This window comes from Vidua chalybeata, chromosome 8, assembly GCF_026979565.1.
Source record: "Vidua chalybeata isolate OUT-0048 chromosome 8, bVidCha1 merged haplotype, whole genome shotgun sequence".
NCBI classification, from domain to species: Eukaryota; Metazoa; Chordata; class Aves; order Passeriformes; family Viduidae; genus Vidua; species Vidua chalybeata.
The window spans coordinates 3,546,488-3,830,284 of NC_071537.1; the positions used below are offsets into that span (position 1 = coordinate 3,546,488).

Below are 283,797 nucleotides of genomic sequence, written 5' to 3' on the forward strand. Positions count from 1 at the left end.
AAGCTGCTCCCTGTGGCCTTCTGACAGATCTCAACCCACCATTGTTGTTTTTAACAGGACTGTCATGAAAACTGCAAAGTCTAAGCAGGTGTATTTTTGCCAGAATATTACCTACATTAAAAAAAAAAAAAAAAAAAGCCACACCCTTTGTTCTTATGAGTCAGCAGTTCTGGTGAATGAAAATACCTGCAGGTAGGCACTGGCTGGAGGGCACGATGACACACCATGGAAAACTAAGCAGAACTTTTCACATTTTTTGTTAAATAACCCCAGAATTCAAGGATCTTGTATAAACGTGTGTCAGGCATGGAATGGTCCCTCTGCCACATCCCCTCAGTCCCCCAAGCAGACCAGCCTGAACAAACCACTTCAGCGAGCTCCTCCACCAACGTGGCACCTGACAAGCATTAAAATCTATGGTCGGATTAAATAAGATTTTATTGTCACATTTAACTGCTTTCTCAGAGATGTACATTTTGCAGGTTTCTGTGCAGAATAAAAATGAAGAGGGTGGCTGCCAACCTGTCAGTTCTGATTCCAGCATCGACACGTCCACACCCGAGCCACAGGTGCTCACAGGTGGTGACTCCACAGCAAGGACTCTGTTCCAGGGATTGCAACACTCCAAGACAAAAATCCATCCAGTTAAGGCTAATGAGAACAATGTCAAATAGTTAAAACCAGAGCACTTGATGTTTTAAAGATGGAACAACTCAGTAGAAGAGTGGCAATTTTAACATCTCATTTTTTTTCCCCAAGTTATTTTGCTTAATTTAGTACAGGTAAGGAGAGGGTAATGAACAGACTTTTGCCTAAGGATATGATCCAGAAGACTAAAATTTCAGTGGGTAAATTTGAGATATTTAAAATTTTTAAGCAACTGCTTTGCTGTTCTGGGTACAAATCAAAGAAGTGGCTAATGATACCTGAAAGTGATAAATCCTGCAGATAACCTCATCTTAAAATGTGTATTTTCTCATTTACACATCAGGGATAAAGTCCAAGAATACAAACTTCTTAGTGGCACAATTTCACATATTTTGGGCAACGTTAGCATACAAGCAGTACTTAAATAAAAGTAAGTGCATCCAAACATGAAATTCTCTAAATATACCACACTTCATTTATCCCAAACGGCAGTTTTCTGACAAGAGCTGCAATTCAAATTAAAATAATCATTTACATGTTTCACCCAGAGGAAAAGAGGTAATAAACCCAGGGGACTCTCCAAACAATCTTCTCCTACCCTATCCCCTATTTATCACATAAAATAACTCATCTAGAAGCGTAAATCCAATACTCAGATGCAAATAAAATGCAAGTAGCAGTCTCTGATGTTTGCAATTTGCAGACTCCAAAGTCCAATCATGATGGAATTTACTACTTCTGTCGGTCATTTACTCCTGTATGTGCACTTCATATTTATGCTAAAAGAACGCATGAGACAATAAATGAGGCTAGTGTGGCGTAAAGTCATTGTAAACCCAGTGAAACCAGAATAATTCTATTTATGACATTCATCTGGATGATTTACCAGGCATCCCACCCCCCCTAACATCCTTTACAGAAAAAAAGGCAACCATCAGTTGAAGTGAGACACATTCTGTTTGTAAAAAAAGGTCAAACCAAACCCCTCCTCTGATGAGGGCATGCCCACAGAAGGAGGCTGACCACATCTTTTCCAATCAGGCTTCTCAGAATTATCAAAATTTCTTTGCTTGCAAAGGCCAATTTGGCTTACCATAGAAAGCTATTCGGAAGGCGGCTGATATATTTATTATTCCCTTTCAAAAATTAAAATTCAAGGCATGATAGTGCAAGAGGTAAGTTTTGATTTGAGAACATTATCTGTAGACTAACTGTGCTTAGTTACTACATCCCAATTTATTGTCTTAAAGAAAATATGGCAACAAAAGCTACAAGATCTCTATAAATTTCATTTTGCCTAAATTTACCAGTACATCCATGAACCTCATCAGTATTAGTACAACTTGATTATCCTAATGATTCCATTATAAAACTTGCAAAATGTATCACAAGGTGAATAAACCATCTAGTGCAAGTCTTCTACATTTCGTGTGCACAGTAATCCTGTGTAGTTCATTTCCTCCGGGTTAAATCCCCAAAGTCTCTCGGTAACAATTATGAAAAAAACAGTGTCACGTGGATTTTTTCTGTTTTTGCCCCCTATCAAATCTGAGAAGTTTGAGTGTTCCTGGAATCACCGTCAGGGTGTGCAGAAGGTCGTGACTCCCTTGTCTGTGAGTATTCACTGTCAGAGGACTCTGTGGGTTCAAGCAAATTCTCATAATCACTGTCTTCTGATTCGTCAACATTGTCAGCGAGCGCTCTTTGGGAAGATGGCATGGATGCTCCATTGCCAGAATATTTCAATCCTGCAGTTGTGGAAACATAACTGGAAGAACCAACAGCCTGAGGCCGAGGCATGAAGATGCTGCTGCTCTCCAGGAGCCCGGGGCTGCCAGAACTGTCTTGAGTGCTTGTGTTGAAATCCGAGTACGGCGGCGGAGGATCGGAGACGTCGGAATCTTCAAGTGTGCAGCCTTCCACAGCAAACCCAGTGTAGGACATTCGGGGAACAAACATGGGCTCCACGTTATCTGTTGGCATTTGCCTATTTAGAATTGCCTGCTGCATTCCTACAAAGCAAAGAACAGGAGGTACTTAATGCTTTCTTGGCAACGTGCTCCACATACCTGAGCTGCGACCACCTCGCCTGCCCTTCTTTCTTTCTGCTTGTTATCAAATGCTCATCCCTGGCTCTGCTTTCCAACTCCAGCACTGGATCCTGTCCTCTCAGTCTGCTCTACTCACCTTCCATACCTCTGATTTTAGGTCAATACACTACCCCTGACCATCACATCAAATCTTAACACTGCATCCTACTCTTTGAGCACAACAAACTCCCCTAAATTTAGCAGTGCAGCCTGAACCTCATCAGGATCAGCACAGCTCAATTATCCCAGTGATCCCATTTCAAACCCAAAATGAGTCAGAAAGCAAATAAACTGTCCAAGTGCAAACATGCTACACTTTCATGTGCACAGTCATCCTGTACAGATCATTTCCTCCAGTTTAAGCTCCCAAAAAACACAGCTACAGGATGTTTCCACAGCCTGTTGCTGTTTCCCTCTCATCTTTTCTCTGTATTTTTCAGCTCCTTCTCACATCAAAAAGAACCTGTGTTAGGGCTCAACCTGCCTGTTCCTCTCTATCCGTGTCTTATTCAGTAAAACTCAACTTGCTACTCATCCATAATTGATATTGGAAATTGTATCTTAAAAGTATCACTTTGTACTTTCTCTTTCAATGCCCCCTGTGCTAGGGGACAATCTCATAACACCTGCAAAGAAATCACCCTGTCTTCTTCCCTCAAATTATTATTTTAATAACTGCACTCACATTAAACATTTAAATGATGGAATTACAGCTGGGAGTGTAGCAGGGTATCAGAACAGGAATGTGAAAATCATCTTAAATGAGCTGATTTGGAAAATAATTTGAGGAAGATGTGCACAGGAATAATGAACTGCAAAAGCTGCAAAATGAGGAACACTTGCATCCTTCTGCAGAAAAGAAACTTGATTTATGTAAACTATAAATCAATATGCATGAGGTGTGCTCAGCTGTGGAGATACAGGTATGTATCATTTCATTGTAGTTGTTAACAATACAACCAGAACGTATGTAACTATGAACACCACAGTTTAAAAAATAGGGAAAACTGGAGAAACCCTACAAAACACAAGGACTCGTCAGAGATCTAATAATCATGATCTAAGAGGAAAGGCTGGAATAACTGGGATTAGGAGGGAAGACTGAAGAAAGCATTTTATTCTTAAATGTGTCTAAGAGGCTGCTGCAGAAAGGTAAATTTGAGTATTGTACAGTAGACACAAGGAAAGACTTCCTGGCAGGAAGTTCTGTTAAGCACTGGGAGACACTGAAGTTTCTGACTGGTTCCTAAGGGGTTATTAACCAACAAACCTGCCAGAATTGACACTGGAATGTGTAAGGTGAGGGACGCAATGGGAGAAACCCCACATGGAGTGTGAGAGTTCCTTTAACCAAGCCACTGAGATGTCTCTTGGGAATAAAAGGAGCACATTCCCTCAAGTGGCTACATAACAGCTCTCCATGTCTGAGCCACAAGAGGAGAACTGCAGTGGGAGATCTCCTGGCATCTGGGAAGTGCACAGCACTCACCAAAGCCTGGAACATCCTGCTACTTGTACAGAACTATTTCAGTGATCTGGCAACTGCAGTCTCAACTGCCTTTCATAATGGAGTGTTTAAGTCATAACCTGTTAACCCAAGGTTTGTAGGAACACCAAGCTCTCACACAACACTCCCACAAGAATTGGAATCAAACTCTCCCTTTTCCTCACTAAAACCAAGGAAATTCTCCCAGCATTGAGCAAGTGAGGGAACAGAAGGCCAGAATCAGTAATTAACTACTCACATCTAAAAATACTGCAGAGCTCCAAGCTGCATGTTTTCGTGTTTCAGCCCTCTCACATGATTCTCTGCTCTGGCATCAATTCTCAGTCCAGCATTTGCATCTCCCTGGTAGTACCCAGAGCTGAGCACTGACTGCTCTTCCTCCTCCTCCCCCAGCTTTTCCCATCTGTGCTGGGATCAGCTCCAGTCACACTAAATACCCACCTCTGCTTCCCCATAGTAGCAGCTCCCTGCCTACTTCATCTACAGCCAAGCAGGAAACAGCAGTGACTCATTTACTTCCACCTTTCAAATGGTCCTGGGCTAATCCTGGCTCTGTCACCTTTTTGAGGTTCAGAGAAAGAAGAACTTGTGCTGACAGATCAAACTGTGCACCAAAATGCTCATGTGATAACACTACCTTGCTGCCTGGAGAAAATTAAAATACCAGTCACAGCAGCAGCAGGCCCATAGCAGAGTTTAGGGTGTTCACCCACCTAAACCATCTTTTTGTCACACACTGCTTTAGGTAACAGGACACAGAAATAATAAAAAACACCTCGTAGCTAAAATGACAAAATTTCATTATTTGCTTATCTTTTCAAAACATGGCTAAAAAGAGGCAGTGTTTGCTGAAATGTGTAATTTGCTTATGAATTATTTAGGTTTTCATCTTGCTTCCCATTTGCCTATTCTCTGCCCTACTCTCTACCTTCAGTCTTCCCCTGCACTCACAAATTCAATTAGATCAGCAACGCCTCTTTGGAAGGAGCCAAGTGCTTCACAAAACTTATCTGCTGCTAACCAAAGTCTCCTGAGGCCACACTCAGTTTTTAGGAAGGAGGGTCAGTGTGGCAATCAGCCAAATGTGCTCACACAGCCGTGCTCACTGACTCAGGAAATTATGGAGCAACACAATAAGATGAACAACACCTACAAAGATTTACTTCAACACTGAGAAGTGGTATTTCAGTGCTGAACATCTTTACCACTAAGTCAGCAAATGGGAGTGGGAATAAGGACTTTATAAAATCATGGATAGTTCCTGGCCTGTGGGCACAGAACCTTGTTTCTTTACTTCAAAAAGAATCTCTCCAGTATTTAGCTTTTTTTTCCCCCCAATTTTCTTTTCCTACAACTGATCTTTTCCTGTGTTATTTCCAGAACTGACTTGCTCATTCTTTCTGTACAGTGTTGTCTCTCCTATATTTTAAGCTTGCTAACACTGGATGATTCCAGCAGAAATACTTGCAACACACACTTTCACAGCTCAGGTGTCATTCAACACAAAACCATCATGTTACCCTTCCCACTGGGATGTTTTTTCCCCATGAGTAAACAATTACTTTAATTCCACAAAACATTTTCTCCTCACAGCATCTGCTTCTGAACAAAAAAAAAAAAGGTAAATAAAGGGCAACTTACTTATTTCTTGTTCTTTTTCATTCTTCTTTTGTGCGATTTGCCTTTTTAACTTGTTTACATCAGCTTGAAAAGATTCAACAACACGTTCACTTTTTTCTACATCTATACATACTGCCTGGGAGAAAAATGTAAGGCATGCTAAGATTGGGCAAAAATATAGGAAATAGTTTCAGGACAACATTAATAAAGCTACTACCAGACAAGAAGCCATTGAAGCACAAAACTAAAAGCAGATTTAACTGCAGCAGAAATACTCTGCCTCAAGATTGTTTTCTTTACTGGCTGTTGCTGCATTATAGGAAAATAATTTCCAAATAATGCATCGTGACAGAAGATCTGTAGTAAGATCCAAAGTTGGTTAGTGTCCCATCCCTGGAAATGTTCAGGATGGATGAGGCTTGGAGCAGCCTGGGACTGTGGAAGGTGTCCCTGCCATGGCAGGAGGTGGAATGAGATGAGCTTTAAGGTCCCCTCCCACCCAAAGCATTCTGTGATTCTATGAAATTAAATATTGGTCATGATCACTCCCAGGGATGCTGATTCCACCACTGTCCTGAACAGCCTGTTCCAATGCCTGACAGACCTCTCAGGGAAAAAATTGTTCCTAATCTCCAACCTAAACCTCCCCTGCTGCAACTTGAGGTAGTTTCTTCTCCTCCTGTCACTTGGAGAAGAGAGCAACAACGTCTCCCCTCAGCCTCCTTTTCTCCAGGCTAAAGAAGCCCATTTCCATTTTTCCAGACAGCAATTGAAACAACAGCAGGAGCACAGAGGACAGTCGTGCTCCTGGCAAGAACAGCATTACAGAACAATGCCATTAGCTAATGGATACAGCTCTGTAGAGAAATGTTCCTATTCCCTGAAGCTGCCTGGAAGTGTCTGCCTTACCCACTGTCCAAAGGAGGTTGGAAGGTACAACTTGCCAGTGAGAAAGAGCAGCTGCCCCTGTGCAGGCAGGTGCAGGGGATGGTTGGAGGGATTTCTCCTCGTTCCCTGCTCAGGAGCCAAGCAGCAGAGCTGAGCTGGAGCAGAGACACGAATCCCCCCAGGGCAGATGTAAAGGGAAAGCCTGGGAACAAGCTGTGACTCCAGCACAATTAGCAGCTGTGAGAGCTCCCCGGGCAGCACAGCTCCACTGCTCTTCACACAGGACAAGCTGTGAACTGACAAGCTCACAATGAGCAGAGCTGACACTCCAGGCTTTTTCAGATGCTTTGGCACATTTGGAGCAGGATTCACTCATGCTCCACACAAAATGTTCACAAGTTTTAACTAACAGATGGTGCTCTGCTCATGCTCCATACCCAGAGCCAGGAGTCATTTTTAAACCTCTGCAAATCCCTACAGCCTTCAGCGGGGCTTCTCTTCACTGTAAACCCTTAAAAATGACTAACACCTCCCATAAATCACTAAGTATTAAATCATTTACTTGCAAAAGAGAAAAAAAAAATTGGTGCTATTTGTACCAACCACTTTCACAGAAGCCACTGCAAATGCTCACATTAAATAAAAACTGAAACATTTAATTTTCAAGTCTTATTTTCCTACAGTTCATGATAATTGCCTATGAGCTTTAAAAATCTCCATCTCCTCCACTGCAGCTTTAACCAAAGGATGAATAAAAGATGCCACATATATACAGACCAATATGGAGTAAAGGATGTTACCTGTACTTTTTCCTGAAGTGCATTATAAACCTGATAGATAGCCCTGATGTCCTTCATCACTCCATCTTTGTCAAAAAAATCAGTACTAAAAATGAAAACAAAGCAGAAATCATTAGAGAGAAAAGACAATACAGGTTTCTAGCTCATGCTGTCTTTGAATTCCTGTTAAGCAGTCTATCACTGCATTTTTAAAATGTATCTTATTGTTAAATATGCTATTTTAGCAATAGTATCTTGCTAAAAATGTACCATACTGTCATAAACAAAAATTTGGACAGCAGCATATTCAATACCAAAATTCCTTCTGGAACAATAAAGTCTCATTTGAATGAGATTAAACTTCTGCCAAAATCTTTCAGCTTGTATAATTTCATTGTTAACAGCCAGAAAAGCTACTTGGAATTTATGGCATTTAATTGAAAATACTTAAGAAAAACATCAAGAATTCAATGCTTCTCAGGCAGAGTTCAAGTGCACACAGAATTCCTTGGGGAGGTAGGTGGTGGGTGGAAATCAAGTCAGAAGCTTCCAGCCAGAAGGATCCCAGCATGGACTGGCCACACCAACTCTGCTTTTCTGAAAAGTGCACCAAGTTCCCTTGGTTCTTCTAAAAGATCCAATTCTAACCAGGAAAAAAAGCACACTGGGAACTGACCACTCTCATCCAGAACTGGTTTTCTGCTGCTCAACATGCACATTTGTGGTATTCTCTGTGAGGTACAGGGAGTAGAGCTTCATGACTACTTCATTTAAAAAGGGAAAGTCCTTACCCGTGTTCCTTAATAACTTTGGCATAATTCTGAGAAGTATTTGGCACTGAAGAAACTTTGTATTCCTGCTGGCTAGTGTTGCCTAGGTTAGGAATAGTAAGTGACACCCTTTGATTATACCTGCAGAGAAAGTTCAGAAAGATTTTTTAATTCATTTGAAGAAGATTCTTTACAAAAGCTTTGATAATATCCCATCCCTCTGATGATCAGAACTCATCTAATTTTAAAGCTTCTGCATGAGGTTTGTTATAAAAGTAGCTGAATATTGCAAGTTGTGTTCAAAAAAAAATGCAGGATCAAAACCCCTTAATATAGAGCTACCTCTACACCTCCAAGAACCTTTATAATGTGCAAACTACCAGAGATATATTCAGATCCACTAGAAGAAACATGGTAGTGACATCTGATGTCTCTTAAAATAAAAAAAAATAAGGTGTTTTTTTTTGTCTGATGATTTAGAGATTGAAAAGTTTTTTTTGTTCACCCTTATTTTAATTTATAAGTTATTTGCACAAAAAAAACCCAAAATAAAACCAAACCCGTCATCATTAATAAGCACTCCAAGACACTGGAGAAACAAAAAGCTTTCTTTAAGTGCAATTGTACAAAGTCCTAAATATTTTAAGGAATAGCAGTAAAAAGCAGAACAAAGAATGAGGACTGGTTCATTGACAGAGTTTGCTTACCTTCTGTTTGGTCTAAAAAGCACATATTCTAAAGCATGTGTTGAGTTATTTGCAGTGGAAATGAAGCTGAAGAGAAGGAAGACGAGGTCAGGCACTCCAAGGATGTGTGTCAGCTGTTTATGAATGATGTGCTCTCTGTATGACATCTGCTGCTGAGTGTTTCTCCTAAATCTGTACCATCCAATAACGTTCTGTAATCAAAGTACATCAGGAAAAACCCACAGTGTTACCTGAGAGACACAGATTTACCTTCTGAGAATAAAGGGGCTGATATTGTGGTATCACCATTACCCAAAAGCTTTAGAACAACAAAAGAAACTGAATTCCTCAAGATCTGAGTTTGAGATGGTCAATAGAGCCCTACACTTTTGGAGAGCTACACTTAAATCCTTTGCATTTCTTCAGGGAAATTAGACACTGATCCCAGTTTAATCTAAGCACCACAAATCCAACAACTTCTGTACAGGATAAGCTCTGGATCAAAACAAACCATCAGATTTGTGAAGGAAAGTATTTATTCTAGTTAACTACCTTTTTTTTTTCTATTTGTTTTCCAAACCCACTCCTTCTAATGCCTACAACAGCAGGAAAAGATAGAAAACTTACTTTTCTTCTGTCTTTGAGAATCCTGTCCAAACTCTCCTCATTAACTTTGCCTGCATAGTCATAAAAGCTTGAACAAAAAGGAAGAGAGAAAGGTAAGTAGACAGTTTATACACACATATTATACATAAAGTAAATAATTTATACTTTGAGTGTTCTACAAGCAGATGGCATTCTCGACAATACAAAGCAATTCCAGAGCCTTACTTTTACCAACAGAAATGCACTGTGCAATTTTATTTTGACCAGCATTCTGTAAAACCCTGCTTTGATAATCAGAAGCCTACCACAGCAGAAGAAATGAAAGCAGGGCCATTTTAAATGCAACTCCAAATCAATTTCTTGAGCTCCAATCCTATCACTGCACTCACATGGCTGGATCCTTGAAGCCAAAAGAGTCAGAAATAATTCAAAGTATCATGGTCTTTTTCAATTGGTTCTGTTCCCACAGCTGAACCCAAACCCTGACACGTTATTTTGTGGACATGACGGATTTAGGAATTTATAAATCTACCTGTGTAGATAGGTTTAGGTATTCAGGTAGATCAGAGTGCATGATACAAGGAAAAACATTTGAAAATAGATTCCTCCTTGGTGTCTTTCAAGAGCTAACACTAACACCTAAAGCAGTGCAGCAAAACACTCTAGTTTAGAGGTCTGTGACTTCAACTTTTTGGGGGTGGGGTAGAAAAACACCAAATCCTGAGCTTGGTGCTTGGTTGGTAAATAAGGGTGGAAATACCATTTGCTTCAAGGTGTAAGTTGTTGGGAAGACTCAGACTATGACTAATGACAAATTTGAGACACTATGTTATATATGCACAAATTTTTCAATTCATGTTTGCAATATTTATTTATAATCCTGGTGGATATCCAACTCTTTCTCTGTCTGTGCTTTATCTCCATGTGTGGAGTCTGCAGCATTTAAATCCCTGAGTTAAGAGTACCCTCTTTGTAATTACCAGCCAGCAAGTGACTGACTGCAGCTTTTCTCTTTAATGCAACCAATGTCAATCATAATGTCTAAGCTACTGTGTCTTCTTAATTGCCTGGAAATCTCTCAAGATGAGAGGAGATTAATTGGGAATTCCTTCTCAAAAGGAATTCTAGACAGCACTTTAGAAGCCAACACTGTGTAACAAGCGAAGACTATAGAGAAAATTTACATGTACATAGATAGAAGCTGTTAAATAGAATATATTAGCCCCATATTTAATTTAAATTCTGGAGTTCGGAAGATCAGAAGGCAAAAATAACTAGAAAGCTGAAAATTTTACAATAATCAGTTGGTGCATGTTGGTACCACTAAGCACAAACCAACTTGTAAACCCAGCAGGTTACCAGGGCTGGGGCACACAGGGGATGCTGTGACCCACCAGGCCCAGGCAGAGCCAGCCTAGACTACAACAATTTAAACTGAGTTTGACATTCATCCTCATCATCAGAGTGATATGAGCTCACCTGAATGCTGCCCTACCTCCAGCAGCTACACCAGATGGAAATGCAAAGAGATTGAAAATAAACCTCTTCCAAGCTACACTACAACTGTAAACTCCTACTTTGTCATGGTTGGTGCAGTGTGTTTCTGTAAAACCAACACTGGTAGGACATTTGAAATGCTAATATATTGTAGCGAGCTCCCTATTTTCATATTCTGCAGCCACCACAGCAAGACAACAAAAGAAGCTTACCTAAAGAGTTTTGAACAAGGCTCATGGTTATGGATTTCTGCAACAACAAACAAACAAAAAAAAGTGACACATGTCCAACTGCTCCAGGCAAAGAGAAATTACAGTGGCATATCTTGCATGAACTTTCCACATCAGAGCTACTGAGCAAGAAACATCCGTGTCAGACCACACACTGCCCTTACTGCCTCAACACTTGATGACACAGCACCATACACAGAAAACTGCCTTCACTTCATAATTTGACCTTTTACATAGAAAAGTATTTCAATAAGCAAGGCATACACTTGCTCAGATGCACAGAGATTTATCTGAGCCTCAAAAACACACTTTTGATACTATTTGATAGTTACAAACTCCTCACAAAGGCATTTCTGATTGCTGTTTTCTTTTTTCCACACCTTTCCACAACAGCTTACTTGCATCCATATGCATTGTTTATTACAGCAGCAAGGAATAAAAAGGGATGGGGAAGGGAATCACTGAAATATTATACATTGTAGTGTTTAAAGAGGCAAGGCAAACAGAATCTCTAATGAGCAAAGAGGCTAAAACAAATTTCAAAACATTTAGCTGCACTTTATAATTCTGTTATATGAAATATTAAAAATCAGGGCAATGTTTTTTCATTGAAAAGGTTGTGATACATGCTAAGATGCTTATTTAATCAGCAAAGGTTGTAACATGTCAGCATGTTACAGGAGAGTGAGAAAAGAGTAAAAATCCAGTTTTACATTGTCTTTCCAACACCAAGCATGACTTATTTTTTAGGGGCTTGGAGCAACCTGCTCTAGTGGAAGGTGTCCCTGCCCATGGCAGGAGGTAGAACAAGATGGGGTTTAAGGTCCCTTCCAACCCAAACCACTCTGGGATTCTGTGACCACACAGCACAAATATTTCCAGCTCCAGCAGCAGAGCCCCACTGGAGTTCAGCAGGAACTTTGTTCAGGCTCTGCCTCCCTGCAGTGATTCCCCACCTGCTGCTCGGGGCTGCCATCCCAGCAGAGGCACCAGGATGGATCACACTCCCAAGAACAGGAGCCAGCAACATCCACATCTCAGCACATTTGGTGTCTATCAAAACAAGGCCCTGAGCACCCATTCCAGGCATGCTGCCTGACAAACTGCACATTCTCACTGGCAAGATCTCCTCAGGAGCTGCTGTGAAAATTACTGACTCCTGTATTTGATATAAAATTGTATCAACTCTAATATTTTCACACCATCATGCAGGCATCTGTGGAAACAATCTGCTAACAAAGCCTGTAAGTACAATTATTGCAGCTTAGACCAATTCCTTCCAGCAAATACATTGACTGCAACTATGTTCTTGGTTCTTGGGTGATGATGTTGCTACACAGACCTTGTGTTTTGAAACAGGAAGCAAGAATCCTCCTGCTCAGACCCCTGAAGCAGCCAACATTTTAAATTTAAGGTTTACACATTGACTTATTTTTATACATATATATGTATCTAGTACACACACTATGTACACACACACATATTTAAACACCACCACTAAGGAGACACAAAAGAAAGTGAAAAGTCATCTGTGACAGCAGTGCCACAAAACTGTCAAACTTGTGAGCTGAACTGGCAGTCCAAGAGTTAACTTTGATGAATAAATATAGAAGTAAAAATGGCAAATAAAAAAAAATATCCAGCAGGTCTTCAGGAGTGGGTGATTTCCATTCTCACAAAGTCACTGTAACCAATAATGTAACAAAAGGCTGATTTAAAAAAAGCAATTTTTAACACCACAAACACTTGGTTTAGGAAACCAGGCCAAGGCTGCAGGTGGTGACATCACTGCCAACAATAACCAAGATCAGTGACCACTGAAGAGCAAGGTCTAATTTAAAAACCTGAAAATGACTGGCTCTGTCAGTTTTGTCTGAACACACAGAGCCATCAGCAACACTCTGATAGATGCAAACACAAAAAATGCTACGCCTTTATCTTCTGTAATTTGGCTCATAACTGACACTTCCCAGTCAATTTACCACCCATGTTCTCTTAGGAATAAGCAGGACAGGAAACTACTGAACCTTCTGGAGCCCAGAGCACAAAACCATCACCACTGCAAGGTGGGAAATCTCTTGGGATGTGGCATGGTACCACTGCACATGTTCAATCCAGAGCTGTGTGTGTTTTCACTGAGCTTTATGTATGCCCTGCTTTGCTATCTGGGATCACAGCCACAAAGCCAGGTATTTAAGGAGGTTTAAATCTATTTTAACAGCTGGTTATGTATCCAGAAACGAAAAGGCAGTTTCTTTCAGGGCTTTCCTATTTTCTATAAACCAAACATGCAACAGCTTCTCACTCATGTCTAAAAAATCTCCTTCAACCAACACTTAACAGCAAGATCTTTGATCTTTGCTCAGTTTACACAACACAGCTGTACAGAACTTGTGCTTATCAACAAATTGTCTGATAAATATTCCTTGTCCAGTCCTGCTGTGACAATTTATGATGTCACCAACTCCCAGTCATCCACCCAAACCTGCTACTGAAAATCTGCCCCTTTCAGTACCAGTAAATCAAGCAATGAATTAATTTCATTTTGAACACATGCTGTATTTAGGCAACTGTATCAAGCAGGAAATTCCCCACAGACAAATATATTCAAGAAATAATCTTTCCTCCATAAAAGGAGGTGCATGAAACCTCTGTAACTTGCAAAGATTTGTTTCTTTTCTTCACATCTTGACCACAAACACACCAAAACTGTGGTAAACATGATCCTGGAAGTCTGACACACTCTGTGATGCTCTCACAAGAGAAGCAATTCTCCTTGAAACCTCCTGAAAACATGAAACCTGAGCAGTGCCTGTTTCAGAACAACTCAAAGTCATATCACTTACCTATCACTTGTAGAAATTCAGTGTTGCTGATCTGTGAATCACTAATGCTGAAAGTCTCTTCTTGTCTCACCTCCCCCAGCAGAAATCCTTCCTGCAATTTTAAAACAAAAGGATTAAAAATAGAAAAAAAAAAAATCCACTATATGCAGTTGTTTACTGTAACTTTCTTAGCTTCAAACTGAATCAAAGATGAAGTTTGAAAGACACATCTGAGCTGCAGTGGGTAGAAACTGCCCTGAGGTTTTACCAAAGCTGGTTTTCTGCTTTGCCAGCATCCTTTCACAACACTACAGGGATGGGCTGTCCAGAATGAACACTCTACACAAAACCCACACAAGGCAAACACATCACAAAAGGGAGGGCCCAGCCCCAAATACAAGGGGAAAAGAAGGAGGCCTGAGCACCATGCTGCTCTGCTCCAGCAAAGCCAAGGGAAGAGGAGCTCAAACCTGCAGGCACTTAGCCAAATTTCTGGGCTGGACCCTGACCAACACCAGGGACTGCAAAACCCAGAAGGCAATTTAAGAGTAAGGCAATTTTAAGGTGTATTAATTTTATTCTCCATCCCTACCCAAAATGAAGAAGGAGATTGAGCTGGAATCGGGAGGTTTTGGCACAAGGTGCAGAGGAAAAGAGCAAGCTCAGGCTAAAAACGAGCCAACAAAACCGAGCGATTCGGGAACACCCCGGCTCTGCACTGCGCCCGCGGCCGGTCGCAGCTGCTGGAAAAGCGCTCCTGGAGCTTTAGCAGGAGCGTTTTCCTCCCACAGCCGCGTCCTGCGGGAGCCCCACCCCGCGGGGAGCACCCCGGGCACCCCACAGCCCGCCCAGGCACCCCACATCCCGGGAACAGCCCGGACATCCCAAGGGAAACACCCCTGGTACCCCACATCCCGGGAACAGCCCGGACATCCCAAGGGGAGCACCCCTGGTACCCCACAGCCCGGGAACAGCCCGGACATCCCAAGGGAAGCACCCCGGGCACCCCACAGCCCGGGAACAGCCCGGACATCCCAAGGGGAGCATCCCGGGAACAGCCCGGATATCCCAAGGGGAGCACCCCTGGTACCCCACATCCCGGGGGCAGCATCCCGCGGACCCCACATCCCGCTCCGACACCCCACACCCCACCCAGACGCCCCACATCCCGGGAGCAGCATCCTGGAGTTCCCACACTGCGGGAGAAGCACGCCGGGCACCCCACATCCCAGGGAGCAGCCGGGACACCCCACATCCTACCCGGGGAGGAGCAGACCGGGCAGCTCATATCCCGGGTACCCCGCGGAGCATCCGGGGCACCCCACACGCCGGACATCCCACATCCCGCGGAGAGCCGCCCGGACGCCCCGCATCCCGCCCAGACACCCCACATCCCGCCCCGCTGTGTCCGTCTGGGGCCGCCCCCGCCCGCTGTGACCCGCGGCCGGGCCCCACCGGCGGCGGCGCGGCCTGGAAGCTCCGCAGCGCAGCCGCCGGCCGGTGTGCAGCGTGAGGGAGCCCCGCGAGGCCGAGGCGGCGGCGGGGGACACGTACGTGGTCGGCGCTGCTGTTGGCGCTGCAGTAGCACACGGAGCTGAAGGTGTAGCCGGAGATGGACGCCGCCATGACGGACACACCGCCGCCGACGCCGCCACGGCGCACGCGCGCCGGACGCACGCCCGCTTCCGGCGGCGCCGCGGGGCGTCATGGGGAGTGTAGTCCCGGAGGGGGGGGCAGTGGGGTACCCGCATGGGAAGGGGGGAAACTGTGGGAGCAGTTGGACCACTGAGTTTGGAACAGACCCCCGAGCCCATCGAGCCCAACCTGTGACCGATCACCAGCTGGTCACCCAGCCCAGAGCACTGAGTGACACGTCCAGGGGTTCCTTGGACACCTCCAGGGGTGGAGACTCCTCGCCCTTTCCCAGCCTTTAACAATCTCTTCCACAAAGACATTCCTGCTGGTGTCCACCCTGAGCTGCCCTGGCCCAGCCTGAGGCCGTTCCCTCTCCTCCTGTCCCTGTTCCCTGGAGCAGAGCCCGACCCCCCCGGCTGTCCCCTCCTGTCAGGAGCTGTGCAGAGCCACAAGGTCCCCCCTGATCCCCCTTTTCTCCAGGCTGAGCCCCTTCCCAGCTCCCTCAGCCCCTCCTGGGGCTCCAGCCCCTTCCCCAGCTCCAGCCCCTCCATGTCTGTCTCGTTGTGAGGAACACTGATGTGCTGGAGCTTGTCCTGAGGAGGCCACAAAGGCGATGAGGCAGATGGAGCCCCTCTGCTCTGGGACAGCCTGGAGAGCTTGGGAGAGGAGAAGCTCCAGGGAGAGCTCAGAGCCCTGCCAGGGCCTGAAGGGGCTCCAGGAGAGCTGGAGAGGGACTGGGGACAAGGGATGGAGGGACAGGACACAGGGAACGGCTCCCACTGCCAGAGGGCAGGGATGGATATTGGGAAGAAATGCCGCGGTCCACACACACGGAGCTGTACAGTGCAGCAGTGCTGTTTATCACTCTCATTTTCTTATTAAAACACCTTGCAATAAACCTTCTGAGAGCAACAATGTCTGTGACATTTGCAACAAATAAATATCGAAAAGAATAAACAGTTCTTTTTAAATATTGCGCTGATTTTCATGGAATCACGGTGCGGTTTGAATTGGAAGGGGCCATTTAATTCCAAGCCCTGCCACGGGCAGTGGGACCTTGCACAGACCCGGCGGCTCCACGCCCCATCCAAGCTGGCCTTGGACACTGCCAGGATGGGATTTTAGGTGACCGCAGGGATTAGGAAATGTGAAAAAATGCGTATTTTATGATTGGCTCTTCGCAAATATTAAATTGAATACTATATGTATTATGGGGGGTTATTTTGTAATACTGTATTAATCTTTTTTAACTAGTGTGTTAAATATAGTTTTAGGTTATAACATAATGTTGAAATAGAAACCCTGCGATGTAAGATATTTTTTTACTAGTTCAAGAAAAGGGATGAGATAATCAAGAAACTCTTCGCACAGAGATAACAGCGACGAAACCTGAAGAGTTACAGCCTCCTTATTGGAAAAGACGAACATCCTTCCACCTTCTCTCCGTCTTTATGGATCCACCAGGATTAAGGGGAAGAAGTTGACACAAACCAGAAAAATTCTTAATTTGCAAGGAATTTATGCATCATGTAAGAGATATATGAACATGCAACAGGCTGTTGCTTTTAAGGGTTATTCCTTTGTTCGCAAGGCATGGTTTTGGCAGCTCGGTGCCCAAAAACATCCGGACGTCCGTAATTCTTTGCTTTTCGTTGTCTCGTAGTGCCCTAATCCTCACTGTCCAAATTTTTATCGCTCTAATTTTATTACTGGTTTTTTAATAGCTATTTTACTACTAATAAACTTTAAAAAAAAACAAAACGAGAAGCGATCGGTGTTTTTCACAGGAAACGCTAGGAACCGCGGCAGGTTTCGGAGCGGGCCGCGCTCCCCTCACGGCCGGATCAGCGAGCCCGGGCTCCTCCCGCTCCGCCCGCAGCGCTCGCTGGTTCCGGGGCGTGCCGGGCATGGCGCTGGCCGGGGACGAGCCCTTCAGCCCCTCGGTGCTGGGCACCAGGGAGCAGTGAGTGCCGGGGGGGCACGGGGCAGTGCCAGGGAGCAGTGAGAGCCGGGGCACGGGGCGGGTGCACCGCGGGTGCGGCGGCGGGCGCGGGCGGGACGGGAAGGTGGCCCTGCCCACGGCGCGGGGAGTGGAAATGAAAGGTCTTTAAGGTCCCCCCCCCCCTCTCAACGCGAAGCGGTCTCTGGTTTATGTGTTATTTATTTGCTTAGAGGATCTGTGATTCTCTAGGGTGGCGGTGCTGCACAGAGGACAGAGCGTTCTCAGCCTTTCATAGAATCATGGAATGGTTTGTGGTGGAAGGGACCTTAAATCCCATCCAGTGCCAACCCCTGCCATGGGCAGGGACACCTCCCACTGTCCCAGGCTGCTCCAAGCCCTGTCCAACCTGGCCTTGGGCACTGCCAGGGATCCAGGGGCAGCCACAGCTGCTCTGGGCACCCTGTGCCAGCGCCTGCCCACCCTCCCAGGGAACAATTCCTTCCCAATATCCCATCTAAATCTACCCACTTTCAGCTTAAAGCCATTCCCTGTGTCCTGTCCCTCCATCCCTTGTCCCAAGTCCCTCTCCAGCTCTCCTGGAGACCCTTTAGGTCCTGGAAGGGGCTCTGAGGTCTCCCCGGAGCCTTTTCTCCAGGTGAATCCACCCACCGCTCTCCCAGCCTGGCTTCAGCCTTTGGAGCATCTCCAGGCATTCCCTGGACTCTCTTCCACATGTTCTTCTTATGTTAAGGACCAGTGCCTCACCACCCTCACAGTCAATTTCTTCCAAATACCTAGCTTAAATCTATCTTTCAATTTTTCTTCCCATCCCTTTTTAATCTAAATGTTTCCCAGTGTTAATCATGATATCCTCTCCTTTCTTCTCCCCCCATCTCCAGCTGGGATGCTGCGTACGAAAGAGAACTGCAAACTTTTCAAGACATTGGAGATACCGGGGAAATCTGGTAAACAAAATAACTTCTGCAGAGTGTTTCTGTAATTTCTTTACCATAAAAGACATTGCAAAACCACAGCCGGCAATTCAACGAGTTGCTGACAAAATGATGGGGAGTTTTACCATTGAAATCAGCAGTTCCTCTCTGGCCCAATTTCACAGTGAAGATTGCTCAGCTGCACTTGGACAAGTGTCATTACACAGAAATTGAGCTGGTAATTGAGCTGTATGTTACTGGCAAATGTGCTTTTTATCCCTGAGCTCAGGTTTAACTACACAAGTCGCCCTTGCTGCTTCCTTTTTTAATATATGGGTGCTTTCACCTGCCAGAGTTGGTGTTTCAGTGAATTTTAAGGCTGCAGGATTAATTTTCATCTGAACAAAGCAAACATGAAATATGAGCTATGGCAGCTTTTACTTTAGCAACAGTAAAAAGGGCTTTGCAAAAGCTGGAGAGAGTGAGTGATGAAATAACTTTGCTGTACCTTTTGTACATCTTTTTTCTGGTTTAGTTACCTGAGCCCTTGTGTTTTCCAGGTTTGGAGAAGAAAGCATGGTGCGCATAATCAGGTGGTTGGAAAAGCACAAGGTCCCCCTTGACAGCTCTGTGCTTGACATTGGGACTGGGAATGGTGTTTTACTGGTTGAATTGGTTGGTATTTTGCAAAATTTGTGTATTTTTTTATACAGAATCAGAGCAGTTCTCACAAGAGGCAGTGGTAGTCATGGAGAGCTGTAACCTGTGTGAAACACCAAAAGTGTCAGTACTTCAGGCTTCAAAATTTGAAATATTTCTCTAAATCAATCAACCTGAGCATCCCTTGTTTTAACTTTACCTTCCTGTTTCCCCACATTTAAAACTGCATTTCTTCCCACTGTTGTTTAAGCTCCCCCAGATAAGGATATTAAGTTGATTCATTCACAAAGTGCTCTCATGTACAAAACCAGACTCTTTCTCTGCACTCAGTTCTGATAATAGCACTCATTGTTGATATAAAAAAGTAGGTAAACCCAAGGGCCTCTATGTAAATAACTTAAAAAGTTGTTAACACCTCTTTTAAAGAAGTGTCCATTTGTGTCAGGGTGGGAAATCTGATCAGGTGTGTTCTGAAGTGTTCTGATGTTTTTGCTGTGCACAAGATGTTCAGGAGTTCCAGTATTTTTTTTTCCTGTTTTTGATTGGTTTTTTTTTTTGGTAATACTGCAGGGGAGTTGGTAAGAAAGGGGCTGTCAAATTGTCACAGCTTCTGTTGTTTTGCCTTCCCCTTTGGCTCCATTAGTTCCTGTAGGAATTGGAAGGACTGAAAGCCAAAGTCTGGTTTGAAGTGGATTTTTTTTAATGTGGACTTTGATTTTAGAAGACTTTAAAGCTTTTATGGAGACTGGCTGCTACACCACAGCACAGGAGAATTTATGTCACCAAAAGCAGAAATTGCTCATCTCACTAAGAGAAATTAGCCTGATAATGGTGATTGTTGAGAGCAATGATAGCTCTATCATGGTTGAAGTACCCAGTAGAAAAATCTTATTTGTAAGACTTCCATTTTATACTGACTCCAGTTGCAAATGGGAACTGATTTTTCATACTATAATGGGAAAATGACAGCCTGATAGCTTTTAAAAACTATTAACTCCTGTGAGAGCACCCTCCTCCCTTACATTAAGCACCTCACAGTATTGTGGTTTCTTTCATAGGAAATTGTCAGTCCAGTTCCCTCTTGAAAAGTGGCTTCAAAAATTACCGTGTTTATTTTTGCTGAATAATTCAGGATCTCACTTGCTTAGTTGATGTAAAAGGAATTTTTTGTGTGTTAGCTGCAAGGCTTGGAAATCAAGTTGGAATTCTTTTAGCAGCTACCATAGGACTGTTCTGCCACTGGAGTTGAACTCCATCATGGGATAGAAATGGCAATACTGGAAAAAACTCAGTCATAGAGGACATTAGTAGCAGCTCTCTGCAAGGGAGCTACTTGAGAGTACATAAATATCACATATGTGGCACCCCTTCCTTTTTTTTAATGTTTAGTAGGCTGTGGTCCTACCCCTGTGAACTTCAGGGATCTGGAAGCTTGGATTTGTGACATAATTCTTTTGCCTTCCAAAAATTCCAGCTCTTCTGAGGAAACCTTGCTGCCACAGAAAGCTCTGGCCTTCCTCTTATTTTTATAAGTGATGTGGGAGCCACCAATATTGAAGGTTGAATAATCTCTGAAGTGGAGAGTGATCACCAAGTGGGGGTGTCAGCCCTAAACCCGGGGCAGAGCTGATAATGTTCCAAACTCCTCCTGCTCTTCAGTCTGCTGCTTCGAGCAGCAGCAGCAGAGTGCTGTAAAACCACCTCCAGGGCAGCAGGCCAGCTGCAGGGTGCAGCATGGTCACGTTTGGCACAAGTGAAGGATCCCTTCCTGTCACAGTCAGGCCCTACAGGTTCTGCAGCATTTAATGTTGTTTATCTCCAAACCTTCCTTCTCTGCCCCCGAGACTAGAGGAGTGAATGGGAACTCCCTGAAGTGACTCAAGCCTTTCCTTTGCAAACAGAGGAGCTGTTGTGGGAACTACTCCTCCACCCCCAAACCTTCAGCACAGGCATCTGAGGAAGCCTGCTTTGCTCCGGGGAGGAACGTGGGCAGGAGCCTGAGCAATAAATGTTCTCCATCCCATGCAAACAACGGTGTCTTTGTGTTCAGCTGCAGTTAGCCCTCAGTTCAGAACAGCTGGTTAGCACCGAGCTCAGGCCTGAGGGGCTGCTGCAAGGAGGAAGGACAGTTGTGGAAACTCCTCATCGTTTTCCTGGCAGTTGGGGTGTCAGCCTCTGGAGCAAGCAGACAGGCAGCTGGTTGCTTAACAGCACTCCACGTGTTTTTCCAAACCCCAGCCTCCTCCCTGTCTCTGCTGTGACAGCCTGCAGCTGGCCAGAGCATCAGAGCTCTTCCATCAGGCTTGGATCTTGCCAGACACATGGGATAACCTGAGCTTATACCTTCTATCACAAGCTGGTCCCTTCAGCCTCTACCTCAGAGCAAGGACGTGTGTCCCTGCTCCCCTCCCACGTGCCCAGCTCCAGCTGATGCCAGGAGCCCACCTGCTTTGCCAAAGGGCTGCTGGGATCTCACTGAGTTCCCTAAACTGAGCTATCCTTATCTCCAACAAACTTAGATTAACAAACTCTCTGTGTGCTATTATATGTGGTGCATAACCTGCCTGAAAATTGCTGATACAGACACCTGGCAGCATGCAAATAGTTGTATTCAAATAGACATTAGCATGAATAATTAGAAAAATGTATGATTTTGGAGTGGATTTCTGTCCTAGTGCCATGTATTACATCTTTTGGCTCTTAAACTTTGGGTTATAAACTAAATGATTGCTAAATCTCTAATGGTACATGTCAAAGAGGTTTTTTTTTCCCTTATTTTGAAGCATCTGTCACATGTCATCACTGAAAATTCCTGGTTTCTAAGTTACTTTTGGTGCAGATAAGAGAGCCTGTTCCCCTCCAGGGTGTTAGTTTTCCCAGTTGTGCTCAGTTTTCCACCTGACATAAACCAGCTTTCAGTCACCAGTCATGTTGGTGAGGTTTTTTGGGCTGAATAGAGTTATTTCAGCTCATCCAGCTATTGAGCTCTTGTAATGGTAACAGGTATAAAAATGAGTAAAAGGTGAGTTATGTTTTTTTTCCTGTTATTAAGAGGAGAGATGAGATGGATTATAGGTAGGGAATGTACTGGCTGGATAAAAACAATTGCTAGCACACTGATTAAGATTCTCTGCTTCTGTCTAGGCAAAGTCTGGCTACGTGAATCTCACAGGGATTGATTATTCACCTTCTGCAATACAGCTTTCAGAAAAAGTAAGAGAGAAAGAAGGGATGTCTAACATTAAATTAAAGGTAAGACTTGAGAGAAAGGTAATTGAGGAAATAGAAAGCAATTGAGCCCAAGATTAAACGAGCTAATTGATATGCAGATGTACTCAGTGTACTAAATGAATGGTGTCTTTTGAGATTCATTTGTGAGAGAGCTCTACTCTCAATAAATAAATCTGTTTATGGGAAGATTTTTGGTCTTTATTTGGTTTGTAACAGTCATTAAGGCTAACAAGAATTTCCCTGCTTGGAACAGGGTAGTGGTTTGCCAAGTGGCAAGTTCTGTATTTTAGCTGCTACATTCTAAATTTCAGACTTGAGGCAGAGGAAGAAATCCTTAAGGGATAGAATGCCTACCATTAGCTGAACAGCAGGAAGGTTGAGAGGCCTTGTTGGAGCAGGGGTAGGAGCAGATGACCTCCAAAGGCCCCTTCCAGCCTCAGCCACACTGGGATTCTGTGGCTGCCTGTCCTTCTGAGCTCTCTGCTGTGCTGTTCTACCCTCCTGTGTGATGTCTCTGCTGCTGTGTGTCAGCTGTAAAGTCTCTTTGTGGCAGGCTCTGTCTGTTCTCCTGCATTTGTGCAGTGCTTGGCACATGGCAGGGATCAAAGTACAAATAATGTTTTAAAGAATGAGCTTCAAGTGTGTTAGTTTGAGCTTTAGATTACAGCAAATAGATCATCACACAATGTGTAGAGAAGAAAGAAGCTGCCATGGCACTGTGAGTTACCCCTCCCTGAGCATACCCATTGTCAGGATTGAAGCTTTGTATCCTAAAGTCTTGCTTTGCATTAAAGATTCAGGAGCAGAAGATTGTTCTCACAGCTGCAGACTTCTGGTTTAGGTAGAAGACTTCCTGGCACCCTCAGCTGAGCTGTCAGGCTTTGACATTTGCATTGACAAGGGGACTTTTGATGCCATAAGCCTTGACCCCAGTGATGCAGCAGGGAAGCGGAAGCTGTACGTGGGATCCCTGGGCAGGGTGCTGAAACCAGAGGGCTTCTTCCTCATCACCTCTTGCAACTGGACCAAGGAGGAGCTGCTGAACGAGTTCAGAGAAGGTAGGCAGCTGAACAGAGCCCTCTGCCAATGTGGGGTTGCTGAAGGAAGGGATGAGGGAATTTTAATGTGTGTGTTAGCATATTGACTTTCCCAGATCAGGATTAGAGGAGGTGAAGCGATTAGGAAATGCTCCAGCCTGTCTTCCCTCTGTTTTCCTGGGGAATTACTACTCCTGTGTTTGCCAGTGCCAAGGGAGGACGGGTTTCCTGACACCTTGGAGGTTGGGAATTTCAATCTAATTACCCTGGGAAAGTGTGTGTGGCTGGCTGCTACTTTTTGGGTCCTTGATTACTAGACCCAGTTCACCCTTTGATTGCTCCGATTTTGGGGTAACATTGTTACCCATGTTTAGGGGAACTGGCAAGTCTGTGATCTTTTCTGTCACTTTTGATCCATCTAGGAGGTTTTTTTACATGCCAGTCAGCTCCTGAATCTCATCCCTGACGCTTGAAACTCAGTGTCGATCTGAAACAACCATCCCTTCTGGGGAACCAAAATTACTGGCAAGTTCTCATCTTTTCTGCCATTAATTTGTGCAAGTCAGCCAGCTAGGATTTTTATTATCCATGGAAGAGTTTCAGCTGTACAAAGCAGTGGTGCAGTGTAACAATACAGTCCTATAAACTCACAGATTAACTGACTTGCATGTTTTCCAGATGAATAAAGAATGGTTTGCAAAGGGTTATCCAAGAGGCGAATAAAACAACTTCCTTGTAATAAAAGCATTTCAATTTCTGTCTGGCAGGATTTGAAATTCTGGAGGAGCTGCCAACACCCAAGTTTTGCTTTGGAGGAAGAATTGGAAACAGTGTAACAGCATTGGTTTTCCAAAGGAAAAAAGGGAGGCCATCCATCTTGGACAAATTAGATTAGATGAGAAAAGTCTGAACTTTAAACCTGACAGAAAACCTCAGACACGTGTGTAAATAAATGCTTTTTGAGTGCACAGTCAAATACTATGTATGGAGCTCTAAGGGACTATAAAACATTGCCTTAGAAACATTTCAGCTTTGCATAATTTGCCCATAAATTGTGTCCTTGCTACAACCTCACTTGTTTCAGGGAAGCTGCAAGTTTGTAAGAGAGAGGAAAATCAGATGTGCTAAATACAGAGACCAATATAACTGAATGGTATTTGTGTTTGAAATATAAAGATTATCTGATATTTAATTTCTGTGCTGGTAAGCAGTGACCTATAGAAGTAAAGGGATCCTACAAAGCAAAAGTCTCATTTCTCTGTTCTGCAGTGGAATAGGGAACAGGCTTTTGCAGTGTAAGTGCTGGATCTTTAATGAACACGAGGGTAGCTGTTAGGGAGGGAAATGAATACAAAATCCACAGCACTTTCAAAAAAGGACCAGTTGCAGATTTTCCAAGGTTCTCAGACTTAGCATAATTGTGTCTCTGAAGTAGCTCAGCTCTTTTCCCACAGAGGGAGTGTTTTTAAGTCTCCCTTTCCTGAGTGTGTTCATGCCTGGTCAGTTCCTTTCCCTGATCTCATGAATACATAAAGGTGTGATGTTGCAGCCTCTGGTGTGTGACATATGCCTCCTTCATTATTAACCTGCTATATGGGAATGTCTTTAGAGCCACAATGACAAGAAGTTTTCCAGTGAATTTCTCAGGATGGATTTTAATTGCATAAGTCCAAAAGAATTCAAAGCATAACTATCCATTCCTTGCTCCTTTTTTTTTTTTCATATGTATTTTTTAAACTTCTGTGTGCATTCCTTTTGCTCAATTTCATTGCCTTCATTTCTTCTGTTTTGTAATCTCAGAATATTGCTGTTGCCTGAAAGGCAGGAAAATGAGGTTTCTTCATGCCTCGACAAACACATTTGCAGGTGACAATAAACTTGTTCTTTCAAACATCAGGGAGGCCCTCTTAGGCAATCAGGTTTTGTTTCACAGGCAAGGTCATGTTTGCTTATCAGGGAATCGCTTCTCCTACTTTCCATGCTTCTCCTCGTTCCCAGGGCTCAGGAGATCTTTAAGGGTCAATAAATACTTCCAGTCCTTTCCCAGGATAGGAATCAAGGCATTACTTTGCACAGTGGTGAGTCCTCCCTCTGTGATCCATCTGTTGATGTTTCCAAGGTAGGAATCTTACTGCTGCACTTTTTTGCAGAATGAAATATATTCAATTGGGAGAATGATTTATCAGCAGTGCTGAAAAAATTCAGTCCCACAATGATTCTTTGCATATTTGGTCAGGCTTGGGTTCTAACCTGAGTGCCAAAACCAAGGGCTTGTTACCATTTGGGTAACTGTTGTACTCCTGTGCTCTGCCCCTGCCCAGCAGCCAGCTGGAATGCTAGGAAATATAACTGGGAATCCAAACAGAGGATTTTTTTTAGCATAGTAGTACAAAGGATTCAAAGTACACTACTGATAACAGCCTCAGTAAAAAGCCTGTGACATTTTTGGCATCAGGTAGAGTTACTACAAGGAAATTTTAATTTTCAAGGACTCTGGCAGGATGTGTTTTGGGCATCTGTTTTATTCCCATCTGTAATTTTTGCTAATGAAGGCATGATGTGTATTTAATCATGGGATGAAAATAAAATCAGGACTGTCATGGATTTTCTTTTAATCAATTAGTTGGAATTTAACCATAGATTCCCACTCCACAAGATATGGAAGGGTCAGGGCAAGGATTGTTTTCTCCTCTTCACAGAATTCATTATTATTAGTTTTTGTTCTCTGGGTAGTATTTTTATATAAGTTGCAAAGCTAAAAAATAAGCTTCTTAAAATTGCCTGAAAATAAGGCTTTCTGCATCTGATCTGTAGTTTGCATATTCCTTCAGTCCCAAGCACTTCCAGGTGTCACTGGAGAGCAGAAAAATGCTTGTAAAACATGTTTTAGGAGCTTTATTTTAATGCAACAGTAACCAAAGGCTTACTATTTAAAATCTGCTCTGTTGGAAACCTGGCATTTTCTGGATAATGGAGTCTAGGAAGCTGCTCAAATACTGACTTAGGCAGTGGGGTATTTTTGGCTATGAGGATTTGGAAATGACTTGTCCAAGGCTATCCTTGATTTAGGGCAGTTCATGTTGGTATGATCTCTAAATGTTGATTCATTTCAATGAAAAAAACTTAGAAAAATAGGCAGAGGAATAAGCAGTGATTTAGGAGGAGCAAGTCCTTGCTGGAAGTTTGGGGATTGCTCCATGATGGTTCCTGAAGGCTGGAATCTTCATGACTATCCACTTGTGTGACTCTTGGTTCCAGCTGCAACCCCAGACTAAATGCAGGAGAATAAATGCAGCACTTGAAACACGTTTCACTCCTATTGTTTTGCTATCTGAAAACTCTGTCTGTGATTTCACTGTCAAATATGAGGTTTGTGGGTAGTAAAATGAGCATCTTCCATGGATCCCAGAGGTGGTTGAGCCCACAGGCTGTTCCTGCAGGACTGAATTTGGGCTGGATGATGCTGCAGAGCTGGCAAACCTTCCTGGAATGGTTTTGTATAGAACGTGGGCAGAACAGAAAGGGTTTGTGTTCCCTGGTTCATTGACAGCGTGCTGAAGGATGAAATTCTCTCAGGACTGACCTTTTATTCCTGCAAGATTGAGGATGGGTTTTAGTGCCTGAGCCCAAACAAAGCACCTCCACCAACATCTGTGCTTGGTACAGCTCAAACCTGGCTTCTGATGCCTCCTGTTGCCAAGAAAACTGTGTTTAGGGATTCTCTTTTGAGACATCTACTGGGAGAGGCCATTGAATTCATTGCAGGGTTTGTGCTACTGAAAGAGCTTGGAGCATTTTACACGGGAATTTTATAGGGCTTATCACAGAACTGAACTGTCAGGATGAAATATCTGAGAGAGGTGAACTAGCAGCATTAATGAAATAATTATTGATTTGAGATGTCTGTTCTAGGAGAGTTTCTACACATGGGACTCTGCTAGAGTGTGAGGTAAATGGGTTCTCAAGACAGAGAGCCTTTGCCCTTTCATCATCACAATACTTTCTTGAAATAAGTACTCCTATAATCATTTTTATAGAGATTAAAAAGTGAGAAATACCAGACATGAAAATCATGGCACAACTGAATGGACACAGAAAATTCAGAGGGAAGGATAATGTTTCCTCACTTCTTGACTTCCCTTTTGGTGACCAGCTTGTTATCTGCAAGAGAGGCATGTTCATTTGATGGCCCTTAAGGAGCAGGAATAGTTAAAGAATCCCAGAATGATTTGGGTTAGAATGGACTTTAAAAACCATCTCATTCCAATCCCCTACCATGGGCAGGGACACCTTCCACTAAACCAAGTTACTCCAAACCCTAGCCTGGCCTGCAGTGCTGTGCATAGGCTGTTTTTCTAAAGGTAGATTTTTTTTTTTTTTTTTTTTTTTTTTTTTTTTTTTGAAGACTTAGGAGATACGAAATGAATATTCTGTTCTTGAAACTCAGTATCAGTATAATTTTGTGATGTAACATGAAGAATTTCTGGGAGCTACAACTGTTTTTTAAGAGCTGTTGGGTTACATCAGAAACACCAACAGAATTATGGCAGCTGCTTTTCCAGACAGGGCCAGCAGTGATGCAGCATGTGATTACAGGCTCTCTGTATCATCAGGAGAATATTCCTGCAAATCATTATTGAGAGCATCACTGCAAAGCATTACTGAGGCTGAAATAGCTGTTTGCATTATGGGCTCACCTTCTTGAGTTCAAACCCACTGTTGCAACACCATTTCTGAAATCTGGGAAGAGCCAGCTGCCTTGATTGTATCATAGGATTTGAGGTGTTTAACACCTATAACAAAGGAGATTCAGGGTCGTGGGGTTTTGTTTGTTTGTTTGTTTGTTTGTTTACTTTGTACTTTTCCAACCAATGTTAAAAAGGAGGTTTTAGATATTTGGGTTTTTAAACCTGCAGTTGCTGTTTACAGCAGAGCTCATTTTACCCTGGGTGAGGAAGTGCATGTCCCACCACACAGATCTCAGGTGTAATTCTCTGGAGAGCAAACAATGTTCTCTCATACAATTTGTATCAGAATTATTTCAGTTCTGCGCTGGCTGTGAAATCTGTGAGCCCAAAGAGTCAAATGAATGGGTAAATGAGGGGATGAACTGAAATCCCTCACTTAGAACTACTGGGTGTGCAGGGTGAGGCCAGGTGTGCAGGACACAGCAAACAGACACCTGCAAGGCTACACAGCTGAGCTGACACAGCCTCTTTGGAGTTATCTTTATGTAAGGATGAGTTCTTGAATAGCTTTTCTGGTGCATTAGGCACAGCATGCTTCTCTTCATCGCTGACAGTGGTTTCCATGTATTTCTACATTCCAGGAATGCACTGGCAGCACTGTAGCCATTGTGAGGAAAATCTGCCTGTGCATATACTGTGCTGTGCCTGTTCTTCTGTGAGCCAGGGTGCTTGGTATAAGACTGCCAAATTGTGTGTTATTTCATACCAGACCAAATCTTTAAGCGTGGTATTTAGCAACATACAGCAAAATTTTCAGTGTTTTGGCACTAGGATTGCTTCTTAGCATGCCGAGAGGTGGAGAACATGGCTTGCTGCAACAATAACTGCTTTATTTTATAGGCCCTCCAAGCATTTTAACGTATGGAATCATCTCCTGTAAAATATGTCGAGAGCACAAAGGAAATAATTGGGCCAGGGCTTTCCAAAGCCGTATGGAGATCTGCCTTTGAATTCCTGTTGCTTGCTGCCTTTTCTGGGACGAGAGGAGGGGGAGGCTGCCCTGCACAGCGTTACCTGCTCGGGCTGAGTGGGTGATGCAAGGCTCTATCCCATGCTTTGGCTGCAAGTAGGTTGAGCATGACCTAACCCTTGTGGCAGCAGCTAAATTGAGGAGCAATTAATGGCTACCAAGGGCTTTCAGTGAAAGGGGATGAGGTGTTATAGCCTCCAGACAAAGGAGGAAAAGGAACACTGGAGTGTTTTGTTTAACACAAATAAGGGAAAAGCCAACCTGTGGCTTAATTTCCATTTGTTAGGTAACAGTATAGCTTGAAATGAGCCCATTTCTGTGTTACTGGAAATTAAGCTGAGTGCTGTCAGGCAAACCAGCTGCTGCCAGGTAACACATAAATTCTGGGTAATCACAAGTGCGTGAGCCCGTGCTGGAGAACCAGAGCTAATAGAGCCCAGTGAGGGAACAGACACAAACCTCAGCACAGTCACTGCAGCAGCCAGGAATGCATGGACAGTGTTATGTGTCAAGCAGAGGTGAGGAGAGCGTGCTTATATCAAGAAATTTTAGCTGTTGATATGGCTGAGAACTGAAATTCAAGCAGAAGGATCTTTCACCCCAGTTTTCAGTAGTAATTAGCCTTGCTGGCTCCTGCCCTACCCCAGGGCTCCTCAACTCCATGGGTGCTGCACTGCTGCTTATCCAAGGTAGGGTGATGCTTAGTGGCATGTCTGCAGCTGCCTCGGGCTTTGTGGATGATGGACAAATAACTCTGGTCTTATCTTAAACCAATTCAGACCCAAATGTGGCTGAAAAAGTGATGAGCACGTTCAGGCTCCCATATGTATTTCATGGTCTATTTATTTTATCCATCAGTGTTTCCATTGCTCCCAGTCTGGGGCACCCAGATCAGGTGTCACACCCTCTGCCAAGGCAGGGAGGGAGGCAGCAAACACAAAGCTGCTACATGTGTGCAGCAAATGGCCTGTGACATAAAACAGGGATTTTAAAGTTTGGTGGAAATCCCATTGTATGCCAAATGTAGTCAGAACTACACTCCTCATCTCAGCCCTCTGCACAGCAATTCTTCACCTGTTTAGGGCATCTGTGATTCAGGTACAGGATTTCTGACACAGAGCACATTGATCATATTACAGAGATATGCTCGTTCCCTGGGTGTGAAATATTTCTTAAAAATACTTCTGCTTGCTCTTATAAGGATTTTGTGAATTTGAGGATTTCCCCTGAAACTGGAGGGTGGCTCTGAAGCTGGTCTCCATTTTGTGTTCCTGGAGACCTTTGGTGCAGCCAACATGTCCCTGTAAGTACGTGGTACCCAGCGCAGCTGGGTGATTGGGACATCATCCTGTGCCTGGGGCACTGACTCTGGCCCTGGACAAGCCCCTTACCTGTGTTCCTTGCCTGGCAGGAGAAGCAGAAGGATAGACCAATAAATAAGTGGGGTGGCTCAGGTGCTTGGAAGGACAGCACAGAGTCCTTGTGAAAGGGACAAACTTCTGAAGTTATTGGTAACCTTGGTGCATGTGACATGAATAACAACAAACTGGAGCAGGCAGCGAAGTCTTGGAAAGGCTACATGGAAAGAAGGCTGTAACTGCAGCCAGATCCTGTGTACTGGAAGTGAAGGAAATGCTGTCTATCCACAGGGCTTAGCACTGCTACACTGACATGTCTTAATGGCTCGGACCCCAGAATCGCTTCAGAAGGACTGTGGGGATCATTAGATTTTTTCCTATCCATGGTTTCCATCCCCATCAGGAAGGCTCCCAGTCAGTGGGTAGCAAAGGCACTGACATCTGAGACAAAACCACAAATTAAATCAGCTCACAAATGAACTGAATTAATTTTCTGTCCATGAAGACTAAACTCTCTTGGCCAGTTCTTTGAAGTTTGAAAGTTATTTCTTTTCTTTTTTCCCCCTTCTGACAAAGGGAAAAAGCACTGTCCAGAACAAGGGCCTATGGGCAGCCAGTTACTTGAACAACATTACTGAAAATACTGTCTGAGGAAAACAGGTTTGTGCTTCAGCAACAGGCTTTCACACGTGCTGGGAATTCTCCACAGCCAGCTCATCTGTTGGGAAGCACAGAGGATGAGAGGCAGAAAATGCTGGGTTTGGAGCGAGATGCAGAAGCAGACAGAAAACAACTTTCTGCTTGAGTCTTGGAGCCCAAGGCTGCCACGGGAATGGATTCAATTACGCTCTGAGCTTTATTGCTGAAATATTCCACTGGGAAACCATAAAAAAACATTTTCAGACATGATTCCCGAAGTTCTGGAAAAGGAGTTAGCAAGTGTTTTATTGCTACCAGTCTCAACACGTGATAAGAAAAGCAAATACTGAGTCAGATGGAAGAACATGATGCAAAAGCCCCTTCACATCATCAAACCCTTCTGCCTGTTCATCACCCACTCAGACTGGCCACTCCTGCTTAATTTTATGTGTATTGAGCACTGAGCCACTTTTGTTGAGTTCAGCCCTCACTGTATTGGTGGGAGCTGCTCCCTTGTTAAGTATCTGCCCACTATTTCTGCTTGCTTCCCTCTTCTTCACTGCATTAAATACTTACTGACAAGTCTTCCTCGACAGTGCTTTGTTGTCCTGGGCAGTGCAGCAGCAGGGCAGGACACCCGGGGCACTGCTGAGTTCACAGCTACAGCTTCTCTTGCCATTCATGCCCTTACTTGTCCCTTACTTGTCCCTACATGCCATCCCCAGCACCGTGCCCGGCCATCCAGCCGGGTGGATGAAATTCAGCCCCAGATTCATTCCTGATGGCATCTGTGTTGTCTGCTCGCATATGTTTAAGATTAATGTTTGGGCTCTGTTTTGCAATGAGTCCTAAATCTTCCTTTTAGCTGTCATGTAGTTTCCTTGTTCGCTCGTTACGCTCGCTCTCGGAAGGAGCCTGCATGCTGTGCGTGGCCCAGCCTGGGTGGATGGAAAATGTCACTGAGAGCTCAGTGCTGCTAAAGGCCACGTGAAGCCAAGCAGATGTACCTCTCACTACTGCAGAGGACTCACGGCTCCTTCCTAAACAGGCTTCAAGGGACCTGAAGAGGCACTTGGGACAAAGGGCTGGACTGACAGGACAAGGGGGGACAGCTTCAAACTGACAGAAAGCAGGGCTGGATGGGATATTGGGAAAGAATTGTTCCCTGTCAGGGTGGGGAGAGCCTGGCACAGGGTGCTCAGAGAAGCTGTGGCTGCCCCTGGATCTCTCAAAGTGTCCAAGGCCAGGTTGGATGGGGCTTGGAGCAGCCTGGGACAGTGGAAGGTGTCCCTGCCCATGGCAGTGACGTGGAACTACATGACCTTTAAAGGTCCTTTCCAACCCCAGCCAGTCAATAATTCCATGAAAAACTGAGAAAAATTAAGGAGCAGGATTTTTATTCACTGGTGGGTGCAGGGGCGCATGGTGTCCATCTGTGATGTGCCAAAACTTCAGCGCTACTTCTTGCGGGGACCCTTCAATGAGCTGCTGGTCCAGTTCTCCTGCTCCTCCCCGGGCCGGCCGTGCCACCAGGAGTCACTCTCGGCCTCCGAACGGGCGGCGGAGCCCCACGCGAGCCGCACCCGCAGCATCCCGGGCTGCGGGGCCGTGTGCGGGCGCTGATGCCGCGGCAGCGCTGCCAGCTCCAGCCCGCTGCTCCCCGTCGGGCAGCGCCTCACCGCTGCCCGAATCCCCCTTTTTTATTATTTTTGGACTTTTCCCCCCTCGCACACGCTCTTTCTGGCCATGTTTAACCCCGGGGATGCCCGTTCGGGGCGGCAGCCGAGGGTCTCCCCCGCCTCCCCTCGCAGCGAGCGCTCCGGTGCGCGGGTCCCCGGGGCGGGCGCTCCGCAGGTGCGGGCCGGGCTCTGCCGGCGCTGGCTCCGCTCAGGAAGTGACAAGCACATTTCCTCCTCCTCCTCCTCCTCCTTCTCCTCCTCCTCCTCCTCCTCCTCCTCGCTCCCTCCCTCCGCCCGCCCCGCCCGCAGCACGGCGGCGGCGGCGGCAGCGGAGCGCGGTCGGAGCGGCGCCCACAGCCGGCCCGGCCGGGCCGCTCCGCCGCCACCGCGCGAAGCGCTCGGTAAGCGATGCTCGGAGCGCAGCGGGGCCGTGCAGCCCCGGGGGGTGCCGGTGGGGGGGGGGGGGGAGCGGACAAAGGGCGGCGGTGCGCCCTGCCCGGGGACGGGGCGGCTCGGAAGGGATGGGGTAGGAGGGTGGTACCCCCCGCCGCCACCGCATCCCCGCGGAGCGGGCTGGGCATGTCCGCCTTTGTGCCGTTGGGTCTCACCCCGCCCCGGGGTTAACCGGGGGCACCGCGGAGGAGCCGCCCGGGCGGCCGGAGGGAGCGTGGAGCGGTGGGATGCGTGTCCGGAGCGGAGGGGGGGTGCGGGATGCTGAGCCCGACGTGCGGGGATGGGCGGCTCTCCGGAGTTTGGCGAGCGGGCAGCGAGCGGTCCTCACCCGCTCCGAGTCCTCTGCCTTTGCCACTGGAATTATTTCCTGCGAAAGGATCAACACGTGCTTTCCTTTCTCCGGGCCGAGCGTGCAGCTCCAGGGGGCTGAAACTCGGGTGCCGCCGGGCTCGGTGCAGCCTTCCCCGGGTTCGGGGTCTCACGGGGGCTGCAGCCCAGGGGAACCGTGGCTGAGCATCCCCGCAGAGATGCTCACCCAGGGCCAGCGCACACTTCCCACCGTGTCGTGCCTCGGATTTCACTCCTGGCACGTGTGAGGTAGCTCAGGGCAGCAGGACAGGGGGACAGGCCGGTCCCCGGGGGGGGGCTCCAGCCCCCGACGCTGCTGCGATGGAACACGGCAGCGCCTTGCAGTGTGAAGTGCCCTGGCAGGGGGGTTGTCCTAGAAAGCCTGTAAGTCTCGTTTCTCCATTCGGTGACGTCAGGTTGATCAGGTTCTAAGGTACGTGAAGGTTTCACGTTCAGCTGTACGCAGAGATTTCACGGGTAAGGGGCTTTTCCTCAATAATTTTAATTTGCCTGACACAGAGGGAGTTTGCTACAGCGCGGTGCCTGTCACTGAGTTGTGCCGCTGCCTCTCGGTGCCGTGCGGTCTCCACAGACGCTGGTGTACCTTGGCAGCTCATCCCCTCCTTAGGAAATCCTCTGGAGTGAAAAGTGAGCGTAATTTGTTATGAAATAGGCTGATAGACAAAACTTCAGTTGGCGATTGAAACCAGATGTGCATATTTTCCTTTTGAATCCTCAAGCAATACTAAAAGTCTGTTTTGACAGATTAAAAACTACTTGCAAATTGCAGAGGTAGCAGTGTTTTGCGATAATCCAGTAAAAACACGGAGGGCTGCGAGCATCTCTGCCCGGTGTTGGGTATTTCCAAGCACAGGAGATACTGCTGCCATCACAAAGCACAGATTCCCTTGGCCTGCCCCTGTCGTGGGCAGAAATATTTACCAGGGCTTGGCTGAGGGCTGGAAAAAGAAATAAAGAAACCCCAAAACAGTGTAGATAATGTTTCTAGAGAAAATATTTGGGGTGGGTCATGAAACAGATTAATTAGAGCGATAGGAAAAAACCTGAATTTCAGAGCGGTTTGCTCTGTCTGTAACTCTCTCGTGGCTCGGTGCAGGTTTGAAGTGAGCTTCTGATTTATTTCTTCATTTTTGAGAGTCCTGTGGAACCTGAAGGATGCTTGTGGCAGTGGGTGTGTCACATCCAGCTCCGGCACAGCCCTGCTCAGGGGGGCAGGATTAGGGCTGGAGGCACTTTACTGGGAGAAGCACTCAGCCTCCTTGCTTCCAAAAGAGGAGGAAAAAGCCCAGCCAAAACAACCTGCCGTGGAATTGCTTCCTTCTCTCCACTTCAGAGGAGGGAAGGACACCCTGCCAAGCACAGCCACGTGGAGCATGGCCACGCGTGCTGCGTTTGCTGCGGAATCCCTGGCTCCAGACTTTCTCACTTTCAGCTTCAACCCAGAGGAGGGAGGGAAACTTCTGCGACTTCCAGCTCTGCACAGGGCCGAGGTGTCCAGGAACCACAGTGGTTATAGAAAGCAGATGGCCTTTTGCTGTAAATGCAAAAGTTTGCATAGAAAATCTGTGCAAATCAGTTCAGTGGATAATTGATTTGTGCGAGTGGGATCCAGTTTTTTGTATATGGAGATCAAGCAGACTGTGGGACAGAGCCAGCACCAATGTAGGTTAATTTTCAGCTATGGATACCTGCATAAATAAATACATGTGAATAAATATGTACACATGCAAATAGGCAAACATATACCAATAAAAATCCCCAAATCTGCATTGGTTAATTATATGCAATATTTTTTTTTTTCTAGTAGTAGCAAAGGCTTGCTTCACTTTCAGCAAAAGTGTAGGCAGAACAAGATACACAACTTTTTGCCAAAACACCTGTATTTGTGTGCAGAACTGACACCATGGGCTGTGTCCCTGATGGGTGGGGAAGCGAATGAGTTTTATCCCACCTGTCTATTTATTACTGCTGGTTGATTTCTGATTTCTCAAATGGCAGCTGTGTGGTTTGAGACTCTTCTTCCTTTTTTCTTTCTTTCTTATAATGTTGCACAGAATTTTTCTTTTATTTGTCAGGATGGAGGTGGTTTGCACTTGCCTTGTAAAATCTCAGATGGAAAAGAGGACACCCCAAGCTGAAAGGGTGATTTTGGTTTTGTTCCCTTCCCCCTCCCATGTTACGTGGCTTGTCAAATGATGTTGATGGGAAATAGTCCTAATGAACATTAATCTGTGGCAGGGCAGACTTTGGACCAATGAGCTGGGACAGGGCGAGGTGCCAGAGATGCTCGTAGCTGTTTGGAGAGCTGGGTCAAGTCTCCTTCCCACATCCCAGGGGAGGCACAGGGCAGGCAGAGCCTTTGTGCCAGATCTGCACTCACCAAAACTCTCTCCTAGAGGGAAAATACCTTCAGAAAGACAATTTTATTCCCGTGGCCATGGGGGACCAGGGCGGCAGAGGATCTGGGATGCTGCTCCTCTGCAGCTCCTCATGCAAACTCTCTTCTTGGCTGAGGTTTTTCTGCTCCTTTCTCTCCCAAAACGGGAGGAGGAGGAAGAGGAAGCAAGCCTGCTGACTCGGGGAAACAGAACTAAAAAAAAAAAAAGCAGGTCCACCAAGCAGCAGAGGGCTGTGACTGCCGTGGGTCTCACGTGCGGTGGGAGCCACAGCTCCCATTGCAGGGGTCCCTGTGGGGCTGGGCAAAAATATCACCAAAACAACAGTCTGCTCCTCAGAGAGCTAAATATAAACTCATGGGGTGAAGAGGAGGGAATTTTCCACCGTGCTACTCCTCTGTGCCTGCCAGCCTGTGGGCTGCTCCCCCCGGGGAAGCTCCTGTCCCTGGTCCCCAGCATGTCATGGGATGAGTACCACCACTTTCTGTAGGGATGAGACTTCTGTAAATTCCTTGGAAGTGGTCAGGACACAGGCAGACCCGAGCGCTGGAGCTCTGGTTCTGCCCACGAGTCTCCCCACGAGCAGTGGCCGTGTTGTAGTTGTGAAAAAGGACTTCTCCAAGGTCACGCTCCACGCCCGCAGTTGCAGCCTGGCTGCCCATGACCCAGCTATTTCTGTAGAGCAGCAATGCAGAACGTGGCTCTCTGCTACAGGGAGCTGGAGGGAGCAGATCCATGGGCTGGTTTGTTTTTCCAAACTTTTCTGAGTTGGCTGCCTTTAGGGAGAGAAAAATTCCCAAGCAAGAGCCTGTTTCTGAAGCCTTGCTGAGATGGTGCATCTCAGTACAGGCTCTGGATTTGTGGGTCTTTAGGCATCAACAGGTGAGGTGGGGATTGAAAATTAAATGTGGTGGTGCAGTTAATTTCCAGCCAGAATTTCTCCTGGCTTCAGGTGGTTTATCCATGAGTTTTGTAGCCTGTGGCTTTGGGTATGTGTGATACTGCATCTTATGGCTCTGACATATGCTGTGTAAGATAAATAAGGTTTGGTGTATTAGAAGTTTCTTTGAAATGCAGGGAGGAGTAAACTACACTAGACTGACCTGCAGGAGCAGCACCAGACCCTGTGTGAAGTGTGCCTGCTCCCAACACTGCTTGCTGTGGGTCCCTGCATGGATGGGTGGGAAGTACCAGGCCAGTTTGGCTCAGTAATCACTTCATTTGAGTAATATTTTAAGAACTGGTTGAGTGAGTGCAAAAAATCTGTTCTGGTGCATTGAGTTTCTGTACCTCCCCCCTAAAAGTGTACCCAAGGGAGACTTGGTCATGGTTTTTGCTTTTAGAGGATTAAATATAGCAGCATCATTGGTGTCACTCCTCTGTAGTCCATTTGAAGCATCCCTTGGGCTACATCATTCCCTGTGTTTGTGGCTCCTGGCCATAGCTTTTGCTTTCAGCAGCCAGGGCTCGGGGCTGGCTGTGCGGTAGGTATGGGACCGTGGTGAAAGAGGAGTTTGACTTCACGGCCGTTTTGTGCTGACAAAGCCTTACATCTCCTAGGGTTTGTAAAAAATGGGATCTGGCAAGCTCTGATCCAGCAGCTGGAAAACCTGCTCTCCCTCTCTCTGCTCAAAACCAGCCCTTGAAAGGAAGGACCAGGAGTCCTTTGGGTGGCTGAGGAGAAGCAGGGTCTGGGGAGGTGGTGGTGCAGAAGGATGTGGCTGCCCAGGTGCATCAGTGACTGGCTTTGGTCTCAGCGACCGGTCTGGACCAGGGGGTCAAGAGACTCACCCCTCAGCCTGCTCCTAAAGCCAAGGGGATGAGTTAAAGTGTGTTACTTATTTGCCTTTAAGATTTTTTTTTTTTTGTCTTTTACCCTGTGATGACTCTTGCAGTGACCCCAGACAAGCCTTCGTGCTTGTCTGCCCCAGTTGTGCAAATGCCACCATCACTGTTCTGCACCAATGGGAAATGTTAATTATAAGGAAAAGGAATTAATGCAGACAACTGGTCTTCTCTGGTTAGGACAGCCTGGCAGCACAGTTAGGCCAGGTGGAGCTGGCCATTTCTCGTTTCAAGTGATGTGGGAAAGTCACAATAGCTGTGATTTTTGTGTTTCTGTGACTGCCTTAACCTTACTGAGAACAGCCTTCTGGTGTGCTGGGCAATACTTGTCAATGCTATGAAATTACTTCAAGTGTATATATTACTATCCCAGTTACCAAGTGCTTTGGGGTTTTTTTTGTTCCAGCTGGTACAAATGAATATTGTATAATATTTTCGAAAGGACAAGTTTTAATATTATGAACTGGGTGCCAAAAGCTACAATTGTGTGCCAAAGCTGAAGAGCCTTTATAATTATAAAGATACAGAAAGCATTAGAAATATCCATTTTTGGGTTTGTAGACTCTCTGTTAATTCAGAAAAACAGTAAAGCCTAGAAAAGTTGTGGCTGCCCCTGGATCTCTGGAAGTGTCCAAGGCCAGGTTTGGACAGGGCTTGGAGCACCCTGTTATGGTGGAATTTGTCCCTGGCTTTGGCAGGGGGTTAGAATGAGATGCTCTTTAAGGTCCCTTCCAGTCCAGGCCATTCTGTGATTATTGGACTGTCAGTTGTGCTATAAATGAAATGTAGTGCAATGGATGGTACTTCTCAGAGTGAAAGCATCGTTCATGAAGATGTACACTGCCAAAATGTAAATGTTTCATTTAGAAAATCTCACCCACATTTTCGGTTGTGCATGGTTTGTGTTGTTGGTAGAAATTACTTTTCCCATGGAGGTTTCAGATGTACGTATTCGAAAATTTAAAGAAAAAGTTCCAGCTCTGCAGTGTGAAGGGTTGTGCTGTCCGTGCCCTCCCTGTGCTTGTCTTGTGACCCCCATGATACACCAGAAAGGTGGCAGCTTCAAGAGGAGCTGGACAAGAGCCAGGCCAGCCTGTGGAGGAGCTGCTCTGTCAGCCCACCCTCCTGACCCCTGCACGTCCCAGCCTGGGACACGGGGGCTGCTGGGCACGGGGTGCAGCAGCTCACTTGGGGTGTAGGGCAGGAGAGCCCTGCTCCTGGGACTGCTCTGTGGATCACCATTTTTAGCAATTTTCTGAGTTAATTCTTGCTAGAGCATGGACTCAGTGATCTTAAAGGTCTTTTCCAGCTTAATGATTCTATGGTTCGGTGTCTTTTAGAAGGGCCCCCTGTGCAGACATAAAGCTGTAGCAGTGGCTGAGAGCCCCGTGCAGTCATTTGTGATGCTGTAGTTAATTGCAATGATTATGGTCTGTGCTGTTCAGGAAAAAATTGCCCTTTGCCCTTGCTCTGGATCTGCACAGCTCCATCTTCCTGCAGTGCTGGGAGGTGTCCCACTGCTGGTCTGCTCCCTCCGAGGGACCTGCCCAGCTTCTCCTGCCCTCTCTGAGGCAGCCAGGTCATCCTCAGCAGTTACCCCTCCGTGTTCTCCTTGTCTTGTACTGTACCTGTGTCTTGAAGCCCCCCAGTTACTCCTGGAGTCCCCTCCAGACCTTGGTTGGAGGTGGGGAGAGGCTCCAGGTGCCCGCAGATGATGTGGAGTGCAGAGCACAGAGGCTGTACCATCCCTTCTCCTCCTGGAGACCCCAGATTTATCCAGCCTGTGGACATATCCCTGCATGCCTGGGTAATCTACTGCACCATGCAGGAGCCTGGGCTCGTGCCCCTGCCTTTGAGGTGAGTGGCTTTCAAGCAATTTAGTTTTTTAGGGTGTATCTTAACATCTCTGTAACCAGCTGTGCTGGTTGCTTCTCTCCGTTCCGTGTCACCGCGCTGTTCTCTGTATTTAGCACTTTGCTGGTCTCGAGTCACTTACAGAGCACTGGTTTTCCTGTTTCCTTCCCAATTACTGCCAGGAATACTGCATGGCATAGGGTGGCAGTGTAGTTTCTGCTGCAGCCAGTGTCACCAGTTACCTGCAGGTCTGTTTGAGATGTGCCAGTAAAGGGTTATCAGGAGCTGTCATCCACTTCTGTGCACTTTAATGAGGTGTTTTATACCAGTGCTCCTTTTCACCTGCACAAAGGCGTCAGGTGAGGGGAGAGCTCTTTCCTTGGTGTTGTAATTGTGATTCCTGACTCCCTGACCTTGCACTGAAACCAGAGCCTTGCTGGGCTCGAGGTCTCACCCCCAACATTTACCAGGCTTGTGCCTGTCCTCAGGGACCCTCTGTGGTGATGGCTCAGAAGATTTTTTGGCATGATCTCATAAAATTGAAGGCGTAAATTTATTTGAAGCTGTTGTTTAAGAAGAATCTATATTTAGTGCCTGATGTTTAATATCATCCCAGGTTACTCCTGACAAATGTGATTGTGTCATTTTCTTTTCTGCTCAGGACAGTAATGTTTATATTGTCTATTTCTTCCTTTTCTGCATCCTGACTAACAATTCCACCATTCTTTCTGTTGTCAGTATGACTTCTTATTGTCCTTAATATCTATAAAATCCCCTGTATCTTGTTTTCTAACAGAACCTGCTGTTTAACTAGCAGTCTCATTCATTTAAGGTGCTGGCCTTATTTAAGGGACTTCACAATGGTTTACAAATTCCAGGATTCATTAATTCCTTCGCTCATTAGGGTTGCAAGTTGATACATGTTTTTTCCATGTGATGAAGGTGGACGTTTTTGCTGCCCTATTTGTCCTGGGCAATCATTCATGTTTGTGCACTGACAAAATACCTGGCGTGGTTCCCTTCCTGGCAGCTTTGGAGCGGGGATGGGATGCAGCATTTAGGTCAGTTCTCCTCGGGATGCTGGTTCAGGAGTGGGCTTTGTGGTTCACACCACGCTGGTGCTGGGGCAAACCCATCTGTCCTTTGGGCTTCCCCTTTCTGTGGCAAAAAGGAATCTGTTTCTCTCCTGATTTTCACCCTTGGCATGAGAGAAAGAGGGGTATAGGGAGGCTATCCAGAGATGGAGACCTATAGGGTGGAAAATGCAGATTTTTAATTTCTTTTTCCCCTTTATTACTGCCTATTCACGCTGTCATAAATGAGCTCGAGGAGTGAAGGACAGAACTGTGTTCCTGCCAGCCCAAATAAAACCACGGGCTGTTTGCATTTCCACTTACTTTTTTTTTTTTAATTTTCCTCACCTCTGAAATGAGCTGCAAAATATGGGCTTTTATGGCTGCTAAGCTACAGTGGAGCTCATCCTGCCCTACTCCATGGGAATCAGGGGCATCTCCGGGGAAAAAGCATCCCAATTCTGGGAAAGTTCTCCTCTGTGGGCATTACTGCTCCGGCTGGGCAATCCCCTGGTGGGTACCTTGCTTTGGGGCAGTGGCACCTCGGGCTTGCTGGAGCTGTTCCCCATGGGAAGCATCTCACTGCTGGCCCTCAGGGACCCCTGATGGAGCCAAACCTGCAGAAGGTTTGGGCTCTACGTGCTGCTGACACCTCGCAGGAGCCCAGAGCGTGTTACAGCAACAGATTCCGTATTGTTCCAGCCTCGCAAGTGTCTCCCTGCGATATTAAAAACACCAGCTAAAAGCCAAGTCCAAACTCTCCATGAATGACTCTGTGGAAATGCTGTCGGGCACGTTTCAGTGCTGCTTTGGCTTTGATTTAGGCGGGTAAACACCGTGAGTGGGTGTTTGCTTTGACTTTTCCCTCGTAGCGAAAGACTTCCTTTGAGGGAAGGCGAAGCCTCCAGTGCTGCTCCCCATCACAGCATCAGCCCAGTCTGCCTGTGGCTGGGTGTTGGCAGTGCCTTCACTGCATGCCTGGGCCTCGTGCTGCCCAGCAGCAGTGGGAACCCCCAGTTTCCTCAGGATCAGGGATGCCCCCTGCCCAGGGCTCTGCTCACGGGTGTGAATAACCCTGGCAGAGCCTGGTTTCTCTGTCTGGATGAGGCACAGGTGGGATGATGCTGCAGGATGACATCCTTGGCTGGCATCTCCTCCTGCTTGTCCCACACTCTGCTCTGTTCCCCCTTGAAGCTTCCCAAAATCACCTCTAGGATGGCTCTGACATCAGAGATAACCTTTGCCACGTGGTGGGAGGTCGCTGGGGGAGGCAGGGTGGGTGCAGGCATCTTCTCCTTGCCCTGCTGCACCAAGAAGAGCCCCCCTGTGCTCGTCACACATTTCCCCATCTCCACCAGAGCCATCAAACCCGGCTCCTTGGCAGCTCCTGCACGTAGGAACCGTCTTCTGGTAACAGATTGTTGTGTATTTAATGAACCCGAGGAAAACAAGGAACGCCAAGGCTGCGGGGCGAGGCGAGTTTGCTCTTCAGTCTGCCAAATTCACTCTCCTACAGACAACTCACAGATGTTTGGCTGCTCGTGCCTTAAAGAGATTCATGGAAGATGCAGGGCTCGGAAATTTATGGGGACACGGAAGTGGCAGTGTGGGCAAAGGTTTCCTGGCCTTGGAGGGCTCCTTCCCTCCTTCCCTCCCTCCACTGTGCCTTCCCCTGCTGGTGTTGGTGGCAACGGGTGGACAAACAGCAGGGAAAAGTGCCTTTCGGTCGCTAGGAGGATTAATAAAGGCTCCAGGTTCGTCTTTCAGGAGCCCAGGAGCTCTTTGAAAGCCATTTCTCAGCTGAGGAATGAACCCCCAGAGCCTGCCCAAGAGCCAAAGTACTTTGGTCTAATGCAAACAGTGTGGAGTGTGCAGGTGACAGCAGGCACGTGTGTCACCCAGTGTGGGCACAGACACCGTCCACTGAAAGCATCTGAAATTCTTTTAATACTGCCTGCTGAGTTCAGGGAGATAATTTCAATTTTTGGAAGGTTCTAAGGGATCATTTTGCTGGGCTTCACGTGAGGGTTCTGCAGTCTTAAAGTATTTATCCATGAAGAGGAAGTGGTAGAAGATAACGTGGAGTCTGGCAGTTGATCCATACATCCAGGATTTTCCTGCTTTAAATCCAGGCGTGTCCATAAGGGCTGCCAGCCTCTATCTGTTTGCCATCTCTGCCTTGCAGAAGGGACAAATCTGACTTACAAGCAGCATCCAAATTGGCTCTGACAGCGATGATGGTGTTGTGGGTCTTGGCAAGTGTTCCCCAATTACTGAGTGAGATGTCCCAGATCCTGCTTCTGCTTCATCTGGGTGGGTTTTTAGTGGTCACTGATGAGCAGCAGTGTTACAGTCGGTGCTGCAGCGCTGAACTCGCTTTGCATCTCCAGGATTTGCTTCTCACAGGGACCCTGAGAGCTCTGGAGCCAGCAAGGAAGCCTGGGCTGGCTGAGAATTCCCCTAACTGAAGGTGGGGAGGCCCTGGCACAGGCTGACCACAGAAGCTGTGGCTGCCCCATCCCTGGAAATGTCCAAGGCCAGTTTGGACAGGGCTTGGAGCAACCTGGACACATGGATGGTGTCCCTGCCCATGGCAGGGCTTTGGAAAGAGATGAGATTTGAGGTCCCTTCCAAGCCAAACCACTCAGTGATCCTAACCCTGAGAGCATTATTATGTGTCTGTAAGCAGTTGGAGGTTGTTTCATAGAGACAGGTACTCCGAGGGGTTCATGTGCTGTTTGAAGTTGTTTATGCTGGGAAGTGAGTCAGTAAAAGCAGTGTGGTGGGGCTGTCTTCAGCTCAGACATCTCAGGCTGTACATGGGAAAAGAATATAAGGAAGGAGCAAGAACTATTTTTTTTGTGTCTGTTTACTAGAGCAGCATGCTCTGAGCAGTAATTAAAAGTAAACCCAGACCGTGCTGCCTTGTTCAGCATCCCTAGTTTTTGAGATTAAGCAGCCAAAGCAATTCTCAATTCAGCAATTCCTCAGCTTTTGGGAGTGTGGCCAACACTCACAGTGTCTCACAGACCACTGCAAATTCTTGTAATAAATCTCACAACTGGGGCAGCAGGGGAAACCCACAGAAAGGTGAGATGGTTTGTTGGACCAGCAGGCTGGACTGCTGCTGCTGCTGCTGCTTCAGCTGTTCTTCTCCAGGGACAACCCTTCCAGGGACAATACTTCCATGGAAATACTACTCAAAGGTAGAAGCACTCCCCTAATGAGTGGAATTGGCAATAATTACAAGTTTGCTCAAAGAAAATGTGTAATTTCTGTGGTCGTTGGGACTGGGATCATGCTGTAGGCTCTGTCTGCATGGCCCACACTTCCAGGGATGGGGCAGCCACAACTTCTCTGGGTAACCTGTGCTGGAGCCTCACCACCCTCACAGGGAAGAATTTTTTCCTAATATCTAATCCAAACCTACTCTCTTTCAGTTTGAAGCCATTCCCCCCTGTCCTGCCCTTCCCACGGCTCCTCGCTCGCACCTCCCTCTTGCTGGTCGCTGTTTTGCGATGACTAATTTTGCTTTCTTCTTTTCCTTTTCAGTTGCCAGGGGAGGAAAAGGCAAAGTCACTGCCAGCACCATTTCCTTCGAGCTAAAGATGTTGAGACAAAGCACCTCTGCCCCTGCCCTGTCCTTTCAGTCCTTCCGCTGCTGGTGTGTACAGGACTCATTCCCCTGCCACTCCTATTCCCTAAGAGCACGGGGGCAATAAACCTTTTACCCAAGTAGATGGTGTGTAATTTTCCTTAATTCCTTATTCCTTTTTTTGTCAGAGCTTGCCTGCAGTTGAGGCTCAACCCAAGCATGTAGATCTGGGCATGAGCTTGGACTTCAGGCTCTCCCTAGAGGTTTGAGGGTGTTTGGATGTGTGGTTTGGGGCTTGGAGTGCAGGGGACCCTCTGCCTTGTGTGACTTTGGTGTCAGGCTGAGGCACTGCCCAGGCACGTGGAGCAGGGGATGGGATTGAAATAATAGAGTTTTATTTGCTTGGTAATTCACTTATGGCTGTGGGCAGGAGCCTGGTGTGGCTGTGGTTCCTGGTAGTGAGGGTTATCTCAGGCTCCACGAGCCAGCTTGCACGTGGCCGTCCTCGGTGGCTGCACGTGGCATTTTTGGTTCCTAACGTGGCCCCACGGGATGGGTGCTGTCATGGGAAACCTCGAGCTCCTTCTGCCTATGGATTTACTGGCTGTAGATGTTGGCTCCATCCAGGCTGTCCTGCACTGGCAGGGCAGGTGAGTTCTGGGCTGTGCTGGTGACAGCCTGTGTTCCTGTGTGAAGCTGTTGCTCACAGGCACTGAGGTGATTGTGGCTCCTGAAGCTGTGCAGACCTATGGAGCCATGCTCACCTCACACACTGCTCCCCCCTTTGCTGTGTTACACGAAGGCAAGTCCTTTACTTGCTAATTAGTGCTGAAAGGGTGTCCTTGTCTTGTTAGCCCTGGAGAAGTCTAGTCTGGATGCAAGCAGGAGGCAGAGGAAGACATTTCCTTGTTCCTTTTCTTTGGCTGGTAGTCTCTGAGTACCCAGAGCACAAGGTTTTGCCAGGCAGGAGTGGAACACTGTGTGAGAGCCATGGTGTCCTGGATGGTGTTTGTCCTTCCAGCAGCTGGGGAAGACCCTGTGGAGCAGGAGGAACTGGCTGCAGGCTCAGGGTGACTTGGGCAGGGCTGCAGCCTTTCTCCTCCCAAGGCTGGGCATCCTGGGGCAGCTCTTTGCTCCTGACAGAGTCCCAGGGGACAATCCTGAAGCAGCTGCCTCGGTGGAAATTTTGTCCTTTGGAAGTCACGTGTGCTGACTCATGATCTTGTTTGCTCAGGACTAGTCCATGGGGCATTTCCAGAGTGTAAAGATTTCTTCTCGGGCCCTGGATGGCATCTTTCACATTTATTGGAGGTTTTTACCCCATAAATAAACTCAATATTCTCTAATGACATAGACTCAAGCAAGGGTGACAAACTGCCCAGAGCTGAGCCTACTCAGCCCCGTTGCAGAAGACAAATTATTGTCTGAGTGAGGAAACAAACCCAGACTTAGCTGCATGCAAATGATAGACTTCATGGATTTTTTCCAAATTCATAACACAATAAATCAAGGAATTGAAAATGTACTCCTTGGCATTGTCCAAAGCCCTGAGGGTGAGACAGGCTGTGCCATGAGGAGATTCAGTGTAGCCCCAAATCACTTCCAAGAAGTGGAAGGATTGGGAGAGAGGCGTGATTTTTATTTTGGGTGAATATTGCCATGTTATGCTTGCAGTAGACCTTAAACCCCACAATTTTCAATTAGAGTCGCCAGTTTTGGCTTTTTACCCAAATTCTTTGTAGCCCCTTGTAGGGTTTGGGAGGGGATGGCCAGCTGTGCTGTGCCTGGTCTGACTGCACAGAGAAATCAAGGTGTGCATAATGGAGGGAATTTCTGTTTCACTGGTGACAGTGGGATGGTGGTGAAGCCCTAGAATCATGCTTAGAGTTTGGCCCAGAGGGATTATGTGGGAAATGGATTTGTAGAAAAATTTAAAAAATTGACAGAAGGTTTACATAGTGTATATTTGTATGTAAACTTTGAGATAAGAAATGTTGACTTAGAAATACTATAGAATAGGACAGACATTAAGAGAAAAATTGAACTAAAAACAAGTTTTGAAGGATGGCTTTGTAAATAAGATTAGATACTTTAGAGAAATAGAACTATGAAAATTGTATTGTAGTAGGACTTACTTGTAGTAGGAGTACATTATAGATAACTGTAATTAGAAAATAGCTTCTGATTGTGATGGTGTGAATTACTACATCTGTATTGCCTCACCCTTCTCATGAGACTGAAAATGAAATAAAAGTTTTTAAAACTCCTCTCAGTTGCCCCATCTCTGGGTCAGAAAAGAGTATAATCCGACAGGATTATCTTTGGTTCTTCAGACATGTGGGTCTAACCTGCATTGAATAAACTCCAGAAATTGCAGTGGCTCCTTGCTCAGCCATTTTCTTCAAGCACAGCACAGGGAATGCTGCTGGGGCAGGGGTAGGGAGTGGGGTCCTGCTTGGGTCATGGCTTCTTCACTTTGATCAGCATTAAAAATTCAGCAGGGGCAGGTGATTTATATTCTGAGAGAATTCTCACTGTTCTGCTTGCGAGGTGTATCAGTATGCAAAACACAGCTCCAGCTCCTCGTTCCCTGTGCCCTTTCCACTGTAAATAGGTTTTATGTCAGTGTGTGTGGCTGGAGATGGATTATTGAGCTGGACAGGGGCTGGGTGTTTTCTGTGCAGAGGGGTGGTGATCCCACAGCAAGTGGAAATCTGTGTGATGCTGGTGCTCACTTTTCTTCACGAGGAGTATTTCTGGGGGTCAGACCATGGAATCATGGAGTTGGTAGGGTTGGAAAACACCTCTAAGATTATGGAGTCCCCCAGCACAGGCAAGGCCACCACTAACCCATGTCCCCAAGTGCCACATCCACTTTTAAAGGGCTTTTAAATCCCTCCAAGGATGGGGACTCCAGGCTTGGCAACCCTTTCTGTGAGGAAGTTTTTCATCATTTGCATGGAGATGTGATACTGGTCACTGCTCATGCTCCCTCCAGCCGTGGCAGAGCCTCTGGCAGACAGTTTGGTGAATCTTGAGTTCTTTTCTATGCAAGCCAGTGTAGCAGGTGAGCAGGGCATGGCTTGGAGCCTGCTGTGTTATGTGTTAGACCCCCCCTGCAGGGAAGGGCTGTTTATACCCCCCGAGCAGCTCTAAGGCTGTGCTTGTGCCTCACAAGGAGCATGTTTGTTCCCCAGAGTTTATCTTTCAAGCCTGTGTATGAGAGTTGGATCATTTCACTTAATTTTTTTTCCAAAACAAGCACTCCATAGGTGTGATACTGTCTAGAAAGCAGCTCTGAGAGAAACCTCTTCCCACCTCTGCCACTGCAAGGATCACGTGAGGCTTCTGCTTGGTCTGTGTTTTGAACCATGTAGAAAGCAGGGTTTGCTAAAATTTGGGGATTTCTGTGCACTAGAGTTTCTCAGGGGCTTTTCATAAAGCTCAGGAGATTGTGTCAATCCCAGTGGCCGTGGCTTGAGTCTAAACTTAACCTTGACATCATGATGAAGATAGTTCCTTTATCTGATTGCAAATGAGGAAATACATTTCTTAAAGTAATTAATGGTCCCTGCAGAGTATCTTTTTATTAGCATGTGTGTGTTTGAAAGCATCCAGTCTATAAATACACAGTGGTTTCCTCCTCAGCATCAATAGGGTCTGTCCTGGCCCTGCAGTTTGTGTCCCATGGCACTTGTTTGCATGGAGAGGATGTGACAGGGCAGGACCGTGCGTCAGGAGCCCTGGGAGGCAGGATGGGGAGCCAGAGATCACATTTCACTGGAAAGTTTCCCTTTTTATTGCAGTTTCTCCATGGGGATGGCTCCAAAACCCAACCAAGCAGTGGTTAAAATTGCTGATACCTGCAAGCACGCCTCGGCCCCGACGTTGGGGGGTGGTGGTGGCTGCCAGCTTGGCAGCAGTTTGCTGTGTTGCCTGTCATTAGGGCTGTGTTAATTGCAGGGCTTGCAGAGGAGCAGGGAGGTGTGATGGTGTGTGCTGCATTCTGGCTGGCCAGGGCAGGGAGCCTCTGCCTGTGCTTGCTGCTGCTCCTGCCTGGGTGTGTGCCCAAGTCTGCTGCTGCAGCACTAACCATCACCTCAGGGAAGGGCAATTATTCCTGAAGAAATCATACCTGGTGAATGTGCTTGGTGCTTTCATGCTGCTCTGAGCCCTTGTTTGATCTTTGTGCCAGCGGTGCCCCAGTGTCCTCCCAGCACAGAGTTTGTCACTGCAGCAAGCACTCCTGTCTGCGTCAGGGGCAGGGACAGCTGAGATTGTGATAGACAGAAGTCACAGAATCACAGAATGGTGTGGTTGGGAATGCACCTTAAAGACCATCTCATTCCACCCCTGCCATGGACACCTTCCACTGTCCCAGACTGCTCCAAGCCCTGTCCAGCCTGGCCTTGGGCACTGCCAGGGATCCAGGGGCAGCCACAGCTGCTCTGGGCACCCTGTGCCAGGGCCTGCCCACCCTCACAGCCAAGAATTCCTTCCCAGTATCCCATCTCACCCTGCTCACAAATGATGTGTCATTTTGACACTCTGAAATGTTTACTTTTCTATTTGACAGTTTTCATTTGGTCACTGGGTTGCCCCGAGGTTTATGATGAAGTTACCAGTAAACTGTAAATGATGAATCCACTGATATCCCATAGAAAGCTGGAGACTGGACCTGGCACCCTTGAGAACAGTAAATCTTCGGAAAATGTATTGATTCCCAATCTTGGCTTTGCACTCTGGATGAACTTTGTCCTCATAAAATAATAGAAGGTGATTTTTCTTCACCAGCCAGCTGGCCTTTAAATGAGCTACTCTTAACACCACTGCAAGCTCTAATCCAAGTAAACACGGACAGGATTGATTCAGGAGCTGGGAAGAGCAGCCAGAATATCAGTTCAGAATAAGGGTTAATACTTAGTGGAATATTTTCATGTATTATCTTTAAACCTCACAATTGGCTTTGACTGGATGGTACAAGATCAGTGTTTTGTGCTCTTTGGATTGTGCAAATGGTGAGTTTGGTTGTTTGCATTAACAACCAAAGCAGCAAATAGAGAAACAGGATTAGGGGAGTGATGTGGGGAAAACGCTGATTTCGGTAATCAGATTTCAGTTGCAATCTGTCTGCTTCACGAGGGAATAAGTCTGTTGGGGAGGATGCCAGGAGGTGAGGCAGGGCTCATGCTCAGGGCTGTATGAGCTGGCTTGCATTTTTCATTTCAAGGGCCTCCTTGTTGTCCACCCTTAGCTTTTCTTACCTAAAACTACCTAAGAAATAGGTGAAGATCAAGAGGCATGGTGTGGCCCTTAGGGTTTCCTTCCTTGCAGGCAACTCTTTGCCTTGTGTTTTTCCCTAAAGGGCTCTTCATAGATTGGGGATCATGGAGTGACTGGGGTGGGATAGGAGCATCCAGGGGATTTCACAGCCATAATGATGCTGGAGAGGCTTTTTCTGCTGGACATCTGCTCCCAGCTGCTCTGGGGGCAAAGGGTTTCTGTGAGATCAACCCTGGAGCTTTAATGAGCTCTTCTTTCAGTGCCTTTTCAATATAGGGGATGTGAGTCCCCTCTTCAAATGGAGAATTCAGAGGAAACTTTAATAATTTGACTGAAATACTTGTGTCCCTGTGGATGACCTTGTGTACCTTGTGTGCTTCCAACAGCTCCTGTGAGTGCCCCATCCTGTGCTGATGGGCAGCAGAGGGACACCCACAATGTTTAAGATCCTAAAATAAGCACAGCCCTCAAGCAACCACCATCAGGGTGCTTTTTGGGCAGCTCTTGCCCCTTGCCCAGTGCATCCACCCTCCAGGCAAGTCCCCTAAAGCTGTTCCTCTCTCTCTCTCTTTGTGCAGGGAGTTTTCCAGAGCCCGGGGCTGTCCCTGCACATCCCCCGAGGAGCCGGCAGGGCCCAGCCTCTCCAGGGGGAACATGGACTGAAAGAGGAGCTTTGCCAGCCCCCAGCTGCCAGCACCCTTTGCCTGGACCCTGATGGACTCCGAGGCAGGACTGCATTACCATGGTGATGATCTTAACCAAAACTCGGGAAAACAAAGGTGCTGACTCCGTAACATGCAGGACTGAGCTGGTAAGCTTTGTGAAATCTCTGTTCAAAACTGTTTTACTGCCAAGAGCTTTGCTGTAGCTTTGTTATAAGGGTTTTCTTTCCTGCAGGGGTGGATCTTTAGGTGGTTTGTAGCACTGATTTCTACAAAGCTGCATTCATATCCAAGGAGCAGGTGATTAGTGAGTGATTGGAGTGCTGTGGCTTTTGCATATGTGGATTTCAGTAAGCACCAAATGGGATAAACAGTACAAAATAATCAAATCAATGCTGTGAATAACACAGGTGAGAAGTTGCTTCACTGACAGCGAACAGATGCTCATCATTAATAGGAGGATGAGCAAGTGGGAAGCAGGATGGTGAAGGACAGTGCTGTGGTAGTTAATTTCCTGGAGAAGTGCAAATCCAACACGCTGAATGAGCAGGCAACAACAAAAAAAAACCAAATTAGGGGTGGCAAACAAACTAAAGGATGCTGTGAGAGGTGAGTGTACCTGTGGTAGGGGACACACAGCTGGAGGCAGGGTCAGAGCAAACGAGGAGGAGGTGCAGGGTGATGGAGAGCCATCAGAGCAAGGCTGGCTGTGGCTATTTGCCCCCCTGTTCTGAGCATGGTCTGAGAAGAAACTTGACCAAAGGCTCCGAGAGTCTCAGATAAGGGCGTGCAGGAACACAGCAGGAAGCATCTGGCAGGATGAGCCATAAATGGGCATTCTGAACATAAAAGAAATACAAATGCCTGAGTTTGCTGAGGATGACAGACTTCATCTGTCCAGCTGGGCTTCCCAGGCAGAGAGCACAGTGTGCTGGGGTGAAGGCAAGGCTGCCCTGGCAGTGAAGGGCAGAGGAGAAGGTGAGCAAGCCAGAGGCAGTGGAAAATACTGCCTTAAAAGGGTGAAATTTGGGAAGGGTATTGATACATTAAAAAACACCCTTGCTGTAGTGTTAGCTCCTGCTGGGAAGTCAGCATCTCCCATGGCTGGTGCTCAGGGTGGGAAGGGGGAAGCCTGAACTTTCAGTGCCAGCTGTGCCCTGGGAAGTGTTTGGGGCAGGAGAAGGGGAACTGGCTGCAGAGAGGCAGAGGAGAGTAATTTCTTCTGCTCCTAAGAGAAGGGCTGGGTGCTCGGGGTGTCTGGTGGCGGGTGGTGGAGATGCAGAGCTGTAACACAAAACTTTGCCCTCGCGTGTTTGCTGAGAGCTTCCCACAGCTGTGGGGCTGGGTCAGGAGTGCAGGGACAGTCCTGGGCACACAAGGTGAATTGCTGGGTTGCCTGGATTGTTAAACTGAGGCAGACAGTCACAAGGAGGCTGATCCACTAAAGAAAGCAAGAGTTTTTCTGTTGACTTCATGGGGAAGGCCAAAAAAGCGAAACCCAAAGGAAATAAATGTCTGAGCACTGGGGCAGTATCTCCTGCCAACAGCCAGTGGGCTCCTTTGGTTCAGCTCCCAATTTGGTATGAAGAGAAAATTCTCACAAAATGGTAATTATACTCGATATGGGACATGTGCCAGGCTCCTCTCCCTCCTGCCTTTGCAGACAGTGTCTGGTCTCTGGGGCTGGCACACAGATGTGCACTGGCACGGCCCCTGCCTTCTCTGGGGCTTGTCCCACTTCCATCTTTGCTCCACTTTGGCTGCTCCTTGGAGACAGCTGCCTGTCCTCTCTGCCTCCTGGTTAATTCTGCTGCTGGATCATAGCGTGGGGCTTGACAGATGGAGATATCCTGACTTTGCCTAGAAAAGTGGCACATGCCCCAAAGGTGACTGACCCTTATTTACCTACTCCACATCTACACCCTGTAGTTGTTTTATGCCTCCCTATCCCTCTACACTCAGTATTTCCAGCATTCTGTGTATGAAGTGGGAGCCTTTATTGGATTGCTCAGGTGCCATCATTTGGTACATTATTGTTATTATTATTATTATTATTATTATTATTGTTGTTGTTGTTGTTGCTGTTGCTGTTGTTGTCCTAATGATGCACTGGAGATTCAGGCACAGAGAAGCTGTGGCTGCCCCAGCCCTGGAAATGTCCAAGGCCAGGTTGGATGGGGCTTGGAGCAACCTGGATGCATAGAAAGTGTCCCTTCCCAGGTGGAACTGGATGTCTTTAAGGTCCTTTCCAACCCAAACCATTGTGAGATTCCATGGTTATGTGAGCAGGCAACGTGTAAAACGTGGATCAGGAGGGAAGGTGTGAGTGCAGTGGCCTAATGCCAGACAAAACACAAATATGGCAGGGCAGATGAACGTGGGGGCCGTGCTGGTGCTTCCCTCAGATGGTGTAAAGCCTCAGTCAGATGGGATAGTGCTGCCAGGATAGACACTTCAGAAGCCAGAATATGGATATTTTTAGGGATAATAAAGGAACAATTAGTATGAAAGTGTGTTTTTGCAGGCATAGCTGAAATGGCATGCAGCTGTGGATAACATATTGATTTATTATATGTGAACCCATCCATGCTCATTTTTAGAAGTCTGATGGTGTCTTTTACGCTGTCAAGAGGAAAATTCTTGAGGAAAAAAAAGAGTGTGAACAGCAACCAGGATTATTTTGTACCCATGCAGTGGCATTTCCCCCTATTTTTAGTGCAAATCAGCACAATCTGAGCACAGACTCCCCAGAAGTGCTGAGGTGAGGATGCCTTGCCTTAGAAACCCATTATATGCTTGAAAAAGCTAAATAGCTGCTTTGTACCTAGATGGGGAGGCCTTAATGGGCTTGGATGAGGTTCAAGATACCACTTTTGCTCCTTTCTTGCCCAATCCAGGATTACCACTGAACTGCAGCTCCCATTTTAGTCTCTCCAGAGTTTTGGGACCTCACAGCAGCTCTTCCCCGAGGGAAGGGCTGGCTGCAGGACCCTTGATCTGCGAGCTGAGGCCTGGACAAGGACTCTGCACAGAGTTGAAAGTTGATTTCCTTGAGGGAAGGCGACTGGGTCTGTCCCCAGATGGAACAGGGCTGTGGAAGGCTTTGCCCAGGCTGGAGGCAGGGGCGTGTCTGGTGCCCAGGTCGAGTCTGTGAGAAGTGAATCGTTTTTCTGGTTGTTTGCAGCACACTCCAAAGATGAGTCAAGGACCTACCCTCTTCTCCTGTGGCGTGATGGGTAAGTAACAGAAACTTCTCTCCGTGGTTCCTCCACCTCCCCTCCCATTTCCTCACAGCGATGGGTGGGAAGATGTCCTGACCTTTGGATGTCTCCAAAACCACTCCCCTGCAGCCCACCCCACCACACCTGTGCCACTCTCCTCCCCAGAGATGCTTGTTGTGCCCTGTTGCCATTGCTGACTGAATTGCTCATCTCCTTTCCCCTCCCCTTTGATACATCTGCTTGTTTTTAATTGAGTTGAGTTGATAAAACATTTGGGGGCTGAGGCTGTGTTTGAGAATCCAGCCCAAGACTGTGGTTCTTGACTGTTTTCATGGTGCAAGCAACAAATAACAGCATTATCACTGAGATGTTCTACCACCTGGCACAAAGTGGTTAGACGGGCCTCAAACAATAAGGAAAATGTCTCATTTTTGCCGTTGACAGGAGCCATGATATGATATGTTTGATACCTTTTATGTCAGAGATTGCTATCAGTTTTTATGCTGAACAGCCACCAAAATGGATGGAGGATTGGTGCCTTGGCTGATGATCCTGAAAAGCCGATAGTGCCAGAGGATGTGCTGTTGTGTTGTTCCCTCTGGCGTTCCTAGCAGGGAGCCAATCGCTGGGCGAGGCCTCAAAACCCAATTAAAATTGTAGGTCAAGTTTGAGCCAAGCTCCTTGCTGTGAAAGCCAATCCTCCCCAGACAAAGAGGCTGCCCCTTTTCTTCATGGACACAGCTCTCATTAGCGTTAATGAGAGCCGGGCACATGCACTGACAGGAGATGCCTCCCAAGCTCTCTGATAGCTCCAGCCACTGGCAGTGTGGGGACATGGAGAGCATTTGTGGGTTTTTTTTTTTTTTTCAGATGAAAACCACAAGCTTCAAAGTGAAGAAGGGATAGAGACAGCCCATTCCCTCTCCCCTGCCTTTCAAACATGAGTGAGGAGCAAAGAACCCAAATCAGATGGTTTTGTCTTGCGCTGTGGCACTGGCAGGCTCTTCAGCAGATACGCAGAGTCTCTGCCTAATTGAGGAGCAGCCTGTCTTTAGGAGCTTTTACAGAGCCTTCTGCCAAATTATCCTCCTTCTGAGGGAGCTGAATGTCACCTCCTTGACCTCAGCTTGCCCTGCAGTGGTCTCTGTCACGCCCAGTCAAGAGGAGCCCGTCCTTCCCTCATGTGAGGGCATTGCTTGGCTTGGGTTTCATTCCCTGAGTGTTCTTCTTGATGTCCCCAAATGCAGGCCACAATCACAGACTAATCCAGGATGAAAACTTGCTTTACTTTTTAAATAAGTTACTGTTGAAATGCAAAACTTGGGGAATATTTTGTGTCAAAGGGCCAAGTCCCTGTCAGTGGAAAGCACTGAGATAAATAAACACAATGAAGTTTGGACTGGTAGCACAGACAACATGAGGCAAAGACTCACAGTCCTATCTATGTGGGAGGTTTGGAGGGAAGTTGGCTGATTTGTTTTTTTTTTTTGGGTTTTAGACAAAAGAGAATCTTAGAAGATAATCCTTCTGATACCTTTGGGGCGAGGGCAGCTTTGGGCAGGAAGGCAGTTTATTTCTGCATCCTGTGGCCATGGGGCAGCTGGGGAGAAGGAAGCCCAGCCTCTGCCAGGGAGAGCATCATGCAAACCCTGGAGCTTTTCTTGTAAGCTACTAAACACTGCAAGAATCTGAAAATGGAGTATAGATTGTAACCAAACTCAGTATATTGAGTAAACATCATTAAAGACTTGATATATTGGATGATGCATGGTTAGGTCAGGGTGACCTAAATAATCTTTTGGCTTTTAGATTTGTGAGAAATATTTCTGCCAGTGAAATGATAATATTACTAAAAAAATTGGGTTTTATCTCTGTATAGCCCTTTGCCTGAGGAAGGTTAAAGGTGAAATGCCTAAAACTATAAATTCAACAACTACTGCTTTCTCTTCTCCTTGATTGGCCCTTGAAACACCCGGGAGTGTAAGAGTTGATGGATAGTTTGCTGCTTTTTTTTTTTTTTTTCCTCCTTTTTTTCTCTTTTCCTTCCTCAGCAGTCTCCGTGGCAGGTCCCCAGTGAAAATATCTGTGCTAAAAAAAGATGGCATATTAGAAAATCGTGGTGTTAGGGTGGTGAGGGCCTGGCACAGGCTGCCCAGAGCAGCTGTGGATGCCCTATCCCTGGAAATGTTCAAAATCAGGTTGGATGAGGCTTGGAGCAACCTGGGATAGTTGAAGGTGCCCCTGCCCATGTCTTTTTCTATCCACCCAAAGATAGAAAAATTCCAGTACAGGAAGTCAAAAGTAATAGAATCCCAGAATGGTTTGAATTGGAAGGGACATTAATCTCACTCCACCTCTGGCCGTGGCAGGGACACCTTCCACTGTCCCAGGCTGCTCCAAGCCCTGTCCAACCTGACCTGGTAAGAGAAGCTCAGGAGGCATGTGCTGACAGCCGTGATCTCCTGCTTTCTGCGTAAGCAAGAAATTATCTCTGAGGGAAGCTGCAGGCAGGGTTTTATTGAGGCAGTGACAAGGTGCTTGCACATGCAGGATCCCAGTCCTGGCCCTGATTGTAAAAAGCAGGAGGAGGAGGAGGAGGATGGCTTTGAGCCCACTGGGGACAGATCCTGCACTCATCCTCTGCGAAGTGCTCTTTTCAAAGCAGCCATCGTTTCCATTTTCCCTTGGAGGGCTCTCAGAGTTTGTCCTCCTCGGGTGCTGCAGCAGAGCAGGGTGAGGGATGGGGCACTCAGGTCAGTTTGTGTGTCCTTTGGCACTCTCACGTCACTCCTCCACCACATCTGGCAGCACCATCGCTCCCAGTGTGCCAGGGCAGGGCTGCAGCCTTGGGCTCACTGTTGCACAGCTCGTTCTTGGCAGTGGCTTTTCACCATCCTCGAGTGACAGAGGAAAGCCAAGAAACCAGGAGGAAAGCCACTCATGGAATCATGAGGGTTGGAAAAGACCTCCAAGATCACCAAGTCCAACCTTGAACCCCATCATGGGGTGATGGCCCTTGAATGCATCCTGAAAGCACCCGCCAGGCTTGCATGCCTCCTCTTTCTGAACCACGGCTTTCTGGAATTTTGGTTTTTTTTTTTTTTTTGGAAAGGCCACCGGTGTAGAGCATCTTGGTGCGCATTCAAACACAGTCACCCTGCAGAGAGAAAAAGCTGCTGGGAGAATTGTGGTGAGGTGTGGCTGGAGCAGGCACACCTCTCCAGAGGATCCCGCTGAAGAGCTGGGCACGTTTCACGTCAAGTTTGGGGATTTGCCTCCCCCATGCAGGCTGTTGGCACAAGGAGCCCACAGCCCACAGGTGTGTTTAATCTCCAGAGTAGATTTTGGGGCTGTTGTTTTCATTTCCCATTGAAGCACAGCTCTGCCCATCATATTTTGATCTCATTTCTGCACTAGGAAAGCTCCCTGGCACTGCCATCAGCTAATTACAACATTAAATGTGTTCCACACTTAGAAATTATCTCCTGAACATAAACAGGGGGCAGTGGAAAATGCAGGCTGCCTTTTCCCCTGTGCACAGGGACTGTGAGACCAAAATTCCACTTGAACAACACGGAAAAAAAGGGAATTGGATGTGCACCTGTGTGCAGACAAATGTTTGGGTTAGGTTCCAAACAGAATTTATCTGCCAAAAAGGATAAGAAAAATTGATTGAAACCTCTAATTGCTTTACAAGTTGCCATAATAAATTATGTATTAATGTAAATTATTTCATGGGAAAAGAACATAGAGGAAACTTGAGCAGAAGGATCATGCATTATGTATAAAAAGGAACTGTAAAAATATTATAGCAGCACATTTGTGTCGCTGTAGTTAAAGTTGTGTCAGCGTTTTGGTTTTACACCCTTCTCTGTGGTTATGAGTGGTCATTAAAATTTACTCCGTGTCACCAGAGGAGCACAGCAGTCATTTAAAAAGCCCAGGGCCATCACTGAGCTGCAAAGTGCCTGATGTGTCCGTGGGCTGCTCCTGCAAAACCTGGAGCTCAGCCTTTGGAAACCTGGCTGTGACGCTCTGAGGGTGGATGCTGTTCTCCGTGGGGCAGTGCAAAGCTCTCAAGGATGGGGGACAACGCCCATCTCCCCAGTTCTGGGATGTGACTCCATCTCCCCAGTTCTGGGATGTGACTCCGTCTCCCCAGTTCTGGGATGTGACTCCATCTCCCCAGTTCTGGGATGTGACTCCATCTCCCCAGTTCTGGGATGTGACTCCAGTCCACGAGCACCACGAGGGTTTGTTTGATGCGGCGAAGGTTTTGTGGGAGAACAGCTGGGTTTTGTTAAGGTGTCAGTGTTGATTTTTACAATTTTAAGTCAAAATCCAGAAGTAAGATGCTGTTTCATCCAGGGACACTAACAGCCAGGAAGGACCTGTTTAAGGAGGGCAAGAGCCCCTCAGGCTGCACTTACAGCGTGCTCTGGTTGTCCCTTTGTTCTCCAATAGGCAAAGGAGAGTTTTCCAGCCAGGCAGCTCACTTGCAGACCAAGGGGCTCTAGTGGTGGGTTTTATCCTGGAACAAATTGCTGCCTCAGGGTAAACCAGGCTGAGGTTTGTAGTTTAAGAAAATTAATACATGTTTAACTGCAGCAGAATTAATGGCTCCAGCACAATTATTGTTATCAACGTGCGCAGGATGGGACTCTTAGTCTTTAAAAATTGAGCAGAAAGCCAGCTACTTTTCCTCAATAAGGCTTTCCAAGTTCTTTAATTATACCCTTGGCCTTAGACTACTCCATTTTCAATTTTTTTTTAGGGCAACCTGCTTCCTACTTGCACTGAAAATCCATTTTCTTGGGCTATCTGGTATTTTGGGACTGGTCAATGATGGCTGGGGACTCAGAGGGGCCAGGTTGTGCCAGCTCACATTGTGTGAGGGGAAAAGCAAATAACCCCAAGCTGGGGCTGGGGATAGTGGTGCTTTGACCATTTTCTTTGCCAGGTTTGGAAGATTTATAGCTGTTTGTGCTGAAGCAGGGTTGAAAGAGGAAGGTGTCCCGTATCCTCCTCACCAAGGCCTTTTGTACAGTCTCCGGCCAGAGGATCGTGGCAGCTTGCCATGAAAAATCAGCTTCTATTTCTGTTTCTTTTGTCTGCTGACCTGACCCAAGAAATCTCTCTGCTGGCAGCATAGTACAGAGGAAAAATAATAAAGATCTAAACATAGATGAAGTTGTCTAGAGCAGATTTCTCACTTTTCATTGTGTTTATTAAAATGAGGAGAGCAACAGTTGAAATGCCGTGCGGTTATTGCGGGCAGAGCCAGGCTGTTCGTGGCTGGAGCTGTTATGGCAGCAGCTGGAGAAGGGAGAAATGGGAAAATCGGCCAGGAGTGGTGCAAGGGCCCCCAAATCTGACCTCCTGACTTGAAACCTTAGTCAGAAGTGTTCTGCATCATTGCATCTTCCCTACCAGGCTGGTACCTGCAGCTGCGCGCTGGGCACGGCTTTTAATCCATCCTTCAGTTGCCTGAGTGGAAATACCCCAAAAAAAACCCCAAAATATTGCCTGGTTGAGATACAATCATGTGAAACTTGGCACTGACGGTTCTCCAGCACGGCTGGGCTCTGTTTGCAGCAGCCAACGACAAAAACAGGCACTGGGGAGAGGCTGTTGGCTGATGACTTTTTTCCACTGCAGCAGCTGGCGGGGTTGTCCTGCCATGGTTTTCCTGCTGAGCGTTGAAGGTGTATCTGCAGAGAGCCCCGTCCTTTGCAGGGCAGCCCAGCCCTGAGGGGGCTTTGCTTTCTTCTTTTGCTGTCAGTGGGATGTGTGTGGGAATGAGATCACCCTCCTTAATCCTCTCTTCCACCTTGGCTATCCATGGGAAGCTGGGAAAGGGTCTAGAGCACAAGTCTGATAAAAACAGGTGAGGGAGCTGAGGGGGCTCAGCCTGGAGAAAAAGAGGCTCAGGAGGCACCTTCTCACTCTGCACAACTCCCTGACAGGAGGGTGCAGCCAGGTGGGGATCTCCTTCCAGGTAAAAAAGTAATAAAACAAGAGGAAGCTGCCTGAAGTTGCACCAAGGGAGGTTTAGATTGGATTTTAGGGAAAATTTCTTCATGGAAAGGGCTGTCCAGCCCTGACACAGCTGCCCAGGGCAGTGGTGGAGTCCCCATCCCTGGAGGGATTTAAAAGCCATGTGGACGTGGCCCTTGGGGACAAGGGGCAGTGGTGGCCTTGGCAGTGCTGGGTTAATGGTTGGACTCGATGATCCTAGAGGGCTTTTCCAACCTCAGGGATTCTGTGATTCCATGTTTTTTTTTAAATTCAGCTGTAAATTCAGGCAATTGTCAGTTGTGGAGCCCGGGACAAACCGCACACATCTGAGACATGATTTAGCACAGAGATAACCAATAGCCACAACATTTTACACCGCTGAACTCCCCTTAGCTAGTGCAACCTGGAATATTCAGAGGCATGTTTTTATCTTCTTCTAGCAGTTTTGCTCCTGCTGGGACTGTCACTTTGTCTCTCTCTCTCCATCTACACCACGCAACCCGCTCTGCTGGCAGTTCAGGAAACCATATTCCAAGAGTTAATTAATTTGTACTGGAAAACGTCCCATATGCTACTCTTTTTGTTTATGGACGTGGAAAGCGAGTCGCAGAATTAATTAACGCTAATGCCTGTGCGTGTGTCTTGTTGTTGGTTTTTTTTTTTTTTATTTTTTTTATTTTTTTTTTTCCTCCCCTTTCTTTTCTCCTTTCTGAACCAGAAAATGACAGATGGAGAGATCTCAGCAGGAAATGTCCACTCCAGCTCGAGCAGCCGGGCGCCAGCATCTGGGACTGCCTGTCGGACAAGGGCGAGGAGGGCTCGCGCTGGCCGAGGGACACGGCCGGCACCTGCTCCGTCACCAACCTGATCAAGGACCTGAGCCTCAGCGACCCCCACGGCCACCCCTCCGCCCCTCCCAGCAAGCGCCAGTGCCGCTCGCTGTCCTTCTCGGACGAGATGTCGGGCTGCGGGACCTCGTGGAGACCCCTGGGCTCCAAGGTGTGGACGCCGGTGGAGAAGAGGCGCTGCTACAGCGGCGGCAGCGTGCAGCGCTACTCCAACGGCTTCGCCACCATGCAGAGGAGCTCCAGCTTCAGCCTGCCCGCCCGCTCCAACCCGCTCTGCGGCGGGCAGCCCAGGAAATCGGCTGCTGGAGGGCGCGGGGGGGACAGGGTGGACATTCAGAGGTCCCTGTCCTGCTCGCACGACCGCTTCTCGTGCTCGGAGTACGGCGCGCCCTCGGCCAGCAGCACGCCCGCCTCCACGCCGGAGCTGGGCCGCCGCGCCGCCGGCCTCTCCCGCAGCCGCTCCCAGCCCTGCGTCCTCAACGACAAAAAGGTGGGAATCAAGCGGAGGAGGCCGGAGGAGGTCCAGGAGGAGCGGCCCTCGCTGGACCTCGCCAAGATGACCCAGGTAAGAGGCGGCGGGGCCGTCCCTGCAAGGGGCCCAGGTGTTCTCTGCTTTGCTCAAGAGCCTTCGTTGTCCTCCAGGGTGGGTGTGTGGCATGAAGAGAAATGTGGGTGTTATGGGGAAACACATCCTGCTGTCCAGGCAGAATAACCCCTTCCCTTCTAAATGGATTTCTTTGGCAAATTCACGCGTTTCTCTTCCACGCTGGTCTCTGCACGCCAAGTGCACCGTGTCGTCGTCTCCTCCTGGCATGGGTTTTGAGGAAGAATGTGTTAAACCCCACATTTTGGAATTCAGGGGAGAGGAGCCGTGGGCCTGCCATGGTGAGATGAAGGCAGCACCCCAAGGCCCCCAGCCCTGGCTCTGTCAGGTGCCGAATTCTTACTGCTACAGGCTTTACTTGCTCTTAGGCTCTGTAATTTTCCACTCTAGAGATGTTATCACGTTTCATTTTCAGTTGCAAACACAGAGCACAACCTCCCTCTGCGATCTGCTGCGCAGAGCCAGATAACAGACCTGAAGCACAAATCAGGGAGGATTTTGCCCCTTGGTCCTCTCCCTGCTAGACCAGGTGACTGGACGTTAGCAAGAGACAGAGCAAGAGGCTGCACTGAAGGACAATGTTTCCCCTTCCACACTCATAAGATTTCCTGCTGTTTTATGATTTGACATTTCCCACATCAATAATTTACAGTCACGAAGTCAACGACACCATCAGCTCAGTGTGGAATGGAGATAATGGGGGGTGTAAAGGCCCCAGGGTTCTCACTGTGGGAGCAGGGGCGCCCTGGCCACTTCCCAGGGTGGGCTGTCACCTTCTGCTGGCCTTAAAAATTCCCCCATGGTTTCAGTTCCATGTGATTGCCTGCTGTGCTTCATCCCAGAGTCACCTGTGTTGGCAGTGTTTGCCCTAAAGGTTTTTTGTAGTGCTGGGGCCAGCAAAGCCTGTGTGGTGCAAGGCATCCCCTTGCTGTCTGCAGGGAAACTGCTGGGAGAAATTCACCATATGGGTGAGATCCAACATTGTGTGTGCATTTTCGCCTTACAAGAACATGATATTTTATGGCGTTCTGTGTTTGAAGGAGTGCAGAGGGTGCTTGAAGGAGTGCAGAGGTATTGTTGGAGGAAGAGATCATCTTTTCCTCCTCCAGAGGAGCTTGGAGGATAAAAAGGGTGAAGTAGTCACATATTTTGGTGAGATCAGGCAAAAAACATGAGGATTGCTCTTGTCTTTTCATAAATCACAGCAACAACAGTGATTATTATGCCAAGCTTATTTTATTAGATAATAAGCTGGATGGACAGTGAAAACCACCTACATGTGTTGTTATATTTTACTAGTCACGGGGTGGAATAGCACAGCTGCCCCCTGATTCTCTCTGTACAAGCAGACAAGCATTATTTCACTTCCCTGGAAGTGTTCAAGGCCTCGTTGGATGGAGCCTGGGACAACCCAGCCCAGTGGAAGGCGTTCCTGTCCATGGCAGAGGGTGGAATGAGACGGGCTTTAGGGACCCTTTCAGTCCAGACCACTCTGTGGTTGTCTGGTATGATGGACAAGGAAGAAGGAGACTGTCCAGGCTCTGGCTGGACAGATCTTTGTTGCCCTCTGAGGATGTTCTGAGGTGGCTTCTCCATTGTGTCAGTCTGATGTTTGTTGGCTGGTTTGAAAAAATGGGCTTGGCCTAGGAGATCCTGAGGGTCAGCAGGAGCTTCCCTTTCCCTCCAGTGGATGCTGAGGCCGGGCACGTGTTTATAATTTGGATGGCCATGGCTTTGACATGGGTGGGTGATCCAAGGATGACATTAAATCTAATCACTTGCATGTCAAAAAGCAGCTCAGTCCATGTTCCTGGAAAACCCTCAGCCTGAGGAATAATTGTGTTTTCTCTGGCTGCTGTCCCCCACATCAAAACATCTTCCAAAGTGAGAAAGCAATGCCTGAACGCTCAGCATTGCTCAGTGTTGGGGTGGTTCATCCTCTGGGGGAAGTGATACCACGAGGAAAGGCTCGGAAGCTCCACACTGTGTGGCACAAGCTCTGTGGGAATGGGGAAAGGGTTGCCTGGAGCAGCATCTCTCCTGATGTCAGTGGGCACCCCCTCTCCCAGCCCCTCCTGTGCCTCTGCTCCAGGCTGGGTGGCCGGAGCCGCTGCCGAACGCCCGGCGGTTGCTACAACCAACAACCAACAACAGCATCACTAAGGAACTCCCCGGTGGGATCCAGTCCAAGCAGCTCCCATGGATATTTTCAGTTTCCAGGCAGGAAAGCCAGCCAGGCCCAGGTGCCCGTGGCAGCGGGTGAATCCCCAAGGCGGGGATGTGCTGCTGGGTGTGGGGCGGCAGGGCTGGAGCAGAGTGGGAAGAAAGGGGTTGGACTCGATGATCTTGAAGGTCTCTTCCAACCTTGTGATTCTGTGAAAGCAAAGCCGTGCCAGGGCCAGGGTTTCAGAGCTGAGGGCTTGTGGAGAGCAGCGCTGGCAGGCTGCTCTCGGCGTGGGAGGACTGGCACAGAGGGACGAGCAGGATGAGGCAAGTCACAGGGAGCATTCTTGCCTTTGGTGGGGCACGGTCAGAGCCCTCCCCGGGATGGGAATGCCAGGAAAACCAACTAATTCCTCGTGGGGAATAAATGTGCTTGAGAAAACCCTGCACATTTGGGTATCCCACAGGCTGCTTTTAATGCTTCCAGCCCAGGAGATGCAAAGTTGGGTGATTTCAGAGGAAGAGCTGAAATAATGGCAAATGTCTTTGTGGCTGCATGTGTGCTCAAGTCTGGGTTTATATAGGGGAGAAACACCTCGTGTGCAATGGGCAAAGCAAAGGACAGCCAAAGTGTCCAGACTGGGCTTTCCAGTTATCCACAAAGGATTCACTTTTTAGGTGGGGAAACTGAGGCATGGGGCTTTCCCCGAGTCCCTGGGTGCTGCTGTCAAAGTGGGAACTGAGCTTTGAGGTGCTGGGTACTGGATCAGCATCTGGCTCTGGCAGCAGATTGTTAATTTTTCACTTGTGCTGGTAACCACGTGTATTTGTAGGCCTGAAACCTGGTACCATAATCAAAATAAAAATAATTTGACCTGAAAGAAATGTTTTCTTCATACCGGGAGGGATATTTAGGCCAGGCAGGAGGGGAGGGAGCCACTCCTGGAAGCAATTACATGGCTACATAACTGGGCTAATTAAGAGAGAAATCTAAATGTTGAAGTTAAGCTGGCAGGGAAAATACTTAGGAAAATATTGCCTTTCATTCCTCAAAATCCTGGTTGTGTCTCTTCTGTCTGCAATTCCCATAGCCCAGAGAGGGAAGGTGAGCCCATATCCCTCCCTTATTAATTGCTCATATGGCACCAAACCAGACAGGCTTCAACTTTGGGCAGAAACCAAACCCTGCACATGGTTGTCATTGAAATAGCAACAATTTTAAAAAGCCACAGGCACCACGACAATCCTCCTGCTCCTTTTAAATGCACGTGAACTCTTTGCCTTCAAACTGGGAGTGATCAGGGGGGTCTCAGGTGAGTGGGTGACGATGAGGTGTCATTTCATTATCTCAAGTCTGGAGGCAGGCGTGGTGGGAAGAAGCTGGTTTCTATCTTCACCCCAGTCAAGGAGAGTTTGGGTACCTGGCCTGGCATCTCTGACCTCCTTAACAAGAGGACATGAACCATCCTCTCATTTCAGTGCAGGGTTTGGGCTTGCTTTCCATCCTCAGCTTTTATTCCTTCTTTCCACGTGAAGCACAAGCCCAAGGAGGACACATCCCACCTCCCTGATCCCAGCAGCTGTTCTGACAGAGTGGTGATGAATCTCCTCACTGCTTGCTCTCCTTCCCAGGATCAGTGCTCTTGGCCTCACAGCCCCAGAGACTGTGTCTGTAGGGGCAAGCCAGGATCAGAAATGGTTGGGATCAGATTTTTCCATGAATTGGGAGGTTTTCCAAAGAGCTGGTTTTCCTTTTTCTGATGTGGGTGCATCTAAAATAAATGGGAAATGAGAAGTGTCACAAAGGTAACAGGAGGTTTCTTAGACCCCAGGAGTCCTCCCAGCTGGGCTGATTTTGGCAGGAATGAGTGGTTTTACCCTTTGCAAGCGACTCAGAGAAGCATCTGGGTGAATTAGGTGAGAAGATGGATTTTCTAAAATAAAATCACACTGTGCCAGGGATGCTGTGTGGTGGGGAGACACCCACTGGGTTTTCCTTCCCCATGGAGGAACTTGACACGTCCCACCTCCACATCTGCTGCTTTCTGACATCCTGGTGTGAACATTTCCTGGGATCTCTGGCGTTGTGTGCCGAAACATCTCGTGGCAGCACAAACATTGGGTTTGGTGGCTTGGCTGAGTCACTGACGGGAAGCTGAGCCATAGGCCAGCCCTGATGTTGGTGTGTGCAGATTGCCTTCCTTCACACAGGCTCTGGGCAGCTGCAGGGGACACATGACATGTCCCTCACCAGGGACTGCCACCCTCAGTGGGAATTTGCAATAATCCCCAGCTGTGGCCACGCAAGCCCTCGCTATCTCTTCCCCATTCTGCTTCCTGCCATCTAAAATTTTGGTGTGGTGGTCACTGAGAGATTTCAATTTGTGTTAGGACAGTTCTAAACACAGCTATCCTTGATACAGATGTGTTTTTTAAATGGATAATTTATTTTTATATATGTGTTTTATATATATATATATATATAAAAATATATGTAAATGTTTAAGGGCAGGTTAGATACAGCTTGGAGCAGCCTGGTCTAGTGGAAAGCGTCCCTGCCCAAGTCAGAGTTTGGAACGTGATGGTCTTTGAAGTTCCTTCCAAGTCAAACCATTCTATTTTTCTAATTTTTAATGTATATATGTATTTGTTCAAGCCAGCCATGTTCCCTGCAGCACAAACCCCAGACAGGAGTAGCCCTGGCTGGAAATGGAGGGTGGTGCTGTAACGTTTGAAAATACAACTTTCCATGAAAAGAAAGACACAAATATCTCAGTGGCATGTAAGGCTTTGCACTGCTGACAGGAATTGTCAGATGTGGTGAGATACTGTAGGATCTGTGTATTGGTAGCAAATCAAGGCTTGGAGGTGGCTCTTGTGCCCCATTTCTGATGGCTCTTCAAGGTTTTAGGCCCTTTGTGATCCTTCAGAGAAGCTGCAGTTTGAAGAGCTACATTTCTCCTAACAAATGCTGTACTCCTGGTCTTTTCCTCCTGAGTTTTCTCTAATATCCATTTAATTTTCTACAAAGGTTGTACCCATGAACACTGAGGGTTCCCAGGTAGCTGTCAAAGTATTTCTCCTCTGTGAAGCTCTGTATTACAGAATGTCTTGCAGTTTATGAGACAGAGAGTAGCTGCTCTAGAATAAATAAAGCAATTAAAATACAATACTGCTCTGCATCTCCATGGCTTATGGAGAGCATCCTGTGATTGTGGGTTCATAACTTCTTCCTTGTGAGGGATGGGTGGATGAGAGGGTGCTGGCAGCAGTGGGCACAGCTGAGGAGGTGGTGAGGGTGAAGCCCTGGGTGTGCCTGGTGAGGGTGAGCTACAGAGAGGACTTTGTGCCTGTCGTGGGAAGGGTCTGGCACAAGGGGACCATTGACGTTGTTCCCTGGCTGCCTGCACAGACAGAGCCTTTCACAGGGTGACTTCACTGCCCTACGAGGAGCACGTGCCTTCAGAGGATGGAGTCATCTGCACCAGGGATCACAGGAGCATCCCCCTGAAATGAGGATGTGTGGTTCTTGTGGTTTGCAGAGTTAAAATCAGCTCCAGCCTGGGCTGGAGATCCAGGGGGTCTCCAGACACAGAGCAGTGTGTAATGCTCGTTTTAGTTGGGAGCCTGGCTGGCCCCTCTGCCTTGTTTTCCCTTCCAAACATAGGAATGCTGGCAGTTTCCCTGAGGATCCATGCACAAAGGAGTTTGTACACTCCCAGAGCTGCAGTAAGCAGCCCACCAGTTTGAAATGTTTCAGGCTGGTCTTGACACTGAGCGGGAAGAAGTTTCAAACTGCAGGGTGGGAGAAGGGACCTCTCCTCTCTGAGCACCCAAGTTTTTTTCTTGAGGGGTAAAAAAATCTCAAAATTTCACATAAGAAGATTTTCTGTTTAAATTTTGGCACCTTTCAGGCTTGCTGGAGAGGGCAGGAGAGGTGGCAGTGATCTTGGTTGGCGTCAGCACCCACTTGAGCCGGTGACAAATATTTCCAAATGCAGTGATAGGCAAAAAACTGGAGGTTTTAAATTCCATACGTATCCCAGGAAATAGTTTGCTATTGATGTAACTTCTAAGAGAGAGTCCAGCTTCCAAGCCCCAGTGTTTTTTAAATAAACAGGAATGAGAGTCTGCAAAGGTCAGTTTGTGGTTTGGTGGGAAAAAGCCTTTGGGTGAGGATCAAAAGAAACTGGTTTGAAGGTGGGAGGGACACTTTCCACTATCCCAGGTTGCTCCAAACCCCATCCAACTTGGCCTTGGACACTTCCGGGGATCCAGGGGCAGCCACAGCTGCTCTGGGAACCCTGTGCCAGGACCTGCCCATCCTCTCAGGGAAGGATTCCTTCCCAAAATCCCATCTAACCCTGCCCTAAGGGAATATGAAGGCATTCCCCCTTATCCTGTCACCCCCTTGTCTAAAGTGACTCCAGCTCGAGTGCAGCACCTTCAGGCACAGGAAAAGGCTCTAAGGTGTCTCCCAGCTCCATCCCACTCCATCCCCTGCTCCTGGCTGTACCTCCTGCTCCTGCCTCCATCCTCCATCCCCTGCTCCCAGCTCCATCCCACCACGAGGCCCAGGGATGCAGGGTTGGGAGCCGCACTCACATGGGAGAACAGGGCTGGGAACACAAACAAAGCTGGGCAGTGTCTGTCCCAAACGTGGACAAAATCCAATTGTATCCCGAGGATGCACATCTGATTCACCACGTGCTGGTTAACCCTCCCATCGCCAGGTTTGTGTGCTCTGTGACTCCAAAAACCAGCTTTTAGAAAGCACAGGGATTCGCCCTTGAAGGAGCCAGCATGCTCAAAAGTGGCATTTTGGCTCAAAAAAGCCAAAAGGGATTTTTTCATGATGGTTTACAAAAGAACCCCAGCGCTCTAGGAGCTGCTGGGTTAGATAGGAGCTACTGGGAGTTACTTGGAACCACTTGCCTTGCAAAAATCTCCCAAAGCATTTCAGGAAGGCAAAGCATGCTAAAATAAATAATAAAGTATATAAAATAAATTAATAAAACATATAAATATTAAAATATGAATATAAATATAAAATATTTATATTATATTCTATCATTATATTATATAATATACATTATAATATATTTTATATATTATAGAATATAATATAAATTATATATTATATATTATATATATTATATAGTATTATATAAATAATATATATTATTATATTATACACTATAATATATTAGATTATATTTATATTATTATTTTTTATATTTTAATATTTAAAATATAAAAATAAAATATATAAATATATATATATATAAATAAAAATGCTAAATAAATAAATAAATAAGGGCCCTTCATTTTTGCTTTCCAGAGAAAGATGCTCAGGGTCAGCCCGAGGCTGAGGCTGTGACAGAAAAGTGAGGTGTATTTCAAGTCTGCATTGGATTTACAGGAGGTCTTGGTAGGTGGGGGCAGTGGGTGCAGGTGCCACACACTCTGGAATTTTGGTCATCCACAATGTGATTTTATCCCTTTACTTGCTGCTATTCTCTTTTCACTGCTGCTGAAACTGTGACGTGAAGTTTGGTTTTAATTTTTATAAGGTCTTGCCTTATCATGTAGTCCCTGAAGTGAGACCCACAGTGGCATAACAGAAATGTTACTTCTGTGCTGAAAATTATAAAGCATGGAAATGGAATAGGGCTGAGAAAAAAAAGAATAATTCCATATTAGTGATGTTTCGTCCTAACCTGGGACGAGTCAAACCACTGAATTTCCCCAAAGATGAGCCACTCCAAATCCTGGAGTTTTGGCAGCTCTGGGGACAAGTCAGGTTCAGGTTCACCCTTTTCCACTGAAATCCATGGCATTGCAGAACCAGCAGTGGGAGAGCAGCCCTGCCACTGTCCCCACCGGGCTCCTGGCAGGGCTGGGTGTGTTGGTTTGTGGTTTCTTTTTGATTTTTGTTAAGGTTGGGATTGCAGTGTTAGAGATGGTATTTTGTGTTTAGGTTTAGGTGTTTATTATTTTTTATTTATAAGTTGTGAGTTTTATAGTGTTCTATTAATAAGTTATAAAATGGTTAGCTTTTTTTTTATATAAGGTTTTTTAAGGCTAAATTATTTAATTAATAAATGATACTTAAATTATTTTTATTTTTAATTTAATAATTAATTATTTGAAGTTTGTAATGTGGATTTTTTGTTTAATTATAAAATATTATTTAAACTTAGGAAGAAGAAGGTGAAGAAGGTAAAGAAGAAGGATTAGTTATTGTTTTAAAATTTTTATTTTAGTTTTATATATATTACTATATTTTAAAACTTTAAGTTTTCTACTTAGTGATATTATATACTTCTAATTAAACTATGCACTTGTAATCTTAGTGCTGTTAATTAGTTTTGGAATTTTTCTCTATGGCTTTAGATCAAATGTAGTGTTTTCTTGGGGGTTAGAGTCTGTAAGTACAGAAAGTTTAAAATTCCCAGTATCTAGGACTCTAAGAGGGCTTGCAGTGCCCCAGGGGTCTGGATCCCAAGAGGATGCAGAGGTGAAAGGCTGGGAAAGGCAACCTGTAAATAAATAAATAAATAAATAATTATACAGTGATCACTAATGACCTGTCTGAGCAAATGGATTTTTCCAGCTCATAGCAAAGGGTTCGGTGTCTGTTAGGGAAAATATTTGTTCTTGGCAGGAAATGAGGGTTTCCTCCAGTTATTATGATGACTAGGAATGGGCTGGGAGGCTGTGCTGGGACTGGCTCCCCACGTGTGGGATGCTCTGGGATGCTGAGCTCAGGTGGGACAGCGGAGCCCCAGGGTGGCGTTCACTGCTCTCTGGTTCCCTGCATTGCTGTATTTCCCTGTGATTTCTGGGATTTGCCTCTCCAGCTTCTCCCTGGGGCTCTGTAGCACCAGGGAGATTCCCACTGGTGGGTCACACAACAGCTTTTTCTTTTGCACTTATGGAATCTCCCTGAACATCCTCTCTGTCTCTGAGGCAGCGACATACTCCAAAGAGAGAGCAGAGCTGTGAGTAAACCCAAATTACCTCCACAGGCTCCAAGGGCAGCATCAGTACTAATGACTTAAAGCCTCCTTCTTGCTTTTTTGGTTTTGTTTGTTTAATACTGTGGTCTGAAGTGACTTGGGAGGATAACAGACATTTCTGAGCCTGCTCGTGAAAGCTGGTTTTCACACCAAAACAGAATAAAAGCAAAATTATCTGCTAAAGCTTTGAATGCACCAAATAAGCACTGGTGCCTGTTGCAAAATGAGGACTGGGGCTGAGTAAAGGTTGTTCTTAGTGAATGAGGAGGGAAAAGCTGGGAAGGCAGACCCTGAAAACCAGGGCAGGGATGTGGTACCCACTGGGAGCAGGGCAGGGAGCATCCCTGTTCTGGGATGCTGCTGCAGGCACGTTCTGTAGCACCTTGGTGGGGGCTGTGGGGCTGCCTGTGAACTACTCAATGCCTCCACAGATAACATTTTTAAAGAAAAGAGAGCAGCTGATGAGTTTGAGCTCCCTGACATGGCAGCACTGTGCCTAACCCAGCTCTGCTCTGCACCAGGCACACGGGCTCCTGTTGCTTTTCACACTGCCCATCACTGCCTCCCGTGTTTTCCTTCCTTAGGTATTCCAGCATTTCTTTCCCAACACTTCATCACTCAGAGCTCCTTCAGTGCAAGCCCCCTGACCTTCCCCAGAGGCAGTGTTGATATTGGAAGCCACGTGGGGCAGTGGTCACCAGAGCTCCTTGGGGCAAGGTGGCTGTGTCTCCCTCTTTTTGGGGAGGCCAAACTGCAGCAAGGGAGGTGCTGGTGAGACTGGGGCATCACTGGGAATGTGCTTCTGCCAGGGCCTGGACCTGCTGGCAAAGCTGCTGAGATGCTCCTTTGTTATAAAGAGGACAGTTGGTTATTGGAGCCTCAGGATCAAGCCACGCTTGCTGCAGCTCCCTCCCCGTGTCCCTTCCATCTCCACCCACCAGGAAACCAGCCTGGAGATGGAGTTGGAGAAGACTGTGGGTGCCTCAAAGGCAGCCCAGAGCTTTGAACCTGAGTGATGTGTGTGTGTGTGTGTGTGCACAGCCCAAATCACAGCAGCTGCCATAATGAAGTTCTGCAGAGCTTAAAAACCAACTCAAGCCCATTTTCCAGTCTCATTTTCCAGTCTCAAGCACCTCTCCCTCCTCCTCAGCAGCATGGATGAGCTCTTTCCCTGGCACAAATGCCAGGCAGGATTTACCGTGATGAAACAACCAAAGCATTTCTTTGTAACAATATAAAGATAACAACTCAGGCTGGAGGTGTTTCACAGGAGATGTTTGCCTTGAGAGTGGTTTAAACCTGAGCCAGGCAGAGAATCCCCCAGTGGAGGTGACTTTGCTGGCTCGGGAGGGCTGGCAGAGGCTCATCATTCCCACATGGAGCTCACTGCCCGCTTCCCCCTTCCCTTCTGGCACCGGGTTGTTTTCAGCTTTCTGAAGCAACTGTAGCCCAGTGTGCTAACAGGAGGTGATGACAGCTTGGGAGGTAGGGCCGGTGCTGCTGACAGCTCGTGGCGTTGCACCTTTCCCGGGAAAATTGCGGCAATCACCTGGCAGGGTGAGGGGAAAAACAAAAAAATAAAGGTGTTTGAGCAGAAGCCGTGATGCCCACAGGGATCACGGTCCTGCTGGTGTTTGCTCTGCTAGAGCCACCACGTTTGCAGGGATGTGTTTTGGGGAAGAGCTCACAGCTGGGTGTTTGACCACGGGAGGAGTCAGACAAGGGAATGTCGCTGAGGGATTTCTCCAGCTTGCAGCCCCCATCCCTGATGGGGACACGTGCCTAAGGGGAGGGAAAACCTGAGGAAAAGGATGGATGTGAGGGCTCAGCCCCTTCCTGCAGCCTTCTCTGATTGTAGCCTTGGTCCCTGCACAGCGTGGAGCATCATGAGACCCTGTGGGAAGGAGAAGTAGCCTCAGCTTGGTCACCAGCATGCAAGAAGGGCTTTGATCTGGAGCAACCCTGCGGCTTATTCCAAGTGACCAAGAATTTCTTATTTATGTATTTTTAGATGATTTTTCAAGTACTTCCACTAGCAACGCCTCATTTTCTCTCTGAGGGCTTGCCCAGCGTGCTGGATTAAGGCAGCTTTGGGAAGGGTTGGGGGAAGAAAAAACAGCACCTCAAATGGTCAAAAACGGGTCCTTGTGTCAGTAAATGTGGTTTTGGTGTAAGGTGCGTTACAGGTGCTCGCTGGGTGAAGTCAGCATGGCCAGAAATGTCTCCCAAAATCCATCTGTGTTGGATTCCCACAGTTTCCCTGAGACCAAGAGGATTTGAGGTGCCTGATAACCCCTTTTTGTCTGGCACTGGAGGCCAAGGTTGTGCAGAGGCTCAGAGCAGGGTGACAAGCTCCTCTGTGCCACAAACCTGCTCTGTTCTGACATCAGTAGAGGACTTGACAGCCCGGTTTCTCCAGCTCAGCACCTCAGCACGTGCTAAATTCACACAATAAATAAAACATGAGCAAAGAACTCTGGAAGGGCTGCAGACAGGCACTGCATTGATGGTGGTGCCTGATCCACACTGCTCCATGGAATGCTGGCTTGGTGATCACCATCCTGGGGGGACTCTCCTGACCCCAGCTGCTGGCAAGGTGAGCTGTGGGATTTTGTAGCAGCCATTGCCTGTGAAAACTTGCTTTTAGAGCTGTCAAACCTGCCTCAGAGGGAGCATCTCTGCCCAGCACCCTCTGCACGAGGCCTTGCTCCACCAGCAGCTGCCGCAGCACCGGGACCATCAGAAGGGGTTTTCCATCCTTTTTTCATTCCCTGGAATGACTCAAGGATTGCAGCATATGTGGATTTGAGCAGGGAAAACAAGCCTGTTGGCTTGGTTCTCTTGCCAAAGTCCCATAAGATGCAAAATTTCCCTGAAAGTCAAGCAACTTCATGGGCGTTCTCTGAGATGTGTCCGAGCTTGGAAACACTTTTCTTTTGGATGGGAAGAATGTGCTGTGGACCTGTTGAGTTACTCTCCAGTCTGCATCCTTCATTCACCACCACAGGAATCACTCATCTCCTCTGAAGCACTGGAGAGCATCTCCCATCTTTTCAGGATGTTCTATCCCACCTGTAGCAGCCCAGCATGTCCACACCTGGCTACCAAACCCTGGGAAATGCCTGATCCAGGAGATGAGCTCGATTAAGAAGGAGAAAAATGAACATTCCCAAAAGTGCCAAAGTTTTGTTTGTAGAAGGGATTTGCACTTCTGAGAGGGCTGTTGACTTTCAGGAGACCTAGGTTTTTCAAGTGCCTAAATCACTGTTGGAAATGTGCTTGCAAATTTTGTGAAGTGCTTAGAAAATATTTCTACTATGTCCTCAGGCCTTCTCCAGTGGTAATTATGAGTTGTCCATTAACCACAGTGTGCAGCTTTCTGCTTGAAGCTGTTGCATGCTCAACACCCAGAAGACAGAGGCATGGCTGGGATTAAAAAAGAATATGACCAGGATGATGTGAGGGCTGGGTGCAATTGCATACTTGGAGAACAAATGCCCTTTTTTTTTTTCACAGGGGCTTGGGGCTTGTGGGTTTTTGAAGGTTTCAGAGACTGAAGGCCATGTGAAATGTAGCTTCCCCCAGCTTGGGCAGTGGCCAACTCCTCCTGGGGCAGCAGGAACTTCTCTGTTTAGATAGAGCAGCCTCTGCAATGACTCCTTTTACTGTGTGGATGGGGCAGTGCAGCACCCAAAGCCTCTGAGCAATGGTCCGTGGGTCCAACTCAGCACAAGGCCCTTTGATTTGTTAAGAACCGATTGGGGTGTGATGCAGAGCCCCTGCATCTCCCTTAGGGGCTCTGTAAATGGGTGATCTTCCTTCGTTTACAGCCTGGGCTAAGTTATTTTGGCGGAGTTTCTCCCAGCTCACCTGGATTTGAATGAAAAAACCCTCAAGCCAACGTGCCTAATTCCCTAGGAATGCTGGTGGGGATGTTTTGGAGCAAGGTTGTCAGGCTGTGTGTTCAGTGTGTGTGGTGTCACTCTGTGTCACCAATGCTCTCTTGGGTACTGACGTTCTCCTGGCTCCCTGAGCCGCCCCTGGTGCTCCAGACCCTTCCCTGGCTCCATTCCTTCCTCTGGATGCTCCCCAGCCCCTCTTTCTTGTCATGAGGGACCCAAAAACTGACCAGTAACAGGTGAACATCTCTAGCTAGTGAGGGGGCTGCCTTCCTCCCAGGGATTTATGGAATTCCCATTCAGGCCTATCCCATGGGATGTGTCCAGGCCAAATGTCTGAGAAGTGAACGCTCCATCACACACGCTGGCTTGACGAGAGGCTCCACAAGCTGCTGAGATCCTCCTGGGTCTCCTCCTGCTCAGAGCACACACTCTGCCACTGCCATGGCCTCGTTATTTCCATTGGCACTCAGTAATGAGGGTTTTGTTTGTTCTTTTAAAAACCAGCCGGGGCTAAAGGCATTCCCTGGCAGGTGAGCACGCTCGTGGCCAGGCTGTGTCCCTGAGAGGTTCTGCGTGCTCTGCTCCAGAGGGTTTGGAATGCCTGCATGCTCCTTGTCATTCTCAGAGTTTGAAACTGTTTAGAAGACGTGACAGTACATAAACTAAATCAGGTTTCTGGCCAAGGGACAGACTCAGGGAACAGACAACTGTGCTTGCCTGGTCAAGTGAGGGGAACAGCCATGAGCCATCACAGAGGAGGGTTTAGGAGGGCACAAGATCCAGCTGCTTAAAGAAAGTGCTGAAGTTTCTCTTGGTTAATAAGGGGAGTTGTTGGAAATGTTCATTCATTTTTGATGAGCTCTATTCTGCCTTATATGTGGAACTGGGTGATGCATGGGGTGGAGATGGTGATGGGACCGATCCAGAGCAGGCTGGGGGTAGTTTTGATACCTTTGCCTTTTGCAGGGGCAGCGAGGTCACGGGACCTGCCATGGATGGGGAGGTGGAGGGTTTCAGCATCTGTCCATCTCCTGGGGACCTGCTGAGTGTTCCTGCTGCTCTGCTTGTTTTCTCTTGGGCTGAGGGAGCTCAGGTTTGGGGTTGGGAAGAGTCCCAGCTCATCTGGTGTAACTTCTACCCCAGCTTCAGCATTCCACCTCAGCTGCCTCTCTCCCTTTGCCTCTGCAGAACCGCCAGACTTTCAACAGCCTCACCTGCCTTAGCACCACGGCCGAGGACGGCTCCCAGCGGCCCACGGGCCCCCAGCCATGGACCGCGGCCCCGGAGGTGATGCCGGGCAGGACCCCCGCCTGCACCCCGGTCCCGGAGCCACCACGGGCCAGGCCCGATGACCGCCGGGCCAGCAGGGATGACCTGTCCTGCGAGGAGGAGGAGGAGAGCGCCGGGAAGGAGGAGGACAGGGCAGCCTGGCGGAGCGGCGGGCCGGGCACCGAGAGCCTCTTCCAGCTGGACGGCGAGATAGACATCGAGCAGATAGAAAACAACTGAGGAGGGAGCAGCTCTTCTCACCCTGTGGTCTGGGGGCTGCCAGAAAGAGCCAGGGAGGGCTCCTGGTTGCCAGCGAGTTTGTGGGATCCTGTCATTGCTCCCCTTCTGCCAGCTGGAGGGGACGAAGCAGCTTTGCCAAAATTTCATCAGGTATTTAGAGGAATTCGTGTGCATGCGTGTGTAAATCTTGAAATTCTTTGTAACTACTGTAGCCAGAGATCAGCCAGGCCGAGGAAAGTGCCTGTCCCACAGGGAAACCAGGCACGGGGATCGCCAAAAACTCAGAATCCACGAGTAAACGGCTTTTGCCAGGATAGGGGTGGAGCTGATGGAGCTAGCCATGCTCCCACAGGTCCCACCTGTGCTAGTCCAGAAAGGGGTGCACAAGGAGAAACCACCACCCCTGGGACTGGAGAAAGGGGGGGGAAAAGCAGAATACTGAGATTTGCAAAGGAGCACTGGCTGGTGGCCGCCGGGGTGGCCACGGTTCCTTTTCTCCGGCCGCATCCCCTGCGGCCCCAGCACCCCCCTCGCTCCCCATGTCCCTGGCAGTGCCGTGAGGAGGAAATCACAAGTGAAGTGTTTTGCTTAAATTTAATAATGGCAAGAGCTGGATTTTTACTCCTTTATTTTTAGTTTTCCTTTTCCTGATGAGGAATTAAACAGATCCCTGGCCCATGTGGGGCGGCATCCGCAGTGGCGCTTGCTGGGCGCTGAACGGGGATGCTCAAATGCCTTCCTTCCCTATTTTTTTCCTTCCCAGCCCCCCTCTCTCAACTCTTTTGGGAAAAAAAAAAACCCTACTCAGGCTCTGTGCCACCCTCATTTGGGTTCCCAACACCTGGTTTGAGCAGGGCTGGGCTGTTTACCCATTTGCCAGCAGCTGTGCCCACTTTGCTACCCAGGGCATGGCTGCCACCCTCTTTTTTTGGCTTTACTGTGAAGGGCTGCCTGCCCAAGGCACGTCGTGGAGGGGTTACTTGACAAAGTCAGCTGGCAAAAGGCTGAAAATCCAGGTAGCAGCACTGAAAGCTTTTCCTCTTCCTGTGCCTTTTTAAAGCACAGATAAAGTGGTGACCATTATGTTTGTACCATATGAATCCTCTTTGCTAAAAATAAGCTGTCCACTTGCTAACAGGTTTAGAAGGACACATATTTCTTTTTTCTCCCTCTGTTTTTATTTTTATTATTTGTTTGTTTAAAGCTCTAGGAAAGATGTACAGATGGCTTCCAGCATCTTCTGGATTCCTTCTGCTGGTTCCTTCAAGCTCAGGGGTCACTTCCTGAGCTTTGCAAACCTGAGAAAGGAAAAAAAAAAAAAAAAACATTGATACCAGGAGCAGCTGAAGACAGGACATTTTTAATGGGGTTCAGCAGCCCCACTGGCAATGCCTTGAGGGTCCATAACTGAGAGCTGCTGGTACAGGTTTCATTCATCATTTCTGGTTATGTTAGTGCACTTTTTTCCGCAGTGGTTTGGGATGTGTGTGGCATCTCCCACCACAGTGGAACCCATTGGTTGTTACCCCTGTCCTGGCACTGCTGAGGTTTTGCTGGTGGCTGTGGCCGTGTCCACTCCCTCCAGGCAAGCAGGACGAGCCCAGATATTTGGGGAGGGGATGACAGGGATGTCTTTTCATTTTGGGGAACCCTCCAGCTCTTTCAAAGTGTCACTTTATGCATCACTTAGAAAAAAAAAAAAATATATCCTGGGTTAATTTTTATCCCTCCTGTTGTGGAGGGTCCAGCCACGCCAGTGTTTTCCCAGGCTGCTGCCCCTCTGTCTGTGCCCCTGCAGTGGCACCCTCACAGCAAAGTTCTTGGCTTTGAGTCTTCCTGATGCTCCATCCATCCCTGCCCACCACTGACACGTCCTGGTCTCGGGGCACACAGCTCCTGCTGGCCACAGGCACCTCCTCAGCTGAGCAACAAAGGGCAAATTCACCCAAATCCGCGTCCGGCTCCGGGTGGGCTCTGGCATGGGCATCCCCAGGGCTGGAATTCCTAAGGGCTTCTGTTTTCTTTCCGAGGGCTGCTCCTGGTGCCATGCTAACCCCCCAGAGTGGGAAGGTGGCCAACGGGCCACGGCCCAGCTGTCCTGGACCTGGTGGCCAACGGGCCACGGCCCAGCTGTCCTGGACGTAGCCGTAGCATTCAGTTTACATTCAGCACAACCCGTTTGCCTTACTAAAAATGCTTCTCCAATGAGTCATGGCCTTATACTGGGCACGTTGGCGTAGGCACAGACTACAGTTAGCGACAGTTTTGAGGCCACAGTGGTGTTCTGTTGGGTATTTCTCATTGGGTTTGTATGATTTCATGTACTTATTCTCAGTTTAAGAAAGCCTTACTTTTAAATTTTTTTTCTCTCTCTCTCTCTCTCTCTGTAGAGGTAAAACATTTGTGGATTTATATATATATAAATATATATATAAATAATTAAAAATATTAAATATAATATAGTATGTGCCTCAGATTCAGGGGACATCCTGTTGATTGTAAAGTCAGAAGTGGTGGTGCTCCCCTGGTGTCAGGAGATCTGTCCCCTACGCAGTGGGAGAGCAGGGCATCCCTTGAAGGTCTTGCTCTTGGTTTGTAAAGGACTTCACCTATTACACAGATGCTTTGGGAGCCCCCCAAATCCCCCGGCAAACCCCTGCCAGCTGCCAGAATGTGATACTAAAGTCATATGCAGACAAGGGATGCTATTCCTTGCTAGGTAGCTAAAATAGGTTCATTATTGTGAAGGGACTCAGTGGCTTGTCCAAGGTGTGACCCAGTCTGGGCAGCAGCTGTTTTGGGATGACACCAAAGCTGTGGCAGCAGCAAAAAAGGTTCTTCATCCTGAAAAAAATAGGATTTTAACACAGAAAGTCTTAGCAGGCACACGGGAGTTTGCTGTGTGTTTTGCAGATGTAGCTCTTTGAGCCTGTCCTATGAAAGAATACATTAAAAAAAAAAAGAAACCAATGAAAAGAAGCATTTGTAAAATAGATTGTAATTTTTCCACGTGCTAGCATAGCCTGTTTGGCCAATAAAATTGTGTTTCAAGTGCATTGTTTGAAGCTCCTGGCTGCCCAGGCAAACAGACTGACGTAGGATGTTCTAGGATTGTAGCAGTGCTTTGCGGCGTGTGTGGGTTCGGTGTTCAAGAAGGAAAAAGAAGAGGATGGCCAAATTAAAAAAAAAACAAAACAAAACAAAACAGAAAGATGGGAAGAAGAATAAAAACAAAGCCTTCTGGAGCTATGACCTGTAGTAGCCCAGTCTCGCTGGCAATTGCACAAGCGCCGCGGGCCGTGCGTGTCCCGGGAGGGGCTGCCCCAGGTGTCCCCTCCACGGGCGGGCGAGGAGGCTGCTCCTGCCCCCTCCATGACTTGATTGCACTAGAGCAGCTCAATCTCAGGAAATTGCTTGTTACTTTTACTGTGTAAATAAAGCTTCCTGGTTCAATAACCCGTGTCTCGCCGCTCTGTGCCGTCCCCGCGGCCGGGCGCGGCTCTGGGGTCCGGGTGGGGCATTGGGGACATCGCTGACCCTTGGGGTTGTGGCACTGGTTGGAGTTTGATGGAGACCCCTCCTCTCCTCTCCTGGCTGTACCTCCTTGACATCTCTATAGGTGCTGGGAAGGGATGTCCCAAAAAATGGGTGGGGGTCAGGAGAGCATTCAAGCAGGACCCTCCCTTGGGGTGTCTGTGTAGGCAGGGTGTCCCAGCCATGGGTTGCACAAGAAAATGGACATTTTATAATGTTCACATGCAGACAGACACGCTGCACCCTCCTCATGGAGGGGGGACATGTCCCATGCCTCCCCCCCAGCCTGTCATTCGGCTGTAACACAGCCAAAGATATAAACAACAAAATGCAAATTGAAGTGCCAAGTGTTCTTTGTGTTTAAGGATAAACATAATACCCTGCCTCATAAAATCTAAACTCAGTTCTAAACTCAGAGCCCACAGCAGGCCAAGGGCACATAGGGGTGTTAAATAAGTTCTTGGGGAAACAGGGCAGTATCTCCCTGCAGCCTTTGCAACCCAAAAGGAAAACGGCTGCACTTCCTCCAGCAGGCAGTGTAAAAAGTTTCATGACAGATGGCAGGATGTTTATCTGCCTAAACTTAATCAGATTGAAGTGATAGGCTTAGTATAATAGAACAAAAAAGGGAAGAATTAGGGGTTAAAAAAGAAATTCTCAGTGATCCATCAGAGCCTGAACGTTTGACCAGGGTTTACAGCATCCTTCCATGTGTGTGGATGCTGACAGTATCATACACTTTGGCTGAACCACTACCCAGAGGAGAGAAGATGCAAAAACAGACCCAAAAAATTGCACTAAGGTCATTTTCCCAGATGTAGTTTATTTTATTAGAACTTAATTCCCAGCCCTCTTTCCCCTGCTGTCCCCAAGGGGTGCTATGCAGCTCCAGGGCCAGCTGGTAGCTCTGAAAAACAAGTGTTCCACCACTCCAGAAACAGGGAGCATCATTTTGGTGTCCTTCAGTCAGTGGGGTCGTCTTCAGCTGTTGGGACTGCTGGAAACAGAGCTGGAATTATCCTTTACCTCCTGCTTGCAGATGCAGAGAGCAGTGGCTGAATGTAGTAGCCAGCACATGCTGCCTGAGAGTACGGATATATATTAAATATATGTAACACAAACATAATTACATGATTTCCATGGTCCCCTGGAGATCTAAAGCAGGTTAAAGCCTAAACAGTCTTGCCCAAAGCCCAAGAGGTTACAGAGCTGCTGATACCTTGATTAAAAGGTGACTTTTGCCTCTAAAAGGTGACCCTTGCAAACACTACCACGTGTCAGTGAGGGTGGGCAGAGGACTTGCAGGGACAACCCCTAATCTTTTAATTTTTTGACCCATTTCAAGCCTCTTCCATGCTCTTGCCAGGTGCAGCATGGCCAGGTGTTACCACACCTGCTGCAACAGCTGCACTGCAAAACTGACAGGGGGAGAAACCAAAATCCCCGGGGAAGGGCTGCAATGCCTGGAGGCAGGGAGCAGCTCCTTTCAGAAATCCTTATTCTGATTAGCAAAAAAAAGGCAAATCTCATGCCTGTCCTGGCCCTGGATGTGCTGAGCACTCCTGGCAGCAGGAGGGGGCTCAGCTGGAGCTGAGCTGGTGCAGCAGATTCTCAGCAGGCATGTGGGGCAGGATCAGTCCCAGGGGATGTTCAGTGAGTACAGAATGCTGGAATCCCACAATGGTTTGGGCTGGAAGGGACCTTAAAGCTCATCCTACTCCATCCCTGCCATGTGCAGGGACACCTTCCACTATCCCAGGCTGCTCCCAGCCCCATCCAACCTGGCCTTGGACACTTCCAGGAATGAAGCAGGCACAGCTTCTCTGGGCAAACTGTGCCAGGGTCTCCCCACCTCCACAGGGAGCACTTTCTTCCCAAAATCCAATCTAAACCTGTCCTTTTGAAGCTATTCCCCCTTATTCCATCACTGCATGCCGTTGTGAAAAGTCCATTTTCAGCTGGAGCTGTGTCTGACTCAGCCCCAACAGCCCAGGGACTGCACATCCAGGATTTTAATGAGGAAACCCACCCCCCTCCCACACAGGTTGCTCACAAGACCCCCTCGCAGAGTGAAGGCAAGGACCATCAGTCCCATGGCCTTTTCCAGCTTTTCCTGGTAGGGAAAAGCATTTCAGGTCCTGTAAACACCCCTGCCAGTGCTGATCCAACTGAACACGATGACAAAACAGGCCAGATCCAAAGGACAGGGTTTATTCCAGCCAGGATGGTGCAGTTATTCCCTAATGTGTTACTGATTCCTGTGCCCTCTCCTGGGGCTGCTCCAGATGGGCTGATCCTGGCAGAACCACGGTTCCTACCTTGCCAAGGCATGTGGGGCTGTCCCCCTCCCCAGGGCTCTTGTGGGGCTGTCCCCCTCCCCAGGGCTTTTGTGCCACCCGAGGCACACACAGGAGCTTGGTGGCCTCCATCAGCCCCCAAGGACATGCCCCATCCCACTCAGGCACACCAAAAGGCACAGGACATGGGGGTTAAACAGGTAAATCCATTCATGAGGGGGTGCCTGGCTTCCCTGTTTCCCACCTCCAGGCTGGGTCCCCAGTGTGAGCAAAGATAAAAAGGGGGAACAGCCCCCCAGCATCACCCAGAGGAGGCTGAGGCCCTTCAGGCACCAAGGGCAGGACATTCAAGACTTGCCAGAGGACAGCAGGTTTGGTGCTCCCTTGGATGAGAGGTCAGTAGAACATTTTTGTACCATTATGTGAAATATTTCGGAAGGAGGGTGCCCACCACCCTGCACAAGGCTGGGCTGGGTTCATTCAGGTGAGATGGAGGTAGGAGAGGATGAAGTGGTTCCATGGAGGGACTGCACGTGAGGGCTCATCCCTGCTCCTGCTGGGATTTACAGCTCCTGGAGGATGATGTCCACAGCCTCAGCCAGGTTGTTCACGTAGGCATCAGGCTTCACCTCGGGGTGGTTTTCATCGGACGGCCTGGAAGGAGACAGAGGGACAGAGCTGAGCAAGGGCAGGATCCCAAACAGGCCCCATGTCCCTGGTCATCCTGCTGCTCACAGAGCACAGGCAGTGCCAATGGAGCACCCCTGAGGTTCACAGAATTCACAGATTGACCAGGTTGGAAGAGACCTCCGAGATCACCGAGTCCAACCCAGCCCCAACACCTCAACTCAACCCTGGCACCCAGTGCCACATCCAGTCTGTGTTAAACACACCCAGGGATGGTGACTCCACCACCTCCCCGGGCAGCCATTCCAGAACTTTATCACTCTTTCTGTGAAAAACTTTCTCCTGATATCCAACCTATATTTCCCTTGGTGCAGCTTGAGGCTGTGTGCTCTGGTTCTGTCAGTTCCTGGAGAAAGAGCCCAAGCCCAGCTGAGCACAGCCACCTTTCAGGAGCTGCAGAGAGTGCTGAGGTCAGCCCTGAGTCTCCTTTTCTCCAGGCTGAGCACCCCCAGCTCCCTCAGTGGTTCCTCACAGGGTTTGTGTTCCCAGCCCCTCTCCAGCCTCGCTGCCTCCTCTGGACACGCTCGAGCGTCCCAAAGTCCTTCCCAAAATGAGGGGCCAGAGCTGGGCACAGCACTCGAGGTGTGCCCTCACCAGTGCCCAGGACAGGGGAAGAATGACCTCCCTGCTCCTGCTGGCCACACCATTCCTGACTCACATTCCTTCCTCTTCCCTTGTTTTTCCTCTTTCTTTCTCCACACCCTTTTTGTCTTTCCCACATGCCCAGGTGGATCCTATGTCCTTTGTGCAAAAGAGCTCAGCAAAACTTTGCAAATAATTATTCTCCCACAGTTTTTATCTAGAAATACGTAGAGAAAAGAACAATTCCCTTTCAACCTAGAGACAGAGGAAGTCTTCACACCACTTCAGTGAAGAGCAAGGTTCTGCCAGGGTTTAACTTTGCAGCACCACCATCTCTTGCAAACCCACCAGTGGTGGTTTGAAACACCACCAGAAGAAGGCTCAGTCTCATTCTCCACCAAGTCACCACCCCAAAGCAGAGTGACTTGAAGCCATTTTTTGCCAAGACTTAATTAGCAGCACTGGCCTAACGAGGCCCAGCTGCACAATCCCATTTTGCTGATTTAGCAGCACTGCTGGTGGGGAGGGGGACAGATGTGGGAGGCAGAAATTTCCCAAACCTCATGGTCCTGTTATGGCTCTTGGGCTGAGAAACCCACCAGCTGCTGAAGGGAAAACATATGTATTTTATATGCTTAATGACCTTCCTTTGGGAGAAAGATGGGAGCCCAAATGTCCACCTCCCACCTCTCCTGCTCCCTGGGAAGGGCAAACCTTTGTTTAGCACAACCTCTCCATGGGTAAGATGCATTTCCCACCGGATGCAGGGGAGGCAGAGAGATGATGATGATGATGATTATTATTATTATTATTAATGATGTGCAGGATTTGGTGAGCACTTGTCTGTACAAGCACCAAATCATTTCTTCTGTCCCAGCACTGAAGCTCCCCAGGGCTGTTTCCTTCCTGCTCTTTTCTCAGCCGTGCTCCTCACGTCCAAGCCCATGAGCTCCTCACAAAGGCACGGCCTCTTTTGGAACCCACACTGTGTGCCTGAGGCTCTGCTTGTTGCAAAGTCGTGCTATGAACTAGGAAAAATAAAATATTTGTGTACTTTCAGCTGATTTTCATCTTTCCTTGTGTCACCTGCAAAGCCATGCCCAGCACCAGGCTCCATGAAACAGACTCTGCATCTTATTAAAGGGTGGATGGGTCTTTAAATATCCCAATTCCATCTTGTTACAGGGCTAGGGAGCAATGAGAATAATAATTATGATGTTTTTTAGGTTTTTCTCAATTTAAAAAGAGTTTGCTGATGGAGAAAAACTTTCACACATAAATCAAGTAAAAATCCAGTGTGTATCCATCCCTTCAGTGGTAATTATTGCTCACTCCTGATTGAACCAAGTGGCTTTGATGAACACAAAAATAACTTTGGGCATACAGTAAAATATTAATTTCTTGCCGCTAATCCTTACTTTGAGTGGAGAACTAAATAAAGCAACTAACAAAACTTCTCTTTGCATTTTACACCCTGAAAAGTGTTCATTCCTAGATTACATATTAGAAGAAAATTTTAAGAACTGCTTGAAACGAACACTTCTTCAAGAAATTTTCAATTACACAGCACTCTTTGATCTACTAAAAGCATTTTGTGATTAATATCTGTGCTGATTGCACAGAAATCCATCTGTAACTCAGCTGCTAAATGCCAGTCATCAAGGAAAAGTCCTGTATACACTTAATGTGTCCTGTGAAAAGGGGGGGTGTGTATATGTGTGGATATGTATAGATATACATGAAATAAGGTATTTTTACCCATTTGCCCAAATACCATCACATCACATCACACTCCTGGCTCCACTGAAGTTAATATTAAAACACAATAAATAAAGTTGTCTGAACTCTGCAGGAAAGCAGAGAGCTGGAATAAACACACTTCCCTGCTCTCTTGCCTTCTCCTAGGGCTGTGCGTAGAGCTCTTGTCCCTGTCAGTGCCACCACAATTCCTGTTTCATGTGGCCCCTTCCTTTGTCTCACAGGCATTTTGTGGCTCACAAAAACAGCCAAGGGATGGGTTTGCTCCCCCCTCTGGCTCAGAGCTGCTTTTGAAGCATCTGAAGAAAGGGAACTGCAAGCAATAACCCCTAAACTCTAATGCCAAGAAACAAAGCTCCAAATGCAGCAAAACAACTCAGGAGCCCAAGTCTGGGTGCCAGAAGTGAGGCAAAAGAGAGAGCTGTGCCATAAAACCTCTGGGCAAACCCAAGATGCTGGAGGATGAGCCCTTATTCTGTTTTCTAGAGGGAGCAGAGACCATGGCTCTACACCAGCCTCTTCTCTGGGGAATTTGGGCTTTTTCCTAAGAGAAACACCAGCCACCGGGAATTTTTAGATGCCCTGAGTTGAAGCAGTGCTCTGGAGCTCTGCCCTGATGTCCTGGGCATTGCTTTGATGGGTCAGAGCCTCCTTGGACAAGGTCATTGGGTGCAGGTGGAAGCTTGAGCCAAGAGCAGATCTTGGTCTCATGGGTCCAGCTCAGCTTCTCTCAGTGACAACAACCCCACGGCAACTGCAGGTCACAGAACTGACAGTGAAGGTTATATTTTAATACTTTTTTCTTTCATTTTCCAGAAATAAATAATAATAATAATAGTAATAAATCTAAAAATATCTTTAATTTGCTAGGTCAGTTGAAGAAGTTAGCATTGAGCTAACTTTAGGACAGACTCCTTCCGATTTTTTTCTCATATGAGAGTCTGGTTGCAGAGAAGAGCATAAATCAAAATGACAGAAAATTATATACTGCAGCTGAACACTGAGCTGTCAGCACTCCTGGCCAGTGCACAAACTTGCTTGTGAAAAATCAACTACAGCCTTGGGAAACACAAAGCAGGACTCCTTGGAGTGGCTGAGCACCACGGCCTGGCAGTGCACACCATTTTCCAGCCCAAATTGGCCATGGCACTGTGAAATGTGGCATTTCTACACTGCCTTTGGTGGCCACCTTGCTGGCATACAAAGGGGTCAGGGAAAGGAGTGGCTTAGCACTGGAGCCTCTGAAATCCTGGTCCTTATGGGGACACAGGGTGATGTTAGGGGAATGTGCTCTTCAGAAGAAAAGCCACCCAAAAGGCCCAGTGCATCAGAGCACATGAACAAAATGAACTATTTTTAACATGATGCAGCTCAGACAGTGATCCTGAGACTCCAGTTACTCGTGTCCATCAGATGTTCCTCAGGAGATGCTTGAGCATCCTCCTCTCCCAGGGCCACTTGTCACTGTCAGGGCTGCAGCAGCTCTGTGGCCCCCTGTGCCCTGAGCCAGACCCTCAGCCCACACTGAACTGGTTAGTTCAGATCAATGCTGCACTTGGAGACATCAGGAAGCAGCAGGGTGCTGCAGGGAACTGGCTCTGCAATTTTAACTCTTCACTTGGGAAGAGAAGCTCCAGCTATCAGGGAAACCCCAGTATCAGAATTGCTGCCTGTCAGAAAGTGATGGCTTCCTCCTGGTGAAGCATGAAACCGAATTGTAAGGGGCTGATTTAAAAAAAAATCAGCTTCTGCAAGGGTAAGAAGGTTCACTTACTGTGTGGGTCAGATTTCCACTTGGATAAGTCTGTTCTGACAGGCTGGATTCCCTGCCTAGACTCAACTATCAGGAATGGTCTTGAGTTGCTCCAACTTCTGTGCAATTTTCTGGGGTGGCTCACCCAGATGCAGCTGAGCATCTCTGAGGGATGAAGGGATCCATGCTGGCTTGCCTGGTCCTTTCAGGAACTACTAGGAGTCTTTGAAGCAAATGCAGAGGAAAGATGACACATAGAAAGATGACCCCAAACCCACAGACTTTGAGTTCATTCTTCTGTTTCCCACAGCAGTTGGGATTCCAGGTGTGGTCTGTGGGTTGAAGAGAGGATTGGATGGTGCTGTCAGCCAGTTCCACTGGCACAGGGAATCACTGCTGCAAAGGGAATTGGACCTGCAGAACGTGGAATGTGACTGATTCCCTATGAGCTGGGAGCAAACCAGGAGCTAAAAGGGGATGCCTGAGCTCCAGGCCCTCCCCTCACACACCCTGGAATGGCCTTCTCAGCACCTCACTTGTGCTCTCCTCCAGCAAAACGTGGGGAACAAAAAGGAAACAGCTGCATGGGCAAAATATTTACCAGATGAAAGGCCAAGTGGAGATAGCTGACATTGGACAGCCACGGTCACAGGGATGGAAACAGCGTTGGGATCCAGCTCACTCGCCTTCAGCAATTGGGGCAGGCAGGAAAAACACCAAGCAGGGCCAAAGCAAGGCACCAAAGTGACTTTGAAAAAGACAAATGATCCCATGTTCCAGCACCACAGGGCTGCAGTCATTTGGCAAATCTGATCCCAGCTCTGCAGCACTTCTGCCACACAGCAAACCCCATCCCACAAGTCACCCTCTGTCTGACCAAGGCATCTCTGTGTCACCATTCAGACTTCCCACCAACCCCCCAGATTAAACAGCACCAACTCCTGCTCCATGAAATGAGATTAAAAAGCCTGAGACCATTTCTCCTGACAGCATATTCTTCAGGGGCTCTTACCACGGCTGTAAAATATGCAAGACTGAGTTTAACAAGGTTTCCTTTATGAGGAATGCAAACAGACACTGTAACCTTTGCTGGTTGCTTTGGAAAGATGCAGTAATTTGACTTGGTGCCATGAGTGAAACTCTGGTTTTTTTTTGTTTTTTTTTTTTTTTTTTTTTTTTTTTTTTTTTTTTGTTTTTTGTTTTTTTTTTTTTTTTTTTTTTTTTTTTTTTCTTTTGTGAAATATGCAATTTAATCAGTTTGGCACTGAAAACCCAGATAAATCACAATGACTGACAGGTCCCTGATGGACAGCTGAGGGATGGTTGTAAAGCACATTTCCTGATCATACAATTAGAGAAAAACTTGCACCAAAGTCAGTAACAGCATCCAGGGCTGGAGCAGCTCCCAGAACTCCAGGAAACCCCATACTTGGACCCTCTTGTGTCATGGACAGATCCCTGGGATAGGAAGAGAGGCTTTTGTAGTTAAAAGACTGGATTTTGGAGAGCTCCAAACAAAACAAACCTGTGTCAGAGCAATCCAGCATCCTCCACTGCTCCTCTCTTGCCTCCCAGAACTTCACACACCACTAATTGTGTTTAATTGTGACTCATTTAAATTCAAGCATCCACAAAGGGGTGGAAATTACAGCCAAATTGTTTGCTAACACCTGAAGGAAATCTGTGGGCTTGCGACTTAATTGTTCCCATTTATGTTAAACTGCTGCAGTTTTAACTGAGCAGAATAAACCAGATTAAGTCCAACACTTCTCCAGGTAATATATCTCAACACGTGGACAATACTAAGACTGAGGGCATAGGGAGTTATCCTTCTGCATAGTTTACCTAAAAATAAATTTAAATTAAATTGCCAAATGTTAGAAAACACAGAATCAGGGAATGGTTTGTGTTAGAAAGGACCTTAAAGATATTTCTGCCATGGGCAGGGACACCTTCCACCTCCCCAGGTTGCTCCCAGCCCTGTCCAACCTGGCCTTGGACATTTCCAGGGGTAGCCACAGCTGCTCTGGGCACCCTGTGCCAGGGCCTGCCCACCCTGCCAGGGAACAATTCCTAATTCCCAATATCCCATCCATCCCTGTCCTCTGGCACTGGGAAGCTGTTCCCCCTTATCCTGTCACTCCATGCCACATCCAAATGCCCTCTCCAGGTCTCCTTCAAGCACTGGAAGGTTGCCATTCCCCAGATTCTTGTTTTTTCTGGATTTCAATGCACTTCTTGGGGTGAACACTCGTACTTTTCAAACATACATCTGCTGAAAATTTAATTGGAAGTGTTTAATTGGAATTTGTTAGTTTCTAATCAGTTGGCTGCATGGAGATGCTCTAACCAAAGATCTCAGATACACAATTCCAGAAATAACTGCTTAGGAGAGGGTGCTGAGAGCACTGGTAGGGCTAAAAGAGGTGCATGAGTATTAAAACTGTATTATATTATATGAATATATTATTTAAAGAGATATTATATTATTTTATATCTTTATTATTTATTTATTTAATAAACTTGTGACTGTTGAGAGTCTGAGATACAGTTGGATTTGATTGGTTATTGAACTTAAATAACTTTTACTAGACTTTAATTAAGTAATTACTTTAGATAAATAATTTTTATACTGTATTTTACATGGGGAAAATAAAGGAGTAGAGATAAAGATTTTTTTTTTCTCTGTGTTTTTCTAAGAAATCTTGAGAGACAGAATTATGTCTCTTTGTTTAGAGAATGTGAATGTCACACATGAGGACTGCTTGGTGCCCCTGCTGCACTCTGCTCTGGTTTTCCACCAGGTCTTTTTAAACTGCCAAGATCTAGTGCAGGACATCACTTTGGGAAGCAAGGAACAGGTTGGAAATGGGGATTGCAACCACAGATACGAAGAGGTTCAGGGAGAGCAAGCAGGATTTTGTCAAAATAAAGAAGTTAAATGACCAGAGGTGAGAGATCAGACCAGGAACTGGAGGCTGGCAGGAGCAAAATCCCATGGTTTCACATAAAAAGCTTGGGAGAGAGTCAGCACAAGTATTTCCCATACTCCTCTCCACAGGCATGACATTTACTCGTGGTGATTGCAAATTAACCCTTGAGGAACCCCAATTCCTGGCGTTTCTGCAGTGCACCCTGCACTCCGAGCACACAGCGCTGAGGAAGCAGATGATGGCAGCTGCTTTCCTCCACCCATCCCTACTTATTTTCTCTCTCAGGAAACCCAGCACATGTGAACATGCCAGATTAAAAGCTCTGGAGACTGAAAGTCCTGAAAGTCAGCGCAGAGGATATACACACATCTATACAGTAAGAAGCAGGCACGAAGGAAGGCAGGATGGTGATGGGAAGACGTGATGTGAAGTGCTACTGTTGGGACAGAGGGTACTCCTGGCTAAATGCTCTCATGGCATTAGACCAGAGCATGTGATTTTATCAGTGCAGACTTCTTTCCCTTACCTCCAAAATCCCTCGTGGAAAGACGCACTGGAAAGTCGAGCTGGTTTGAGCAAATATTTAAACAAGCACAGCACTGGTGTTCCGGCATCCGGGCAGCAATTTTCCTGTCAAAACTGCAGAGCTCTCTCATCTTGCACAGCCAGAGCAGTTCAGCAGGGGCCAGGCATTAGAAGTGTGCATACCAGCATTATGGTGGAGGAGAGGGAGCAGCACACATGCCTGATCTGGTTTTGGACTGGTTCCCAGCCTGCTAATCCCAAAACAGCTGCGCACGTGTCCTGGGAACAGCTGGTATGGGCAGGGAGAGCTGGAACCTGCTGGGCACAGGATGGGGGGACACCCAATCATCCCTTCTGCTTCAAGGGGCTCTGCTCCCTTCTTCTCTGCCCATAATCCAGGTATCTTGTGGGCTCTGAGCTGCTGTGGTCCCATCCAACCCTGAATCCAAAGGAGAAGCCATCGTGGCTCAAAAGCCTGGCTCCATGCTGGGTGGTGGATGCTGGGTTTGACTCCTGAGAAGACCCAGGTGGAGGGGAGTTACTGCATCAGGGACTGCCATCCTCAGCCCCATGGAAACCACTTCAATCCATCTTACACAGCGATGGAGTGCACTGGCAACATTTGTTCAATGTACTCTGTTAGGCCAACCTGAACAGCCAGAGGAGCTATCCTTTGAGAAATCCATTTGAGAGCACAAAATGCTTCTGCTACTGCAGAGGTGAACATTCACCCTCAGTCACCTGAGGTTTCCCATCAGGCTGGCCCAGACCCATTTCACCCAGAGCTGTCTGTCCAAAAACAAGATGCTCTGCCCAGGCTGGTCACCTGAACCTCTTCAGGAGCCTCCTGCTCAGGACAGACAGGGAAGGGGAAGTACACACAGAACCACAGAATCACTTAGGTTGAAAAAGTCTCTGAGATCACTGAGTCCAACTGTTCCCCCAGCCCTACCAAGGCCAGCACTGACCCATGTCCCTAAGTAACACATCTACAGTTCCTTTAAATCCCTCCAGGGATGGGGACTCCACCACTGCCCTGAGCACCCTTTTCCATGGAGAAATTCCTCCTGGTGTCCACCCTGCCCCTCCCCTGGCCCAGCCTGAGGCCGTTCCCTCTCCTCCTGTCCCTGTTCCCTGGAGCAGAGCCTGACCACCCCGGCTGTCCCCTCCTGTCAGGAGCTGTGCAGAGCCACAAGGTCCCCCTGAGCCTCCTTTTCTCCAGGCTGAGCCCCTTCCCAGCTCCCTCAGCTGCTCCTCATGGAACTTGTGCTCCAGACTCTTCACCAGCTTTCTTCCCCCTTCTTATTCATGCCATGTTCATCCCAGTTTCTTAGATAACAAGTCTGGATAGGAAAAACCTCTGGAAGAGATGATTCTTTTCCCTACTGATTCTATTTAAACCAGATGACAAGCTCACACCCCAGAGCCAGTTCTTGGACAGGCAGAGTTAGGTGCAAAGAATCAAACTTTTCATAAAAGTTTAGATAAAGTTTAGTGAGACAAATCCAACCCCTTGTGCTCCTGCAGGCTGTGAGCACAGGGTGGACATGAGCCATGGATGCCAGGCACGTTGGTGTCAGTGCAAGGACCCCCTGGCTGGCCTGGGGGGCACTGGGGGACAAGAAGCTCTGACTGCACATGTGTATGCACCAAGTGCTGAAGTGCAAGCACAGCACAGCTGTTTCCAATAAAAGCAAAGCCTCCCTCTCCCCCTCAGAAGTTAAACGCACATTTGCTTGTTTTCTGAGAAAATCTGAGAATTGTCCCTGCTCTGCCAAACTATCCAGTCTAACAGGGTGTTTGCAAGCACCCTGAGACTCAGCTCTGCCTGCTTGGATTAATTATTGATGACCTGCTTGGCTTTGCCAAGATGACCTTACTCAATTCAGTAGAAAATAATTTTAAACGCCCCTGAGAAAGAATTTGGACATAAATATTTTCTTTGTGCATACACACAAACAGATGTGCATCTTAAATGGAGCTGATGCATTAGCTATTAATCAGATTTAATATTACACAGGAGTGAGAAAGATTAATTTCAAGGGCTGAATGTAAAGCTCAGTAGTGCTCAGACATCTTACTCTCTTAGATACTTTTAAAGACCTTAGCCTAAGAGAATATTTCATTGCTTTCCTTTAATATATCACTTACAAAATCCCTATGAAAGGTGTAAAATGAATGCTGGCTTCTACATTTGCAAAGCATCTCACGGAGATTTAAGTCACAGAACTCTGGCAGATGCAGATTCTAGCAAGAAAGGAGCTTTGCAGATTATAAAAGAAAGAAGTCTTAATTTAAGGTTTCAAATGCTGCTTGGAGAAGTGTGACTTAAAAAGTACTAGGCCAGATTGGCACTGATAACGCAACCCTCGAGACAAGACACTCCAAGTTACAGCTTTAAAAGACTGCTTCTCACCAAAGAAGAATTTGAGCTACCCTAAGGAGAATAATATTTGTCTCCAGATGCTGCTCACTAAATCAGCTTTAATTTGAAATGAGAATGAAACTATGAGCTATCTGTGCCACTCCCAGGAAAGCCAAGCAGACAGACATGCAGCCAGCTCTCCTTCCAAAGGGCAGGAACAGCCAATTCACACACGTGTTGGGAACCAGCACCACCCTGCTCCAAAACCCTTCGCACGTGGGAAGCCAAAAAAGCACCTACACTGGAAAATTAAGGCAAAATTTATATTTTTGTCTGCAAAGTTGTTCGGCCTGGACAAGGTGACGGCATGGGGTCTGTCTGACTTCTCTTCCCAGATCAGATTCCAGATAGGAATATTACATCCAACCCCACTCAAGGATGTCAGGAACCCTCCAAATGTGCTCATGCTGAACTGATATAACAAAAGGGAATATATATTTGGGCTAAACCCCAGGAGTTCTGCATTGGCTTTGAGTCAGTGCATGATTGATGCCCTCTGGAAGGGCTCAGAGACACCTGAGCACGCAGAGCCACCCAAATAACTCAGCCCCGCTCCTCAGAAACTCCTGCCCCTTCTAAAGCAGAAAATTTACTAAAGTTATTCCAAATTATGGCTCATTTGCTTAAGCAACTCTGTAAATGAGATCTTCACAATCTTCTCTTTGGAAGTTTGTATGGCCTGAATGTCTGCCTGCCTTCCCTTCCACGACCACAGTGCCAAGGAAATGAAACTTCATTTGCTTGGGAGATATATTTACCAATATCTGGGAGTGTTCAAGAGGCTTGGGTGGGGTTTGGAGCAACCTGGGATAGTGGAAGGTGCCCCTGCCCATGGCAGGGGGTGGCACTGGATGGATTTTAAGGTCCCTTCCAGTCCAAACTATTCCATGATTCTATGAAGTGATGGAGCTGATCAGGTTTGCTTTTTGCTTTGTTTCACAGATGAAAAAAACCCAGATTTGCTGAACTGTTGAGCAGGTAATGATGGAAATTCCATGCCATGTGCCTGCAGCCTCCAGGATACTGAATGGGGTCGCTGGGGCGTAAGATCCTAAATCCAGCAGAAAACAATAGAGTTCTGTAGGGACCAGTCATACTGCATCCCTTTCATTCTTTAACTGGCAACGGGGACCTCAGGCCGGGCTGCCTCCCTCCAGAGGAAGGCAGGATGTCCTCTGCAGATCAGGCTCACAAAGGTGGGAAGCTGTTCAGAGGATGAGGACGAGCTGCGCTTGCGGACCGCGCTCCGTCCAAGGCTCCTTGGAGGCACTGCAGGAAACAGGCAGCACTGCTGCCCTGGAAACACCAGTGCTGCAGGCAGGCTGCAGGCATGGCTGTGGGCTCTTCCTCCTCCTCCTGGCTCTCCTCCACCCCGGCAGGACGCAGGAGGGAGCGCTGGGCTGAGGGAAGCCAGCGAGCACATTTTTCAAGGTGTCAAACCACATCGAGGCTCGTGCTTGAGAATGGATTACGGAAAGTGCACTGAACTAACAGTGTTAGTGCAGGGATTAAATCCCCACACTCCTGGCACCCAGCCCTTGGGCTGGACACAGAGAACAGGCCAAGGTCTGTACCTGCTTCCTTCCAGCTCTGACTTCCAGCTCCTTGGATGGAGGAGGCTGCTCGTGTGCTCCGTGCAGGCTCAGAGCCAACCCCTGGCTGAAGCCTTCCAAGAGTTTTGTCAAACACCAAGTCATGTCAACAGGGATTTTGCTGCATGTTTTCAAAGAGATAATCCCAAATTTGCAACAACTGAGTGATGAATACCTGAGTTTGGGATGCTTGGTTTCAGTTCAGGGAGTTGCACAGGTTTGGTCTGTGTCCTGTGCTAACTTGCACATCCTCCAGCATCATTTTCTCTGTCAACCCCCTTCCACCTTCATAAATACAATGGTTAATACTATGGCCACCTCCAAATAGCATTTTTTAATTAGTTTTTGTGGGACTGACTGGACATTTCCCATGGGAGTTTATTGCTGGCTGTTATCACACATGCAAACCACAGCCTGGAACCACAAAATCATCCAGCAGGATGAGTTTGTACCACACCTGGCACACTCAGAACAGCACCAGGCACCACTGCTGCTTTCAAACCCTGCCACATTCACCCTCGTAGGGCTGAGATGGTTTCTGAGTCAGCTCTTCATGAGCTCCAAGTCCCAAAAGCCAAGGATGAGGCTGTGCAAGATGTCCAGGAGGGCTGGGAATGAAAGGGGTGCCCAAGGGCTTCTCCACCTCCAGTGTAGGTGGCAAGGCTTTCCCATTTCTTAGGATCAGACTGAACTTGGGACATTTCTTAACCATGAAATCAATAAAAAAGACTTAACAGCTTTAGAACAGAGGGGAAAAAAACCCAAACAAACAAGAGCAGTGGCATGGTAACTGCTTCACCTTCTTGGTATCTGCAGTATTTGCTTTTATCTGAGCATTGTGGTTGAGACCAGTTTCCTCCCTTTGCATCAGCTCCAAGTGAAGAGTGATCCTTTGTAGAATGAACAGCCCATAATACTGGTTTTAGCTGTGCTTCTGTAACCCAACCTGGCTTAAATGAAATCTATTTACATACCATGCTCGATACCTTTGAGAAAATCTAATACTTGAAATACTTCAAAGGTCTACTTTGTGCTGGAGGTGGGACAGCCAAGACTGTGGTCTGCACATATTGCTAAATTCCAAAGGCATTTCAGGGTGGAGATATTTGTCTGTGGAGTTAAAAACAACCCAACAATAAGCCAATCCCCTTCCAATTGTATTCAAAGCAGCACAGAGCAACCTGTGGAGGGCTGATCAATCCTCTGATGTTTCTTCTCAGTCTAAAATGAAGCAGTGGCTTGGGGGGGGTGTGCTATATAAGTATAATATACATAAAAATAATAAAGAATTTTTTGAAACAAACCACCCAAGCCTTTGTGTGGACAGGGCTTTAGCAGATCATAAAGGAAGAGACTTCATCTTCATCAAGTAAAACATTAAAGGAAGTGTTCTAACTTCCAGCACTATACATTAATGCTCAGCAATGTAAAGAGTTTAACTGCCTGTTGATTTCCCACCATAAATTACTACCTGCAGCTAATGGAAAACCTTCCTCCAGACCTGTTTGTGCACCTCACTCGCATTTCATACGCTCACATGGGTGGAAAAAACAGCAAGGCAGCCTGGAGTTGTCTGAAGTCCCTGCAAATGGGCATGTCCTGAGAAAGCAATGAACATTTAAGAATACCACGTGTGTGTTTGGTACAAGTTGCTTGAGCAGCTCATCACATATGCAATACTCTGCCGGTTTTATAATTGTTTATATTTAAATTTAATAATTAGCTTTAATGTTAAACCATGCTGCCACTCACACACAGCTGTTTCCTCCCCAGGAAAGGGCACTTCCTTCTTTTGGGGAGGAAAAAAATATTCAGAGAACCATGGAATGGTTTGGGTTGGAAGGAACCTTAAAGACCATCTAGTTCCATCCCAGAGAAAGGGGCATGTGGCTTAAAGGAAGAAGAAAAAATACCCATTTGAGGAATGCAGAAATGCAAGGTGACATTTGGACCTGGGTTTCACTACTCTGCATCTGGGAGATGCTGGTTAGATACAAACCCAGAACAGCAAGCCAGAGTCCCAACCACTTTCCCAAAGGATTAATTAAGGAATCCTCCTCCCAGCCCCCATTCTGAAAAATCTGGCTGGAAACTAAGTAACAGCAACTGTTTACCCCATTAGAGATCTGCAGTAAGAAAGGACAGCCTCCTACAGCTTCCCACAACTTCGGGCAAGATAAACATCTTTGTTGTAAAGCAAGAGCCTCTCCAGTTTTATTGATGGAGACAGAAAGTGCCAGAGAATGGGAGCTGCTGAATCCAGCCTCTGATTAGCAATTAAGCACTTGGAGAGAGGCAAGGCTCCGGGCACAACATCCTCCCCAGTGATTCACAGAAAACCTTCTCACATAAATTAGCCATCCCTGTGATTTTAGTGCTTGGGCAGGCTCGTGACAAAGGAGCCTCACGGGGCTCCGTGCAGCCATCAGATCCAGCCTGAAAATCCGGGGGAAGGTTCAGGAAGGGCTGTAGATGGACCTGTGCCCCCTCACCTTGTGTGGACAAGCCCCAGGGTCACGGGGAGCCTCCAGGATGCCACACTGCGTTGGGCATGATCCCTTTGGCTTGAACTGCCACCAACACCAACACCAAGAACAGGATGGGAGACAGGCAGGGGCTGTGCACAGCTCTGTGGAGCTCCCTGACTCCCTGCTCCAGGCCACAGCAACCTGGGCTAGTGGAAATTGTCCCAGCCCATGGCAGGGGGCTGGAATTAGATGAGCTTTAAGGTCCCTTGTGACCCAAACTGTTCTGTGATTCCTCGTGCACCACGGGCTGGGGTCCAGCCTCATGCAGGCCTGGGAGAGCAGCACCCACCTCCACAGCAATGCTGTGATTTACCCTGGCACGTGGAGGAGAGGTCAGATCAGGTATTTTCTCTACAAAAGGAGTTACATAAACTCCAAAGGCTGCTCACAGTCCACGTCCCCAGCTGAAATCTGCGAATGAGCCGATGGATCCTCCCGACACGGTGTGCCCAGAGAGGTTTGCAGAACTCATCTGCTGAGGGCTTGGCTCTCCCACACACCTCCTTCCCCCACGAAAAGCTACAACTGAAAAGTCCTGGTCCTCGGAGGGAGCGCTGTTTTTTATCAGATGGTAACAATGAGTACATCGTGAAATCATTTAATAGTTCTCATTAAATGCCTTGCTGGAGAGCAGCCCTGATTTATGGACACGATGCTGTGGGTATAAATAAAGCTGCAGCTTGCTTGTAACACAGCTGGTCCCGAAAATTAATGTTTTGTTTTCCATAACCTTTGTACTCTCCCCTTCCTCTGCTACTATGGCAAAGCTCAAGGCGTGTAACTCGATCGCTCTGGGGAAGAGGAGACACATCCAAGGGCTCGCAGGGGCTCTGCCCTGCCTTGAGACGCAGCTTCCCAAGGGCAGCCCTGCTCTCCAGCTCTGCCTTACACGTGGATGCACCTCCCTGTTTCAAAACACAGCCCTCACGGGCAGCCTTGCCTCTTGTGCTGGAAGTGCTGCTGGAACAGCCTATCTCGCTACGCTCAGGTCCAAGAAATGCTGATATATTTAGCACCGCCGCATAACTTTCCATCCTTAGAAGCCCAGTATTCCTTTTTCTTTCTGTGGCCAGGGACTAGGACAAAAGCCACCCAAACCAGATGTACATCCGTCTCCAGAGGAGAGGAAATATGAGGCTGCTGTGACACAGGACAGTGGCCAGAGACATTTTTTAATGCTTATATTAACCACGGCACCTAATCCTAAGCAAACACTTCATCAGCTGCACAGTGTTTTTTTTATTTTTTTAAAGACCTTTTAGTCCCAGCACAAGGTGTTCACTGAGCGTGTGACTGAGCACAGGGAAAACTGCACTTCCAGGCCAGGCAGATGTTGAGGAGGCTTAGGAAAGAGTTATTTTAAACAGGGACGGGGAGCAGGGCTTTGCAATCATATGGTTTGCAGCTGGAATTTACAGGCATGATAATTTTATAACCCTCTCCTTGCAGTTTTGAAGCAGTGCAATGTTCTTTGCTGCTGCAGGAAACATCCTCCTGCATCTGACAACTTAATGTGGCCCTGAGCCTGCACCCCGTGCTGTAAAACAGGCAGTGGGAAGCTGGCAGAGCCAGTGGAGTGCAAATGGGCACTTGAATTACACAGGCATTAAAACATGAAGCCTTAAAATTGACCAGTTTACTTCTGCTCACAGCCAGGCCTGTTATATCTGATTGATTTTATGAGTACATGTGAGCTTTTCTTCATAAAAGTCGCTTTCTAGTGACTTCATGTAGTTCTTTTCTAGTTGAAACCAAGAAAGCTCTTACTCAACCAACCATTTTTCATGTGCACATAACACATGAGGCTGTGAAATGACTGCAAGAAGACACTTTCAGGCAGGAGGACTCAAAGCACTGAGACAGCTGAGAACAAAACAATGAGAAAAATCACCTCTAACCATAGCAGGAAATGTGGGAAAGATTAACTTCTTTTTAAGAGTAATATTTTTACATTTCCACAGACACAGCCCCAGCACAGTCCCAGCTGTGTGCATATTCCAGGCACTAAATGTACATGGACTCACAATCTGCCCAAAACCAAACCTCAGCTATCATCAGGCTTAGTTTAGCCACATATTTGGCCTCTAAACACGAAGAAATTAAGAGTTTTTCCTTGGGAGGCAACGCAGATTCTGGCAACCCCTATTGAGTTTCAAACATTTGAAAGTAATTGCTAATGCACAAAGAAGCTGGAATTGAGGAGAATTTTCCCCAGGTTGGAGATCAGTGCTGGATTCCACTCCAACAGCTATTGAAGTCAGTCAGACTCAGTCCAACATGCCCTATGCAGATGTCAGCACTATCCCCAAAACACAGCTACTCACAGACACTTACATGCATTTGGATGTCTGTTTCTCTGTAGATGGAGAAAATTTATATTCCATTACCTTCCTTTCAAATGATACATAAAGCAGGAAGACAACTTGTTACAATAGGAAAAAATTATTGAACTAGTTTCTAGGGTGTATTTATTCGTAATATAAATTTTCACTTGGTGATGGATTTAGATGAATCTGACCTAAAGACTCTGGCTCTTTTCTCCTACTAGCTCATGTCTCAATAATTAATAAAGATTTAATTTTTTCTTGGAATTTGGTACGTTGGTTTTGCAGAGGTCATTAACTCCAGGATTTGTACTGAGCTACAGGGTCTCCATGGTTGATCTTGGGCTGCTGCAGGTTCCAATCCAGTTTTTCTTGCTATGAACCTTTGTTTCATTTTATTGCTCTTTAGGTTTATGAGAGAGGCTGGGAAGGAACAAGGACATGGAGAACCTACTTTTGCTTCTGACACTGGTGTGTGACCTCGGGTACATCACATGGCCTTCCTTGGTTTCCACAACTGAAACATGAGAATAACAACACCTTGCTCCTTTGTGTGAGCACCTCAGGACTTCATTAGGGAAAAAAAACAGATAAAAAAACCCAGAAAAAACAGAAAAAAAAAAAAGAGTGAGGTGTTTCTAGACCCTGTAAGACTAGGCAGGGACAAGATTCAGAGTGATGGATGAATCTGTGGCCAAAAAGAGAATGGATCAGCCACAAACTCTTTGGGATGATACCCTGGCCAGCTGGGAGCCATAAATGGATTTTGGCATTGACTTCAAGAACTTCAGAGTTTGACCTTCTACACTGCAGGACCTCACGTGTAAACCAGGAATAGCAGGATTTCTGTTTTCCCATTCTCTCTCACCAACATGGATTTTGCACCCCTTAAGGACAGACTCTGTCTTACCTAAGGTGTTAAACTCAGTTTTGGTAGGAACCTGGAGGAAGACTGAAAGGCAGTGAAACAACCCTACAAGGAACACAGCCAGCAATAAGAGGAAGAAGGGTGAGAAAAATGAGGAGGAGTTGTTTGTAAGTCAGCATTGAGCCCCTCTGGGCTGAAGCAGCCACGGGGTGTGGGCACAGCAATTTCAGTGATAATTTTTTATATAAACTATGGGATAAACTCTGGCCCCTCTGAGCAGCTTCCTTTCACTTGAGTGGGAATTGCTTCCTTGCAGCTGAGAGCAGCATTTGTCTCTCTATGTGTAATGATAAAAAAGAGGAAGAGCCTTCTTAGATGATCATCACAAAAATGATCTTGGCCTTTCTAACACTGATACCAAGAATTCAACTGATAAGCCCCCCTCGTGATTGCATTTCTGCCAGAATAAATTTAGAAATTCGGGTTGTTGGCTTGTGTGCAAGACTGCACAAAGTTTCTACTGAAAGCAACGGCCCTGACTTCCTTCCATCCATACCCATGGAATCACAGGATTGTTAGGACTGGAAAAGCTCTGTGCAAACCCCCGGCCCAGCAACACAAGGGGGATGGCAGCAGCTACTCCCCAGAGCAGGTACTCACGGTCACTGCCCCAAGGAAGGGAGCTGCTGCCAGGAATTAGAGGTAGCCAGCCATTCCTTGCTTACTGTAAATATTTTGCTGCCTGTTTCAATCCTCTGCACTGGAAAATGCTCGCTATTCCCACGGCAGGGGCAATCCAACTGAGACTGCTTCTTCCAACACCTCCAGCTTCCTTTCGGAGCTCTTCTGGGGTTCTCCAGCCTCCAAGGGACCATGGCCAGCAGTCTGACTGTCCCTGAGGGAGGTGGCTTTGGCCTCGAACAGGCTGAGCCACTTTTTGCCCAGACAAGAGAACCCCAACAAGCAGCTGCCTCAGGAAGAGTTAAAACGAAGAGTCCCGCTAACGCTTAAGTGTTACAAATCTTTCCAGTTAAAATAAATTATTCAGGAGATGTCAGCCTCCCATCAGCGCCATATGAGCTACATTTTTAATAGTTCTGTGCACTGAACACGTTCTGTCATAATATCAGCGAGACTGAGCTGTGAGACGAGGACGGGGGAAACGCGAGCGCGCCGTGAACATGAAAGACGAGCTGCTTTCTCTGAAGGGCCATGAAACACACGTCGCTCCAGGCAGAGTGGAGGGGAGTCAAACAGACAGAAATAATGCACTGACTTCAGCAGTCATAGCAGGAGCCTCTTCATTTCCCTCAAAAGCGTTGTCCTACCTGATGGATAATTCACCCATCATCTTCCACTGTCTTAGGTCTCATTTATTGTGAACGAATCCACTCTATGGCTCCACCAGATTTTTCCAAACATAAGCTGGAATCAACAGCTACCTTAAAGTCTCCTAGCTTTAAACAATGAAGAGTCTTCTGCTCCATGTCTCCAGGTATAATAATAAAAGAAGGGAGCACTTCTCTTTGCCTCAAATGTTAAAACAACCACCTATCTGCCCACTGACCCATGTATTCATTTATTTTGTTCAAAATTTTATTTATTTATTTATTTTATTTTATTGTGATTTTTATTCAAATCACAATCCACTTGGCCAAACTCTTCTGTCTCCCGTCCCTGTTTCTGTTCCAGAGGAGGGGAAAAGGACCAGATTTCCCACAGGGAAGCTGTTTGGGGTAAGTAACCCAAGAGCAGAGTCCCTTGTCCTGCTCAAGGGAAATGGGCTGTTGAGGAATGACCCCAAATTCCCACCCTTCTTGCTTCTGAGTAGGAAAACAATTTTGCCTCCAGTGCTGCAGCTTCAGCTGGTTCAGCTTTTAACCGAGCGAGAAGGAGACACAACGAGCCACTGCAAGGCTCTTGCAAGTCAAAGGAGAGAAAAGGGATGGGGACTGGGAGATCCACAGCCTGTTCCAGCAGCACTGGGAGGCACATCAAATCCCTGCTTCTGAGGAGCAAACACCACCTGTGTCTTCCCTCTCACAAATGAGAACGGCTGCTGACACAAGCGCAGCAGCACCTCAGTAGCTCTGGTTTGCTTTTAGGCTGAACCCAGCAAGGTTAATTAAGGATGTTTTACTAACTGGTTCTCCCCAGACAGACTTAGATTAAGAGATGGCTGCTCAGGCCAACAAGGCAGCATATGGAGGATGGAAGAAAGGACCAAGGTTTGGCAGGAGTTGAGGAGAAAACGCAGCCTCTTGTTGATGGTTCAGAGGTTCTCATGAGTGTGAGGTGTGAAATCCCTCTGGATGCCCTCACACACCCCCACCGCTCACCCGGCACCTCCCTGGGACTTGAAAGAATCCTACAAAGCACAAAAATGCTGCGGTCAGTCCTGAGTGGGCCCCGATGGCCGAGCAGCCAGCAGAGAGAACCCCTACGTGCCCAGGCTGGAATGAAGAAAATCCAAATGCAAATATGCTGAAGGATCACTTGCAGGAGTCAAGTCCCCTGGGGAGTGGCAGGATGAGCCTCTGCCAACACAGTGGCTTCTGGGAGTTAGGCTTGTGTCCAAAGGAGAGCTGAGTGATGCCATCGGCCCCAGGGAGTGCAGGAAGGGCACTGAAGCCTGAAGGCACAACTGAACTACAAGCTTGGAGCAGCCATGCTCCTGCCTGTGTGAAAAAGAGCCTGCAATAAAGCCAGAACTCCATCAATTTCCCCATTGTGATTGATGCCTGCTTCCTCAGCTGTAAAACAGCTTAACTCCACTCACCTGCAGCAGATGGGTTTCATCTGCCATGGCTTTGTACCTCGTAAACTTGGATGCAAGGAGGATGAGCTGGCCCTGTGGTCAGCAAGGGAATGCTTGGTAAAGGGCAATCCATCATCCAGGCTGGAGCCCACAGACACAGGAGTGGGCTGGAAGTCAGCTACTGTGTGGATGCACCGAACATTTGGTGGAACAAGGGGAAAAAGAGAACAGGAAGCCTGAGCCTGCTTGCCCAGAGAGTGATTGTAACAGTGCCTGTCCTCACAGCACACAATGCACATTCCTGCAAGACTGCCATGTGCCACCTGAGGAGGGACATCTGGGGAAATACTTTCCTTTGCCTACCAGGGAGGGTGAGGAACCTTCACCCCATCAAGTGTGAGGTGAGCAGAGCACCAGGATGGAGAAGCAGAGCAAGGGTGGGGAGAGCCAGCTGCTGTTTTTTGGGAGCAATGCTGCCCAAGGTATCAGGGAGGTCAATTCCCTTCCTCATCTCCTACTCAGCCCATGGAAAAATAGTTTATCTGACATCCACAAAAGAAACATTTATCTTTTCCAGAAGTACTGAGCCATTAATTCTGAGCCAGGTCCAGCACAGGTTACAGTTATGGTACCTCCAACAGGAATTGTGCTCTTCTAAATGGAATTTCTAGCAAGGATAAAACTGAGCCCCTGCAGTACTCATCTCCCTGAGAAAAGCACATTTCTGAGTGGCCTCTGGAAAGCTGTTCCTTGTCACATTACTCCCCATCCACTCCCGGAGTCCCACTCATTCCCTGGGACGCTGAAGACAGTTCTAGGCATTCCCAGACCTGGTCTGTGTTAACAAGAAGTCAACCATAGTGCAGCAGCCAGAGGTGAAAAGATGCAGTGACCTTGTGAATAGCAAAGACAGACCCAAGCCAGAGCAATTGTTGTTTGGAGCCAGCCTGGCAGTGGTTGCACTAAGAATTCACGGACTCCAATGTGGAACATGTGTTGGCTGAGAGTAATAAAGCCTGAGCAGGAAAGCTGGGGCTGCTGAGCCTCCTTCCCACTCTTGGCAGCCTCAAAGTTGCTTCTGGTTTATGACTTTGGGGGTGAGAGCACGATCAGACAGGTGGGCTGAGAGGTGAGCAAGGGTTTATGCTGCCATCTGTCCCCAGAAATCGTTGTGTCAGAAACGACCGACGGCGATGGGAGCGGCGGGATTCGGGAGCATCAGCAAAGCTGGGGTCAGGTCCAAGCTGGTGCCCGCTCTGGCCAAGCCCTGCTTTTTTATTTAAACTCCTAAAATCAGTTGCTGCTAACCCCCTGAGCAGCTTTTTTGGATTCTGTGAAACACTGATGTGCTCCAAGCACCCCATGTGATGGCAGTGGCCGGGAGTGGGGGCCGCTGAGGGTCCCTGGCAGAGAGGGTTCCCAGGAGCACCCAGATCTGGGTGACTGCTCTGCAACCCCAGGAGATTTTGGGGCAAAGCCAGCCTGGCTATACCCCAGGGAGCTAACCCCAGAAAAAGCCCTTCTGCTGGGGAGCAGGAGGATGCACAGGTTCAGGTCCTGCCCAGTGCAGGAGGTGGCCAATGTGGGAAGGATTAAGGTAACCACAGTCCCAGGCTTGTTTACCCCAAGCATTAGACAGGGATAGTTTGCTGTGAACACACTGATCAATATCTCCCAGCTGCCAGTTTAATCAGGATTAAGTGAGCAGCTATTAATTCTGCTCTTTTCCAACAACATTTAGCCACCATGTGAAAACATTTCTTCCATCACAAACAAATTAACCTTGATATCATCTATCCAGACATCTTAAAGGGACTTAAAAAAGAAAACCCCAAATCAAAACAGTAACAAGAAGGGCCAAGACCAATAATCTGGCTTTAATTAGAAGTTTTCCAGCTCACAGCTCCATGAAGCAGCGGCGGGCGTGCTTGCTCAGAGCCAAGGTGTGCTTGCCTGGCACACTGGGTGCCGAGACAAGGCTGGATGGACACCTGCAAAGCCACTTTTGAAGTGTTTGGAGTCCTAAAACATCGTGGAGGAGCAGGGAGCAGCCACCAGTCCCCCAAAGCCCCTTCCAGACCAATGTCAGAGAAGAGACACCTCCCTGGGATGTGGCCAGACACAGGTGCCCCCACGGCAGGACAGATTTGACTCCTCGGGTGTTCACAAAGCAAATCCCTCAGCCCTGGAGCGCCCAGCCCTCGCAGCAAACCCCAGGAAATATTTTACCAGCCCGACTGGAGCAGGCTGCAGCTCACCCACAGGCACTGAGCATTTGTAGATGTGCAAACTGCTTCTCCTGTGACACACACCCACCTCGGGCCAGGGGTGGCAGGCGGCCACCCGGCCCAGCGCGCGGCCACGCCGCCGTAATTCAGCCCTGGGACTGAACTCCCCGGGCTAAAGGTGACAGATGCTTCCAGATCCACCAACAAACAGACACGGCACAGCTGCTCTGAAGAGCCAGCTTCTATTTTGTCTCCTTTTCCCCCAAAAAGTCTCTTGTTCTCATCCACGGGGTGACTCATGGAGGAAGAGGACACATCTTAGGAAGAGAAGGGAAGCAGCACACACAGAAGCCCAGCTCCGAGCTTTGTAAAAGCCCTTTCTCTCAGCTATTCTGCACATGGCAAAGGCACCAGAAGTTCTCTGAAAAAAAAAAAGGATGACAGACGGGGCTGGACTTTCTTTCCAAGCTTCCTCTGAAATCACACTTGGCACAGCAGCCCCGGCCTGTTGAAAGAGCATGGGAACGTGCGTGGCAAGAGCGGCCCTCAGGTTGGAGCTCTCTGGGCTTTTCTAAGCCATCTGGGCTCTGATTTAGCTTTCAAGTCTGTCAGTCCCAAATGAAAAGTCAGCTCCTAACCCAAGGGTTCAGCTTAGGGTCGACAGCTGAGGAGTGTCTGAAGAACTCACTCTTTAATCCTCCTGGTTAAGAGCAGTGGGGAAAGGCCTTTGCCACTGCAGAGGAAAACTCACCTGCTCCTTTCCCATTTCCCAACTCCAGTGCCTCATCTAGCTGGAAAAATTCTGCTGTTTCCCCTCTGCTGGAAAAGGAGGGAGAGATCCAGTGCAGGCAGAGCTCAGGAACTGATTATTTTTGCAGTGCTGAGTTACACAACCCTTCTTCCAGCCCGCAGAGTGAGGCCGTGCTTGAAAGGCTGCTCCAACCCTGAACCTGAAATCCCACCTGGATTAAGTTTCCTGACGCTATTCCCAGGTGAAAAACCCAATGGCCCAGTGAAAACCACCATGCCCAAGTGGCGAGCAGCCTTAGATCAAACAACTCCAGAGCAAGCCCCATCGGCTGCAAATCCTCATTCTTTATGGAACTCCAAAGCTCTGTGAGATGCAGGGACACCTGTCTCCCTCCCTCCCCAGGTGGATGCAGGGAGGCCCTTGAAGAAGGGACAAATTTCACCACGGTGTGAATTCTGCCCTCTTGGTACTCTATGCAAGCCACAAAGACCCAGCCTTGGGCTGGGGAAGCACGTCACGAGCGGTGACAAGCCTTTTCAGAGCAAACCTCAGAACTCTTTCATTGCAGAGCTCGGCTTCCTTCCGCACAAACCATCTCTGAATTGCAAAGTGACACCCAGCCCTGATTAATAGATGTGTGGCTCCGGGCCTCCACCCTCCCCACTTGTGTCAGGAACGGTGCTGATATGAATTTAACTGAGGAGCTATTGTTCAGAACGGGCCACGTTGAGCCACATTTCATCCAGAAGAGCAGAGATTGGAGGGAGGTTGGCACATGGCAGAGCAGGTTCAGATAGCACTGAAGGTCAAGCCAGCTGCAGCGTGGAGGGCTGGAAGCTTTCAGGATCGTGGATAAAATGGTGCTCTCCAAGGAGTGGGTATAATCCGGGTGACAGCCGTTACCCAGCGCCGCCTCTCGGAATGCTAAAATAAGGCTTTGCAGCGTTTCTTGAAAGATCTTGGAGAGTTTTACAAACATCAGGGAACCAAATCTCTCGGTGTTCCCAGGGTGCAATACAAACCATCTGGGATAACCCAGCAAGGCAGGTCTGAAAGTGCCAATGACTCTTTCATTTGTTTTACTGAAAGGGAAACTGAGGCCCCGGGGGAGTCGAGCCAACATTTCCTAATTTGAATGCCTGATGTTAGGCAACTCATCTGCATGAAGAAATAATTTATAATTTTTACTACTACTTCTTCTTTTTTTTTTTTTTTTAATCAGATTAAAGTATTACAAGGTTGATCCTCTCCCAGACAGCTTGGTTGGCTGCATTGTGTTTCAATACTTGGATTTTTCCCACAAAAACACCACCACTATATTGCAGAAATTTGTCATAGGTCTGCACATGCTTACACAGAGAGCCTTGAAAATGGCAACACCAAGTAAGTTTTTCCCACAAAAACAAAAATTTCCTTTGAATATTACAGCTGATAGATAAAATATATACTTACTACTCCATAATTAAGAAAGCCTCCACAACTTTAATGCATATTGCCCTTGATCATGTGGAAGCAAGGAAGAACAAAATCATTAGAAGCTGAATTATTCTCAAAGCCTATTATCATGGTATAATCTTATTAAAGAAAATTCATGCTGGTGTAGCCTCTTACCTTCACCACTTACACAAGAGCCATGTGGTGTAGTTCTGAGTGCACAGAGATAATAAAATTACAGTGAATTATGTGGCCTGTGTATGGCCAAAGGAGCGTAATTCCATCCCTTCCAGGAGGGTTGCTGATTTTTCTCAGGGAGGTGACACCAGCACTACTCAGTTACAGAAAGGGACTATTCATCACTATCTGCAGACAAGCAATTTTGGAGAAGATCTCGGGGCTGCCAGTGCAGAAGGGCACAGCTTGCTGCCACGGCTCGGCCAGCAGCCAGTGCTGCCTTCCTCAGCTTCCACAGCCCCACTGGCTGTGGGTGCCTGGACCTGCCCTCCCAACAGCCCTGTGAGTGTCCCCTGACACAGCCTGGGCTATGGAAGGTGTGGAATTAGATGATCTTTAAGGTCCCTTCCAACCAAACCATCCTGTGAGGGAGGACAGGGCTCACTGCTCCGGCTTCCCCACGGCTGTCCCTGCAGCTACACCAGGATGCTGCACACAGGGCAGGGAAATCCCTCCTGGACTGGGGTCATAATGGGGACAAAGGATGCCACAAGAGTCCAGGCACAGCAGAAGGACAGAATAACCTGTCAGCAGATGTGGGGGAGCTGGACTGGCCCTACAGCTCCACTTTCCACCAAAGCACCACTGGTGAGATCTGAGCTGGCCCAGCCCACCACAAAGCCTGTACAGCTCCATCCGACTGAGCTATTTGGGGAGAGGATGGGGGGTTTGGGGTTTTGGGACCAGCTGCTGTCTTTCCCAACCAACCTCTACAGAGGCAGTTTAGCTGGTCATGAGTTAGGGACACAATACAGGACACATGAGGAGAGAGCTCTTGCGTTCATTGTCAAGCATGGGAGGTTTGTTCTAAGAGGCTGGATTATCCTGCTCACTTAACTTTATGTAAACTTTTCAGAACTAACATTTCATTTCACCCTTTTTTAGTAAAAGAAACATTGGCTTGCATTCCTGTTTTGCAGATGATCACACTTGACACTCTTGGGAACGAGGAGCTCATTTAGCCTTGTGAGGTGCCTCTTGCACTTTTGGGTCTGCACATGTGTCCGGGTTCAGTTTATCTCAGCTAAAGTGGATTTCCTTTGTTTTATTTTTCTTTTCCTTTTTTATAATATCTAGTTTATGGATCTGTGAAAACAGCCATACGTGGTTGGCTGCAGTTCTGTTAAGCACTTGAAGATGTTACTCAGTTCCTCTGTTTTCAGTGGAACTCTAATGCATTTATTCTGCTTTAACAAAGCCTTAGTCGCCTCTTCTTGAATCTGTGCAGGGTTCAGTGTTCACCAAACTCCCTGAAACAGCCAAAACACCAAATCAATTTGCCTGCTCCTGCTTGGTTCTCAGCACAAATTACAATTAGTGAGCAAGGGCTTCACTCTAAATAATTTTTCTCCCATTGTCTGCCCCGAAGCTGGAGCGAAGCAAGAGATTGGAAGCGATTGAGTCTGGCAGCAGTACATAGTTGAAGGCACATCCCTGTTCCCTGCTGTGCTCCTTGAGGATGTGTGTTCAGAAAGCAGGAGGCTTTAGCCACAAGAGCCATGTATTATCACCCTTTGAATAGCCTGCATTGCTGTTCTCCTACAAAAGCCCAGGGAAGGCTCTTTATCTGAAACCAGAATTGCATGAAAATTAGCTGGGGCTCATGAAGTAGCATCTGTAGTATCTTTTTTATAACCCTGCTTTACTTCTCCTCATGTCAACATGTAAATCCTGTTGCTAACGAGATTAATGGCACAGAAAGTTCAGGAGCAAAATCTGTGGCTTTTGGAGGAACACAGAGCTGGAGTTTTCTCAGTAAATCGCACTCAGGCTGTTCAGCTGCAGCCCTCAGGTGCCTGCTAACTCCCCCAGTTCTCCCCAGGGTTGTATGGCCATGTTTGCACACACACAAACACAGACACACATGCATTTGGGGCTTCTCAATGTCCCAAAGCCCTGTCTTTTATCTGGAATTAGATTGAATCACCTCAGAATCACAGAAGCATTTTTAGGTTGAAAAAGACCTCAAAGAGTCCAGCCCCAGCACTGCCAAGCCCCACCTGAACATCTTTTACATCCCTCCAAGAAATCTTTTCCTAACCTGGTAACCTCTTTTTGAGGGAAAAAAAAACCCTAATGAGCCATGGCTGGGCTTGGGCAGGGAGAGCCTTATCCTTGATTTTTCCCCCCCATTTTTTCCTGATGTAACAAGAATCATAAAATCCCAGAATGATTTGGGTTAAAGGGACCTTAAAGTGCCACCCCTGCCATGGGCAGGGACACCTCCCACTGTCCCAGGTTGCTCCAGCCCTGTCCCACTTCCTTGAACACTTTCAGTCATGTTTTCCTCTTCCCCTTTGCCATCTGAATTTGATTCCAAGTCTTCTTTTAGACTGGTGTTTGTTTTTATATAACTTACTTTACTCCCAAACTTCAGAAACATCTCTGAATTTGCTGCTACAACATCTCTGCTGCAATTGCTCATAATCACAGGCTGTGCCAGCAACTCCTTACTCACAGTGGGCTGCTGTGTTAGAGTGATTTGGGTCCTTGCAGCTGCTGGGATGGTGAGATGCTGCAGGCAGGTTAATATCTATCATCAAAGGCCATTACCTGGATGAATTTCCTACCAGGGCAGGGACCAGAGGCAGAGGGGTAGTGGGAGGCGGTGGTGGCATCCAGGCAGGTGAGGTGACCCCACCACTGCCCTGGGTGGCCTGTCCCATTCTTCTCCTTAACTTTATTTCAGGGTGCTGAGGTGTTTGGACATTTCAGGGTGTTGAGGTGTTTGGTCATGGCCTCCTCTGGCTGCAGGCTCTCTCCTCTCTGTGCTGCCACAGGAGTGACATTATCTTATGCTCATGAGTTCACCCTTCAGCATCTCCTGTCCCTCCAGCTCCTGGCAACCTCTCTGGCACAAAATTAGGTTTACTCACTCAGTGCTACTCCTCCTCTCTGCTCAGTGGGTTGGGTACTTCTCTTTGCAGAGGTGATGGCTGCAATTCTGCCCTCACTGGGCTCCAACCCTCTCTGCCTCGCTTGTAAACTCATACCACAGACTCAGACATCAGGCAAGCAGGACTCCTAAATCAACCTCCAAATTCTAGTGTAAAATCTCCTCCCTGTATCAATGCAGGGCACACCCAGGTCTGCACAGTCAAGGACTTGATAAACTGAGTAAACACCAGCTACTGACTGGGTTAACACGGCCAGTCAGGGCTCTCTAAAATGAGATTATCCTGGAACTGCAGAACTCACAGATGTCGTGCCACTGCCATGGCAGGGCTCAGCAGTTGTGGACTGGTGTCAGGGGGGGTTTGGGACAATCCCAGACTTACCATTCAGGCAGTGATTTGGGCAGAGAAATGTGACCAGAGTAGCCATAAAAACAGTGATATGCTGCTGTGTCACAGCAGTGTGTATGGCCCCAGTTACAGATGTGTCACTGGAGGTGCTGTGGCACCAAGACCAGAAGGGTTTGCACTGTCAGACTTGTTGCAAGAAGTGCCACACCTCAGTCCTGAGGTGGTGTGAGGTGCTGCTGCGTGGCTGTGCTGAGCTTGGCTTGTTTCAAGTGTGACCCAGATGAGATGTTCTGACTTCAGGAAGCCTTTAGTTCTGGTCTAAGTGTCACCTCACAAGCTGCTTGACTCATAACCACACGCTCTTCCTGAGCTCACATATTTTCCTCCCCAGCCCTGCCCTTGAGCAAGTGCTGCTCTTTCAGAGCCTCTTCCCTGCTCCTCATGGCCAGGAGAGCACGAGGCAGCTGCACGTTCCCAGCTCTCCCCACAGACCTGTCTGTCTTTTGGGGGAAAGCCAGGTTAGAGGGCAGATCCCTTCCACCAGCCTCTGACCTGTCCATACTGGGGGCACCTGGAACATTGACATCTGCTGGGCTGTTCCTCAAAAATCAAGCCCTGACACCAAATTCATAGAAATTATGCACCAGCTTGTCAGTGCCTTAACTGCCCATGTCTCACCGGTAGTTTTGGGATCCTGCTCCCCTTCAGAGGTGGGTTTGCATTTCCCCTGTGCCCTCCCAAGGACTTCCAGGTGGTTTAGAAACAGGAAGGGTTCTTGCAGACAGCTGAAGGTCACAGCTGGGAGAAAAGGGATCACAGATATTCAAAAATACTTTTTTTGGTGGTTGGAGAGGTCTCAGAAGCAGTGACTTTTTTACTTTGCAAACGTGTCACTTCTGGTAGGAGCTGGGTGGAGGCACCATCTACAGCAAATGCCTTTCTCCTGCCCTAGGCAGCACCCAGAGAAAAGGAAAGGACTGTGTTTTGTCTTAAAGAAGTGCAGAAACAGGTGCTGCCAACAGAGCAGAAGAAATTAACTGCACTGCTTTCCAGGGAGAACACCCTTTTTGCAATCCCTTCATCATCTGGCACTAAAAAGTTGGATTAAAGCAGGTCAGTTCCTCTAGAGCTGCAGGGGTGAGAGGCAGAGCTGTAGCACAGCCCAGACAAGAGCTGTGAGCCCTTCCTGACCCTCTGGATTCTGACATTTCAACTTGAGCTCTGCTCCACTCTTCTGATCACAGCTTTCCCTGGCCACTGCTGCTGTGCCACCCCTGAACACCTTCTCCCTGTGGCTGCTGCCAGCAAAGCGTGTTGTTTAATCTCTGTCCATCTATTGCAAGGTAACAACAACCTCCTGGCCCTACTCTTTGTGCCCAAAGCAAGGCAGAAAATGGTACCTCTTGCTCAGCAATTAGATATGCAAAAGGCTCAGAATTACAAATTCCCCCTCTCTTCCACAGGCCAAGGGGTTGGAGGGGCATGAGGAAGTCAGGATCCAGAGCTGGAGGGGTAGCATGGAAGTAACAATTCAGATCTGTATGCCCTCTGTTTCTGAGAGCAGAAGAAAATGCTGGATGGATGCACCCTTTGAAGTAACCTGAATTCCACCTGGATGAAGAATTTAATTAAGTGCTGCAGGCTTTAGACAACACATTAATATTTTCAACAGTTTGATCCCAAACAGCCATTAAAACTCTTTCTGATATGTGCTAATGTGTGTTACACATTTCTGTTTTAATTAGAACAAGATTGTAATCCATACTTCAGTTAAGTTCATTACACTTAGAATCTTAATGCAATCAAAAGGCCAATCACTCATTAGCTAAGTCCATTTTAATTAGCATTTACAGAAAACTTTTAACTGTGTGCCTGTCCTTCAGAGCAGGTGATGAGGGGAGAGATGATGAATCATCTCAAGCTCTGCATTTTGTGTCCCTGACTCATGGCCAGCTAAACTCAGTTTGTAGAGGTTTCTTAAAGGCAGCAGCTGGCCCCAAAACCCCAAACCCCACAGTGCCCCCCATTATTCCCCAAGCAGCTCAGCTGGGCTGGCCCAGGCCAGGATGGCATGGTCAGACCTGGCCAGTTTCATGGTGGTGTTTTGGGGGAAGGGGAGCTGTAGGGCCAGTCCAGCTCCCCCACATCTGCTGACAGCTTCTTCTGGCCTTCTCTGTGCCTGGGCTCCTGTGCTCTGAGCTCACATGTCCTTGTGCTCCTGACACCCCATCACCAGCTGGCTCTGAGTCACCACCTGCCCCTCCCTGGCACAGCTACAGAGGAAACCTTCACATCAATCTCTGCAAAATCTGAAAGGTAAAGGAGATTGCTCAAATCAGGCTGAAAACAGCGTCTTCTCAATGCCACCATTCCAGCCAGGAAATGTGCTGCCTTTGCTGAAACAAGCAGATGAATTTTCCAGACTTCCCCAAACCCAATGGCCAAATCTGTGAAGCTCAGGATATATATATATATATATATATATATATATATATATATATATATATATATATATATATATATATGGATGGATCTGGGAACAGCATGGAAACTAGACAAGGACAAGACAAATTGGAGCTGCTGTTGGACAACTTCCACGTGGTTTTTGTAGAGCACAGGCTGATTTTATCTTTTCCCATCAGACTTTGCCCCATGTTTGGGACAAGGCTCCTCACAACAGGGATGGAGAGGATCCCCCTCTCCCTGTCCCCAGCTCTCTGAAAACCAGAATGCAGCATTTTGTTGCTATAAATGGTGAATTGCATAGGGCAGGATGAATTAATGATTTATTCCTTCATTCCTCAGTGCAGGCAAAGCCAAACTTTCCCTGTTTCCTGGGAGTGCATTTGAGAGCCAAGGGCTGTGGACTGATCCCTGGAATGAAGTCCCCCAGTGCTGAGTGAGGTGTTTGATTGTGTAAACCTTCCTGAAACTACAAATGAGGAGGAATATGTTGGGACAGAGGGTTTGCCACTGCACAGCAGCATTCTGAGAGCACACCCACCTGTCCCTTCCCAGCACAATTACTAATACTGTATTTTTTGTAGACTTCAGGTGCCTGAGAAATCTCTAAGTTATAAAGTGTCACCTGGAGAGGTCCCTCCTACCTCCCCTTTCACTCTTTCCAGCTTCCCAGCCCCTGTAACCAGGATAACACCTGAATGGCCCCAGGCACTGTGATCCCTTCCTGCAGAGCATCGAGTTGGTTTTCTTTCAGCTTCATTCCCTTAATCCCCCTTCTCCCCACACCACCTGCTCCTCAGGCTCTGCTCACTCAATCCCAGGGCACAGGATAACCACTGCTGGCACCTTTCATTATTTTTCCTGGGTAGGAATCTTTTCCTTGACCCTGGGCAGCACAGTGGTACATCCCACCTGGAAAACACAGTCCAGCTTCACCCTGTGAAAGGGATTTAGCTGCTGGTAGTGGAAAACTTGCCAGCATTCTGGGCTAAGTTTGTGCCTTAAAAGCCACGTGCTAGATCTGCAATGCTTCCCTCCCTCAGCACTCTGCAGAGGGGATGTTTGAAGAGCAGCATTGATGGACTGCTCATCAGCTCATCAGCTGGAGGATGCTGTTCCCACCTGAGGTGGAGGCCAGGGGCACACCTGGAGGCTCCCAGCTGGCCCTGGCCCTGGTGGCCATCAGCCTGACAGCCCCTTGCAGCCTCAGGGTGCAGCAGGGCACCAGCACCCACTGAAAGGTGCCACCAGTGCCAACACCACCTTCAGCACTGCAATGGGACCACGCCACAGGAGCATCCACTGGCCCAGCTGAGCCTTCTGTTTGCCACCTCAAAGCCCTCAGGAGGGCTTAATCCTGTTTTCAGATCTAATCCATTAAACAAATGCATTATGCAGATTTGCTTTTCTCCTGGAGCTCCAGCAAAGCTCTCTGTCACAGCTCTCTGTTACACAAGGTTTTTGCAGTGGTCTTGCTCTGAGCACAGAACATTATCAAAAATCTGCCTGGCACAGACCAACCAGCCTGCAATTTCACAGACTTTTCCTGCAGGACCTCCAGCCATGGGCACTGCCATGTGCCTGCCACACTCTGCCTCCCTCAAACCTCACCCAACGGCCCAAATCCTGCCTGCCCCAGCCTGAAGAAGCCAAAGTCACCTTGAGCAGGTGAAGACAGAAGAGTACAGCCCAAAAGATATGTGGTATCTATGGCCTAGTAAAGAAGGAAGGGTTTTTTTTTTTTTTTTTTTTTTTTTGTTTTTTGTTTTTTTTTTTTTACTTACAAATAGAGCAGAAGACAACCCCAGTGGGAAGAAATTCCAGCTCTTTCCTTTTAATTGAAAATAGATCCATAAAATCCTGCTAAGTCTACTGGCTAATGCAAGCACTGGGAGGCAGCTGGCATACACTTCCCAAGGGCAGGATATGTCACAATCATTACATTTAAAAGTCACAGGGGTCTAAGTTTAAAAGTAAAAACTACACTGATGTTCCCTCTTCCTGCACTCACTCACTGCTCCTGACCTCCTTCTGCTAATGTAGGGAGCCTGATTTTGGAACACTCCCAAAGAGATCAGAAATAATGGTGAGTCAGTGATCAAGTTTTAAAGATGTGATGTGGCAGTGATTGGATTTTCCAGTGTGATGTGTCAGCTGAAGTCTGGCAGTGTGCTAGACCTGCTGGTCGTGGGAAATCCTACAGGTTTGAGTCAAGAAGAGGGATTTCTTCATGTCTGGTAGTTCAATGACCTCCAGCAACTATGATGTCTCTGCATAGTTTATAAATAAATTAAGAAAAAGGAAGATTTAATCTCCCTACTATGCAGGGCACTGCATATGCAAATATTACACATATGAATATAAACTAAATTCAGACATCAAAACCTGCACCTGAAGGCCTATAATTATTTTTTCAACGCATTTTTCAGGTGAGATTGTGGCTGAATGGCCAAAGGTGAGCAAAAAGCAAAAAGCACCCAGTCCTTCCTGCTGGGTGGAGAACTGGGCACCACACTGGTGTCTGACATGGGACATGTCACTTAACAGTGAGGCAAAAGAAAAGCAATGCACAGCTTGCTTTTCACAAGGAGCTTGCTTTCCTTACAGGAATATCTGCTCCAGAGTTGTTGGGAAATGGGACTGTGGGGAGTGGAACTGTGGGAAAACAGCCCTTGGATCCAGCAGAGGAACGAGGTGTCTTTGATGCCATCTACTGGAATGGTGGCTCCAGGGCCTGGGACCTGCTGCTCTGCTGGAGACCACAAAATTAGGGCTTGTAGCTGGATGCTGCAAGTGGGATGCAGGCTTGGAAAGGCTGCCAGGCCAAAGTGATGCTCTGCAGGAGCCAGGGGTGCAGTGGGACTTGCAGCAGCAGAAGTTTTCAGAGGATTTCCACACCAGGTGTGCTGGTCCTGTGAGCCCACAGATGTCCAGGAAAAAGCTGGCAGGGAAGCAGAGCCCAAGGAATGCTGCAAGGCTCGATCTGCAGGAGATAATGGCACTCCCAATTAGGAGTGGAGAGGAGGGACACAGAGCCCTTTAAAGGAGGAAGAGCTTCCTTCATTTCCAGCTAGAGCCCAGTGCAGGTACCAGACTGAAAGCACACAAGGCTGGGCTGCTGCCTGTAAATGACAGGAAAGCCAGATTTGGATGGAGTGTCAGAAATCCCTGGGATTTTCCCATGAGGATGGGCCAATTTTCATCAAATCACTACACAGCACCACCTAAGTCTTCCTCCTCCCTCATGTGCCTTTCAGAGCACCAGATCAGCTCATGGCAGGAAAAGCAGGGCTCAGATCTCTGCTTATCTCACTTGTGCTGGTGCTGCTTCCCTTTTAACAGAACCAAAATCACCACATTTTGCTTTGTGCAGACACTCTGCAAGACAAAGGGACAACACTTTGGTGCTTTTTGAGTTCTAGCTATTTTAGAAAGATGTTAAACGCCATATTTGCCTTCCTGGGGTGATTATTTACAAGAGGTTGTGCCTTTTCTTTAGGAACCACAGCAGGTAAGACCAAGACTGGCCCAGGGTTGTTTTTCTCCCTGTCCCAGTAATTATGATTTGCAGATAGGAAATTGCTGACGGGTGTCCCCTTGGATGGCAGACCCAGCAATCTCAGGATAAAGGACATTTCTCCCACACTATCTCCCAAAACAAGCTTGACAACATAGTGACAGCCACGTGGCCTGGCTCCTCCATCAGCCTGGCAGCTCCAGGGAGAATCAGCTCCGTGCCGAGCCCTCCTGTGGCTTTACAACAGTGCTGGGCCTTTGGAAAGCTCCTCTTCCATTTTGTTGTACAAAGGATCCAGCAAACAAAGGGAGGGGAAGAATTGGCTGCCATGGGGAAGAAGCAAAGGTGGTGGCAGACAGCGTGTGGTCGGTGAGCAAACGGGAAATTCGGATAAACCACGAGAATAAACTTTTCTCCTGTAACTACATGAAACTTCCCTGCTATTTGAAAGGACAGCTGGCCAAACCAGATAGAGGAGAAGCCTAAACTAACAGCAGATCTTCATAATTCCATGCTGCCAGTATCTCCAGTCCAATAAATACACAGTCCAACCAGCTGGCCCCTGCATTGCCGTGCCAATAGGTTGTTCTCTATCACTATTTGCTGCTTGTGCACAGCTTGGACAAGCAACAGAACCAAGAGTTTTCAAAGGGAATTAAAAAAAAAAAAAAGCCTGAGAAAGTCACTTATCTGGAAATAAAAGCCTTTTAAAACAACACAGCTCGTTAGGATCACATTTGGGATTTGTGTGTAACTCCAAGGACAGGACCCACCTCCTGTCCATTCTGCAGCATGTCAATTCTCCTGAAGGGACATCACAGAGCACAGAGCATCCCTGGGAACCCAGCAGGACCCCCAGCACGTTCATCCTGTGTCCCACAGTGAGGAGGGCTGCAGAACACCACATCCAACTGCCTCTTGTGGCCTCCCAGCACTGGCTGAAGCATAGGAGGGAATCGAGGCATATTTTATAAAAAAAGAAACAAATAAATAAAAACAGGAGTCTGAGGCAAGGAGATGGAGAAGGGGAAAAAATGAGGAAAATGACAGGATGAATGAAGACTGGACACACCTAAGGTGTAATAAAGGGAGGGGTTGACAGAGTCCAAAAAAAAAGCAAATTCAGTATATTCTGTTCACAGGGCCACACATAGCCCTGTTTAACAGGTTTTGTTGCCTCCAGCATTTCCTGGGCATCTGCCACAGAGATCTGGGCTGCCTCTCCATCCAAACAAATGGGATTGATTAAATCCTATCACACTCTCAAGGATTTCTACAGGCAGGCTGTTCTGTACATTTGCAACGCAGCGATCTGACCAAATTCCCCACAGAGCAATTGCTATAGAAAACTGTTGTTTTACTGCCTTGTCAATCCTCTAGGAGGTTCCTATAAAGGCAGCAGCTCCTGGATTTACTTGGCAATCGGCCTCTTTCCCAGGGATGGCCACCTGGGACGAGGGAGTTTGTTATGCTGTCAGGACGAGATGCTCTGTGAGGGGGCTGAGGGATGGGGTTTGTCTCCAGCCACTCCTACAGGAGTGTGGAATTCTCCCTTTGGAAAACACGGCTGAATGTGAGCTGGAACAAGCAGCACAGCTTTTTCTGTCTGTTTTTTCCTTGAGTGCTGCTCTCTTGGATAAAACCTACCTGGCTGTGTGTGTGTGTGGGATTGGCTCAGAGCAGGGCCAGCGCTCTGATTCCAGCCCCAGATTCCTCCCCACCAGCCCTGGCTGGGTTTGCTCTTCCCCCAAACACCTCCCTGCACCTTTCCCATGCCCCAGGTGGGTCAGGAGGCTGAACACAGCCTGCTCCTGAGGGGTTCTGAGAAGAGCTGGCTTTTCCTGGGAAGCATTGCCTGTGAGGTGTCCCCACACCATCCAACAGGGACAGAGTGGGAACAGCTCAGCCATCAGCAAGGGGGACCCTCCCCAGCAATGTCACCCTGTGCAGGAGGTGGCCTGGGAAGCAGGGCAGAAGGGCACAATGCCAGCGTCACAGAGGGCACTGAGGGAAGTTTTTGATTTTTTCCAGAGCCACACACAGATGATTTCTGCTCCCAGGAGAAGGGTATCATCCCTGGGTGCGTTTAACAAAGCCTGGATGTGGCACTGGGTGCCAGGGTTGAGTTGAGGTGTTGGAGCTGGGTTGGACTCGATGATCTTGAAGGTCTCTTCCAACCTGGTGATTCTGTGAGTTCTGTGTATAGGAAGTCTAAGAGCAGGCAGGCAGTGTCAGGAGGCAGCTGGAGCTGCTGGCACTGGTGATGTGCCTCTGCAGATCCTCCCTGAAGCCAGCAGGAACAACCCATGCTGGGGCTGGGACAGAGAATTCCATCAAGACCCCGCAACAACCAGGATTTGGGCTGCTCACAAAATCCCCTCCCTGAGCAAACTGCAGGGACAGTCACTGGGACAGCAGCAGGGACCTGAGCTGCAGAAACTGCAAAGCTGTTTATCCATTCCCATCAGATCCAGTGGCTCCTTCCCATCCAGGAAGCATCTGTCTGCATGGAACTACACTCTGCATTATTATTCAGCCTGGGTAAGGTTTAAATGTTTATATGGCAAACTCCACTGCTTCCTTTTAATTGTCCTTTCCTCCTGGTGACAGGCTGTGCTTTGGCAGGGACAAAGCTCCTGGGAATGGCCACACAAGGGTGTGGGAGGAGGGTGCAGCACTTTGGAGCTGAATGATGCTCACTGCAGCTGGAACAGAGGGTCTAAGGCACTGATGAAAGGGAAAGGAGTTACTCCATCCCACCCTCCTCAACCACCCTATTTAACATTTCCTGTAATGCACTTCCCAAAACCTCCCAAGAGCAACTTCTAAGACACCTCACGTTTACACGGCATGAAAATCCTCTCCCAGAACACAGCACAAATATTGCCACAGCATTTTGCAGCTGAAAACAATCCCAGGTCAGGATTTCAGGAAGAGCCCTGCCTCTTGTGACTGTGGGGTGTGATGTTTTAAAAGTAAAGAAAAAATAACAGGAAGATTTGGGAGGTGCAAGATGTTTTCATCAGGAGAGATGGAGGGGCTCCCACTGGCTCCAGGGAGGGACCAGACCTGCTCATCTCTCCAGCCTGGCAAGGCTGCCACACACAGATGGCAACACTCCCTGCTCCACAGCTGCTGCACAGCTGGCAGCACGAGCCACAGCCACTGCCACATCCCTCGCTGGCACCGTTTTTGCCAAGGCTGCAGCAGGAAACCTGTGAGATAAGAAGACCTCAGGAAATCACTTTGATTTCCTAACCCTCGGAGCTGCTGCTGGCTCCCAGGATCAGCAATCTGCCCACAGGAGGGTTAAATGTGGAGCAGAGCTGGTGCTGAGGGGACTTGCTCTGCTCTGGACAAAGGGGGGGTTCATTTTTTGCTGCTGCCCCACCATTTTCCCAAGCACATGCAAAGATTCCTTCCTTTGCCTCACTCAAGCCAACTGTTTTGTAACTTCCAGGTGACGAAGCACTGATGTTCCCTCATAAACCACCAGCCCCACACCATCCTACAGCTCACCCAAACTTTCCAGGACTTGGAAGCCTGCAGAAATGCGAGTGAGGCACCAAGGGATGGCAGCACAGGAGCTGGGAGCACAGGACTGTGAAGACACTGCTTTGGCAACAAGGACACTGAAGCCTCCTGATACACCCCCAGACACATCCCAACCTTTCCTGCATCCCTGATTACCTGTCCCACCTGAACTGGTGGCCTTCCCAGTGACAACACAGCAATCCTGGTGACAAAGCTCCTCTGTGTGCTCCCATGGAAGCTGCAGCAGGAAAAAGCCTCCAGGCCAGCTCAGACAGGCAGCCTGAGCTAACTGTGCACTCCACCTTCAACAGTGGCCAGTTTCTGACAGGGGTTTAGGAAAAGGTGAGAGATTCTACCTAAGAATTTGTGCCCTGAAGGAAAAAGGCCTTTTGAGTTTTATTAGGGAGAATTTGGCTTGTGTCTTGAAGCATGAAGGCCTAAAGTGCTACTGAACCCCTTGGACTAAACCCCCAACTCAGAAGGAGAAAAAGAAATTTTCCTTCTGTCTTCTTTGGACAGTCATTTTCATCTTTCAGGGTTTGTTGTTTGGGGTTTTGTGAATGCTTGCAAGAACTCTAAAATCCTAAATGCTTTAGATTTGAACAGGAAATCAAGACTCTGTTTCAGCTGCACTGGAAAGACACTGACTTTCGTGGTAAGAAAAGAGTAAATATTCAGCCAAAAGGCAGCACAGCTCATAAAGCCACAAACGCAGACAGGCCTAAAAGTGATGAACTTATTACAAAAAAGACCAGAAACAATTATTAAAACCCAGCCCAGGCATCTTCCTCTCTTATTTAATGATGGCAACAAGCAAAGCTTCCAGGTCCAGAGCTCTGCTCCTTCACCTGCCTTTTCACAGATTCTGGATGACCTCTGATCTTTAACAAAGCCTGTTTTGTCCCAAAGGGATTTTCCTTCTTGTGCTGCTATTCCTGCATCTAGCAGAGGTTTCCAGTTTTGGTAAGACTCTGTGAGGGACAGGTAATGCCCATGGCTTGGCACAGGGTAACTACAGTCAGCTCTCCAAATATCTCCAAATATTGGATACTCTGACCTTCCCTGCATGGGGAATTTCTGAATACATCTTGCCTCTCCTTACAGAGAATCATGGAATGGTTTGGACTGGAAAGGACCTTAAAAACCATCCAATTCCAATTCCAGACACCAGCAGGGACACCTTCCACTGAACCAGGTTGCTCCAGACCCCATTCAGCCTGGACTTGGACATTTCCAGGGATGGGAGAAACATGCAGGGGAAAAAACCCAAATATTCAGGAAAGAAAAATGGGCAGGTCCTGAAGGGAGGAAGGAAGGAGCTTTGCTCCCTTCCTAACATGGAACCTCCCTTCCCACCCACAGCTGAAGCTGGCCAGGCCCTCCTCACCTGCAGAGCCCAGTGGAAGGAGAATGTTCTGAGTGGCTCCAGCTGACGTTTGGCCGGTGCCTCCCCTGTGCTCCCGTCTGCATCCCCAGTTCCCACGGCCTCCAAGTGGTGACAGTGAAAATAACCAGAGCAGCCCATGCAGATGAACTCCCAAGTATTCAGATTACCAGACTGCACCTCCATAAATCTGTTGGGTCCCCTGCTGTAGGAGAGGCTCTGGGGTGTTAAACAAATAGGCAATAAATTTCAGAGGATTTGGTAAAATTAGGATTGTCGTTACTTTTCCATTCCAAGAAGACTAATCTGGGTTATAATTATCCAGGCTTTTCAATATCTCATACACTGATAAATGAAGCGTTCACTCTCACAAATGCCTCTCCTTCCCCTGATGGATGCAATGTGTTCCAGATGGATGGAGAAACCTTTTTTTTTCTCCTCCTTTTACACTTGCTCAGCTATTTCCAGGCATCCAGAGCAGCACAGGTGTAAATCAGCAGAGCTCTCACCATTTACTCTACTCCTTGGAGCAGTTGAGGCTCCAGCCCCTTATTTCTAACCTTAAAACCTCAGATTACACATAGGTGATGGTCCCATAAACGAGTGAGGTAAGAAAAAACCCCACCAGACAAACACAAAAGGCATTAATTGCACAAATCACTTTGGGCCTGCCAGCCCCTGCAAAAATCCATTTTAATTAGGCTGATTGAAATGCAGAGAGGGTTTTTTTTTTTTTTTTTTTTCCACTGAGGTCTTTGTAGCCACTTTGTATGAACAGGAGCCGGCCTCCACATCCTCAGCCAAAACCTGTCCTCTCACTCCTCTCCCAGGAGCCAGGACACAGGGAAGAGCCACCTCAGCAGAGCCTCTGGGAGCCCCCAGACACCAGCACCTCTGACTGAAGCACTGAGGCCTGATGGAGGGAGACAGAGATGCTTTTGTGATGACAAAGGTCAGTGCTGCCCCGCAGAGGAGCGGACTCTCCCTCTGCCCTGCCACGCTGCTCCTCTGTGATTCCCAGGCTTTCCTCAGGGCACTGGGATTTTCTGAGTGCCTGCCCAGGGCCAGCTGGGAGTCCATCTGCAGCAGGGCTGAGCCCACACGATGCCCCTGAGGCGGTCACGAGTGGCATTTCCAACATATGTTTGCACAAAATGCTTGAGTCCTTTCAAACCGAGCATGTGAGCACCCAGTGCCAGCTTTAAGCTGTGCCTCTTGGCCCCGTGTGCACAGGGAAGGATTGCAAAGCTCTACTCCAGGAATAAATGCATTAATGCTTGTATTTAACGACCAGAAAGGCATAGCAGAAAAATTAGAGACAACTGGAGTGGGGAAGGTGTTGCGCTGTGAGTCCCCCCACAAGCGTGCAATGGGGAAATGAGGATTCAGCATAGGGAAGGGGATGCAAGTGTTTCATCAAGCACTGCTCCACAGAGTAAATGCACAATATGGCTCAATTCATGCTGTAATGGTCTTTTAATATGCAGCATTTTAATCTGAATGTGATTTGACAACTTGTGCTACGTGCAGCAGCGCTGGCCAGCGCCGTGTGTCTGCCAGCACCTCTGGCCACTGTCTCACAATCCCAGAAGCCACTCCCTCCTCCCAGGCAAGGCCCATCTCCAACTCTCCCTTAAAACCACAGGACAGACATCTAGGGATGTGTTTTCAAAGAACTCTAAAAGCTTATGCACATAAAAATACAGCTTTGTACAAAACTACTGTATCACAAAGCTCAGGGGCTGTCGAGAACAGAGCGATCAGTCATGCCAAAAACTGCAGGAAGGGACTTTTCAAAGCAGAAGTCCATTTGCTTGGGTAAAAGGCAACTCCCCACCTCTCCACATAGTTTAAGGATGACAAGGAAGTCGAGTGTTTGCTAGAACATCTCAACCAGCAAGGAAAAATAAAAGCGCTCCGTTCTGCAAGAACGAGAGCTGGCTCGTCCACTGTGTGCTCACTCTCACGTCTGTCAGCTCCACTAACGCCCAGTGGAATGAAGGGTCTGTGCTGGAGCTGCAGCAGGACTGCCATTCTCTCCTGGAGTGCCAGATTTATCCCAGCTGCTCAGGTTTAGGCCCCTGCCACTCACCCAGCTGCTCCAGTTGGGCTGTACCTCATAAAAAGAGTGCCAGGGATCAAAAGCTCGGAGGTTTCAGTCTGGCTGCAAGCAGAGATTCGTCCCTGGGTCAGGCAGGCCTCAAGCTTTCATGCAGAAAAAGGGTAAACTGAGGAAAAACTGGTCAAGCTCCTGTCTGGGCCATGCATTTGATGCTGGCATGGAAGTAAATTCCTGACCCTGCCTGGGCTATCATTTGCCTGCCCCAGGCTCAGCCAGTGCCAACACAGCACCTCTGCAACCACAGCCACGTCATCTCCCAGCAGACAATCAGTTTCACTGCTGTGATGATCTAGAAGTGCTAAAACCCCAAGAAGGAAGGGCTGGTGTGCCTGAACCCTATTCTCAGTATCTAACCAATAAATTGGTTTCCTATCAGATGTCTACATTGACATGGTAAAACTCCTTTCCTCTTTTCATTATCAGAGTTGGGTGAAAATGCCCAGCAGCACACATGAAATCAGCTCTTGACACAGTGTTTACACAACAGCAGCAGCTTTTTCAGCTTCACTGGGGACCCAGAGACCAAACAGTGCCCACGGTTGTGCTCCAGGCATCCTTGCTATAACAGCATTATAAATACATAATGAGAATTTAAAAGGCAGAAGGAAAACAGATAGAGGAGACTCCCTGTATCCCACTCGGCTTTCATCATCTGAAAAGAGCTACAAATTTCAGCATGTGCTCATCAGCACTGAGGGAAAGGTGTCCTCGTTAGAGGGTGAGCACAGGAGTTGCCTGGCAGCCTCCAGAGGGAAAAGACGTCAAGTTTCAGAGGAAGCTGCCACCACATTTTAGACACACTGTCACTTCTAAAGAAGAAAAGGCAGCTTAGCACAGAAGCCTGAGAAACTGTGTTCAAGCACAGAACAACACCAGCGAGGTCATCCATGCCATGTGAGCACAGATTTGGATCACATTCCTGAAGGTTAGCCTGGGAAAAGCTGCTTCAAATATCAGAGAGCAGAAACCAAGGGAGTCAGTCAGTACCTGGCCATCTCAGATGCTTCCATGGCCACCTCCAGCAGTATCCATGCACTTGAAAATCCAAATCATGCACAGCTGTGGCCAATATCACCAGATACCTCTGGGTGGTTTCACAGCCAGGACCTTGAGAGCAGCACAGTAACTTTTAGCACACTTCAAAGGAAAGAAAAATGTCATCTTCACAGGACAGACTCAGCCTGAATGGGACTTTATCATCCATCCTTGAGTTATACCCAGACAACACTCCCAAAACTCCTTTCCAACGTGCAGCTCCAATCCTGTTCCTCCCCCCTTCGGGTCCTTCCTTCCCCATTCCCTCTCTCCCCTGATTCATGGCCACAGCAAATGTGCTGCTTGATTATCTGCTGACACATGCATTTAGCACTTCTCCACAGAAAGCAACAAGTTTGGAAGCTATTCCAACTTCCCCTCTGGATGATGTCACCCTGGGCGGGCGCCAGGCTGGCTTTCAAGTGAAAATCCTTCACTTTGGGGTCAGACTTCATCCTATTTTTAGGCCTGGACTCTGTGGTGCAGCCAACAGCTGAGCTGGACAGTTCTTGTTATTCCACGAGTCTGCTGGCTGTGTCCTGACCTCTGGAAATTCCCAGTGAGAAATGTGGCCTCCCCAGTCTGCACTGGGAATGGGCATGGAGAAGGGCCCTGTGGCTGCAGCCTGTGAGCTCCCATCCACCCACCTGGCTCTGACAGCTCCATCACCCCACCCTGCCTCCCCAAATTCTTGTTAGTGCCACTGACCCACGGCCCCAAGGGCCACATCCACACAGATTTTAAATCCCTCCAGAGACAGGGACTCCACCACTGCCCTGGGCAGCTGTGCCAGGGCTGGACAAACCTTTTTGTGAAGAAATTTTCCCCAATATCCAATCTAAACCTCCCCTGGCACAGCTTGAGGTCATGTCCTCTTGTCACCTGAGAGAAGTACTGACACTGACTTGGCTGTAAGAAGGTCCCCCCCTGATTTTCCTTTTCTCCAGGCTGAGCCCCCCCAGCTGCTCCTCATCAGACTCACTGCACTAATTTCCCTAATTGCAACACCCGATCAGCCAGTGCCTGTGTTGTGCTTTGGCCACTTAAGCAAGTGATGTGCTGCTGTGCACACAGAGCAGTGAAGTAAGGAAAAGCTCTTGAGATGAGCTGCAGATCCACACAAAGAGCAGCCAGGCTCTTCTCTGCTCCTCACAGACACACACTTTGCAGGGAGGCTTCTGGCTGGGGTTCAGAAGCCCAACAGGATGCAGACCCCAAGCAATGGCACCAGCCCCGTGTGCTGAACGAGCTGATCTCAGCAGGGCTCAGATGGAACCATACCTGCTGCTGACAGCCACAGAAAGCCACAGACAGGTGAGAATTCAGATGGTTTGGAGGCAAAGTGTGAATGTGAGTCACTGTCTGCACCCAGCCAGGAGCAGGGGCAGTGCTGGCAGCCCGGGGAGCTGCCCTGCACCCCAAGCCCTTCTCTCACACTGCCCTGCTGCTCCTGCTGCAGCACAGAGCACTCACACACATCCCAGACCTAGAGCTGGCACTGCTGGGTGCTTTGTTTTTAACTCTGTGAGTCCCATCACGCCTCCCAAAGGGGTGAAAGCCAGCCCAGCAGAGGCTGCTGGAGGGCAGCAGGTCCTGTGCCTTGGGCTGTTCCCTTGTCCTGAGCAGCCTGGCAGCCCCTGTCCCCTGCACCCCAACAAAACCTGGCTGCATCCCCTCTGCAGCTGCTGGAATCACAGAATGGTTTGGGTTGGAAGGGACCTTAAAGCCCATCCAGTTCCACCTTCTGGGATACCTTCCACTATCCCAGGTTGCTCCAAGCCCTGTCCAACCTGGCCCTGGACACTTCCAGGGGTGGAAGGCAGCCACTCTGGCTTTATTGGCTGAACCAACTTGTAGAGAAAAAAAAAAATGTCACTGGCTAAGCCTGCAGGGACCCTCCAGCATTCATGGGCACACAGAACAACATTTAAACAGGAATGCTCAGGTGTTCTGTGCCAGCACAAGGCACTGTTCTGGCACTGCTGCTCCTGAGCATGTTTACAGCATGAGCAAGGGCCCAAACCAGATTAAATTTCAGACACTGAACCATTTGCTTCAAGGGAGTTACATCAGCAGCTGACTTGGCCTGTCTCTCTCTTATTTGCTTCTCTCTGCCTTGGTTTTATCAATCAGAGCAGTCTCTGTGAGAGGACTCCATGCAGCACCAAAGAGCCTGGAGGAAAAGACAAGCAGAGAGGAGGAACCTGTGCTTTAGAAAAAAAGGAAATCTCTAGTGAAACCCAAATTGTGCAGCTGTCCCAGCTGCGCCCTTTCTACAGCACATTTCAGCACTCTCATCTGCATTTTCACAGAAATAAAGTGGTTTTCCATTGGTATGGAATTCATCCATGCTGTCAAAGGCTGGACAAGCCAACAGAGCTCGGTGTCCTGCAAGGGACAAGCACTGAGAAAGGCTCCTTCACTGGGGAATGTTTCACTGCAGCCTTGTGCAGGTGCTGAGAAAAGGGATAAAAATCAGCGAGGACCATGCCCTGGGCTGTGCTGCTCAGGTCACAGGTGCTGGTGCTGTGCAGATAAACACAGCCTGTGGAAGGCCTGGAAAAGCCCTGAACTGCCACCAGCACCAGCTCAGCTCAGGAGCTGTGTAGCTGCAGGGAGGAGGGAAAGGAAAACACTTTGGACAAGCAGCTGCCAAGGGCTCTGGTGTTGCTCAGGCAGGGCAGGAGCTGTGGAGGGAGGGTGGCTGCCAGCCCAGGCTGGAAGAGCACGTCCTGCCAAGACATCCAGGCACCAGAGCAAAAGGGAATGAAAGAAGAAAGACCATTAGCTTTGGATGCTGTCAGAGAGGGCCTGGAAGTGGTTTAGTCCCATACATCAAGACCAGCTGAGCCACGTGCCCCCACCAGGTCCTGCTGCCTCTGGCTTCAGGTAGCAGAAACTGGCACTGGCTCCTCTTCCAGCCCTTTATCAGCTTCAGAAGAGGAGAAATAGAAACCTGAGCTGTCTCTGCTGCTGCATGAGCTGGGAGGATGTGAGGCAAGAGGGGAAGCAAAATTGCAGCTGATGTGGTCACTGCCAGCCTGCTTTGCAGAGTGCACACTGCCTCCCCTCCTAAGTGCTGCAGACAGGAGAGCTGATTGCAGTGGGGCTGCTGAGGAAAAGTCAGTCGTGGGACAGGCAGAGAGCAGAACTGTCAGGCTCCTGACAGCTTCTCCTCACTCACCTGATCCATTCCTCCTTTATTTACCCTACTCTCATTGCAGATTGATCTCTTTTCTGATACTCAGGCTAATTTATTTTCAGAGCAGCACATCAGCACACAGCATGGCTGTGTCCTGAGCACACACTGCTCCATCGAGGTTTATTATGCTACCAATAAATAAATTATTTGCTAATAAACCCCCCTCGAACTCACACTTCTCTTTTAGACTGAAGATTATTAAATTCATGCATGAGTTAGTAATTTCTGTGACTGGACACTGGAATATACTGGGGAGGTGGAAGTCTGTGATCAGATGTGCAAGCTAAGGCACTGCAGGATTTACTCCGAGCTTCCTCTACAAAGCTGGTTCAAATATTATGGTAACCAAATTGAGGTCAAGAAATTGATAAAAACATGTGAAGATCCTCTCACGGACAGAGCAAACCACAATTTGAATATGTAATAAAGGCTGATAAGGCTATGCCTTGGGCCTGCCTGCGATCAGCTATCACAACCACCTCACTGACACCAGCTTTAATAAACATTGCTTAAGACATTAACCAACATGAATTACAGTACAACTTTTCTCAGTGCAAATATGGGGTGGAACTCTTTCCGTTTAATACTTGAAGCAGGCTTAATTATCAGGATGTGAGGCCCTAAGAATGCCTCTGGTTGTGTTTCTGCACAAAGGGAGTGCCTCTGCCTGCTTGTTCTCATTACCACACTGCTGGTACCCAGGAGATGGGAAAAAACTCATAAAATTGTTCATCTTGGCGGGGTTGGTAACAGGGAGCAGGAAAGGGAGGGTGGAGAGATGCTCCTTCCCTGCAGAGCAGCAAGAGGTGATTATTTCTTCAGAGAAGTTGTCATGAGTTTCACTGAATTACACAGCGACAGCAGTAAATTCATCTACCTGTGGAATGTTTTTTAAGAATACTTTTACAACTTCATTAAATGACACAATCTGTTTTTCCTAATCCTTAGTCAGCCTAAAAGACTTCTCTGTCCCAACTTTTGTATTGGTCACGTTTTGATTTCTCTCCTGGAAAGCCAATTTACTACAAATTCTGTGTGTTTTCTTTAATCAGGCAAGAGGAACAGATCACAAGCCACTTTATTAAGGAAGTCAGGGTAATTATTCTCAGAGGATAATTAAAAAGTAGGGATACATGAAGTAACTTGACCCAGTTCTGGAGAACAGGGGCAGAGCTGGCAGCTCTCAGGGCCTCCATCCCTGGGGAATCCTTGATGTCTGTAATGAGGCAGCTCTGGGATGTTGACTCTGCTGTCAGTATCAGCCATGGCCATCAGATCAATCCCCAATCAAAGCAAGGCAACCCCAGGTGGGCACTGAGAGGGGATGAATCCACACTGCCACATTCCAAAGCCAGCCCAGAGCTCCCAGGTGAGCAGGGGCAGTGGGCACCACTGACATGAACACTCCTGGCTGCTGCCACACACCAGCAATGGAAAGTTCATTAGTTACAAATCAAGACCTGTGAGCAACAACACGGAGAAGGGGGGAAGCAATTTTTGCCCCCTGCCAAGATCCAGCTGTGATCTGATGCACCTGGAAGCTGTTTCCAGAGGTACAGGGAGACACTTGGAAGAGCCTCAAAGTAATTTTTCTCTGCTCTAACTTGCAGGCTACAAAAAAAGGAATGAGGATATTACACAGCATTGCAGAATCAATAGTTATTGTGGGAATCATTGGTTTGATGTCAAGGCCAATTAGCTGCAAGTGGAATTAGCACATACCCCCAGCTGGAAGACAAGAACATGTTCTTCCCTGGATGGGAAAGATGTTGGCCAGGTGTGCACAGAAATTCTGGAACTGGCATCACATTTCCCAACGCTGACAAATCTCACAGCCCTCAGGAGCCTGCAGCAATGGCCTGATCTGTCCTGGACATGGGACAGACAGAGAGGAGAAACCTGCAGCCCAGACTGACCCTTTGCATCTGGAATTTGCACCTAGGAAAGGCTAGACTTGGCCAACAGCTATTCACCCTGTGTCAGCTCACCCCAACACACCAATCTTATCCCCTCACCTTCCCAACTTTGGCCCTGATTTGTGCCAGCAGAAGTTTTAGTCCATGCTGCAGGCAGGATTTATGGCTTTTCTTGGACTGACCTATGCCATGCCTGCTCTGGCTACTGAGGAAGAGTTCAACACTTGAGATGGAGGGGGAACAGGCAAAGTGTGTCACACTGAAGGAAATAGGCTGCACAGACTTTAATTGACTTTAAAGAGCCAAGAGAAGCAAGACAAAGGAGCCAACTTTGCTCCTTGCAAGGACTCCATGCAAGGTGGTGCAAAACTGAATGTTTAATCCGTATTTTGAACCTCACACTGGGAGCAGCCAACAGTGGGGAGACTTTGCAGAGGTCAGGAGTGTGAGAGCCTGGGGAGGTGGCAACCCCTGGGCACATCCCTGCATAACCTGGGTGGGCAGCAGACCTTAAAAACCACAGAACTGTAGAATCAGAGTATCCTGAGCTGGAAGGGATCATCAGTCCAGCTCCTGGCCCTGCACAGACCACCCAACAGTCCCATCCTGTGCCTGGGAGCTGTGTCCAAAGCCTCCTTCCTGGAGCTCTGGCAGCCTCAGGGCCGTGCCCAGGCCCTGGGGAGCCTGGCAGCACCCTCTGGGGGAAGAACCTCTTCCTGAAATGTTCATGTAAACTGCACTGAGCCTGAAAGCAGGAGAGCTGCCCCAAGCACCTTTGTGCACTGGAGGTGACAATGCCAGCTGGGGACATCCTCTGGGTGAGGAAAGAGGGGGACAACCCCCACCCAAACCATTCAGTGGTGCTGTTATTGAAACCTGGGGCAATCCCACCAACACCTGCAGCAAAACCCTGAGAGCTTTGTGCTTTAAAAGACTTTTGGACAAACAGCCCAGGATGGTGGGGAAGCCCTGGCTGTGGCTCACAGTGATGTGCACGGGTCAACGATGCCATCCAGAGGTGCTCGGGTGCAGCACAGAACTCTGTGTCCTCAAAGGCTAAAGGCAAAGACAGCACCTTTGTCTACTTCTATATCAGATTTTAAACTAACCACACCACCAAATAATTACATTTTATTTATTTTTAATTTATCCTGCCCATTGCTTGTTTATTTTCTGTCTCTCCTCACCATGTGCCTTGATTTTCTAAGTATTCTAAATAAGTCATCCTTTAAAATACAGACACACCTCTGACCTCTCCTGGCAAACAGGAGTTACTTCATTTTACTCCCAGCTGCTGACAGCAGGCTTGGCACGACACGGGGAATTGAGAGAGACACTGATCTCTATTTCACTGCCCTGCAATAGTGCCTGAGTTGAGAAAGCACCAACCACACTCTGAAACAGGAAACACAATCCTTGTTCCCCATCTAGGACAGCTGGCTACTCCCTTTCAGCTGTGACTTCATGACTCAAACTTGACACAAGGAAATGCCTTTCTAGCATGTGATTATACATATTTATGTGTGTTTGTGTACACAGAGTTTGTGCCAGCTGCCTGAACAGTGTGGATGCAACAGCACCTGGGGCACATTTTATGATGGGTAAAGCATGGAACAGGAGAGTTCTGGTCAGTAGCAAAGACCCAATTCACCTTTGTGTGCAAAGATACACTCTTCACTGGCACCTGTATCTGTGTAGCAACAAAACATGGATTTGCAAAGTGATCCCATTAATATCAGAATAAAATCAACCACTGAATCCTTATTTTCTCCATTAGGAACCTAATGGGATTAGAGTCACAGGAAGTCCTGAGTTGGAAGGGACCTGCATGGATCATCAAGTCCAGCTCCTGGGATTACAAAGACTACAGACAAATAATCCCAAAAGCACAAACTATATAATTACTTTCTTAATCTTTGGGATTTCCCAAGCTTTATTCAGATACATATTTGATTTTTAGATGTACTATCTTAAAATTATAAAAAACACAATACACTTTTATCTTTTTTTCCTCAGAAACCATCACCTACTGGTCCATTAGAATTAAGGCACAGGGTATTATTTTATCACCTTACACAAACTAAAAAGGAAAATCTAGGAACAGATTGACGTGAAAACAAGCAAAATAATTTTTCAGATAGCTTATGGCAAGCATAATTTTCATGTGCTGTATCCCTCCCCAAAAGTGCATCCTTCTTTTACAGTCTCAGTATTTGAAAGTGAAGAAAAACTGTGAAAATACAAATGACATCAGATGACAAAGGGTGTGGCTGAACCACACTACAAGGAGGCATGGTTCTGGGAAAGGGGAGAGGGTTAAAATGAGATTTTGAGTGTTGGGATCAGAATGTCAAAAGGAGGGACAGATCTCTGCACTGCATTTGGAGTCACCTTGAGCTGATCTCAAACCCAACCTGCTCAGCACTGGGTCATGTCCTGTTTAGAGGTGCACCCCCCTCAGCAGCTGGCCTTGTGACAGCTCAGGGAGGGCACAGGATCATGGGGACAGCTGCACAAGGAGGGGTTTGCATTTGGAGCCATGAGTGACCCTGCAGGACCCTGCACTCTGGGAAGGTGAGAGCTGGGGAAGCAGCTCTTGTGTTTCAGACACCTCAGTGCTGAATATGTGTCTGGAGGGAAGGGCAGACATGTGGAGCCCTTCCTAAAGCTGTGAGAGATGACCCACAGGGATGGCTGAGTCAACAGTCTAACTTTATAATCCCAACCTGCCACGGGTTTCAGACATGTCTGGTATCAAGTGTACAATGCTTTCATGCAGCAGCAGGAAAAAAATAAGCAAACACCAAGAAATACACCAGTTCTATGTGCTGGGATGAAAGAAATACAGCAGGAATTTAGCAGAAAGTATTTCTTCAAAGATCAAAGACACTCCATCCTCCCCTTCCTGCTATTTTCACACAGTGTTTTCCTAAAAGAAAATATCACCATCCACCCGAGCCTGTGCTGCACAAGGACGTGCTTGGGCAGACAACAAATGCAAACCTACGTTGACAGCAAGGGGAAAGGGTGGGGAAAAGGCATGGACAAAGCCTGGCCTCGTGGCTCTGATGTGGATGTGCAGGGTGAGCACTGACCTGTACTTGCCCGTCCGCACCTGCAGCGCTCTCATCCCGCACTGCTGGGCTCCCCCGACATCGTTCACGATGTCATCCCCGATCATGATGGCCTGTCAGGGCAGTGAAATACAGCAAAAGTTCATTTCTGCCATTTGTCACCCTCCCCTGACATAACAAACAGCTTGATTTGAGGTCTAATGCTGCCACTGGACAAATTAAACACGATAATATTGTCATCGTATTGATTAAAAGTCATACCACGCTGAGGGTAATTCATGCCAGAGCTCCTCCAGCAGCGCACTGGCACAGCACACACCTGTACAATTTGTAATCAATCACAGAAATCAAACGGATTTGGGGCACAGCTGAAAGAAAATGGTGAGTTTTACGAAGTTAGGCCTCTTCTCTTCCTAACAATCCATTCCAGTTACGCTCCAAGCAGCTTAAATTAAGCTTACTTCCTAAATCTGGTGTTCTACAGGCTGGTCAAAAGCTTAAGCTTGTAATCACTGCGAGCTTGATCCCAACCTGTTCCCAGGTTGATACAGAAGTTTGAGAAGTCACTCTAAAATGGAATTTATTCATTTTTGTACAGTATGACACAATGTGTACAGGCCTAGCACCGTTTGTGTTGTCATCAGTTTAAGTATATGCCAATATTAATAAACCAAAGTGAGTAGATCAGTAAAAAAGCAACTGGTTGTGCTAAGATTTGTCTGGTGCTTGATAAAAAGAGTGCACAGAGCACCTTCCTGCCTCTGTTAAAGACATTTACTAGATCAGAGTGCATCAACCAAGGGGTGCTTTCTGATGACAATCACATCACCAAAATTTCAAGTGCATATCATCCAGCATTACAAATTGCTGTATTTATTCTAATCTTCAAATTTAAAATGATTGAGGGAATGGCATTTTATAGTTTCAACAAAACCCAGTATATACACAAAACAGCAATTTTCCATTAACGATCAAAAAAATCAGCTTTACACCTCCCAAAGGTGTTCTGGATTATTCTGCAGAGAACAGATTATTCTGCAGCACCTAAAACTGGGGGAGCACAGATTTGAAAGTCTGTAATGTGTTTTATCAATCAGATTTTTTTACCTTTTGTATTAAAGTTGAATTTTGTCTAATACAGCGCTAGTTGCATCTTTAACCATTTTATTTTCATATTTTAAATCAGCCTTTTACTTCATAAATTTAACTGCCTGGCTTTCACAACCATGGTACCTTCCAGCTCCAGACATTCCTGCCTGAATTTCCATCCCTTCCCCAACTCTGTTTTGCTTGAGAAAGAATAAAAATACTAAACCTCCAGAGCTACTTTTATGAATTATCTAATTGCAACAGGATCTTCTCCCACATATTACATTGCATGTAAAGGAAATCTCAGGATAAACCTAAATTTTCTGAGACTATTCATAAACTAAACTGAGCTACAAACATGTAAATCTGGCACAGCTTCTCCTCTAGATATTTCACCTTTCCTTAGTGCTCTTCCAAACCAGCAATTCAGCATGAAATGGGGAGAAAATGATGGGTTAGATTTAAGTAATTAGGAAATGAAGCATGTAAATGTGGATAAGGAAAAGAGAATAACCCCAGTGTTGCATGGAGAGCTGCAAGAACCTGACAACACCATCCCCAGCCAGGCACCATTACCAATTCCCCCAAGCTGCTCCAGGATATTTAATCACTCTCAACCATTGGCTTTAAGAGATTATAATTATTTTTTCTTACAAAATTCCTTCCAATGCCTCTCTGAGGGTGAGAGGGAACAGACCTGCACCACCTGCATGTCCTTGCTCAGCCCAAATCCCAACATTCGGGATGTAAAGGCAATTTCAGTCCTGTGTCCTAATAACCCTAAAATGAATTTCCTCTGACAAAGGAAAAGGGCAGAGCAGGGCAGCCTCTCCAACCAAGCACTCTCCTGCTTGCCAGGGCTGTATTTTACCCCATCCAGGGAAGTTTTCCTGCAAGACTCTGGCAGCTCTGGAAGTGCAGCTGCAGCTGAGCAGCGATGCCTGTCCAGGCCAGCTTGTGGCACACGCATACAAAAATGTGCTCCAGCCCCCAGGGATTTCACAGATTTACTATCGGTGAAGGGCAATAATCACTAAAGGAGGAGCAATTATTCCAAAATCATTTAGGATTTAAAAAATCATTGGCAAGAAGATAGAGGTCAAAAGGTGCGCTGTCAAGGGAAATAAAAAAACTCTACCTGTCAAACCTGGGTTTAACTTCCTCTCTGACTGCAATATGGTAAGAAGAGAGAGAAAGATATAAAACTGAAAGGTCACATAGCCACTGAAAGCAGGAATTAAAAGACCTCCATTCCTGTTCACATCTTACACAGGGATCACACCACTAATCTGTTCAAGCCTTCTGCAAAAGTTACTTTTTTTTTAGATTTGCTACAAATTAACTAAAAAGAAGGGGAAAAATGCAGAGAGTCTCTGGGTTTTAAGACAAATCCTCAAAGAAGGAAGATGGGTGTAATTTCTATTTCCCTAAGATGGGGAGAGGTGGTGTGTGGCTGTACACACACAGCAAATAAAGCACATGTGCCAAAGCTGAGGGAAAACGCTGCTCTCAAAGGGTTCCCATCAGACTCAGCCCAGAGGGGCAGAGAGAACAGAGGAGATCAACACAACCCCCAGGAATCTGGGGTGGAAAGGCAAAACAGAATCCCCACAGTCAGCAATGCCACTGGTGCTGTCTGTGCCACAGACCCTGAGCAGCCAAAGCCAATAAATCTTCAGAGATGCTGTTGGGGTGGTGAGTGGGAACCTCAGGTAGGTTCTGCCTGCAATCAGAGTTTCAGTGTTCAATAACTGGTCACAGGAAAATGCCTGATCAGAAAAGGAATTACAGGGTAAGGAAATGAAGGAGGTAGGAAGATGAGAATACCCTGATTTAGTCAGCCCTCAGATGGGGGATTTTGGAGGCTGGAGCCCATGCAGGATGCAAACAGAGATGCACAGAAGGCAGTGTGCTAACTCCACCAGAATATTTAGCACACAGAATGCTTCTGGAGTCAGACATATTTATGCCTAAACAAATTTATTTGCTATAGATTTAATAACCTTTATCAAGTTAACTGTGGCAGGACCATAAGGACACAAAGCTTATACACTAAACCCTGACTTATTAAATCCCTTTACACAAGAAACACAACACATTTACTTTTCTCCCTGTCCTCCCTCACCCAAGGAATAATATCCCAGGCTCCAGGACCTCACATCACTATTTAATTTTGTTTCTATCTTAGAACTCCAAAGGTGCAGGGCCAGACAGTTCTCACTAAGTTTTCACATGGATTGAAGCTTGAAACTTCCCTTGGCCACTTTTATTTTGGGATGGAAGATCTTGCCCTGTTGTAGCTGGTGGGCAAGGAGGGGACACTGGCCCAGGAGCAGGTCCCCTGTGCCACCCCTGGGTGACCTCTCTCTGCTCTCATGCACCACTAACTCCCACCTGAGGCTTGCAGGAGGCAGCAATGGGAATTGCTCAACTCCCAGTAGTTTATGGACTCCAGTATGACCTGCCATAACTCCCAGTAAAGCAGGATAATTTGCTACAGAGAGAACTTTTTATGATTATATAAAACTACCAGAACCTTAACATTATTTAGGTTTTATTGTAAAGCTGTAAAAATCATCCACTGTTAACAGCTGCCTTAAAACACATGAATTAGGCATTTCAGTAACCTTTAAGATGTGTTATTCTTTGTCATAGTACTGAATTGTAAGATAGGTCTGGTTACCTCTAAGAGGTTTAAATTTCCAATCTATTAAAGTAATACTGGCAATCTGTTATTTCTAGGCCATTGAGGAAAGGTTAAAATGAAAATTGGACTTTAGGGAGTTCCTCTTATCCTAAGTGCAGGCTGAAAACATCTCAGCAGCAGAAGGCAAAGTCAGGGTCTCAGTAAGAAGCAGTTATCAAGGGAAATGACTGGTGATAACTTTATTGATTAAAGCAGGAATTTCAGAATTGCCACTGTCTCAAATTACTGTGGTGAGACAGCTTTATTAAAAAGGTATTTTTCATTAAAAGCCAAGTGAAAGAAAATTGTAGTATGTTTTCAAAAGCACAGCTCATCTAAAATGGTTTAATGATGGTATGGATTAAATGCATTCCACAGGTGGAATAAATTATTGGAATAAACATTTCATAAAAGCAAAGGAAAGTAAAACCAGCCCCTGTCATGTCACTACAAATGCAGAATTCATCCAGGAGACAGATTAAAATGTAATGCAGTGCATTACAGGAACTTACTGAAGTGACTATACTGAGGTTTTAAACTGAAAATAATGAGGTTTTATTACTGTGTACCACGAACTAAACCAACCTGCAAATCCTTCTCCAAAAATACATTAAAGTCACAAGGTCAAGCACTCAAAAGTCAGGAAAAGATGCCAGAATTAAGGCAGTTTGCTTGTTTGGAATTTGTTCTTCCTACACCTGTGTGAATCACGATCCAGGCTTTAACTCCAGCAGTGTGGATTACTGTTTCCATGGTGGAAAGCATGGAGTGACTGGTGCCATTATCCACTGGTGTCTGCTGCACTCCTCCTTGGTTAGGAACACACTCCCCTCACTCCCAAACTCTCTAAATATAAAATATTATACCTACAAACCAGACATATCAGTACAACACATTGATGGCATTTAACATTAGAAACAATACGGATAAAAAGCCAAAGCTCTGACAGAATATAAAATTAGGCACAGGTAGCAGACATGGCAAACAGCAGAGAAAGAGTAAATAATCTCTGCTGGGGACTATTCCTGCTTTTCTGTACCCAAAACAAATATTCCTGAAGCTGGTGGGAACCACTCCTTAGGGCTATGGGACCATTTTTGCCAGGCTGGTGATGCATTACATCAGATTTGCTTCCTGGGGCAGGGATTTAGAGAGAGCAGCTCTGCACCTGGCATGTTCCAGGGATAGTCCACACTGGGCTATCTTATTCCTGGGAAGACATGGACAGACTGAAGGGAGCACAGAAAAAAGCAGGGGGACTGAATGGAGGGAAGCAGCAGCACTGAAACACAGCTTTAGTAAAAAACAACTCCTGCAATGACAGCAAGTCTAGAGATAATTGGATCTGTCCAAGCAGTTATTTTGGTAGTTAACTAGAGTAAAACTGGAAATAAGGAGATGCAGTTTAAAAGGGAAATATCCTGATAAATCTCAGGAAAAGCTGCCTTCCCACAAGACCCACTGGGCTGAACACCATCCCCAGGGCACTGCCAGTTGTTTGGCTCTCTGAAAACTACTCTGGACAAAACATTAATAACTGTGGAGCAGGGAACATTCCTGCACGGGGAAGGAGATGGATTAGATGGCCCACTAGGTCTTTTCCATCTCCCCACTCTATAATAAAGCAAAACCCAAGCACATGCTGAATTACAGGGCCATAATTTCATCTCCAGGCTCCAGGGACCTACAAGCCACCCCAAACTTCACTCCTGTTGTTTATAATGTCACCCAAACTCCCCTGATGGAATTATTGTGCTGTAATTCACTGCTGTTTGTGAGGCTTCTCATACTCATCCTTATGTCCTGTGTGACAGAACAACAAATCAATAAAGAGGAGCTGGGAACAACTACAGAGAGGGGGAAATGGGTTGTACTGAGGAAGCACCAGACATTCTGCACGTTTCTGGAAAGCCAGAAATACAGGAGGGGGTTCTGGGGTCAGTCAGTGCTTCCTATTCACCAAAATTATGAAATATTTTATCTGCCTTTCCCTTTTACTAAAAGAAGGTAGTTAGTGTGACAGCACAGGAAATAAATGACATTTTGGGATCAATTCCATCACCCTGCAGCCACCAGTCTTCCAAGCAGACTGCCAGGCATTAGGGCACCTCTTTTGCTTCTGCCAGGCATTGAGTCCTGGTCACATTCTCCTTTGAGAGAAGTCACAAACTTTTCAAAGCTACAGCAAAGCAGGAAAAAAGCACCAGTGGGCACAAATACATGGCACAGCCCGTGGGCACAGCACCTCAACCTTACCTGCTCTGGTGGAACTCCCAGTTCTGCCAGGGCTGACTCAAAAAACCTTTTTGCTGGTTTCCCCACCACCTCAGCCTGCACATCACAAGCATACTGGGAAAAAAAAAAAAAAAAAAAAAAGAGAGAGAGAAACACAAAGATTGCTGATTGGAAAAGGATTTGTTCAACTCCATAACTCCAGTTACAAAACCTTTGTGATTATTGATTTTTGCCCTTAAATACCACAATGGATTAGCAGGTGAAGGTGAATATCAGGGCATTTGGGTAACAGAAGTTTTTAAAGTTTTCTGGCAGGAGAGAAAATGCTCTTGAAACACCTCAAGGTACAAATCTTTAACATTCTCCATCACTGAGTAATCTTCAAACTCAGTTCCAGTACTGCTCATTTTGTTAGGATCATCTCTCAGAGATGTAACAAATACCCTTTATATAAAACCATCAAAAGTACTGGAGAGCCTTTAAAAGAGATAGAGCATTTCTTCAACCACCTGGCATGATTTTAATTATTTAAGTGAAGAATCCAAATTCAAATCCAGGTTTTGAAAAGTTACATTTGAAAAAGCAGATTTTACCAGTTACATTTTCCTGCAACTAAATATCAGTGCTATGCTGAAATAAATTGTTTCTTGCTTGTTCCTAGACAAAAGCCTAACAGATAACATGGACCTTCAGGTTTTCCTGGGTATCTTGCACACAGTATTCCACTTTTTTCTTGTCTGACCCCTCCCCTTTCAAGGGCCTCACTTGTAATAAAGGCACCACAATGGTAAAAGCTCATGGTTTAAATAAAACAAATTTAAAAAAAAAAAAAAAAGCGAAAGGCAGAAAAGAAATTAATCCACTCATCTTTAGAATGCAGCAAATGAGTTTCAATGTGTGGAAACTCCCTCCACCAAGGTGAGTAATTACAGAAGATTACCCATATTTATGCCAGTTACTCTTTTAACAAGGTGCACAGGGTGAGTAAGCATAATTCCAGCTATAAAATACCTCTAATGCCTTCATATATGCTCCAACATCAAGTTTCAGGCCATCAGTTTCTTTATAGTAGCGTCTGGAAATGAAAGTGATAAAGTTCCCATGAAATGAAAACGGCAGTAAAAGACAAAGAAACCACATTTTATTATTTCTGGGCCTTTATAGATGTCCATATGGCTGCATAAAAAGTCAAGCAATCAGAAAATCCCAGGCCTTGTTTTAACACCAGGAGTTAAGGAAAGGACAGGCTCAGGACTGTGCAATGCTCAGGGAAAGGATCCCAGATGCCCATCTGGGAACAACTGCTCTGGTTCAAAGGGATTTCAGTGTGCTTAGAGCAGGATGGACTGGGCTGTGCATTACTGCAGTGACAGTAACCCTGAACCAGCAGCTGTGACCCCTCCTCAGTGTGTCTGCAAGGAGACCCCAGACAGGACCATCACTGCTGTCTCAGCCTCCCACACCAGGAAAACCCTGTTTTATCAGGACTAAAACCCCTCCAAGCTGAATTTTGTTCCTTCTAAAAATGCTCCCATTGCCATGAAGCTCATGGAATTCGAAGGTGTCTTTAGAGAGTTTTTCTGGAACAGCAATTCACAATCATGCAGCTCCTCCAAGCTCTGGGCAGAGCAAAGACAGGTTTCTATATGACAGGAAAAAGGGCAGGATGAGCAGTCAGCTAAGATTTTATGCCTTATCCTTCTGCCATTTTCGATTATTCAGCATGGCCCTCCTTTAAAATGACCACTTGACCTTTGCTAGAACAGCCATTAACCTTCTATAGTCTGGCGTAAACAGCTTAATTTTCTGACAGTGCCATGACAGAAGAAATTACAAAGCCAATTCCCACTCTCAGCCCAAAACAGATGCTAAATGTAAATCACTCCATTTCCAGGAGCAGGGCATTCTGCTTCAGTGACTCTGACACTTTTCCATGGAATGAACTAAAACTTCTACCAAAACCAAGGTGCTGGCCCAAGGCAGGCACCTTGCTAAGGTCCACCCAGCTGTGCTGGTTCTGCAGGTTGAGAATGAAGCTGAGTTTTGTAGATGGCTCTTTGCATCCATGAGGCTTCTCCAGTCAGGAGAACAGTTCTTATAATTTATAATCTTCCTCCTTTGAGTCAGAGAACTCAGCAGAGAACGTGTATTCCCATTACCTCAATGATCAGCCATTAAAAACCAATATGCTCTTGGTGAAAACTGAGCTCTGAATATCCCAAAATCTTTATTTTCTAACAAAAAGTAGTATTTCAAAGAAGTAATAAGAAGAGCTGTTTCTATTAATGAATGACCAAATAAATACTTTTACATGCACAGGGTACAAAGCCTTTTTGCATTGATGACAATACAGTTCCTAACCAAAGGTTGATTCTATATTTAATTTTGAAATATGGTATTACATAACACAAAATTTTATTATTTTCTTTACATTAGCCATTCTTCTGTTGGCTCAACATTTTCTCCTTATCCTTCTGAGAAACAGTAAGGATTTTTCACCCCTGTTGGAGGATTAGAGTGTCAGGTAAGGCAGCACAATGAATTTAACTGCTCCTTCCCACTGATAAGTTCTGCCCAGCTGGATCAATAACCCACAACCTAAGAAGGGTTTTCATGCCCATTACAGTCTATTGAACCACTGAGCAAAGTTGTCACTGCACTTTCTCCAAGATAAACATGCACAGTCTCTTTTAAACCCATGCATCACACAACAGATAAGAATAACTCCTGTTATTCCTGTTGGGATTTGTCATTATTCAGCACAGGAATTAATAACGTCCTGTTTAAAATCTCAGACTACATCTAAATCCATTATTTTCAGGAAAACATTCCAACTACCTGACTGGATCTCTTCCTGTGTGTGAAAACAGGAGGTCAAAACTGACCCTTAATGGGCAGAGAATAATTAAAAATGCTGTCTGACATTAAAACTACCAAAACAATTGATCTGCCACTTCAAAAGCATCAAACTGCATCACAAACCTACACCAACAGCCCTTTACCCAAGCATGGCCTGTGGAAATTTTGGGTTTCCTTCACTATGAAAAATCATTTATATTCAGTTCAGAGAGGAACACGTGGCTACAGGCAGCAGTTAAACCAGCAGTTCTCACCTCTGAGATGATAAATACTCACTCACTTGGGGGTCACACACATCAAAATCCAAACTCTCCATGAGTCCTAGGAGGGCTTGAGGCTCTCTTAAAGCACCAGAAATCCTCTTCATTGACAGGCACCGGATCAGACCAGGCTCTCAGTCCAGGCACACAGATTAAAAACTGAAAAGTTGGTACTGGGAGTGCCCACACTGATTTCTGGCCTCCATTGAAGATATCATTAAAAAATGCAGAGACTTGAGGAAAAAACAGAGCTTAACTCACCCTTTTCCAAGGGAAATCAGAACAGGCTTCTCCATCCCAATCAGAAGTCGGAAGGCCTCGTTAAGGTTTGCATAGGTGAAGTTTTCTGCTGCATCTCCAAGAACCACGCAGTTTGGGTTTGTTTTATTGATCTCAGCAAATTCAGGGACAAGATCTACAGGAGGAGGCAAAAACAAAAAAAAACCACAAATCCCTCACTGTGGATTCTTTGCTTCTTTTTTCTGCTAAGGTTGGGATTAAATGTGTGAGAGGGTATTTCTTGCTGGGACTCAGAGGTTTTTTAGTTCTTGTTTATGCCACAGTCTCACAAACCCCGAGTTCTACAGCACTCCAACAAACTAAAAATGGAGCCCCATCTCTCTCTCTGCAAGGCCTTTTAAGGATAAACTGTCCAATTAAGAAATTACACTTAAATTATTTTTACTTTTAACCCAATAACCAACCACCATCCCTGCAATGTGGACTTTTTATCCAAGTACACAAAACTCAAAGCCATGGAGAAGAAGGTAAAGAAGAAGGTGAAGAAGAAGGACCAGCCTCTGCCCTAAAACCTCCATCTTGCTTTATAGATATTACTATATTCTAAAACCTGAAACTCTGAGTTTCCCACCCTGTGATACCACACACTTCTATCCACACTCCACACCCACAATCCCAGTGCTACCATTCCATTTTGGAAGCTTCTCCACGGCCCCAGGTCAATGCAGTGCTCTCTTGGGGGTCAGTGCCTGTCAGCACAGAAAATCTGGAATTCTCAGCATCCAGGGTTCCAACACCTCACCATTTCAGATCCCATGGAAGCAGCAGCATTTCCCCAGATTCGCGCTTCCCTTCGCTCACGACAGTACGTGAAAAAATAAATAAACCTCGGTCTGAGTCAAGTGCTCTCCAGACACCTACTCATCTGCCCTAAAACAAGGAGGAAAACCGAGCATTTCCCCTCCCTCCCTGTGCCCCCAGTGCTGTCCCACCGTCGTGCACCAGCAGGTGTGGCCTCAGGCCACGCTCCCTCAGGAGGCGACAGGCGGCCGGCGCCGGCGCGGTCACTTGGGCCACCGAGACGTCGAAGCCCATGGCCCGCAGCTTCCTCACAAAATTCTCCCGGGTCGCCTGCGTTTCGTTGGTGCAGAGCTGCAGCTTCAGCCCAGAGGCTTTGATCCTGTGGAGGGAAGGCAGCAGAAGGGGTAAGCAGATGAAGGAAATGAGACAAGAGTGTCAGTCTCGAGATGCGCCAAGGGAAATACAGGCTGGATATTAGGAAAAAGTTTTACGTGGAAAGAGCGATGAAGTTCTGGAATAGCCTGCCCAGGGAGGTGGTGGAGTCACCATCCCTGGGTGTGTTTAATAAAAGATTGGATGTGGCACTGGGTGCCATGAGGTGTTTGGGCTGGGTTGGATTTGATCTTGAAGGTCTCTTCCAGCCTGGTGATTCTGTGAATTCCACTAAAAAGGTGAAGATGATATTCCAAACCAGGAGCAGGATCCTTTGCTGTGACTGGACGCACCTGAAATGCTGACTCTGGGCACTGCAGCTGCCAGTTAGTTCAATGATCAACACTGGGGTGGATCCAATCACATTTATCATTAAATCTCTCATAAAACACCTGTGCTGTTACTTGGTGGATAATCCCAAAAACTCTGGCACTTTAACTGATTCATTAATAAATATTTACAGGTAATTGGCTTCTCAGGGGAAGAAAACACGTCCATGAGTGTCCAGAGCCAAGGACATGGCTCCTGTGGATTGGTACTCTGCAAAAGTTGTGTTGTTGCCCCATTCCTGAAGCATCCAAGGCCAGGTTGTGCTGGGCTTGGAGCAACCTGGGGTAGTGGAAGGTGTCCCTGCCATGGCAGGGGGTGGAACGGGGTCTTTTAGGTCCCCTCCAGCCAAAACCATTCTGTGAATCCCCTGCAAGCCCTCTGCCTCTGAGCAGCTTTGTTTCTCAAGCTGGTGACCTGCTGTGGCTGTCCCCAAAAAGCCTCTTCCCCAAGGATGAACTGTCACCTGTTTGGAGACACAATGTACTTCAAAGTGGCCACAGAAAATCAGCAGCACCGAAAATGTACCACAATTAATAAAAAATAAACATTTGCCTGAGGGACTTTCACTCAGCTCCTCTAATACATGAAAATGCTTACTTTTTGTCAGTTTTCATGTGAATTTGTGCAAAATCATCTCTGAGGACCTGAGCACATGCAGATTCAGATACGTAGGCAAGTCTGGAACCAGTTTTATAAATTATTATAAAATATTTTGACTCTTTGTATTAAAATGAAAAAGGACTTTCCTATTAAGGAGGTCCCTGCACTGATTCTCAAGACAACAAAACATGCTGGGTCCATTTTGTAGGGAAGATGATCTCACTTGGTTGGTGCAAACACCAAAGCCACCTCGAGACAACAGATCTGATGATGAACGTTCCATCAAAGGATTCTTGGAAATCTGGTCCTGATCCAGAGAGCACCTTCTGCTCATCAAAACTACACACTAGTGTCTTCTTTAATAATGCTGGTGATTAATTTCTTTCTTATTATTTGTCTTTCCTAATCATAGATATGTGAATTATCAATTACACTTAGTGGTTAATTGCCCTTCATAAAGATAGCTTTTCTCTTTTAAATTAGGCAGTTAATATATTGTAACTAATATCATCCACTTGTACATTATAAATATATCTTCATTGATTGGAGCACTGAATGTGAGATTCACTCTCAAGTTAATGAAGCAATTGAGTGAAGAAGTGCAGGGTGTACCCAGGGAATAATTATTGTTAATGAATTATGATGTGACCTTCTCAGAACAATGAACAATCGGTGTGACAGTGGGATGACAATATTCCACATCTGTTATTTGAGACACGGTTTCAGCTGGAGTTAAAAAGCAAAGCAGTGTAATTTGGATACACAACAAACTTTAATAGAGTGTGCCATGGGTAAAAAAAAAAATTATTCTAAATGCAAAGCCTCCCTTCACACTCTTAGGGAAAAAAAAAAATCCCATGAATCACAACTGCCTGGAAGAAGACATTTGTGGAATTAGAATCTGCTTTTTCTCTTCCTAAAGGTCAACATAATGAATCCAGGGACAACACCAACCACAGACCTGCACAGACAAAGCAGCACCCTCACAGGTCAGCTTGGTGAAAGCACAGATTCAGTTTTCCTGTACGACAAACTTCACTTCTTTCTCAGCATTTCGGATGGAAACCAGAGTGACACTTCTGAAAGGACTGAGCAAAGCAGGAGTCTGGACACATCTCAGACTGCTTCATGCCTTCGTGGCCACCAGCAATTACCACCCAACAAATGAGCTCAGGAAATGCTCAGGATCAGGTCTACAAAGAGTTAGGCCAAGCTGGACAAAGAAATGGGAGTCCTCTGGTGACACATGAAAAGGACTTTTAAAAGCAGGTGGAACACTAAATGAAACAAAAATCCACAAAACTCTATAGAGAAGACTTGTTTCTACAAAAATACCTTTCCAATGAAAAATCACCTTTACCTTCTCAATTAGCATCTCTGAAAAGAGCCCTGTAAACTCTGCTAAATCCTGCAGGGAACAGTCACACTCACCTGTACCTTCAGTATCTCACACACTGGGATGAATCCATCCCTGGATGCTCAGCACAGGGATGGTGAGCAGAGCCTGCAGGCCAGCAAACAACTGTTAACTCAGAGCTTAAATAATTAGGGAGAGCTTTTACCAACAGCTCTGCATGGGGGAAAACCTGCCTCCAATCACATTTACAGCAAAACTCTCCTTCAGTTTCCCTGGCCTGGCAGGTTTTGCACGTGGAGAGACTAAAAGAAGTGGCTAGAAGGTCTGTGTCTCACAAGTGTGACACTTTGCTCAGTGAGTCTACAGGGCTGCAAAGCTTCAAGGGAAACCTCCAGCCTCTGAACTGACCCACTGCTCACACTCCCAGCAAAGCAAGGCAAAGCACTGCAATTTCCACTGCTGGCAAGCGTGGGGATGTCAGGAGAAGAATAAAGAACAAGGTTTGTAATGTGATGTCCTGTAAGATAAGGAGCAAGGGATTAGGTACCTGCAGGAGCAGAAGAATGAGGCAGCAGGAGATGAAATACACGACACATGTTTTATCGAGATCTCCAGCGTATTACAGATTTATCAGCAGGTCCATTACAGAAGCACGGGCACGCCCAGGAAACCCAGTCAATCAGGCCTTCAGCTGACTTCCACACACCATGGCTGTGATAAAGATCCCACCCAAACACCAGGAAAATCGATCCTGATTAGAGCACGTGGACAGGCAGCACTGCTCCCCACACTGCAGGGCCCAGGTACTGGGGACATCCCAAGGCTGCCTTTCCTTCACTGTTTGGGGTCATCAGCAGGCTCAGCATCAGACAAAACCACTTTTCCCACCAAATCCACTCAATTTCCAACATCACTGCTCACACCACTCCTAATGCCTGAGAGCAGGAGCAGGGGAGCTTCACCTGAGCGAGGCAGAGCAGCTTCTGACCCTCCAGGGCGTGACAAATGACAAACTCAGCTGAAGTGGCAAAAGAAACTTGTCAGAGCCCCTCTGGGAGGGGATGGCAGAACAGAGATGGCAGAAGGGAGCAGATGGAGAGGCCACTGTCCCCTCCAGCTGTGTCACTCTGCTGCCAGTGCTGCTCTGCTGGGGAGCTGCCACAGCACACAGGCACTGAAGGAAAAAGTCACAAAAAAAAAAAAAAAAACTTCCAAGCCCCAAATTAAAAGTGGACAGGTGAGCATTGAGCTACCACACCAGCCTTACCAAAGGAGGGATTTATGCCCACTCCAGATCCAAACAACCACTTGGTCACCCAAATGATCCCTAAATCTACACCTGGGGCACCCACCCGGCCCTGGGCACGCCGTGAGCACCAGCCCAGGGGAGAAGTGGATGTGAGTGGTTTAATTTCAGCCCTGAGCTGCCCCTGGCGCCTCAGCAGCTCTTTGAACTGACCTTTACCTCGTTCTGCTGGAGCAGGACACGGGGCTGAGTGACAATGTCCCACAATGCAATTACCATGCGTCAGATGAGCCGGTCCCTTACAAATCACCTCGAACTTTACACATCTGCTGCCTGTCAGCATCTGCCAGGCTCACTCACCCGAAAATAATGAAAAAAAACTCTCATTATTGCTCCATAACAGGTAAAGTGTTAGGACAATTATTGGACATCCTCACTGACCTTGTGCAGACTTAGCCAACTGCCCTTGCCAACCTTTATGGGCAGCCTTTGGGCACATAAAACACAAAACCTGTTCTTTCAGATGATGTAAAGGTTGTGACACCCATAGGAAAAGCAATGGTCCTGGAACCCGGACTGGGAATCATCAAACTTAAATTCACATTATCCTGCACATGGCTGAAGCAGCTAAGGAAAAGGTATAAGGCTAAACTTCAGATTTCCCATCTTTTCCCACTGACTTTTGCAGTGAAGGTTTTTCCTCAGATGGGAGAAGGGGGAAAGTCCAGCCCACAGCCAGACACCCTGTGCAGATGGGCAGTGGGGCAGAAAGCAAAACCGTGGAACAGGCAACAAACCTGGGCTTGGAGACTGTCCAACAACAACTTCAAAGGGGTTTGGAAATGTGCTACATGAGATTTCCAGAACTGGCTTTTTATCCTGCTTTTGGTCTTTCAGAGTGCTTTGGGGTTTTTAATTTAATTGACTCTTTTGCATCAGTGGACAAATACGAGTGTGCTCCAGTGTAAACCTCTCGGCACTCTGATACCTTGTCTGAAACACAGGGAATCAACAGCACCTGCAACCAAACCACAAAGTAAAAGCAGGACTTGTGCAGCAACACCATCCTCCCACCTGGGCAGGGCTAATGTTAGTGGCCTCTGCAAGGGCAGGTAAAATCTCTCCTGATCTTGCAGGTTTTTTCCCAGGAGAACCTCCCTGGGAGCACCACACACACCTAAGGATCCAAAAAGGTTTTCTGGCTCGCCACTGGCTCAGAGCAATAACCCCTTCTGGGGTCCAGCTGTGGAAATGCCTGGTGGGAGGAAAGCACATTTGCTCTGCTTAAAAAGTGTCGTTTTGGCAAAAATGTGCTGCATTTTCTCTGAAAATCTCTATTCCTGCCATTCCAGTGGCTATTTCAGCTTCTGCAATAACAGCAGGCAAAGTCATTATTTCAGAAGCCTGAAGGAAGCCCTAAGTGCCTTTGCCGATCCTTACATGGTGCAAGCCTCTCCTAATTCCATGGAAACACTGAATTCTCTGGTGTTTTTTAACCTGGTGGGTGCAATGGAATCAGAGGACTGTGGCTAAAACTCCAGGATTTTCCTTCCCTCTCCCAGTGCCCAAAACTTTCCGTTCCTCTGATTTCTGCCATCACAGCACATCCAAAACTGCTTCAATCTTGCTGTCACATCTCTGATGCCACTTTTGCCCCCTGACCTCCTGGTGTTTCCCTTCACTGATGTCCTGTCATGGGTCCTGAGTACAGCCAGGCTCATTAAAGCTCTGATTCTCTGGGGATCCAACTTTCTGCTCCACGTAGCCCTGACAAATCCTTACACACGGCACTTTTTGGCCCCAGTCCCTCTTGCATTCCTGAAACTCATCTCTACATCTGCCATCTCCCCAGCACAATTTCCTCTCCAGCCCCATATGGCTCACCTCTCTCTAAATATAGAAGGGGATAATTTGGAGGCAATCCAAAGGAGGGATTGCAAAAGGGATTAAAAAATAGGAGGGCATTACCTTTGCACATGAATAAAAGCAGATTAATAGGCACACGTGAAGGAGCCACAAGAAGAGGCCAATGTTACTTAAGGGTGGGCAAGGGTGACAAAAGGAAGGGTACAGTTATAAGAGTAAAGACTCTGGAAACACCACTTTGCAACAGTGTTTGACAGTAAAAAGTGAAAAAAATCACTAAATTGTAGCTCAAAGCAAACTTTAAACACCCACCAATGCCTCCATTTGGGTCTTTTGATAATTTAGCATTTTTCAGAGGTAGAAAGAAATCCTGGAAGTTTTAACTGGAAATCCTGGAAGTTTTAACACTAAAACAAACACAAAGTCCATCTTATCCTGAATTTTCTACAAAGGCCATTGAATACAGCTGGATGCCAAAATTACTGCACAAATTATCCAACACCATAAATCATAGTCCACCTCTCTGAACAGCAGGGAAGACAACAAATTTGTAGGCAGCAATATGCCACAACAGCGAAATCTAGAATTCAGTATTTAATAAAAATAACACATGCTTCTGAATGGAATCTGCAGAAAGGAAGCACAAAGGGAATACAAGAAAAATCTCTCTGGTCCATTAAGTTCAGTAACAAGATGCATTTAAGGTGCAGATTACCAAATCAGCTTAATGTATAACATCTAAAAGACTTTAACCACACTGCAAGTGGTTCAATAAGTAAACTCTGTCAGACCTTAAATAGCTGGAAAATCTCCACTTTAGGAGCTGCCAAGGAAAAAACAGATCTTTGGGGGTTCAGTTAGCATGAACAGGTCTGGGATATATTTATTTGCATTAAGCAAAATATTTTTATGGACAACGTAATGAATGATATTCTAATAACTTTTATTCTGTGCTAAAAGGGGGGTACACAATCTTTAAGGCTGCTTCCAACCCAAACTATTCTATGATTCTATGAAGCTGCTAATTGCTCCATTAAAAACTCATTCAAAACCAAGTTATCTTTGACAGGGTTGAATTCTCACTTTGCACACAAAGAGCACCTGTTTGTAAAGAAGGAATTCTATTTCTGAGACCCTAAAGGTTAAGGATGTGTCAACTCCAAAAATGCAAGCACTTACTCATGCAACTTGTGCAGACAGCAGGGGAGCACCCACAACTTCAGGGACACAAATCTTTTCAAAGAAATAATGAACACTGCTGATTAGGAAAGTAAATATGGGTTAGAAACACCCACTGCACTCAGAAAACGGAGACCACAGCTAATGTTACAGACTGGAGTGCAGCTGAGGATCAATTCCTGGATTCCCTTCTGGCTCTGCCAGGGAACAGCTACAGAATACAGAATGTTTCATTTTTTGTGTGTCTGCTGCTTCAGGAGGGCAGTGACACCTGGGTCACTGCGTTTCTTTGGGGAGCAAGTGCAAAGAGAGTCAAGTACAAAAACAAATTAACAGGTATTTACACTGTATACTGTGTAAAGTCTGTATACTTTACTTGAAGGTCTCTTTCTAGAAGGAACAACTCCTTTTCTATCAAATGCCCCGAAGGCACGGCAAGCCTTGGAACTCTCAACATCTGCACAGCCTGTACTAAAGCCACATTATCTGCTGTGACAACAAAGATTTCCTACTCCTCGTGGCACACACACTTCCAAAAGGCTCTTTGTGAGCTCCCAACTCCTCTGAACCCCCACACCCTGAATTGTTTTACAGTCCCAGTTCCCTTGTTCTCCTCACAATCTTCTTCTTGTTAGACTCTCCAGGTATTTTATTTAACAGGACTGTCCAGCTGCTCCCCAGCCTCTTGCTCCCCAGATTTCCGCTGCCCTTTTCAAGGGCTCTGTAGAAAGCTGTGCTAACAGATGCACTATCCCAGCCCAACAACAGGATGTTGTAAACCTCCAACTACTGTGTGCTTTTCATATGGATATGCTAATGGACACACTATCAGCACACAGCTGTAAATGCAAATGCCAGAGCACAGGCTGAGCATCTTTTATGGGTGTTTAACCACCTTCTGTCTTGTAAGGGACCAGCTCCCTGCTATTTGTAAGATAAGAAGCAGCTAGCTCACCTCGTGTCAATGCTGTGTAAATCGATTAAGACAATAACAGCACGGCACTGAGGCTCTGTTAGGGCTGGCTCCAGGAGAAGCCTTTAAGTCACCGATGGCCCTTCTGATCTCATCCACGGGCTTTCTGATCTGCTCCAAAGCATCTGCCAGTGACCTGCACACGCTGGGAAGAGATGGGCGGGGTTTATGTAACTTTTCCAAAACAACAAAGTTATGCCACAGTAAGTTAAACAATCAAGAAACATTATGTCTTAAAAGTTTTAAAGGGATAAATTATCTTATCAAGCCACTTGTGGCTTTTTTAGCCATCCACTGCTGTAATATCCCCACCTAAAGATAGCAACAGTCCCTGGAGAATTTAGAGACACTCCTGGCTCCAGGAGTGCCAATACCCTTTGGAACACGGGTGCCTGGCTGCCAGAGTCTGGACGAGTAACAAGGATGCAGATTCACTTTATCCCTTGAGCCCAGGGCACAAGCTCTGCTCAAACACTGCTGTGCTTCACCTTCTCAGCCTCCTACCCACCAACCCCCTCTCAGTGTACACTGAATCCTTCACTATTTCACAGGTAAGATTTATCAGGGCTGCAGGTACATCAGCAATAAAAAAAGCATTCCCAGCTGTTACACTCGGTGTTTCACCACAGGTTATACCAACTATTGATGCCTTGCTCAGGAGGGTCTCTACAGCAGTGAATGCCACCTTGCTCAGGGTGTTCCTGTGTCCATCAGCTTCTCTGGCCATGTTTCTGCTCCATCTGACTGTACTGTTGGCTAAAAACAAACAAACAAGAGGAAAGCAGCCATCACAAATAGAAACCAGGCCAAATTCTGCTGGCAGAAATTAAGCTGCTGCTCTCACAAACACTAACTCAAATAACTGCACAGCAGAATTCAGCTGAAAACAAGAGAAATAATGCAGCAAATGTAGTTTTAGGAGGTCAGAACAGCTTCAGTCACATGGAACCAACGACATATTAGAATGTTTATTTATCATTTTTATTGGAGTGTACTATATGTTGTTACACTAAGTTAATTGCCGTAATGGGGAGGTGATGTAGCAAGACAGTCTGAAATGAACAGGTCAGCTGTCCTGTTCTAAGAGTCCTTATCTGTACTCTGAGTTATCAAAATGGGATTTAAGGTTTCTGTTGGACATATATACGCACTAAAAGATGTTAGACAGCTCCTTTAGCAGAGGACCATAGCAATTGGAATTAGTTATAAGGCTCCTTGCTATCTGCAATTATGGTTCTTTAATTGATTAAAAAAAAAGAATTAATTAAAAAGAGCTCCTTTTAGCTTTGATCCATCTGCTTGAAACCACCCAGCTGTACTGTGACGCAGACACAAATATTAATGAGCAACTGGCAATAGGATAATGAGTCAATAAAGAGTTTAAATGGTGTGAGCCAGAACAATTACTAACCTAATAGGCAGATAAATAAGGCTGCTTGACTTTACCCAAGGAAAATGATTATTCTTCACCACTTATATTGAATGACCTGAACAAAGTGGTTTGGTGGGGTTTTTTTCCCCCTTCCTGGCACTTTTCCATTCTGCTGTTTCCAGTTCCCACAGCTACATCCACAGTTTCTCCACTGCTCACCAAATCCTGCCCAAACGAGATCAGCTTTCTCTGCATAGCATTCCAGAGCCTTTTGCTGGATTGCATCTCCAAACCCTCCTCAAAGACCCCTGCAGCCCTTCAGGACAGGCAGACAGGTCAGATTAGCTGCCAAGAGCTTCTTGTGACTAACAGGCTTTTAAAAGGGCTTACACATTCCCAGGATTTCCAGAGAAAATTTTCCTACATTTAGCCCAAGGCCAGAGTTTTACTGCTGTTTAATCAGCATATTTCTGACGTTACTATAAGTTAGATTGCAGTTTAAGTTGTCTCCATGCAGGAGGTTTCCGCAAATGCAGTGACAAAGGTTATTCAACAACAGCCTGCAACCTGACAAAAGATGAAGTTTAAAATTTAGGAGCAAAAAAAACAACGTCAAAAGCACCTAGTGAAGTATGACAAAGGTATTATTGAATATGTCCTGGTTTCTAAAGGAAGGACCTGATTTCTGACAGTACTTATGCAGTTGTTGTTACTTATGCTTGGTTTGACCATGCCTGGAGGCCTTGGCTATGGTCTGGACTATCCCAGGCTATGCTGTGCACGTGCACAATCCCCTGAAAGAATCACAGGCCACAGGATTTCAATAGAAGCAACTTCTCCTTTTGCCTCGTTTCACTGAGCTCCCTGGGAATGCTGCTCTCCCCTTGGCAGTCCTGGCACCTACAGCTTCTCCTGGCCAGGTGAGCACCAAAAACTGGCCAAGAGCCTCAATAAGGCTTAAACTTACTTCAAATATTCCTCTCTGACAGCACTGGGAACTCTGATCCATTTGACAACATCTTCTGTGCATCCTACGTGTGTTTCAAGAAATATGAATGAAGACATAATTATGGGGGGAAAAAAAAGCAAGCAGCAAAGAATTCTGTTATTATCACTTCATTTGGATCTTCTCCAGTTCTGCCTTTCCATGGTGGTTCCATCAACATGTAGGCACATATTTAACTAACCTCATATGATTAATTATATTGAATTCAATATTTCCTCCTGCATATTTTCCTGCTCAAGAATGCACTCGTCCCAAGTGTGTCTGTGCTGAGTGGCCCCAGAGGACAGAAGCTGCAGAGGTGCTCACCAAGCAGAGCTGTCAGTGTTTCACAGGGGTTCAGAATTTAGACATTTAGAACATTGCATGCGGGGTACATGCAGCAGCACAGAATCACACAATGGTTTGGGTTGGAAAGAACATTAAATCTCCAATCTCCTGAAATGGACAAGGACACATTCCACTATCCCAGGTTGCTCCAAGCCCCATCCAGCACTTGCCAGGTGACACAGATCTGGATTTTCCACAGTGGGTCAATGAAACATCACAGAGAGCCAAAAGGCTCATCCGGAAATTCACAACCACACAACCAATAAATGGTTTTAAACAAAGTTGTCCCTGTGGCCACTGCTTTCCCCTGGCCCCATCCTGCTCCTCTGATCAAGCAGGGCCAATACAGACACACTGGCAAGTCAACTTAACTTATTAAAGTTACTTGGCTCGTGTTACCTGGACAGCTAAAAGTGAAGGAATTCCCTACCTGTGGGCACTGGGAGTAACTCCCCAAGACCTCACTTTGCTTTTGAGTCACTTCCAAGCTGGGCAATCATTAACCCCAGCACAGAAACTCTCCATTGCAAGGCTGCAAGCGCCCTGCAAGAAGTTCCAGCTAATTTGACAGCAGAGTTAATAAATTCACAGAAACACCAGCGTGGGTAATAGCTGAACAATGATTAGCAGGGGATAGTGCCAGATTTCATACACACTGCCAGCTCCTGCCACGCCTGCAGTGACACCAACAACCACAGACCCACGCGGGACGCGCCTGCCGCACCGCCCCAGACCTTTCCCTCCATCAACCCAGGCTCTGCGGGCTCCCTTCCCTAAAATAACCCCCAAAAGCACCAAGCTGCCCGCAAAAGCTCCCGCTCCCCGCGCGGGGACGGGCACAGCGCAGCGGGGGCCGGCTCACACCAGCGGCAGGCGGCGAGCGGCCCCGCGCTGTGCCGCCTCTCCCCACCCACCCACCCACCTGCGCACGGCCTCGGCCGAGCCGGCGATGGGGACGCCGCCGTCGGCGCCGCTGTCGTAGAGGACCCCGCTGACATCGAGCAGCAGCCCCCGCACGGCCCGGGCCCAGCCCCGGCCCCGCTCGGCCATGGCCGCTCCGCTCGGCGCCCGGCGCTGCCGGGAAATGCAGTCCCGGCCCCGCTCCGCCCCGAGCCCGCCCCGCGGCACCGCCCGCGGCACGGCCGGACAGCCCTGGAGCTGCTGCCGGACAGCCCTGGAGCTGCTGCCGGACAGCCCTGGAAGCGGCCAAGGCCGAGCTGAACGCCGAGCAGCCTGCCCTAGTGGGTGGCATCCCCACCCGTGGCAGCGCAGTGAAATGAGGTGATTTTAAACGCCCCTTCCAACCCAAACCATTCTGTGATTCATACGACAACCAAGGGAAAAAAAAACCCACTGACTCATCATGCAAAGAATTTTACAATCGCAGATAAGATGTTATCAGCTGTGTTCCAGCTTTACGGATAGTATTGTTTTCTCCCAAATATCTTCTCGTCGCTAATGCCATCAATAGCATGGCACGACTCCCAGAATGTATAAGGAGCTGTGGTGGAATTATAGTCCATTTTATTTTAAGGAAAGCAGAGGAGCCTTGGCAGCATTGATTTGCATCACCGCTTCTGGAATAGCCTCTGGCTTCTCCCTAAAGATAATATCTAAACTGTGAAATTCATTAAATAGACTCAGAAATGGATCGGGTTATTTAAAACAACATTACTAATGGCACAATATCTCAGCTGTCTGCAGCGATAGTGAACATTGTCTTGGATAGTGTTATCAGTCCAGGACACCCGCTATGAATATTGATCCACAGCTTGTTACAGCCATCACTTGCCGTCAGGACAGGTCAGGGTTGAAACCCACCTAGCATCAAAGCAATTTAAAGACAGCACTTGGGCTGAATTTTAATGCCTGAGCTGGGAAACAGACCAACTTCAGAGTGCTGGAACTAATCCATGAGTATGTGCCCTTCCACATGCGTGTATGTTTGTAGGTTGTTGTGTATATACATGTGAAACTGATGCGATTTGAAAATGTCTTGTAGCTCACAGATTAATTTCATTGCTGCAATTTACATTCTCAGCTCCTGCAGACCAAACAACTCAAACAGAAGTACTTGTAGTCTCACATACATCAGATTTTTTTTCCTGGTTCACCACCTCCCACATCCCCAAAACTAAGCTTTAGCCACCTGTAGCTTGTGGGTGTGAACTCCTCAGGTCTGAGCTCCCTTCTTTTCTACATTCTTGTGGTGTTCTACCCCAGAGGCCGGTGACAAATGGGCTCTTGGATAATTAACAGTTACTTTTAATCACATCACCCTTGGACATCATCATCTCATCTTCTTCCTCTCCCCTTATCTTAAAACCTATGCCAAGAATTATTTGTGAGCCAAATTCTGCTGAGGCTGAGGCAGCTATGAAGAGGAGGAGGAGGAGGAGGGCTGTGCTCTGCATCTCTCCATTGGAATAGAAGCAGGTGGAGCAGCAGATTCCTATCGAGGGCTGCCTTCCCTGGCTGAAGGGTGCCTTTCCCCAATCTATCTGATGATTTGTGGCACCAACAAACGCTGAAATGCCAAGGAGGGGGAAAAGCATCCCCACGAACAGACACAGGTGTGCAGAAATACACTGCAAATGTGTTTTCAATAAGCAGGACTGGCTAGAAGTGGTCACAGAGCTGGTGCAGAGTGGGGAGGCTTGGCCTGCTGTCACCTACCCTGTCCCAGTTATAATGTGAACAAGCAACAAAGTGTTTTCCCCCAAGACAAGGAGGGCTCGTTAGGGGGTTGCTTAGTGGGTGGGAGCTCCTCCAGCACAGGCAGGCCTCAGTTTCCCTGCCTACTAACTGGAAACAGTATGAACACCACGGGAGAGTGGTGCAGGAGTGGCCCAGAGTCTAACTACACTGATCCCAAGCTGCTCCCAAACGAAAAGCTGCTCCTTTCTCCCTGATGAGCAGGCAGTAGCTTCACTTCTCAAACAGTGGCTGCTGGCACAGGGAGCGCTTGGAGCTTGGATCCTGCCCAGCGCAGGAGAGGGATGCAGGAGCCATCCCTCCTCTCTGGGTCCCTCTGAACACGGAGCTCACGCCCGCTGGACCCGCACGGATCGGGAGAGCTGCAGGTGGCTCAGAGGAGGGCGAGGGGACAGGTGCAGCCGGTGGCTCTCCGGGCCCCGGGGGACACCAGCTGCCCTCGAGCTGCCGGGTGCAGCCGTATCCTTGCTCCAGCGGAGGTCCCGGCTCCGGTGCCAGGGGCTCCTGGCCGCCCCCTCTGCACATCCCCCCGCCCAACCCGGGGCGGGTAACGGGAAAGCCCCGTCGCCGAGAGGCTGGGATGGAGGGAGGCGCCCGCTGCGCCCCCGCGGAGCCAGCGCGGCGGGGAGGGGGCGCGGGGGCGGCGTGCCAATGGCTGCGCTGCCCCCTCCTCTGCCCCCACCCCGCCGCCGGCCCCTCCGCCTCCCGGCCGACCCTCCTCCCCGCCACTCACTCCGCGCCGCCAGCGCCCAGCGTGCGGCTCCGGAGCGGCCCGGCTCCGCGCCCGGCGCTGCGCTCCGCCGGCTCCGCGCTGGGAGCCAGCAGGTCTCCGGGAAGCGCGGAGGGTGGGGTGGGATGCCGGAATGCCCGGACCGCGGGGCCAAGGCGGCCCCCATCCATCATAAAATCTCCTTCTCCATCTTAGACATCCTGGATCCCCAGAAATTCAGCAGAAGACGCGAACCGGCCTCGGGGAGCTGGGGCAGCGCCCCCCGCTCGGGCGAGCGGGAGAAAAGTTTGGGAAGAGTTGAAGTAGGAAAGGACGCTGCTGCTCCCGGCAGCGGGAGGAATAAACTAGAGGCACATGGTAGGAACGCGCTCGCGTTTCTCCGGCCGGCGCTGGCGGGGCGCGCAGTTGGAGGCACACGGGGACCCTCGGCCCCGCGCCCGGCGGGACGCGCTCCCCGCGCGGGGTCCCGCAGGAGCGAGGGAAGGGGGAGGCTGGAACTGGATTTTAAGTCTTGATGCTGCAAAGGGAAAAGTTCTCGATATCCGCGTGCCCTGCCGGCCTCCCGGCGTGCGGATCATCCTCTGCCGCCGGAGCGGGAGGGCGCGCATCAGGGCGCGCCGCCGCCCCACCCCGGCGCCGGACGGGCCGCGGCTCTTTCCGAGGCACCGCACGGGTTTCTTTCCCCCAGCCCCCGGGCGCTCCTTTCCCCGGGGCGGCAGCGGTCGGATGCCCCGGCTCGCGGGACGGCCGGCTGAGTAATTGCTCAGCCCGTCCCCACCGGAGGATGCCTTAGCTCCCGGTGATCGATATCCTATTACCGACTCCCGCCTATCTCCTCCCCGCAGCTTGCAGGTGCCCACTTCAAACCTCCTTCCCCCGGCCTGATCCTAATATTGTTCGATTAAAACTTACCTTTAATAGATGACATCTATCGATCTGGCCCTCGCAAATCTGAAACTCCATTAGCGCAGGGATAGGGAGGGGGGAGGGGATTTATTTCGCTTCAGAAGGGGACTTTAATAACTACTTTTTTAATTGGTAAGAAATCCATATCGACGGCTCCCCCCTCCCCACCGCGGATGCGGTGGCACGGCAGGGGACGCGGGGGGGGGGCGGGTCTCGCACGACGGGCGGAATTTCTCTCAATTTTTAATGATTGCCCTTATGTTGAGGGGAGGGAGGGATGTGAGAGCAGAAGCGCGGGGTTCGGAGGGGGAACGGGAGGAGGGATGCGCTATCCCCTGACGAGCCCCGCGATCTCACCTAGATGCGCACGCCCCGGCGGAGAGCGGCGCCGAGGACGCGGGGCAGGAGCGCGACGAGGAGGACCCGAGCGGGGACGGGACCGGGACCGCGAGCCCGCCCGGGCCGGAGGAGCCGGGCTCGCCGCGGAGCGCCCGGCGGCGGCGGCCGGAGCCGGGCTGCGGGAAGCCGCGGCGGGCGCGCACCGCCTTCACCTACGAGCAGCTGGTGGCCCTGGAGAACAAGTTCCGAGCCACGCGGTACCTGTCGGTCTGCGAGCGCCTCAGCCTGGCGCTGTCCCTCAGCCTCACCGAGACGCAGGTGAAGATCTGGTTCCAGAACCGCCGCACCAAGTGGAAGAAGCAGCACCCGGGCGCCGACGGGGCGGCCCCCGCAGCATCCCCCGCGGCGGCGGCGGCGGCGAGCGGCGGCAGCCCCAGCCCGCCGGGCCCCGCAGCTCTGCCCTTCCAGACTTTCCCTTCCTACGCCGCCGCCAACGTGCTGGTGCCGCCGGCCGCCCCCTTCCCGCTGGGCGCCGGCCCCTTCGCACCCTTCCTGGGCCCCGCGTACCTCGGCCCCTTCTACGCCCCGCACCTCTGAGGCGGCAGCGCCGGGGCAGCCCCCGGGAGCCAGGGGCGCACCTCAGCCCTTCTGACCCAGCGGGGAACACTGTCATCACTTCTGCTGCTTGCGTGGCGATTTGAAGTGTAAGAAAGTTGATTTTTCCTAGGCGTCACGGCAGCATGCTTAACTTTGACACACAGAGAAAAAAAACCCTCTATAACCACTGGATTTTATTAGCACCTTTGAGATGTAATTATAGGTGTTGGAGATGGGAAAAGTAACCCTCTTTACACATGCCTGACACTAATTCCCTGCAGATTCTTCTCCAAGTTCATTGTTAAGATGCTCCTCGTTGCTGTTCGGCTTGCCAGCACACGTCTGAAGCCTCGGGGGCTCGGGAGCTGTGGCACTCGTTAGCACTGCTGCGATCCTGATGCTGATGAGGGTGCAGGCGGCCGTGTCGAATCCCAGGGATGCTCGGCAGTGAAGACGTCCCCAGGCTCTGACTGCGCTCGTGGGACTCTACTGAGCTCTGTTTGACCCACGTTTCGTTATCGTTTCTGAAAACTGCCAGTCACGTTCTTGACACCCTACCTAGAGGAGAGCTTTGTTTGGGAAGGTGCAGGAAAATGCAGCTCCGTGTCATCGGGAGACAAGAAGGAAATCTGCCTGGTCAGTGGGAAAGTGTTCAACTGCTGCTCGTGCCCACGGCCTCTCTGCCTTTCTCTGCAGTTTAGTCCCAATGACTTCACAGGTTTTGGATAAGAAGTCTAAAGATCATTCTTTTTGCAGAGACCAGTTGTTCTTGTAATAACACAGCATTAGTGCCAAATGAGGCAGAAAAGAAAACATAAATCAGAGAAAATGATTACATTATTCATTTCTTTAAAAATGGGGCATTTGTGGTAGAAAGTAAGTAAAACACAGTATTTCCAGCATGCTGAGACCTATTTTCCATAACAGAGAAACACATGCTTTTTCTGGTTTTGCTTTTTGGAGCATTTGTTAGAAGGAAAATCACATTTCATCTTCATCGTTACAAGCATTGGAATGAAAAGGAATTTTAGCTGGGGGCTCATCTGTCCCTGAACGGAGGGGAAGTAATTGGTTTAAAAAAATCTGTCTCATGCAGTTTTACAAATTATTGCAACACAGTATTCCAGACTGTATCCTCCTGGTCTCTGACAATGCTTTAAAGTACACACTGGCTTTCCAACCAAAAAACTTAGCTCATAAATCCTATCTAGCTCTTGTGTTGGTCTAAATAAAAAGGGTTTTTAAATTATTCCCTGTTTAATTGTTTTTAATGTTACTGGGATGAGGCACTGTCTGCTTTGTGGACTATTTGCCCACCTGGTGTGAGTCTTGATGATCCCTGTGTTGCATGTCAGTGACTGAGGGTGATACCTCATCTCTTCTGGGCTGGCTGCGAGGAGATGGGTGATGGGACAACCCTCTCTTGCAAAAATCACCCTCCTGACTTCCAGCTTGGCAGGCATCAAGGGTGTGAGAGCCACAAGCCTAAGCTTGGGCCAGCTGAAATGACCTGAGGTTGTCTTTCCACAGCGAGAGGAGGTACGCAGTGTCTCCTCAGTGATTTGCAGAGCTATTAACAGAACACAAAGTTCACGGATTTGGAAGTCATGGCTGCTGTATGAATGTGTTTACTTGGAGGTTAATTAAAGTAACTTTTTAACCCTAATTTAAGTTAGAGTTACAAAAGATGGGGGCATTTCAGCTGCTTGGGGTGCATCCAGAGCTGCCTTCCTTTCTGGCCAGGCAATCAGTAGTCCCAAGTGCCTGAGCCATCAGGTCCCACCACTGCTGACAAACTGTGTGTCCACTTCTGGCCACTCATGGGCAGTTAAGAGCTCAAGCCCTGCAGGGTGGGAAAGGCATTCCTGCAGGCTGGCCTAGTCCATCTTCTCTGCCTCAAGTTAGGACTAACTAGACCTAAATCCTCTTGACTATTCCTGGCCTCCTATTTGTGATTGTCATCACTGTCCATACAAAAAACAGGTCTTGATGTCACCTTGCTGTCACTCTAAGAGGTTCCCAGAGCATGATAGGGTTGGTTACCCACAGTGAACCCAGATCTCTGGTAAAAGACAGACTTGTGCCCTGGTATGGTCATATGGTTACTTCTTTTCCTTGAGAAGTGTAAATCACAGCAAAAAAAAAAAAAAAAAAAAACAACAAAAAACCAGGGAATGTTACAAGTCAAAATAAATAATATAAATTGTCTCTTCCTTCAAGATGTGGTTTTTGCTGTTCATAAACCTTTCAAGGCTCTGCTTTGCCAGCAATTTTACCCTTGCCAAAACTGTATTACCTTTAGAGGAAATATTGATTCCTATGCAAGATGCTCTAGCCTTTGTTTTTTGCTATCACTCTGTTTAGTCACTTCTAGCCCAGCCTCCCAAAAGATGTTTTACAGTTATTTCCAGATAATATAGCAGTCATGGTCCCCACTTTGCATGACTTGCACCTCTGCATGGCACTGGAAGGGGGATGCACATCAATGGGAATGCAGATTTTGTGGCTCTGATCCCAGGCCACTGAAGCTTTCCTGGCTAAATGCTTCCAAGCACTTTGGACAGAGCCTTCCCTCCCTGCCTTGTTGAGTGGGGGCTGCTTGGGTGGATGATTCTCGTTAGGGATGTGGTGGCCAGGCACTTATTCCAGCTGAGGTTCCAAGCAGCCCTGGGAACAGCAATTGCAGTCAAACTTTGCGTTGCCCAGATGAGGCCATTTGCACTGGTAACACTTCTAGAAATGCCCCACTGAGTATCCATTATCTCTAACAATTCTGAATAAAGATTTGTGCAATATTTTCAGGCACAGACAGAAACTGACTTTACTCACAGCTGAATATAGATGTTAAAAGGAATCATGAGTAAGTCCTAAGTGTAAAAAGCAAAAAATGCATCTATATTAAATTAAAAGAGCTTTGAATTTAAATGCTCCAGAGAGAACAGGAAAGTTGGAACCTCCCTCATTCCTGGACAGCCTGGTCTAGTGGGTGGCATCTCTGCCCATGGCAGGGAGTTGCAACTTGGTTATCTTTAAGACCCCTTCCGACCCAAACAATTCTGTGATTCAGCACCTGACAGTGTCTGCAGTGAGCAGGCAGCAGCAGCTGGGGGTCAAACTGCCCAAACTACTGCCAATTCTGAGTCCAAGAACCACAAAATCACTTTGGAAAGAGACTTGATTTAACCTGATAATGAAACAAGTACAGGGAGGCACACAGTGACATCACAGCTAGGGAAATGTTAGAAATGTTAATTTAACCAGAATTTCAGAACCCTACTTCAGAATAAAAATATCCACAACAATTCATGCAGTTGAGTTTGCAAAGTTGGAAGAAAACAATGAAAAATTAAATAAATGGAGGAACAAAAGATAAAATGTATTTATTGGCATGTCATTGACCAAGCATTTTTCTTGAAGGAAATCAATGGGATTTCTTGTGTAATACATGACTGGAAAATTAAACTAAAGTCTATTTCCTTCCTAGCAATCTCTCTCTTGTTCTCTCTCTCATTACTATTAGAACATATGTAATAAGGTTTGTGCTACCTACACACAGGTTCTTGAGGTGAGAACAGGCTCCTGTTTTCCACCTGTGGATTTTTCCTCACTGAGATCATGAGACAGCTAGAGATGAGCCAAGACAAGTAGCAGAGAGAGCTCAGAGGTCTCCTACTCTCCCTGCTTCTGGCAGAACAGGAGTTCCTTCAGAAGAGATGTGATCACTGATTTTTGTGGTCACTGTGGGGCACACGAGTCTCACCTCCTGTGGCAGCAGAGGTTGAGAGGTACATGGCAGCGTTCTCTGGTGACTCAGGAACGAATGAGAAGTGTTGCTGTGCTCCCAAATACCTCTCAGGAATGGGAGCAAAGTCTGATTTTTCAGCAGCTTTACAACTCACAGGCAGACGAGATGTCTAGCAAAATATTTGATGGGTGACATCCTCCTGAAGAAAAATTGACAATTATGTTCTTGCATCACTAGGCCTGAACACCGTTTTTGTTTGCCAGTATGATCCTGTATCAGCTGAAGTCACCTTGATCTTTACAGCACTTTGTTGTCATGGCAAACTCATGTTGTGGGCCCCATTTCTGGTACTGCACTCAGAAAAAAGTTCCTGGGAAGGTAATGATGTGTACAACTAATTTATGAGCTGCTTGTTATAGGTTTGCTTTATCCTCTTAGCTGGCATCTTTACCATGTTCACAGGAGCTGTTCTGTGGTGGCTGTGATTCATGCAGCCTGTAGCAACACTACCACTGCTTTCTATGGTAGCACAAATATTAAACTCCATTTCTCTTAGATTTTCCCCTGCAAACACTGAAGAGTTCCCAAGCTGGCTTCTTTCTCAAGCTGATCATTGCTTTTTCTGTGTTCTTTGTAATGCCACAGGAAAAAATGTAATTAAAAATGTGGCATTCCATGGGGCTTAGTCACATTGCAACACTGCGGAGGGATTTTAGCAGTATTCAAGGTCTGTGCTTTTCCACTGAGCAGCCTCTGACAGATTGAAACCACTTTGAGTAATACCAGATCTATGTACAAGATCAATACAAATAAAAGATTTTTCTCCTTTCTACACATGCTGATTTATTATAGTAGCTTTGATCATAAACAACTGCTATTGTTTAAAGAAAGATGCCGTAAACATTCATTTAAAAAAAGAGAGAATAGATGAAATTACATCAACTTTACAAAATGGGAACCTTCAAAGATGTCAGGTTTTGTATCTGTGGGTCTTTAAGAACCTGACACAACAAAATGAGAGTTCGGTGAGTTGAAACCTTGTCCTCTCAGGTGAGGTCAGTTCTCTGATGATGTCCCAACATGTGATACCTCCCGTGATGTTTGTGGGTAGCAACTGGACTGACAGCTTCCCTTATCAGCCAGTCCCTTCCATGGAATTACCCTGCAAAGCACAAGCATCGGTGAATTCAAGTGTTAATACTTACCCCTGCAGCCCTCTGGAGTTACAAGGCTAGCCCAGATTGGAGAGAGCTTTGGGGGAAAATATTACAGGGTTAAGGCAAAAGATTCCAAAAGAGGCTCTAACCCCTGATGTGGTCCAAGACATTTATTCCATAGGAGGAAGAGGGAAAGGGGGGGAAAGACAGCGAACAATGGAGGAGCAGGGCATTTTCTAGACTCCTGTGCAGGAAAAGATAATTGGCTCCCAGCCAACTGGGTCCAGAAAGGAAGGAAGGGTTAAACTAACACGGTTACAGCTACAGGGGTCTCGGGGTGTGTGTGTGGGGGGGAACCATTCCCTAGAGTGATGCAACATTCAAGATTTGCTGCACTTCACTGGAATTGCTCCAGAAGAGCAACTGATGAATCCTAGAACAGTTTGGGTGGAAAAGGACCTTAAAGACCACCTAGTTCCAATGCTCCTGTCATGGGCCTGGAACTCTGATAGAAAAGCTGCAGAGAGCTAAGAATAAATTAAACTCTTTAGCAGTTTATTTGTCCCTTCTAAGGAACAGGCACTTCATAGTTGAAGAGTAGACATTTTCTGTCAAGGTCTTTCTGAAGATTCCTTCCTTTTCTATGCTTTCCATATTTCCATATCTCAAGGTGTGTGATTTTTCAAAATAGTTATGATGAAAGAAATTGTCTTGAAACAATGGATTGAAAGCAAATTCCTTTGTCCTAAGATGTATCAAGAAAACCGTTAATTTTCTCAATTATCTAATATTCTAGAAAAATCTAAGGATCATTTAAAGTCCTGGCTGGGGAAGTGCAGGTGGTCCTGGGGTAATGACAAGTGACAGGTGATGCAACAGGTGACCCTGCTGATCTTTCACCTCAGTGATGCCCAGTTAAAGCCTGACCTGGTGCATTATGTAACTTGTCCAGTGTCTGACCACAGCAGCCCTGAGGTCAGAGCTGAGTGCTCACCATTTAGCAAGGTTGACAATCCTGGTGGCAACAACGTCAAACTCTGCAACAGCAGGGCCAGTGAGGATGTGTCATGCTGGAATTTTGAGAAGTTTCCCAGCTCCTGAGATAAAGCATATCCAGATGTTCAGTGCTCAGTCCTGAGATTAACCAAATTGACAAGGTATTTATTCTTATTATCCAGTTAGAAATATTTATGTTTGTTTTCTGTGTGCTTTCAGAACAGCCATCTGGGTCAGATTTTCAAAGTCAGGAGAGCATGTAAAGGAGTTTTCCAGAAGTCATTGTTCTGATAAAATCCAAGAATGAAGATTGTGAGTTAGGAAGCACAAGGTCCTCAGGATCCAAATCAAAATACATTTGTTCAAGGAAGAAGCAAGGTCACATCCAAGGCATTTGAAAACCTGAAATTTAAACCAAATCTCACTCCAATTTTCCTTGGACTTTATTTTAACATTTGTGAGTTTTATGCTATAAAATGCCATTTATAAAGGTCTTTTAATCTGTCTTGGGTAAGCCAGAAAAAGGTTGGTTTTCCCAAGCTCTCTCCAATTTGTCTTTTTGCTATTATGATATCCAAGGAATGCGATGCTCACTAGAAATGTGTGTAGAAAGGCTCATTAAACTACGAGTCCAAGAAATGAAAGAGCTTATAATTCACTTTTAGGTGAATTATACACAGAAATAAAACGTCTCCCCTCATTTGTGGAAGGCTCTGGATGTAGGTATTGTTGAGTTGCAGAGGAAAATGACAGTGTAAGTTCAAACATGGGGAACACTGCCTGAGAGAAGACAACAATTTAAATTCCTTTGATTCTGTAATTCAGTAATCCATGCTGTCATTTAACAGAATATCATGGTAATCTTTGTAAAATAAGCCAACATACAAATCAGGGAGGATAAGTATGAACTGTAGCTCAAGGTTGATATTGCAAAAGGAATATCAGCTCTAAGGGTTGTTTGTGGTGCTTTACGCTGGGTTAACTAACACCCATCCAATAAAACAGCATTATTTTGAGGGGGCTGTGCTATGCTTTGCCAAACTATCTTGAAAGATATGAACTAAAAGAGAAATCCTTAAGTGGACTTGAGAGGCAGATCTGCTTTGCATGCATTGCAATTTGTTGCTGCCCACTCTGAGACACTGCACTGTGAAATATTCTAGCTGTGCTGCAGGAAGGGCTAAGGTTTCTTGTCCTGCAAGATATGTCTTAATGTAGAGTTCTGCTGTCAGTAAACAACCAGAATAACACAATCATGGGCCATGAAAAGCCATTTTTCTATATAAGGCACAATGAACAATCCAATAATCCCAGCCTGTGCCTAAGAGCATTGTCCAAACGCTCCTGGAGCTCTGTCAGGCTGGGGCTCTGCCCACTGTCCCAGGGAGCCTGTTCAGGGCCCGGCCACCCTCTGGGGAAGAACCTTCTCCTGATACCCAGTGCAAACCTCCCCCGACACAGCCCAGCCGTTCCCTCGTTCCCGTCCCTGAGAGCAGGGATCAGTATCCCTCCTCTGCCCATCATGAGGAAGCTGTAGAGTGCTATGAGGACTCCTCTCCTATCTCCAGACTGAATAAACCAAGTGACCTCAGCTGCCACTTGTACAGTTTTCCCTCCAGACCCTCCACCATATTCACAGTTTCCTTTGCTCACTTTCCAGTAGCTTGATATCCTTCATTGTCAGACTGGGACTGAAGGTTGAGTTCCCCAGCAATGTTAACTGTGAGGTTTGCCTCCAAACCTGCCTTTGGCTCAGAAAAGTGCCTATTTTTCATTTTTGCTGAGTGGCAGCAGAGTTTCAACAGGAGGAGAAAGGGTGAAGCTTGTCCTTGTGGCTTTGCTATGGGTGGGAAAAGAGGTGGGACTGTCCTTGTGCCAGCTCTGCAGAATTGTGCTGGTTTTAGGTAATGATGAACTTGCACCTTGAGCCTCCTGCCTTGGGTGAACTCCACATCCAGCCTGTGCTCAGAGGTGAGGAACTGTCCCATGCCATTGAGGAATTGAACACTGCTGCCAAACAGTGCAAAACACTGGCTCTTGAGGAAAGTGGGATGTTTCCTGCAGCACTCCTAAGACAGTGTTAAACTCGAGTGAGGGTCCTGCAATCCTGCCTTGGCACCAGTGCTTGAGCTGCTCCCACGAGCAGCATGTGAATCCCTGGCACACACTGAGCTTGTGCAGCCAAACCGACACACAGTTCCCTGTTATTTACTCTGCCTCTCAATAACCACAATAAGTGGGATGCAATTCCTCAGTCTCCTCACATGCCTAATTCCCAACAACTTCAGTGAGCATTTCTGCCAGAGACAGGGCTGTGGAATTACTCCTAACAACTGGCATGACTTAACTTGTTCCTTCTTATAACTTTATGGTTTACTTACATGTCAAATTGTATTTTCTGGATTAGCAGAATGAATATAATAACCTTCTTTCTTCAAGTAGGTCAGAGTTTTCCTCTTTTCTGCAGGGCAAATTACTGTAAAATGTGAACATTTCATGGATTCCCTTTTCCATATTTTGGTTACTGTCATGTGGAGTCTTTTAGGTATCTACAGGTAACTAAATAGTACACATTAAGCTTCTGCTTTCCCCTTTTTATTCACATAAAATACTTCATCCAGCTGAGAGCAATTCCTCCAAGATCTACAGTAATAGCTGCTACTGTGCACAATGCGAATAGTTTAAAATTCCAGCTTGATATTTTCTGTGTCTTGATAATAAATACCAAAAACAAAGGAGGAAAGAAAGTGAGCCATGACACTGATCCTACATAAAACTGATCAGGTTTAAATTAAACAGAACTTTGAAGGCACTTTCTCTCAGGTCTTGATTAACCAGACTCCAATTTGAGAGCTATTTCATATTTATAATATTTAATCTCAGAAACAGTTCCTATCAGCTTTAAAAAATACATTTACATATAGCATCTGTGCATTCCACATTATGTCTTTGTTTCTTCTTCTTTCAGACCTTACAGAATCCGAAAGCAAGCAAGCCTTTTCTTGCTTGAGGGTTGCTTGTTTGTTTATTTGCTTGTTTTTGAATCTCCGCCTTCCAGACAGGAATCTGCTGTTTTCCTGCATGTCTGGCTTCTGAAATCACCTCTCCGGGCAGTTTGCCTCCAGCTCCATGAGGCAGAGCTGAACCCAAGATTCAGCACTTCAATCGATCTTGATTGCCTTTAGTTTGCATTCTTTACATTTTCAGATGTGTATTTCCCTTATATGACAGGTGCTACCTAATCCTTTGAACAAGTTTTGTTCTTTCTATATTTTTCTGATTATTGTGGAAAGAACATGGTTGGATGAATCTAAACCAATTTGGAGATGAGTTTAAGAATAAGAGCATTTAAAGGCAGGTAAAAGGCAGCTTTTGAGTTGAGTCTATGAAAGATGAAAGGGATGTAGCTCCTGGCATGTTATTTTTGTGGCTAAATAGGTAGAAGACATCATTAGCATGACCTGAGATAACAGATCTATATTAATGAAATGCGATGCTAATGAAATGTCAAAGTAAAAAACAATCTAACCTTAAACCAGCATTTCCTACTGGAAAAATCCCATTGATCTCACAGATTGCAAATCCCAGACCATGTCCTGTAAGGCTACTTAAGAAACGTGAGTATGCCACAAACAAAATTATGTGATTTTTTTCCTTACACTAGAGATTGTAGAATCATGGCTTGGGTTGGAAGGGACATTAAAGATCATCCAGTTCCAAACTCCCCTGCCATGGGCAGTGACACCTTCCATGTGTCCAGGTTGCTCCAAGCCCTGTCCAAGCTGGCCTTGGACACATCCAGGGATGGGGCAGTCACAGCTTCTGTGGGCACTCTGTGCCAGGGCCTCCCCACTCACACAGGAAACAATTCCTTCCCAAAATCCCATCTAACCCTGCCCTCTGCCATTGGGAAGCCATTCCCCTTGTTCTGTCACTCCAGGCCCTTGTCCAAAGTCTCTCTCTTTCTTGTCAGCTCCTCCAGGCACTGGAAGGCCTCAGTTAGGTCACCCCAAAACTTCTCCGGGATGAACAATCCCAATTCTCCCAGCCTTTCCTTACAGCAGAGCTGCTCCATCCCTCTGATCAAGTTGGTGGCTTCCTCTGGACTTGTTCCAGGAGGTTCTTGTCCTTCCCATGCTGGGGACCCCAAAGCTGGATGCAGAACCCAAGGTAGGATCTCACCAGAGTGGAGTAGAGAAGCAGAATGAACTGGGACAATGTGTAATACTCAAAGCAGAGAGTAATGCTTATTGTCAGCCTTAATATTTAAGCTTTTCACAAAAAAATCATAACTTCAACTAGAAATAAAGGGTTTCAATAGCTCCTAGACAATAACTGCCTGTGGACTTAAGAAACTGGGCACGGTATGACTGTGTATTCATTCAGCAGTCATGACTCTGAAATGTATTTTGCAATTTAGCACCTAAGGCACAACCTTTTGGTGCTTTATGAACTCATCTTTGGCAGCAGATGCAGGGCACTGTTTGCTGGCAGAATTGGGCTAGTAGGAGACACAAACACAATAGCAAATTGAGCCTAACTCTCTGTGTGTTTATAAAGAGCTCAACATCATCTGTTCTCCTCCCAGCCCTCATTGCATCAAGCTGACTGCGCATTGGGAAAATTTTCTCCGAGGGCATTGTTCTCCAAAGGCATAAGCGGTGCTGCTCCTTGACGTCCAAGGTTTGAGCAATTTGGTTAGAAGATATGACAAGGTTCAGGAATATTTTCAAATTGCTTGCTTTAGTGAGGGGAAGCTAAATTCTCTGCAAATTCTCTGTGTGTCAACTAGGATATCATGTTTTCTTTGTGGAAGAAATAAATTATTCTCCAGCATTGATAAATTTGTCAGGGCAATTTACGGACAAAGAACAAGAGGCACTAAGAAGTTACCATTGCTAAGACTGAGGGTTTTTTTTTTTTTTTTTTTTTTTTTTTTTTTTTTTTGGGTTTTTTTTTGTTGCTCTTCCTAGTGAGGTGAATATCATAAAAAGTGAAATATTATTTGTTTTCTTCTATACTCTCCTCTTGTGAGATCCCACCTGGAGTGCTGGAGCAGGCACAGAGGATGGCATAGCAAAATTATAAGGATGGAACACCTCTCCTGTGAGTAAAGGCTGAGAGAATTTGAATTGTTCAGCCTGGAGAAGAGAAGACTCCAAGGAGAAGTCAGAGTCCCTTCCAGTGCCCAAAGGAGCTCTAAGAGAGCTGGAGAGGTTCTTGGGACAAGGGCATGGGGGGACAGGACACAGGGAATGGCTTCCAGCACCAGAGGGCAGAGTTAGATGGGATATTGGGAAGGAATTGTTCCCTGGGAATGCTCCCTTGGAGCACCCTGGGATAGGGGAAGGTGTCCTTGTCCATGGTAGCAGATGGAACTGGATGAGTTTTAAGGTCCTTTCCTGCCCAAACCAGTCTATGATTTTATTTTTTTTTTTGCTAAAACCAGAATGTATTTATGAAACACACCTCACAGTTCCGCTTAAACACCCAGATCTTCTGGTTACAAAATGCTCTCCAGGTGTAATTTAGCTCGGGGAAAGGTCAGGGTTGTGCTGGCTCATTCCAGCCTGTCCCTGCTCACCTGCTGGTCCCAGCTCAAAGCTCCTGCTCAGAGAACTCCTGGACCTCACTCCCCCCACGTTCCCTCCCTCTCTCCCAAAGCAGCAAAACCTGAAGTTCGGGGTTCCATCAATTCCCTTCCATGCAGAGAAGGGCAAGGCACGGCAACAATGGATGGACCGTGACAGACTGGGGAGGAGGTTGGTGCATGTAGGCAAAAACACCTGGCACAGGAGCTCCGTGAGCAATTCCTTAGCAACCTCAATGAATCCTTGGCTGTTTTTCCGAATTATTTTCTGATAGCCATATCTTAAAAGATTGGGGAAATGCTCATGCACATCTCTTGGGAAGAGAAAGGTCAGAGTTGAGCACACACAGAGCACTTGTCATCACATCCCTGGGGAACCTGCAGCCGCCAGCAGAGACACCACCACCATCCCACACACTTCCTATTCCCAGGAATGTTTTCCTAATTCCTCTCAATTTTTTTGTCAGTGCTTGCCCTTTTCTACAGTGACTTCCTCGAGGGCACAAGTGCAGATGAGAGGTGACAGCGGCGGGAGGGCGCGGAGGCGGAGGAGTTCCTCCCCCCAGGGAGCGTGTGGGGCTCTGTGGCTACAAAGATTGCTCTCAAGGCTAATTCGGCAGAGCGGAGACAAGCCCTCAGTCAGAGGGACGGGGATGCCTGTGTGAGGGATGAGGGAAGGTGGTGAGGGAAGGGGGGACGGGATGAGCCGGTCCGAGGGCCGGGGCCCTCAGTCTGAGGAAAAGTGAACCCGGTCTGACGACCGGAACCCTCGTTCTGAGGGCCGGGGTGCCGGTGTGAGGGAAGGGGAAGGCGGTGAGGGAAGGGGGAACGGAGCCGTCGCTCTGAGGGTGCCGGTGTGAGGGACAGGGGAAGGCGGTGAGGGAAGGGGGAACGGAGCCGTCGCTCTGAGGGTGCCGGTGTGAGGGAAGGAGAAGGCGGTGAGGGAAGGGGGAACGGAGCCGTCGCTCTGAGGGTGCCGGTGTGAGGGACAGGAGAAGGCGGTGAGGGAAGGGAGAACGGAGCCGTCGCTCTGAGGGCCGGGGTGCCGGTGTGAGGGACAGGGGAAGGCGGTGAGGGAAGGGGGAACGGAGCCGTCGCTCTGAGGGCCGGGGTGCCGGTGTGAGGGACAGGAGAAGGCGGTGAAGGAAGGGAGAACGGAGCCATCGCTCTGAGGGCCGGGGTGCCGGTGTGAGGGACAGGAGAAGGCGGTGAAGGAAGGGAGAACGGAGCCGTCGCTCTGAGGGCCGGGGTGCCGGTGTGAGGGCCGGGGGCACCGCCCCTGGGAGCCGGGAATGGGTGGGGCCCTGGCACGCGCGCACCCGCCAATGGGGAGCCCCCGCGACGAGGGGAGGTGCGGCAGCGCGGGGGCGGTGACTGCCAATCAGCCCCAACAGCCAATCGGCGGGCGCAATTCCGGTGACGTTAGCCGGGCAGGGCGGGGCGAGGAGCGGTGACAGTGGCCCGCGGCCGCATCCGCCTCTTATCCGCGGGCCCCGGCACCGGCAGCACCTCCGGCACCGGCAGCACCTCCGGCACCTGCGGGCGCTCCGGCACCTCCAGCAGCACCAGGTACGGCCCGTCCGGCCCTCGGGGGCCATGTCCGCCTCTCTCCGGGCCACCGTGCCCCGGTTCTGTCCCGCCGCAGCCGGCCCCGTCGGCAAGGCCCCGGGAGCGCTGTCACTGCCCGTGGAGCGGGGGAGGTGACAGTCCCTCCCCTCCTCTGTGCCTGTGTCAGCCCCGCTCCGCGATGCCACATCCCTGCCTCTGCACTGTCTTGGAGGGGAGATGGCCAGCGGGATCTGGTATTTCACCGCTGGGTTTATTGCTTTTCCTTTATTTTGTTTTTTGTTTGTTTTGCTGGAGAAAAGAAGGCCCAGAGGGGACTTTATCCTTTCTGTAACTCTCTGAAAGGGGACTGTAGCCAGGTAGGGATCGGGCTCTTCTCCTGGGTGACAAGTGACAGGACGAGAGGAAACGGGCTCAAGCTGTGCCAGAGGAGGTTCAGGTTGGACATCAGGAGGAAATTCTTCCCTGGAAGGGTGATTGGACATTGGAAGGGGCTGCTCAGAGAGGTCGTGGAGTCCCCATCCCTGGAGGTGTCCAAGGAAGGGCTGGATGTGGCACTCAGTGCTCTGGGCTGGGGACAAGGTGGGGATTTGGCACAGATTGGACTTAGTGATCTCAGAGGTCTTTTCCAGCCTCAGTGATTCTGCAGTTCTTGTCTGCCAGCCTAGGTCCTGAGCTGTTCCTGCTGTGGTGCTGGTCTGCACAGGTAGCTTGGCATGTCCACACTGATGTCCCCCTGCTTGTCCCCTTGAGCGTTCACCCCTTTGACTCAGCTGGCAGAGGCTGCAGTGAGGCACTGATTGCTCTCTGCTCTGTCAACATGAGGCTGATGTTTTCATGTGTTTGACAACACCCCCCCTTTAGCTTGGGGTGTTTTTCAGTGTCAGGTTCATACAACCATTCAGTTTACCTGTGCAGTCTGCAGGCTCCTGTCTGGATAATCTTGCTCAATAGCTGAGCAAAGCTGTTCAGCTGTTTTACAGCTGTGTTTTCAGTGGTCTTCTATTCTGATGCAAGACCTCTTCCAGTTGGTGTAACTTCCTGACTTCTGATTCCTGTACTGCCTGCTCCAGTGCACGATCACGTTTCTCACACTCGGTAATGAGTTTGATTTTATTTCATTTTGTTTGCTTGGGTTTTTCTCCTTATTATGCCCCTCCTCTTTCCTGAAATTTCTGTTCACCTTGTCCTGCTGATCATCATCAACCCCAAATTTTCCCCTTCCTTTTAACTCCAGATTCATCTGTAATTCTTAGCTCTTCTCCATGTAATCTTCCACACTTGGCTAAAGTGATGTGGCCTCACTAGCACAGTTTGCAGGGCAATTCCCTTAATGGAGGAAAGAGAGCTTTAAAAAAAATCTGATTGATATTTTCCAATATGCAAGAAGTAAAGCAAGAACCTCAAACTGAGGATCTGTGATCCTTCATGCAGAGAGGTACCTCTGATGCAGGGCAGATGAGAGTTTAACTTCTTTGTACCTTTCATTTCAGGAATGTCTGGAAAATCTCCAAAATCTAGAAGCTTTGATAGGATTAGCTGCTCTGCCATGGAGGTGTGCCAGGGGCCAGGATGTCACAGACCAATTACATTTTAGGGGTTGAGCAGGTTGAAATTTTGAGTCATCAAAATTTTTTCTTGCACAGAGAAGTATTTGTCTTTTTTGTTTGCTAAATCCTTGAATAATAGTCTTGAAAAGTATTAACACAAAGGGCTAATCTTTAACAGCTGGAAACATGCCCAGAGTTGTGCAGCATTCATCTCTTCCTGGAATGGAGAATACTGACTTCCTAAACACTTGGATTTTGGTAGATGGAGAAAAGTTTTTTGGCATTGGTCAGAAGTGAGGAGCAGAAATGTAATACCTGAGGAGTCTGCTGAAAGAAATGCCTCTCTGTTCAAGGCAGCACATTCCGGGTGTGGATTTTTTCCAAAATAAATTAGGGATAAATCCATGATTTACTACTTCTGTCTTCTGCAAGCAGCCTGAAACAACAGCACCTTTGTGTAAGCCATCCTTGCATCCTGCTGTTGGTATTTAGGGTAGGTTTTGCAGTCTGCCTCTGTTAGGTGGTGCAGCAGTGTCCAGGCTGCTCAGCTCTTCACTCTGCTGGGGAGTGTGTTACTGGGAGGCTGCATTTGATAAGCAGAGCACTTGTTGTGATCTGTGATCCTCCTCTGGGGATTAAACCTTTTGCCAGTTTGTAAGTGTGATGTTCTGTGAGACCAGAAACCTGAGCTTTGGGAACTCCTGGCTCTCTGCCGTTCCCTGCTGTGGGAAGAGCTTCCTCAAACAGCTTTTTAAGTGCCAGCTCACGTCCTCCTCTCTGGGAAGTATCTTTATATTGACTGAGGTGCAGGCACGGAGAAGAAATCAAAGTGCATTTTCCTCATGAGATCCTGCCCTCAGATTATCCCTAAATGGTGAAAGTACAAGGTTATGTATTCAGGGGAAATGGCTGGGAGAATACAGAGTGCTCTAAAGATCATTAACATCTGATCTATTCTTAATTCTCCATCTATTTTTTGATCACAGAATCCCAGAATGGTTTGGGTTGAAAAGGACCTTCAAGCTCATCCAGTGCCACCCCCTGCCATGGGCAGGGACACCTTCCACTATCCCCATCCAACCTGGCCTTGGACACTTCCAGGGATAGCCAATATCATGGAAGTTTGTGACATGATTTGTCTAATGACAATCTGGTAGAAAATGGGCATTTCAATAGATCAAGAAATTTGATGAACTTAACTTTCTTACTGTAGTTTATATTAGTAAATCAGAATTTAAGGCATAGTGAAAAAGGAACACTTACAGGAAAAATGATGTAATTATAGTTCATAGACTTGCTGAGTCACACAGTTTAGTTTTCTTTCTGTTTCTGTAAGTATAGAGAATAGAAAAAAGGACTTATTTGATGTTAATCCCACATTAATTTATACTTCATATAAGCTTTCTTCATAGAATTGCAAAATAGTTGAGGAACCTCTAATCCTGGCAGTAAAACCACTTCAATCGTGTCAGACATTTCTTCTGAAGTGTTCTTAGTGCTAATTATTAACTTCCTTTATTTTTTTTCCCCTCCAGACCTGTATCAGAATTCCTGAAGTCCATCATGCTTTCCAAGCTAACCCGCTCCCAGCACCTTGCTGTTCTCTGCCGAGGTCTTCATTCCTCACTGAGTTCTGCTACCTCAGTTGCTCCCAAAAAAACCATTCAGAGGCCTCTCTCCTCGGATTTAATCTTTGAACGTGAGGCCAAATATGGTGCTCACAACTATCACCCACTGCCTGTTGCTCTGGAAAGAGGAAAAGGTATTTTATTTAGATTTTTTCCTGGAGATTGTAGGTGCTGTGTGGCTGTGGAGGTGAATGAGAACACGGCAGAATGATTTTGACCTGATTGATTTCTGAATCTTTGTTGGGTTTTCTTTTTGGTGGGATTGAGATCATTGATGAAACAAAGATAGCAAATTGTTGATTAGAGAGCTGGATCATTATGCCTAAGGGCACCTGAAAAAAATTGTGGTGTCTCTAAAATTACACGGAAGGTTGATAATTTCCAGAATAACTCAGCAAGAAAAATTTTAAGCAACTTAATTTTTTCTGTTACCTTGTCTGGAGAGGTTTAACGTTAATGTGAGAGGAAAAGGTGCATTGGAACCCTATCTACGTCCTTGAGGGCTGTTCATATATTATCACTTAATTTAAATTCATTTTGGTTTTAATTATGTTTGAGGAGCCTTTTTTGGTCTTGTGTCTTCTTTTATTTTGTGTACTGACCACAGGTATGTTTTCCCAGGTGTTTACCTGTGGGATGTTGAAGGTAGGAAGTATTTTGACTTTCTGAGTGCTTACAGTGCAGTCAACCAAGGCCACTGTCACCCAAAGATTGTGGATGCTCTGAAAGCCCAGTCTGAAAAACTGACTCTGACATCCAGAGCATTCTACAACGATGTCCTTGGGGAATATGAGGAGATGGTCACCAAAATGTTCAATTACAACAAAGTTCTTCCAATGAACACAGGTAAAGGAATATTTTGTTTCCATTCTTGTCTCTGAGATTCAATGGTTGTATAACTTTTTCTGCTGCACTGATGGCCTGTTTGACATGCAAGAGTAATAATGTTACTGCTTTATGTTTTAGGAGTGGAAGCTGGAGAAACCGCCTGTAAACTGGCTCGGAAATGGGCCTACACTGTGAAAGGAATTCCAAAATACAAAGCTAAAATCATTTTTGCAGGTATGTTAAGTGTGTGTTACGAGTTGAGGACTTGAGGATCTGGACACTGGGTTACTGGGAGGCAGCCTGAAGTCACAGGGAAAGAAAGAACATCCAGTCCTCCATGCTCCTTTAATCACTTAAAGTGCAGTACTTTTTATTCCTGAGTTGTTGTTCCTACAAAACTTTTTTGTGGTTAATTCCTCAGATTGGTGTCACACCTCTCACAGATTGCACAATAGGGTTAAGCTTCCCTCTTGGCTTCACCCACCAGGGCTTTTGTCCTGCGTTTTCCAGGTCTTCCAGAAACTGGCATTAACCCAGTAAAGCCATACTAGAGCCTTGATCATATAATGAAGGTAAAAGCAACATTGCTAAAGTAAATAATGAACCCTGATTCTCTGGTGGGATATTTCCTCCCTTTACCTGCCTGCTCTGCTTGGCTCTGTAACAGGGTGAAGTTACCAGGCCCTGAAGAGACTTCTGATCTTTTTAAAGAAAAAAATTTAAAACACCACATACAATTAAAAAAATTCTTATATTTAGTATTCTTTGGTTACAGATAAAGCAATTTTGTTAATACTAATTTTGTTTAATGGCTCTACATTTTAGAAAACTTTTCCAGAATAAAGTTTATTATTTAAAAACTGACCTTTTTTTTGTAAGCTGCAAGTACTATTTTTAACTTCTGGTACATAAAAAAGCCATAAATGTGATTAGGCAGCATTTATAAATTGCAGTGCATACTTGAATTTTGCTTTTTGGTTTTTGGAAATGAATAGGTTTCTTAATTTTTTTTTTTCATCTGGGAATTCTTTGAACAAATATTTCTCATTTTTTATCTTGTCTATATATTTAATTTTGCTTTTCAGACAACTTTTAGTAAGCATTTTCTCATTTTCCTAAAGGGGATGTTCTCCCCATTTTTGCAGAACAAAAGCTCTTTTGGATAGCTAAGAAATGGCTTTGAACATCAGTTTAGAGAACTTGACACAGACTCTGTGCTGGACAGTGAGCTGTGAAGGCTGAACCCTTAATCTTCCTTGGTCTCATTAGCACCTTATTGATTAGTGAGAGTCTCTTGTTTTAACTGAATATTAAAATGAAGATATGATTGTCTTGGTAACGGACATGTCAGCTCCTGGACATTTTAACAGATGTTTCTAAATAAAATAGTGCAAATCACAAGATTTTTAGACATCTAAATAGTTTCTTCTGTATCTTTGAAATGCACAGAATTATGTTTTAGGCTTACAGACAGCTTTATTTTTAGGACTTAAATGATTAATGGTGTTTATCTTCTCCCCTACATTTTATAAGTAATAATTGCATTAAAGCTGAACATTATTAATAAAAAGATGTTATCAGAGTTATTTTCAATTTTCCAGGCTACTAAGAAAACGTAAGGAAATTATTTTGTATATTTTTGTATATTTTATATGTATTATTTTGTATATTTTAGAGTATAATTTTCTTTTGATTTTTGATATAGCAACAGAGTGTATTTATGGCATCAATGCAAAATGCTAACAATTAGGAGAGGGATGCTAATATCTTGTTAAATAACCCTTAAAATGCATCACCAAGTGGAAAGTGTGATGTCCTTTAAAGTGTTCTGGCTCTTGGTCAGTTTTGTAACAATTTCCCTCCTTTTTTTTTTTCAGCTGGCAACTTCTGGGGTAGGACAATGTCTGCCATCTCCAGTTCTACTGACCCATCCAGCTATGATGGCTTTGGACCCTTCATGCCAGGATTTGAAGTGATCCCATACAATGATCTACCAGCTCTTGAGGTATTTGACAATTTTTTGTTCATTTGTATGAAATAATTTTACAATGTCTCTTTGGTAAATAGCAAGGAAAATCAGAAGTTTATACTTTGAAACACGTGCTTTGACGTTGAGATATCTGTAAGTAGATGTATATAAGGAATGTGTTTGTTATCATTATGGATAGGAAATGTGGGAAAATTCTGCTTCGGTTTTGGTTTTCAGTTATGCTTTAGGATGTGAAAGAAAAACTACATGATCTGTTTATTTTCCCAGCCACCTGACCTAGTGGAAATGTCCCTGCCCATGGCAAGAAGTGGGATGGGATGAGCTTTAAAATCCCTCCCCACCCAACCATCCTGTGATTCTATGACTAGAATTCACTGCAGTTGCCAATATTTATACCAGTTTCACAGCATCCTTAAAACCATGCCAGGCTGCTGTTTCACTTTCACAGGCTCCTGAAATGCCAGTGATTCCCAGTATTTCCCTGTGTTTTCTGAGGCTAATCCTGTCAAGCAGGTGAGGAGGGGTGACCTTGATTAGGTACCATTTCTGTGAGTAAAAACCTCTGTACCTGTTGGGACTGCTTCATACAAGTGAGTGGGTTTTGGAGATTGAGGGATTATAGGACAGAGCTGCTTTTCTCCTTGGACTTGGCTTAGGGGACACAAAGGTCTCTCAGTGGGCTACAGCTGCAGTGTGGAAAAGCTTGGTCAGGTCTGAACCTACATCAGGCTGCCCATGGGGAAAGGCCTGCAAGTATTTGATGCCTTCATTAGAGCTGAATTCATTCTGGTCCTGGGGCAAAGCTGAGAAATGCTGTACTAAATTCCTGCTGGGAATCATTCATCTCTTGTGCCTCGTGGACTTCTATCTAAACCTTTTTGAACTTGATAGTGCAGGAATGTACCTGTGAACTTTGCTTTAAGGTAAAATTGTTCTGGAGGGGCTCAATTCCTTTTTTGTTTAAGGGAAGAGTTGTTTGTATTGTATGGGGTAATATGAAACTGAAGGTATTTCTGAGGTGATTTATGAACTGATCTGATCAAGTGCTTTGCAGTTCAAAACTGGGTTTGCAGTTTGCAAGGTTTGTACCTTCCCAAGCCAGCACCGCAGCTGATTTCACACTGCCAACTGCAGCATTAGAACTGAAGTGGCATTTGGAGAGAGCTGCCTGACAGGAATGCTGTTCTCATCCCTTCAGGAAGAACACCAGGGCTAGAATCAGGTTCTGCTACATGTATTTGACCTGAGTAAAAGCTTTTTCTTTTTGTCTCTCCTCTCCCTGTGTCAAATGTTGCAGCGGGCCCTTCAAGACCCCAACGTGGCAGCTTTCATGGTGGAACCAATTCAAGGGGAAGCAGGTGTGATTGTTCCTGACAAAGGCTATCTCACAGGAGTGAGGGACCTCTGCACAAAACACAACGTGAGAATTCAGTGTAGCGTTAAACACGTAACACTGCACTGCAGGGTGTAACCTGTAAGGTCACCCTTCTATGCAAGGTGTAGAACTTTATATACTGTTTAATAATTCCCTTTTCTTTCTGTGGAATAATGCAGGGATATCTCTTGTGTTTCCTGGTAATGTCTCACTAAAAAGTACTTCTTAGCAGTGCACATTTTTCACTGTTTCTTACTATTGTCACTGATTTAAGTTTCTAATTATTATTCTTCAACTGGACTTATTTTAGATTAATTTAACTTCTAATTTCTTTTCCACATTATAAGTTTCCAATTACCATGGCTATCCAAGACCTTTGTTGCTGATGTGCGTAACTGCTATCAAGAATCAGTAACAATAATGGATCACAGAATGAAACACTGAGGAAAATGGTTACCAGTGATCTCTGATTTAAAAATCAGCGGTCTCTCTGTTCCAATAGAATTCAGATTCCTAATTTGTAAATGCTAGTCACAATTATTTTCATATCATCAAAGGAAGACATTTACATATTATTAATAAAGTTGTCTTCATTATTGCAGTGATACCTCAAAAAATTGTATTAGAATTGGGTTAGTAATGACAGTGAAAGTAATTCCCTGTTCTATTTGGATTTTCTTCTCTTTAAAGGTTCTGTTTATTGCTGATGAAATACAGACTGGTTTAGCCAGAACAGGGAAAATGCTGGCTGTTGACCATGAAAATGTGAGACCTGATATAATTCTTCTTGGAAAGGCCCTTTCTGGTGGCTTATACCCTGTGAGTACTAAAGAAATACCAATAATTTAAAGTAGCATAAAATTACTCAAACATTTGTTGAATAATCTTTTTTTTCCTTAGTCATCAACACTGAAAATCTGCCAGTTGGAAGAACAATAAATCTGATGTTTGTTGTACTTGGAAATTGTTGTTTGCAAGACTAACTGTGATTTATGACCAGACAGTCCAACTTGAGAGAGACATAGTAAAATAATGGAATACCAAATACTACCTTTATAGCTGAAAAACTGGCATTATTTCATTTGTCTGGCATGCCTGCATGGCTGATTTTATCCTCTTGGAGTGACTTAAATTCTTGCTGATTAGGCTGGAAATTACAATGCCTTGAACTATTTTGGCCAACTGACAGGATTTCTGAGTTGTTAAACCAAGTATTGAAGCTTAAACTCTTGAAATAATATTCAGTTTGGAGAATTCCCCTCAGCTGTTACTGAAAGTTGTGTTACCACTACAGCTGAGAGTGTTTAAGGGATTAATTATGGGATTGTCAGATCTGCTATTCTGTATACAGAGCTGGGAATGTAAATATAATTTATCACCATAGGCTGAAAATTTCCTGAGCTCTGAGGGAAGGTTTGCTTTAGATATATTCAAGTTTCCTGTTCTAAGTATGTGAATTTGCTTTCCTTCCCATTTTAGGTCTCAGCAGTGCTGTGTGATGATGAAATTATGCTGACCATTAAACCTGGTGAACATGGATCCACATATGGAGGAAATCCATTAGCTTGCCGTGTGGCAATGACAGCACTGGAGGTTTGTGTGTGGGGCTAGAGATCTGGAATCCAAATTAAAAAGGGTCTCATGATCTTTGCTTAAATAAATGGTATTATTTTTTCATGCTAAAAGTAGAAATCCAGCTTTAAATAAGAATGGAAATTTGGTAGTGGTTATCTGTAGATCAGCTTTAAATAAGAATGGAAATTTGGTAGTGATTATCTGTAGATCATAAAACAATTTTTATTGGAAATGTGGCCCACTTCCTGTGTTCTTATAATCTTAATGTCTTAAATGTCAAAATAAGATTCATCTAGGGGAAGTTTCAAGGAAATTATGTAAATTTGGCCAAATACCTTCATTAATTTCATGAAGTCATTTCAAAATTGGCTTATTTTACTATATCAGCAGAAGCTGCTGTTCTGTGAGCTTGAGAACAGGTATGGATCTCAAATAGAAACTACAATGTCCTGTCCAGAAGGTGCAGTTCAATTATTTTGTGGTTGCTTAATTGACTACATTGATGCAGGTCACACAGAAAACCTCATCACTACCCAGAACTCAGACTTGCAAAGATTCAGAGCCTTCAGAGGTTTACTGTTTACTTGCAAATAACAGCAAACAAAGAGCAGTTAATTTAGAATAAAATTTCAAAGGCATTATTGTTTCTTGTAGATATGAATGAGTAAAGGCTCAATACCAACCTGCTGGGACTTGCAGCCTGTGCAGGGACGCTGTGGCTGCAACAGCTTTTGTGAATCAGCAGGTTCAGAGTCATGATCCATCCTTCCCCATGGTAAATAGAACAAATGCAGTGCCTTTCAGCTGATTGTAGATCTGACTTCTCTTTAGGTAATTGAAGAAGAAAATCTGGCAAAAAATGCAGAAATAATGGGTAATCTGCTAAGAAGTGAGCTCATGAAGACTCCGTCTAATATTGTAACTGCTGTAAGAGGAAAAGGGCTCTTAAATGCAATCGTAATTCGGGAAACCAAAGGTGAGGAAATAAAATCAACTGCAGAAACACAGCATGGAGAAGTATTTTTCAACTTAAATTGTAGGTAGGGGATGGCATGTAGCCACGATGGCTATGATACTGTAGTACCCCCTGAAAAATTATTTAAGTTACTGTGTGCCATTAAAAATAGGGTTTTAATTGAAGAAAAGCTGAACAATTGTTTTTAAATTATTTGAACTCTTTTATGATTTGATAATGTTCAAGCCTGATGGTGAACCTGCCTCCCAACAAGTACCTTTATCTCTCCTCTTTGGAATAAAACTTTACATCTGGAACACCAGTTCCTGCCAGATTATGGGAGCATGGGCTGGGATTAGTTGTTTTCAGAAGAGTTAGAAGAGTACAATGAATACAGGAGGGTACAAAGAAGAAAAAAATTAATGATGGAGAACAAGTTTCTAGGGAGAAATTATATGAGAATAATATCGAATTGTATCAGAAATCTGAATATCAAGGGATACAGTGCTGCAGGAAGGTGGTGTCATTTTCTATGATGATGTGATGAAACCCAGGTTACATAAACATAACCTTGTCTGAAGTCCTGTCCATGTGTTCCCTTACCTCCTCCTCACATGGTTCCCCTTTTAAAATTTATTTAAAAGTCTAACTGAGTGCCGGTCAAGCACTGAGCTGTGAAGGAGCAGAACTCAGTGTGCTGAGGCAAAGGACAGCTCTGGAGCAGCGTCACTCTGCGCTGATTCCGGAGAGCTGCTCCGAGTGACCTCTCCCTTTGTGGACACCCTGCATCACTTCTCTGCCAGCTGGCAAGCAGGTGTGACACCTCTTCTGCTGTGCTGGGAACGTCCTCAATGTCCTGCTGATGTTCTCCCTCCCTCCCTCCCGTTGCAGACTACGACGCCTGGAAGGTGTGTCTGCGGCTCCGCGATAACGGGCTCCTGGCCAAGCCCACACACGGCGACATCATCCGCCTGGCCCCGCCCCTCGTCATCAAGGAGGATGAAATCAGAGAGTCCATCGAAATCATCCACAAGACCATCCTCTCTTTCTGAAAACATGGCTCTTAGAGCCTGGCTGCTGACTGGTCCAAGGGGCTGTGTTGAAATGTCTGTGATGAAGGCCTGCTCTTGAAGCAAGCATCTCTCATTCCTTTTACCTAAGAGGACCTGACTATTAAACATAGCTGTATCTATAAACTTTAATGGCTCTGTAGAAAATACAGAATGATTTTAAAGACTTTCCAGTTTTGAAATACTTGGAAATAAACTTCTGTATGTACTGAACAACTAAGTTGGAATATTTGAGGGAGATACCTGTAGAAATCTGCTTAATTGTTATAAGTCTTGGCCAAAGTTAAAAACGTGATTTATATATTATATATATTTTAGGTTGCCTTGCACTCTCATATTACTTTCCAAAACATGGCATTTGGCAATTTTTGCCTCTCAGCAAAATGTCTGTAGGATGGAAGCACTTATCATTGTGGGTGAATTTGTGTTTTTCATGTGCAGCTTGACAAAAATTTCTAATGCTGAAGGTTTGACAAACTGGGTGTTATGCTGGTGGACTCGAGAAGCATCGAGCTGTGTTCTGTGTGTACAATATTTTGATTGTATGACAAGATATGCTGTTTTCAAGCCTGGTCTCAGTGTTTGGCTTTGCAATCTTGTAAAACAGATCTGAACATTTAGATCTGTTTTCACTGTTATAAAAGTTTTTATCATCTGGATGTTTATATTAAAACATGTTTTGCATTAAAAAAAATACGTTGATGTGTAATGAAAATACTCTGAGTCTTCAAAAAGAGCAAACCTCATAGAAACTTGGAGGTTTTCATTTTTCCTAGCTGGTTTTAGCTGAACTAAACCCCGATTAATCACACAGTGCAAAATGTTCCCTTTGCTGAGCATAGGGGTTAAATAAAGTCACATGCTCATACTGTGAAGGGGTAAATAATCCTTTGGGATTTGGAAGGCACCAGGACCGTGGCCAACAGGGAAAGGAGGAGTGTGGGAACCCAGGGCACAGGGAGTATTTCTGTCTGCTCTGAGGGGACCCAACCCCCAGAGAAGCACTGACTTTGACCCTCATTCATGGAGAAAGCTTCCAAGACTTCGAGATAGAGTAGAGTCCACAAAAGTATGAAATAGATTATAGAGAGTAGTATGGCATGTCACTTGGGTGAGAAATTCAGGTTTTGGGATTTTTAGTTGCATTGTAGATGGGAACAAGATGGAGGTTTTAGGGCGGAGGCAGGTTCTTCTTCTTTGCCTTGTTCTTCCTTCTTCTTCATGGGTTTGGGTGATGTCTTGTAATTGGGCAGGAAGTCTGCATTGTGGGCTTCGAGGGATCCTTTATTGGGTTAAAAGGGAAAATAATCTAGGTGCCATTTCTTAATTGGATAGCTTAGTCTTAAAAGACCTTGTAACAAGAGATAGTTGGCCATTTTTGTGGTGCTTTGCCAGCGTGCAGAGTCTGGTATAGACGGTGTGCAAAACTTTAGATAAGATAACAACAAACAAGAAGCTGAAGACTGAAAAAGTCCTGTGTGTCTCATTTTCCTGACACAGAGCTGCTCCAGAAGGGCTTCCCCTCGACAGGGGAACCCCCAGGGAGGGGCCCAAGAAACCAATAGAGGAGGGCACTGGGGCTCGGGGTTTGAGATAAAAGGAGCTGCGTACACCCTGAATATTCCAGAAGCTTCAGGGCTCCGGCGTGGTGAACTTCTCGTGTTCCAATAGAATTGATTTCTGCAGGGCTTTCCTGTCTTCTTTGTGGACACTGGCTTTTGGCAGAGTGGTCTTCTGCATGTTAGGAATAAGATAAAAAATGCAGGGAGGTGTTGCCAGGGAAGCTTGACGTTTCTGCAAGCTTGGCTTATGGGCAAGCAGGGAAATACCTGAGAGAAACCACGGGGTAAACAGCACTTGCTGGAGACCTTTCTCAACAGGTAAACCTCCAAAACCCTTGGCAGTACAAAAGTTGACTTTTTTTAGAGCTACAAGGCTGGCAAGGATGAAGGACATGCTTAGGTCTGTTCCTTGCCCCAGCTCTGCCACTGTTAGCCTAATTGCTAAAAGGGGCAGTGGGACAGAAGGTTCCAGTCTGTGTTTTAGTGCTTCTCTGTCCTCACTGTCAGCAGATTTCCTGCCACACATTTATATCATGCTGCCATTGTGCCCCTCAGGCCACAGAGCATTATATTTCCCTTCTGTGCAACAGCCATCCACGTACCTAAAGTTTGTGGTTGTTCTTTTTCAGTTCTTACTCCTTTTCTGGTTAAAATTCTCTTTGTTTTCCTCGAGAGGAAAACATTTTCTAGAGCCCTTGATGTTCTGCAATTCCCTGCTTTCCCCATTCCCTCACTAAAGCTTGGAAGAGCCAGTCAAGTTCACATGATTTGGGTGCTGTCCTGTAGTTCATGCCCAGTATTGTGGAGGATTTGTTTTTTGTTGAACCTGTTCCTCCTCTTTTTTTTTTTATTTGTGTAACAAGCAAGAATTGTATGTAAAATTCTGTGATTTGCTTTACTCATTTGTACTCTCTGAGAATATTTCTCTGTCTGATGATGATCAATTTTAGCTCAGATTTTACCCAACCCACTTTCTGGTTGCAGTTTTAATAGGCCGAGACTTTTCAGAACTTGAGAATTTTTTCTTCTTCTTTAGCACACCATTGTTAAATCTCTGAGCTTTTAATTCGTCTTTTAGTTGCTTCATGAGTCCAATTTTTTTGGAAGCTTATGAAAATAAGAGTATGTGTAGCCTTTCCCAAGACAAGTCATCCTAAATTGCCTTTATTTAATGATGGGGTAATTGAGTTTTCTGTTTTAACCTGAAAGCTCTTTGGCCCTCTTAAGTAGTCAAGGTCCTGGGTGTGTGTCTGGAACCAGAGCTAGAGCACACAGAGGGTTTTGATGGTTTGGTTTATTACAGTTCAATGCCAGAACAAGTACAAAATTACATGTATTATTTCAGAAGTGAAGACACATACAGGATGTTTCTTCCAAGACGCTAAGCCTGTCACCAGCTAACCTCCACTTCAGAAACACTAAAAACCGTCTTGGCAGCTGTTTGTGAGTTAGGAGGTGGAGCTGGATGGGCCAAGGGAATGTCAAAGCTCCTCTTCTTCTGTGCAAAGTGACAAAATGATAGGCTATCAGAAAGCTTGTCTGCCTTGGGAATGCTGTGTCTGTTTTGGGGGTTTGCTTTATCATGGAAAGTGGTTTTTGTGTCTTCTGGCAATCTTAAACTGGGATTTGGCCAGTTGTCAGTGACACCGCCTGAACCTCTCAAACTCAAATTCTGCTGCTTGTATGACTAACGTGCTTGTAAAACTTGCCTGTGCTTTTGTTGTCTGGGATCTTAATTAGCCTTAGAAAATTTCTTCAGGGCTTTTATCCCAAAAAAATGCAGACAACTAAAGTGCACTTACCCGCTGAGTGCCAGAAATCCAGTGCTCTGGGGTTTGTACTTGTTCCACTGATTGCTCAAGTGGAGGTAGCTCAGCCAAAGGCTGGTGCTGAGCAAATTTTAATTTGAAGGAGGTGAAACTGAAAATAATTTACAAATTAGTGTAATACACACGCTGGATTGTGCAAAGAAAATGTATGTTTCATGAAATGAGTTTGGTTTTTGCATCGTAACTGTAGGCGGTGAAAAACTGAGAAGTGCAATCTCAGAGGATTCCCTTTCTGAGCCTTCCTGGTGTATTTATTTTTAAGTTTGCATTAGGTAGAGATGCAAGTGTGGAAATGGCATTACTTTTTTTCTGCTGTAATTGACATTTATTTTTAAAATGGCACTTGAAAGAGCTCTGCATTGCCTATCCAGAGGGCTTAGTTTTCTTTAGCAAGAGCTCTATAGCAATGAAACTTTTTAAAGGCACAAATATGTATCTGCAAAATGTTGCTATAAGAACTTGGCTGTAAAGGCTTAATCTGTCTCCATCATATCACTTGCACATATTTTTGTGAAGTAACTTGTGATGTTTCTTTAAATCAGGTATATGAAATGCTTTTCTAAATGAATAGTGACCCTGCCTTCAGTGCTGTGCAAACACACAGAGGTAATCCAAGCACCCCAGAGCCAAACCAGCATTCCTGAGGCACCCAGGGCAGCCCTTGGCTTCACTGGGAGCTTTGTTTGTGGAAATAATGCTCAATTGTGCTGGCACCTGTGCACTTTGGCAAGGGGAAAGTGTGTGGGTTTTGGCATGAAATCGTTAAATATATATACTGGCATAAAAAGAAAAAAATACACTGTGGGTAAATGTAAACCAAGATTTAAGGGGACCACGTGAAACACTGAGAGGCAAGAGCCACACAGCGAACAGGGGGAGATGGGAAAACATAAAATGTTTTGGGGTTCCTTTTCTTCCCCCCTTCCTGCTGGCAATCTTAGGAATCATGTGTATGACATTGTCCTTGACCTGGGTTCTATTTAGCTACAAAACCCATGAATTTGTGTCATCAGGCAGTATTTTCTAAGGTTATCTATTTTGCTAATTTTTAATAGGACCCAAGTGCCTGGTGGTCATGGCCGGGTGAAGAGCTGCACATCTTGAACCCGTTAGAATTTTCCATGATGAAACAATCTCTGTTTTGTCTTCTAACAGCAATGTTGGGAGAATGAGCTAAGTAGAAAAGCAGGCCTTAGTTATTTCTTTGTTCTTTTTAATTTTTCGTTTTGTTTTGTTTTGTCTGCAGCTGCTTCTTCATCTTTTCCACCCTTCTAGCAGCAGGTGGAGCCAGAAGCTTGGCTTTAAACTGAGAGTTTACTGCTGGGTGGAGAGGTTTTGGAGTTTGGGAACTCCTGGAGGCTTGCTCTTGGACTTTACTAACACCAAGGTGTGACACAAGCTTCAGTCTCCGCTCTGGGCGCTGTCTCAGTGCATAACTTGTGCTGTGCACTGCCGTGGCTGATCTTGAGTGAAGGGGACTGTTAGAATAATTTCTGTACCTCTAGGGTGGCAATTCTGACTGACAGGGACATAGGGACAGATGAGAGGGGAAAAAAAGGGGCTTTCCTTCTCACATCACTAAAGTACAGCAAATCAGAAGGTCGAGATTTGAGACAAAATTTCAAGTAGAACTCTAAACTTGTGAACTGCTTTCCCTAGACCTCCCTGTCGTATTTCCATCCTGAGTGCAAGGCTGAACCACTTGGAGCTGCTGTATCTGTGCAGTGAAAAGAGGTGTTTTGCTGAACATTCCCTCAGCAGGCAAATCAAGGGAAAAAACATCACTGGATTAAAAATCCCTTGTAGTACCCTGGTGGGAAGCTCATGAAGCTTCTGTGTTGAGCATCGCTTGTAAGGGGTCTTGAGGATCACCAAATGCTTGAAAGTGGTAAGATTTCATGGAATCATTAAGGTTGTAAAAGACCTCGAAGATCATCAAGTCCAACCTTTCTGCTTTGCCTGTCAAACACAGGGAGTTACAGCAGTCGGATTGCTCAGGGCTCAAGGAAGAGCAGCGGACTTAGGCCAGAGGTTAGACTGCTCCTTTGTTTTTAATTTCCAGTTGAAGCTGTTGAGCTTTGCATTTCATCCTTGATGCAGCCCAGCGTGCTGAATGTACCGTGGTGCACATAAGAGGTGACCATCAGGAATCCTCTTCAGCTGTTGTTTCCCTCAAAGCTTTCTGTCCCTCTGCTCGGGCTTGCTTGGAGAAATCCGAGCAGAGATGGTGCTGTCTGGAAAATCCCCAGGCTGTTATCGGCACTAGTCCAAACAAATACGTGTAGAAAGCAACTCCTACTCATTCCTGTATCAAATCCTAGCAATCTGCTATGACTTAGGCTGCAGAGAAAGCCCCTCAAGAGTACTGACCCTTGGCACAATGCACAAACCAAAGTCCTGGACCTTGGATGAACTCCCAGACCTTCCCCGGGTCTGACACATGGGAGACCCCATCCTCAAACTAATACAGTCATTTGGAAAAGCTGTGAAATGAGAAAGGGGGAGTAATTATCCTCTAAACACTCAGTTCCCTGTCTGCCATAAGTATTTCTAGCAGACACTGAGGCTGCCCTGCCTCAGATGAACTGTGCTAGAGCCTAGTTTTGTGTAAGGAATAGAACCATGCCTCAAATTGGATGTTCTGGAAGGAATGACAGTGGTGTGCATTCTATCTGGCTCTTGCTGGCAAGATGGCCAATGCCTGGTCAGTGAAGTATTTGGCAGTTAGGGTTGTGCTGAAGGAGCTTGGGCTCACGTGGATGTGGTGGGAGTTTTCAAATAATTTTCTTTCAGAAGTCATCCTAACACCACTGAGGGAGAAGATGCCCAGGAGTGCTTCCCTACATGCATCGGTGTTGGGACAAGAACATCTATATTCCTGTATTCCTTAGTAGTTTTTAATCTTTTATCCTTAACAATCAGAAATCATTAAATACTAATTACTTGGTCTTTCAAAAGCATTTCTGAAAAATGTGTTAGTAGAACAGAAACATTAATTTCCACCCTGATGGAGGCAGGAAAGCTGAGGAAATCACAAAACCCATGAAAGCTTCAGTGATTGTCCTGTGCTCCACGCCTTCTGCCACCTCTGCTGTGGCAGCTCCTGCCTTCTCTGAGGATAAAAACTCCCCTTTTTGAATGATGAGGGTGAGTCCCACAGGGACTGGCCAGCTTTGTCATCACAGGTGTCTGCAGCAGCAACTGTAGAGACTCAGGAAAAAAAAAAAATCCACACTTTTACATGTTTTTCAGTATGTTTAATACACAAACTTTGGTCAGGACTTAGATTTAACAAAACATTCCTAGTTGTATTGCATTATAGACGTATAACTGTATATTCCTTTGTGTATGTGTGTGTGTGGGAAGCCTTATTGGAGCAGGTAGTTTGAGAAGTATCCTTTATTTGGGGTTATGTCATTTGCAAGGATAGGAAGCTGTTGTGGTTCGAATGTATTTTATTGAGTCCTCGTTAAATTTGTTCTGCTGTACCCCCATGTTCCCCCCGAGTTGGTTTAGCCCTCGGGTTTTACCCTCCCTCAAAGCTGTCCCTCATGCCATTCCCCACCCCTTGTCCCAACTCTTTCCCTGCCTGTCAAGGCAACCCAGCCCCTTTTGTTCCTGAACCTTCCCTGCCACTCTCACCTCGGGCCAATCCCTGTCTGCAACACCCCTTTGGAATTCCCCTATTCCTCGACGCCCCATTGGCCCATGTGACCCATCCTCTCCACCCTCCTACCCCTACTAGCCCCAGACACTTGATGTAATCCCCTCACTCCTCCCCTGAGGATTCCCTATTGGTTAGCTGTTTGTATCCACCCCTGACTTGTATCTGTACAAAACCTCTTGCTCAACGGTGCCGGGGGGTCGTTTTTCATCGTGCTCCCTTTAGCTGGAATAAACTGTTCCTTGTGCAACCTCAGGACAGAGAGCTTTCTCCTTTTTCCTTTGCATGGTTCCTGTTGTGGCCTGTGTCTGGAACTGTAGAGCAAATGCCTCTAAAGGTTCTGCCTCTGGTGAGTCCCCATACTGAGGCAGGCCCCTACTCCTGGCACAGCACCAGAGTTGTAAGAGCTACCCCGGGCTCTGGTGGGCTGCATCAGGAAGCCACTGGAGGAGCACTTGTTCCCAGCTGGTTTTCAAAAAAAAACTCCTTTAGGTAGTGAGTTTTGGCTGCTCAGTCCAGCCCAAGGAGCGGGGCAGTGTTTACCAGTCAATGCTGAGTTCCTCTGAGCAGTTTGTGTTTCTTGAACTGCTCTGGTGAGGGAAGGGAGTGGTGAGCCAGTGCCAGGTCACTCTTGGGGAGCTGGTGCTTGAGGAGCTGCAGTGAGCTGTAGACAGTCACCCAGCTCCATGCAGGACAGATGCCACTGCCCTGCTGCTGAGCCCAGCACCTTCCCCTTCTACAGAGCAAGGATAATCCACCTTGGCATTCTTTCTGCCACCACATTTGATGGACTAAAAGTTCTCGAGACATCAATAAGCATTCCTTTCTGCAGGGGTGCCCTGTGCCTGGCATGACAGGACCATGATTCCTCCTTTTCTAAGCCTCTAAGCAATACCATCAGGGTGTAGTCCCTGAGTAAGTGATGCTGAACACACATAAAGAGTTGCAAACTTCTACGTAGCAGAATATTGTGAGGGAAAACTCAAAGAGAACAGGGAAAATCCTGGTGTTTGTGCCCCTGCAGCAGGCTGACTGTTCCTAGGGGAGGCTCTGTGTGTGCATGGACCAGAGTCATGTAATTGGGACATGTTGTATTGTCTGGACTGCAATAAATGCCAGGCAGTTGCTGTACAAACACGGCCATGGCCTTGCTGATGCAGTCCTTGATTTCTTCTTCTCATCTATAGGAATAATTCCTTCACATCAAGGTTAAATGCAGTGTGACAAAGGGATTGTTATTTGCATGCAGTGCAGTCTCAGCTCAGTCTCTGAAGTTAACCTTGGAAAGCACAAAAATGGAAACAAGATGAAAGCCAAGTGGGGTGGGTGTTCCTGTGCAGCCACTGGGTTCAGAGCAGACCATACCTGCATCATTACAGACAACAGGTGACAACAGAGTGGCCTCCCCAAGCACAGCTGCTTCTTGCTAGTGAAGGAGCTACTGAAAGAATGTAATTTTGGACAGCCTTGCTCTTTGTGGATCTCTTTGTGGGGTCATGTAACAGGGCTAAGGACTGGTACCACTATTTATGTCCACAGGTGTGCAGTACAGCTTGTCATGAGGCAACCTGGATGAACTTCATCCTTGGCAGGAAGGGCCTCTTGTGCCTTCAGGCTCCTCATGGGGGGTGGGAGGCCAGGGAACGCAGGGTGCTCGGACATGGATGGGGGTGGCTTTTTCTGAGCTGAAAGTCACCACTTTGTAATTGACACAACATGGGTTTGAGAAGGAACATTTTGGTTTAATCTACTTCTCTGCCTGTGTTGTTTTTCAGTAGACTGGTGGGTGGTCACACGCTAAACCAATAGCAAGAAAATTAAAGCCAAAAAAAAAGGGCTAACAACGCTGGTGGTGTCTCGGTCTGTCCTTACCCATGTGGCACAGTTTTCTTTGTCTCATTGTGACTGGGCTAGCTCTGTCCATGCAACCATACCATGCCCTGTTGTGCCTGAAACAGGTGAGATTTCTGTGGATATTCTCAGCTCAGAGAGAAAAAGAAAGGTTTTCTAACCAGGCAACAGCCTGGGAAACAGTTGGGAAAGAATGTAAATAATTCTCTAATCTGTTTTGTTATTCATATTGTTTATGGATATGTTCTGCTGCTGTGAGTCATTCACTGCACACCAATGGTGTGACGTTTTTACTCTAAGACCAATGAAATTAGTCTTCTCGATGTTCTCTATATATAGAGCGGTGCATTTGAAATAAAGGAGAGCTCATTTTCTTAGCTTTCTGATCTGGAGTTCTCTGTTCCCATCCTGCTCAACAGCGTCAGATTTCAATCCAGAAATGAAAGTAAAATTACTGAACATAGGGAGAACAAGGCCTGGGGTGAAATCCAGCACTGTTAGAGAAGTACTGGTGCCTGCCTTGCGTGCTTCCTGAGAGAGTCCTGAGGGCCTCCCTTGTCTCGACAGAGCTAAAATTTGGGTCTTTGGAGAATGTGTTCCTGCAGTTTCAGAGGAACGGGGATGTGATCAATATGTATGTAAAAGAATAAGTAATGAGAACACAAATATCAGGAATAGCTCAGCAAAATGAAGCACAGCTCACTGAGGTTCCACAGAGTGATGAAGATGCATTGCAAAAAGAGAAAGTAGGTCCTGGCAGTGGCTGCTGCTCTCGGAGTTGCCACTCATGGGGCAGCTGGTTGTGAGGCAGTGTGGCCTTCTCATCACTTTAAGATTTGTTGTGATCTGTTTTGCTGATTAAAGTGTCTCAGCCCACGAGATTTTGTCCTGTCATCTGTGCCAACTGTGATATTTGTTGCAGCAGCATCAGCAGCAGCCTGGCTGTGGTGCTGATGGTGCCCAGGACATGCCGGGGTGCTGGGGCCTGGACAGGGCCTGCTGGCAAGGCAGAAGCTGCGGGTGCAGCCATGCTCTGGGTGTGAACATTGCACAGGAGCCGGGCACTGCCCTGCAGGGCCGCTGACAGCAGCCTCTCAGGGCCAGCAAGGCCTGAAGGGCACGGCCATGGTGCTGGGCAGCTGGGAAGGGCAGCTGGCACACTGGAAGGTGCTGGCAACCCTGGGGACGTAGATCCCTGTTCATTCCACTAAGAGAAGCTTGGAGGCAGGCTGAGGAAAATGACTGGAAAAGGTGTGTGGGTTCTCATAGTGTAAAACAACTTTATTTCTTATCTCTGTATCTATGTACCTATGAATCTGTGTGTTCATTGTTCTATCTCTCTACGTCCCTATATACTTACCTATCTATCTATCTATTTATCTAATCTATCTATCTATCTATCTATCTATCTTTCTGTCTTTGGTGGCTAAGGGTGATGGGGGCTTTGGGCTGGCTGACAGCTTGTGCTGTTGTTATTGTGGCCGGCTGTAGGGCTTTTTTGCCCGCCGTTGTTGCCGCCAGACGTGTCTCATGCGAACTGGCCCGGGCTGGGAGCGGTTGTCCATTGTGGATGTGTGGATGATCCACGGAGGCCTGTATGGACATCGGGGCCGTGCTGCTTGGCTGTTGGCAGCCAGAGTGCCCTGAGACAGCCCCGACACTGCCTGTCTGGAAGTGCTGGGGCCGCTTTCATGGGCACTCTGGGCCAGCCCATTGTCAATCCTGCGGCGTTTTGCGGGTGGGCCGTGTGATATCCCAGAGTCATTGTCTTCCTCTGGGTAGGCCCGTTTGAAGGCCTGCCGAGGGCAAGAGGAAGAGCTGCTGGTCTTGACAGGAAACTCTCCCTGGGACAGCTGTGCTGCAGCCTGGCTGGAAGTGCTGGGCTCGCAGGTGTCAGCACTGTGTGCTGGCCCATCCTCGACGCTGCGACGTTTTGCAGGAGAGCTGTACATTGTCCACGATGGTGTTTCTTCCTCAGCGTAGTGCCACTTCAAGGCCTGTCGAGGGCTGATGGAGGAGCTACTCTTGAGGAGCACCGTGCTTTGGGACAGTGCAGCCAGTTCCTGACTGGAAGTTTTGGGGCTCACAAGCTCTGATTTGCCAGAGGAAGCTGCAAAGAGGGGCAGCAGGAAGGTCGTCAGGAGAGCCCCCAGGCTGCAGGCAGGAGAGGCCACTGAGGTATCCAGAAGCCCTCCTGGAGCCAAGCCATGTGCTGAAGGTCCTGCTGTCAGGCCCATCCTGGCCCCTGTCTGCATTGTGTGGCAGGAAATGCTTTGATGCCTACCGGTGCCCGCGGCAGCACAGGTGCTGCACTCCCAGGAGCAGGTGGTGCTCTCCAAAGAGGAGCAGAGTTGGTGGGTGCCCTCAGCAGCGCAGGAGCTGCACAGCCACAGTTGCCAGGGTCTGGAGGAGCAAGGAGGTTGCGAGGACAAAGGGACACAGCAAGGGATGGCCATGCCCATGGCCGAGCCCTTGTTCTTAGTTGAACATCGCTGAGCCCGTGGGGAGCAGATCCCCTTCAGGTCCCTGCATTGGTGCTTTGGCAGCTTACCCGTTTGCCTCCACGTGCTCCCTGCCTCGCAAACAAAGGCACCTTGAGGCATCGCAGCGGCCGTGCCTCTGATCTGAGGAGGGTCCGACCTCTTGGTCACTCTGCCACGATGGGGGTCTGCCAGAGAAGGAGGGGAAAGAGTTGAGCCCAGCTGAGCCCTCATCCGGCAGATCCCTGCCTGTCCCGTTTGCAGCGGCTCGGTGGAGCTGAGGGCAAGAGGCATGGGGCCAGAAGGCGGCCAGGCCTGCTGGGGCAGTCCCTAGGCTGGCACAGTGCTTGTGCCTGCCGCCTTGTGAGATGGGAGGAGGAAAGCCAACCTCTTAGAGAGTCGGATGCCCATGATGAGCATTTCTGTTAGGAATGGCTCTTGCTTCAGGCAGCACGGGCATCGGAAGCCAGTGCCAGCGTGCAGAGCCAGTCTCCGGATGCAGTGCCGGTGGAAGCGGGCGTCTTGGCACGCGGGGCACCCCATGGTTTTGTACGAGATTTTGTCTTCCACGGGGTCCAGGCAGATGCTGCAGGTGGTGTCCTGGCTGGGACGTGGCTGCAGTGCCTGCTGTGGGCGGTGCTCCCAGCAGAAGGACCTGTGAGGAAGATGAGGAGATGGGTGAGGGCAGGGGGAAGTGCAGAGTCCTTGGGCTGTGCTGGCGATGTGGGAGCAGGAGCCGTGAGGGAGCCCCAGCCCCCGTGTGGGTTCTGCCCCTGTGTGTGGCAGGTTGCTGGCAACCATGGGCTCCTCCCTTGTGTGACTTCCAGGGTGGAAAGGGCCTGGAGACAAACACAGGGGCTCCCAAGGTGAGGATGAGCAACACTTACCTGTAGGCCCCAAAGTACTGGGTGACACATTGGCCGTCTGGGGCACAGGGCAGGTGGAAGGTGCGGTCACAGCCCGTCTCACAGCAGGTGATGGTGGCCCCCATGTTGGAGCAGACGAAGCAGCTCTGGAAAGAGCAGAGCAACCCCCTGAGTGTCAGGGCTGGGGCTCTGTGGCCGGTCTGCATCTGCAGACAGGGAGTGCGATGTGGGCAGTGCCAGCTCAGAGCCCCCAGAGGCGCCTGCACACGAGGCTCCTGTGTGAGCTGGGCCTGGGGCTTCTTTGCTGGGGAGCAGGATGAGCTGCCCAAGCCTCTTGTGGTGCAAAGCTGCCTGCTCCTGCCAGGTCGTCCCCACCTTCTTGGCTGCCTCCCCGATGATACGCCTGGTGTCCGCAACAAGAAAGTTTCCAGTGTCCTCTCGTGGGTAAAGGCCACTGGCGAGGATCTGCAAGAAGGCAGGGAAGTTCTGGAGCTTGTTAGGTCAGGAAGGCAGGGCCCTTGTGGGCAGAATGCTGTGCCCACACCTCCTGCCAGGTGAAACCTCCCCAAGAGAATTCACCTGGCAGTAGGTGTGGACACAGAGCTTGAACTTCACTCTCTTGTCCCCGCAGATGTCGGTGTCCGCCTGGGTCTGGTGGCACAGCATGCACGCTGGAGACAGAGCAAGTCCCCATGAGGCTTGAGCACGTCTGTGGGGCCGGGCAAGTGTCCGTGCAGGATCAGCCCCAGGGCCCCGCTGGTTGTGGGCCATGCTGGCTGAAGGGCAGAGCAGGTGAGGCGTGGGTGCCCCAGCAAGTGCCCAGAGCCCAGCCGGGCCGGGGAGCTCCTGCCTCGGCCTGGCATCGTTCTTGGCTCCTCACTGACTACCCCGGAACGCCCTGTGCCAGTGACGGGGAGCTGTGGGGAGGGAGGCTTCTGCTGTCACCTTTTTCCTTGGGGACAGTTTCTGGCTGTGCCATGTTGGATCCAGAAGAGGCTGATGGCGCATGCCTGGAGCGTCTCCCGCGCAGCACTGCAGACATTTCTCCTCCTGACACTTGGTGCACCAAGCCTGAGGGAAGAGAGAGGCGTGAGCTGTGTGTGAGCTGTGTCACTTACCCTGGTGCTTGAGCAGCCTCGGGCAAGCTCCTTCTCGGCGATCCTCTCCTTGACTCTGAGGGTGGTGTTGACGTGCAGCCACATTTGAAGGGTTGGGCCGGGGTGATGATGTCACTGAGGCCACTGTGACACGGCCAGCTCTGATCTGTGGGGACTGGGTGTCACTGTCCTCTGGGGCCCAGGCTAGCTCGCAGATGGTCTGGGGGCAATGGCAAGAGTGGGGAACTGCCCGGCTTAGGGTATAGCCTGAGCCAGAACCTCTGAGCCAAGTGCCCAGCACTGGAGACCCCTGGAGGTGTGACGAGGATGGGATGAAGGAGGCAGGAGAGGCTCTGCTGCGGTGTGAAGTCCAGCGGGTCTATTGGGCAGGACGAGGGTAGGGTCGACAGGAGAGGAGAGCTGAAGGGAACACAGGCAAGCAGAGCCTCGAGTACAGCTGTGCAAGGGTTTTTAGAACTTGTCAAAACAGGGGGTGGACACAATGACACAAGAGATGAGCAACACTTAAGGTGTGGTTTTCAGGGCTGCCACAAATCAGGGTAAGGGGAGGAGAGAGGGTTCGATCTGGGCTTGGTCCTGGCGGTGAGGGACAGGGAACATTCTAGAGCAATGGATAGGATTTAGGTTGACAGACAGGGCAAAGGGGCCAGGTTGCCTCGATAGACAGGGCAAAGGGGCCAGGTTGCCTTGAGAGGCAGGGAAGGGTCTGGAAGGAAGGGAGGACATTCTTTGAGGGACAGTTGGGAAGGAGGGTGCAACTTAGGGAGAAACCAACTTAGGGAGAACATGGGGGATAACAGAAAATTGCCACTTTTAACAATCAACCGAATAGAACTGAGTAAAATAAACATGAACCATAAGAATCGGTGATGGTGATGCCATCCCCAAACATGCGGTGATGTTGCAGTGGTGGCTTCTTTGGAGGGGACGGGATTAACTTCTGCTGGGACTGAATTTTGTCACAGATCAATGTGGGTGACACAGTGCTGTGTGAGCCGTGGCTGAGCAGCGAGTGGCGAGGCCTGTTCTGCTCTGGAGCCCCAGCAGTGAGCAGTGAGCAGGCTGGCAGGGGACACAGGTGGGACAGCAGATCCCCCGGATCCCAGGGAGAGCCCACAGCCGCCACCAAGTCTGCTCCGCTGCCCAAATAGTTGGCGACTCGTGGAACAGCTGGTTGTGAGGCAGTGTGGCCTTTTCATAATCTGTAAGATTTGTTGTGATCTGTTTTGCTGATTAAAGTGTCTCAGCCCACGAGACTTTGTCCTGTCATCTGTGCCAACTGTGATATTTGTTGCAGCAGCATCAGCAGCAGCCTGGCTGTGGTGCTGATGGTGCCCAGGACATGCCGGGGTGCTGGGGCCTGGACAGGGCCTGCTGGCAAGGCAGAAGCTGCGGGTGCAGCCATGCTCTGGGTGTGAACATTGCACAGGAGCCGGGCACTGCCCTGCAGGGCCGCTGACAGCAGCCTCTCAGGGCCAGCAAGGCCTGAAGGGCACGGCCATGGTGCTGGGCAGCTGGGAAGGGCAGCTGGCACACTGGAAGGTGCTGGCAACCCTGGGGACGTAGATCCCTGTTCATTCCACTAAGAGAAGCTTGGAGGCAGGCTGAGGAAAATGACTGGAAAAGGTGTGTGGGTTCTCATAGTGTAAAACAACTTTATTTCTTATCTCTGTATCTATGTACCTATGAATCTGTGTGTTCATTGTTCTATCTCTCTACGTCCCTATATACTTACCTATCTATCTATCTATTTATCTAATCTATCTATCTATCTATCTATCTTTCTGTCTTTGGTGGCTAAGGGTGATGGGGGCTTTGGGCTGGCTGACAGCTTGTGCTGTTGTTATTGTGGCCGGCTGTAGGGCTTTTTTGCCCGCCGTTGTTGCCGCCAGACGTGTCTCATGCGAACTGGCCCGGGCTGGGAGCGGTTGTCCATTGTGGATGTGTGGATGATCCACGGAGGCCTGTATGGACATCGGGGCCGTGCTGCTTGGCTGTTGGCAGCCAGAGTGCCCTGAGACAGCCCCGACACTGCCTGTCTGGAAGTGCTGGGGCCGCTTTCATGGGCACTCTGGGCCAGCCCATTGTCAATCCTGCGGCGTTTTGCGGGTGGGCCGTGTGATATCCCAAAGTCATTGTCTTCCTCTGGGTAGGCCCGTTTGAAGGCCTGCCGAGGGCAAGAGGAAGAGCTGCTGGTCTTGACAGGAAACTCTCCCTGGGCCAGCTGTGCTGCAGCCTGGCTGGAAGTGCTGGGCTCGCAGGTGTCAGCACTGTGTGCTGGCCCATCCTCGACGCTGCGACGTTTTGCAGGAGAGCTGTACATTGTCCATGATGGTGTTTCTTCCTCAGCGTAGTGCCACTTCAAGGCCTGTCGAGGGCTGATGGAGGAGCTACTCTTGAGGAGCACCATGCTCTGGGACAGTGCAGCCAGTTCCTGACTGGAAGTTTTGGGGCTCACAAGCTCTGATTTGCCAGAGGAAGCTGCAAAGAGGGGCAGCAGGAAGGTCGTCAGGAGAGCCCCCAGGCTGCAGGCAGGAGAGGCCACTGAGGTATCCAGAAGCCCTCCTGGAGCCAAGCCATGTGCTGAAGGTCCTGCTGTCAGGCCCATCCTGGCCCCTGTCTGCATTGTGTGGCAGGAAATGCTTTGATGCCTACCGGTGCCCGCGGCAGCACAGGTGCTGCACTCCCAGGAGCAGGTGGTGCTCTCCAAAGAGGAGCAGAGTTGGTGGGTGCCCTCAGCAGCGCAGGAGCTGCACAGCCACAGTTGCCAGGGTCTGGAGGAGCAAGGAGGTTGCGAGGACAAAGGGACACAGCAAGGGATGGCCATGCCCATGGCCGAGCCCTTGTTCTTAGTTGAACATCGCTGAGCCCGTGGGGAGCAGATCCCCTTCAGGTCCCTGCATTGGTGCTTTGGCAGCTTACCCGTTTGCCTCCACGTGCTCCCTGCCTCGCAAACAAAGGCACCTTGAGGCATCGCAGCGGCCGTGCCTCTGATCTGAGGAGGGTCCGACCTCTTGGTCACTCTGCCACGATGGGGGTCTGCCAGAGAAGGAGGGGAAAGAGTTGAGCCCAGCTGAGCCCTCATCCGGCAGATCCCTGCCTGTCCCGTTTGCAGCGGCTCGGTGGAGCTGAGGGCAAGAGGCATGGGGCCAGAAGGCGGCCAGGCCTGCTGGGGCAGTCCCTAGGCTGGCACAGTGCTTGTGCCTGCCGCCTTGTGAGATGGGAGGAGGAAAGCCAACCTCTTAGAGAGTCGGATGCCCATGATGAGCATTTCTGTTAGGAATGGCTCTTGCTTCAGGCAGCACGGGCATCGGAAGCCAGTGCCAGCGTGCAGAGCCAGTCTCCGGATGCAGTGCCGGTGGAAGCGGGCGTCTTGGCACGCGGGGCACCCCATGGTTTTGTACGAGATTTTGTCTTCCACGGGGTCCAGGCAGATGCTGCAGGTGGTGTCCTGGCTGGGACGTGGCTGCAGTGCCTGCTGTGGGCGGTGCTCCCAGCAGAAGGACCTGTGAGGAAGATGAGGAGATGGGTGAGGGCAGGGGGAAGTGCAGAGTCCTTGGGCTGTGCTGGCGATGTGGGAGCAGGAGCCGTGAGGGAGCCCCAGCCCCTGTGTGGGTTCTGCCCCTGTGTGTGGCAGGTTGCTGGCAACCATGGGCTCCTCCCTTGTGTGACTTCCAGGGTGGAAAGGGCCTGGAGACAAACACAGGGGCTCCCAAGGTGAGGATGAGCAACACTTACCTGTAGGCCCCAAAGTACTGGGTGACACATTGGCCGTCTGGGGCACAGGGCAGGTGGAAGGTGCGGTCACAGCCCGTCTCACAGCAGGTGATGGTGGCCCCCATGTTGGAGCAGACGAAGCAGCTCTGGAAAGAGCAGAGCAACCCCCTGAGTGTCAGGGCTGGGGCTCTGTGGCCGGTCTGCATCTGCAGACAGGGAGTGCGATGTGGGCAGTGCCAGCTCAGAGCCCCCAGAGGCGCCTGCACACGAGGCTCCTGTGTGAGCTGGGCCTGGGGCTTCTTTGCTGGGGAGCAGGATGAGCTGCCCAAGCCTCTTGTGGTGCAAAGCTGCCTGCTCCTGCCAGGTCGTCCCCACCTTCTTGGCTGCCTCCCCGATGATACGCCTGGTGTCCGCAACAAGAAAGTTTCCAGTGTCCTCTCGTGGGTAAAGGCCACTGGCGAGGATCTGCAAGAAGGCAGGGAAGTTCTGGAGCTTGTTAGGTCAGGAAGGCAGGGCCCTTGTGGGCAGAATGCTGTGCCCACACCTCCTGCCAGGTGAAACCTCCCCAAGAGAATTCACCTGGCAGTAGGTGTGGACACAGAGCTTGAACTTCACTCTCTTGTCCCCGCAGATGTCGGTGTCCGCCTGGGTCTGGTGGCACAGCATGCACGCTGGAGACAGAGCAAGTCCCCATGAGGCTTGAGCACGTCTGTGGGGCCGGGCAAGTGTCCGTGCAGGATCAGCCCCAGGGCCCCGCTGGTTGTGGGCCATGCTGGCTGAAGGGCAGAGCAGGTGAGGCGTGGGTGCCCCAGCAAGTGCCCAGAGCCCAGCCAGGCCGGGGAGCTCCTGCCTCGGCCTGGCATCGTTCTTGGCTCCTCACTGACTACCCCGGAACGCCCTGTGCCAGTGACGGGGAGCTGTGGGGAGGGAGGCTTCTGCTGTCACCTTTTTCCTTGGGGACAGTTTCTGGCTGTGCCATGTTGGATCCAGAAGAGGCTGATGGCGCATGCCTGGAGCGTCTCCCGCGCAGCACTGCAGACATTTCTCCTCCTGACACTTGGTGCACCAAGCCTGAGGGAAGAGAGAGGTGTGAGCTGTGTGTGAGCTGTGTCACTTACCCTGGTGCTTGAGCAGCCTCGGGCAAGCTCCTTCTCGGCGATCCTCTCCTTGACTCTGAGGGTGGTGTTGACGTGCAGCCACATTTGAAGGGTTGGGCCGGGGTGATGATGTCACTGAGGCCACTGTGACACGGCCAGCTCTGATCTGTGGGGACTGGGTGTCACTGTCCTCTGGGGCCCAGGCTAGCTCGCAGATGGTCTGGGGGCAATGGCAAGAGTGGGGAACTGCCCGGCTTAGGGTATAGCCTGAGCCAGAACCTCTGAGCCAAGTGCCCAGCACTGGAGACCCCTGGAGGTGTGACGAGGATGGGATGAAGGAGGCAGGAGAGGCTCTGCTGCGGTGTGAAGTCCAGCGGGTCTATTGGGCAGGACGAGGGTAGGGTCGACAGGAGAGGAGAGCTGAAGGGAACACAGGCAAGCAGAGCCTCGAGTACAGCTGTGCAAGGGTTTTTAGAACTTGTCAAAACAGGGGGTGGACACAATGACACAAGAGATGAGCAACACTTAAGGTGTGGTTTTCAGGGCTGCCACAAATCAGGGTAAGGGGAGGAGAGAGGGTTCGATCTGGGCTTGGTCCTGGCGGTGAGGGACAGGGAACATTCTAGAGCAATGGATAGGATTTAGGTTGACAGACATGGCAAAGGGGCCAGGTTGCCTCGATAGACAGGGCAAAGGGGCCAGGTTGCCTTGAGAGGCAGGGAAGGGTCTGGAAGGAAGGGAGGACATTCTTTGAGGGACAGTTGGGAAGGAGGGTGCAACTTAGGGAGAAACCAACTTAGGGAGAACATGGGGGATAACAGAAAATTGCCACTTTTAACAATCAACCGAATAGAACTGAGTAAAATAAACATGAACCATAAGAATCGGTGATGGTGATGCCATCCCCAAACATGCGGTGATGTTGCAGTGGTGGCTTCTTTGGAGGGGACGGGATTAACTTCTGCTGGGACTGAATTTTGTCACAGATCAATGTGGGTGACACAGTGCTGTGTGAGCCGTGGCTGAGCAGCGAGTGGCGAGGCCTGTTCTGCTCTGGAGCCCCAGCAGTGAGCAGGCTGGCAGGGGACAGAGGTGGGACAGCAGATCCCCTGGATGCCAGGGAGAGCCCACACCTGCCACCAAGTCTGCTCCGCTGCCCAAATAGTTGGCGACTCGTGGATCAGCTGGTTGTGAGGCAGTGTGGCCTTTTCATCACCTGTAGGATTTGTTGTGATTTGTTTTGCCAACTGAAGTTTCACAGCCCATGAGTCTTCGTCCTGGCGTCTCCTGTTCCAACTGTGATAGCCTAAGCAAGTTGCAGACCTGGATGTGTTCAATGTCCCATCAGCATTCTCAGCTCCAATGACATAAAAACCTTCCCAGTCCTGGTGTCTGTGAGTGCTGGGAATTTCATCTGGAAAGCTGATGTGTGGAAAAGGATCTGGGGGTGTGGTTGACAGCAGCTGAATGTGAGGTGGCATGTGTCCGTCTGGCAAAGCAGGCCATTGCCAGCTGGCCCTGCAGCATCACTTGTGTGGTCAGCAAGAGCAGGGCAGTTCTCAGCCCTCTCTGCTGGGGCTGCTGAGGCACCTCAGATTCCTGAGTTGTTTTTGGGTTCCTCGCTATTAGAAAGACATTGAGGTCCTTCTGCATGGTCAGTCAGAGAATGGAACGGAGCTTGGGTAGGATCTGGAGCAGACATTTGACAATGAGCAGTTGAGGGAGATACAGGGCTCAGCCTCAAAAAAAGGAGGCTTGGAGGGAATCTTGCTGTTCTATAACTGCTTGGAAGGATGTTTGAGCTATTTGGGGGTTTGTGTCTTGTCTCAGGGAACAGGTTTCTGTATTTATGAAACAGGAAATGCACGAGGTTAGTCCTGAGATGCTAAACTGTACCACATACTTCTGAATAAATAAGCAGATGAAAATTAAAAGCAGTTCCCAGTGGGGGTCACTACCAAAGTTATTTTGCTGATAAGTGATCTTGTATTTATTAATATTAGTCAAGAACTTTGTTAAGGCTTGCAGAATTTGGAGACTTTTCAGATATGAAAAACCTTTTTTCATACTTTTGGAGGTTAACTCTAGCCCTCATTTTTGCATAGTCTGGCTTTCATGCGATTTTGTCTTGGGGGACTGTACATGTGGAGCTTGGTATCACTGTCCCAACAGTCCCAGGAGACCTGAAGGCAGTGGCTCTGTTCCCTCTTTGAACAGCTGGGATGTGCTGGGGGAGCGGTGTTAAAAACAGGCGAATCAGAGCCGGAATATGTTAAAAAAATTTGGGCCTGTTTATTAAAATCACAGACAACCGAGGACGAGGTCCCAGGATAAGCCCAGGACCTCAGCGGCAAGCCAGAGAGTAACAATTCGCAACAGTAGCTGTGCACAGGCACAGGGTATTTCCTTGGCAACAAAGTCCGCGGAAAGACCCCGGGTGGCCAGCACCCGGGGTTGTTATAGTCTCTGGAGGCTGTTGATTGGTGCGTTCTTGATCCTCTCGTTGATTGGCTCCTTTTCTGGTCTTTGATTGGTTTATAAGATGGTGCATTTCTGGCCAATCATTCCTGAACTTCGAGGCACCATTGGTTGGACTGTTTCTCCAATAGCAGGTTGGACTGATGATGTCGCTCTCCGATGCACCTGCCCTCCTCCCCCTTATTGGCAACTATGCACAAACACTTAACTCATGGTACATATTAAACTTTATGACAACTATGCGCACTTACTTAACTAACAGTAACTCACAGCCACTCACTACATTAACAATTTAACAATTCATTATATTAACAATTGGTTACATCAATTGGCAATTACCTACAACCCACCCGACACAATTTACCCATCACCACTCCCACCTATTAAAACAAGTTTATTTGTAACAGCTGCATCTGTGTGCGCAGCTGGCACCCATATCCTGGCCAAAGCTTCTGTTTCAAGGGAGAAAAGAGATTTAGTCACATGAAGGGCTAATGCCGTCATACACACCTGATGTGAGACAGAAACCCTCAAACAGCTTCTTTTTCCCATTCCTCACCCCACTGCTCTTTCATGTGGAACTAGAAAAATCCAGACCTTGTGTTGCTTGCATGCTGGTTTTCTTAGTACCACTTAAAAACTTTAGTCCAACACCTCATATCCTTTAAATAAAATATATCAACAATAAACAACCAAAACTAACTTACAGTCTAATGCATCATAATAAAACAATTAATATTACAAGTATACTGAACACTAACACAAAGACCACTATAATTTCTGTTATATTTTAACCAAATAATTAAAATCTAATAACACCCATAAACACTCTCACAAAAATTTAAAAAAATCACACTATATTTACAAAATAACTTCATAATGACTATTACAAATCCTAAAAGAAAAACAATCATCCATTGATTTATAACAAAAAACCCGTCACAATACAGAAGGAAGACATACTATCCCAGTACTTGCATGGGAATGGCGATAAGCTGTCTTCCTTTGCTATATAATCTCATTTTTCCCTCAAATCCTGAATTCCTGACCTGTTTACTGCTGCTGACCTGTTTACTGATCTGCTGAAAGTGGGGGCTTTCCCACGCAGTGATCTGTGTATCACCTTGCAGTCATGCCTTTATAACTCTGGCAGTACACACCCAGATTTGGATGTGACCAGGGTTTTTTTCCTAGCACAGATTAATAAAAATGTGTTCTGAGTCTGTATGACACAGTTCCATGGCTGGAAAAAGGAAATAGTGAAGGTTGAGGAGTTGTTTTAAAATGGCAGGAATTGTTTTAAAATCTGTGTTTCACAGCGAGCTCATCATCAGCAATGTAGTGGGCATGATTAGAAAGTTTAGTCACAGGTAAATGCAATAGGAACAGTGATCCTTCATGCTATATCCAATTACATCATTCCTCCCAATGACATTCGGTGCAATTCTCAATGTTTTCCTGTAGGAAATACAGAGCATAAATAAAACATTTTGCTGTGTAGCAAATGGCAACAGCAAATTTTGTAAGAAGATGTAAGAAAGAATGTTTTTTGTAAGAAAATTTGGAGTGAATGTAGTGCTGTTCATCTGTATTTATTGTTTCTCCAGGACAACTGGACTTTCCCGGGATGATTTTCCTTCCCCAACTCTTTCTGTGCCTCATCCATTATATTCTCTAAACCTCACTTAAAAGAAAATTTCATTCATTACAACTTCATCACCTTTAATTTCTAAAAGGTCTGTCTAATTATACCCTTAAATACCTTGGCAGAGGCATCTCAGACATTCTTGAGGCTATCTGGGAATAGTTTTGGGTGTGTTTTCCGTGTCTGGGTAGCATCTAGGGACTGCTTTTACAGATTAATTAATGGCAGGTTTTTTGCCTGGGCACAGCAGGGATGGTGCAGTTCTGCTTGGGAGATCCCAGAATACCGAGTGAACGTGGCTGGCATTGAATTTCCTACCCTCAGACCCAGCAGTGCCAGCTTTTCTCAAGGGCAGAAGGAGCACGTTTCTGTATGCTTCCAGTTCTGCTCTTCCAAATTTATGAAAGACACGAGATGAAGGAATACCTCAGGGTTTTTTGTTATCTTAGGAAGTTGATCTGTTTGAGGCCACCTGATGACATTTCATTAAGCAATGAACTGTTGGACATGGTTTTCCTGAGGCAGGCAGAGGGCATCAGAAGCAGTCTGTTAGACTAACTCACATTCCACTGCCTGACACTCTTCCCCAGATCAAACTTCTCCTCTTTTAAATCACATTTATTCCAAATATGATTAGAATTACTTGCCCTATGGAAAGTTTACCCCAACATAAGGCTTAAAGGCTTTGAAACAAACCTTTTTGTTCAGTGTAAGAAAAATGTGCCCTTTATTATAGACTTACAAAACCCAGTAGAATTTTTTTTTTCCTGAGCTAGAAGTGTGTGTAAATCACAGGGTTGGGATAGGATGGCAGGGAGGGAGTTACAGTTTCTTGGGTCTCTGTAGAAAAATCTGCTTTGTGTCCCATTGTCTGCTCATCCCAGCTGGTTTGTATCACCTCCAGTGGTTTGCAAGGATTATTTATTTCTACTACTCATAAACCATTTTTACTTCATGAACATCTTCCCTCAAAATGACCTTTTCTCTTTTATTTATATACAGATTACTCAGCCCAGCATCCTCTCAGGCCTAGGATGCACTGTGACTGCACCCTCTGTTATCATTTCCCAGATCTCATGTGTCTTGGTTTCCTTTCCTGGGGGGAACCTTAAGATAAAAATTCATCATCTGGAGTAGGGGTGTAATAAATGTGTTCTGAGAAATGACCAGATGAACTGTGAAACTCAGTGCTACCCGGTGCTAAACTCTGCTCTTCATGGCTCTCACAGAATCCTTGAGTGGTTTGTCTACTGCAGCTGCCTTGGCCAAAGTCTCTCTGCATGCTGCTTCCCAAAGAGACAATCTGGGCTATCCCAACATTCCCAGTCCCAGGTAACCAGCTGTACCCCACCCTGACCTCAGACAAACACACATAACTCTATAAATGGCACAGATTTATAACATTCCTGCTCAGTGCCTGGGCTTGCAGGTTCTGACTCAACACAGCAACTCCTTTCTCACCAGCTGCCTGGGAGTAGTTGGTATTTGCAGACCTACAGGGCAAAAAAAAAAAAAAAAAAAAAAAAAAAAAAAAAAAAAAAAAGAGAGATTGATGTGCTCATGTCAGCCTTGCCCTCACTGAAGATGGGCTGCAAATGCTGCTGAGGCAACGGTGAAGCAATCTGAAGATAATATTTCTATTGCAATTTAAAGTTTGTTGGTTTTCCTTTATGAATCCCAAAAAAAAGCAAGATGTACTGTATATAACACAGGTGGTATATTGCCAGGCAAGGAAACAGAATTAACAAATCTTGGAAGGACTCAAATGTGGGTGAAGGAAAACCTCTGTCATGGAGCTGAGATGAGGGATGGATACCGAGAGAATCATTCAAAAGTGATGATTTTTTCTTTGCCTGTGTGGTTGTCTCTGGGGACACGAGCTTTTCCCCAGGGGTTTTGTGGAAACCATGCTGACTTTTCTTTCTCTGGGGAAGAGTTTAATCTTCTGTTAATTTTGAGATTTTTTGGTTAATGTACTAATGAGTGTGGTGGGTTTAGTGTTGGTTAATTGCTAGTGTATTTACTTCTTGTTGTGAGGTAGTGTTAGGAGAAAGGTAAAGTAGGCTTAAAACTTTAAAGGGGATAAAGAAAATTTTATTAGCAGTAACTAGGAGTAATAAAAATTAGAACAAAACTTTTATAACACTTTTTTTTCTTTTTTTTAGAACACTTTTTTCCTTTTTATAACTTTTTTTTTCTTACTGATAATGTAAAGAAATAAAATTTTAGTTTGCTACTTTTAGAATATTTTTTTTTTTAGTTTACTTAGGGAGAGAAGTTCTTTTTAGTAGTGTTATGGAGACCTCCCTGTAAGAAAAAAAACAGTTCTCTTGTTATTTCAGTTAACAATAAATGCATTTTTACCCTCACCCCCAGTTTATCACCCATTCTGTGCATTATCTGAGTGCCCTGATGCTGTAGAGTCTTGAAGTCCAGTCTGTTTGGCTTCTTCTAAAGTCTGCCCAAAGGACCCAGACAACACCCCCACGTGTCAGTGCCTGTGTGGGCAGAGCTGGGTGATGCCTCCCTGTGATCATCTCCTGGCTGAGGAAGAGGAGAGGCTTGTCCCAGCAGGCTCCTGGTGTGCCCTGCATGTGGCATGAGGAGTCAGCTTTCCCTCACAGCTCAGAGCAACAAATCCTGCTGAGCCTGGGTGGCAGCAGAAGCTCAGATACATGTAATTAACACACTCTTAATTCAGGGGACAGGTTCTTCCTCCCTAAAACCTTACAGAGAGGTGAATGTTGCAGTGATACTGCATATCCCATGGCTTCTGTCCTCCCTTAAAACACCTGACTGGTGGGGCACCTCACAAAGAGTAACCTTTCATTTTCCAGTAGGTATTTTCAACCAGACTAGAAATTTAATGTATTACATTCATGGACTCTTGAATAGGATTCTTGAAAGAACTCTTGAATCCCACCCTGTGCCTGAGAGCAGTGTCCAAACCCTCTGGGGCTGTGGCAGCCTTGGGGCCGTGACCATTCCCTGGGGAGCCTGTTCTGAAATACAGGACACATTTTACAATGCTGGAGGTCTGTTCAGAACCAGGATATGAAATTGGTGTCCCCAGATAAGAAGCAGAAAACAGGGGTGACAATGCTCCTTCAGTGAGGCTTTGCCCTCTGTGAGTAAAGAGGATGAATCCATGCCAGAGAACTGGTGGTGCATTTGATAAAAATCCTCATTGGCTCATTTTGCGTTCCTGACCTCAGCAAGCAGTTGGAACATGGAATGTTGCAGCCTCCGAGAAGCTGGAACTCCACAAGTTTTACAGCTGGCATTTTCCTCTTGATGGTTCAGCTTACGATGTCGAGTTGGATTTGGATTTGAACAGCAGCCCAGGTTTTATGAGGGTGTGTCAGGTTAAAGGCAGCCGACTTGCACTGTGCACCTGATGGTGAGGCAGGAGCAGGCATTTATAAACAGGGATATTATCAGGAACAGCAAAGTTGGCTGGAGAAACCCATCATCCAATCTTGCAAGTGCTGAGTTTTAGTACCAGAAACTATAAATTTTACTGCTTCCATGAGAAAACAAAACTGCACTGAATGACCACCCCATCTAGTCACAGGGCGACAAAATCCTAAAATATTAGTCTCTTAAATTCTTTTAGGAATTTCTCTACAAATCTTCATGCCTTCCCTCTCAGCCTGCCCTGAAGTGGGTGGGGAGTGCTGCTACCCTTTTACAAATAGGTTGTTGGAGGCACAGAGGAGCTGAACTGCTTCTTGTCAGACATAAAGTCTGCTCCAGAGCATGGAGACTTGGCTTTGATTTGCAAACCCCAGCCCTCTGCACTAACAAGGGCACAATATTTCCTTGTTCTTCTGCCTTCTGAAAGGGCCACTGAGGGTTTGGCTAAGAGCCCTGTTTAATAAATGGGGGCAAAAAGAGAAAAGAGAATGAACACTTTGGCTTATCAAGTGCTGTTTGCTGAAACTGAGCACTGGATTGTGACTCCCAGATCAGAGGTTGGCTCTGTTGTGTGTTTGTATGTTGTCTAACACAGTGGATAATTAGTCCCAGTTGGGATACTTTGGATGTACAAATTATGCAAATATATTTACTACAAATAATAAAAACACTTTAAAAAAAATGGGCAAACTCTCTCCTGCTGTCTAAAACGGTTTTTCATTTGAGCCTCAGCATTTTCAGTTAAAATTCAAATCATTCATTCCATAGAGCAGCCTTTGCCTTCAGGTTCTCTAATCATCTCCTCTGGGAAAATAATAAAATACATTTTTCCAATTATTTCCATTACAGTTTTTCTAGATAAAAGAGAGCTTATTCCCAGTCTTGATCTATCAATTGTTGCTTGATCTCTTCAAAACCCACTCTCATTCTGCTCAGGGCTGGCACAACTGTGTAATCAGTTGTGAACAGAATTGTTGCTCATGGATGATGAGGCCAGTTAAAAATGAGCAGTCAGGAAGAGACTTCGATGTTAAAAAATGCTTGGTTTGATCTTTGCTGCCAGTGGCCTGATGATGGGATCAGGTTTAGGCCAGTGACATAAGTTTTGAAAGCCCTTGTCCAAAGCCCTTGTCCAAAGCCCCTCTCGAGCTCTCTTGGAGCCCCTCTAGGCACTGGAAGAAGCTCTGTGGTGTCCCTGGATCCTTTTCCAGGTGAACACTTCCCAGCCTGCCTTTGTAGCAGAGATGCTTCTTCATCTGGAGCATCTTCATGGCCTCCTCTGGTCTCTCTTACCAGGTCATTGTAAATAAAGAGAATTACCACAGCACCAAAATGATTTCTTTTAGTTTTCTAGGAAACAGGCAGCCAGCTAAAAAGCAAGTGAGACTTTTTTTCTCTTTCTTTTTTTACTGATTTTTTTCTGGGCAAAGCTGACCCAGAGCTGGAGGTGTCTGTCTCTAGTTTGACTGGAAAAGAAACCTCATGGATAACAATCAGTGACCAAAAAATAACATTTTATCAGGAATAATGTTTTTATTATTACAGGACATTGTGCCTCACACAGTGTGGTTTATTTAGTCAAAATAATTACTGGCACTCAGTGTTCTCCTGGAGCGTCAGTAATTATTTTGACTAAATAATACTGGTGTCACTTTCACAGGACTCTTCCCTTAGCTGAATGCATGATGGTCACTCCATGAAAGCTTTAGTGAATGGGTATCTCATTAGGAACATTTGAAGAATATCCACAGTCAATTAATACCAAATTTCTAATGGAAAATATTCCCACTGGAAGCCATGACACTAAGAAGTGAATGAAAAAGTAATATTAAGTAAAAAACAACAACAAAGGACAGTTTGATTTTGAAGAGCTACTGATGAATTAGTCAAAAATTTCTTTAATAAGTTTCAGTCAGTTCCCAGACCATCAAAGAACAGCATGATGCCTTTCACACTGCAATCTTCTCACAAGTTTATTTATAATTTTCCATCTACTTTTTCTCCAGGGCTCCATATGTCCCCATTTTTCCAGGAGTGCTGACAGCAACCACTTCCAAACTTTTAGCATCAAAATGGCACGGGTACAAATAAGGCACACCAGTCTCAGGACCCCTCAGATCAGGGAGCAGAAATGCTGCATAGCTCTTCTTTAAAAGCAGCAGAGCTGCTGTTGACCTGCAGAGTCCTTGAGATCCTCGTATCACTTGTGGTGAGATGGAGCTCTCCAAACACACCGTAGGGAAGGAGGGGAGTTTGGTGCTGGCATAGCCACAAAAACCAGTGATGGCTTCACCTGTCACCCTCTTTCCTTGGCAGCTTCCCAGGAAAACCTGGACAAGGCTTGGAGCAACCTGGTCTAGTGGAAGGTGTCCCTGCCCATGGCAGAGGGTAGAAATGAGATGAGCTTTAAAGTCCCTTTGAACTGAAACCATTTTAGGACTTCCTGAACGTGCCCCCACCAAATATCACTGCCAAAATCAAGGGGGGTTTGTCCTTGCTGCTTTGAGCTGCTTGTTTTGGACTATGATTGGCACAGTTTAACTGCTGTGGAAATCAGACTTTCATCCCTAGTCCCTCTCACACAGAGCTTATAAGGAGGCTGTTGTTGTCACCTAAACAGAAGCACAGTTTGCACTAAAGTCACTTTTGAAGCCAGCTCTGCGTTCTCCGCACATGGCACAACGATGTTGTTTTCAATCTAAAAGACTTCTCCTACCCTTCAGGGAGAAGAGTAATAAGAAACACATCAGAAGTCAATTCTTTCAGGGAAGACACGTGTTAGGATTTGTGTCTGCTCCCTGACAGCCTCCCTTGACATGAATGCAAAGAGGCTGCCAGGCCTGGTGGTGAATGAGGGGGTGCCTTAGAGATTTAAGACTGCAACGCACCAAAATAAAGACATAACAATTCCACAGTACACACACCACAAAGCTCTCTAAGGGTAATTTCACGGCAATCTGTAGGAATCTGTAAATATCCTGCTGTCACATGTTGTTAGCAAAATCTACAAAGTTGCAGAATAATTAAAGGATAAGTTACACTATATCTGTGCCCAGTGACTCAATAAAGTCACTTTAACAGCTGTTTTGACATAACATTCGACTTATTTACAAAGAAATTATTTTGCTGAAAGAGTTGGGAAACTGCTTTTAATGCTGCCTGACTTTACATCTATTCATAATTGAGACACTAATAGAAATCCTACTTATCCAAAATTCCCTGTGTGTTGAACAAGCTACAGAGAACATTTTGGGAGTGCTGTCTCAGGGCTCTGTCAGTGAAAGCACTGGGTGCTTTAAATTCCATAGTTCTTCCTATTTCCCCCTGATACTTCCCCATAGGAAAAAGGTCTTTTAGGTCAGAGAATATTCTCCATTATTTAAAGAGGAGCCACTTTCCTACCTACGAACCTGAAGCATCACTGAATGCCCCACTGCTGTGAGCCATGAAAACCCTGTCCCTAAATAAGAAGCACTGAGAAAAGAAGGTAGAGTTGTCCAGAGAAGCACTCACATGACCAGAAGTTTAAGAGTGGAATAAGGTGACACTTTGATTTTGCCTGTTCTGCAGAGGTTTTCATGCAGGAAGAGGGAGGGATGCTGAATTTCTCAATCCCTTGAAATAAGGCCTCATCCAGGCTCACTGTTGTGTCTCCTTTGAAGGAGAGATCTACAAGAAGAGCTGTAGCAGAGCAAGGCTTCAGGGCTGACATAGCATTTTTGAGCAGCTTTAAGTGATTTCTTGGATGTTGTATAAATTAATCCATTTTCATTGAGATTGCAAAGAGAGCCATTTAAAAAAAGCCCAGATTACTGGGCTGAGGAACCCAGGCTAACATTGTGAAAACATTGTGATGCTCAGAGCACTCCTGATGTTGTGTCTGCATATTCATCAGGAGGCACATTTGCCTGATCAGCAGCGATCAATAACCCATTACCTTTGGAAAGCCAGCAGAGGACACGTAGCAGCCTTTGAGGTGATGCAGGAGCATGATTTCTGTCTAAAAAGCCAAATTTTGTTTCCTGGTTTTAACAGATAGCACTGACCAGCCTGGCTCTGAGGTGCTGGTGAGGCACAGGAGCTGTGAGAAGTTCATTTCCACAAATCCTCCCCATTCCTGGTGGGTGTGAGTTTTAGAAACTGATGTTTTAAGAGGGATCATTATGCTGTGTTTCAGAACAATAAGGCAGCGCACTGAAGGCAATCACAGCCATGTGCCTGTGCTGTGCATCTCAACTCAGGTCTCCAAGTGCCTCGGGAAGAGATTCCAAGCTCATGCATTATTCATCTGCAATAACTATCTTTTAAATTGTAAGAGGTAACAACAATCAGTGCTCATTCACCGCTGCCATCACTACCCTTAACAAGGACCAGCCCTGTAATTTCACTGCACAAGAATATTCCCGGAATCTCTCTCCTTCTCAGGCTCTTAGAAAAATGCAGTGAACAGTGAAAAAATCAGGCTGGTTATGCATATCCTTTCCCTGGAACTTCCTCAGCATCATGACTGCTTCCAGTGGTGGTATCTGCTGAAAACTTTGTGAGCTGAAGTGCTGCAGTGTGAGAATTGTAAGTCAAAATTGTAGAAATAGAAACTCCCTTCCGTTTGTGATGTATCATGGACATTTCTCTGCTTTTCTTTCTGCTAGGTACATTGTGCAGTGTGTTTTCAGAGGATAAACAAAATTATGTGTGGAAAGAATGGAAAATGGATTCAGGCCATGTGCTTTTGTTGCTTAGTTTAATGATTTTGAGGTCCATGTCACATTGCAAGGCTGCAAGGCATGCAAGGCTGCATTTCCTTTTTGGATTGTATTTTATCAGCTAGACCCATTGCTTCTGGCATAGGTATGAGTGTTACACCAAAAACATCATGAAAGATCAGGAGGAATCACAGCCAGGGGCTTTGAGACATCCATTAACCCAATATCACACTGGTGAGAAGTCATTTTTTGTCTTTCCTCACTGGAATAAAGAAAATTGAATACAATACCACCTGGAGAGTTGATGATCCTGGGTGAGGCAGCCCTGGCAGGCTGGACTCACTCTGCTGAGGTGTTGTTTTATTTGATTTTAACTTTGAATATGGACGAGACACTTTGGTTTGCAGAGCTGTTTTCTTTATGTGAGGATAAGTGAGATGCTGCTGGGATACAGCATTTTCCCCTTACGCTTTCAAATCTTTCACAAAGACTCAGACATAGTCATTGTCCCCCAGTTATATAAGCAAGTGTCCCTCAGTTCATCAAGCACAGAGAAATATTACCTGTGCCACTGCCATTGTTAAAATGGATTGCAAGAGGAAGGCATAAAATAAGATTTTGACAGCAAGGGAGACAAAGAGATGAAAAAGAAAATGTGATTTTCTCCAGAACATGCAGATTATTTTCTAAATCCTAAAGAGTGACTATTTCTGGGGAATACAAATCAGGCAGCACAAAGGAAGAAAAAGAAATTAGATGCACAGCCAGGTAAATCTGGTTGACTGAGTACTTTAGCTGAGTGCAGGTGCCTCTTGTTCTCTAAATGCTGTGTTCATCCACCCTTTTCCATGCACACCTGCAGTCAGAGGTGAGGGCTGTGACTCCGGGCTTGAGGCTGCTGCCATTTGTACCTGTAGCACCTTCAAAGTCATCCCAGTTTGATTATGGACACTGCAGTGTTTCTCTTCACCCTTTTATCAGTAACACTGGCTTAAATTAGAGCAATTTTCCCTGAGCTGCTGAGTGAAGAGGCTGCTCCAATGGGCTGCAGATGTGCAGCTGGAGAGTTGGATGGGCCCAGTGGTGGCAAGTGAAGCTCAGCAGGGATAGAATCAGAATCATTTAGGCTGGAAGAAGCTTTTGAAATCATGAAGTCCAGCCAGTAACCCAGCACTGCCAAATCTACCACTCCTTCCATCCCCTTAGCATTCGGTGGGGTCTGTGAGCAGTAAAGTTATGAACCATTCTGAGCATTGGCCACTGCTGAAGTGACATTAAATAAGATTTTCATTCTGTTAAATATGAGATTCCAAGGAATCTAACCAGCTGAAAGCCTGTTTTATTTTCAAGTATTTATTTTCACCTTCCCCTCTGCTGATGCTTCATCACAGAAATTCTGGTGACTCGGGGAGTCTAAGCTCGTCTGCAGCTTGGTGAAGAAGCAGTTCTGCTCTGAAATGCAGCTGTGCAGGCTGAGCAGCTCACACACAGATTTGGGGGCTGTAATGAGGAGCAGAAGAGGAGTTCCTATTCCTCCAAACAGGGACATGATAAAGTCTTCCCCAAGGTGCAGAAAGGAATGTCCTTCAGTCCTGCTGGACCACCCATGATTTCAGCAAGGGGGGTAACTCACTGCTTTGAGGAGCACATTTTGAGGGGCATTAAGGAGTAAAAGCTTATGACCACTGAATCAGACTGAATCTCTTCAAGAGAATTAGTATCTCTTCAAGAATTAATGCTGAAGCTGCAATTTTAAAGCTGTGAATTAATTTCCCATCAGAGTTACAGTGCAAGAGCAGGTAAACCCACACTCCCTGCTCTGCATCTGCTTGAACATCGCCCTCCTGGATTTTCCTCCAGAAAGCTTTGAAAGAAGCTGTTGGCAGCACTCCTTCAGTGTTTGTAAAGTGCTGCTTATTGTCTGCCTTACTTTTTTGGTACCTTTTACTCTCTGTCTGAAGGTCTTTGCAGCACGCCCTTGCAGAGAGTAGAGGGTTGGAAGGGACCTTAGAGATCATCTCATTCCACCCCCTGTCGTGGGCAGGGGCACCTCCTACAATCTCAGGTTGTCCCAAGCCCCATCCAACCTGGCCTGGAACACTTCTGGGGATGGGGAGTCCACCTGATTTGGAATGCCTTGCTCAGTATTTCATGTGAAAAAACATTGTACAGAGCAGCTACAAGCAGATGGACTGCTGACCTTAGTGAAGTCAGTATAGCCCCTCACTCCATCTGTGCAGGATCATTTTTGCTGTGAAGATAATATTGGTTGTGATGTGCTTCTGTAACTTGGCAAAATGTAAATGCTTTCAGTTTTAGTTAAGAGCTTTGATGCCAATGCCACTGGGGGAAAAGGAAGTCACAGTCTCACTCATTTGTTGGTGGGAAGCTCACATCCTGCACTGCCAAGTGAAATATTTCCTAGCCTTTTGGGTTCATGGCTTTGGAGTGCTCTTAGGGTGCCAGCTGATGTGATGATACAGGTTCAGCTCCTTTCCTATATGTCCCCAGAATAAATGTCCAAGAAAATGGAATTTAATAGATCAAGGAAAGATTAATGTAGCAGTAAATGGGCAGAGGCAGAGGAATGCCTTAGCAAGCTGCTGTTCTCTCATCTTGACTTTCTCATCAATACTTTTCAATCTGCTGTGCTGAGAGGGATCTCACTTTTAATGCCCTAAGGTCACTAAAACCTCACCTGAAATCTATAATCCCACAGCTGACAGCACAGCAAATGATTTCTCTATTGGTCTTTATAACTGTAATTGCCACTGAACAGAATCTTTATATATTTCTCACTGTAAATTATGTGACTGATGACACGGATGGTCTCTGTACAAAGATAAACCCGATGGTTTCTGATGGTGTGAAGCTGATGAACAGTGCTATCTGTTGGCTTTTATGTCTTTCAAAAACAATTTCTTGCCAGATGGTCTTCTGAGATTGTACAGTCTTCTCTGTAGTTGAAGTAACATTGACATTGTGGCATAAACCTTAATTTCCTAGGTATTGTAACCCATAACCACATCATGTTAAAAAAAAAAAAAAGACAACCTAAGAAAAAAATCCCTAAAAAAGAATTTTCCCTGCTGTAGTATAAACCAGAAAAGATTGCAATGCTGAAGAGTTGTGCAGCTCTGTAAAGCTACTGATTTGTGGAGTATACATGGCTTAGTGCATAATTAAAAAGATACTGAGATTTTTATTCCTTTATGTCCTCAGTTCACATGTGCTCATTCCTGCCTGCTGAAGAACTGTGGTGTCTAACAGCTGCTTATTCATTTCTTTCAGGTCATGGAGACTTCAGGGATGGGGCAGCCACACCTTCTCTAGGCAGCCTGTGCCAGGGCCTCGCCACCCTCACAAGAAAGAATTTCTTCCCAATATCTAATCTAAATCTCTCCTCCTTTGGTTTAAAGCCATTCCCCCTTGTCCTGTCACTATCTGCCCATCTTTCCCCCTCTTCACTGCGTGTTTTGGCTTGGCAGTGCTCCTGGTGTCATGAGTGCAGCTGCTTTTTTTAGCAGAGGAGCAGAAATGTTCATTTTAATCAGGAGCAGGTGGGAAATTGGCTTTTCCTGTGTGCCCTCTGCAATGCTGAGCTCAGCAGCAGCAGGACAGCTTTCCTTTATGGGTAAAAAATGCCAGCCTTTGAACTGCTCGTCAGGTAGCAGAACTTTAATGTTGTCAAAAGACTTTTCCCCCTCTTTTCTTTGCTCCCAGCATTGTCTTCCCATATTTTTCAAATAGATGAGAAAGCAGTGGGCTGGGTTCTGGGCTGGTTACACTTGACTCAATAAAAATATATTGATTTATAGCCACTGAGAATCTAGTTTTATACAAAACTTATTAACAACTAAACCCCAGCAAAATTGCTGAGTCTGATCCTACTGATCCTTGGTTGCTTCAGTGAAACAAAGTAGTTTTATTGTCAATAGCTTTATGCATCTCTTCTGCCTAAGATGTGTCTCACAGTTTTATGAAAACTCCGTCTTTAAATTATCTTCCATTGAGGGCCAGCCTGTTGTACCCCCTGGTAATTAGAACAAACCAAATTAATACACTTCCTACAAAACAGCACTCCAAATGTTTTAGATAAAAAGTGATTTGGAGTGGAAGGCACATAATTTTTCAAAGGAGACAACCACCAGTACAGAGCAGCACTGAACTAACAGAAAATATGGTTCTTTTTAGAGCAAATACCATCTGTCATAAAGCCATAGGAAAACTCTCAGCAATATCATAAATGTGACCGTGGATGAACTTGGAGGATTTCTCCAGAACCTTCCCAACATGAGGAGAAAAACCATTCCAGGGAAATCTCCCATCTTGAACCCATGTGGAAACTATGCAAGGAAGTATTAATTTCTGGAAAAACTTTCAAAGCAGTTGAAAAGCAAGAAAGGAAAACAGCACATGGGGATGAAGCAACTCCATGGATTTAAACACCAAACAGGAACAGAGGTAGCTCCACAGTCAACAGCACGACTGACACAGCAACCAGCCAGGAAGCCAGATGCTGTGGCTATAGAAAATATCTTCCACCACTTGGCATTTGACTCCTCTAGCTGCCAAGGACAATGGAAAAAAATCCACATGTGGGAAGTCAAACCACAGGATCCAGAAGGCAATTGCATATGAGGAGAGCTGCATTTGAAAAAGGCACGGCTGCTCCATTTTTTTGGCGGGGAGGAAGAAGGCAGAGGAGCTTTTGTGCAGGGGAAATGACACTCCAATGTTTGTTCTTGTCATTGCTAGTCAGGGGGATGTGCAAGGCTGGACACATGACAGGTTGGCACCACTGGTGGGCACCCATGGGTGCCATGCACTTGAGGTGCAGGGAGCAATAATCTGCTGAAGGCAGTTGTTGGGGTTTTTTTGAGGAATGAAACCACAGAATTTCCTGGAAGAGTCCCACTTTTCTGTCCTGTGTGCAGGCAGACACCCAAAGCTTGTTTTTACAGGGGGAGGCTGTGGGTGTCAGAGGCATTAAAAGCTCAGCAGGGTTTAGGCAGAGGATTGGGGTACACCTGTGTAAACTGAGTCTTTGTCTTAATCTTCAGAGAGCTTCACGTGTGTAATCTAGCTGCCACAAGAAGGTCAGGCAAGAATCCCTTACTTTTTGAGATAAGACTATAATTAACTCTTTTAAAAAAGCACATATTCCCAAACTAAGGGTTGTCTGAGGTTTGGAAGAGTCTGTTTGCCAGAGATGCAGGACAGCCCTTTTAATGCTCTCATACATGCTCCCATCTGCCTGCATTTTTTTTTTTTTTTTTTTAATGAAAGAGGAGGCCAAAACAAAACTTTGATGACTTTTCCTGCCCAAAAGAAAAACTCATTTGAAGGAAAAGATGGTGATTTGCAGTGATTCTGTTCCCTCTGTGGGTTAGAGACTGGACAGCTGAGCCCAGTGGGGATCACATCCTTTGTCTGTCTGTCCAGCAGCACCACCTGAGCTTGGGCAGCATCACTCCAGGTGGCTCCTGGAGAAAGACTGAGAGACAACTCACCTAAAATAAACCCATCCTCTTAGCTCATTGTCTCTGGTTTTGAAGCCTTCCCCACTTAACTCCCAGCTTTGCAGGAGGATGATTGTTCCCGTGATTCAGTGAAGGATAAAAGTATAAAAGCTTAGCACAGTTCTCCTTGTTATTGTAATCACACTTGGGTCACACGGTTTTAATTACTGGTTTGCATTAATAGGGAATGGCTAAATCTGTTCTTTCAGTCACCAAAGAACAAGAAGCTTGGCAAGGAGACTTTCTACTGGCAAGTCCCCTGCTCCTACTGGGAAAACTCTAGCAGGAGGATGTGTCTTTAGACCAGTTTAAACGAAGTCTTTATCTTAATCTGCAGAGGGATTCATATTTGAATTCTGTCTGCCATGAGAAGGTCAAGCATGAATCCCTTATTTTCTGAGATAAAACTCTCTTGCAAAGCCCCTGCTGTGGGCTGGGATTGAATCCAGTGTGGATTGCCTACTGTGTCCAGCTTTGGCCATCTAAAGACTACAAAGGGATCACACACTCCCCTCCCATGAGCAATTATGAACGAAAGGCAGAAAAGAGAAAACATGTCCAACATAATCAAAAAACCTAGGAACTCTCCCAGCCCGAGGCCTCATCCCTGGATGATTCTCAGCCAGATTTTGGTGATCAAAGCAAACTGGGCTTTTTGTGGCTAGAAGAGAGATAGATCCATGGAGTTTCCTCCTGGGAGAAGGGAGATGGGAAAAGATAGGAAATGCTTTGGGACCGTGGTGTCCATGGTAGTCCTCTGAGCCCAGGGAAGGGCATTTTAAGGGGACTCCTGAGTTTATTCAGCTGTAAAACTCACCAGCACTTTCTGCAAGCACAGAATTATGAAGACACTCATGGGTAGGGAAAAGGAAGAAAGGAGGGACAGATCTCTCATGGATATTTTCCACAGTTGATCTGTGTCCACAAAAATGGCCGGAAACCAGCTGGGCATTTAAATTGGAAGTGTTTGGTGTCTTGTTTGCACTGGATATTTCCTGCCTTTTGCTATGCTTTCCCACCCTGAATGAATGTTTTTTTTGCCACAGGCAAACTAAAACACATAGGAAAAAACTAGCATTAGGATGTGGCCTTTAAATATCCATCCTTTTTTTCCCATATAAGGGAAATATCATTCTCTCTTGTTCATTTTATTAAATATTTACCTGGATTAACAGAATTGCTGCCAGAAATGAAACTTGCATTCTGTGCCTGTCTGTGGGCTCTGGTGTCAGTCCCTGTGATCTCACTGGAGCCATTCAGCAGTCAGCCCATGGCCTGCCCTGGTATTTCCAGAGCAGTGGTTTCATTAGCTGCACCAATCAGTCTTTCACCTGATTTATTACATGTTTGTGCAGCAAAGAGGGGCTGCTATGAGGAGCACTGAGGCAATTGGCAGGTCTGGGAGCCCAGGGCTCTGAGGCTTCTCCCACACAGGGTCCAGCTTGTGTCTCCACCTGAGAGATGCCTCCAGCACAAGCTCTGGAGCTCTGCTCGTCCCCTCTGCTGTTCCCTGCTGGGAAAAAGAGCTGCAGAGGTGATATCCAGCAAGGGGAGCAGCAGCACCACCACGTCCCTGGAGTGCTTCTTTCCCACCCTCTAGCACTGAACACAGATTTGTCTGAGATTCAAAGCCCTAACTGATGATTTTGCACAAAGTTTCCATTTTTTTCCCCCTTCTGTAAATTGCTAGCCACTGGAGACTTTTGTGATAATTTCATCACTGCCTGACACAGTTACTTAGACACCTTCCTTGTGACCTGGTGCCAAGACAAGCTGAAAGACCTACCCAATGCAATTAGAGCTCAAACTTTACAGTGATAGGCCCATCAGAAATTCTGTTTGCTGTTGGATAATGCCCTTTTTTGACCCAGAGATGGAGCAACTGAGAGGTGTTTTAAAAACTTTGATTCCATTTTCAGGCTCATGTGAAGGGTGAGACAATACAGATGTTATAATTCGCGCCATTACAATCAGAAGCCAACTATTTCCTAATTACAATATATTGTAAGGGTTTCTTGGCCTATCAGCTTTATTCCTCACAATTTCAGCCAAGCAGCAGCTTGACATGTGTGTGGCCTGTTTTCTGAGCAGGTTTTCCAAGGAGGGGAAGATGTCCTGTAGAAATGACAGTGCAAGCAGGACGTGTTTCCACTGCTGCTCCCAGGAAACCCCTTAGTCCAGTGGCAGTGGAATGACTGTGTCTAAGTATTTGTCTTGATGGGTATGTGTTGGTTTTTTTGTCTGTTATTTAATTTTGGAAGCCTTCTCCACGGCCTCAGGTCAGGTGTAGTGTTCTCCTTGAGGGTTTGTGTTTTTCAGCACAGAAAGCCCAAACCTTGTAATATCCAGGGTTCCAGCAAGTATGGGCATGGAGTGGGATGTGAAGGATCAGGAGGGCTCCACGTTTGTCCCTGGGTGCTTCCCTGTGTGGAATGGCAGTGGGAGAATGGCAAGGGTCCACAGCAGTGAAAGAGGAGGTGGCTGTGTCCTTGGGAGTTCCACACAGATCTACTCAGCCATAAGCTGGTAAAAACCAACAAATAACTCCAGAAGGGAGAGTATAAAAGCCAAACCACACGGGAGCAGAATTACAAGTCAGCTGGGCCTGAAGTTCAGTGTCACCAGCAGCCTGACAAGTGTCACTGCCCCATTCCTGTGCAGCTGTTTCCTGGCTCACACGTGAGCTGTCACCAGCAGCCACAGGAGCCACGAGCCAGCTGCAGACCCTGGCTGGGTTTGCTTTTCCTTCTTTTATGGCAGGCTGAGAAGCACCGAGTGTTTCTGCTCCCTAATGCAGTACCTGTCAGTGACTTCACTCGGTACATCAAGGAAGAAAAATGGTGTTTATAGTCCCTCAGGACAGGAAAGTGGGGGTTGAAATTATTTTGCTTCTTTTAACTCCTCTGATTTCTCCAGCACAGATGAAAGAAAACAACACATCAAATATTAATAGGAGAAAGATTTTGAATTGTGCTTCCACTCCATGTGCTCCTGAAATTACATGACACTTCCCTCTCCACCATCAGAGTCCTGTTGCTTCCAGAGCAGCCATAACCCACACAGAGCATGTGGGAATTGTTCTGACAGAAGGAGTCCCACTGAAACACGAACATCCTTTTTAGTAGGATGCCAGGAAGCATGTAAATAGCAGACAGCACTGCCTGTGTTGTATAAATGGGTATGGCTGCAGAGAAATTAGATATTTCTAAACAGGTCTTAAAATTTCTTCACAGAAAGGGCTGTCCAGCCCTGGCCCAGCTGCCCAGGGCAGTGGTGCAGTCCCCATCCCGGGAGGGATTTAAAAGCTGTGTGGATGTGGCCCTTGGGGACATGGGGCAGTGGTGGGGAATGGCTGGAGTGGATGGTATTAGAGATCTTTTCCAAGGTAAATGATTCTGTATTCTGTGATAACACCTAGTGCTGGGAAATGTGACACTACTGGGAACTGGGCAGTCTCTTGGAACATGAAAAATAAGATTTTGGAAGCAGGCCTCTTAGCAATTCAAGGGCATGCCAAAATGAGGGTGGGCATTGTTTCAGAAAGGGCAGGGTGCTGCCGAGGAGGGACAGGTGGGACGAGAACGGAGTGAGGGGAAAGGAGAGGTTTGCTGAGGAGGGCAGGAACTGCTGGATATGAGCTCAGACATTTGTGCCCTGATTTGGGCCATGGCATGAGGTGAGAAACCATCAGGTGCCATCAGGGCACCCTCTGCTGAGCCTGGGGCTGCCCTGGTGATCTGCAAATACATCTGTGCTACCTGATGGGAAATATCCACCCAGTTCCTTGTTCAAGAAGGAGACCTTTAAATTCAGGATTGTGAGATCCTGGTGATAATGGATATGTGCAGTATGTGCTGAGTGATGCTTTTTGGACTTTCTTTGAGATTTATGGTGTGTACTGAATTCATTTCATCACCACACAGTTCATGTGGTTTTCTACTGCCTTTAGCTCAAAGCTGTGGTTGTGACTGATGAAGGATGCAGGCTGTGAACTGGGAGAGATGTGAGGATACACAGAAATGCAGGGAAAAAATTGCATTGAAAGGGGCAGAGCACTTCATTAGGTATGACAGGAATCGGTAATTTTACAGCAACATGGTTGGAACCCTTGTAGAGGAATTTGCAAACCTTCATAAACAGGGAAGAGTGAAAAAGAAGAGGAAATAAAAGAAGGGAAGAGCCCCTGAGCTGTGCAGGAAACCTTGTGAACAGCCTCTGATAAATCACCTGCATTTCCTGCACAGGCTCTGGCCAGCTGTGCAAGAGACATAAATAAGTTGTTCTCCACCAGCATCCTTTGGAAGGAGTTAGTCATTTCCACCTGAAAGAACAAGAATAAAATGGGAAAACAAATGAGAAGGAGGTGGTGGGAGCAGAGCTGCTGGCCTGTGGGGCTGTGGTCTCTTCACGCAGAAAGGACGTGCAGGTCCCACTTCCTGCAGATCCCGGTGTCCCCACTGCATCCCAGTGTCCCCTGCAAGGAGCTCCAACGTGCTGATGGACTTCCTCAGCTCCCACAGGACAGACAGACAGAAACAGCAACTTCTGGCTGACAGTCCCTGCTGTTCCCTTCCCCGTGAGCTGGGCAATCTGAGCGTTGGCGCGCACGCGGCTGGCGAGGAGCCGTGGATCAGGGGATTTGTGTGCCTGATTGCCCCGTGGACACTCAGCCCTCCAGCTCCAAACCTCAGCTGCTGCCCAGCTTCCCTCAGCTCACCGTGGTGCTCAGCTCCTCAAAGCAAGGAAAACGCATCACACAGTTCTCTGCTCCCTGTCATCATCAGCTGGAAATGAATTTTTCTGACAACATAGGAAGCCAGCCCTCCACCCCCCCGGGTATCCATTTGTTAAAGTGAAACAAAAATAACATTTTATCCTGGGATGGTGCTTCTGGCTGCTGTAGAGAACACTTGGAATTTATTGGGAAATGCAAAGAATGGCCTTGCCACTGATGGCAGTGGGAGCTTCTGTTGCTGGACTTTAGGTGTGGTTAATGTACACAAACACATCCCCACACTGCTGAATTTGAAGCACAAAAACACATGGTCCTCTGCCAGGCCTGGAAATCTTTTCAGGATGTACTTGTTTTGAACACATTTACCATAAACAGGCCAGCAAAGTCTTCTGTTCCACTTTCCCAGCAGACATGGCAGGTGGTTTGGGGCAAGAAAGAGATAAAAACTCTGTTTTCAAATGTATTTTGGATCATGCATGCAAGCTTTCCTCTTTATAAAAAAGATGTTCTGTAAAATCAAGGAATAGCCTTAGTTCAGGCTATCTGGTTAAGAGGTGGGTTTTTAAAATCAAAAGTAGCAGGTGCAATGACAACCCCCAAACTATGATGGATGTTAGTGAAAGTAATTCACTTTATTAAATAGGTGATGGAGAACATTGTAGGTCCAGGGGCTTTACACAAATATTGGAATGGAAACTATTGCACAAAGATCCTACTAATAATTTCAGGCATAGGAAGCAAAAAACCTAGCAATTAGAGAATCTAATTAATGAGGATCTTTACATAATTAAATTAATGCCCTGATTGTGGTAAAATGTCACATTAACATTTCATTGACATTCATATTTACTAACAGGACAAGTGTTAAGTAGTGATGCATGACGGCGTTTTCAGGACACTTTTAGAAAGAAGTGGTGCAGGAATTTGCTTTTCCATCATCACCTCTGTGGGCAGGGCACACAGGACAGATGAGAATGCCCACGTCCTTGTCCTGGGAGTAATTTTGATTTGCTCTTTGGCTTTAGCCAAGTCATTACACTCTCTGTGTACAGCCAAGCCATTCCAGCTCATTGCAACACCCAGCTTTTACTGGGCAGCACTGAAGTTTTTATACATTTTTCTAGCAGCTGGAGGAAAGGAGAGTATATGGTAATCAGACTTGTATTTTGTTGCTGCAAAGTGACTTAAATACTTTATTCCCTCTTTTGCCTTAATGTCAAGAATTTCACTGGGGACCAGTGTGGAGGAGAAATATTTTTGCCATTTCAGTAATTTCTGAGTATGCTTTTGTTTTCTGGGGAGATTAAAACCTATAGTGAATGGAAACTAAAAAAGCATTTCTAAATCCACCTGGAGGGAACAGGAAAAAGACTCTGAAGTTACAGTAAATGTAATCCCTCCTTTGATATTCATATGTTTCATCACTGGGATCTTTCAGGATTAGATGCAACACCCAGAACAATTGTAACAGGCTTTGGAAAAAAAAGCCTTTGGCTTTTGGAGAGCCAATATAACACAACTTTATCACACAGCCCTGTCTTTGCACCCAGTTTTCTCTGAACAAGTTGAATGCTATTGATTTAGAAATTGATGTTTCAACATTCAGATAAGGAACAGGGATGCTTGCAAGCATCTCTGGGCATCTATCTTCTGTTTCTGGGATAGAAAAGCTTTACTGTCTTATTTATCATCTAATCCTGTAGCACAGTGCACCACAAATAGGAGGTCCCAGCTGTAGTGGCAGAGGCTAAAAGTAGAGCTGCATCTCTCTGGTCTCCCTTCTGATAACAGGGCTGAGACAAAATCTGATTTCAGGTCCATAGGTAAAGGCCCAAATTTTGAATGAGAAGGTACATGCCTAATTCAGGACCTGGCATTAGTTTTAACATCATTTGTTTGATGCAGAATCAAATCTGTTACAAATTTTATTTAATTTCCAACATCTCCATCACAGCTTTGAGGGACAGACAGTGAAGTACTAAAAAAAAAAAAAAATATTATATCGATTTTAATGCAGAGATTAATGATATTCAAGGTCACTGGCTAAATCAGGAACAGATTATTGGAGAGGATCCAGCTCTCATGTGGTTGGGGCTGGTGTATGTGCAGATGGTGTGGTTCATAAATCTTGTGTGTAAAGCGTGTGTCAAGTGCAGAAACTTTAATTTTCCTGCTTTTCCTCCTACCCTGGGCTACATTTCAAAGGAGAATTGCACAGGTTGCCCAGAGAAGCTGTGGCTGCCCCCATCCCTGGAATTGTTCAAAATTGTTCAAAACCGTGATTTTATTGCTGAACCTATGCAAAAAAACCCATGGTTTGTGAGTAATATGGGACTTTCTAAGTGGAGGCTAAAGATGCTGATATAAATGAAATCTGGAAAGGAGCAGCTCTATGACCTGATTCAGAAACTTCAGTAAACTGAACTTAGCAGAAACCTTGCTAAACATGGATCACACACTTCAGTGAGATTTCCACAAGCTTCTGCATTTGTGTGACAAAAATTCAGTTGCTTCTGGCTAGCTGGGGACTGTCGGAGTCCAGGGCATCCCTCTGGCTGCCCTGGCTGTCTCGAGACCCTGGCAGGGGGCTCAGAGACCTTGGCAAGAAGTCAAGGGCAGCTGTGGCTTCAATTTTAGCCCGTGGAAAGGATTGCCAGCTTTGTATGGGGAATTACAAGCCACAAGGGTTTGAGCAGAGTGATAGTTGAATTAACATAGGGTGGAAAAGTAGAAATTTGGGGTTTTTAGACTATAATTCAGGGGGTCAAGATGGAGGAATTTGGGCGTGTCCTAGCCTTCTTTTCCTTCTTCTTTTCCTCCATGTCTTGGTGTGATGGTGGCACTTTTCTGTTGGTTTAAGGTAGAGATTCACAGTCTAACATAGGTGATAGGTATTGGCAAGGAAATTGTAAACATACTACACGTAGTTTTGAGTATATAACGTGGGAGCTGCCTGAGGCTTGCAGCAGGTGGCCATGGCTTCCTTTTAGGATGGACCTCGGCAGGTCAGAGAGAGAATGTTATAGATAAGGGAAAATAAAAACGCAATCGGACGCGTTCCAGACTCCTTCTTTGGCTGCATGGGCTTGGGAAAGGACTTTCACACTGTTGGGGTCCCAAGAAGCTGACCACGACAGGGGACCTGCATTAGGGTAACATTACTGTTAGTAAGAAGGGTTTAGGGGAGGTGGAGGAGGACTGGGTCTGCCCAGCCCTGCCCAGTGGTGCAGTGTTGACTGATGTGCCTTCTCCATTTCATGCCTTCAGTGATAACTCATCCATCACTTTTCCTTAAGAAACCACTAGAAGCACCCACTGTAGGAAATTCCCTTTGATATTCAGCCTTAACATTTTCTGAAATCGCATCTCATTATTTTCTTTTATAACCTCCTGAAACACCTTGAAGAGTTCCTTCCCATTCTTTCCATTTTCAGACACAGGCAGGCTGATACTCACATTCTTCTCAGCATTTATGCAGCCAGGCTGTTCAGAACTTCCCTTCAAACTTTCTTAAAAAGCCTCTGCTTCTGCAAGTCCTGTCTCCATCTTCAGCAGGGTTTTGGGTGAGGAAGAAAGTCTGTGAGAGAAGCTGTGCAAAAAAAAGAGAGCTCAAGCCATGTGTCTTTTTGGGGAAAGGGGGAGAAGTAGAGGAAAGCATCCAGCAAGAAGTGGTCTGTGCTGTTTCTTTAATAAAAGCTTGTGTTAGAAAAGAACTTTTTGGTTCTGTTGTGCTTTTTTGAAGCCCTGGCACGGGCAGGTTGCCCCACAGACCAGTTGCTGCAGGGGCTTCATGCCCTCACTCAGCTCCTACTTGATGGTGGGGACATTTTTTGGTCCTGCTGAGCCCCAGCATCTGCACTCACTTCCCAACACGTCCTTTCTCCACTATGAGATGGCATTTCCTTACTGGCAGCTGGTTTTATCTGCTGCTTGCAAACTGACCTTCCAAAAGCTCATTTAAGGAGCTGCGGTGGAAAAACCGAACGTTTCAGCCAAATGGTGGTTGGCTTTTGTGACTGAACAAAGGAGTCGGCCAGGTTTTTGTTGTTTGAATGTCCTTGTGTGAGTTCACAACTTGTAAACCCATTTCCCTTTTCCAAACTAATTCTTCCCGCAGGGGCTGCACTCAAAAGCTTTTGTTCACTGCTGGGGAGTGGGAAGGCTGAGGTACCACCGAGGTACCTAAGTGCCTAATTGCCACCAATTTCAATAGGAGCTGCCCTAAATGTACCTCGAGGGATGCATATCAAAGACAGGCGTTTTAAAGGGGATTGCTCTCTATCTGAGTTGATAATCTCCTTAGTTCCTGCCAGTTCTTTTTTGTCCTTTTTCAAAATATTTAATTCTTTCGTTTTTCTTGCTGTCTGGAGAAGCTGAAATGCAGAGGGGAGGAGAACGGTGAGGTTGGGAAAAGCTGGCTTCAAAACCTTCTGAATGCTGGAGAGAGTCTGTGCCAGGGGTATTTCTGCAGCAATTGCATTTCTCACTGGTTTAGAAGGTCCCTGCATATCTAGCACATGCTCAGCTTCCTCGGAAAGAATTTTGCTCTTGGCCTTTGCTCTCAGCCCGTATTGTCTCAGCCTTCAGAGCACATCAGCTGCATTTTCAAAGTGCCTTGAATTAGTTTCCCCTGTCACAGAGGTATGAAAATAGCAACGAATTCCAGTGATCTCCTTGCAGCATTTAGCAAGCAGTGTCACTACAGCTCGCTTCTCGAATTTCCCACAGAGGATGCCAGGCACTGCTTGAGCCCATATGTTACAACTATAAGGCAGCAGCTCCTGACCCAGAGTTCTTGTCTAGGTACAGCACAGCCAGGATGGGATCAGAACAAATTTAGTGCTGGTTAACACATCTCCAGAAGCAGGACATGACAGTGTCAGCCAGGCTGCTCTGCAGATCCTCCAAGGCACCGTGAGGACATGTTTGCATGACAGCCCCCGTTCCTGCTGCAGTGGGAGATGTGCCAAGTGCCATGTTATTTATAAAAACCCCACTCTCAAGTGTTGATCTGTTGTGGCAAGTCCCTGACATTCAAGGTATGTATCTATAATTGCCTCAGAGTGATGCCCCTCTTTGCTGAGGCAGAACTTCCACCCTGTTAATGCATCTGCACTTCAAATAGCCCAGAAGGCATCAGCACACTGAGAAACTGGTGCTTGTTGCTTTGTTGGGAGCTGCTCTGACTTCAAATTCAGAGCTAAAACATCTATTTGGAAGCAAGTGGAATAGTGGGGATATTTTAAAATATCTGGCTTGCATCCACCTTCTGGCAAGACTGCTGATCAATTAGAAACGCAATTACCTAATCTGACTCGGGCTAGTGTATAATTAATTAACCTGATGAAGTCAGACAGTCTACATCCATCTCTAATACAGAGCAAATCACATCTACACAGAAACTACTTCACATCCCCTTGCCCTTGCTGAGCCTTGAGTGATGTCAGACATGGATTTTCAAAATAATTTTTCCACTTGTATTTTGGTAAACACTTGACAAAAATAACAATGTTCTGCTTAAAACAGTTTCCCTCTTTCTGTTTCAGTGGCTTTTCCAATTTGCTGAAGTGCCTCGTTGTTCCCAATTTGCAGTGTCTCCAGATGAAAGCACGGCCAATGAGGTCACCCAGAGACAATTTTTTATTTATGAATTTATTTTTACAGACCATGTGAAAAAGGCTGGAACTTCCCCACCTCCTGCATCTTCCTCTCCTTTACAGTCCTGCTGCTCTCAACTGTTCTTACTCCACAAGAGGGGTTGCCCTGTCCTGTGGTCCTCAGTGATGCCTGGTGGGATTTTCTGCCCATTTTGTGGCTGTCCTGCTTTGGAAAGGAGCATCTTTTGTACATCCATCACGGGGAAGGTTCTGCCCTTTGCTGGCCTTTGTGCCAAATTCGATGAGCTCAAAGCAGCCCTGAGAGTTTCATGACTTTGCATATTTTATTGCAGCTGCCAGCTTCATAAAAAGCCTAAAATAGGATCCAGCAAAAAAGAGGGAAATCAATGGAGGATGCATTTGGGAGGTTTGGCAGCTACAGAGGGATGCAGCAGGACTTAAAGCTGGACATGAGCAGCCAAAGTGGAGCAAAGAAGGGGGAAAACACATTTTTGGAGCTGTGAATTTTTTGTTTACATGAATTTCCTGCCGGTGATCAATACCAAGGCCAGGTTGGACAGGGCTTGGATCAACCTGGCTTGGTGGAAGGTGTCCCTGCCCATAACAGGGAATTGGAACAAAATGATCTTTAAAGTCCCTTCCAACCCAAACCATTTCATGATTCTGTGGTTCTAAGGATGTGTCATGATTTAGGTTTTCAATCCAAGGAAGAAAGGTTCCTTCCCACCTTGTATTTTCCAGTAATTATGTGCAATTTCTTAGATGCCAGCCAAGGAAGGGTGACAGAATCAGCTCCTCAGATAAATATGCTCACCCTGGCCACTGCTGAAATTTAGAACAATGTGTGGAGCATAAACAAATGTGTTTGCTGAACTAGCCTGATGTTTTCACTGCAAATTCCCAAGGAAGGTGCTGTTTTACCTGCTTTTTGTTGCTGTAATTCAGTCAGGGTTCTGCAGTTGATGAGAATGATTTTTACAAGTTGGTCTTTACTGAACTAAAAAAAAAAAAAAGTTACCACCATTTACCAAATCCAAAATATTTTTCTCAGCTCTAGTTCCTAACATTTTCTTGTCAGTGTGCCTGGAATGAAATAATGCTTTTTTAATGCACATGAATTTGAAAGAATTTTCCTAAGGAATCCTTGGAAGCCTTTCACATACCCTTTATTATTATGACTTTTTAAAAAATAGTTTTGGTTTGGTGCAATTTTCATGATGTATCTGAGTTTATTGAATACTTTTAGGAGAAGAACTAAAATAAATAGGCTGGGCTTTACTGACTAAGCACGACTAAATGCAGAGGGCTGCTTTTGAGATAATGTGGACTTTTCTGAGTGGGAGTGGGATTACTCAAGTGGGATAAAGTATCCTTAGTCCCTGGCTAAAATACCTGCTGAAGGATTTTTGCCTTAAGATAGTCAATTTTGGGAGAGAACAAACCTTACAATCATATTTTATGACTGGCTGTGATTTATCCCAGCCCTGCTGGTGGGAGCCAGCCTGCAAATACCTCTCATGAAGAGGCAGTTTTTGCAGAGGATTATGTTCCAGCAGGACTCCTTGTGCTAACAGCTTTCCAAGATGACTTAAAGTATCATCACCTACCCCAATGAAATATAAATCAAAAATTCAGCCCTTCCCGTGGCAGGGGAGCAAGGGAGACTAAAATGCAAAATGATTTGTAAAGCACTGAGACACACTGAAAACGTATCCAGCTTTCAGTTCGAGGGTTTTTGCAAGAGGCAGGAGATGTAAAATCCCCTTTTCCCATGGGGAACAAAACTCCATTTTGGAGATTTTTCTGCTGGCCTTTTTGAATTTGTTGAGTTTCTCTGGGAGACGGGAATTCCTGGCAGGGACAAGACCTTTGATTCTTCACCTCTCTGGAAACTGAGCTGATGTTTTATTTTTCCATGGTGCAGCCTGTTCCTGCTTTGTTGACCTGGATATTCCTCCTTGTTTAGAGAACTTTTGTGTTAGGCTGGAAAAACAAAAACATGGGCTTTTGCTCATTTTTCATCAAGCTGAAATGAAATACAAAAACCCCAAGAAGGCCTTTGGGTTTCCAGAGGCATTTCGGATATGTTAAAAGTATTAAAAATTCCGAGTCTGACAACTGGAGCAAAGAAATTTCAGTTGATGTTTATTTCTTTTGGTCTTTTAAAAGCCTTCTCCTCTGTTGTTTTTTTTTTTTTTTTTTTTTTTTTTTTTTTTTGTTTGTTTGTTTTTTGTTTTGTTTTTTTTTGGTTGCTTTTTTTTTTTTTTGGTTTTTTGTTTTCCCCTACAATGGTGAAAAATAATTCAGAAAGCTACAACAGAAAAGGACCCTCTTCCTTGCTCTTTCTCCCAATATTTTGATTTTGAAACTCCTCAGGGGCTTGGAAGGGAGTGATGCATCCTGTCTGCAGGGAGAGAACTCCCATAGCAGGGCACTCATCGCCCCTGTTGTGGAGGAAAATGCAGGGATAGGAACAGCAGGAGGAGGAATGTTTTTTTGGTGAGTTGTGTTGTTATTATTTTTGTGGAATTGTTTTGTTGAAGAGTTATATGGACAGTTGTGAGGGGGATTTTTGAGTTTCTGATTTGTTGTTTCTAGAAGTTTTTTGAAATTTTTTTAAGGTGTTTGTTTGGATTGTTGTTATATGTTGAGGAGTGTTTATTTTGTTGTAGGTAGAGATAGAGATAAATACAGATTATAGATACAATAGAGAATAAATATATAGATATAAATATTATAAATATAATAAATATATCTTTATAATATATATTTATAGATATAAACTTATAGAGATAAATAAAAATCTTTTATAGAGATAAATACAAAACCATTTTATAACTTATTAGTAAAATACTACAAAACTCACAACTTGTAAGACTATAAAATAAATAGAAAATAATAAACTTCTAAATCTAACCACAAAATATAATCTCAAACACTTTCAGTGCCAACCTTAAAAAAAAAAAAACAAAACCCAACATGGCTTCACTTCCAACACTGTGGGAGCTTTCAGATGTTAAATGGGCTGAACACTTCAATCAATCCTGAATTGAGCCAGCTCCTAGTCCGGGTCTAATAAAGCCTTGATCATTCCAGAAGAAGCTGAAGCTGCAGCAGAGCAATCAGCTGACATCCCCTGGGAGCACTGACACATGTCATCAGCAGGAGCAGCTCGGCAGGTGAACCAAAAATGTCAAAATGTCACAAGAGGAGCTGAGATGGGAGCTGGGACAGAGGGGCAGGGTGGAAAGGTTTTACAGAGACTTCTGTGAGCCAGAGAGAAGTTTGAGAAGAGGATCCATGTTTACCCCTGAAAGAATTTTCTACCAAGGTCGTTGACATAGAAACCAAGAAGGAGAGAAGGACAAATAAGAGAAACCTGCAACTGCCTATTCCAATGAGCACTTTGTTTGTCATTCCTGACCAATGAGTAAATTGTAAACTTAAGAGTTTTGTAAGAATGTATAAAAAGCATTCATGCCAGAATAAAAACAGTTGGAAGCCTTCTGAAAATGGAGTGTGCTGCTTTGTATTGTGACCATCTCAACTACAACAGGGCAGGGTGGGTTAAAGCATCCCTGAGTGGTTGCAGGGCTTTGACAAGGGGCTGGACTGGCAGAGAGGAGCTGCTGCACCTCGTGCTGCGGGCATGGACTGGCAGGAAGCCTGAAGGGAGCTGTGGCTGCAGAGGGAACACGAGCAGAACATCCTTCCCATCCTTCCCTGCCCACGGGCTGCACTCCCAGTGCTGGGCACAGACTGAGGAATCAGCTCAGGCTCAGAAATGAGCTGCAGATACATGTGGAGGACAGAAAACCAGTGCTGTAAATTAAAGATATGAACAGAAATGCCAGCTCCTGCCACAAATGGACAAAAGCAATGCTAATTTTAAAAGGTGATGTGCTACAAGAGGAGAACTGTTAATTACATGCATGGCAATGCATACATTAACCTTTCACTGTGTTGGAAATATTTCAGCAACAGGCATTCATTCCTGCAGGGAAGGAGAATCTGTGCTCTGATCACCTTGACTTTGGGTTCACATGGTGAAAATGTGAATGGTGACAATTTCCTGCTTGATGGGACAGTTTTGTGTCATTGCTTTAAAACACAACTGCCATGCCATGGTGGCACCTTCCTGCACCACAGGGAGGGCTGAGGGTGCTCCCAAAAAGCCATCCCTGAGGAGAACATGCCACTGGCACCTTCCCAGTACGGTGCTGCTGTTCATAATGCATTTGCCACATTTGTCATGATGCATTTGTCACTGCTGCATCCCTGGTGTGAATCATCGCAAATTAGTCAAATCCTGACCTGTGTGCACAAGTCAGGAGCCCACTGCTGACACAGGGTAATTTCCCTGAGTGAGAAATTGAAGATTAACTCTTGATTGCTTTATACCCAGGATTAGCAACATTTCAGGGCTGATCCTGATTTCACATCCAACAATTCAGAGAGCAGGGTTGGAAACTGTAGACCACTTGGCCATTCAGGCAAAGGGGTGCTCTGCCTGTGGGTAAAGATCTTTTAAAAGGTGAGAATCATGCCACCCCTTCTTTCCCACCAAAAGCAATGACATACACTGCCTGCATTCCATTTTGCTCATTCCTGCCTGCCTGGATTTTTGTTTTAATTCTGACAAAGTGCACGGAATTGCAACAGAATTCCCCACGGCACAGGGATAAAAGGAAATCAATCATGTTTTTGACACTTCCTGAAGGAAAGTGTTTAACATACAGGAGATCCATCACAACCACTTGTCAGATAAGCCACCCTGTGCTTGTGGTAACCTGAATATATGGCAAGCCTTAAATGAAATTAAGCTGTTATTAAAGGATGCAGAAAATCATTCTCTCCACCAGACTCCTTGTAAAGCATCCTGCCAATTTCTGCCTGTCTTTTTAAAGGCACACCCCTCCTATGACAGGGTACAAATGGATTTAACTTCTGCTGCAGCTCTTAGTTCAAAAGTAGCAAACTCACCATTAATCATTGATCTGGCTTGTCAAGTTCCAGCATCAATTATTGCAGCCCTGGCACATGGGGCTTTGGAATTAAAAGCATCCATAACCTTTGTGTGGAAAGGGCCTTCCTCTTTTTGGCTTAGGAATGCCATTTTTCTTCCACATCACACTGATGGCTTCCATAGAGGTGGCTGTTTCCCAGTGCAGGTTAAACCTCTGAGCTGATTAAATGACAGCAGTAAATGGTACCAGACAGATCCCTCCATAAGCAGAACGTGTTTTTTGTTTTATTTTTTTTTTTCTGAAGCTGATGCTCTGTTCCCTCCCCAGAGTTCAGAGGTTGCTCTATCCCACTCTCTCTGGAGAGGATGGAAACCTCTGTATCCCTCTTTTTTCTCCTCAGTATGAATGTCTTTCAGTTTTAGGTTTGTGAGAATATCTCTGCTTTTCATCCATTCCAGCTGTGACAGATATTTGATAGGTAGGAATGGAAGTTATGGCCATCAGGGATGGGAGATGAATCAGTTGACATTTCCCTGGAGTAACAGGATTCAGATTGGCTCCTGGAGGATGGGAAAATGGCTCTGACAGGGAATCCTGAAATCCTGAGCTGGGGAAATATGGTTTTGTAATTACACTTGTTGATGAGGAAAGGATAAGCAAAGGATAGAGCAGTATTTCTTTTCTGACTGATCCAAGAAATATTAGCCTGCCAATTTTAGAAATCTATGAAAAATCACCTTGTAGTTATTAGGGCTGGGAGTTACAATGAATTACAGAATCCTTAGAGCAATATTTCTGAGAGGTTTTATATAGACACATTTCTTAGCACTGAAAAACAGGGAAATAATACCACACATGGGATTTGTGGGTTGGTAAATGAAAGCAACCCTTGCTTTTAGCAACATGAGTGCATAAAAGAGCTGAGTCTTCACTGTGACCCCGGTGGATGTTGCAATCCACAAATTAATGCTCACATTCTACCTGCTCATGGGATGCTGCTCCAAAACGGGCATTTCAGAGGGATCTTCACTTCCAGAAGTGTTGTTTGCTCTCAGGTGTGGGCAGGCAGCTGCCAGGCTGTTCTGTCACCATTTCCTCTCATGTTTAATGGTTGGATTGGGAATTTCTCTGCCTTCCATGGTTTATATAGCACTTATTTCAAGGCAATTTTCATCTTGCAGTGGCACCAAATTCTAAGGTGGATGTGTTTATGGAATATTGAGAATAAGAAGAAATTGTAGGGAATGAGAATGGGGAGCAGTGCAACCCACAGCATCATTTTTTTTCCCTTCAGGATTTTCCAGCTAAAGTAAATTACCAAAATGTTACTGCTTAGAGCCTCACATGAAGCTCTGTCTCTGGATGGAAGAGAATCTGTGGCTGCCCCATCCCTGGAAGTGTCCAAGGCCAGGTTGGATGGGGCTTGGAACAGCCTGGGATATAGGAAGGTGTCCCTGCCCATGGCAGGGGGTGGCACTGGGTAACCTTTAAAGATCCCTTTCAACCCAAACTATTCCATGATCCTATGAAGTGCATCCAAGTGAATGAGACAAAAACAAAAATCTCATTTATTTCAGAGAGAAAAACCACAAGCATTTGCACAAAATATTTTGAGGCAAATGTTTCCTTTTCATTTATCTGCTTTATTAGACAGGAAAAATTGGTCTCTGGACCTTACCAAAACACATACCTTAAATCAACCCAAGCAGCTAAGGACATTAGGCCAGTGAGCTCATCACATCCTTTGCTTTCATGCCTGACCTGGAAGCTAAATTAATGAACAGATTTCTGCCTTGTCTGGCCAGTCAGGTGTGGGAGCAGACAAGAAAGCACGGTGAAGGTTTGTCCTTCAGAGCTGGGCAGTAAACTGGGGCTGCTGGAGGGGTGCAGGGCACATCAGTGTCTGGACATCTCTCCGTGGCTTCACCCAGAGCAGCCAGGGGGAATCGCTCAGATAAACTCTGAGGCCGTGGGAGCTGCCTGAACTGCAGTCCAGCGTGGTGGAAATTCAGGATTAATGACTTCATCACGACCTATGAGTAAAGCCCTGGCCTTTCTGGTGGGGAGCTGAGTCACTGCTCAGCAGAGCAGCCCTGGGTGTCTCACAAACCCCCCAGGAGCCTGTGCTGTGCAAACCAGGAGCTGCTGACCCCATCCTCTGCCAAGGGCTGCTCTTAGAGGTCCCTGAGGGTGGAGACGCACAGTGTAAGGTATTTTGGGAAGCCTTTGTGTGGTACCTTCCTCCTCCTGCCTGTTCACAGGAACCAGCACTCCCTGGGAAAAATGACCCATAAAAGGCTCTCCCTTCACTCCAAAAGCAGACAGGGGAGGTTGAAGAGGTCAATGGACCACACATGTCCTTCTTCTGAGGGGAAATAAAGAAGTTGCTACTCCCTATTGTTTGATTCAGGATTTAGGGGAAATGGAATTAGCATCAGTCATTGGCCAGGCTGTTTGGGGCCCTGAGCAAGCTGATCTCGTGGGTGGCATCCCTGTCCGTGGCAGGGGTTTGGAACTGGATGATCTTTAAGGTCCTTTCCAACTCAAACCATTCCATGATTCTATGATTGCACCTTTCTGGAATGCTCCAAACCCACGTATACTGGCCTAACCTAAAACAAGCCCGTGGGTTTGGCCATGTCTTGGCAGTGAAATAGAAGGGATGGAAGTTTTTAATGGTTTGCCGTTTCCTCCCCAAACAGACTCACTCCAAAAAGCATGGAAGAGTTTGGGGAGCTTGGAGATAGGCGACAATGCAGATCCCACTCATACTCTTGCCATTTCCAGCCCCACAGATGTATGGAAATGGAGAGTTTTCTGCCAGGAATTCATTTCCACAACTGATTTTGTCAATCCACTCCTCCATCTCTCCCTGGTGCCACTTGACTCTGAGCTGATTGTGGATTTAGGATCACTCGCTCAGGTGGGGTGTCAGCCCCTCATGCCTTGGGGAGCCTTTGCCAGGCACTCCCAGAGCTCCCCTGCTCCTGTCACAAGGAGGGCTGAGCTGGGAAAAGCAGGCGTGCCAAAAAGGGATTAGTGAAACCGCTTATGCCCGTAACAAGCCGGATTAAAGATAATAAATCTCATCAGGAGGCTCAGTTTAATTGCTAGGATTATGCCAGCAGTGGAGAGGAAAGCTAACGGGAGATGGGTCTGGGGAAACACATTCCCTTAACTTCCCTCACAAACTGGAGGAGAAAACTGGCCCGTGATTCAGGTTTGCCTCTGATTCCACATAATGACTAAATCCTGCAAAGATAATTGGTGTTATGACCATTTGTGCTGGCAGCTGTACTCCAGTACTTTTTAAAATCATTATCTGTTAAGACATTTGCAAATATACAGTGAGCCCTGCAATGCCTCATTAAAGCACTGAGGAAGACAGTCATAAATTTTATTGCCTCAGCATTACATATTGGAGTCATAATAGTGCAGATCTGTTGTGAATGTATAAATTCCCTTATCGCTTCAGCAAAATCTCTTGCTTTTCTGCTTTGGAGAAGGGCATAAAAATGAAAAATGCCATCAGCATTCAAACAGAGAAGTCTGACTGGCTCCATTTTTTTTTCATTTAAGGAAAATGCTTGCTCTAACCACATAGAAATGTATTTTAGAATCTAACCATTCTAAAACATCAGACAAATGCTATTCCTGCAGCAATTTTAGGCAATAGATTTATCTATGTTGCTTCACTTCCAGCTCACCGTTTCTCCTGATACACATTAACTTTTATTTCAGGGTCTCTATCCAAGCTTATTGAGGTCAGTGGAAATATTATCACTGCTTTCTTTCACTTTTGCATCAAACCCTTGATCAGGACATCTCAATTTTTATTAGGAGAAAATAGAATAAATTTGCTAGTGGTTTAGAAAAATTATTTTACCATCAGGTTAGAAAAATTGGGTGTTATTAAATGGAGCTGAAACACAGAAATTCATGTGATATCATCTTGTATTCTAGGGACAGGTCTCCAGTCTGTCTTCAGGAATTTGCTGTTTGCTGTTGTACATTTGTACATATAAAAAAGAAACTTCAGTGAGAGTTTAGTGCCGTGAGATTTCCAGAATTTTAATAGTGTTTAATAGTGTTAGTAATCCCATCAAGTGAGTCACCTGTGTCTTATTCCACATGAACCTGGTGGATAAATGAGCACAGATAAATATTATTTAGCTTGATGCAATCCAAGGGCTGGGATCAGCTTCTCACTGTTCCTCCTGCTTGTCCTCTCTGCAGGCCTTTGGATGTGGGGAGAGACTTTTCAGGGTGTGTTTTCTCCCTGATGTGCACACGAGTGCCCTTGTTGTGCAGCTGTGTGTTTGCACGCAGATCGAAAATAAAAACAAAAATAAGTAAATCCCCTTTGTGTGGCTCCTCAGAAGGAGTTAATCTGTTTAGGATGGAGCCATCTATCCTGTGAGACCAGAGACAGCTGCATTAAGTGACAGGGATGCTGGAACATCCACAATGGACTTCACTGCCACGCTGACACGGGGAAGGAGACACAGAGCAGGGACAATAAGGTGACACCATCAATATAAAGCCAGCTTTACCATCATCATCCCCAGTGATTTAATTCAAGGGTATGAGATCATTCACTTTGAGTTAATGCAGAAATACAGCCTGTGCTGGAAGGTCTGAGCATTTCCATAGAGATAAAAATACCACTCGCTCACAAATTGTTCAAAGCCTTCGCTTGCTTTTTGGAGCTGGATTGGCATGAAGCAATCTTTTAATGCTCTCCTAAACTCTGCAGGAGAAGGGAATTCCTGCCCTACACTGTGAAATGGAGCTGGGATGGCATCAACTGGGATAGAGGGAGCAGGAAAGGGATACCCCAATATCCCTCAGCCTCCAAAGAATATTCACCTGTGCCCTGAATGATGGAGCCAAGCTTTAGACTGGTCCATAGGCACTGGATCCCTGACATGGCCCAGCAGCTGATCCCTCCACAGCCTCTTCCATCCTCATGCATCTCTTTGCTGCCCTTGTTAAGAACAGTTTTAAAAGGACAGAAAGAAAGCAAACACATTTAGGGTTTGTCATTTCACAGGCAAGACAAAAATCTATAAAAAGAAAACTAAACAAGGAATCATAGGAAAATCTTACCAATAAATGAGAGGCCCCAGAGTGTTTTGATCACTAAAGCTGTCCAGAGGCGTTGCCAGATTTTTGTCCCAGCATGCTGGAAAAACTCTTCCCCGGGATAGATCTGCTTTGTCAAGTGTTGGGAGAATTGGTCTGGCCTTGCTGAAGCTGAGGGTGGAGTTGGGAATGAAGCTTGGCTCTTGGTTGAACCCTGGCTTTGAACTGGATTGCAGAGATAGGAGCACCTCTCGCCATAGTTTAGGAACTGCCACAAACATTTAAGCTTCAGACATTTCTTCCCCCCTTGCTTTTTCCAAGCTTTAGGTTTCTTCCTTCCCCTCTGTCTCATGATTTTGGGAGCTTGACCTCTGAGCAATGCTGGCAGCTGTGCGTGCCAGTGTTGACATCCCAGTCCTGCACAGCTGCACAGCTCCAGACCTCCGTGGGCAGGAGGTCACAACACCCCTGGAAAAAAAATTAAACTGAGACCTAATGATTGGCCTGTCCCCACACCTTCAGCCTGAAAATCTGAATGCATTTAGGAACACAACTGGCCACTTTCTAAGGGCTGGCACTGCTACCTCTCACTCAGAGCGGGCAGATTAGGAGGGACAAAGGCCTGGCTTAGTTCCCCAGAACCCCAATCAGCTTCCTAAAACACACCAAGGCAAGGGAGCTGGCTCAGCCTCATTCCTGTTTGGACCAAGAAGTCATTCAAATCCGAGTCAGATCCTTGTTCTTGCCTCGTGTAGGATGTTGTACAGCTGTGTGCTTGGTGAGGGGACAGCTCAGCCCTTGGTGATCTTCAAAGTACAGTCAAATATGTTCTTACTGAATCACCTCCAGGGCCGTAAGGAGAATATTCAGCATTACAGGAAATAATTTTAGGATTAAACTGGAAAGAACTTTCTACCCTCTTTTTTTTCCCCGACTTGGAAATTAATATATTGTCCCTAGTTGCACAGTTAAGGGATATTGATGAGAGACTGATTTTTATCAGATCCCAAACATCTCTGGTGCAGCACCTTTATTTCTTTTAAGCTGTCCCACAAGAATATGAGGGTACAGGACAGCAGAGCAATCTGTAGCATGATATTTAAAAACGGGATCATTTCACCAGCACCCAGTACTGATATTAGAGTTTTCATTACATTCCTATTACAGCAGCACATTTCAGTGCCTCCTTTTCAACTCAGCCAGAGACTTCTGCAGGAATTCCTGTGCATTCTCTTTCAGCCTCAGTGCACTTTGAGCATAAGAAGCTGCTCCAAGGAGAAACCATGTGAATTCTGTCCTCAGCACAGCTGATGTGCAGCTCCACGTGTGACAAGGGGCAGATGTACAAGGCTGGGCTCCGTGGCACTGCTGTGAGGTGACCTCCCCTGAACTTTCTGCTGGTGGGAACCAAGCAGCTCCAAATGTTTTGCCAATTGACCCTCCTGCCCAGAAAAACCAAAGGCAAATTTAATTTAAGGTTAAGCGGAGAGGTCAAATGTTCTCATTGCAATGTGGAGGACTGAAAAGAAGCCTGGGCTTTTCAAGGTTCAAACTTGGGCTGCTGCAATGCAGGACAGGCCTCAGCTCCTTGGATCCATCCCAGGGAAAACTCTTGTTTATGTTGGTGTCAAGGACAGCAGCATCTGGCCCAAGACAAGGGGCTCATCCACTCAAGCCCTTCAATAACATCAGACATGGTGCTTATCACTCCTCATTAAAACCTGAAAGGAGGCCAAAAAGGAAGAGCAGAGTTTGTTCCATTTCTACTCCAATTATATGCACTTTGTTACTTTCTAGATCATTCACCCCTGGGTCAGTTTAAGTTTGTTTTAAGGAAGGCTAATCAGCCTTTTAACCAGAGAATCCTTGGCCTCCCACTGCTCTCCTGAGTGGTGCCTAATCAGGTGGAAGGAACATTTCTGCTTTGTGTAAAGGCTGACACTGACCTGAATAAGTGGCCAGTGAGTAAATCACCACTGAGGGCTGCCACAATGCTCTCGGTGATGTGGCATAAATAAACGAGATGTTATATGTCCAAGAAAGAGGAAAAGAACCTGGAAATGTGTTAGTAAAAGAGTGGGCTACATCTACATCCTTCTTACATTTCTCACATTTCATTCTTTTCAAGCAAGGACCGAAGGAAACTCCTCCTGTGACCAAATGTAGGCTGAAAATAGGCCTTGAACAATTCAAATTTTCCTCAGTTTTTCAACACAGCAGAATACAAGTGGCACATGTGGATGAGGGAAGGCTAAGCACACATGGATGTTCCCATGCAGGCAATACTGTGATGAAACCCACTCTTGGATTAAATTACTTAACCCCTCATTTCTGTCCTAGTGCTCCATTTGCTTCCCATCTGGGCATGTGAAGCATAGAGGAAAGCAGGAAAAAAAAAAAAGAACAAAAAAGAAAAAAATAAAAAGGGGAAAAAAAAAAGAAATGGGATCATGAATAGCAAAATCAATAATTTGTCCAATTTGCAAACATCAAAGAAATCTCCTAAGAAGTCCTCTTAAAGAGGACAAGATAATAGACTCTCTTTTAGTGTCCATTATCACAATCCATTTGCATCATGAGCACAGGAGCTCTCCAGGTAACCAAAGCCTTTGCTCTTGATCTTTACTTCCCAGTTTTTATGAAGTGGTGACGGAAATGGAGATGAGGCAGAGATGGTGGTGGCTGGGATTCTGCACTGGAGCAGGAGGAGACAGGGAAATTCTTTGCATGTTTAACTCTGCTAACTTCACCAGGGATGATGTTGGGCTATTGTCTGGGTACAAGATGTTTTTATATTTTAATGAATGGCCTATTTATGCAGCTTTTATGGAAGATCATCTGGTGGAAAACAATGGGGAGCGATGAGGATCCGCTTTGCAGGGTTACAGATCTGACATTCGAGGGCCCCAGCGAGCCCAGTGGAGATAAAGTCCATTGTGCTCAGATTTGAATAGAAGGAATGCTCAAACTTGAAGCAATGTCCCCATTGTTTGATACCCTGAAGAAGCTTTCCCAGTGCTTTGGTTCTGGGTGAGAGGAAGACAGGTAGCTCCAGTTTCTTCTTCCTGGGAGAAATGAGCCTCTTCCTGGGATCAAGCCATTTGAGGCAAACATCTTCCTCAAACACCTTCTTGCAGAGCTGTGCCTGAGCTTGGCTCACTGCTCATGGTGGGACTGTCTTTACTGCAGCAGGACCTTAATTCCCACCTTTTCCACCTCTCTGCTGACAAATTTCTAAGTAGTGCAATGGCAATTTGCTTCTGAGTGGAAACATTAACAGCATGAATATGTTTATACACTCACCAGGAGATCTGGCATGGAATAAACTATGCATAGTATTATTACATAATTACTCTCAAACAAATTTCACACTTGGAAAGCTGTCAGGTTTTTTCTCCTATTATTTCCATTTTCTCTCAGTGTCACTTTTTTTTTTTTACCATCTTTGTGACTTCTTGGGTGGCAAACACTGGTTATTTATGTTGGATTTGTGACATTGGCGTTGGTCAGGTTCCTAGAATACAATTGCAAACACATTCTTTGATCTCCTGCACAACACAGGCTAAAGGAACCAAGTCAATAATTCTGTCTTCAGCTCATAAAGCACACTTGAAGTATAGCCTATCTCTCAGGGAGTTATTGTCTTGATGCGTTGGAGCACAGACCTCAAAAAAATGGAGACTCTACCACATTTTCCTTTCTCATAGACTTCAAATAAAAAACTGGTGGGCCACCATCCCCTAGGCCTAATTTTCTCTGCATACAGCACTGACATAGACAAGTGGGAAAATCAGCATGCTACAAAAAGAATTGCTTTTAAATTAAGATATCCCTGTCTGACGTAGCATGATAAACTCACCCTTTTACACGTAACCAGCCTCTCTGCCTGAGCCCAGCAGCCAGACCTGTGTCCTCACACCGCCTTTGTGACTTGATGGCATCTCTGGTTTCCACTGGGCTCGGCTGGGAGACCTCGCAGCAGGAGGAGCTGTGGTGGCCTGGTCCCTTCCTCTGTGGTGACAGCGTGTGACAGCACAGCTCTGCACCACGCTCTGCGCCGGCACGCGGGGCAGCGGAGAGAATGGAAATAAAGCAATTAAAGCTTGGGGGAAAGCAACGTTTTCCATTGCTGGGAAGTGCCATTTGTGACCAGCTTCCCCTCCTGCCTGCAGGCCTTTGGCACTCCCTCTCCTCTGGCAGGAGCTGCAGCCTCTCCTCGAGCTCCCCACCCCTCACAGGAGGGCAAAACAGTGGGGTAACAACTAACCAGGGTGAAAACATGAACTGGGACCAGGCCTCTCCTCTAAATAATTGTGCTGGGCTCCATCCACCACTGAATCCTGGAATGGTTTGAGTTGGAAGTGGCCTCAAAGGTCACCTGGCTCCACCCCAGCCATGGCAGGGACACCTTCCACAGTCCCAGGCTGCTCCAAGCCCCAGTGTCCAACCTGGCCTTGGGCACTGCCAGGGATCCAGGGGCAGCCACAGCTGCTCTGAGCACCCTGTGCCAGGGCTCCACAACCCTCACAGGGAACAATTCCATCCCAATATCCCATCTAAACCGACTCTCTGTCAGTGTGAATCCATTCCCCCTCGTCCTGTCACTCCAGGCCCTCGTCCAGTCTCTCTCCATCTTTGTTGTCGGCACCTTCAGCTACTGGAAGGCCTCAGCTTCCCCCTGAAGCTTCTCCCTTCCAGGCTGAACATTCCAAATTCTCCCAGCCTTTCCCCGTGGCAGAGCTGCTCCATCCCTGTGATCACCCTGGTGGTTTCCAAACTCGGGACTCACTCCAGCAGGTCCCTGTCCTTCCTGTGCTGGGGACCCCAGAGCTGGAGGCACGACTCCAGCTGGGGTAGCAGGGTAGAGGGTCAGGCAAGATCCTCCCTGCACAGTTTGCTGGGAAAAGCATGAAGCCTCCCTAAGATTATCTATTCATGAATGCTGAGAGCAAAACCAGGCAAAACTGTGATTCCTGGGGTATAAAACAGCACCACCTCTCCATGTGATGCAGCAGGAATCCTCTTGTTTCTGACAGATTCACATCTCTTTTACAGCTCAGAGTACAGCATTGCTTTCTGACTCTTTTATTTTTAATAGCCATAGATGTTTAGCTGTCTGTTAAGCTTAATGAGAATAATTAGACTAGATCTAGGGGAACAAAATAGACATAGTGTTGGTTTAGCACCATGCTATTCCCTGGGGACGCTGTTCGGGTGGCTGAGAGACTGGAAGAAATCATCTTTAACAATGAAAAAAGACTTGGTGAGTCATTCCAGCTATGAAAGGGATTAAAATATTTTTAAACAGAAGAGCAGTTATTAATAAAGTGCAGGAAATGATAGGGAGTTATTGCACTTTGAGCAAAAAGACAAACACGACTCCCTCCCACGTAGTACCCACTTTGATGGAACTCTCCCTCCCTCGTAAATCTTATTTTTATTCCCTCTCAACTTTCTTTCAAAACTTGTTTACTGAAGTGGCCATGATGTTATCCTTTCTCTGGGTGGATACTCCTCTGCAGGAAATGGTTCCCACTTCTCAGTCTCTGAAACAGGGAAAAATATCTCCATTATTTGTTCAAAATGACAAAACATCAGTAGCCAGTGCAAGTGTCTCAGACCTCCTGAATCCTCCTGAGGCTCCTTTCTTCACAGATTTCTAACTAATGCAGGAAGTTTCACCTGTGCCATGCATCCACACAAAGAAAACTGCCAGTAATTTTGGTCATACTGCATAGGAATGGCTGCAGAATGTGGCCCCAGTGCTTTTCTGACTGCAATATTATAACGGGAAAAAAAAAACGGTGATAATTATATTTTCAATGTCCCCCACCAGCCAAAACATATTCTCACACCCATGGAACCCATGGTTTTCAGAGATGCCACCTGGCACCTAGGACACAACATTTTCTCCATTCTCTATTTTAACCTTTGACTTCTTTTTCAAAGATAAATTGAATACATTTGATAATTGCACAAGTCCTTTCACGTGCTGACATTTTCCTTCCCTGCAAATATCATAGCGCACCTTATTTTTCTCTTGATAAGTTTATGAATTTACTGTAACTTCTTGAAGCGTTTTGGCTGCTTCCCAAGGAAATTCAAAACAATCCACTCAACTTCAGCTGAAGTGCAAAGTCCTGTTAGTTTGAGTGGTTTTTGACAGGAAAGTGTTTTCCCCAGAACCTCTGCATCAGCTCCCTTCTTAACTCAAATCAGAATGTTCAGACTGTGCCCCACCTCATCCAGAAGGTTTTGCCCAGCTCTGGTTTCTGGCTGCAGGAATAACTTTGTTCTGATTTACTCTGCTCCCTTCCTTTCATCGCCAGTAATTGGATCCCACCGCTGGAAACCAGCCCAAACCCCAAGTTTAATTTTAGTCCATGATTCTTTACTTTTGTGATAGCCACTTTGCAAAGCACAATTCCCCTCAGCTACCAGCTCATATTTATTGTTATAAATCCTGTGAAGCACGGGAACACAAGGGAAAAACGTCCTTCTTCATCTTGAAAACATAATACTCAGTGGCTGGAATGTGCCAAAATGGAAAAAACCAATTATTTTCTGATGTATTCGATCCACATCTAGTGCTGGAGAGGGAAGACATGATCCAGAAAGTCACGAGCCACAAAATGGATGTTTCAGAGGAAATAAACAAGAACAAATTCTTATTTTTCCCTTTTTTTTTTTTCTTTTTAAACGGATGCTTCTATTGTCATAACACCTCAAGCCCTTTATAAGAAAACCACAAGTTAAGGCTCATTCCCTCTCATTCTCTCTGAGTTGAAAGATGAGGCTCTGGGGCATTGAGTTTAATATCCCTATTTAATATCCCTTTAGTCTATCCTTGCTTCCCTGTTTTAACATTTGTGACCCAGGCTCATATTTCCTTTCTGGATGTCTTCTGAACAGTGAGATGAATCTTTGTTTAATTTTGGCTTTCTTCCCCACTGCTGAGATTGTTTTATTTCTTGATCAGCTGTTATAGCAATGATTTTCTGCAATGTTTCTCTTTTTTTTTTCTTTTAGAAACTGTACATCTGCTCTTGGCATCTGTTCCATATCCTTTATGAACACTGAAGCAGGGAATTTATTTAATTTTTTTTCTTGCTGAGGCTGAGTCTATTGTCTAGAAATTATTTTCTTTGCCTTGAAAAACCCACAGTCTCCTTCATCAACACTTTCACGTTGGAAACACTTCCTATTGCTCATCATCTGGTGGAATTACATTTTATCCCATGTCATTATTTTCCATGTTTTTCTTTAGAGTCTTTAGTTGCTTTCAGTAACCATTCCAGCTCTTCCCCCTTCCCTACTTCTTTATTGTTTCTTGTTACTTCTCACACACCCATATTTTCTCTTTTTTTAATGCTACCAGTGTATATTTAATGACTTCCACTCTCTCTGAACCTACTAAAAGCTGCCTTCAAAGCTGTGGCTTTTCTACCTTGTGTCATTTTGACCTCTTTATTCCACAGAATTTCACTGCATTTCCTCTATTTGAATGCAAACATCTCTTTTTTATCATTTATCCTCCCTCGCAGTGTGAAGCAAACCACTTATGCTGAAGAGTTTTAGTCTCATTGAAATATTTTGCTTTTGATAGGTTCAGCTCAAGTGGAGATCCCTCTCTGTGTAGTTTTTGCACTGGATTTAGCACTAAAAAAACCCTTGTGCACCTCAGCAAAGTGCTTGACTAATGCATTTATTGCTCCAACTTGTTTGTGTCTGTGGAGTTATCATCTTTCATCTTGAAGTATTATTACACACTGCTGGCCAGTAAAGTGAAAATGGACAAACACAGCTTGGTTTACAACAGATCTTTAAACAGATCTTTTAATGCTTCACTGAAAAATTACCAACAGTGGCTTTGCTCTCTGGAGAGTGCCAAGAACTCACAAAGCTCAACACTTACAAGGCAGGGGCATGGGGAATGTGAACCCAGCTCACACCAAACGTTTCCAAACTCCAGGGGCTGTTGGATGTGCAAATTCCCTGCAGCTCAACCAGTGACCCTGCAAATCTTAGAGTGAGGAAGGGGCTCAGAGCTCCTGGTGAGCAATCCCACCACCACCAACACACCCACCACCCCCAGACTCAAATATCAGGGCTCTAGCACAGCTTGTACCTCTTCTTCTGGCTCTTCTGCAGAGAAGGGAGTGTCTGCCTCTTCCAGCACCCTCTCAAAATAAAACTCAGGTGGGGGAAAATTTGTTTTCCCTCCTATGTGTAAGCAAGAGAAGCCCTAGAGCAGGAGATTTGTACAGTCTAAATGTGATACAAACACTCATCATCGTCAAATACATGAGGAATTCAAAACCAGCCCCAAAAAAGACAGCCAAGATGTAAACCCAAAAAATAAATTAGAAATTCAGGAAAAGAAGACAAATCCAAAATGTATTTTTAAATCCTTACTAGCTAACTGAAAGCAGGACTCTTTTTTTTTTTTTTTTACCCCAATTTTCACACTAAGAATTCTGTTGCCATTAGGAAATATTTTCTCCTTCGATCACTCTGGAACTTGAGAGCCAGCCTACTCTTGAAATTATATTATTTAGTTATATTTTGAGATGATTATTTAAAACCAGAAATCAGTAGGATATAACCATCTGCAAATACTTGCAGAGCCCAGTGGATCAAAGTTTTCCTGATTTGTGCCATAAGAGATTCACTTATTGTTCATGTTTTGGTAGATAATATATTCTCCCTTTGGAATATATTTAAAAATTGGAATGGTATCAGAGAACTCACATTACAGAGAAAACTTTGCAAAATTGTCTAATGTTAATTCCCCTGAATTCCACATTTCCCATTATCCTTGGGGATGATGGAACAGATCCATCACAGTGATGCTAAAAAGGTTTATTGCAGTGAATGGAAAGAGCTGGAACTCCTCATCCCACTGGCGTTTATGGCTGGTGGTGGAAAAGAAACACCTCCTTTGGGGGAAAGGCTGGAGGAGAACTGTGCTGGGAAATCAGCCACGTGCAGACAAAGGGATTTCCATTGATATTTTAATGCAAAAAACCAGCGAGAACAGCAGAACGTTCATTTGGACAACACAAACAATCAAAGAAAACCAAAGCAGAAAAGCAAAAGCAGTTTGTTGGCAGATGGAAAAGGATTGGGAAGTTAATAGCTTTGGGGAGGGCTGCCCTGTGCTGGAGTACAGCACATCTGGTTGGACCCCTGTCCTAGAAGGAACAATGTAATAATTGTGAACTGAGCTGGTTTTAGATTCTCTCTCTGAAAAATCTTCAAATAAAAGCTATAGTCTAGATGAGATTAAACTGCACCATTTCCATGGAGTAAGGAAATCCACGTCAAAACCAACTGCAGCCAAGTCTGACAACATGAGGTTGTATTTTATGAGCAGGAAAAAAAAAATCCCATTCATAAATTCCAGAAATTAGTAGGAAAAGTGTTTTCTGTTATAGAAAACCCCACTGCAATGGCCACAACTCAGATCAGGTCCCTCACACATTTGGACGCTATAGTTCACCTCATTTTTAGCTTTTTATTTGTAGCAAATATAGATCTTCCATGCATCTATCATTTTAAACCTTTCACACTAGAATGCAAATTACTGAAACAATACACTACACTCCTATATAATTTTTGGACATATGCTGACAATACAGTAGAGTTTTGTCAAGTATACTAATAAAAAGCTGGTTTTCAGAGCCTGGCTATTGAAATGAAATTTGCTGTTTATAATAAGTGTGATGTAATGAACTTGTTGAGGCAGCTGCAAATGAAAATTAATGATTAATCTCAGACCACGATACAGAAGGCAAGAAGAAATTGTGCATGGGAGTTATTGGTGGACCCACCTGAAGTAACTCATTGCCATGTGGGAAAGTGTCACAACTCCACTGAGGAGGAATAAGGAGCTTAAAGATGCCACTGGTGGTGCATAAGTGACACTCCCCTCTTGCCTCTGCCTCGCTCACCAGGTGACACCTGTGGGCAGCAAAAGCCACCTGTGATGGGGAGAGACGCTGCAGGAAATCATCCAGGCAGCCCAAAGGCCTCAGGGATGTCATTACTCTCATCTTCTTAAAGCTTCATCAGTGCTGTAATTAAATTAGCTGAGCTATTATCATACCTGGGCCAGGTTGCTCCTTGTAAGTCAGCCCCTGATTCAGTGCAAACATAACCAGCAGAAAAACACTAAACACACACCTTTCTTGAGCTGCCCTCTGAATAACTTTCCTAAAGCTTTCATCAAACAATAGATGAATTTTTCCAAACGAGCAGCATCACACAGCACAAACCATTCTTTTTCTAAAAGCAATGCATGCCACATTGCGTGCATGGCCACTTGCGTTATAAATTAAAAGTTTCCAGATTTCTCTGGTGCTGCAGTGGAAGAAGAAGTGGGGATTTACACACAGCCTTCCTTTCTGACCATGCCTGCTCTGAAGCTGAGGCTGTGGACCACACTGAAAAACTGGTTTTATTTATTTATTTATTCCAGTCTGCAGCACTCTTCAGCCACCAGGAAGATGAAGACAGCTCTGCTGATATTTAACTTTATCCCTTTGAGTTGTTAATTAACATATGTAAGCACTTTGCCTGCAGACAAGGGGATAATGTGGTGAAGAAGTTTGTAAAATGACTCACAAGAGCCATAAGGACAGAGCCATGAGTGCTGTGGGAAGCTTCTAGGAGCATCTCTACCTCCTTTGATTACGTGTTTCTTGAGCAGGTGCTTTCTGTGATTCTGATTTCTAAAGAGCTCATGTATTTTTTCATCTCAGTTACTGAAGTTCTGAGTATAAACAACACTGAAATCATCAGCTATTTATTTTGCATTTGGGGACTGTCAAGAGGAGTAAAATGATCTGCATACACAGTTCAAATCAGCATTATTTGGCATTTTGATGCACTCAGGGCACTTAGCCATGAAAAATCTTGCAGTGTTGAATAGACAATTTTACAGCTGGGAGACTTTTTAGACTTCTGTTTATGATTGAAGCTACAAGCCACAACCTATCCTAGCAAAAGGCTGGACTAAAGCCAGTGTTTTGAAGTTTTCTGAAGTGGGCCATAGCATAAAAAAAGGTGGCACATTTTTATTATAGCCTTAGTTTTCATGAGGCAAAAAGAAGCGAGTGCCAAGTCTTCTCTCAGTCCCTACACTACATTTAAAACACCTTTTTGAAGATTTTCAATTAAGGGCCTTAGACTTGTTACAGACTGCCCTGGTAGCAACTATTTCCCGAAACACTCTAATGCTTGTCATTGTTTAAAGTTGTTTTAAATTGTAGGAATTATACAGAGACTTGGTGGAAAAAAACTACCACCTGAGCCTTTAGTGGCTGCCTACAATGAGCAGCCTCAAATCCTGACATTTTTTAACTTTGCCATGTGAAATGCACCCACTTCAGTTGGGGTTTGTAATTCAGCTGCATCACAATTCCTGGGCTTCTGCAGGTTTTTAGGGTAAGGGCTTTAATCAGCAGAGAGCCCCTGGCTGATGGGACAGAGGAGCACTCGTGAAGGGAAGGCAACAGCTGAGAGGTGTGAACTTCCTTCAGCTGCCTGCATGCAGGAGAAAAGCCAGGTTTTTTTTTGTGGAAGTGGAGCTGACAGAAGTTATCTCGCTCTGCCAGCCTAAAGAGGCACCAGCTGGCTCTTGCTGCACCTGGGATGGTGCCAGCAGCAGCTCCAGGCTGTGAGACACTGTGGGCATCCCTCACCCATCCCAGCACTGCTGGGGCAGGGGGTGGCAGGGAACAAGAGGAACTGATGGCTCATGGATGGGCTGTGCAGGGAAAGGAGCTGGAGAGCTGTGAGTTCACCCTGTGCAGGGAGACTCTGTGGAGAGGGAGCTTTAAATACAATGTGAGAGGTGGTGGAGCAACCCAAAATTTGAGTCCCCAGGCAAGATGGCAATTGGAGCATTCCTCTCCTTGCTGTGGGTTACATTAGCCAGCAGGCATTGTCCCTGCTCACTGCAGGGGGCTTGGAATGACGATTTTTGGGGGTGCCTTCCCACCCAAACTGTTCCATGAGCCTGGGTCAGCCCTGTGCAGCACCAGGAACAGCCTCACAAGTCAGTTGGTGCTCTCTCACCTGATCTTCAGGGATAAACTCCTTCCAGTGATTAACTGTTCTTTTTATTAGACTTTTCTTGATACTTAACTTGGCTCTTCCGTTTTATCCTTTATGTTTACTGCATCCTTTATGTTTATTGCTCTTTCTCCTCTAGGCATCAGCATTTATTCCCTTCCTCTTTACTATTGCTTTTACCTATTTACCAACATCTGTCCCAGCAGACTTTTCTTGGCTGAACAGACCACAGACCCTTCAAATGCTCCCACTTTTTTTAGCTGTGTGGTCATTCCCACTCCATTCCCCTGCAGGGCAAGGCCAGGTGGGGCCATTCTCAGCACCCAAAGCAGAGGAGCCCAAAGCTTTGCTAGACTCACAGAAAGAGAGAAGGACTCAATACCTGACGTGAACAGCCAGATAAAATCTCAGCTCACTTTGATTCACTGTTGAATCACTGTGCCCAAGGATCCTCTCCCCCAGGAGTGTAAAATAATGGAGATCCCCTCTCTTGAAAGGTTTGACTCACCTTCCCCAGCACCTGGCACTGCTGCCCAGATTCCCTCTTCTCCACCTTTCATGACAACAATCATTTATCAACTTTCTCAAGCAAAACAGCTTAAGCTGGGCTGCTGCTGCTCATCCTAATGAGCCAAAGCCTCTTCATATCTTTAAAAGGATTTTGGCTGTGGGAAGGTCAGAGGTAAACAATCCACTGTGTCAGGCTAGATTAGATTTCATTTTAAAGTATGACACCTTTTTCTGTTATTAATGCTGCCAGGCACTGAGGAGTTTCATTAACAGCAAAGCCAACATGATTTTTTTTTCTTTTATTTTGTACAACAGAACAGCCAGTAACATGCAACAAATATTTGTGTTATAAAGGGAGGTTACCTTGAATTCTACAATAAATTTCAGGGTTTTTTTTTGTTGTCTACTTGCTCCCTCTGATTTTCTCTAGAGGTAGCCTATCTTACTTAGTTGATGCAACCTTCACAAATGTTGATGCCTTTTTCCTCTTGGGGTGGCTGTTGGTGTCCATTGTCATCTCAGGGGACTGAAGCAGCTCCACCAGACTCCAGGAGAAAATTAATTTCTTATTCTATTCCTTAGTTATTCTTTAGGCCATCACAGTCCATTAATTTGCACCTTGTGCTTCCTTTCATTTGCAAAACCTTTTCTTGAGTTGATTTATCTGTGGCTTTTCTAAGACCCCAATAAGCACCACCTGGTCCCATCTTGAATCTGGCAAGGATTAAGGGAGTGTGACAAGCATTTCCTGGAGTTATGGATTATAACACTTAATTAAAATGTACTTCCATGTTCCTTCACTTGCTCTGAACAATACCTCACCTTTTTCAACAACCTGACCTCTGAAGATGAACAGCTTCCTTTAAGCATTGCCTCTGAATAAAGGAATTCTTGTGAAAACAGCAGAAGCACCCATTATGTAATTAAAACTTCCCTGTTTACATGGAAAATCACTGAGACTAAGGCTGCAGGAAGATGAAGACTTTAAAGGGGAGAACCTTGACTTTCAAGTTCCGCTGAAGAACATGAGTCATCTTTGGGAATGGGATTAAAGTAAATTTCTGCTTCAGCAGCAGCCTTTGCTTTGGGACGCTCCTTTTGCCCAGCTTTTCTGGCTGCTTGATGTCTGTGCTCAGAGTCAAGCTAGGAAGGGGAGAAAATTAATGCCATCAAGGTGTTCCTGCAGCAGCCTCTCTGTCGAAATTGGGAATGTGAGATCTGCATCCCCTCCAACAAGATTCTCTTGGCTTCTCTAGATCTCCAGACAACTTGTTTGAAGGATAGAGTTTTACATCTTAGCTAGACGAGCTTTACAAAATAGGTTTGTATGCATTGACTGTTATAGTGACAATGTTAGTGATAGTACCTTGTGTACTTTACTGTGCACAGCAAACAATGAACAAAGCCATCAAAGAAGTTTTTTTCCATTTAAGTGAGAGGGGGAAATGTGGGAAATGGATTTGTAGAGAATTTTCAAAGCCTAACAGAAGGCTCACACAGTATGTATCTGTATGCAAACTTTGAGATAAGAAATGCTGCCTTAGAAATGCCATGGAATAGGACAGACGTTGAGAGAGAAATGGAACTAGAAACAAATTTCAAAGGATGGCCTTACAAATAAGACTACATACTTTGGAGAAATAAAACTATGAAAGATGCATTGTAGTAGGACCCACGAGGGGTAATTTCAGATGACTGGCTTTAAGGCATTTACAGCATGGTGTGGCAAAAGCTGATAGACAAAGAAACGCTTATAATGTATTGTAATTAAGAAATAATTAGCTTCTGATTGTGATGGTGTGAATTATAACATCTCTATTGTCTCACCCTTCACATGAGACTGAAAATGGAATAAAAGTGTTTAAAACACCTCTCAGTTACCCCATCTCTAGGTCAGAAAAAGGCTTGATCCACTGTGCACTGAGCTGGTGTCACCAAAGTCCTGTGGTGGTGATCCCAAAACCAGTCATGGTTTGGGACAGGATGTTCTCATTCTGAACCTACTGGTGTGGAGAGAGAAAAAGAAAGTTCCTGAAGAGTCTTGATAGAGGACACTCTGCTGAAGTTTTACTCTGTGCTGTTTTTCTGGTGTTGCATTTTATTACCACTTGTTTTCGAGGTGGTGTTTGAATTATCTATTCTTTTAAAGGTTATAGGCAATAAAAAAGGTAGTGCCAGCAGTTCACTGCCTAGGAGAAGATACTCTCAACAACACAGTTAAAATAGAAAGGAAATATGAGTTACTTTATTGATCCCTTAGGAGGAAGCAAAGCCAAACAGCAAAAAAAAAAAAAAAAAAATTCTGCAGGCTTTGACCTTTATAATATAGGTAGCTATAGAGTAGGGACTTGATTGTGCATCTGTAGATGAACTTCTACAATTCATACCTCATTTAAGGCATTAAAAACAACATTTTTAAAAGCAGGCTGACCTTTGCTGTTTGACAGTGTGTTTAGAGTTTCCATCATCCCTGAAGGTGGAGGAAGCAACTCTTATTTTAGGGATTGTTGAGGTGGCACTCTCTCCCAAGAAATCTCTGAAAGACCAGGGATAGACAAGACAAGGGAGAAATTCCTTGGTAAAAGAGGAAGTTTTTCCAGAGAAAATGGAGGAGTAGGAGGGAAAAGGGATGGGAAAAGAAGTTGCAGACAACTTCCTGGAGAGTCCCTTTTGTGAAGTCTGTGAGGGATCACAGTTATCCCACTGCTCCTTGGAGAACACTCAGGGCCAGGATCCCTCCTGAACGAACTTCTGCTCATCATATAAGTGGCACAAAATAAAAAGCAACATTTCTAAGAAGTGGTTAGGACTGAGTTAATCTAGGAATTCCCATACCTCTGTGTGAGCAGCTCAGTCACAGTGAGGGACCCACTTGACACAGGGCAGTAAAACATCCTGGACAAGGCGTGTGGGGAGGACTTCACAGCCTGCAGCAAATCCATATTGCCAGCTGTGGTAGCCCACACTGGAGTGGGGGATTTGTGGGGATTTAGAAGACATCAGCTGAGAAAATGAGACAAGAATCTGAGGAAAGCAATTCCAGGAGCTGTGTGGACACAGAACGATCCTTTAGGAATATGGTGAATATAAGAAAGCTGAACCTAAAAGGTTTTAATGAGCATCACTTGGAAAACAACATATTAAACCCCAGAGTTACTGAAGTCTGGTTTAATGTGAAATAGGGACACTTGGTGGAGAAATATCAACACTTATCCAAGAACAGCTTCCAGCAGAATGTGCCCTTCAGGACACACCTGAGCTCTGAGGAACTCTTGCAGGTGTATTCCCCAAGGAGGTGACACTGCTTTTGGAAAGGCTAAATTCCAGTATCAATTAGATGCTGACAAATGTGGAAGACCAGGGAGGTGTAGCAAACCCTCTGTGTGGAGATGCTGTTGTGGAATGTTATTGGAGTCCACGGATGTGATTTGAAAGCTATTAAAGGAATAAATTCCCTGGCAATGTTGTGTCATCCCACTGACATCTTGCTGGTGTTTATGGGAATTACCTGCTTCCAGGGTAACCTGAACTCTACTTTATGTTGTAAATAATGATTATTATTAATTTTTTAAGCCAACCAGGGTGACCAGTTGACAAACAATAAATTTCTAGTTTCAGATTTTAACTGTACAACCAGTTATTAAGAAATATCAAAAGATTTACCTGTTCTTTCAGAGGCTGGTAGCAAGTGACCCTTGTTTTAGATGATCAAAAATTGTATTCTTGGATTACAGTTAGAACTGCTGGTGAAAACAAAACTGAGAAAAGAAGAAGGGTAAGGAATTGGTAAAATCTACTTTTTCTGGAATGAAAAAAGTTTGAGGGCAAATCTCAAGAAGGGTTGTGGTGATGTGAGCAGGAAAAATGTGTTGTTATTTTCTTGTAGGCTTCATCCCTGGATGAAGGGATGCTTGGTGTGTTATTCACAGAGAAAATGCCAGCTGGAGATGAGTTATGTTCCACTCAGCCCCGAAACTGTGCTCGAGAATGAATCAATTCTGAGCTACAAAGTGTAAGAAAAGCACATCATATTTATGTGGTGTCAAGTTTATGCCCTTGAAGGTGCAGCTCCCAGGACTGGGGGCTGAGGGGCTCCACAGATTTCAGGGAAGATCTATGGATGCAGCCCAGCTGAGCCACAGAAAATGCTTGTTCCCTGATGAAGTAAGTGCCATTTATCTTTCCAAAGTTACAATCTAATCTAGAGGAAACAGCCAAGGGAAAATAGGCAGGCTTAATTTTTTTTTTTTTTAATCTTTTAACCCATTTTAGTTTTTGTTAATAAAATACTTTTCAATGTGGCCTTGCATGGGTGTTAGGAACTCTATTTATTTTTCTGTGCAAAATATGATTTAATACTTTTTGATGAGCCCACATTGCACATGGGTGCTATAAAATTGAACTCCTCTTTTCAGCACACTTGACCACCATCCTGATTATACAGAATGTCAGATTTTAGGGTAACATTACTGGAAAATGGCCTTCAGGGATAATTTTGGATTTTTTTTTTTCTCAAAACAGCCTGACAACACAACCTCTATGTCTGTGTAGAACAAGCTTTCCCATAATTTTCAAAGGTTAGGTAGGTTTCTCAGGCTGGTTTTCAATGAAAATAAAAATAAATAAATATTTTACTCTAAGTGCAAGTTTGTGCATGCCTGGGGAACTTAGATTTTATTTTTGAGGTGTCACTGACACCTGAGGTCTGGTGCCCACAAGGACATGACTGTGGATTCTGCCATCCTCAATTCCTGTCCCACCCACCTGTGGTTGCCTTCCTTTCTATAATGAAATTCTGCTTTATGTCTGATTTTCTATTGCTGAGCTTTATCACTATTGAACAGATAAGTGTGAACCTGAAATCCAGGCGGGATTCAGGAGCTGGTGTGCTCCCACTTGTTCCTCCTGAAGTATTTATCCAAACTCCTGGGCTTGTCTCATCCCTGAGGTTCATTTGTTTAGGGACCTTCCGTGGGAGGTGGGGAATGAGGGGTTCATGCCATGTCTCAGGTAGAAAGGGATTTGAAACCCACATCACCCCTGTGCTAATTAACAGCTCAAGAAGACAAAATCGGCTGCCTCTTCCTCCAGAAGCCCAACCACACCCCTGCACCTGATGCCTTGTGCAGGCTGCCCTAGAGCAGAGGCTGGGCAGAGTTACAGAATAAAGCAGGGACTTATTAAAAGGCCTCAATGGATCCACCTTGGGCAGCAGCAGAGCCCAGCCAGGGCTGCAGCCAAGAGGAACCAAAATGGTCCCAAAATGCACGAGCGCTCCCGGGGGCTCTCACTGGGATCAGCTCTGCTCCATTTGCACCTTGCAGTTCATTGTCCCATTCCAGCTTTAGCCCAGGCACTCCCATCCTGCTTGTTTTTCTCTCTCCAGCCCATGGTGTTTGTGCTCCTGGGCTGAGATTTGGATCATTTGTCCTTGGTGCCCAGCTGGAGCAGGAATTGTTTTGTCTCCCTGCTCTGTGCAGAGAGCTCACCATCCCCTGATATGAAGCTCAGAAGTGCACACTAAAGCACAGAATCTGAAAAATAGAAAAGCCAAAACCTGAGGCATCACACCTACAGCTGTGAGCTGGCTCAGGGCCATGGATGGTGGGGCAGGCACAAGTCCAGCTGTTTGAAGGGAGTTTAATCCCTGCTCCCCAGCCTGCTGTTCAGCCAGCAATGTCAAATCTGTGTCAGCACTCCTGTTTGCATTGTGTTTTTCAGGCATTTAATTATTTCCATCTATTTTAGGAGTTGTCAGTGCACTCTTGCATGTCAGGCCCCTGAAGCTGATGTGTAACTGCCTCTTCTTTGTTAAATTTAAACAGATGCATTATCTGATGAAGTGCTTTTTGTGATTTAGAAGCAGCAGCGGGACTGAGCGCAGCGATCAATCAATATTGATTATCACAGTTTTTCCTGGGCTTGAGAAAAGTGTGCTCTAAGGAGGGACTGCAGGGCTTCAGTGCTGCTGAGGCCTTATCCCTGAGAGAAATCAAAGTGGGGGTAATTAATGCTGCTGGCATGAACATTAATTCTGGGCTGGTGATGATATGGCCATTAAAAGGAGTGTGCAGCCTCTCCCATAATGTGTTGCACTAAGAGGGTGAATGTATTTTTGGCTGGATTGAGTTTGATGAATTATCTACCTGGGTCCTGCCGCTGATGTTTTTCTAAAGCTCGTTAAACACAAACTGGTGGCAAAGCCCTGGGTTTTGCCTGCTGCTCCTGGGCCACTCAGAATTATTCCTGAGCCAATGTGTGTTTTCTCTCCAGCTGTTCAGAAGGAGCAATTGAGGCTCCAAAGTACTGCAGTCCATAAAGAGCTGTGTTAAAAAGAAATAGTGTTACCTCAGTCTTCCCAGGGAAAATAGCTCTGGATGGGAGGGAGGCTGGAGAGGGTGTGATTTTCTGAAATAGCACTTTGCTTCTGTGTGTCCTCGAAGTTTGTCCCACCCCAGCCTCTCCCTGCCTCGGGCTGGGGGAATTGCTGGGTGCTCTGCGGCCCCTGGCCTGGGATGAACTCGCCTTTTCTGCTCTGTTTTGTGCAAGGTCCAGCCACAGAGGCAGGTACAGATCTCTTGTAAATCATCCTCTGAGCTCTGGGGGCTTTTGTGTATAAAAATCTCGCAGCAGAATGGGTTACCAGATCGTGGTGACAGTCTCCCTCTTCTCCATATCTCCCTTTTGAAACAGTAAAAGCTCGTTTGTGCCTTTAAAAATAATAACTTCCATAGATTACAGCCTCAACTGCATGCCAGCCTGTGTGGCTGCAGTATCTGAACCCTCTTTTATTCCGGAGACTTAATATAAAACTCTTCTGATTTGTTGTAAATGCCCTGGAAAAATCCTGCTTTGAGTGGGTTTAAGGTGCCCCTATTGCTCTTTAATCCACTAATCCTTGTACCTGCAGCTTCCTGGGCAGAGCTCCTGGGATGCTGAATAAATGCAAGGAGAGCCTGGCACATCCCTTGGCTGGTACCAGCCTGGGGGGAAGGTTCATCTCTGCCTCTGGAATCAGGAGATCCCAAATCCAGAGAGCTGCCAGCTGTTTTGGGAACTCCTCTGCCTGGAGGGGTTGCAAACTCCAAAGTGGGAGAAGGTTTTAAACTCTGGGGGTTTCTACTTTTGGGGTGCAAACTCTACTTGTGGGTGATGATGGGGACACTTGGGGACAACTCTGTGGGTCCCTGTGACCTGCTCCAGCTGTGCCCTGCTGGTGCTTTGGATGGGAGGTGTGCAGGAGAAGGCATCCCTGGCACCAGCAGGCTGCAATTAGTTATTTGTAGGAGTACTCCAGCAATCTTGCTTTCATCCACGGCCAATGGTAATATTCCAAAGTGGAAATGCAGAAATAACTTGGAGCTCAAAGCAGCTTTTGTTCACTCACTGATAGAGAAACATCCTTTTTGTTCTGACACACTGCAGCCACTGAGCAGGAATTATATTTTAATTTTCCCTACAATAAATCCTCTTTTCTAAGTATCTACATCAGCTGAGCTCGTGGTATTCTACAGGTATCCTCCAAAAGGCCAAGAGGTTACAAACAGGAAAGTTGTGCACACTTGTCTCAAACCTTTTCCTCTGTTTGAGATGAAGCCTGTGGAGTTGAGCTCTGCCCACCCACAAATAATGATAGTTCTGCAACAACAAAACTTGTTGCTGTTATGAAAATAATGTCACCAGCTTCACCCTAACCCCCACGTGTTCCTAAAGTATCATGTCTGGAGACAAAATACTGACTCACACAACTGCTGAGGCTTTCTGATCTGTGTTTGAATGAATGCCAAAGTTCTGAGTTGGAATTTATTTGTATTTTTAGTAATGCTTTATCAAAATGCTTGTCTCCAGCTAGCTAGTGGCTGCTCAATCTGCATTTGAAGCCTCTTATTAGCTTGATACTATCAAATTTATTTAACGATTCTTTGTTTGCATATCAAAGACAAAGACTACAGGGCTTGCTTGCAGAGCTAGATCTGATCTTGAATCTTGTGTTAATTCTTTGATCTGGGTGCTTGCAGCACCGTGTAAAACAACAAACCACAGCGTTTTCATTAAGATACGCAAGTGATACCATTTCCTGAGAAAATAAGATTTTATTGCCCGATCTTCTGCAGGGTTTAGAGAACACGAGGCCTGTTGGTGTAGTGCATGAAAAGGTCAGAGACACGACAAGGCTGTTTGTGAAAGAGCTCATTCAGCACTTGAGAAAACAGCCGGGGGAGCAGAGTGTGCAGCCCCAGCCTCTCCCACGGGGACAGAGGGGACACGGGGCAGTGACCACCCCTGCAGGGAGCTGGGGAGGGCCACAGGTAAAAGGGAGGGGGAGGGAAGCATTTCCAATCCCATTAAATCCCATTAAAAAAATCAGTGAAACCTGCTAAACGGCCCCAAATCTCATTTGTTACACTACAGTGTTTATCAAGAATTGGGGTTTATAAATCCTTTTGGTTTGGTTCTCCCGATGAGGAGGTCTGCACAAGGAGGGGAATGGAAAGAGTAGAAGCAATGCATGGGTGCAGTCCAAGTCGTGCCTTGTGATAACTTATTTCTGGGGGATTTTTGAAGGAATTTGAGATGGGATTTTTGAGTTTTTAGATGATGTGATTTTTTTTTTTAATTTTTTTATATAGATAGTAGGGGTGAGTTCAGTTTATACTGTTATAGTATGGTTTAGAAGGTTCTAAGATTTTTAGTTATAAGATTTTTTAAGGAGTTATTGATTAATAAAATATTGTTAATAAGGATATTTATATTTTTGATTTAATTTTAAAATATTTTGTTTTATGGATTTACATTATAGTGTAAGTTTTTTAAATTAATTATGTTATGATATATAAATTTATAGTACTGTATTTTAATTTTTTGTTTATTTTTGTAGTTACTTTAATATTTTATATATTTTAAACTTTAATTTTTTTAAATTTAGTTTAACGTGGTTTTGTTTTAAATTATAAATTTATATTTTTGCTTTTAGCACCTAAGTTTGGAAGCTTTTTCTAGGTTTTCTAAGGTTCCAGATTAAATCTTGTGTTTAATTCTAAGCTTTGGCTTACAGGCTTAAAGTTCTGAGAGTTCTTTGCATTTTGGATTCCAACAGTGCCAACACAGCACAGAGCTTGCAGACAACGCTGTTCCCCTCTCCCTAAGAGAGGACTTGAGCAGGTATTGGATTTTCCCCAACCATTAGCCTAACCATGCACAGCCATTCATAGCCCTGCTCTGAGGGAGGAGTCTGGAAATGCTTTCAGCATCTGAAGAGCCGCTGTAATTCCTTCTGCAATATTTGTACCGCTGGCAGAAGCCACAAGTCCTTGACCTGTGCTGTTGTGCTGGTCCAGAGCCTCGTGGTATCCAAACTGGTGATTCATGGAATTCACAGAATCACAGAATTCACAGAATTCACAGAATCACAGAATTTCTGGGTTGGAAGAGACCTTCAAGATCATCGAGTCCAACCCAGCCCCAACAGCTCAACTCAACCCTGGCACCCAGTGCCACATCCAGGCTTTGTTAAACACACCCAGGGATGGTGACTGCACCACCTCCCCGGGCAGAACATTCCAGAACTTTATCACCTTTCTGTAAAAAACGTTTTCCTGATATCCAACCTGTATTTCCCTTGAGACTGTGTGCTCTGGTTCTGCCAGTTCCTGGAGAAAGAGCCCAACCCCACCTGGCCACAGCCACTTTTCAGGGAGTTGTAGAGTGATAAGGTCACCCCTGAGTCTCCTTTTCTCCAGGCTAAAATTGATGCTGCCGAGGTGACCAGCAACACAGCACAGAGGAAGGAAACTTCAATTGCTGCTATCCTGTGCCCCACCGCGGGAGAGCAGCGGGGCAGGACGGGCCAGGAGGAGCTTTTAAGAAGGATTTCTTTGAAGTTGTCAGTGAATGGCTGCAGACAAAGGGCAGGATGTACCAGTCAGCTGCGGGCTGCAGGGTGGGATGGCAGACTGGGAGGAAGCCGATGTCTGGCGGCGAAGACTGAAGGGTTTCTTACTGACGGCTGAAAATCCCGTGTAAATGTGATTACTTTTTATTTTGCTGCAGTAATGGCTGTGGATGGAGCCTGGAGGAGCAATAAACCCCTTGTCACTTGGGAGCCAGGCAGGGATGGAGCCGCTGTGATGCATTTGCCTAATGGCAGCAAATGGGGTGGTGGAATTCCCTTCACTTCCCTCAGCCTTTGGGGCTGTTTCTGGTGCCTGTGGGGATGATGGATCCTCCACAGGAATAGGGCACAGACTGCATTCACAGCCCAGGCTCCTTGCCCAGACCTTGGTGAGCCATTAAGGAGCTTTCCTCCTTGAAGGCTGAGAAATGCCAGCAGTGCATGTGGGTGTTGAAGCCTTGACTTTTGAGAGTCAGATTAATAATTGTTTCTCTTTTTTTTGTCCCCCTTAGTCTGAAGTTCACAATCAGTTCTCTAGCTAGGCCATGCCTCAGCAAAAACTCTCATTCCAAAACCTTCAAAAAGGGAAGTTAGATTCAAATTTTGTTACTAAGCTGAAATTTCTCTAGATATGCTGCAATTCTCTTCCATCTTTGTCAGACTATTGAGTCCTGCTTTTCCAAAAAGCCTATTTGTGACATAAAGCTGTTATTTCATGAGTTTAAAGTGCATTTGGCAAGCCTAAGGATTCATCCATTGTTATTTCAGAGCCAGCAGAGGAGAGGAGATGCCTGAGTTACCAAGGGAGTGGGACAGTTTGCCATTTGGGTCTTGCTGAAACTAATCTATGACATGGGATTATGAGCAAGTTTTGCCCAAGGCTGAGGGTTTCATTGGAACACTTGCAAATTATATTAAATTGAGACCTCCAACAATGCTCTTGATGAAATTTAACCTTTTGTAACTAAGGAGCTGTGATGCATTTCATCCCAGAAATTTGCTGGATGCCAAGGAGCTGATTTCTGCACCCTGGAGAGGAGATCAAGTCCCTGACATACATCAGCATGGCTCTGCTCACATAAACTGGGAGTTCTCGTCTGTACTGCTCTGCTGATGTGATTTTTCTTGCAAGCATCTCTGGGTACTGAAAATCCAGCCCTTCCTTTTATTTAACACCAGTGAGCTTGGACAGGCATGAAAGCATTCCTGTATTTCAGTGAGCAAACTGCAGCAAAGATGTGCCTACAACAGATGCTCTGGTTTTACTGTCAGGATTGTGCAAGGTGCTGGTGAGAAAGGGAGGGAGAAAAGGGAGCCCTGGAAAAGCAGGAGAAAGTTACTTGCATCTCCATGGTCTTGGGCCAGCTTTACTTTCCATCACTGTTGTAAATGCTCGTAACAAAATTAAGGAAATTGTATCTTGGCTAATCAAAGCAAAGAGGGCTGTGCAGGCTGAGCGACCTCCCAGGATTGTGTGGGAGGCTGATGTCAGATGGGAGCCAAGTTCAGTATTTTTAGCATTTGGTTTTTTCTGCTTGGTTGTGTTCTGGGATTTTATATTTTTTTTTTTTGTCTTTTTGTTGTTGTTGTTTTGCTTTGTGTTTTGTTTGAGAAAGGAGAGGCCTGACAGGTCATTTGAAGGCTCCCTGAGAGCTCTGCAGGAGCAGCTCCAGCAGAGCAGGTGCAGCCTCAGCTGCAGGTGTTGGGGAGGAACCTCCCAGCCCAGATGGCAGCTGATTGTTCCCTTCCCTCTCTGCTCCTGATCTCACCTGATCCAGCCGGAGAAGCTGATGTCACCTGGCAGTGACACGGCCTGGTGTCACTCAGGGGTGGCTGAGCATTGGTGCTCTACAGCCACAGAGAGCTGGGAGCAGCTTCTAAGATAAATTCTTGTCCCAGAAATTTGGATGTCATTCCCCCCCCCACTCCCCTATTTTAAAATATAATTCATTTGGGAACAATTCCATACCCACAGAAGGGAGGCTGGCTCCTAGCTTAAAGCTGAGGTTGCCCCTAATAATTCTTTCTCCAGTGAGATTTGAAGTGTTTTGAGAATACTAAAAACATAAGATTTGTCTTTTTAGAGAAGGAATCTCTTGTCCTCTTGCCATTTTGCACTGAAATCCTTCTAAAATGATTGAAATGCCTCCCTTCATCTTTGTTTCACTTTTGTGTCTCCTTCCTATTTATGGAAGCAGCTTTGCTTCTTCAATAAACAAGAGCTACATTTTTTCTTGATTTCATCAGGCTGCCACGATGAGCTGCTCAGGACTCAGCTCTGATTTTCCAGCAGAAGCAGTGATCAAGTCAAGGGGATGAGGTGTAGATCCAATGGTAATGTGGGCACAGGCATCTGGGATGAGATTTGCTATCAAATATTAAAAAAAAAAAAAAAAAAAGTTGAAATATGACAAACTATCTGGGATTAAAGTGAAATGACAGGAAGGATTTTTGACAAACACAGATATTTTTTAGCTCTGTCTCCCCAAATCCAGCTCTGATTTTCAGACAGCAACGTGCCTTCAAGCTGAGAGGTAAGGCCAACCTGAAAGCCACTGGAATAACTCCTGGCTTTGTAACAATCACCCCTGGAAGTGCTCAAGGCCAGGGTGAAGGGGTTTGGAGCAACCTGGGATAGTGGAAGGTGTCTCTGCCTGTGGCAAGGGTTGGAATGGGATGAGATTTAAGGTCCATTCCAAACCAGATCATTTTAGGATTCCATGCAGTACTGTCAGGACTGAGCCCTGATGTCCAGGTGCAGATGAACTTCAGTCCCTTTGCCCAGAATTTACCTGTGCTTCATCCCCATTTGAAACCTAAACCCAGCAGAAAAGACTGGAGGAATGTGGGAAAATTTTAGTCCACCAGAATTTAAGGGTTTTTTTTCCTGCATTTCTCTGTGCTCTGGGGAGGCAGCAAAATCCAGCACACTGTGTCACTCTTCAGTCTACCTTGTTGCCCAAGTGGGAATTTTTAGCAGCATAGAGCAGAAATTGCCCTCTAGAAGCCAGGGAGCACCTGAGAGCTCTTTCCACATGAGATGTCCTGGCTGAGCACTTTGGCCAGGAAAGGATCTGTTGGGTCACTCATAAACACGGGCTGTGATTCTCTTTGAATTACCTCATGAATTTTACAAGGTCGAGAAACACCAAACCCGCAATTTTTTATAGTGTCTAACAGATTTGCACACTCCCCCCTCCTTTCTAACACTGATATGTCACATCAGCTTGTCTGTTGGCAACCCTGCCCAGGTACAGAGCCAGATCAGCAGAACTCCATTTACTCCAGTGGAAGGTTGCCAGGTGATGCAGAGAGGCCCTGGCTCTCTCATCTGAGCTCTAGCTGTCATGCTTAGCTAAGTTTATTGGCAATTTTTGCCTGAAGATTTTGTGAGAATCAGTTTTCTCACACGATTCAGGTATTTCTTGTTCCAGGATGGTCTGGACATACCCCATAGCAGATGTTCTGGTGGCTCCAATTACATTTGATTCCAAGTCTGACCTGACCTTGAAAGGGCCAAACATAAAATGATAAAATCACAGCATGGTTTGGGATGGAAGGGAACTTAAACATCATCTCATTCCACCCTCTGCCTAGTTTGGGATGGAAGGGAACTTAAACATCATCTCATTCCACCCTCTGCCATGGGCAGGGACACCTTCCACTAGACCAGGTTGCTCAGAGCTCCATCCAGCCTTGTCTTGGACATTTCCAGGGATGGGGCATCTGCCACCTCTGTGGATAACATCAGTGGAGTTGACCATCAGCTTTAACAGCAGCAAAATCTCCTCAAATGTTTCTCTGCCCTGGATCCCCATCTCTTTCATGTGCTATTAACTCCTGAACCCTCCTCTCTGGTTTGTATCCCACTCCCACCATGGATGGTGGTCCTGAGTGAGCAGAGCTCCCCTGTCCTTTTTTCCCCTCCCATCCACGTAATGCTTTCTTGTGCTGAGTGATATCCCACATGGAAATCCTTGTTAGCCTTGCTAATTACTGTTGTACTATTTAAAATCAATTTACCTTTTTTTTTGGCCAGCCAGAACAGGCATTTATCCTTGGGGCTGCCTAATTTCCATCCTGTGGGTTTATGGGATTGCAGTGCAAGGTTGTGCCTGGCTGGGCTTGCCCAGAGTTCTGTGATCACAAATGAAGAACCAGCACTGTTTGATCCTGAATTTTTAATGCGTGTTCCATACAACACAACAGGAGTGCTCCTTAGAACAGCCATCATTTGGGGTTTGGAAAGTGGTGCTGGCTGTGGGAAGAGTTCCCCTGTGCAGATGTAATGTAAAGCACGTGTACATCTGGGTCTGGTCGTGTTTAACAATGTGTTTGCCAATAATGAAAAACACACATGTCCAGCTCACAGTCATGGTTAACTGCTAAAGCTGCAAGGCCTCATTTGTTCTCTATGCACAATTACCATTTTATAAGATTTAAAGCTTTGTTTTTCTTCTTCCTCTTCTTTTTTTTTTTTTTTTTTTTTTTTTTTTTACCTGTACTAGCAGAAAGGTCAGCTATTCCAAAAAAAATCTGTTATTTTAGTGCTCAAGTATCTCACAGTACTTATGGATCAACTTTTCATGGTTTTATTGAGGTTGTTACCACTCCCCTGTATAACATTTGTAGCATGTAAATGGGACAGACTATCTGGTATGACAATATGGTGATAAAATATTTACTTTTAATGTAGTGTATTTACTGTTAGATATCAAAACATTTTATTTAAAAAAAAAACTTTTACTTTCAGTATAGAGAAACAAGCCAGAAAGTTTAAATTATTTATGCCAAATCCATTACCAGCTCAGTGGCAGAATGAGAAACTGATGCTAGTTTTATTATGTTTGCCAACCCTGTGCAATGCTCAGAATATTTCAGTTAATGAAACATAAACCAATAAATAATAAACCATTAGCGAGTCCTAGGCCTGCCCTGGGATTTCAGTGGGAAGAGACTCAGGCTGTTGTGAATTGTAGGAACTGCTTCAGAAACATGTGCTGTCCTTGAATACCTGGCTGAAGTTTGGTGCCCCTTCATGGTCACTGAGGCACAATTTATTTAATCCATGAAATGCCATTTGCAAATAGTCCCTCGAAAAGTTTTGCTCCTAAATTTTTGCATTTTTCTACATTTTTGATTGATGTGTTTATAACTGTTCTCCAGTTCTTCAGGTAATCTTGTTAGTGATCAAATAAATGATTGCAATCCCCTTTTTCTTTACACCCTGTTATGTTCTGCTGAATCTAATCCAGATCACTCCACTGCTTTTGTATTTGGGCTTCCTTGGATTGTAGAATCATGGAATGGTTTGGGTTAGAAGAGAGTTTAAAGATCATCCAGTTCCAACCCCCTGCCATTGCCAGGGACAAGCCCCAATGTCCAGCCTGGCCTTGGGCACTGCCAGGGATCCAGGGGCAGCCACAGCTGCTCTGGGCACCCTGTGCCAGGGCCTGCCCACCCTCCCAGGGAACAATTCCATCCCAAAATCCCATCCAACCCTGCCCTCTGGCAGTTTGAATCCATTCCCCCTTGTCCTGTCACTCCAGGCCCTTGTCCATTCTTTCTTGCCAGCTCCTCCAGGTACTGGAAGCCCTTGATTTTACCACTCTCAAGCCAAGGTGACAAATTCTCCTCCAGGCTGAACAACGCCAATTCTCCCAGCCTTTCCTCATGGGAGAGGTTCTCCATCCCTCTGATCAACCTGGTGGCCTCCTCTGGACTTGTTCCCTTTCCCTTCCATCCCAGATTTGGGTGGGTGGTGGAGCAGTGATCCTTCCCTGGGGGTGCCCTGCAGAGCCACTCTGGGGCTGTGCCAGCAGGAAGGGCAGCAAAGCCAGACCCGCTCCCACTTACATCTGCCAGCATCGTGCCTCCACTCCAGCTTTTATGGACCAAGAAATGCTGTGATCAGGCTGCCCTTGCAGCCTGGCAATGAGTGAGTAGCAGATTCCATCTTTACATCTGCTCAGAAAAGCACTTTATATGCTCCAGCAGCAGAGCAAATGCATCCATGGCATGCAGGAGCTGTGCCTGAGAGGACGTGTGCTCCAAGAAATGTGTCTGTGCCCCAGTTTAAAGGCATGTTTTCCATTCCTGTCATCCTGAGGTTTTCTTTACATTGTATGCAGCAGCTCTTAGCTCATAATTGCAGGTCAGCAGTTATTTAAGGCAGTCCAGTCTGTTTCTTTTTACCTAAAATAACTTCAAAACGTGCATTTATCCCCTCCAAATGGGTGGGATTGTGTTACAAGTGTAGCTCTGAATAACTCCACTGAAACACACATCAGAGCCCTGCAGAGCCACTGTAATCGAAGAATAAACTCTCTGTAACCTTCCCAGAGCCACCTTCCTTGGAAGCTGCTGGGAAAGGTCAATCCTGCTCTTTGCCCAGAGCCTCCCTAAAAAACAAGAAAAGATGTTTTGTGGCAGCTCCATGCAACTGCAGTTGTGAAAAGGCAGCAAATTCTAAATCTTGGTCACTGTTCTTGCAACAAAACAATTTCCACCCCACCCTGGACTTTATTTTCTTAGTAGAAATTGGATTTGGATTTTATTTTGTTAGTAAAAAACCATTCCCTGGGTAATTCCAACCACATGTGAGATTTTTCCATAACAATTTCTGCAAACATCCCTTGAAACACCCACAGTAATTTTCATTCCCGCTTCTGAATTGGGACTTTACATCTTACAAAATGCCACTTCCATTTGCTTTAATGCTTGGAATTCAATTTATGGCTGGAGCATGGATCTCACATTTTCCTGCCCGGCCTGAAAATTCTGCCAGGTTTTTTCCTTGGGCTGCCCTTCAGAGACCACCATGGGAAGGAAGAAAGCTTGTCCATGCTGCTCTCCTGCTCTTCTTAATTTCCCAGGATCCCCACCACAACCCTGTGGTGTCCTTATCTCCCACAAATCAACAAAAAAGTTGCTTTATGGGCCTTGATGCCTTCCCACAGAGAATAAAGTATAAAGGATAAGAAAATTAGCTTAGATGGAAGGGAGAAATCCATGAGCGCAGGATCGGTGTAGGGCTGGGAGAAAATCTCATGAAGTTGAGGCAATTCTGTACCTTGGATGAACCTTGCTGAACTCCATGGACAATTGTCACTGCCTTTCATTGTTAGGGATTTCTGGACAGGGGATGGAGTGACAGGACAAGGGAGAATGGATTCAAAGTGCCAGAGGGCAGGGTTGGATGGGATTTTGGGATGGAATTGTTCCCTGGGACGGTGGGCAGGCGCTGGCACAGGGTGCCCAGGATCCCTGATCCAGGGTCCCTGGATCCCTGGCAGTGCCCAAGGCCAGGCTGGATGGGGCTTGGAGCCACCTGGGATAGTGGAAGGTGTCCATGGCAGGGGGTGGAAGAAGATCTTTGAGTCCCTTCCAACTCAAACCATCCTGTGATTCTGTGATTCAGGCTGCCCAAGCAGAGATTTTCCAGCAGTGCTGCTCTCCTGGCTCGCCAGCAAATCCCAAAGGCAAATGTGAGAGCTGCCTTTCCCCTTTAGGATTTCACACCTTGCTGCAGCGTGGGCAGGGAGGACAAATTGGCCATTTCACGCTGTGCTGCGCCACAAAGGCTGCTCAGCTGAGCATCCAGGTGTGCTGGCACGGCCTGGAATGCACCTCTGCTGTGTTATCAGCCCTGCTGGCCACGTCCTGCCTGTGCTCAGCTCTGGCAGCCACGAGGTGGAGGAGCCAGAGGGATGCAAAGATCCCTGAGGAGTCCTGGGAGAGCTGCAGGGCACAAATTTAAAAAAAAAAAGCACCAAAAAATGACTTCTACCTTTGTGCTGTGCAGTCACTTGAAGTTGGTTTTTAAATCTTTCTAATAGAAGGTGGTTTTTTTCCCCTCTAATTAACATTTTACACTTCTCTTAGGTATGGTTAGAGATGGAAAGGAAACTTTGGGTGATATCTTTGGTTGCAAAGGAGGGCATTAAAAGAAAGAATTGCTTTCTCTTCTTAAAGCATTTACTGCACATAACACACAATTCAGAAGGGAAAAAGGCAAAAATCAATTGTAAAACCTTTTGAAATTATATTTATAATTCTGGAGGGGTAAATAGGCTGGGACTCAGCGGATGTTTCTTTTCTTAGGCAGCAGAAAAGCACCGGAAAGGAAAACCAAACTCTTCAAAACTTTATTTTCATAACAGGGTAGTCTGACTACTATAAGAACCATCTGCTAAAACCAGGCTTTTTTTTCTTTTTTTTTTTGACAGAAACTAATGTGATAATGGATCTAGTTTTAACGATGCACAGTTTTAAAATATTTTTTGTTCTCAACAAAAGGGGAGTTATGACTCAGGACAACATGTTCCCACAAAACCCAAAGGCTGGACCTTGCTAAATCCCAAATCTTTTGGTTTTAAATCACCTCCTTGATGAGGATATAGGATTCTACTGGGCATCATTTCACAAGAGCTGACCTTATAGGTGATGTGGTCAGAAGAAAAAGATGTAGTGAGGCAGGGGAGCTGGCAGGGTGTTGTCACTGAGAGTTGTCATGTGAATAGTCCCAGTGAACAATTAAAAAATAGGATTTGCAAGAGTGAGGATAAATCAGCCCCTCCTCTGTCCACATTTTCCTCCTATAAACTGTGAAGTGCTGGTCTTGCTGGAGTGGCCTCTTTGCCCCCTTCCTTCCTGCACTGCAGCTGTCACAGGGCTGCTCTTGGCAAAGAACACCCTGGATTGGGAGCATTTTATACTTTTAAGTAATTGAAGAAGTCTGCACAGCCAGGTAATCAATGAACTATGTAAATGCCAATACTAAAATGAAATGGTTAATTGAATTTAATTTCCCTGTGCTGCTGCTTCTGCATTCCCTCAGTGTGCTGCCCTAGGACAGACAACCCTTTCAGGAACAAAGAGGGTCTTTGCATCCAGTGGAATAGCATGAAACCCATTAAAATCCCTGGGAGTCTTTCCATGTTATTTAACAGGTTTGGCTCATCCCATTTCTGAGCTCTAGGGAAGAGTGTTGCTCTTGGCCCTTTCTGCAGAGGCCCCTCTCAGGGGTCAGCACCTCACCCCACGTGTCTGACTTGGGGGGATGTACCCTTGGAAGGAATTACAGTGCAGGCAAGTGGCCAGAACACTTTTTCTCAGGTGATTTTATACCTCCTGAAGAGGCATGTGCTGGGCAACTCTGATTTATTGCAGAAGGAGTTGGCACCTCACATAAAACACCCAATGTTGTGCTAAAACAATTCTCACAACTGGGCTCTCTGAGGCCGTGCTGTTTGCTGGCAGCTCGGGGTAATTCTGATGACAAATTAGTGTGAATTTGTACATGCTGAAATCTCCCCACGCCCCAGCACAGCCCGGGAGCAGCTCTGCAGAACTAAAGTGGCCTGAGAGCAGAACCAGCGCTATCAGAAGTGATTTATCACAAACCACTGGAGATCCTGGTGGAGGAGACCTGCAGCTCTGAGACTTGAGGAGCCTCAGCTCCTGATGCTTGTGCCAACACTTCCCAAGGGATACTCGGCATTATCCAAAGGCTGCCCCTGGAGCTGGTGTCCCTGGGGACAGAGGTGGCCCTGATCCTGATGGGGTGACACTGGAGGGTCACAGCTGCAGGGGCTCTGGCATTAGTGCCTCCACCTGAGGCTTGTTGTGCACAGCCTTTTTGTTCTTTTTGGACTTCAGATTTTCGGTAGTGGAGTTCTCCATCTGTCCAAAAGTAATATAAGTGTGATCTTTCCCTCCCCTTGCCTCCTCTGGAGCATCTTTGATATGTTTGGGCGGGAAAGTATCGAATTGGAAGAGCAGCAAGGCCTGTCCTGGTTGTTCTTGTGCTTTCCTGCCCTCAGCTGTTTTCTGTGGGCTCTCTGGCAATCCCACAGAGCCCCTGCTCTGGTCCCAGTCCCTTTGATAATCCACACCCCCTGCTCACTCTCATTTTTGCTCTGTGTCACTTTTCCTTCCTCACCCTGCCCTTTCTCACTGGATATCCATGGCCCAAATCCTTCTCTCCCCAGCAGTCAGACTTTTAGGGATTTACTGCTTGGCTCATCAGTTCCCTTCTCTTCAAATCTGACATTTTAAAATAGCATATTGCATCAGGCTTTTGGCCAAAAAATCTATGGTGACCTGGAGCTTTAGGGTCCATATGGACACATTCACCCACAATCACCAATTTTGGTGATTCCCCAGTCTGGGAGTGCTGAAGCTTTTCTTTACTTGGAGGGTGTGAGGCCCAGAGCAGCTGTGGCTGCCCCTGGATCCCTGGCAGTGCCCCAGGCCAGGTTGGACAGGGTTTGGAGCAGCCTGGGACAGTGGAAGGTGTCCCTGCCATGGCAGGGGGTGGCACTTTGAGTCCCTTCCAACCCAAACCATTCCAGGATTCTTTAATCTTAAGGCTTTGCTGGGGTTCACGATAAAGATAGGAGCACCCTGCCAACTTCAGCCTGAGGAACAGAGCGTGCTGGGGGACATTTAGGAGGTGGATTTCAGGGATTAACTAGCTGGAATGCTTGGTTTTGGCTTGCTCAGGCTGCAAGGTGAGTGCAACTGAGCCCATCTGCAGGTTTCTCACAGCCCCAGAGTGTCTTTGCTGTGCACAAAACCTCCCAGCAGCACAGAGCAATTCACAGCACGTCTCCAGCTCCCTTCCAGGAGCTCTGCATATTCTAAAATTCTCTAAGAAACCACCTCTATCCCCACAGCTGCTCTTGTCAGCTCCTTCCAATTTATTTTCAGGCTCTACCACTGCAGGAGGTACCTGCTGGCTTCCCCTTCCAGAAAGGATGAGCTCTAATTGTTCCAGCTCCTTCTGTCTCTCAAAAGGCTGAGCCACAACTTCTCCAGCTGCTGCAGCCTTCAGCTCCCCATGGCCATCAGGTATGCAAAATGCATTTCCTCCTGCCAGAGGCTTGGGAATTCCTGTGCACCTGTTAGGATCTGGCTCTGGTGCACCTTTCATGGTGTTTCATGTAAGATCAGAGCTTTTCTACCCTCTGATATAATTCTGCCTGAAATAGGAAGCTTAGTTCTCAGCTTTTTGTGATACAAAATTGAAATTGGTGACATTTCATGCTTTGAAAAGGTGCTCTGAAGAAGCTAAGATATTATTAGGTGTTATTTGAAAAGCATTTAAACTGTCTCAGCTCCCTTTTTCTCCCAGACTGTTGGGATGAGAAGATCTGGCATCCGTGTTTAATCTGGCATAGCCAAGGTCCTGCCTGCAGGACAGATGACCAGTGGTGGGCAGGGTCCTCTCCAGGCTTTCTTCTCTGGGAGAATCAAACTGTGCTTGGCCTGCTTTGAGGTGGGATTATCAAAAAGCACAATTGCAGGGAGCATCATAATTAAGGAAGCATTAAATTGCAGCCTCCCCCTGCAGCATGGAGGCATCTGCACTGCAGCTCCTTTATGTCTGGATCCATCAATATGGATCTTCCCCAGCCTGAATCCTTTGGCAGATCTGACACATTTCATCAGTTATTTTTTATTTCCATATTCATCGGATGGTGGATACGTTGTACCCTGGTGTTTCATTTGTGCTTTTCTATTCCTGTGCAAAAATCCCACGGTTCTTGAGGATTAACCATATTTTTAAACCTACCTCTACCTCCTTTCCCCCCGCTCCAGTCTTCAAAGGTTCAATTTTAACTTCATATTTTAAGCTACAGAACCCTTTGGTAGCGTTTTTTTTCCCCAATATAATATTCCTGCTTTACTGGCCTTTCTGGTTGATTTTTAACACTATTTTCTGGTATGATACTTGCCTGAGTACCAGTTTATGGCACACCTAAGTTGAATTGTTCTTTATTGAAAGATTTCATTCCTCTCTACAGGATTTTGTGAACAGGTTCTCAGCATACAATTCCCTTCTCTACCAGTCTGAATGTCCTTTGCTGGAGTCTCATTCACTTCTGCTCTTTTGGCTGCAAATACTTGGGAAAATTGTTGCATTTCTCCAGTACTTGCAGTCCTTTCCCTCAAAACGGGCCATCATGAAGCCTCTGAAGTCCATGCTTGCTGTTCAGCAAAGAAGGGAGGAAAGTTCCCACGTTAAGCAACTTTTTGGCAGCACCAGGCATCCTTTACCCATTTCCCATTGTGAAAATGTTTCCACCTATTTTCCACAGTGAAACGTGAGGGAAGCTGAAGGATGGGAAACCCCTCTTGTAACTATTTCAAATCCATTGTGCCTGGGAAAATGACTGACTTGCTCACTTCTTGGCTTTCCAGGTTTCTTGCATCAGAAGAAGAGCACAAATGACATGAAAGCACAGCTTCTGTTTGCTGGAGAGTTTTATTTTTGTCTACATTTTATGCAAAGAGCTGTGGCCTCAGCCAGCCCGCTCCTCAGCACTGACTCTGGTTTTCAACAGGATAAATCCTTCTTCCCATGGCCTCTGGGGTGAATTAAAAGCCCTGCCATCTCCCTGGGGTTTGCTTGGGTCTGGCTGAATTCTGCTGGTGTGGAACTAGGAAATGTCACGGTGTTTTAAGAAAGAGCAATGAAGTGTCAGGCTCAATAAAGTGTCAAAGGGCTGACACACGCTGGCCCCTGTGTTCAAACAGCCTCAAGTCACACATCCTGGTGGGTTTCAAGCCAGGCAGTCCAAATTTTCTGCCTAAATTGCTGCTTGTGGCTAAAAAACCAGGCCAAGCTGCCTGGGCATCTCTGTTATCTTCCCCAATGTCTGGGTCTTGCAAGCAGTTTTCTGTGTTTTCACTTGTATTTCATTTTTCATCTTACACAGAAAGGTCTCTGCAAGTTTCATTTAAGCTGGAATTTACCATTTATTTCCCTGCTGAAATTAATTGAACTGTTTGCCTGGAAAAGCTGTAGCATGCAGAAGCTCTGTAACACATCATGGATTTCCACGTGCTTTGTTTGAAAAAATTGTTACTAAAAACCATGCAAATAATTGAAGATAGCTGGTGCTGTAACTCCAGGTTGTGATGAGTTTAAGACTGAAATGCCCATCTCCACTTGTGTCTCCTGTTTAAAATTTGTATTTTTTTTTATTTGTAATATGAAAGCAACATTTTTTCTGCCCAGAGGTGGATGCAACTGGAGTTGGTGGCATTACTGGAGTGAAGGCAATATTCTCACCTTTTCTTGTTGATTCAAGCTGCAAATCTTTTCCACTCTCAAGGATTACCACGAGTTTGGCTTTCCAGCCTTGCTAGGAAATGTTTTGTATCCTTTGAAAATAGGAACATTCGAGTTGCAATTGGCATGGACTGAGAAAGGCCTTATTAATGAACCATCCTGTTTTTTCTGCTGTAACTTCCATGCCCTTGGAGTAGGAGCAGGAGGTGACACTTGTGGGCATCAGGCAGGGTGGAAGATCAGCTCAGCTCCTCTAATAAATCAACTCTAATTCAAAATGTGGCCACAAATGAGGTGACCATCATGCCTGGTTGGGACAAAACTGGGAGTTAGGAGCTTCAAGTAGTCTGTTTATTGATAGGAAGAATTGCTGTAAATCTGCTTTGGTGTTTTGTTTTTTTTTTTAATAAAAAATAAAGGCACATTTGTTCCAATAAGAAACACTTCATGCAGCTGAACCGTGAATAAAAACAAAAAGGAATAGTGGAATTCGGAGCATGATGTTGTTTATAAAAATGGCCTTCACATTTCTGTGGTTTCTTCAACCTGGAAAAGCAAATTTGCCCAAGTTTTTGTTTCCTAAGAGGAGATAAGAACCCCACTCCCTGGAAAAAGCTGAGTGAAAGGCTCAGCCTTGATGTGTGCTGGCTCATAAAGCACTGCTATATGTAAACCACAGGCATGGAATGTAATTGCAAACTCCTGCCCCATCCTATATATACAGTGCCTAGACAGTCTGGTCAGCTCTGCCCAAAGCAGGGGTTTGTTCTGAGGGAGCCAAAGCTGTCTGGGTGTCTGGTCACCTCTCTGTGCCCCTTCCCTGCCTCCTCCCTGTGCCCCTGCCTCCTTCCTCGTCCTTCCCCCACGCCTGGGGAAGAGCTGGTGTCTTCAAAATAAACGAGAGCTGAGTGCAGGGAGGATGATTTACTCCCTTTGCAATGCTCAGCAGCGTTTTTTCTCAGTCTGTCAGAAATCCTGCTGTAAACTGTAAATTGTGGGACCTCAGGGTGGCAGCCCTGGGTCTGCAGAGGGGCGTCAAAGCACCCACCCTACACCTTCCTTCCTCTCCCCACTAACACACACTCCATTTTTGACATTTCTCCACTCTGAATCCGAGTCCTCCTCACCCCATTCAATATTTGATGTCTGAGCAGGTGGTACAATCCTTTTTTTTTTTGGTCTGGAATTGCCTTGAATAGGAGCAATTGCCCCAAATGGAACCAATTGCCCCAAATGGGATCAATAGCCCTGAATGGGACCAATTGCCTACTGCTGCTCCAGCCCTCAGAGCCGGTGTTAGGAAAGGAGTTGTTGTCTGCTCAGCCCTCCTGTGTCCCCTCCAGCCACCTCCTGTGACCTTAGATCCCAATCCTTCCGTCACTCTCACTGGAAGGCAACTTATGGTGCACTGGACCAACCCAGGCCTCGGGGCCTAAACCCCTCACAGAATCACGAAGGTTGGAAAAACTCTCTAAGATCATTGAGGCCAGCTGTTCCCCCAGTAAACCATGTCCCAGGTGCCACATGGACATGGCTTTGGAACACTTCCAGGGGTGCTGACGGGCAGTCAGTGTTTCATATTCATGCAATGGGCAGTCAGTGTTTCATATTCATGCAATGGGCAGTCAGTGTTCATGCATTGCTCCTCCCATCCAGGGCCATTTTGCTTGGGTCTGTCTTCATTGCTTTCATTTGCAATCATTTGTCTCCTGATTATCAGCAGATAACTCCTTTTTTTTTTTTTCTCTCTTTCTCTCTCTTTTTTTTTTTTTTTTTTTTTTTTTTTTTTTGTCAAGTACAGATTGAATTTTGGTTTTTTATGTCTTTGCTCTCAGCTGTCTGAAGCAGTGATTTGGATGAGCCACGACCTCTGGAGGATTGTGGTCTTCAAAAGGAGCTCAGCTCCAGCCTGTGGCAGTGCCAGACAGGCCAGAGGACGAGGCCACCACTGACCCATTCCTGTGTTAAACCACATCCTCAGGGCTGTGTTTACTGAACTGTGCAAACAGCACCTTGAGCTCAATGTTGGGTACTCCAGGAATGTCTCATTCCCAGCAGGGCAAAGCACCTGGGGTGGATGGGCAGGGTTCAAAACCATCCCCTCTCCCAGGAGAATGGTTTCTGGAGGAGGCTGTGCCCCAGTCCCACTGGGCTTGCCTCTTCTGGAATTTCTGCAGCAGAACCCTGTGTTCTCTCCCCACCAGCTCCTGATCCTGGTGGAGCTCCTGCAGCTCCCCAGCCTTGGGCAGAGCTCCTGCAGGCCCCAGGAAAATACCCAGCTTTTAGCTGCTGATGGCTTGAATTGGATTGAAACCGGAGCAGGTCTATAAATAAAAGACCATCCCTATAAATCTATAAATAAAAAACCCTCCAGTCCATTACCAGCCCTCTGCAGTTCTCTGCCCAACTCACTGCATTTCCAAGGTAGCTATAGAAATAAACTCTGTATTTTGTGGACATATACACTTACATTTTCACCTCAGCCATTTGGGATCACATGAGCCTTTAAAAGCTTTCCCAGGCTTCAATTGCCTGAGCTGATTATGCACAGATCTGATTTGGGTGCTGGCTCCTGTTCCCGTTATCATCCTATCCTGTTTCAGCCACCCCTTCCATCTCTCCCACAATTATGGAATCCAGATTTAAGGGGATTTGCCAGAATGTCCATGAAAACCTGAATCTGAAACTGATTCCAATAATAATTAATCTTTCCAGCAAAGCTTCTTTTGCAAAAGTTGTGCTCTCACTTTGCCCAGATACCAACATACATCCCAGTCACTTTATTCCTTCCCTGCTCTGTTTTATGTGTGTTTTTCTAAGGAATAACTGTATTTTATCACACAAGAGCAAGCAGGGCTAGCTGTATTTCAGTAAAAGAGACAAACAGAAGTTAATTTACACTTGGCAAGCACAGAGATAATGTGGGACTACAAAAATCAGGTACTGAATTTTGGGTTGTCAGGTAACAAATGTTTAATGGCAGAGGTTTTTTTAATGGAAGAAAAATTGCATATACTTCTCATATTCTCTGCTGGGGCTGTCAAAGTTTGGGGAAAAGTGCTACACAAGCACTTTTCCTCCTGAAGAACAAAAGAACTGCATAATCTTTCATTTCATTCTAACTTTTGTTTAAAGCTGCCATAATCCTCACCCCCGCCCACTCCCTCTGGGATTATTTCTGAGTGGGATTTCTCTCTTCCTTTATTTTGCAGGACTAGCTGGAGCATCACCTGTGCTCCTGTTTTTGGGGGGTTGCATGCAAGATGCATCAGCTGGTGCTGAGCTCCCAGACACGGGGGTGGGAGAGCTGCAGTCCTTCCCTACAGCACCATTGCACAAGGTTGTCTTCTAAAACCTGCACATAAAGGATGTAAACTTTTATTTTTTCCTTTCTCTATAAGCCTAGGGAGATTTAAAAGTCATTGGGAAAATGTCCAAAAAAGAGATGAATTGTTTAATAATGCTATTTTTGTCCTGGGCTCTGTGAATTCCTCACGTCTTCCCCTCCTCCCCTCTGCTCTGATTTGCACGGTGGGATTAATGAACTGATTCAAGTGCAGATTTTGAACCTCAGATGTTGCTTCTTTCTTCTGCTGAGGTATATCCCCCTCTCAGCCAAGCCTGACCTTGAATTCCAGCTTTGCAGCACCCAGGGAATTGGAGGGGGTGATGCTGGGGGTGCTGCCTGCCAAAACCAGGGTGGATTTGAAGGGGGACCCCTGAACCTTGACCCACAAGACCTTGAATTTCTCCTCTGCTAATTCAGCATTGAAGGAAACCCTTCAGGAGAGGGGACAGTCCCTGTTTACAGGGATCTGAGACAGACCAGGCCTCTCTGGTTCCCTTTTTCTCAGCATGTTTTTCCCTGTGAGCCTACTCACAGCCTTGCCATGGCTGATGGAGAAAAATTTTTCCTTCATTCATTTCTTCTTGTCTGGAACAATTTTTTAGCTTTCCTGCTTCGCTGGTTCATACATTTCCAAATTACGCCTGTTTTCTCCCTTGTGCCCATTAAATTCACTCCCTTCCTTGGAGTATTAATTAAAAATATTAACATTTAAAACCTGATTTGTGATAATCTTTCAAAATCAGTGAGGGCTTTTGGGATTCTCTGAGTGATCACGTGTTAGAGACAGGAAAAATCTGCAGTTTGATGCTGAGAGTTGCCCTGGTTGCTTTGCACCTGGGTGACTCCAGCCTGAGGCTCTCCTTGGGCATTTGCCCTTTTTAGGCCAGGTGAGAAGCAAATGCAGTAATTCCTTCAGTAGGATTAAGGGTGTGTAGAATATCATAAATTAGCAGCACTTGTACTTCATATTCTGCTTAAAACTAATTTGAGATTGAATAAGACTTAAGTCTCCTGATAAAAGCTTAATGAAATATGAGAAATTACAGAGTTAGGAGGAAGGAAATGAGCCTCTTTTCTTTGTGAATGCAGATGATCTAGAGTATACTTTATAAAATTTTTACATTACACTCCTTCAGCTGATGGATCTTCCAGCTTATTTAGAGGTAATTTTCTAATCTGGCATTGTCACCACCTGGATAATTAGTAATTTGAGAGAGAAATAAAGGTATTTTGTTTTCAAGGTAAAAGCATCATCCTTAAGTAATGCAGATACTTTTTGCCCAACTTATTGCAAAATGCCTTAAGGATCTGAATCTTCCTCTTTGAATATTGTTAGGAAAATAATTTACTTTCAGAGATGCTAGTAGAGGTATAAAACATGGAAACCACGTTGTGAGGTGAAGTTTTAACAGGAGTTGCAGAGTGCATCACCATTCCAGCCCATCTTTGCCCCAGAAAGTATTTGCCCTTGATTTATCTTCATTTGGCTTCAGTTTTGCACTAGCAAACCCAAACAAAATGATTTCATGTTTGTGTAATATTTTAAAACTTACCTATCCAAAAGCCACAAAACCCAAATAACTCTTTCCCCTCATTTTTTTTTATGATGTGGTGAAGCACAGACTTACCAGAGGAAACACAAACAGCACATCCTACAGGGATGTCATTTGCCACGTTGTTTATCCTAATTTAAAATGGTTTTGGGGGGTTGAATGGATTGAAACCATGGGACAGGTGACAGCAGCTGCATCCAGGGCTCCCAGAGGGATGGGAGAGGGTTTTTTTTCACCCCATTTAGGAGTGTAGAGGGGCTCCAGTGTCCTTCCTTGGCTGTCACAGCCTCAGAGCCCCTCCAAACCCCACCCTGTGAGTCCTGCTAGCCAGGGCTGATGCTTTCCCAGATTGCCTGAGCTTTGTTCCCCTGCTTTTGGGACCCGGAGCTCAGGATGCAGTGACAAATCCTGCCAAGCCTTTGGAGCTGCCAGGACAGCCAGGGGGGCTGCTCCTTTTATTCGCTGTGCAAATGCCATTGTTGAGCTTTGATTCCTCTGAAACCCGTTCTGTGCTGGAGGAGGAGGGGGCAGAGCTTCCTTGAGAGGTGCTTTCTGCCGCCTTTGAAGCAATATCTGATGGCCTGGGATCAGCTCAAGAATCAGGATTTCCCCCAGAGTTTGGGATCAAAGCTGCTTTGCACAGTGCTGGCAGTGCAGAGCAGTCCTAAGCCTGGCTTGGGGCAGAGCTGTCAGCTCTGTGGGTGCTGCTCAGCACCCCTGGCCAGGGCCCAGCAGGGAACCCAGCACTGGGAGCACTGGGAGCACTGGGAGCACTGGGAGCACTGGGAGGGCTCCTCTTATCCCAAAAACATGGAAATTTTGGCGTTTCCCAGAGTGAAGCTCGGTGCTGCTCCGAGACCCAGCAGAGCTGCCTGAGCATCCTTGCGAGGTGGGTTGGGATGGTTTGTGCCCTCTGAGCCTCCTGAAACACCCCAGGGGATGTAAAAAGGGGTAAAAACCCATTTCAAATGTAGTGCTGAGTGTTTAACTTGGAATGTGACTCCAACACACAGCAGTGAAATGTCTCACATCAGCTCTGGGGTGTGTGTGAGCTCCCTGTTAATTCCAGAGGCAGCAACAGCATTTAGGTGGTCAGCATCTACTTTTAAAAAATCAATCCCAATGATACTTGATACATTTTTCCTAGATTAAATCATAAATTTAAATCCATTTATTTCCCTTCCCCCAAATAAGTAAATAAATAAACATGGCATTTTTACTTTTAATGCTTTTAAGAAAAAGCATTTCTCAAGAAGTTGCAAGTAGAGCTTTGTTATGTTTCATTTCAGAAGATTTATGGCCTGAACTCGCTCCTGGTGAAAAATGAATCAGGCCTTTTCAGATCTCTGCTGAGGGTTTGGAGGAGTTTTTAATTATATAAATGAGATACAGAAAGAGAAAAGTACATATGTGTTTTCAATGCTTGAGAAATATTTTCTCTGAGTTCCACACACACTGCTGGACTGGTCTGCTGAGCTTTTGCAGCAGCACAGGTTTGTAAAAGCCTCAGGAAAACAGTTGCATAATTGTATTTACTGAATTTTCCCATAAAGAGCAGTTTTCCTGCCTGAGAAAAAAGTTTTCATTACAAAAGGTCTAAGTAAATACAGTCATGTTTCCAGAATTTATTACTTCTTGGGGAAAACATTTTATTAGGAGTTTTATTCCATTACAAATGTTGAATAGGAATTCTGGAGTGGTTGTGTTTGTTTTCTGAAGCGTGCTTAATTTAAGCTTCACCATTGGCCACGACTTCTTCATTACCATACTCAGTAATGGACTTGCATACATTAACATCCATTTCTGTGTCCCTAAGAAGATTTTCAGGGGAAAAAAAAAAAGAACATTACATTAAATACCCCATTTTCTACAAGAAGAAAAAGTTATGGCCAATTAGGGATGCAAGATCCCTGCTCCCAGTGATATCAGAGAGCCGAGAAAACAGGAAGATGTTTCCTATTTGACAAATTCCCTCAAGTAACTTGTCATTTCTCAGCTTTGTTTCTCTCTGTGAGTAACCTGAAAGTGGCTTAAGTTTTTGTTTTATTCAATTTGTAGTCAGCTAATTCCCTCTGCAGAAGGAGAGCTGCTGAACAGAGAGGGGAAAGTTTGGAAGTCCCACGTGGGAAAGTTCAAGGATGGCTGATGAGCTCAGAAATGTGGAGATGGGGGTGAGCAGAGCTCCCAGCCCTCCTGTCTCCAGAAAGCTGGGAGGACAAATGAGGATCAGTGCCAAACCAGCACCCACAGATTGGAGCTGTTTGAGGGAAAAGTGGGGTTTTTGTTTGAGGCTGGGTGGAGGAGCAGTCACACACTTCAGTGCAGAGATGCACATCCTGTGTCAGCTCATCCCCATGCACGTAAAGCCAAGGGGCAGGGCTCAGGAGGTGGATTTGCTTCAGAATTGTGTTATTCCCTTGCAGTCTTCCCAAGCTGCTTAATTCTTACTGGCTGTTTTTGTTTTGGTTTGGGTTTTTTTTGTGTTTGTTTTTTACCTGGGATTACTGCAGCATAAGTGGATTGAGTCAAAGAATCTCATTAGCAAGGGAGGAAATTCTATCAGATGTCAACAAAATAAACCAGAAGAGAAATCAGCCTTTAGGAAAAAAGCTTCAGGTGGTGGAGCCACCCTGAATAAGAAGGAGCTGGGGAATGGTTCAGCTGATGGAATCTGGTATTGAGAGGCAGATGAAAAGGCATAACACTGAACACCAGGATGGAGTGTTTCTATGAGCACTTACAAATGTATAATGGCCATACCTACAAATAATGCCTTTTGAATGATCTGGAGGCTTCAGAAAGCTTGAAAAAGAGAGAAATAAAGCAAAAGTTCTGTGTGGTGCAAAGCACCTGGGCTTGGTGATGGGTGAGGAAAATTAAGGTGAGGGATAGCATGGGCTGACACTGCCTACGGTGGGGTGCAGAGGATGTGATGAGCTGTGCAAAGAATGGTTCAGGAGCAGCAAAAAGCACTTTTTGGCATAAAACCCACTGAAGGGTGCATGAGCAAGAGAGCTGCTTCCCACAGACATTCTCAACATCATTCAGTGTGGTGAGAGTTCTGAAAAAACTGCACAATCATAGAATTGTTTAGGTTGGGAAAGACCTCTGGGATCCCTGTGTCAATTAAGCCAGCACTGCCAAGGCCACTGCCACCCCATGTCCCCACACCCACACACCTTTTAAATCCCTCCAGAGGCTGTGAAATCACTGGCACTGCCTCATCTCAGGTGGAGGCAGGAGCCTTGCTCTGTGCCAGTGCCACCCCCGTGGCACCACCAGGGACCACCTGCACCGCTGCTTTTGGCAGCCACTGGCACGGCTGAGATCAAGGTGGTGAATTATTTCAGCAACAACCAGCTACAAAAATCAACCTGGGCTCGAGTTTGCTGTGCAAAAAAGCAGAAGATGAAGCCTGAAGTGCTAATGGAAGTTGATCTGTGGGTGTTGGTGCTGGAGCTGCTGTACACATCTGTGTTTGACAAGCAGCTCTAGACCACCAGACAAGGAAAATAACTCGCCAGCTCTATTTTCCTCTGGGACAATCTATTTAAAAACCATCATTTTTTCCTCCTGTAATTAAAGCTTTACAGAGACTTTTAGAGCCACAGGCTCAAAATCTTCAGGAATGGCAGAGAGCACAGTCCTTTCCAGGGTCACAGAGGGGTTCCACGAATGCTCTGGCAGGAGGGATCCTGCAGCCACCCACGGCGGGTGCTGTGGAAGGAGCACACAAGGCTGTGCAGGCTGTGCTAGAACATTTATGCACCTGGAGATCCCATCAAGGAAGAAAGTCCCTGGGGCTCTGGGGGACCTGTGCAAAAGAAGGTTGGAACTAGGTGGGATTTCCTGTCCCCTCCAACCCAAACTACTCCATAATTCCGTGATTCTATGAAAAAAAGATGAGCATGGGTAGGATAACCATGAACAGGATGTGATAGCTGGCTTGGCTGGTGCTGGAGATGTTTCTCCAGAAACCCTAGAGGGCCTTTGTGGATTGCACAGCATTTCTGGTTTGACAACAGCTCCTTCTCCTCAGCAACTGGAACGGATTAATGGTTCCCTGCCACAGGGACAGCATCCTAAAACAAACATCCAGAACTAAGGCTGCTATAAACAGCAGCAAAACCAAGAGGCTTTCAACTTGCAATTACATTTTCTTTGCTAACCACTTATGGATGGGGAATCCCAGCCCTTGCTCTGAGCCCTCAAGATCTTTTCCCTCTTCCCTGTGCTTGATTTCAGCAGGTCCCATTCCCTAACCTGACACACACTCACCCCTGGGCATGCTGGGCTTGCCCACCTGCTCC

At 46.4% G+C, this 283,797-nt stretch overlaps 8 protein-coding genes and 1 long non-coding RNA gene across 14 annotated transcripts; 5 read left to right on the forward strand and 4 right to left on the reverse strand.

The window, feature by feature from the left end:
• Positions 1-420: 420 nt before the first annotated feature.
• ABRAXAS2 (abraxas 2, BRISC complex subunit) lies at positions 421-15,807 on the reverse strand. Its single transcript, XM_053949475.1, has 9 exons — positions 15,701-15,807; positions 14,168-14,258; positions 11,304-11,340; positions 9,616-9,682; positions 9,010-9,200; positions 8,324-8,443; positions 7,554-7,638; positions 5,887-6,001; positions 421-2,660 (listed from the first exon to the last, which is right to left on the reverse strand). Exons 1-9 carry the CDS (start codon positions 15,770-15,772, stop codon positions 2,191-2,193), a joined length of 1,248 nt encoding a protein of 415 aa, XP_053805450.1. The 5' UTR covers positions 15,773-15,807; the 3' UTR covers positions 421-2,190.
• A 1,861-nt stretch (positions 15,808-17,668) lies between these two features.
• On the forward strand, positions 17,669-26,198 carry EEF1AKMT2 (EEF1A lysine methyltransferase 2). Of its 2 annotated transcripts, XR_008432151.1 has the most exons (7): positions 17,669-17,744; positions 18,623-18,688; positions 19,216-19,330; positions 22,460-22,567; positions 23,388-23,604; positions 24,006-24,108; positions 24,351-24,439. XR_008432151.1 is itself a non-coding variant. In XM_053949708.1 (6 exons), exons 1-6 carry the CDS (start codon positions 17,689-17,691, stop codon positions 24,476-24,478), a joined length of 690 nt encoding a protein of 229 aa, XP_053805683.1. In that variant the 5' UTR covers positions 17,669-17,688; the 3' UTR covers positions 24,479-26,198. The 2 variants fall into 2 exon arrangements, 1 of the variants encoding a protein (XP_053805683.1); XM_053949708.1 differs by lacking the exon at positions 24,006-24,108 and having other exon boundaries at positions 24,351-26,198.
• A 7,105-nt stretch (positions 26,199-33,303) lies between these two features.
• FAM53B (family with sequence similarity 53 member B) lies at positions 33,304-78,999 on the forward strand. Of its 3 annotated transcripts, none has more exons than XM_053949580.1 (6): positions 33,312-33,378; positions 44,520-44,709; positions 50,424-50,656; positions 53,692-53,743; positions 60,465-61,159; positions 75,474-78,999. In XM_053949580.1, the coding sequence occupies exons 3-6, from the start codon at positions 50,588-50,590 to the stop codon at positions 75,792-75,794; spliced, it is 1,137 nt and encodes a 378-aa protein (XP_053805555.1). In that variant the 5' UTR covers positions 33,312-33,378; positions 44,520-44,709; positions 50,424-50,587; the 3' UTR covers positions 75,795-78,999. The 3 variants fall into 3 exon arrangements, with proteins under 3 accessions (XP_053805554.1, XP_053805555.1, XP_053805556.1); XM_053949581.1 differs by lacking the exon at positions 33,312-33,378 and adding an exon at positions 44,118-44,173; XM_053949579.1 differs by lacking the exon at positions 44,520-44,709 and having other exon boundaries at positions 33,304-33,378.
• A 1,132-nt stretch (positions 79,000-80,131) lies between these two features.
• On the reverse strand, positions 80,132-154,427 carry LHPP (phospholysine phosphohistidine inorganic pyrophosphate phosphatase). Its single transcript, XM_053949582.1, has 7 exons — positions 154,281-154,427; positions 142,862-143,049; positions 141,891-142,044; positions 139,522-139,585; positions 138,532-138,624; positions 132,522-132,613; positions 80,132-82,279 (listed from the first exon to the last, which is right to left on the reverse strand). The coding sequence occupies exons 1-7, from the start codon at positions 154,406-154,408 to the stop codon at positions 82,189-82,191; spliced, it is 810 nt and encodes a 269-aa protein (XP_053805557.1). The 5' UTR covers positions 154,409-154,427; the 3' UTR covers positions 80,132-82,188.
• A 2,297-nt stretch (positions 154,428-156,724) lies between these two features.
• Positions 156,725-158,645, forward strand: NKX1-2 (NK1 homeobox 2). The gene is made up of 2 exons (XM_053949230.1): positions 156,725-157,160; positions 158,071-158,645. The coding sequence occupies exons 1-2, from the start codon at positions 156,725-156,727 to the stop codon at positions 158,643-158,645; spliced, it is 1,011 nt and encodes a 336-aa protein (XP_053805205.1).
• Positions 158,646-170,771: 12,126 nt separating this feature from the next.
• Positions 170,772-183,385, forward strand: OAT (ornithine aminotransferase). 2 transcript variants are annotated; one of them, XM_053949577.1, is made up of 10 exons: positions 170,772-170,794; positions 174,785-175,011; positions 175,499-175,723; positions 175,844-175,939; positions 177,583-177,710; positions 178,993-179,115; positions 179,761-179,889; positions 180,550-180,663; positions 181,477-181,621; positions 182,492-183,385. In XM_053949577.1, the coding sequence occupies exons 1-10, from the start codon at positions 170,787-170,789 to the stop codon at positions 182,650-182,652; spliced, it is 1,356 nt and encodes a 451-aa protein (XP_053805552.1). In that variant the 5' UTR covers positions 170,772-170,786; the 3' UTR covers positions 182,653-183,385. The 2 variants fall into 2 exon arrangements, with proteins under 2 accessions (XP_053805552.1, XP_053805553.1); XM_053949578.1 differs by lacking the exon at positions 170,772-170,794 and adding an exon at positions 171,555-171,702.
• Positions 183,386-192,832: 9,447 nt separating this feature from the next.
• On the reverse strand, positions 192,833-196,007 carry LOC128791730 (PHD finger protein 7-like). 2 transcript variants are annotated; one of them, XM_053949575.1, is made up of 9 exons: positions 195,868-196,006; positions 195,502-195,593; positions 195,298-195,387; positions 194,944-195,068; positions 194,445-194,711; positions 194,128-194,244; positions 193,861-193,979; positions 193,527-193,686; positions 192,833-193,372 (listed from the first exon to the last, which is right to left on the reverse strand). In XM_053949575.1, the coding sequence occupies exons 1-9, from the start codon at positions 195,962-195,964 to the stop codon at positions 193,105-193,107; spliced, it is 1,335 nt and encodes a 444-aa protein (XP_053805550.1). In that variant the 5' UTR covers positions 195,965-196,006; the 3' UTR covers positions 192,833-193,104. The 2 variants fall into 2 exon arrangements, with proteins under 2 accessions (XP_053805550.1, XP_053805549.1); XM_053949574.1 differs by having other exon boundaries at positions 192,833-193,686; positions 195,868-196,007.
• A 1,664-nt stretch (positions 196,008-197,671) lies between these two features.
• Positions 197,672-200,926, reverse strand: LOC128791731 (PHD finger protein 7-like). Its single transcript, XM_053949576.1, has 8 exons — positions 200,703-200,926; positions 200,337-200,428; positions 200,133-200,222; positions 199,779-199,903; positions 199,280-199,546; positions 198,963-199,079; positions 198,696-198,814; positions 197,672-198,521 (listed from the first exon to the last, which is right to left on the reverse strand). The coding sequence occupies exons 1-8, from the start codon at positions 200,797-200,799 to the stop codon at positions 197,884-197,886; spliced, it is 1,545 nt and encodes a 514-aa protein (XP_053805551.1). The 5' UTR covers positions 200,800-200,926; the 3' UTR covers positions 197,672-197,883.
• A 75-nt stretch (positions 200,927-201,001) lies between these two features.
• On the forward strand, positions 201,002-202,245 carry LOC128791736 (uncharacterized). The gene is made up of 2 exons (XR_008432123.1): positions 201,002-201,170; positions 201,841-202,245. It is a non-coding gene; the product is annotated as an uncharacterized LOC128791736 (long non-coding RNA).
• Positions 202,246-283,797: the final 81,552 nt, after the last annotated feature.

Coding starts and splice junctions, on each gene's coding strand:
- ABRAXAS2 (XM_053949475.1), bottom strand. CDS start 15,772: ATGGCGGCGTCCATCTCCGGCTACACCTTCAGCTCCGTGTGCTACTGC. Junction 9,683..11,303: donor CCTTGTTCAAAACTCTTTAG/GTAAGCTTCTTT, acceptor TTTTTGTTCAAG/CTTTTATGACTATGCAGGCA. Junction 2,661..5,886: donor TGAAAAAGAACAAGAAATAA/GTAAGTTGCCCT, acceptor TTTGCTTTGTAG/GAATGCAGCAGGCAATTCTA.
- EEF1AKMT2 (XM_053949708.1), top strand. CDS start 17,689: ATGGCGCTGGCCGGGGACGAGCCCTTCAGCCCCTCGGTGCTGGGCACC. Junction 18,689..19,215: donor GGAGATACCGGGGAAATCTG/GTAAACAAAATA, acceptor TGTGTTTTCCAG/GTTTGGAGAAGAAAGCATGG. Junction 22,568..23,387: donor TGTCTAACATTAAATTAAAG/GTAAGACTTGAG, acceptor CTTCTGGTTTAG/GTAGAAGACTTCCTGGCACC.
- FAM53B (XM_053949579.1), top strand. CDS start 50,588: ATGGTGATGATCTTAACCAAAACTCGGGAAAACAAAGGTGCTGACTCC. Junction 50,657..53,691: donor TAACATGCAGGACTGAGCTG/GTAAGCTTTGTG, acceptor GGTTGTTTGCAG/CACACTCCAAAGATGAGTCA. Junction 61,160..75,473: donor ACCTCGCCAAGATGACCCAG/GTAAGAGGCGGC, acceptor TTGCCTCTGCAG/AACCGCCAGACTTTCAACAG.
- LHPP (XM_053949582.1), bottom strand. CDS start 154,408: ATGGCCGAGCGGGGCCGGGGCTGGGCCCGGGCCGTGCGGGGGCTGCTG. Junction 143,050..154,280: donor TCGGCCGAGGCCGTGCGCAG/GTGGGTGGGTGG, acceptor TTCCCTCCACAG/GATCAAAGCCTCTGGGCTGA. Junction 139,586..141,890: donor CTGATTTCCCTTGGAAAAGG/GTGAGTTAAGCT, acceptor TTTCATTTCCAG/ACGCTACTATAAAGAAACTG.
- NKX1-2 (XM_053949230.1), top strand. CDS start 156,725: ATGGCTGCGCTGCCCCCTCCTCTGCCCCCACCCCGCCGCCGGCCCCTC. Junction 157,161..158,070: donor GAATAAACTAGAGGCACATG/GTAGGAACGCGC, acceptor GATCTCACCTAG/ATGCGCACGCCCCGGCGGAG.
- OAT (XM_053949577.1), top strand. Junction 175,724..175,843: donor AGTTCTTCCAATGAACACAG/GTAAAGGAATAT, acceptor TTTATGTTTTAG/GAGTGGAAGCTGGAGAAACC. Junction 177,711..178,992: donor ATGATCTACCAGCTCTTGAG/GTATTTGACAAT, acceptor CAAATGTTGCAG/CGGGCCCTTCAAGACCCCAA.
- LOC128791730 (XM_053949574.1), bottom strand. CDS start 195,964: ATGTCTGCAGTGCTGCGCGGGAGACGCTCCAGGCATGCGCCATCAGCC. Junction 195,388..195,501: donor GTGTCCACACCTACTGCCAG/GTGAATTCTCTT, acceptor GCCTTCTTGCAG/ATCCTCGCCAGTGGCCTTTA. Junction 193,980..194,127: donor GAGCACGTGGAGGCAAACGG/GTAAGCTGCCAA, acceptor TTGCTCCTCCAG/ACCCTGGCAACTGTGGCTGT.
- LOC128791731 (XM_053949576.1), bottom strand. CDS start 200,799: ATGTCTGCAGTGCTGCGCGGGAGACGCTCCAGGCATGCGCCATCAGCC. Junction 199,547..199,778: donor CAGTACTTTGGGGCCTACAG/GTAAGTGTTGCT, acceptor TCTTCCTCACAG/GTCCTTCTGCTGGGAGCACC. Junction 198,522..198,695: donor CTGTGCTGCCGCGGGCACCG/GTAGGCATCAAA, acceptor CCCTCTTTGCAG/CTTCCTCTGGCAAATCAGAG.